Source organism: Mustela nivalis (genome assembly GCF_964662115.1).
Source record: "Mustela nivalis genome assembly, chromosome: 5".
Taxonomy (NCBI): domain Eukaryota; kingdom Metazoa; phylum Chordata; class Mammalia; order Carnivora; family Mustelidae; genus Mustela; species Mustela nivalis.
Window position 1 is genome coordinate 23,023,514 of NC_139024.1, and position 260,346 is coordinate 23,283,859.

General features: G+C 43.9%; 1 protein-coding gene, 3 long non-coding RNA genes and 1 pseudogene across 10 annotated transcripts; 3 read left to right on the forward strand and 2 right to left on the reverse strand.

The window, feature by feature from the left end:
- Nucleotides 1-64,829: 64,829 nt before the first annotated feature.
- LOC309865566 lies at nucleotides 64,830-88,811 on the forward strand. The gene is made up of 4 exons (XR_014312173.1): nucleotides 64,830-64,964; nucleotides 68,151-68,199; nucleotides 71,880-71,984; nucleotides 87,887-88,811. It is a non-coding gene; the product is annotated as an uncharacterized lncRNA (long non-coding RNA).
- On the forward strand, nucleotides 79,050-80,109 carry LOC309865564. Its single transcript, XR_014312171.1, has 3 exons — nucleotides 79,050-79,095; nucleotides 79,388-79,473; nucleotides 79,809-80,109. It is a non-coding gene; the product is annotated as an uncharacterized lncRNA (long non-coding RNA).
- A 3,467-nt stretch (nucleotides 88,812-92,278) lies between the features above and the next one.
- Nucleotides 92,279-92,839, reverse strand: LOC309864419 (chromobox protein homolog 3 pseudogene; annotated as a pseudogene). Its single transcript has one exon. The product of its transcript is annotated as a chromobox protein homolog 3 pseudogene (transcript).
- An 18,417-nt stretch (nucleotides 92,840-111,256) lies between these two features.
- FOXO3 (forkhead box O3) lies at nucleotides 111,257-238,376 on the reverse strand. 6 transcript variants are annotated; one of them, XR_014312175.1, is made up of 5 exons: nucleotides 236,473-236,798; nucleotides 234,645-235,390; nucleotides 128,624-130,056; nucleotides 116,222-116,266; nucleotides 111,257-116,025 (listed from the first exon to the last, which is right to left on the reverse strand). XR_014312175.1 is itself a non-coding variant. In XM_082732057.1 (4 exons), the coding sequence occupies exons 2-3, from the start codon at nucleotides 235,260-235,262 to the stop codon at nucleotides 128,659-128,661; spliced, it is 2,016 nt and encodes a 671-aa protein (XP_082588183.1). In that variant the 5' UTR covers nucleotides 235,263-235,390; nucleotides 238,179-238,376; the 3' UTR covers nucleotides 111,257-116,025; nucleotides 128,624-128,658. The 6 variants fall into 6 exon arrangements, 4 of the variants coding, with proteins under 4 accessions (XP_082588183.1, XP_082588182.1, XP_082588181.1 ...); XR_014312176.1 differs by lacking the exon at nucleotides 236,473-236,798 and adding an exon at nucleotides 235,520-235,679; XM_082732057.1 differs by lacking the exons at nucleotides 116,222-116,266; nucleotides 236,473-236,798 and adding an exon at nucleotides 238,179-238,376.
- LOC309865570 lies at nucleotides 235,542-236,518 on the forward strand. The gene is made up of 2 exons (XR_014312177.1): nucleotides 235,542-235,654; nucleotides 236,221-236,518. It is a non-coding gene; the product is annotated as an uncharacterized lncRNA (long non-coding RNA).
- Nucleotides 238,377-260,346: the final 21,970 nt, after the last annotated feature.

The following is a 260,346-nucleotide window of genomic DNA, read 5'->3' on the forward strand; positions in this document are numbered from 1 at the left end:
AAGTCAAAGTATTATATTAAGTCAAAGCATATAGATCTGAAAAGTATTCTAAGTGCAATTCAGAATGAGATTTTTGTAATAACAAAATAAAGATAATGAGGGTCTAAAATGAGAAAGTGTAATACTCACAGGAGTTGCAGAAAGAGACTAGAGCCTACTATATCCAAATATTAATAGCTGAGAATATTCTAGAATTAATAAAAAAATAAATCTTCTGATTGAAAAAACACAACAAACATTGACTAGAATAAATAAAATAAGACTCACTTATATATGGTGAAACTGTAGGAACCTCAAAAATAAATCTTAGAAAAATGTAAAAACAGTCAGTAAAAAAAGCACATTGTCTGCAAAGGAACAGCAATTAGACTGAGAGTTGACATCTCAGTAGCAAAAATTGAAGCCAAAATAAAATAGGAAAATATTTTAAGAACTGCAGACCTAGAATTCTACACCCATTTAAATTATAATTCAAAAATGAAAATGAAATAAAGACATTTTCAAACAAAGAGTAAGATAATTTTCCACTCACAGATTCTAAATGAAAGACCTATATAAAGAGGGGCACCTGGGTAGCTCAGTTGGTTAAGCATCTGTCTTCAGCCCAGGTCATGATCCTAGGGTCCTGAGATGGAGCCTGACATCAGGCTATCTGCTGAGTGAAGAGTTTGTTTCTCCCTCTCACACTCCTGGTGTATTTTTTTTCTCTCTCTCTCTCTCAAATAAATAAAATCTTAAAAAAAAAAAAAAAGAACTACATAAAGATATACTTCAGGGAATAGGAAAAATGAACCCATGAGAAAGGATTCAATAAGCAATAAATTAGCAGTGTACAATCTAAAAAAAAAAAATTAGGAAAAAAATTCCATTTATACTAGCATCAAAAAGAACAAAATATTTAGTAATAAATTAACAAAAGTACAAGTACAATGGTACAAAACTTGTACTCTAAAAACTACAAGATATTTTTAAGGAAATTAAAGAATTCCTAAATAAATGGAAAGACATCCCATGTTCATGGATTGAAAGATACTACTGTCAAAATGACAATACTCCTGCATTCATCTACAGATTCAATACAATGCTAACAAAATCCTATCTGATTTTTTTTTTTCCTATCTGACTTTTTGTACAGAACTCAAGATGATATTAAAATTCACACTTAGGTACAAGGGACTCCAAATAGCCCTCTGAACAAGAACAGAGTTGGAAAACTCACACTTCTGGACTTCAAAACTTATTTCAAAATTATAGTAATGAAGACAGTGTGATACTAGATTAAGAATAGACACACAGATTAACAGAATAGAGTCCAAAAATAAACCCTTGAGTTATGGTCAATTGATTTTCAACAAGGGTACAAAATATTCAATGGAGAAAGAATAATCTTTTTCAATACATGGTTCTGGATAAATGGATAATTATGTGTAAAAGAATGAAGTTGTACTTATTCCTCACTCTATACAAAAAAATTGACTCACAATTAATCATAGATGAAAATGTAAGAATTGAAAGTATAAAATTCCTAGAAGAAATATAGGGATATATTTTAATGACACTGGGTTAGGCAAAAACTTCTTAGATATGATATTAAAGCACACATTAGGGCACCTGGGTGGCTCAGTGGGTTAAGCCTCTGCCTTCGGCTCAGGTCATGATCTCAGGGTCCTGGGATCGAGTCCTGCATTGGGCTCTCTGCTCGGCACGGAGCCTGCTTCCTCCTCTCTCTCCCTCTGCTTGCCTCTCTGCCTACTTGTGATCTCTCTCTGTCAAATAAATAAATAAAATCTTTAAAAATAAATAAATAAATACAAGGCAGTATTGTAAATGTATTTTCTCTTCCTTAGGACTTTCTTATTAACATTTTCTTTTTTCTCCTTACTTTATCGTAAGACTACAGTATATAATACATATAACATACAAAATAGGTGTTAAATGATTATTTATGTTATTGGTAAGCCTTCCACTCAACAGTAGGCTATTAGTAGTTAAGTTTTGGACAGTCAAAAATTATACATGGATTTTTTTACTGTGTGGGGCGTCGGTGTTCCCACCTGCTGTGTTGCTCAAGAGTTGACTATATATTTTAGCAAATATGTTTTTTTAAAAAGCAATAGAGGGTAAAGAACTTGATAAGTATATAGTCAAATCTAAACAAGCATTAAATGTATCAAATAGTAGAAAAAGCACTCACGGAAGTTATAAAATTTGATGGAATTAAAACGCTGCAACAATAAATGAAAACAGCAGAAGACTGATAAGAGATAAAGTATCCCAAGATCCTTATTTTATTTGAAAGGAGAGCAAGGACTACTGATCAACTTATAAGACTGCAGAACAGGATGCCTGCTATATTTAAAAGTAAATAGGAAAAAATAGCAATAGAATCACTACAGGAAATACATTTTTAGTTCTTTGGAAGAAAAGGAGAGAAAAGAACAACAGGGTGAACCTAAAGCACACAATAAAAGAATAAGTCCACCACTATATGTAATCACAAAAATGTAAATGGATGAAATATACCAGGTCAAAGACTGAGACTCAGATTTAAATAAATCCAGCTGGACATAGTGTTTTTTTATTTTAATTACATTTTTTGTCTGTTCCTGGTAATTAGGATGATTTGCATTTGAATATTTTTCCTGGTCTTGTTACTGACTTTAAATGGGATGCTCTTAGCATTTCACCATTAGGAATAATATTTGTTGATGGGATGGCTGGGTGGCTCAGTTGGATAAGCGTCTGCCTTCAGTTCAGGTCATGATCCCAGGGTCCTGGAGTTGAGTCCTATGTTGGGCTCCTTGCTCAGCAGAGAGCCTCCTTCTCCAGCTGCCTGCTGTGCGTGCACTCTCTCTGATAAATGAAACAACAAAATCTTCGAAAAAAAAAAAAAAAAAAGAAGAAGAGTATTTGTTGGGGATGGGCTGAATGGGTGATGGGTATTAAGGAGATACTTGTATTGAGCACTGGTTGTTGTATGAAATGATAAATCACTAAATTCCACATCTGAAACCAATTTTACCATATATGCTACAAACTAGAATTTAAATGAAAACTTGAAATTTAGGGGAGCCTGGGTGGTTCAGTGGGTTAAAGCCTCTGCCTCCAGCTCAGGTCATGATCCCAGGGTCCTGGGATCGAGCCCCTTGTCAGGCTCTCTGCTCAGCGGGGAGCCAGCTTCCTCCTCTCTCTCTGCCTGCCTCTCTGCCTACTTGTGATCTCTGTCAAATAAATAAATAAAATCTTTAAAAAAAAAAAGAAAAAGAAAACTTGAAATTTAAAAAGAAATTTTTTTATGGTTTTGGTAGATACTCTTTTTCAGGTTAAGGAATCTCCCATCTATTCTTAGTTCACTAAGAGAAATTATATTCAGAATTTCAAGAGAAAATAACTGCCAACTTAGAATTCTATACACAGTTAAAGGCTGAAGTCAAAAGATTTCAACACTATAAAAGAGCTATACGGTGCCTGGATGTAAATCTAGCAAAAGACGTGGTAACTTTTATGAAGAAAACTCTAAAAGCTTATGGAGAGATATAAAAGATAACCTGAGTAAATGGAGTCATATGTTCAAAAATGGAAGACAAGAGCTTCACAGTAAATGTTCTCCTAGATGTACACTATAAATTTAATAAATAATATTTAAAGTCCTTGGCGAGTTTTTTTTCCTTTACTGACCCAGAAAAGCAGCTCATAAAGTTCATGCAGCTCTAAGGGTAAAGGCCCAATAATAGCCAAAACAATGTTGAAACACAGAAAGACCTCACCTTAACAAATCTCAAGTCATCGTAAATTAATAGCAATTAAAATACTCTAGTATCAGTATCTAAGTAAACAGATCAATGGGTGAGATTTTCTGTAAAACCTAGAAATATTATACACATAGGAACTTCAAATGTGACAGAGGGGACATTACAGATCAGTAGGGAAAGGGTGACTATTTCATAAACAGCACTGGGACTCCTTGCTAACAACATTCTCAAGGGGAAAAATTATATTCAAACCTCACAGCGTGCACAAAAATAAATTTCAGATATGTTAAGAGAAAGTTGGAAACATGTAGACAAAACATAGGAAAATATATGTAACATCCTAGGAGGGCAAAGCCACAAAAATCATGGAAAAGTGATCAACGGAACTATGTAATTTTTAAAAACTTCTCCAAGACAAATGACAATAATAACAAAGTAATAAGACAAGCACTTAGAGAAAATATCTGCAACCTACTCTTCCAAGAGTAAGTAAGTATCCAAAATGTACAGTAAGTTCCGAAAAATAAGAAGAGAAATAAGAAAATACCAAAAGGGCAAAGGATATGAAGAAGCAATTAGCAGAGGAGGTCAAGAGACACATGAAAATAGACTCGACTTCACGAGACGGGGAAGAGAGGCGGACTACAACAAACAGATAATATGTCACGACTATTAGAGTGGGAAAAAAAATGTTTAATGCTCACATTACCAACAATACCAGTTGGTGAGAACAGAGAGAGAAAAACTTTCATCTGTTGCGAGTGGGGGTGTAAAATTCTATAACCATGACTGACAATGATCTGGCCATATCTGGTAAAGTGAATGCATAACCTGTGAATGACTCCGCTTTGATGTATCTAGAAGCTCCTTAGAGATACAAGGAGATACAAACAAAAGAACATTCTTTTCAGCACTTCATACGCTAAGCTGAAAAGTAGTGACAAGCTACCTGGCCTTCAGGGGTAAAATGAGGGGAATAAAACATGCGTTATTAAAATCTTTTTATTGGGGCACCTCAGTGGCTCAGTGGGCTAAAGCCTCTGCCTTTGGCTCTGGTCATGATCCCAGGGTCCTGGGATCGAGCCCCGCATCGGGCTCTCTGTTCAGCAGGGAGCCTGCTTCCCTTCCTCTCTCTCTGCCTACCTCTCTGTCTACTTGTGATCTCTGTCTGCCAAATAAATAAATAAAACCTTTAAAAACATAAAAAAAATCTTTTTAAAAAACTGTATTTATTTATTTGACAGACAGAGATCACAGTTAGACAGACAGGCGGGGGCGGGGGGGAAGCAGGCTCCCCACTGAGCAGTGAGCCTGGTGCGGGACTCAATCCCAGGACCCTGAGATCATGACCTGAGCCAAAGACAGAGGTTTTAACCCACAGAGCCACCCAGGTGCCCCCTTTTTATTTTTTTAAAGATTTTATTTAGTTGACAGAGAGACACAAACTTCGAGAGTGGGACCACAAACAGGGGGAGTGAGAGAGGGAGAAGCAGGTTCCTCGCTGAGCAGGGAGCCCAGCGAGGGGCTTGATCCCAGGATCCTGGGACCAAAACCTGAGCCGAAGGCAGACGCTTAATGATGGAGCCACCCAGGTGCCCCCAAATGTGCATTATTTATACAATGCCACACCACACAGTGGCTAACATGAGTGAACTACCTCTCTGTCCTCCGAAAAATCCAAAATATATAATGATAAGCTAAAAAGGTGCAAAGTAAATATTTATATGCAGTATTATTTACATAAAAATGAAAATAAGTGAGACAATAGTACATATTACTTACAAATGCATTAAAGATATCAAAATCTTACCAGTTACTATTCACACCTCTGAGGCGGAGAGAGAGGCGCCTCCTCGTCCAGGTGTCCTGGAGGTCCTTGAGTTCACGCATAAAACATAAAAGGGCTTTTTGAGAACTGAGCCACTAATGAGCGCTATTTGGGTGCTTCGGTACAAAGAACCCTAAAGACATTCGGTGGATTCTAGTATCAAGAGCTAGTTCCTCTTCACTAAGGAATCAAGGAGAAGGACCCTCCAGCAGCGGGGCTGACAGAACAGCTCTAGACAGGTTCCTGTCTTCTCCTGTAGCTTCTGGACTATTCTCTGGCACCTAGGCTGGTTTGCACTGGGAAATCCCCTTGTGTTTCCTTGGGCATCCCCCAGAGGTACTGCCCGACACCCCAAGTTTTACCTGCTGACTTCCGTAGAAGATTCTATAGCTTTGCTATGCCTCTGAGCCACACGCAGAGAGCCTACCCTTGTGCCTTTCAGGGGCTGCCGCTTCCCTGGGTGGGCTTAGCTTTCCTCTAGGAGCTGCCACCCCAGACAGAGGACCTTTTAAACTTCCTTCAGCCTGGAGTACCAGAACCACGATCCTTCCTCGGTTGCTCTATTCAAGATGTGCACACATACATGCACACACACACACACACACACACACACACTTTCACATTCACACAAACACACTGATACACACATGCACACACGTACACAAACTAGCACATACAAAGAGACACACACACCTACCACTCCCTTCTCTGCAACAGGACCCTGGCTTGCTGAATCACTCAAAATTCAATATTGTGTAGACATTGTATGGCAGATCTGATTTTATAATGGAACACAATGGGAATAATAGAATTTACTTGTCACGAACACATAGATCTCAAATATCAAAGGACAATTGCACGATACTATTGAAACCACTTAACACAACAGACCCCTCCTCTTGCACGAGCTCAAATCCTGTGAATTTTCTTTTCTTTTTCACTTCAGGAGCATAGTTGATGCAATTATACCATTCAGTTCTTAGCCCATTACTATCGCCATTCTGGGAGGCCCCTCTCTAGTTCTATTTTACTCGATTTCATTTTTCCCCTGATTCCACTCTTCCGGCCCTCCCGCCCCTCACAGGCGTCCTCTGTCATGTCTTTGGTGTTTGCCCAGTTGTTATTTATCCTACTGCTTGTCTACTAGGATGGCCCCGCTAGATGATGTTTATCTCTGATTCATGACCCTGCTTCATCTTTATGAAGCAGCCATAAAATTTTAGGTGTTGTGCGGAGCGGGAGGAGGGGGGCTCTGCCTGTGGCACCTAGTGGCCAAATGATGTGAACATCTGTTTAATTTTGATGGTGGGTCCAGAGGCGTCTGTTATATTATTTTCTTTATACGCAGAACTCAGCTGACGAGTTGATTCCCTTGCAGGAAAAGTTTTCTTTCAATCAGGAAAATGCGCACTTGTCCCAAACGAGTGGCTTTGTCTTGGGCCAATGGTGCAGTGACTGTGCCACGAAGAACCCCTTCTATGGGAAGATGGGGGCCTGGCCAAACTCCACGTGCGGGCTCCCCTGGAACCTGGCCCATAGGTGGCAGTCTCCCATCATTGTTCCTGGACCACAAACCTCAGAAGGGCAGACTGCACTCTAGGTCTCCTTTGCTCTTTTCTTCCGGTTTCCTAATATTTAACGTGCCCCCCACCAACTTCCCCCCAACTCCACTTCCCCGCACCCAGCAGGTAGAGCCCAGAGTAAGGGAGAGCAGCAGTGACACAAGAAACTTTGTCTGCAACCAGCCAAAGTCAGAAGGGCCTGGTGGTGCTCCCCTTTGGCTACTGTTTCAGAACTGCAGGACAGCTCTCTCGCAGGATTGCTCTGTAAATGGCACGAAGGGTTATCGTTCACTCTAAAGAGAAAATAAAGCCTTTTCGAACTGTTATACTTTTTAAAAAGCAACCATGCTAATGCAAGTCTGTTTCGTCTTGCCCCCACCTCTCTGCCAACACACACCCACAGATTCGGGATTCATTTTTGGGACTGGATTGTGACTAGGCGTTCTTCTCCAGATATGCTCCCGCCCTCACCTAGCCCCTCACAGAGCCTATGTGACAGGCAGAGATGCGGAGTGCGTGCATGTGTGTAAGAATCCTCCTCTCCTTCTTGTGCAGAGAATTCTAGATAGAAAGAAAAGTACCACCTTCTCACCTTCCTTCTACCCACTCCACACCAGAGAGCAGAAGGCCAGCGGAACACTAACCCATCCCCAGGCCTTTCTAGGAGAGTCTGGCCATTGAGCTTCTAACCAGCCTGCCCCTCTGGTCTGCCACCCAAGGTTTAAGAAGCCAAAGTGAGTTTCAAGCACTAGCAGTTGTCAAATGGCCAGAGGATCCAGGATGTACTTGCCTAGAAGGTCAAATGGAGTGGCTCCTTAGTATTTGTAAAACCTGCCTCTACAACAACAGACAACCAGGTGATGGGATGGGTTTTGTGTATTCCACTTGAATTCGCAAGCAGAATGTGTTTGGGTGCCTAGGTGGCTCAGTGGGTTAAAGCCTCTGCCTTCAGCTCAGGTCATGATCCCAGGGTCCTGAGATTGGGCCCCGCATCGGGCTCTCTGCTCAGCAGAGAGTCTGCCTCCCCCTCTCTCTCTGCCTGCCTCTGCCTACTTGTGATCTCTGGCTATCAAATAAATAAATAAAATCTTAAAAAAGAAAAAAAAAAAAAGAAAGTGTTTGCAATGTTACTAACACCTGAGTTCTAGAAAAGACACTAAGGAAAAGACTTCCTTGAAAGGGGGCTTTCTCTGCTTCTAGGTACTTCCCCACTGCAGAGAGAAACCTAGATGCCTTGTTTCCCCCTTGCCCAGAGGTGGGTAGGACTCACAGGACTCAGAGATTGTTGATTAGGTTTAGAGGAATGAAGATACAGGAAGTCCCAAGTGTTACAGGAGGCATTCCTGAGTCAGAGATAGTCAGTGGTCAGCCTATTCCAAAGGCGGGCCAACGCGTGTTCCTCCAGAAGGCTAGAGACGGGCAGGGCGGGGGTGGTGCTGGTGGTGAAGGTGGAGGGGCTGGTGGAGGAGGTGAAGGTAGAGGGGATAGACACGGAGGGTAGTGGAGAAGGAGATGGGTGAGGTGGAAGGTCAAGATGGAAAGAGTGCACCGGGTGGAAGAAGGACTAGAAGAGGCCTGGCAGAAAACTGGGTCAAGCTGGAACCTGACCGAGCCGCCGCCATGACAGGGAAGCCTCTACCAGCCCCGGGAGTCTTCCGACACTGCCTTGGTCACTTGGCCAGTCCGTGGCATGCACTGGACTCACCGGGTGTGGTTCTGAGGAACCAAAGCCCATCTCTTCTTGCTTGGCTGACTTCAGGGGAGACAGTCCCTGCAGTCTAGCTGGGGGTGTTAGGATGTGCCTGGTGGCTAGAACCCTGAGAGGGGGCAGCCAGCCAGGAGTGCTGCCCTCTGGGCACATACCCAAAAGGGAGCTGGAGTCACTGCACTTTCTAGTTGAGAATTTCTGAGATGGGAAGACCTGGTTATTCATGAGCTGGACCCTATCAGGAAGGTCCACTATCTCAGTGGCTATGTTCCTTTATGACCCAGGAAATCGTTTGTGGAAACCAACATTACAAAGATTCTGTGGATGAACATGTTGTAAAACAACAACAGGATTTTAGGTTAATTTCTTCTATTTGGATCAGATCTGAGTTCATTATAATTCTGTGATAATTTGCCACTCTGCATTTCCATTGACCTTGGAGGTGCCCATCAACCTGGGGAACAAATGCAGATCAGAGAATGTAGGATCTTTCCTCTCTTTAGACTCTTTCCCTTGAAAAGGAAAGAGTCCGTGGATTCAGATTTTCTCTCTCGCGTTAAAACACTACCAATCCTCGAAATCTATACAATGAAGCCTTACCAGGGTATTTAAATTCCGCTGGAACATGAGCCCAGCAGCCTTCCTACTTCATCTCCTATCACTGACCTTTTATCAGACTCATCCCAGTTGTCCTTGAAATACCAGGAGCGTTTCCACACCTCTGTGCGTCTGCTGGGCCCTCTCACCCTACTCCACTTGCCCAGAGATCCTTAGTCTTCAAGGCCTGTCTCAAATTTCCCTTCCTTCCTGAAGCCTGATCCCTCTGGGGTAGGTGACCAAGACCCATGCTTGTGCTCTCGTACGCCCTGGGGACCTCCAGACCATTGTTTCTGATCACAGCCCGGTGGGTGAGCAGACTGCACGTGTGGCCTGCCTTCCTCTACAACCTTAAGCTCCTGGAGAGGGTCGTCCATGTCTCTGTGGATCTCCTCTAATACCAGCCCAGTGTCGCCCAGTTCGAAGAACTCAACAATTGTTGGCGGAATTTGCAGTCAAACCATGTTAGCTTACAAAGATAAACACAAATGTCAGCCCTAATCCTTCCCTATTCCATAGAAGAGGCACCACTAATTCACTTTATACAGAAGAAAATTAGTAATTTAAAACTAGAAATGAATCAGCTAATGAAGTGGAGGACAAAGAACATTTAGCCCCTCTGAAACTCAAAGACTTGCCTGTGAAAATAAGGAAATGTCAAATTTGGCAAAATCAAATTAGCAAATTTAGAAGAACTTAACAGTACTCATTGTTGCCGGAGTCACAGTGAGACGTACATGCTCACTGCCAGCGGTGCAGGGAGGACAGCCTCTCTTAAAGTAATTTGATAAAATATCTCAGGAGCCTGAAAAATCTTCATTCGCTCTGATCCAGTAACTCCAACAAGAATGTTTTGTAAGGTAACGAGCTCCGAGGCAAATGAAGAGTTATTTTTATTATTATGATCATTGCAATGAGTGTGATTTATAACACTGAAGAGTTGAAGATAACCTAAACTCCAACACTATGGAAGTGGTTCAACAAATAATGGAGATCCGTAGAATAGTTGGCTGCTGTGTATTAAGATGATTTTTAAAAACATTGTCATGGGAAAGTGTACACAATATAGTATTAACTGAAAAATAAGACATAAAACTGAATATATATATTAAGATTTCAAATCTGATGTTATGTATACCTGTATATACATATTTATATACCTATATATGTGTATATAACTGGTTTTATCTAATATGATCATGACCAGCCACGCGTGGCTATTGGGCACTGAAAATTGGGCTAGTCCAAAGTAAGAGTTGCTGTGTCAACTACATATTGGATTTCAAAGACTTAGTATGAAAAAATGATGTGTAAATTATCTATATAATTTTTTATTGATTACATCATGAATGGCAATATTTTAGACATATTAGAATAAATCAATTCTATCGTTAATCTCGCTGGTTTCTTTTTACTTTTTTTTTTTTAACATGGCAACTAAAACGTTTAGAATTAAACATAGAGTACACATCTATTTCTTTTGGACTGTGCTATATTAGACAACTGCATTTTTTAAAATGAAGAAAATTTCTAGTTGAGGTTATCCCTGGGTTTTAGAATTCTAGGTGATTTTAGTTTTGTTCTTTAAATCCTTCTGTCTTCTCCCTGTTTTCTGATTAAGCAGATACTTCCAGTGTTTCCCTCCTTTTGGGGAGCTTTCTCCAACCTCCCAGAGTGGTGTTAGATGCGCACATGACTTACTACACTTCTGTACAGCACTTGCTAGAGTTGAAATTACATGCTGTCTGATCCTGATTCATGTCAACCAGCTCAACCGGCTATAAGATCCACGAGTCTGGGACCCATGTCTGTTTTGCTCAATTTTGTGTCCCTGGCACTTAGCAAAATGGATAGTATATAGTAAGTACTTAATAAAATGCTGGCTGGCTGGCTGGATGGATGAATGGATGAACAAATGCATGAGTGAATGATTAAGAAAAAAAAGCATTCAAAACCAGAAAAGCCCAAGTCACCACAACAATAAAATCAAAGGAATTCATCATGTAAGAGAAGTATTGGCAGACTTCATGCCAAAGGAATGGTCAAAACAGATTCTGGAGCTGCGATGGACAGCACATCTGTGGTAGGGAGTACTGCGATGGAGAGCCTTGGTTGCTGAGCTCTGAGGATGCTTCTTCAGCGGCTCCTGGCCAATGACCAAGTGCAGCAGGGAGACTAAGGCACACCCATTCATGCATGAGGTGGGACTCTTCTAACTGGCCTTTTACCTCAAGGACCCCCACTGGCCCTGCCAGAACTTCCTTCCATCCTTCCCTCTCTTCTTCTCAGGAGTCAGACCTTCATCACCATCTGAGGGCTCTCACTGCCCATTTTCCCCAGTAAATCACTTGAGTGTCTTATTTCATTTGGGGGTTTGCTTCTCAGAGGACCCAAATAATGCATCTGTTTCCAGAATTTAAAAATGGATCTTATTTACTTATTTGAATGGGCAATCCATACCCAGTCTACAAAATTCAAACTGTACAACATTTACAAGGAGGGTATATTATAAAAGGAAAGTTTTTCCCATACCCCTTTCCTCCAACCACCTAATTATTTTCCAGATCCCCATTCCAGTCCCAGAAGTCCATCTCTGTTCTACCATTCCATTCTGTAGATACACTATCGTTACATTGTTGTAGTCACCTGAGAGTGTATCTTGACCAGTTCTTCATGACTTATTTCCCCTTATTCTTTTTATGGCTTTATCATATTCCATTGTATTTCCCTGTTTCCACATTTGTGAACATTTAAGTATATAGAGTCTTTCACCATGATTATTGTACTGTTGTCATTTGTCTTTTCATTTAGGTACAAGTATATTTGTACATAAAAAATTTCTATAGAAAAAGTCCAGTAGTGCACTTACTGGATCTAAGGATGAGGGTATGCTGCATTTTACTGCTGAATTGCTCTCCATAGAGGTCAGACAATCCATACCTTCAAGAGCATGGCCTCACACCCTTGCCAACACGATGTGTTATTAGTCTTTTCCTCTTTGTCTGACAGGTTAAAGATGTAATTCTACTTTTCTCTTATTGTAAACAAAGTCAAGAATCTCTTCATACCATTAAGAACCATTGATTCCTTTCTTGTGAACTGTTTTCCCATCCCTTGCTCGTTACTTTATTGAGTGTTTTTGCTCTCCTAAAATTGATTTGTCAGTGCTCTTTACACTTTAGGAAATTTACACTTTGGCTGAGGTTTCAATGTGCTAGATTTTTTCCCAGTTAGAGTTTGACTGGTATTACTTTACTGTTGGTGTTTTGTTTTGTTTGGCTGAGAATTGTTTTAATTTTGAAATTAGTTAAATTTATCATTCTTTGCCTTTTAAGATTTCTATATTTTAAGTCAGACTTTGAAAAGCTGTCTTCACTCTGAGATTTAAAAAAAATAATCCCCCCAAATATTTCTGCCATTTATTTTTAAAAATTAGAAAAATTTAATCTATGTTTTCTTTTCTTCCCTTTCTCCCTTCTTCCCTCCCTTCTTTCTTTTTAAACATTTTACTCTTTTATCATAATTAACATTGGTACAAGGTGTGAGTTAGGGATTTGTGCAAGAGAATAACTAGTTATTAACCAAATCCATTTCCCCCCTGGTTACAAAGCTAGACTACATTTTTCCTCTTTCCTTGAAGTTAGGTGTGGACATGTGACTGAGTGTAGCTAATGGAATGGGAGGGGAGGTAAAGTGACCCCCTCATCCTCTCTCGTTTCCTATCTGCCATGTCGTTTAGCCATGGAGAAGACTAGACCTAGAAGATCTAGAGCAGTGCTGTCCAATAGAAGTAAATGTAAGCCATAAAAGCGAGACATATTTGTCATTAAGTAAACAAAAACAGGTATTTCACTTAACCTAATAAAGTACTATCAGTTGAACAAATAATCACTGTAAGATGAATTAATGAGATGTCTTATATTTTTTCATACTATGTCTTCGAAATCTGATGTGTATTTTATACTTACAGCACATCTCACTTTACATTGACCATATTTCCAGTTTTATTGAAATAGTGTTGGAGAATTTGACCTGCACTATTTCCATATCTTTCAAGTAAATAAAATATTCTTTCAGTTTAATATAGTGATATTTTTCTGACTATTGTTTGAATACTTCTACTTTTTTTTTTTTTTAATTTGACAGAGATCACAAGTAGGCAGAGAGGCAGGCAGAGAGAGAGGAGGAAGCAGGCTCCCTGCTGAGTAGAGAGCCTGATGCGGGGCTCGATCCCAGGACCCTGAGATCATGACCTGAGCCGAAGGCAGAGGCTTTAGCCCCCTGAGCCACCCAGGCGCCCCTGAATACTTCTACTTTAAAGAAGATATATTCTCTAATATAGTGTTTGAATATATATTCATGAGGTCTATCTTCTTATGTTATTTAGGACTTTATTTTTATTTTTATGTACCTGTCTGGGCTCAGATTTAAAAAAAATTAAAATCTACCATTGATATTTTTCTTCTTCTTTTTTTTATGTTCTGTAGCCTTTGCTTCATTAATTTGTTGGTATATTATTAACTACATATTTGTAATTGTTAGATGTCTTTTGTGATTTACACTTTTATCATTCTAAAACAGGACACTCTGTCTTAATGATTAATTTAGTGCTGAACTTAATGCTTTTTGTCTTTAATTCAACCTTGTTTGATTTGGGGGATCAATCCCATTTTTCGGTTTTCTTTGTTTTGTATGATTTTACCTATCTTTGTTTTCAAGTTTCAAAGACATGTGTGTTTCATATATCTATACATATCCATATTTCATTTGGGCATTTTACTTTAATATCTAGTTTAGCCTGGCCATTTCTAACCATTGAAATGTTTTCCTCCCTGCTTTCTGCCTCTTGCCTTCAACACCAGCTCACCTATATTCATTTCTTGAGTTATTTTTATTCTACCTCCACAGGAACTAGCATGTTAGCCTCCCTTACCAGCGGCATCATACTAGACCATAATAAATATCCTTTGAGTCTAAATCAAAATGCAGAACACTTACTTAAAAATTGGGTATGAATATGTTATGTGTGTCTTCCTACTTCAATCTTATGAGTAAAGTTCATATAAACAAGACAGTACAAATGTACACATATTTGGCATTTGGGGTGGAGACCCTGCAAGGAATATTGTATTTAGGAGATTGCCCTTTAAGAAGCCACTGAAATTGACTTTTCGTTTTATTTAATAACTATTAGATACTAAATAGACGTGTATGTGAAGCATAAAAGCAACTGTTCGTTCATGGTAAGCATAATTACTGAAAACTATGTTCTGATAAAAGTTCTATGACTGTTTAAACAAACAAACTATTCCAAAATTCAACAGTAAAAGACAATCACTGTAGTAAAGATTGTGTGGGTCAGGAATTTGGAAAAGACCGGGTAGGAACAGCTTGTTTCTACCTCAAAATGTCTATAGTCTCAGCTTGAAAGACTTGGAGGTGGAACAACTCAGCGAGTAGGGATAGAAATCATCTGCAGACATCTTCATTCATGTGTCCAGTGGTCCCTCAGTCGGCCCTATGAGCCAGAACACCTACGCCTGAGCTTTGTGAGGCTGGGACTTCCTCACAGCTTGGACTTCTTACTGGCAGCTCTGGGCTCCAAAGGCAAGAATTCCAAGGGAACCAGGCAGAGCTGCATTGCCTTTTATGACCTAGCACCAGAAGACACGGGGTGTAATTTGTGCCTTACTCTATTGGCCAATCGGTCACTAAGGTTGATCAACTAATCACAAAGGCTCAAATTCAAGGGGAGGAGATAGTCACCCTAATTCTCAATGGGACAAACATCAAAGAATTTTCAGACATGTTTTAAATTCACCACATTGGCACTACTCATAACTGGGCTCTCTCTGTGTCTCTGTCTCTCTCTCATACACCATCACGCACAATCACATCCATACTCACAAACTTGCATCACTGCTTATTAATACTAGCTGTCAGTATAGTAACTAAACTGTAGTGGAAGTTGCTGTGGCACTTTGCAAGCAAAAACACCAAAACTGAAAAAAGTGACATATACTGGTTATCCACAAATAACACATCTAAGATGTTTTACAGTCCCCAAATATCTACAAAATACAAGGCCAAGAAATTTTAAAGGAAATTACACAAGGTAAAAGGCCAGAGACATCACAAAAGTATGTAACCTGCCTCCTGTTTAATTTTCCATGTGTTGGGATGGCTTCAGAGCCTCCCTGACTTCACCCTCATTAACTTTCCCCTCAAACCTGACAGGCTTCTTTCTTCCTTGACATAAGGATTGTGTATCTTTTGCTAAAATTTACTCTAGAAGGATACAGTGTTTTGTTTCTCTGCTACATGCATACCAATGTCCTATCCATTTTTATTACTTTGTTTCTCCTAGTTAATAGTTCCTTTAGTGGGCATTTATCAATCACTGACCATGTGCCAATCCCTGTAGTAGATACCCAAACAACAGGTAGACGGAGCCTAGCTATGCTAGAGTACTGGACACCTGCAGGCAGCTGTGCTGAGGTTCTTCCCGGTGTTAGTGGCAGACACCCTCAGATGGTAGGGAAGAATTAGCAAGGCATGGAAGTAGATGGGGCAGGTGGCATCAACAGACCAATCGAACGGATGGAAACAATGGCTCTGAAGGAAAAGGAAGGCTTCAGCTAGAGCAGAGGAATGGTTGGGACCTGGCAGTAGCAGAAATTTTATGTGATCCACTCCTCTTCTTGCTGGAGGGCTCCTAGAGCCATACAAGAGAGGGAGGGACTTTGCCATTTGGTTGATGGAGGCTGTTGACTCCAGAGACATCAAAACACACTGTTAACATGATCTACTTTAATAAGGATTCTCAAGTAAGGTTTTATAGTAATATCTATTTGAGACAAATGTAACTTCTTGTCCCCCCTCCCCAAATTTAAACAACTGAAGAGAAGATATATAACAGTTTTTTAAAAACTACACAAGATAAGCATGGGACAGTTTTTCCTCAATTTCCCTATTACCAAGTATAATATCTGTGATCCATGTCTTTAGACTTTATTAATTGCATCCATTGTAGAAAGAACTTCTCACCCCTGAAGACGGGCTCATCCTGTGTCTTTGACTTTTCTGTGTTGGTCTTCTTCTCTGGTTCCTCTTTTTCCCTCATCCTTTGCCTAATGATATTTTTTATGGCTCTTATGAGGCTTGCCTCTCTTCATATTCTGCCTATTCATCAATAGCCTTGGCTTCAGCTACCACCTATCAGCTGCTGTCTTTGATCAGGTTTCTTCAAAAACAGAGCCTGAGGCAAGGATTAGGTACCTATGCTTTATTTGAGAAGTGAGGAAGGGAAGAATGTGAAGCAAATGCAAGATCATGCATCACTACAGTAGTCATTGCTTCATAATGAACTGTGATGAGTCACAGGTTATTAGCAAGTATGTCTGCTTGACCACATGGATATTTCCAAATAGGCCAGTTGGACACACTATACCTCCATATCAGTTCATAGGACATAGAAATTTCCTCTGCTCTCTTATTACGCCTTGGTCATCATTTATTCCATGGGGAGTTAGCTCCCCCACATTCTCAGATTATATCATTGGCCTCTTGGTGACTGCTTGGAATGCCAGGACCCATGAACTGTGATGAACCATTTCATCCAAGTCTGGAAGTGTCAGGAGGCGCCCAAATCTACAATATGTTGTCATTTGGCAGCACTGTGTGGGGGTGACCAAGGAGGGGGTGCCTGGCATAGTTGCCTAAGTGCAAGCAGATTCAATCAACTGGTGATGACCCCATTTAGAGCAGAACAAGTGGTCAAGGGTCCAATGGGCAGTGGTGGCAAGAGAATCTGAGAAAATATGTAATATCCATGTCCCATACACATGGCAACTCCCAGATCTATATCTCTGCTTTGATTTCTCTCCTCGTCCCTAGGCCTACATTTCCAATAAGAGGTCCCAATAGCAGTTCAAAGTCAATGTGCCCTCAACCTAATTCATTATTTTACCCCTCCACCAAAACATGCTTTCAACCATGTTCCTTAACTCAGTGTAGAGTGCCACCTCTAGAATTATATCTAGAATGGTACTTCATTCTCTCAGAGATCCAATCCCCTGCAGTTCTGGTTGCCTCAACACTTCTCCATGCTGTCAAAGAGCTGTATGTATTTTCAAGGACAGCTTTCATGGTTGCTCTTGAGAGGAAGGTAATCTGTTAGGAGCCACTCCCTTTTAGCCAGGAGCAGAAGCCCTCTGCTGAACCTTCCTAACACAATTCCATTAAAAAGAAAGAAGTTTCATTATAAGAAATCTATGTAACAAACATTTACTCCGTAGACAGTTTATGTAACGTTAAAATCTTACTTTATGAAGCAGGACCCATTTGACTACAGTTGAGAGTAGAATGGTAAAACCATTCTCAAACAGGCTTATGACCATGAGATGGCTGTCAGCTACTCCCTGAACTACACCCTTCCAGGTCCACACCCAGCAGAAAAGGAATGTGGAAAACCTCATTGGCTCTAATTGGGTCACTGCCCATTCCTCAATCCATCACTTCGCCTAGGGAAATTTGATAGAGTGATTAACCTAGGCCCACAGTCAGTTCCCTGATTCCCAGGCCAGGGCTAGATTCAATTCCTCCAGAAATCCATAGACTGCGAATGGAGTCGGTGGTAGTTCCCAAGCAGGAGGTTAGGACGTGGTTATGAACAGGAGAAAGCAAACTGGTTTTGGACAACGGAAAGAACAGGTGTTCACTTCTCTGGCCAAATCCAGTCTGTACATCCACACTGCCTAAAGTTACTTGGAAGATTATAGTCTTCCTGCTTTGGTCCTCTAAGTCCATTTCTGGGATCCTGCTTTTGGATCTGTGACCTCAGCTCCCTTCACACAGCCATGTGCTTGATACCCGGCCCCTCCAGAACACACATACAGCTCTCCCAACACTAGCACGTCCCTCCCCATGTGTTCCCTTTCTCCTGTCACTCTGAAATCTTAGCAAGGTTTGCGACAGGAGTAGCAAGAGGATGACATGGTTTTATTTCCTCACTGTCACCATTTCCTTTTCTCTCACAATCTGCCCACACACCGGAGAGTCGGATGACCAGATTTCACTCCCTAATTCTACCCCTTACTGCTGTAATTCCAAAAGACTCACTTTACCGCATGAAGTCTCAATGCCCACAACTGCAGACAGAGCTAGATGTTCACTTCACTTCCTTCCAGGCCCTCTCTCTAAAGAGTTAAAGAGTTCTCTAAAAGAGGAAGAGGGTGACAGGCCTGGAGACGTCCTTCCTTTGAATGACTGTGGAGGATGCTGGTGATGCTTCTGGTAAAGACATCTCAAAATGTGGGATTTTTTAAGCATTTCAATGATTGTGAAGGTTAAATGAAATATTTTGAAAATGTTTGTAGACTCTAAAGCTCTTCAGAGATGCTGAATGGCATTCTGGGCCCCCAATTGGTCATTGAAAAGCTCTTGCTCCACCTGAAGTGTTGTTTGTCTGTAACACTCATCAAGGGTTTCCACCCCAGGAAACAAAAGCACAAAAGTTTCACTGAAGTCCTCTGGCCTAATCCTCTTAAGACTCATTGAAGGCTCTCTGAAGTGATCCAAAGGTAGTCAAGTACCTTCTTAAAACAGGAGGCTCTTTTCACATTCTCTTGCTATTCCTCTTTCTGACAAATTCACTGCAGTGTTCCTTGCTACCCATCACCATTCACCGCTGGCAGCCAGAGATTCTGCTGCCGTGGCACCACAGGGATCTTTCTAGAATCTGCCCTCCCTCCAATTGGCCAGAGGAAGCCAAGACTCATAACTGCAATGGACACAGGCTGTGGAGCATCTGAAAAACATAGATTTTGACCCCATCTTGGGGGAAGGAGGGGATGAAGTGTCTGAGTCAGGGCTGTCCGCACAAGGAGTGGCAGGTGTGGAGGTGGAATCAGTAAGATTAGCTCCTGGACGGGTGCAGGTGCATAACCCGGAACTGAAGTCCTACCACCAAGGGCTTTAATGATCTTTGTATATGCAGAGCCTAGCACCCGTGTCTGAATTAGTGGACGTGCAGTCGGCCTGACGGTTGGGCTGGACAGGAACAGATAGATTTCAGACGTGTCCTGGACGGTAAGCAGATAACATCTGGGAGTGGGTGAACATGAAGGATGAAGGGAAACAAAGGGCAAACTACGGAGCTGGGTCTGCGGAACTGGCTAACAAGAGCCATTTGGGTGGGATGATTAAGAAGCCAATTGTGGCTTTGGTTTGACGTGATGGTAAGTCAGCCGTGGAAACCCTACCAGAGATTTCACAACATTACATGAAAAATTATATGACATTCAAACAGGTTTTGATGATAAAATATTAAGCCCATAGAACATTTCTTACAAAAATGTTTCTTTAGACACAGAGCACAGATCGCTAGACCTCCTCCCCACCCCCACTTCTTTTTTGCTAATAGAACTCTAATTTTTTTTCTGAGGCAGCTATGAGCCAGGTTTAATATTTCCATATTCCAGCCTCCCCTGCCAGATGAACCTGGAACTAAATCTAGCCAATGAGATATCAATGGAAGCTGTTGGGAGGGACCCAACTAACATTGTGCTCTTGGCCCTTCCCCTTTTTCCATTGGCAATGCAGCCCTGATGGCTCGCGTTCCGGTAGCCATCTGACGTCCTCGAGGATGGAAACCACATGCTAAGGACGGCAGATGGAAGGAAACTGGGCCGTGAAGCTACCATACCAAGCCCTGGATGCCACCCGGAGGTTTCTGTTTAACATGAGAAATAAAGCCTCTAACTTCTTATGTCTCCGTTTTTCAGGTCTTTGTTACTCACAGCCAAATGCAAAATGCGATTTCTTGTCAATACACCATTTGTCTTAAAAATTATAAAGGACAACCTCAGAATGAGTTTTAATGTTTTGCAAAAGTAATTAGAAGAGTAAGGCACTGGCACCTGAATCAAAATAATGACCACCAGCCCTATAAGCAGACCTATTATTTAAAAAACCTGAAAGGAAGCCTTTGGGGAGCCCTGTGAGATTAGTCTCTAACACAGCCTCTGACCTCCAACGTCACAAAGGTTAAGAGAACAGCATGTCTCATACACAGTCCGAGGTTATAACACCAGTTCATGACTCTCATCAGTTTGAACTCAAAACCACCTATATGTACTTGCCGTGATACAGAGTCCAATAAATTCCAAGAGCACCCAGGTTATTACTGTGGTGGAATTCAGTGAAAACAAGCTCATTCTTAGCAATGACGTCCCAGGGAAATCACAGTTAGTGAGGGGAAGGAGGAGACACCCTTGTCCACAGCAGGCTCTCTCTTAGCTCTTACAACTGAGTGGGAGGGTTTTGCTTGATTGAAGGCACAGATCAGAAATGACTGGTTCAACCCTGCCTCCGTCTTGCACCCAGCTCCAGCCAGCCACTGACCACCAGACTGGCCAGGCCCAATGCCATTTTCCAGGAGACAGTCTGGGCTTGGCCCAGCCTAATTTATAGACGGGTTCTCCCCAGTCAAAGGTGGGGCAGGATCAAAAGAAATGAAATCTTGCCATTTGCAATGACGTGGATGGAACTAGAGGGTATCATGCTTAGCGAAATAAGTCAACCAGAGAAAAACAACTATCATATGATCTCCCTGATATGAGGAAGTGGAGATGCAATGTGTGGGGTTTGGGGGGGGGGTAAGTATGAAAAGAATATGAAAAGAATAAATGAAACAAGATGAGATCGGGAGGGAGACAAACCATAAGACACTCTTAATCTCACAAAACAAACTGAGGTTTGCTGAGGGGAGGGGGAGTTATGGAGAGGGTGGTTGGGTTATGGACATTGGGGAGGGTATGTGCTATGGTGAATGCTGTGAAATGTGTAAGCCTGATGATTCACAGACCTGTACCCCTGGAGCTAATAATACATTATATGTTAATAAAAAAATTTTTTTTTAATTTTAAAAAGGTGGAGCAGGGCCTTTGCATGTAAACCTGGCTCAGAAGCACACCCTTGGCCAGGGGCAGCAGCAATTCTTAGAGCGAGGGATGAGGACACCCAATAAATTCATGTTTGCAAAGCTTCCAACTTACCTGATTTACTTAGAACAGATTCACACAGGAGGGTGAGCTCTTACAAGAGCTGCCTCTGAATTTCTTCCCCACCCTGAAGTTTTTGGAACTCCAACATCCTCAGTGGTGAAAAGAAAATGAAGCACACTCATTAAGTCTTGTCTAAGCAATATTATTTTCTCCAGGCACATCCAGAGGGATGGGCAGAGTATAGCAACTGATTCCAAGGCCAGTAAAGAGTGAGTATAGACAGACACTTCTCTCTTCATGTGGGAATAACGGAGTATGTTTTGATGAAGGCAGATGCAGGCAGCTTCTACAGCTTCTACAGCTCCTCTCTCAGATGGGGCAGCCTGCACCCAGCATTTAAATTTCGTGTCACACACATTCTGTCACCTCCTAGATGACTAGTGTCAATCAAGTGACCTTGCTTAGCTCCAATCCCACATGGTGTAGGGTACCACACACCAGTCCCTGCCAGGAAGTCAGACTGTTGCCCGTCTGATGGGAAGGAGCTCACCCCCTCACCAGGCCTCCCATCCCTACTTTTAGTTAAACTCTTCTCCCTCTAGTTTCCATTCACTGGCCTCGCTCTGATCCTGCCGCTTTCTGCATAGACTCTGTATTTTTTCATCTCCCTGACCATTTAATTATATAAAGACCACCATCAAGTCCCCCCCACAGAGTATTCCCCTCCAATTTGTCAATGACACTCTTAAAGAACATTCTTTTGGAACCCAGTGCTCACATGGCCACGCATGCAAACTCCAGGGGGAGTCCTTCTAGGCCCCACACCTCTGTCCTGGAGCCTTGGGTTGCACTGTCAACCCCAGTCATGCTGAGCCTCCAGTCCCCCCAAACTCCTCAATATTCTCCAGTCCAAGCATGTGACTTTAGCTTTCTCAAAGCCTTTCCCAGAGTAAGAAAGCTATGGATCAACAACCAGTGCCACCCCTGGCGCCATCATATTAAATCTGAGTACAGTTCTGCCTATTTGCCTTAGAAGTTTCATCCCAGCATTCTGACCAGTCTCAAGATCATCTAGAAACCTGACCCATCATGTGTCATTATTAGCTACACTCTCCAGCAGCGTGGCATTCACAAACTCGATGGGTCTACCTTTTATTTCTGTATTGACGACATTGCAATAAAAGTTGGCCGGATAAACCAAGGGAGTGAGCAGATGTGATCAAATATGTCTTATGTGGGGTTTTATCAAGGTCACACAGCTGACCTAGGCACTGTGGGAATGGCACTGGAATCCCAGTCTCCTGAAGCCCAGGTGGAGATTTTCCCACAGTGCCATGGGGCCACCATGCAGGGTGCTTACCTCCCACAGGCCCTGTTACACCTGAGCAGATGCTCGCCATCCACTCCACAGGTAGGGTCTTCACACAGATTTCACAGCAAGAATCTGTGTTTATTACCTTGCTTTGGCTGACACAGAGGTCTATACTGAATAACAAAGTTGCTTTCTATTCACTTTCACTTCTAGACTTCAAGAGATTCTGACCAAATGCAGCCAGATCCTTCTCCTCCATGGACCCCCCCTTAGATCTGTCCAGCTGGCCATGATAGGATTGACATGATCTGATCCCAACATTAAGAGACTTGGGCCCTAATACTCATTCCACCATATTTAAGTCCTTGACCTTTTCTGACATTTAATTTCTATTTATCTCAGTTTTGTCACTGAAAATAGGGGACCACTCTGCCCTACGTTACAGGGTTGAATTGAGCATCAAAGGAAGAAAATGAATATAATTTTTTTTTTAAACTATCCAATGCTTTGCAATGTTTATTGTATCAAATGGGTACGGAGAACTCCAAAATGACTCAGTATCACTTAAAATTCCTTTTTAAACAGTTCATTGTATCCTAACCTATTTATTCATTTCTTTTTCTTTTTTCCTCTTAAAGTCCCAACAAAAACTGAATATTAAGAATGCATGCAGGGAGAGCACTGAATACAAATTAGCTATGCAATGTTCTGTAGTCACTTTGGCAGGGAAATGATACACCTATTAAAATACCCCAGTCAGAGCTGGCACGTACTCTGCTGATAACCCCAGCAGGCAACGACCTTGGCACCATTACAAGGGCAATATTTTCAAATGGATGAACTATTCCTGAACAAAGTGTCCAGTGTACTAGGAATAAACAGGCTTTTCATCCGCCAAGCATGTGTGTTTTCTGGTTCCAACAACCTTTCCCAGAGACAGAGTTGGAGGGCAGGGAGGGGGGACCAGGAAGCAGCACCTCTTAGAAACCCGCCCAATCTTGCTCATCTCTCCTTACAACTATGACTGAATTGGTCTCCAAATCTCCATCCTCTCTTCTGAAAGTTTTATGATTTCTTCCCTGCACTCTTTCAAAAGCAGAACCCAGGCTGTCCATTGTTCTCATGATCAGATCCCAAGGTATTCCCGGTAGGAGAACAGGTCAGGGGATCAGCACCTCCCACCCCATTCCCCCATTCCCCCAGTGTAAAATGTGTAAAATGGAGCCCTGGAGCCTCACGAGCAAGAATTGGTGCTGGAGATTCACACAGGATGTCACCAAACATATGTGAGGTCAACTCTAGGAGAAGGTAGACTAGTCTCCTGGGACAATTCAAAGTTGAATACCAAAAGGCTTTGAAGATGAGTTTCTCAAGATGAAATTTTCTGGGAGAGCAAGAAAGGGCTCCAGATTCACCAGGAATGAAGCACACATGCAATCAATTCGTGGGGCCTGATTCCTCCCCTGGGCCAACAAGGCTATAGAGGGGACCATTTAGCTACTCATCCTTTCATTCATTCTGCGCTTACTTCCTGATCATCTATCGTATGCTGAACATTGTTCTCTGACCTGAGGACACAGAATAAACAAAGTTCCTGCTCTCCTTACTGCCTGGTGGGAGCGGGGCAACAATAAACAAATAAATAATTGAATCTAGGGTTTGCCCAGTAGTGGCAAGTGCTAAGAGGCACAAGGAGCGTAGGTGTGGGTGAGCATGACTTTGAATCAGGGAAGGTGACACCATTAAGATAAGTTTGACTGGGGGTCTGAAGGAAGTGACACACTGAGCGACGACTTTCTGGGCAAGTGTGTTCCCGCCAAGAGCGTACTTGAAACAGCAACGAAGACATTGTTACAGGAATGGAGCGAGCCAAGGAGGGACTCCGAGGAGATGAAGTCAGAGAGGTAATGGGGAGCCAGTTCGTGCAGGGCCGGAGAGCCATTTTAAGAACTTTGGTTTTAATACTGACTGATCTGGGAAAACCCTGTGTGTCAAGGGAGGGGGAGAGATTGGAACAGAAAAGTGAGATAATTTGATTTATGTGTATAAAGCTCTTCTTGGCTGTTCTGCTGAGAACAGAATGTAGGCAGGAAAGAATGTGAGCAGGGAGACTATCAGGGGACCCCACGATAACACAAGAAAGAGATGATGGCAGCAGCTTGCACCGTGACAGGGCACTGTGAGGGCGAGGAGAGGTGCTTGACATTTCTAAAGCAAGGCCTACAGGAATTGATAATGATGGGATGTGGGAAATGAGAGAGAGTCAAGGATTAGTCCCTGGCTTTTGGCTTAAGCAGTTGGAAGTTAGCAGTTTTGGAGTTAGCATTTTTCTGAGAAGAGGAAGATTAGGGAGGAAGTAGGGTGAAAGACATCAGGAGAATGATTTCAGATGCGCCAAGTCTGCGATGTCTGCTAGAAGTCGAGTGGAGGGGTCTGGCAGGCCACTGGGTTAGCAAGTCTTGGGTCCAGGCAAGGGATGTAAACTTGGGAATATCTTCGAGGAGAAGGTATTTAAAGCCAAGAGCAAGGATGATATTACCAGAGAAGTGAGTACTGATGGAGAAGAGGTGTAAGAACTTGAGCTCTGGGCTGAGCTAATACAAGGAAAGATGAGCAAAGGGTTTATTAAAGGGAGAAAGAAAGAACCACTAAAGAAAGAAAGAACCATGAAAGAAAGAAAGAAAGAAAGAAAGAAAGAAAGAAAGAAAGAAAGAAAGAAAGAAAGAAAGAAAGAAAAAGAAAGAAAGAGAAAAAAAGTCTTGAAGAGGATGTGAAGAAAATTTCTCAAGAAGGAACCACTGACTAACTTGGCTAAATGCTGCTAAAATAACTGAGAATTCGCTATTGGATTTAGGAAATTTGGAGCTCACTGGTCATTTGATTAGGATAGGCTTACTTCTGTAGCAAATAACCACCAAATCAGTTGGCTTAACACAATAAAAACTTATGACTCACTCATGTTATAGTGCAGTCAAGTGTTTAGTAGATGACCTTCCATGCGGTGATTAGGGTAGTCAAACTCTTTCCATCTTGGGTGTGTTGCCTCCAGGGTCACCTTGGACAGGGGAGGGACAGTCATATGGAGTACTCCCATACTCAAATGCCTCAGCCTGCAGCTGGCACATTACCCTCACTCACATTCCAATGGCAAGAACTAGTCACATGGTCTCATTTAGATGCAAAGAAACTGGGAAACATCATTTATTTGTGTGTCCAGGGAGAGGAAACAGTTTTGTGACCATCTGGCCAATTTCTACCGTAACATCCTTAGCAAGATCAGTTTTGGGGTCTAGGGGGACCAAAAGACTGATTGAGGGGAGTTCAAGAAAAAAAGACAAGTAGAGAAATGGGGCGGTGGCTAAAGTGGGATTTGCGATCAAGAGAGGTTTTGTTTTGTTCCCTGCATGTTTATACAGTAATTGAAAACAACCCAGGAGAGAAGGGGATAGTACGATGATGCACACGAAAGGTAGTAACCTCCGGAGGGACATCCTTGAGCAGGTGCAAGAGAAGGGGACCTAGCTCAGTGCTTCTTAAGCTTCATCATGCATAAAAATCACTTGGAGAACCCATTGAAACACAGACTCCCAGACCTCACCCTAGAGAGTCTGATTCAGCAAGTCTGGAGTGGGGCTGATGAATTTACATCTTAGACAATCTCCCTGGTGTTGCTGATGCTGCCAATCAAGACTGAGGACCACATCTTAAGTAGCACTGATTGAAGCTTGGGAATTCATCCTCTCCTAGGAGAGAAGGCAGAGTGGACAGGCAGAGAGGAGGGTGAGCAGGTGGGTATAGTGGAGGAAATGTGCAACTTCGTGGTTCATTGACCTATAATCTCAGTGGATTAGGAAGCAAGGCCATCGACTGAAAATGATGGCAAGGGAGGAAGATGGAGGAAAGAGAAAATGTGAAATCATTGTCTTGAAGGATGGGAGAACAGCGGTGTAGGGAAGTCAACAGGAGTGCAGGTGAGCCCCAAGGACCCGCCAGCGGCTGTGGTGCTAAATTTAAAGTAAGACCAGGCAGCCATACCCGGTTGTCCAGATACACACGTGGTGGACAGAGTGTAGATTGAGTCAAGGTCATAGTTTTGCCAGGAAAGTACAATGTAGGGAGAGAGAGGTCAAAGGGTGTTGATTATATATCAATGAGTGGGGGGTCAGGAGGGACCACAGAATCCAAGTGGGTAAGGAGGGTAGTGAGGACTTGCAGCCAGTGGTGGGGGAGAGAGAAACAGCGGAAACGTGCGAAATCAATCAACTGTGGAGTTCAGTGAGGGTGAAAAACCCCCGGAGAGAGCAGAGGACTGAGCAGGAAGGAGGAATTGTGACAGTGGAGTGGGATGCTTGAAATCGAAGTTACGGAGGGAGCACAATTGTTGGTAATGATAAGGTCAAGGGCAGAGCCATGGTGCGAGGGGCCACAATACCATAAAGCACAAGATTGCTGGAGGAGAGGAAGGCGAGGAACTGGGAGGCACGAGAAGGACCTTGTTTGTGGATATTGAAATCACCGAGGATTAGTATCAAGAGTCTTGTTAGAAAGAGTACTGAGAGCTATTGCTTTCAAACCCTCCTACAAAATCTGGTGCTCTCAGGAGGGGGAGCAGTTGTAACATATAAATTCTGGGCCCCCAAGCAAAACTTTCCCCATGAGTCTCCTTCTAGCACTAATTGCAAGATCAACCCGTAAAGCAGCAGGGGCTGCCTGGGGAGAGGCTGAGCCAACAGAGAGGAACCTCACTCTAGCTGGCTGGTGTTGGCCTTAAAAGAGCCCAGCTTCCCCCAAGCTCATTCCCTGCTTAATTTGAAGAATGAAAAGTGATGGTGGGTTGCTGAGAACCTGTGGTGATTCATCCCAGCCCGTGAAAGCTCATGTCTCTCCGCACATTTTCCATGGAGTAGCAGGCTGCTGGTCTGTGACGTCTTTGATTTCATATTTAACTACTATGTGTGTTCTAGTGCAGAAAAGACTAAATATAGACTCTGAACTAAGAAATCTAAAAGGAAGACCAAAGTAGCATCAGTGGTGAGCGCTGGAGGAACTGTGACTCGGAGCGGCAGGCGCTTGGCCAAGAGGGCGGGATCCCTGCTGGAGGCCCTGCTCCACGACCACCGTGTGCCAAGACCAAAAAGAGCAGCTTCAGGAATTGTTGAGAATGAACATCCTCTCTCCCCTTCACTTGTCTGAGCAGAGCTGTAGCTTGGGTCCTCACTGGGAAGGAGCCGCACTCAAATTCCACCCAGACCGGGGTGTGCATTTCTCTCTCCTCTGGGCCAGACACACCCCTGAGGCAGAAAGGGGGGCCAGATTCCATGCTGTCCAGTCCGTTTACCCTCCAGGCCTGAGAATCCAAACACAAAACCTGGCCTCTTCCCTGCACAGGCCGGGCTGCCAATCAATGCAGGGGGTGATGTAGGGGGAGGGGCCCAAACTCCGGCCACAGACGGATCCCATCTGGGACCGTCACATGGGTATGCAGCTGGGTATGAAGCCAGAGCTAAAGAGAGAAAGGAGGGGCAGGGAGGTTTTCTAGCTAAATCAGACTGTGGTCATCTCTGGGTAATAGGGTTATGAATGATTTTTTCCATTGTCTCACCTATAATTTCTAAATGTTCTAAAAGGAGTGTATGTCACTAATGTGTATACTAATATATGGGGAAAAACTCATCAACTTGTTTTGTTGTTTATAAAATATGTTGATGGATGAGTTTATCTTGGCCACACCAACCATACAGGACCAGGCAAACAGCAAAGGACTCACCTTGCCTGCAGCCGGAGCTGGAATCCTGCACAACAATGGCAAGCATGGAAGAGTCTGGTGATTCCGAGCTAGCATCGCCTGACAGGCCTGCCCTCTCACTTGCCAATGACAAACTGTCAGAGCCCTAAAACCCAAGAGGATGGGAAAGACAAAGAAGCACGGAAGGCAGTGGTGGCATTCTTAAGGGGGAGAGGACACTTGGGGTCCCCTCTGGTCTCTGATTCTCCATCTGGAGAATGGAGCTTCCTCCTGGGATCTCCCTGCCTGTGAGCAAAGCGTGCCGCTCCATTGCTGTGGGCCAGTATCCCAAGGAGGGATCCCGGACTGCCTACCCGAAGCACATTTCACTTTTGGCCATTGGTCCGGGTTGTCGAATTTGAGTGCAATACCCAAAATGCCACATTAATTTTGACCTGAGCTTTGAGATCAGGTTCAAAGACCTCTGGTCTAGGGTAAACACACAATGACCTCCGACCAAGGGCAGGGCCTAGATAAAATTGTTAAATGAACAAAATACATCTTTGGACATCTCCCTGAAAAGGAAAGAGCAGTTACTTCTTATTATGGAATCTCATTCTGCAGCATTCCATGCAGGAACCCACTGTAGAACTTCCCTGCCTGACTCCCTGTCCCTCAGGATGCTCTCCCTGGATGGGCTCCGTAACCTGAGTAACACACACGTTGAGGAGGTATCCACCCGATGTGTTCACACCTCTCACCAGACTGAAGCTGTGTCTGAGCTTGGGCCTCTTTCTAGAAAGACATGGCCTTACCCAAATAAACAAAGTGCTAATGATAGAAATTTTGGATTGACCTATTGGACACTGGTAAAGGAGAAGTTAAGGGGTAGGGTAGAAGGTCAGGAGTCTCCCCAAAATAATAACACTTGACTTAAGTATGTCAACAAGAATGTTGACTTAACAGAAGAGTAAGCTACCTTAAATCCTTTGCGGAACAAAACTTCTTAAGTGACAAGAAAGGGAAGAAAGAAAAAAGGAAACAAGGTATGAGTAGAATGAGCAACTGATTCTCAAAACACAGACCCACATTCTTTTGTCTGCTTTTCTCTTTTGTCCTTTGCAAGGGGCAAGATAATATTTACCCCCAAGATAATGTGCTTTAAGTCTTATTTTTTTTTTAATACGGTTTCCTAGGACAGCAGTTCTCAAAGTGTGTTCCAGGGAACCCTGAGTTGGGGGAGGTCTTAGGCCATTTTAAGAGATTGTTGAGATCAAAATTATTTTCATAATAAGACCCGATTTACCTTTTCCACTCAGCTGAGCTTTCCCCAGGCCACATGATAGGTGATGACATCCTTACATCAAAAAGATTCTGTGGTCCAAAGAGTTTAGCAAATGCTTTTAGACATTCTTAGAGAATTCAGTGTCCACTAGCATATTAAAGGCTCTGAGAAGTTCTGAGTAAAACAAAAACCAAAACAAGACCCTGTTGAACATGGTTTCATATAACATTGCAAATTTACTTGACCATGGAATTTATTCTTGTTTTTGTTTTGGTTGGTTGATTACCTGTTGCTTTCATGTTTTGGAAAATGCTCCTCCAGAGGTAAGACATTAAGCCAATAATCCTCTGGCCAAGGAAGTTATTAAGGATCCCTCATCCAAACCTGCTGTGAATTGTCAAGGACTGGACAGTAATATGTCAGTATAATGCCAAGAACATAGCCAAGATGCCGGAGTTCAGATTTTCTCTCCCACTTACTAGCTGTGACTTTGGACAAGTTACTAAACCCCTCTGTGCCTTATAATCTTCATGTATAAAATGGGAAAGCTTAAATACGCCTCTATGTGTGTACCCATATCTTACAATGGACCTTACACATTGCACACATTATATAAGAATTAGCTATCACAAAAAAAAAAAAAAAAAAAAAAAAAAAAAAAGAATTAGCTATCATTTGTTCCCTAGAAAAACATGCTGGTCCGGGGCCAGGACCTCAAGCTAGGCCACCCACCGGCAACATGCCCTGAGACAGGTCGTCTCTCTGCCACAGACTTCAATGTATCCGTGTGTCAAATGAAAAAGTGAGCTGAGGCCATCTCTGAGGCTCCCTCTACTCTGGATATTCTCTGATTCCACGCATTTGTGGCAGAAGGAGCACTCACAAGAGCGTGACAGGAGAAACAATGTCGGGAGGTCAAGGGCAGTCTAAGAGCCCTCAGGCCCTGGGCAGTATCACTGGGGATGGGAGGACTGACAAATCATGGTTGGCCTTGGAGGATGGAGTTCATCTGCTCCAGAGTTCTGCCTCCTACCAACCTCGCTTCTCAGCCCACCCAGGTAGGAAGCAAAAAGAAGGTGGGGGCTGCCATTTCTGCCGCCATCACCACCATGGCCCCACGACTACTTAAACTGGCTACTTGAGAGGGGGACCTGGTTACTGAGTGGAAGAGGCTCTTCAAAGGGGGTTAATAGCTAATGGGGTTTCTGGCTTCATGGGCAGCCTTTTCTGTCCTCTTCTGAGGATCCTTCCCACCGCCCCATCCCCAGAGAGAGCTGTTGGACACCTACTCCTGGTGAGGCACTACAGAGGTCCCCTCTCTGAAGGTTCTCGGATGCGACCTCGCCACAGTTGGGAGCGAAGAAAATGCACAGACTAAAAACACAAAAAATGCCTGTCGGAGAGAGAGCTTTGAATTGCTGACAGCTGTGGGCCAAGGTAGAGACACCCAACATTATGCTTAGCAGGCTAATTTGGGAACATTTGAATGCTTGGTTTTACTTGTGCTTAAAAAAGCAAGTAGCATCTCAGCTGCCAGATGTTGGAGAACTTCAACGTGGAGCTCATGGGCATGGTATCAGCAATGCTTTTGCAGGTGACTACACGTCAAAGGGAAATGATGACTTGCTTTCCTAAAAACTGCTTCTCGGGAGGGAGCCCAGTGGCTTTCGTGTTTCACTTTCGCCAGAGAAGTTAAATTTGGGAACACCAAAAAGGATGTCACTTAACTCAGAGAAGAGTAACACTAGGGTTTGTCAGCAAAGGAAAAAATTCTGAGAACTGAGGCTTCATAAGAGCTCATATTCCCTGTAGCTAAGGCCTTTGAATATCACTGAACTACCTTCTAATTTGGTGTATCAATTAGGAATTGCTTTTGGTTGCTGGACACAGAAAACATATAAGAAATAAACATATAATAAACATATAATAAAATAAACATATAAGAAAAGGCTTTTATAAACATATAAGGTTCTTATAAACATATAAGAAAAGGCTCTTTTCTTCCCTGTCATGAGAAATGCAGACATGGGTAATTACTGGTTCAATCAAGAAATCAGGAAAATCAGAGCTGAGTCTCTGTGATTCTCCTAGTCTTTTCCTCATGGCCTCAAAATGGCTGTGGCAGCTCCAACCATCATATCCACAACCCAAACAACAAGAAGCAGGTAGGATGGAATTGCACAAAAAGCTTTCCCAGAGGTTCCATCCAACAATTTCTGCATTTGTCTTCTACAAGAGAGTCTTTACACTGGATGCATGTCACCTAAAATGGCACTGGGACTCCATTACTCAGAAAGAAAGAGAGTGGAAATTGCAAGGAAACTAGCACTCTCTGTATGGGACTTCTTAGAGAGATGTGCTTAGACAAGAAGTTGCTGCCTGGCCTGATCCCTCGGGGATAACCTGTTATGTGAAAGGACAGGTATCGGCAGGAGCCTCAGTTTACCTATGAAACTGACTTTCAGACCTCTCTCACTCAGATGGGAGCAAAACTGGCCTCTGTTCCAGGACTATCCCTACTTCCCGAGGACACTTAGTTAGGAAAAAAGGATTCTGAAAACAGGGACTGAAGCAGCAGATTCGTTTCCTGATGAGAGACAGTGCACTCAGCATGGAGTATGCGAAGATGAGTGTGCTCACAGACACAGAAGGCGCGACTTGATGGCGTGAGGCAGGAGGCAAGTAGAACACGTGGTTCTGAACCTCCATGATCTTAAAATTTAGGAGAGAGAGAAAAACATGCAGATCATCAGAGAGGCTGTCACTGATTGAATATGTGTGCCCTGACCCCAAACTCATCAGTTGAAATGTATCCCCCCCAGTGTGTGGTGTTAGGGATGCGGGGCCTCCAGAAGGTGATGCAATCGTGAGACCGGACCCCTCATAAATGGAAGCAGTGCCTTTATTTAAAACAAAACAAAACCAAAAAACCCACAGAACTCCCTTGGCCCTTTTGCCACGTGAGGACATACCAAAAAGGCAGCCATCCATGAAGGAGGAAGTTGGCTCTCACAGGACACGGGATCTGCCAGCACCTTGATCTTGGACTTCCCAGATCCCAGAACTGTGAGAAATAAGTTTTTGGGGAGCGCCTGGGTGGCTCAGTTGGTTGAGCATCTGCCTTCAGCTCAGGCCATGATCCCAGGGCCCTGGGATGGAGCCCTGGACTAGGCTCCCTGCTGGGCAGGAAGCCTGCTTCTCCCTCTCCCACTCCCCGTACTTGAATTCCCTCTCTCATTGTCTCTCTCTCTGTGTGTCAAAAAAATAAATAAAATCTTTAAAGAAAAAACAAAGTCAGCCAGTGGGCTTATTTGGGTAAAAAAAATTAATTAATTAAAAAAAAGAAAAAGAAAAAAAGTAAGTTTCCGTCGTTCAGAAGCCACCCAGTCTCTGGGACTTTTGTTCTAGCAGCCTGAACAGACTAAGACAGAAGCTAAGTGCATCAGCACCGGGCACAGAGAGGACCGTGGTCGTCATCACCTGGCCGCTCCCAGAGGCGTCAGAAGGGAGCGGGAAGATACAGGGTTTCTGGGCGGAACAGAGGGGAAGGGGACAGGGAGGGGGGTTGTTGCCTAGCACATAGTAGGGTTCTCTCAACTGGCAAGAGAAACAGTGCTTGTCCTGAATTCCCAAGGGCCCCCGGGGATCCCAGACAAAGTGCCACCCCCTCATTTCCAGCTCCCCATCCAACCACCTGAAGCAAAGAATCCAGCAAAAACCAAGGGAGGGCACAGCACACGAGAGAGACACCAGTAGCTGAGAACCAAATACCAACTTTTGCAGGAAGCGGAGACTCTTACGCCTACGAATAGGCGGATGGGTTAAGGAAAAGGGGCTACTTTGTCCTGGCCTTTCTTCCTGGGCTTCCTGCAGGTTTGGGAGCAAAAGCGGCTAGAAAGACAACCGCAGTCTCTGGGCTGTGGGCGAAGCAGCAGCCAAGAGGAGGAAGGATGAGTGGCTGGTTTGGTTGCCCTCAAGCCTACCCATTTCCAACTGCCCTTCCGCGCTTCCAGCAGTTACCATATGTTCACAGCTTTGTAAATCACGATAAACGTCACTGAGCTGCTATGGAATAATTCCCACCTTTGCTCATTTTCCAGCCCCTCCCTTCAGATCACATGGCTTAAATAACGGCCGCTTCCCTCCTGCTCTTGCACACCCTTGCACATCAGGGTCACAGCCCCTCTTTGTTAATGGCCATGAGAATGGCCGGTGTGACTCCCAGGGGAAGAGAGCAGCATCGCTGATTGACTGCTGAGCTTTGGATCCGTCGTGAAATGCTTAGTCACTAAAAGTCCTTTTTCCACTGGTTAGATTTTTTAAATATTTCTCCTCTCTAGTGGCATCTTTTAATCAAGCAAATTATCATGGGCTCACAGCAGCAAAGACTGATTCCCTCCCATCCATGGCGTGGAAGAGAGCTTGTGTAGTCCTCTGGAGATGGGCTCTCTGGGCTCAACGCCTGGCTCTGCCTCTTACTCGCTGTGTGAAATCGGGCGCGCTGTGTAACCAATCTATGCCTGGAGTTCCTTGCTTGTCCAACGGACTGATGAAAGCGTCTATCTCAAAGCACTGGGAGGATTCAATGAATTGACCAATGTGAAGTGACTAGTGCCAGGACCAGATGCTAATCATTATTATTATTAAATAGCCCTGAATGTAATCATGTACTTGTTGAACTTTGTGGCTTCTTAAAAGTTAAGTCTTGGGGCGCCTGCGTGGATCAGTCATTAGCGTCTGCCTTCGGCTCAGGTCATGCCTGGGATCCAGCCCCACATCAGGCTCCCTGCTGGGCGGGAAACCTGCTTCTCCCTCTCCCACTGCTTGTGTTCCCTCTCTCGCTGTGTCTCTTTCTGTCAAATAAATAAATAAAATCTTAAAAAAAAAAAAAAAAAAGGTTAAGTCTTGCAGGGAACAATGTGTTTGCCCAGGTGGACTCTGGGCAAGGAAAAGGCCTGGTCTTCTGCACACCTTCGCTCACTCTCCCACCTGGCCTTCCCATTGCCAGTTTCTTTGATAGTAGCAGGAGGAGGTCTACTAGCAGGGGCTAAGTTCTGGCTTACCTATGCTCAGCCACAGAGAGGGACAGATGAGACTGAGGGATGGCAGAGCACTGAGGGGGACAAGGGCACCTGGGGCTGCCTTTGGCTCAGGTCATGATCTCAGGGTTCTGGGATCGAACCCTGCTGTCGAGCTTCCACTCAGCGACTTCCTCTCTCTTTCTTTCTCAAATAAATAAATAAAATCTTAAAAGGGGAGGCGTCAGGGGGACAAAGGAAGCATCCTCAGCTTGGAGATTTTCTTTCTTACTTTTCTGCAAGCCACTAGAGTTGCTGTCTTACACCATTGCTTTCTATCCAAGGCATCCAATTATTTGTACATCTGTTTGAAAGCAGCCTGCTCTTGGGGGCAGGGACGAGCAGGCCTGGCCCAGCTCCTTGTGACTCCAAACAGACTAGCACTGCTCTTGGGATCTCTGCCCAGTGGTCTGGCCTTGGAGGAGCTGCCAGCTACCCAGAGAGAGCTGGAGCTTTGCCATGTAATGAGATTGACTCAAAAAGAACAAAGTTGCTCTCAACACCTGCTCACCCTCTCACAGCTATGAAGGCCAAGAGGGGAATGGGTAATTGCAGACCACAGGCAATGAAAGAAAAAGACAGGAAAAAAAGCATCGGCAGCCCTTGCTTCAGCATCTTCTCACTGTCCTTTCACGGGAGGAGGTCAATGCCGATCGCTAGCCATGTCTGTCTCTGGGTGGAGAGCTGGAGAGCGGAGTGTCTGTCTCTGGGTGGAGAGCTGGAGAACGGAGCGGCTCAGAGGGCAGCAGGCAGGAAAGGCTAGAGGGAACTGGAGAAGAAGCCGGAGAATGATCTTTTTTGTTGAAGCTAGCTGGGGATGAGTTTCTATGACTTGGACCCACTCTCATTTGTAATATACTTTGTGAGAAATGCCACATGGACACCTTGGGCTCCAACAGAGTAGCCTGGTCACGCTGAAGGAGGGGCAAGATGGCTGCAGGATCCCCAAGGCACCCCGTGGGCCTTGCCCCACTCACTGACTGGGCCTTCCAACCTCACCTTTGCTCACTTGGGCCTCAATGCCCAGCCCTGACCAGCCTCTACAGAGCTCACATGATAGAACTCACAGATGACAGCAGAGACAGGGACACTATGAAGGGAGTTTCTTAAAACTGAGACTCACTCTTCCACCAACTTTTGTAATCATACCACCAGGTGTTGCCCCAATCTTTGTAGCGGGTGCCTCCCCCGGGGCCTGCCCAGCTCATCCCCAGGGTGATGGCCAAAGGATGGCCGCGTTTATGTCTTGTGACTCCCGCCCACACTGCCGACTCAGCGCACAAGGAGTGAACCCCCAGTCCAGGCTCAACCAGTATGAATTAGGACCTGATATAAAAGTGTGGGTTCGTGGCTTGAACATAGGGGTGTGTAATCACAGTGCCACGGAGCGACGATATTTGGCCCTGCAAGCCAGTCTGCAGAGAGAGAGAGAGAGAAATGAAAATCAGAGGAGTCAAAGGGAGTGAGGTGCTTGTGGTCCCCACTCTCCAGACTCCATTTCTGGATCTAGCCTCCCTTCCGGCCATGCTTTCTGAGACGTGGCCCAAGATCCTTCAAGCCAGTGCCTTCCTTTTTTGCATATTTATTGGGTTTCTCTCACACGCGTCCAGGAGAACTTCCACGAAGGCAGACAGTGATTCACAGTTTACTGAACGCTTTTACACGTTACCATGTTTAGATTTTGTGTCTTGTGCTACTCTCGGGAAAAGGCAAGGGAAGTATCACCATCGGCATGGGATGGCCCCAGAATCCCAGGTGATGATAGTTAAAGTTCTCCCAGGCAGGGAGAGAGGTCTTCCACCCACGCCCAGCATCCCCTCTACCTTGAGACGTTGACTTTTGGCAGTGTGCTTCCAGGAACAGGGACTTTGGCCTCAAGGTGTAATCAAAGGTGATGTATTGCATTCCTAAGCACAAGCAGGTGCTTCAGAAAGAAAACAGAAGCTTCAGCTGGGTCATTAGTGGCCACACCTTCATGAGCCTGTGCAGGCAGAGCGGGCCATGCCTCTGACTCAGAAAATAAGGTGCACAGAGAAAGCGGAATCAGGCATGGACATTTTCATGGGGAAATCCTCCCTCTTATAGAAATACGTGGAGGGGCGTCTGGGTGTCTGCCTTTGGCTCAGGTCATGATCCCAGGGTTCAGGGATCCAGTCCTGCATCAGGCTCCCTGCTCAGTGGGAGGCCTGCTTCTCCCTCTCTCACTCCCCCTGCTTGTGTTCCCTTTCTTGCTGTGTCCCTCTTTGTCAAATAAATAAATAAAATCTTTAAAAAAATATATGTGGAGTTAGTACTATTATGATACCACTCTAGCATATGCTGAATTTTACATCTTTCTTCCTCTAGGACACCCATGAACGATGGGCAGACAGGTTACATTTCTCTTCCCTACCTTTGTCTGGTCCTCACAGACATTTTCTCTGCAAGGTTGATTAACTTGGAAATTGGTAGTCTCTCCTGTTAGCGCACACACATGTGCATGTAAACACGTACACGTACACAACTTGTGGATACTATTTTTAAAAAAACAGCTTTTTGACATATACATTCAGATACTGTACAATTCACCCACTTAAAAGATACAATTCAGTCAAACTGTTCCAAAAAAATAAAAGAGGAAGGAAAACTTCAAATTCATTCTATGAGGCCAGCATTACCCTCATACCAAAAACAAAAGCAATTCATCTGATGTGAAAATTCTTGACAAAATATTAGCAAGCTGAATCCAACAATACATTAAAAATATCACTCATTCAATCAAGTGGGATTTATTTTCAGTATGCAAGGATTGTTCAATATTTGCAAATCAATCAATGTGATCCAGCACATCAGTAAGAATATGAGTAAAGACCATATAATCACTTTCATAGATGCAGAAAAAGCATTTGACAAAGTAAAATATCCATTCATGATAAAAACCCTCATCAAAGTAGGTTTAGAGGGAACATACAACATAATAAAGGCCATATATGAAAAATGTTTGTTATTTGCAGATGACATGATACTATATGCAGAAAATCCAAAGAATCCCTGCTAGAAGTGATAAATGAATTCAATAAGACTGCAGGACACAAAATAAATGTAAAGAAATCCCTTTATTGCTATAGACTCTGATAATGAAGCAGCAGAGAGAGAAATTAAGAAAATAATCCCATTTATAATTACACCCAAAATAATAAAATACCTAGGAATAAACTTAACCAAGGAAGTGAAAGACCTGTACTCTGGAAACAAAAAAAAATACTAATGAAAGACACTGAAGACACAAACAGCAAGATATTCTATACTCATGGACTGGAAAAACAAATATTGCTAAAATGTCCATACTACCGAAAGCAATCTATAGATTTAATGTAATCCCTATAAAAATACCAAGAGCATGTTTCACAGAGCTAGAACAAACAATCCTAACATTTGTATGGAACCACAAAAGACCCCAAATAGCCAAAGCAATCTTGAACAAGAAAAACAAAACCAAAAGCCACAATTACATGGTCAGTTAATCTTTGACAAAGGAGGTGAGACTATGAAATCAGAAAAAGACAGTCTCTTCAACAGATGGTGTTGGGAGAATTGGGACAGCTACATGCAAAAGATTGAAAATGGACCTCTTTGTTACACCAAACACAAAAATAAATTCAAAATGGATGAAAGACCTAAAGGTGAGACCTGAAACCATAAAAATCCTAGAAGAGAGCATAGGAAGTAATTTCTCTGACATCAGATGTGGCAACTTCTTTCAAGATATGTCTCCTAAGACAAGAGAAACAAAAACAAACTATTGGAAATATATCAAAATAAAAAGCTTCTTCGCAACAAAGAAAACAATTTAAAAAACTAAAAAATAACCTATTGAGTGGGTGAAGATATTTGCAAATGACACATCCAATAAAGGATTAGTATCCAAAATATATAAAGAACTGATACAACTCAACACCCAATAGACAAATAATCCAATTTAAAAACAAGAAGAAAACATGAACAGACATTTCTCCAAAAAGACATCCAGATGGCCAAGAGACAGATGGAAAGATACTCAACATGACTCATCATCAAAGAAATGCAGACCAAAGCTACAGTGAGGTATCACACCTCACACCTGTCAGTCCGTCTAAAATCAAAAACAGAAGACACAACAAGTGCTGGCGAGGATGTGGAGAAAGAAAGAATGCTTGTGCACTATTGGTGGGAATGCAGATTGGTGCAGCCACTGTGGAAAATGGTATAGAGAGTCCTCAAAAAATGAAAAAGAGAACTACCCTAGGACCCAGTAATTGCACTACTGGGTATTTACCCAAAGAATATGGAAACACTAATTTGAAAAGATATATGCACCCCTATGTTTATTGAACATTATTTATAATAGCTAAACTGCAAAAGCAGCCTAGGTGTCCATTGATAGATGAATGGATAAAGATGGGACATATATGTGTGTGTGCGCACACACACACACACACACATACACGTACACACACTGGAATATTATTAAGCCATAAAAAGGAATGAAATCTTGCCATTAACAACAACATGGGTGGAGCTAGACAGTATAATGCTAAGTATGTCAAAAAAAGACAAATGCCATATGATTTCATTTATATGTGGAATTTAAGAAACAAAACCAATCAACAAAGGAGGAAAAAAAAAGAGGGACAAACAACAAGAAAGCACACTTTAAGTACAGAGAACAAACGATAGTTACCAGAGGGGAAGTGGCAGGGGAGATGGGTGAAATAAGTGATGTAAGATTAAGAGCAGACTCATTCTGAGGAGCGCTGGGTGATGGATGGAACTGTTGAATCACTGTATTGTACACCTGAAACTAATATTTAAGCACTGTACATTAACTATACTGGAATAAAAGTAAAAATGTTTAAATCAACATAAAAATGTATACTTCAGTGAGCTTTGGTATATTACAGTATTTTAAAAATTTTGGTAAAATACATAACATAAAATTTTCTATTTTAACCATTTTTTAAAAGATTTTATTGATTTATTTGACATAGAGAGAGATCACAAGTAGGCAGAGAGGCAGGCAGAGAGAGAGGGGAAAGCATGCTCCCCGCTGAACAGAAAGCTGACACGGGGCTCGATCCCAGGATCCCGAGATCATGACCCGAGCCGAAGGCAGAGGCTTTAACCCACTGAGCCTCCCAGGCGCCCCCATTTTAACCATTTTTAAGTGGCATTAAGTACATTCACAATGTTGTGCAACCATGACCAGTATCTACTTCTCATGGGTACGATTTTTTGCTCTTATATTCTTCTTTCTCTCTCTCTCTCCCTCCCTTCTCTCCTTTTTTGTTTTTAAGGAGAGAAGGAAGCCCATCTTCCCCAAACCCCAGCTTCCCCGAGCAGATGAGTCCCCACTGTACTGCTCCCCTCTACACTCTTCTACTTAACCAGTGTAGAAAAGACTTGAAGGCAAGATACTGACTTGATCTTACGTGAATTTCTGCTGAAAGTCTCCATGACACAGAGAGAACTTAATTCTTCTGGAACATTTCTGATGCCAAGCTCCATTGCCTGAAAGGGACCTGCTTGAGTACAGAGCTATATATCCTCAACCTGAACCCCTGAACTTCAGCAAATGACTGCAGAATAGCTTTGGCCCCCATTGTGTGACAAGCACCTGTGGGGATTCCTGAGGAATTTCTTCCCAGTGGAATGTTAGATTTTGATTTCTCTTCTCTTTATCACCTTTACTTGCCTGCTGTTCCTTCTTACTTGCCCTAACTGGTATGAGAAAAGAACCTTCTAGAAATTTGGTCTATTTGGATGTTAATGTGGGCTCTCCCTGTGACTGACAGGAGAAGACAGGTGGTGCATGAGTATTGAGTGCTAGATCCTTACTTCTAGGTTCTGTGGGGGGTCCACATCCTCCTACCAATCTACTCAGAGGGGAAGAGAGGAAGAAGATGGTGGCTTTCCAGAAGAGAAAGCACAGTTCTCAAGCAGAGCCTCGAAGTCTCCCCACACAGGACTGACTTGTGAACCTGTCTGGAAGGCTTCCAACGAGAAGCCCCCTGTCAGCCGCTGCTGCCAAAAGCCATCCTTTGGGGGATGTCATTACGCCATTCACTGTGCATATGGACGATCAACAGCCGAGTCCCTTGTGAGGATCTTTTGTGTAATTAAATGTACTAGTCCGACAGCCCCCAAAAGGGGGGTAATATCTCCTAGAGGTAGAATGGCTTTTCTCTAATCCTGAATGATGGCATGCTATTGCTAGGTGCCTAGTTTTCTGCCTTTCAAATAAAAAGTGACTAATGGGGTATATTTCATAACACATCTGCAAGTATGTAGTTATTCCTATACTTCAATGCCCTTTAAAATATTATTATCTGCCAACACTTGGACTATGTGCTGGTATGCAAATTAGACATAATAAAGGAAGCAGGGAGACGTTTCTTGCTCTTGAAAAATCATATTTATAAGTTTAACAAGATTTATATATTACATCAGGGAACCAGGGTTAGAAAGCAAGACTTTTAAAATGTAATCGTTGGTAACAATAAAGATTCTCTGGTGTTTTCCCCTGGACAAGATCAAAACTTTTCATCTATGCAGAGGTTTAATGAGATGAGAAAAAAAATTCCCACAAAATCAAAACACATAGAATCCAACTTCAGGAACAAGGCTGACATTCTGAATTGAATGTTTCTGACTGGCAGTGCCAGGAACAGCAGCAGTGTTTTAAAAACATAGGACTTTGCATTTTAAAAAATCAAGTTAAATTAATCATTTCAATGAGTTATCCATTTAAGCCTGCAAGTGGGCAACTTTACTTATTTACTTATTTTGATAAAAGGAAAAATACCAGGAAAATTCAATCTAATAAAAGAAAATACACAACAAAGTGGGAACAATGTATAAACACATATACACCTTTTGTTGAATTATGAACTACTTTATAAACAAACAGAAAAAAGTCCTGAACTCAGTCTCTCAAATAATGGGGTGTCAGGATTTAGCATACATTCGGACAATGGGAACCACCTCTGTCTCAGAGCTTACAACTATTTAGTATAAAGATAGACTCATAAGGAAGTTCGTACTTTGCTAAAGAATCAGGTATCAACAATACACACTTAAGACTAAAAGAGTTGTGATGATCAAGTTATTAGCAGAGACTCCAAAGGCACTTGGGATCTTGCTGCAATTGGGACCAAGCTCTGGCTCTGTAGTCACACACCACGAAAGAATGACAGAGTTCCCATTGATGGGATGTTGAGATAATCAAATGCAGAGGTTTGAAGAGGTTTCAAGGAGCCAGCACGTGGTGGATGCACCCAGCATACCCAGAAGAGGCCAAATCCAGGCCAGTCTTACTCCTTGCTGGGCATACCTGGGCAATAGCCCTGGGCACATGGTCCACGCTGGGTATTTGGTGACTGAATAGCATGAACGAATGAATTAATGAAAAACAGAGAGTTAAATTGGAATGTTTCTGTTGTTTGAGATTTTCTGCTGATGCCAAAAGCTGAGATGGTAACAAGAGACCCCAGATTCTAAAGAGAGATGCAGCTTTCATCCATGTAGGATTTGTTAAGATTTGGCCAAAACTATAGAAGTGAACATAGACATAGTTTTGCGTTGGTTGTAAGGGAGTTCTAGTAAGAAGTATTGTGCATTTATTTTCCTTTTCCTCTCAGACTGGGCAAGGGGAGGGAGTGCTCATCCCATCACTGATCCAAGTAAAGATGGCCAGAAGACAACTGTTCAGAGAACAGGGGAGGGTGCCAGGAGCAGAGACTGAAATCTTCCTTTCTGGCAGATGCTCGCTCAGCTGCATGGTCTTGTAGGCCTGCCATGACTTCCGCCATCTTGGGGGGAAAAATGTTTTCGGGCAAGGCCTGCACTTCCAGAGTTTGTTGTGACAATGGGTTCAAAAACTTCTCTGTGGGCCATGTGGACTCTGCAGATGGCAGCTGGGCTTAAGTCCTCTTGATACAACCGGCCAGGGCCTTACTGCCAGAGAGAGGAGTACCTGGCATTAGATGGCCCGTGGAGTATCCCACTGGCACCGGGGTTAGAGCGGAATCATAAGAGTCAGCCAGGGAGGGCATCAGTCTGAGTGCAGACAATTCGAGGCACAGGCCCTGGGTTGGGTCGGGCACATCCAAGGGACCTACCAAGGTGCCTTACAAGGAAATAATCAGTATCTGAGCGTCTGTATTTAGAGGACACCAAGGGCTGAGTTATTTTGCTCCTTTTCCTGTTCTCCCCGCTCTCTGCCCTACCTTGGGGAGTCAGAACCAGCTAATGAAAGCCAAGAGACAACGCAATGATAAAAGGCAGACGGTGCCACCTTTCTGAGCTTGGGGCTAGCCTGAGCTGGGAGAGGGGAAATAGCTTCAGGTTTGATGGGGAACAGTTGTAAGCGTATATTGGACTAGGTTTTTCAATACTGCAACACGAGAGCTGCTCGTTCATACCTGAAAGGAACTGGAGAGTACGTGGGAGCTGCCTGAGATGTTGCCCAGGGAAAGATGGGACAGAGGAGTCTGGAAAGAGAGTGATGAAAGAGAAAAAAGACGCTCTTTCCTGTTATACCCCAATGAGCCCAACCCATTCAGTACAACAGTTATAAGTAAATGGAAGGATACGTGCTTGCATGTATGGAAGAAATCATTTCTGTGCAATTCAGTTGGCTCTGTGCCTACCACAGCGGCCCTGCTCAACCTATATCCAGACAACGTCCTCGCCTCAGCTGCAGGCGGGGGGACAGGCTGGGACCTCCGTACCAGCTTGGAGGTGTGGCCAGAAAAGTCACCAAGTCGGTGAGTCAGGGAAGAACGACCTCCTGCCACTCCTGACTTCTCCCAGGTTCGCTGTGGGTTGAACATTCACCACCCCCTTCTCAAACACTGTAACTGCTTAGTGTGACTTTGGCCCCAATAAAAGAGAACTTTCAGCAGCCAAGCTAGCCAAGTGCCCAGGTGTGACACCACCCTACGCTGAGTGCACCTGGGGTTGCTTGGGACACTCTCTGTGTAATGCAAGACTCTCTCCAAACACTAGGGGAAGTGTACCGGCCTCTCCCCACTGGGGCTCTGCAGGGTGCAGAGAACAACCCTGTGTGAGAAGGGCAGATGGTTCCTGTTTTCACCGTGTCTCCCTAAAGAGCACAGCACCGGCTCTTTTGCAGAGGAGTCAGTGAGATGGAGTTGGCAAGAAGGTCCCTTCTAATTCTGCTACTTAAGTGGGCATCATTCCCATTTTTCTGTGTCACCCAACTGCATTGGCCTGGAGTGGACCAATCACTAGCCTGTCTCTTCTTCAGAAGAAGGGCAGAGGTTTTCTTGGATTCCTAATCCTACCCTAAGTGCCAGGCACAGAGTAGACCCTCAGTAAGCTCTGGCTCAGGGAATGAATGTGATTTGCTCTGCCGGGTCTCCCTGATACAGGTGAAGTTACAGAACAGACCCATTTTCCAGATGGAGTAGCTGAGGCACAGAAACACAGGTGGAGTGCTTTGGCCAAGGTCCCGGGGGGAAGCAGAAGGACAGGGGAGACTAGAACAGGGTGATGGGCCTTGAAACAGAAGCATGAAGCCAAATGTCTCCCTAAACACAAGCCAAGAGCCGGCTGCCAAGAGCCTCTCCGCACAGAGCCCCTCACAGTCATAATGCCACCGCACCCTGTTTGATAACATTTTGCGAATTACCAAATGCCTCCCTACTCTTCACAGTGATCTGGAGGCCTGACATTATCATCTACATTCCATAGATGACGGTTTGGGGTTTGGTTTGGTTTTGTTTTTAAAGATTTATTTGAGAGTGTGAGAGAGAGCAGAAGCAGGGGCAGAGGAAGACAGAGAAGCAGGATCCCCGTCAATCAGGGAGCCCAATGTAGGACTCGATCCCAGGACCGTGGGATCATGACCTGAGCTGAAGGCAGACATTGAACCCACGGAGTCACCCTGGCGACGAGTCAGGTGATGTTCTTAAGGATGCACAGCTACTGACGGGGAAATGATGGTGAGCTTCAGTCAGGTCAGCTTCTCGCCAAACCTGGACAAACCTGCCTGTGCAAAACGAGTCTGGGGCCCACATCAGGCCCCCCTTGATGTCCCTTTCAGTTAAAGGCCAGCACGAGGCGAGAGGTCTCCCCCTTTGTAGGAGTCCCTCAATGCCGCCCCTTCTGGGCTCACTCCAGCAAGGCGGTGCTCCTGTTCCCCGCATAGCTACACTCGGTGCCTCCTCTGGGCTCCCGGGGGTAGCCCTGGAGCACGTTGGCAGGATCTGGCTCCCAGTCAGCCTCTACAGCTTGCACAGCGCCTGGGCAGGACAGACTGCTGGGACGCGCTTGCCGTATGGGTGAGGTTACTGTGCCAGCGCTGTCAATCTTCCACTCCAGAGTGTCAGGCGAAGATGGAGACTGACAGCATTGGCCCCTCGGCGCCTTAGATGGGGGGGACTCTTGTTTCCACCCCTCACGACCCCCCAGACTGCCTTCTTTTCCAAGGAGCACCTCATTACGAGAAGTTGGCAGAGTCCAGGGTCTCATTTACAAAGTTGGGAATCAGAAGATGGAATGGCTTTCGAGGTTTCGTTCAGACTGTTAAAAGAGATGCCAAAAGATGTCTTTTTTAAGTTCCATTGGCTTCATCTGTTAACGTCAATACCGGCTTCATGCTGGAGGTAACAAATGCTATACGGTAATAGCTCGCCGGGTTAATTTTTAAAAGGCAATTTCGGAGAGGGGGGGGCCTGAAATTACTTTCTGCTTGTTTGTTTTTTAATGACAAAGCATATTTAGACCAACTAAATGTGGCAAAATAAACAAGTAACTACAAGTTCAGAGACGGCAATTCACTGGAAGCAATTTTAAAAGCACGAGGAGACGTGAAAGGCAGAACATCCACTCGGATTCCAACAGTTTCCAAGGAAAATTCCTGTAACCTTGAGGAATAATAAAGGCTCACGGATATATTTGGAATTTCTGAATGGCAGGACTGTTTCCCGAGAGCATTTTAAATATCCCAAGTGAAAAATGAGAACAAGGCCTAAATTGTTCAGTAAAGAGCAAAGAACCCTTTGGTTTAAGAAAATGAGAAAAAGACTAGAAGAGTCAAAAATGCTATAAAGGCCTGGAGCTTCCCATGAAATATGAACGACAGAACTTTTTTTACCAGAAAACTTTTTACTTGATGCCATATGCAAAGAATGTATACTGCAATTTTTTTTTTTTTTTTTAACCATCTCATGCCATCTTGCATTGCATCCTGTGAGTTTTCCCTTCGTGTTTTAGTCCTGCACGGGGTGTCAAGGTCTGGGGCCCTGCTGGCTGTGGGGGGAGGTCTTCCAGGACATAAAGCCAAGCCCTGTCTCCCATCTCTGTAGGACACTAGGCATCGGTGGTCAACAGTCCCCTCCCTGCCCAGCTCCCTGCCAATCTTGAGGTGGTTGAGATTTTTCTGCTCTTCTCTTTATTCGCTCCCACATTTCCTAAGACCCTCAAACCTCAAAATTGGGCATTATCCTGGCCCCTAGGTACTATTCGTACTAGGGACACCTGGTAGACAAGAGACACTGCCTGCCCTTGAGTGACTTATCCTCCATGGGCCTGGCTAGGTATCCTGTGACACACATAGAAGGTGAAATCACAGCCAGCCTCATCTGATGAATATACTGAAGTCCAAGCTCTCGGAAATTGTTAAGAAGAGAGCAAACACTTCCGGCGGAAAGGGCTAGGGAAGCCCTCATTCAAGCAGCACGTTGCGGTTAGGGGCTGGGACGGGGAGTGCGGGTGGCAGGAACGCCAGCCCCAAGCCCGTGTGTAGCCACACCAAACAGGCTACGGGAGGCCCTGGGAAGGGCGGTCGGGGCCCTGCCATGGGAGGTTTGAACATCATGATGAGAACAGAGTTCATTCCGGAGGTGAAGTGAGGCCACACCACATCTTTGGGAGCAAAGGAATCATGAAGTGCTCAGGACCCATGGGTGGGCTCAGGGGAGCCAGGAAGCCCCTGTATATGTTCCTGTGCGCATGTGCAGTATGTGGGGGGAGCACCAGGATACGTCTGTAGCTTTCCCCCACTTCTCAAAAGGTGTCACTGTTCTGAGCCCACGTTCCAGAGCCAGGCTGGAGAAGGGCCTCACCACCACCCTTCTCCCCAGAGCCTCATCCTCAGCCCAGACATAGGACACAAAAGTCATTTCGTGCCCACCCTCCCTAGACACAAATCAGCCATTAAAATAGAGACCTGGGGTGGGGGGCTCCTGATGCAGGTGGCCCCATCGGGCCTCTGGGACCTCCTGTGTTATTAAGGTTCCAAACTATGCAAGGGTGTTCATTTACACCGCATGTCAATGTCAAAGGAATGGAGAATTCCAGAATAACTTCTGCCCCAACTTTCAGATTTCCAACTTTCCCCCTTTGGCAACATTGTCTTAGTTACCTGAAACAAGGCAGCAAACTCCACCCATAATATCCGGCTCCTATGGCAGCTCCAAACCAGACCCCTGCCTCTCAGAACTCCACTAGGCCTTCTGGGCTTTTCTTCTTGTGAAAGTAAATGTGGCCTCTTCCCCTTCACCCCACTCCTCTACCACTCTTCCTTGGCAGGCCAGGCTGCAAATCTTGTCCTCGGATCCCTTTGCTCTACAGACCACGGTAGTGATGGACTTCTCCAGCACAAAGCCCATGCCCCATCTGAGATTAATGTTGGTTGTTTTACCACAACCACTAGCCATTGTTGCAAACAGCACACCTTTGCTCATCAGAAGCCCTCTGCCTCTAGAGCTTGGGGCTAAGCATCCCCTGCCGAAGGCTACAGGAAGTGGAAAGAGGAGTCACAGAATCTAGGGGAGGGCCGGAGCGGGGGGTAAGTTTTAGATTCAAGTCAAAGCCCCCACGAAGACTGGAGAGAGAAGGGACGCATCCAAGTGTAGCTTCTGAAGCGGCCTGGCTGATCTGGGAAGTACAGAGGCTAGAAGCCAGAAACACCTTTCAGAAATCTTAGATTGAAAACACGCAAACTGAACGAACCAGTGTTTTATTACAACATGCACATGTATGGGCGCACCTCTGTCTGCACCTGTCCATAGGTGTCATTCCTGCCTCGAGCGTCACGGTAGATGCCTTTCCTCTCCCTCACCTGACTAGGACCTTGCAAGGGGTGGGTGCCGAGTCACCGGGGCACTCTGAGTCTGAGGTACGGGCCTTGCACATAGTCGGCATCAGTAAATTTGTGCCAAAGAGAATTTGCTCGTTCAACTGTTTGTTGGAGAGGCGCTCTGGTGGCTCAGCTGGTTAAGCATCTGCTTTCAGCTCAGGTCATGATCCCAGGGTCCTGGGATCAAGTCCCATGTCAGGCTCCCTGCTCAGGAGGAGCCTGCTTCTCCCTCTCCCTCTGCCCCTCCCCCCTACTCATGAGCACGTGTGTTCTCTCTCTCTCATAAATAAATAAAATCTTGAAAACAAAACAAAACAAATGTTTGTTGAAATCTCATTATGTACTGGACACTGCAGCAAACCCTGAAGACAGACTTAGATGAATTAAGCCAAGTCCCGGTGCTCTAGAAGGCTATCTAATCATGGCAGACCTCAAGAGGGGAGCTAACATTTAAACTGATCTAAGACCTAAACAAAGGAGGAAGTGAACAAACCAGAAGGCATAGGACGGGTCTGGCAAAACTCTGCTTTTATTGGCAGCGCTAAACTGCTCACATTACCCGAGACTGAGGGCAAGGACTTAGCCTACTTACTTCCTCCCCTCCCGGTAGAGCCAAAGGGAAAAGAGAGCCATGTCTTAGCCCCAGCAGGAGAATGTTGCTGGACATCAGCCCCTTCCTCTCTCCCATCTCACCTCGGTGGCTCTAGCTGCTGGACATTCACCAGCATAGTTTTGCTCAGAAACACAGAAAGGTCAGGACACCCCAGTGTCCTGGGGACAGGTGGCCTGGGACAAAGAAGACAGGAGGAGGTTGACTGGCAGAGAAAATTCAGAGGTGGAACAGCAAATTTTTAGAACTTTCCCTAGGCTAAACACACACACATCCACACCCCACTATCTGTCTGTCTATCCATCCGTCCATCCATTGCTTTTTGCTTTCAGAAGTAAACATAAAGAAAAAATAGAGAACTAGAGTTTTTGGGAGGTGGGAGGAATTGGGGCAGGATGTGGAGTCTCCTAGTTTAAATTAAACTGTACATGAAGGACCACAGCTCTCTCCTTACACTCTCCCTGGGAGCACACCCCCCCCCCTTCACCCTTCTTACGAAAGTCCCTGGCTTTTATGAGAAAAATAAAACAAAACACATTACAAAATCTGTACAATCCCATCTAATTTGAGCTTCTTCCTGAGTAACTACCATCAGTCCTACCCTCGTCACCACACACCCCCCTCCTCGCAATACTTTCTAATTTTAGAGCTAAGAGCATGGAACTTGACACTGGATATGTTTCCATTTACCATGAAAGGCATGTTTCTCCACAAACAACTGGAGGGCAGGCTTGGAAAACAGGTTTAAAGACCAGACTTGTGGAACTTTGGCAGGGCAACTTTCTGGAAACGTCTACCATCCCACCAAGAGGCAGGAAGCATTGAGAATGAATATGTGTTCTGGCTTCTTTCAAGTAAAATGATTTAATTTTAAGAGTTTCAATTCATAAAATAGCCCCAGTTAATTTTCCAAGGAAAATGAGCATATTTTGTTTCTTCTCGTTCTTTAAAGAATATTGGGGGCATGAAAAGAATTGGTACTGAAGACCTAATTGGGCAATGCCCCCGTGTCTTTGAAGGAATATAGAGTGGTGGGAAAAAAAGGCAAGTTTGATAGGGATGGAAAATTTGTGACTTAGAAATCTGCAATCCGTTTAGCTGCCATGATATTCACAAACAAAAAATAAACCAGAAGAAAATCCTTTAGCATGGGTATAGTTCATGTCCATAGTTTTATAGATCTATAGAATTAGGAGTTACTTCTACGGGGGAAAAGCGAAGTCTTTATTTGCGAAGCGGTTATTATATCTACATGGATGTCCTCTTCGCCCAGAACTGTGAACCAGCTCCCGTTATTGCCACACATATACTCAAATTATCAGTATTTCCCATTAATCGGCACCTTATCAGAGTCAGAAGGCATGGTCAATGCAGTTAAAAGAAAAACAAATCACACCTGATTCCTAGCAGTCCGGTGGCCCGTCACCTCCCCCTCCCCCGCCCACCCCCTCCATCACCTGCCCATCCAGAGGGCAGCAAGCCTCCTGGTGCACAGGCTGCAGGGACTTGACCTGCTCTTCTTTCCATTCCAGAGCTGCTACGGGACAAAGAACACTTTTCTTCCCCCATGACCAGCTTCTGAGCAAGGCACGGGTCTCCTAGGCTCCTCCCTTCTGCCTCATTCCTCCAAACAAACAAATCAGCAATCAGTTCCCCACTGAGTTAAAGAACTTACTGCTAATCCCACTGTAGAAACTGAGGGTGGGCGGCCCCAGTAACAAGCACAAGGAAGCCTCCGCAGTTCGCAGTTTAAGGAATCTCCTCCAACTCTCCAAGGAACGTCTCTGTTTGGAGCCTGACTTCTTCCTTTCTATGCAGCCTCAAGGCGCTTCTCTCAGGGTGTCCTGGATGGTGGGCAAACCTGTGGAGATTGGAGGCCAATTTAATTTGATCTGGCTTCCCTGCTGGAAAAATTGATCGGGAGCATTCTCAGCAGCTGTGTAAGGTACACCGACCCCGAATGCCTGATACTGCTGCTCCTCCATCGCGAGCCCACAGCAAACCCGCCCAAACAATGAGAGATCTGTCTTCTGCGAGCCTGGACGAGGCCCTAGAATCCCTCTTAACAAGGTGCTAAAGTGACCATTATTAGCGATTTTTAGATTTGGCCTATGAGATCAACTTCTTTGCCCTTTCTGTCCTGCCCTGTCCCATTCCCTGGGTGCTCTGAGGGACACACGGTCATCAGCCATTTGTAAAAGCTGTGTCCACCTTGCAGTAAAGCTTGGCTTCTTTGCCTCTTGTCTTAAGGGCCTTCCAACAGATGGGGATTTGGCCTTCTTGCCCCCAGCTCCTCTGCTAGGGTGTGTCAGGCCTGAGGTTTTTAGCAAATCTTCAAATTTCCCATCAGTGTATACGAATGAGTCAGGGACTAACTCCCTGCCTGCAAGAAATTGAGCCCTTTGCTCTCGGCATGGAAAGGGAGTTCACCTGATGCTGAAGGAAGGGCTGATTCAAGTTACTGGAGAAGGCAGCTGGCCCCACTTCCTGAAGGGCGTCATCAGAAGACCCGGAGACCCGGCAAGGCAGGTTCCTCGCTGGCAGAAGGGTTAAGGAAGCGATGAAGGTGGTGAGTTTCCTCCACGCTCATTAAACTGTACATGCCTCCCCGGCAGCCAGTGAGTGATGGGACACTTGGAAGAAGACACAGTGAAGAATGCACATCCAGTCTATGTTAATGCAGGCTAAAGGCTGGGTTCTAGAAACTTGGAGAGATTTCCTCAGCAGCTTCCTCCAGAACCGGCTCTTATTAGCATCAACATGCTCTGAGGGGGCTCACATGGTTGTGCCCGCCTATGATGGCATAAATGATGCCAACGCATGGCATCGAGACCGCTAGGGGAAGGAAAGTATTTCTAATGTGAACGTGGAAGTATACAGGCTTCCCGACTCATGTGGGTGGTGGTTTGAAAAGTAAATAAAACAGCCTTTCTTTCCCATTCCTGAACTGCTTTGGGTGCCACAAAGCGACAGATTTGAGCCACTGCAGAGGTGTTTGGTGGAAATAAAGTCACAATTTAAGAAGACGGTCATGGATGAAGGGATGTGAATCATGCGTAAGTTTCTCTCCCTGTCTTTCAACTTGGGGTGTGGCTCAGTTACCATGCATCTGCCTCATGAGGATAACTCCGTTTCACTGGATTGACCACCTAGATGACAGGAGAGTTCCAGAAGCTTGAAGATCATCAACAAACAAACGGTACTTCAACTGTCTGCTTTGAGCCAAACTCTATGCCTCACATTTACCAGAAATCAGCTGGAATCAAAAGTCATCACTAGTCCCATAAATCTACATTGAGAATTGAGACATGTTTTATACTTAATACATACCATAGTTCTTGAGGATAGTCTTCTAAATACCATTAATCTCTTGACCTGGCCACATCTGATTAAAGTCTAACTCTAGGCTTCTAACTGCATAACGTGATCTGAAATAATGCTTTAGATCGTTTTTGTGTTTCTGATAAATGCCTACATCTTTGACTAGATAAACCATTTACTGTTAAAACATTTCATGCAGCAGCGTACACCACATATGGATTTTTGGTTGAATGTTTTACAAATTAAAAAACAAAACAAAAAAACTAAAGCCTTCTCTCTTAAGGTAAGGCCTGGCCTAACTTCTCTGGATTCTACATATTCTAAATGTGTTAATCCTTTTAACTCATTCTTCTTTCCATTTCCAGCCAAATAGTTTTTATTTAAATTCACTGTGTCCTGGGGCGCCTGGGTGGCTCAGTGGGTTAAGCCGCTGCCTTCGGCTCAGGTCATGATCTCAGAGTCCTGGGATCGAGTCCCGCATCGGGCTCTCTGCTCAGTGGAGAGCCTGCTTCCCTCTCTCTCTCTCTGCCTGCCTCTCCATCTACTTGTGATTTCTCTCTGTCAAAGAAATAAATAAAATAAAAATCTTTAAAAAAAAAAAAAAAAAAAAAAATTCACTGTGTCCTAAGGCTTGGGTTCCTGATTCCAGTGTGGAAGAAAAGTTCTTGTAGGTTCACTGCCATGTGCCAAGCTAAATGACTGGCCTGTCCTGTGACTAAGGAGGGCCAACCTTTCTGGTTTCATATCCTTAGCCCCTCCCCCCACCCCAGCCCCTCAGGTTTTCTGGAATGACTCACTCTCTCTTGTGCCTCACAGGCCCTTCTTCTGGAGGACCTCCTCCCCTCCCTTTAAGGGATCCTCTGAAATTACCTTTTAATGGATATAAATTGAAGGAAAAAAAAATGAACTTTTCTATCAAGAGGAGAGTTTTTCACCACATCTCGGAGGAGGAAGAGGAGGAGGTGGAGGGGGGGGGGAGGAGAAGGAGGAGAAAAAGAAGAAGATTTATTTGGGGGAGAGAGAGAGAGAGCACATGCATGAGTGAGTCGGGAGAGGAGCAGAGGGAGAGAATCCCCAAGCAGATGCCCCTTGGAGCAGAGCCCACCATAGGGCTCAATCTCATGACCCATGAGATCATGACCTGAGGGGAAACCAAGAGTCAGTCACTCAACTAACCAAGCAGTCCAGGCACCCCTTCTCAGAATATGCTTAACAGAAATACTTCAGTCTTCATTCTGAAGCTTCTAAGGACTTGTAACAGTTCCAGTGGCTCATTCCCGTCTACCCTCTGCCATCTTGCCCTCCATTCCTGGACACGACAGGAGTCCTAACTGGCATCTTCCAATCTGCCAGGCAGGGTTCTCTGGTTTTTCTGTGCGCTTCAATCTCAGACAAAGGGATCTTAAGCCCCCAGAAAATCTGGCACCTTTTTCCATTCTTGTGTATAACAGGAAGAACGGGGAAAATAATTTATTGAAAAAGAATCCCAGAGAGTACATTCCTGCCTTGCCACTAATTCCCTCGTGGCACTTAGAAGGTCACGTCCAGTGTCTCTGGTTTCACTTCCTCATCTCTCACAGGAGGTATTGGACCAGAAGACTGCCAAGGCCCTGCCCAGGTCTAGCAAGATAGAATCTTCCCTCCCTTGGAGAGCCCTGGAAAGTGGCCACCAGAGAAATGGCCCTTCGTGGCCATAGAGATGGAATGACTGGTCCTACTCTGTGAGTGTGGTGGAGAGGCAGTGACAGGGAAGAGCAGAAGTACAGAAGCTGGTGGGGTGGCTAACAAAAGCTTTAAAAATGGACAAATAAAACAATTCAGCGGGAGAAAGACAAGTACTGAATGATCTCACTTAAGTGGAATCCAAAATGCCAAACTCATAGAAACAGAGAACAGATTGGTGGTTGCCAAGGGTGGGGGTGGGGGAAATGGATGAAGATGGTCAAAGGGTACAAACTTCCAGTTATAAGATGAGTAAGTTCGGGGGATGTAATGTACAGCATGGTGACTGTAGTTACCAACACTTGATTATATATTTGAAAGTTGCTAAAAGAGTTGATTATAAGTTCTCACCAAAAAGTTCTCATGCAAAAAGTTGTAACTGGGTGACGTTATAGATGTTTTATTTATACTTTATCTTTTTAAGATTTTATTTACTTACTTGAGAGAGAAAGCAGAGGGAAAGTGAAAGAAGTAGACTCCCTGCTCAGGTAAGAGCCCACCGTGGGGCTTGATCCCAAGACTCTTGAGGTCATGACCTGAGATGAAGGCAGACACTTAACTGAATGAGCCACCCAAGTGCCCCCACATAACTTTTTACAAAGATTTTATTTATTTGAGAGAGAGAGAGACAGCAAGAGCACAAGTTGAGGGAGCAGCAGAGGGAGAGGGAGAAGTAGGCCCCTCGCTGAGCAAGGACCCTGATGGGGGGCTCAATCCCAGGACCCTGAGATCATAAACTGAGCCAAAGGCAGATACTTAATGACTGAGCCATCCAGGGGCCCCATGATGGATGTTTCAACCAGCTGTATTATGGTGATCACTTTGCAATATACATGTGCGTACACACACACTATGTATAAAATTACTACTGTGTTGTACCCCTTAAACTTACACAGTGCTATACATCAATTATATCTCAATAAAGCTGGGGGGAGAAAACAGTAAGGATGAACATTTGTATGACACTTCGTACTTAAGTCAGGCTTTCATTGACACGATTTCATTTAAAAGTGGAGAAGCACTTTATGGAGTACAACCCCCATTTTTATAAATCATAAAACTGAGGCTCGGAAGCTATGGGAGCTATTCTAAGTCACATGACTAGGAAATGATAGCGCACAGTCCACCGTGCAAGCCTGCCATTATTAGATCTAATGTTCTTTACACTGGGCCAGGAAGACTTGTTCAGTTGCTCCTCGACTCTGCAACTGTGAAACCCCTGACCTTGGCCCCTGGGGCGCTGGTAACCCTTCCCCCTGCCAGACCTCTTTTTACTCTAATTTATTATGATTTATGTTCTTTGGTTCCATTCATCAAAGCTTCTCATCATGTTCTGGTAGCTCAAGTTCACCTCTCTAAGAAAAGTCAAGGCAGGGGCACCTGGGTGGCTCAGTCGGTTGGGCATCTGCCTTTGGCTTAGGTCATGATACCAGGGTCTTGGGATTATGTCCCAAATTGGGCTCCTTGCTCAGCGGGGAGCCTGCTTGTCCCTCTCCCTCTGCCTGCTGCTCCCCCTGCTTGTACTCTCTGTGTCAAATAAATAAAATCTAAAAAAAAAAAAAAAGAAGAAGAAGAAGAAGAAAAAGAAAGGTCATGGCACTTGGGACTTGCCTTCTCTATCCCTAGAGATCCCAATATACAGTTATTAGGGCTTTACAGGGGGAAGTACAAATAGAGCATTTCTTTCTTTCCTTCTGTTTGTCTTTCTTTTTTCAGAGAGAGAGAGCAGGTGGATTGGCGGGGAGAGGGAGAAGCAGATGTGGGGCTCAATCCCAGGTCCTGGGGATCATGACCTGAGATGAAGGCAGATGCTTAACCGACTGAACCACCCAGGCACCCCTGAATAGAGCATTTCTCTTAAACGTAAAAAATACGTCTGTTTAAACAAACAACAAAACCCTCATGCCTTTGAGGATGGCTTTAAGTTATTTTCACTATGTTTCTTGAGAACAGCTCTCACTGTGGTGGCCGTCTGGCACCTCTGCCTTTTCCACTGGAAGGGAAGGTTCGGGTCCCGCTGGCTGGATCTTGCCACCGGCTGCTGGATAAAAAACCAGGTAAAGATACAGATGTGTGTGACATCTCCACATGCGTGTGGCTGTGGGCTGTGGAGTCTGGCAGGCTTTTCCTGTCCAGGTTTCCCTCATCAGGGATGATGCCTTCACATACGCATCTGTGGGGGTGGGCCCTGAAGAGCGGGAGGCACCCGGGTCTTGGTGGTCCCCCAGATGACCCAGGAGAGGCTCCTATAATTGGGAGGGATCATCACTGCAGAAATCTCAGTCCCGCACAGCCCTGTGGAGAAGTACTGCTCGGGGGTACAAGACGTCACATCTTGGGTTCAAGTCCCTCCCAAGCCTTTTGATCACTCTTGTCACCCCATGACAAGTCACCTAACCTCCCTGCACATCAACATGTTCATCTAAAAGACGGAAGCAAAAATGCCTGCTCTTCTAATCTTACAGGTTTCCTGCAAGGCAGTCGTTCTCAAAGTGTGGTCCCCAGAACAGCAGCATCAGCAGCACCTGGGACATTGTTTAAAATGCAATGCTCAGGCCCTCCGACCCCAGACTTAGAGAATCAGAGCTATGGGCTATGGGCAGACAATCTGTGTCAGCACAAGTCCCCCGGGTGGTTCCAACGCCCTCTGACATCAGAGGAGACCCGCTCTAGAGCAAGGAGACAACGAATGTGAATGGCGTCTGCAATCTGCAATGCCGGCACCCTCACCACGAGAGCCACGGCTCCATGGAAATAATGGTCCTGACTGCATCCCCAGGCTCTTGTTAAAACACTGACTCCCCCGAGGTGAGTAATGCCTTACGCTTTGACAGGTGTCAGTCATTTGCAACAGGGTGGCAGGCTATTAAGAATAAACACTTTCCAGAGGAAAACCTTAGGAAGGTCGAGTGTCTGTGGGTGGATAAGAGGCCAGGAGTGAGAGGGAAGGAAGGGACTTCGGCCATGTTCCGCCTCTGCCACTCACCAGCTATATGACCTTCGGCAAGTTACTTAAAGGACATCCTTATTTCGATAATGACCTCCATAGGTTCCCAAATTAAGTGATGCCATACGTGCAAAGCTCTGAGAGCGATGCATGGTTCATACAGGCCTCCAAGAAGTGACAGCTGTCGTTAGCAGGAGGGCACCCGGGCTACCTGAGGCTACCACCCAAGACCAGTCCTTGCTCCCGTGTTGCTCACCAGGCCCCCAACCATTCTATTGTTGCTCTTACTCTCACCATCGCCATCAACAGCCTCACCCCTTCCACCCCACAGCTCCCCGACTTTAGGCTTAAGACTGCACCCTAAGATGTCCTTGAAAAGCTGAACTGCCAAGGAAGGAACGAGGCAAGGGATTATTTCCCAAAAGGGCGTGGCTGTCTCAGAGGCAGCCTGGGCCATGTGATGCTCTCCAGAGGGGACAGCGGTGGGTGACACATTTTGAAGCCAGGAAGATGGCAGGCTACCAGGGGAACAAAGTCCTTCCTCTGTGGGCATGCCCTTTTCTGGTCTGGGGGTGTGGCAGGTACAGCCCGAGGTAGGCAGAGTGGACAGCCTTTGTCCATTGTTAAGCACTGGTGGATCCGGCCAGCCCAGATTTTATCTCTTGGGTGGCTCCAGGCACCTGTCTGCTCTGGTTCAGGCCTCTGAGATGGGTCATGTGGGCTTGTCTTGTCTTCCCCGGGATGACTCAGGGGCAGCGGGCGAAGAGTCGCCCTCAGCTCCACTCCTGATAATGAGAGGCCAGATTCCTTCGGATTTAGTAAGGGCACTCCTGGAGGCTGTCTTTTGTCACTCATCCACAGTGGGAATTCTCCTTTAATGAGCGGTGAGGCACACCCTGCCCCCAGAATGGGGGGTGGAGGTGGCCATTCCGGGTGGCACATGAACAGTGCTGATTTCACAGTGGCCGGCCCAAAGGTGAGGGACGGGGCGGGGGGCAGGACCGGCCAGAGCAGTCTGAGAGGGACACGCCTCCTGGGCCCGCTTGGCCAGCCCTCCCCAGCCTTCCTGCCCAGGCCCCAACTCCTCCACACCCCACCTGGCCAAATAGCTCCAGGGAGATGCTGCTACAGACGTGGGAGGCAGAGGAATGGTCAAAGAGAGGGGGTCCTGAGTGCTCAGTGATACCCGACTGGGGACAAACAAAGCCGCCACTGGGCACCCGTGCTCTGGCCAGCCCCACTTAGAGCCCCGGGGAGACCTTGGCCTATTGCAGCACCCTATCCGTTGCACGCAATGCCCTATCCTTTGCACGCAGTGCCCTATCCTCTGCACATAGTGCCCTATGCTTTGCCAGTTCACACCCTGTCTCACCCTGATCCCGAAGCTCCCTACAGCAGGAAAGGAGGATGAAACTTCTCTTCAGCTCAGGGATACTGAAGGACACATTGGGTCACATGCTCCATCCCGTGAGGTCTGACTCCAAAACCCATCCATTTTCTTCTACTATACCACTGGTTTTTAAACTTCTTCTTTTTTTTTTTTTTAAAGATTTTACTTATTTATTTGACAGTAGATGGAGAGGCAGGCAGAGAGAGAGGGAGAGAGAGAGAGAAGCAGGCTCCCCGCTGAGCAGAGAGCCCGATATGGGACTCGATCCCACGACCCTGAGATCATGACCTGAGCTGAAGGCAGAGGCTTAACCCACTGAGCCACCCAGGCGCCCCTAAACTTCTTTTTTTTTTAAGGATTTTTTTAACACCTGAAAAGAATGCCTCACTATATTATCTGTATAACTTCCTGTGAATCTATAATTATTTTAAAATAAAAAGTGAAAAATATATCTATGCAGGGCCCCAATATATAAAATACATCAATGAGATACTATGAGAAGTCAGGAGAGTGGCTCCCCTTTCGGGGGCAGTGTTGGAAAGGAGCATGGGGGCTCCTGTGGGGCCCAGATGTTCTATTTCTGAAGCTACGCTGATTCCACAAATGTGCACAGTTTGTAAGACCTCCCTGACCTGTACCTTGATGATCCCTGCCTTTTTCTAAGTAAATGTTAAACTTGAAAAATTCAAAATCGAAGTAAAGGTGCTTGGTTGAAAGCAAGGAGTCTGGGTCTTGATTCCTCCTACTGGCACATGAATGGCTGGGTCAAAAGCCGTCGGCTCCTTGGGGCCCTTGCTGACTCTTCCAGTGCCATGTCCCATCACCCAGTTACAAACCGTAGCCCTCGAGCTAAAAACCACCATTCAGACGTGTGTGGAGAAAAGCTTCTTCCTGGATGTGGAGGAGGATACCACAAAAGGACACTGAGTGAGAATGGAAAAGACAGGCTCTGGGTCTCCCACAGAAAAGCTGTGGGACCCACTTGGCGGCAGGGGAGGGGGGCACCGACTTACACAGAAAGCAGGGGCTTAGCATGGAGGATACCCACAGAAAGCCAGGTTTTTGAAACAGACTTCTTTGGACGCAAGAAATCCGTTCAGCCGTTTCCTAATCACAGGGAGCTGGAATTAGCAGCCATTCAACATAGTCGCTAAGTAAAAAGGCAGGAGACAACATAAAACAAACTAGCAAATCTTACTGGTGCTCAAAACTGGCCACGTACTTCATTCGCACTTGATTTGGCTTTGATGCAGATTTCTGGGTGGGCCGTTACCTCTGATCAGCATGTCTCAGCCAGGCTGTTGGTTTCCTCGCGCCTGGAGAATGTGGTTAACATTTTCTCCTGTAATGCACCAAATTAGTGTCCATGGTTCCTTGCCCACTCCTGTACCTGGAATCGGCAGTAGCTGCCAACCCACAGCCAAGGGCATAAGCTGGCCCAGTGTAAGGTTAATTGGACCAAAATGAAGCCATGACAGTTTAACAGGCCCTCCCAGAAGCCTCCAGGAGGAATGCTTAGGTGGGCTCCCCCAAGACTTGCACAAAGTTTGGAGGTGAAGTTGCTCTTGCTATTTATGATAGCAGGGTCTCCTGTCCCTGTGTCAAACAGCCACCTGCTATGAGGTAAATCGGTTAGACAAAGGGAAGTCGTTTATGAGCTCCTGTTTCTAGAAAGGGCTATTCTCTGAGGTGTTAGGATAAATGATAAAAACAGTAACTCAGACCAAGGACCTGACCTAGGAGGGGAGGGCAGGTGAGGAATAAGGCATGCAGGTGTCAGGGTCTCCTTGGTGACATGGCTTTTCTGTGAGGTTCTTTTCAGTTCAACGGTACTGCACTTCACCTCAAAGAAACCTGAGTTTTGTTCTACTGCATTTTCAGGCTAAGGGGAAAATTCTTTTTAGATACAGCATTTGTCACAGGAGAGCCACGTTCTCTGATTTCTGCCCAGGACACTCTCTCTGCCCTAGGACTCCTCCTCTGCAGAAGAATGGCGGGGAAATCCCAGTTGGTCAAAGTGGAAGCAGCCAATTGCAGCACATGGTTAGCTCTTATAGTAAAAGCCAACCCAACTCAGTCACATCCATCAAAGGGTTCATCTAGCAGAGTGTGGTAATAGCATGGTCCCTCTACACTTTCAGACGTCAGGTCTGTTGGGTCCAATTGTGGGAGGCTTATTTTTAATACTGACACATTAGAATCTTTCCAGAAAAGAGACCAGCTTGGTAAGGTATCTGGGAGCTGAGTCAGTTGAAGAGAAGAGATATGCGTAGCCCAGAGAAGAGAGGGTTTATCTGGGGATGGGATAGTTCTTAGGCAGGGGGAGGGGGATGAAGAGCTCTGACTCTTCTGGGTGGTGACCATCTGAGTGATACTAACAAGGGCTTGTCCAATACAAACTCCTAGATAGAGTTTCCCCATGGCCCAGTCACTGATCTGAACTCTGGACATACTATGAACTCATTTAATGCTCATAACAGTCTTATGGGGTACTGACTGCTGTTATTACCCTCATTTTATGGAAGCGGAAACAAACACAGAGAAGTAAGTGACTTGCCTGGTGTCACACAGCTATAAATGACAGAGCTGGAATTTGCACTCAGCCCTCTTACTAGCCCAGGATTTCTCCAACTTGGCACTACGGACATTTGGGGCTGGGTCATTCTCTGTTGTAGGGGGATACCCGGTGCGCTGTATGATATTTTGTGCCATTCTTGGCCTCTACCTGCCAGAAGCTGGAAGCACCCCTCATCAGAGCAAAGAAATGACTCTAGAAATTCACCAGTATTTCTTGGAGGGCAAAGTCACCCTCAGTCAAAAACCACTAAGCGCGAAGGGATCGGACTAAGATCTCTTGGGATGGGACAGCGAGCCTCGTGCAGGAGACAGGAGCCATGCTGCTGCCTTCCTCTTCCATTCAGTTGTGGGGTCCAGAAGGACCTCTCTCCTGGAGGCTTTATCATGCTCATCCTAACTCGACAGTGTGATTGCCTTGGACCCTACAATTGTCTAGAGACATCCTAGCCCCAGAGGCTGTTTTGATTTTTAACATGCCCAATATTTCTTAATTTTACTACCGTTTGCCTCAGTATGCCAAAAGTCAAAGGCCAGAAAGCAATTCCAGCTCACTGGGGCAAAAGCTGAGGCAAGGCCTCAACCAAAACCCACACGTTTTTACGGGAGGCTCTCAGAGATAAGCTCAGACAGACAGTGCTCACAGTGATACATTGGGACATGGATAGCCTGAGCAGGAGGGGTGAGTGTGAGGACAAAGGGTAGGAGGCCTGCAGTTTCCACCCTCCTGGGAGACAGCTAAGTGTCACAGGCTACTGTGACAGGGCCAAGGACAGGGTTGAAGAACATAGTGTCCAACTCGGGCCCTGTCCTTTCTGGGTCACCAGCCTCCTCTGCTTTCACGATCTCTCCTCAAGAGCCCAGAACAGTCTGTTAAAACCCTCCACCTGACCATGTCACTCCCCTGCTTGAAATCCTCCATGGCTACCCTTCTCACCAAGTCAAAGGCCAGACTCATGAGGCCCTCTCCGCTCCCTGAGTCCCCTTACACTCCTTCTTTCCTGCTGTACCTGGAATTCTGTGCTTTTCCTCTTATGTCTCCACGTCAAATCAAGCTTTCCAATGGAATGTTGCTGAGTAGATTAGCCTCACCTCCTTTCTTTATTATTTAAGCTCCAGGTGGCTGGGTCATCTCCGTCCAGGATCCATCAGGTAGAGTAAGTGCTCCAACTTTGTTCTTTTTAAAGTCAGCTTTAGTTGTCCTGTATGATTTCCAAGTCCACGTACATTACACAACAAGCCTACTGATCTTTATAAAAGATCTTCCTAAGACTTTTTTTTTCTTCCTAACACTTTGATTGAAAATATGTTGAATCTGTAGATCAATTCAGGGAGAATACTGAATCTTCCAATCAACGAACACAGTACTGCTTTCCATTTAATTGTATCTTCTTTAATATCTCTCAGCAGGGATTCATAGTGCTCAGCATGGAAGACTTGGACATTTTTATTAGACTCATTTCTAACTATTTTATGTTTGGTGCTGCCATTACAAATGGAATTCTTTTATAAAAGTTTCCTTTTCAAATTGTTTGCTGCTAGTATTTAAGAATATAATGGCTTTTCCTATAATAACTTTGTGTCCTGCAACCTTACTAAATTCGCTTACTAGTTCCACTAGTTATATGGTAGATTCCTTGGGATTTTATATATAAATAATTGTAACATTTGCAAAAAGGTAAAATTTCATATATTCCTTTTTGGTCTTTGTGCCTTTTATTTACTTTTCTTACCTGATTGCAATGGTTAGAGCTGCCAGTGCAATATTAAATAAAAGTGAATGCAGGTATCCTTCCCTTGTTTCTCATCTTAGGGAGAAAGCATTTTATCCTTCACCATAAAGTATGATATTTGCTGTTGCTTTTCCAGAATTGCTTTTTATCAACTTGAGGAAGTTTCTAGTTACTTAGAGTTTTTATCATAAATGGTGCTGAATCTTATTAAGTGCTTTTCTGCATTGATTGAAATGGTGAAATGGTTTTCCTCCTTTAGTAAGTGTCTTAGTCCGTTCATGCTCTATAACAAAATACCAGATGGGCTTATAAACAACAAAAATTTATTTTTCAAAGTTCTGGGGCCTGGGAAATTCAAGATTAAGTTGCCAGCAGATTCAATGTCTACTGAAGGCTCACTTCCTGGTTCATAGATGACTGTTTTTTTGTTTTGTCTTCACATGACAGAGAGGATGAAGGAGTTCTCCAGGGCCTCTTTTGAAGGGTACAAGCCCTCGTGAGAGCTAGTTTCACAACTTTATCACCTCCCAAAGGCCCCATCTCATAATAGTATCACATGGGGGATTAGGTTCCAACATATGAATCTGGGGACACATACAGTCTGTAGCACTAAGACTGACGTAGTTTTATGGAGGTCATAAAAAGTGTGGCATATGAGATCCTGCCATGGAAAGCTTCAGAGTTCTTGGAGAAGAGGTGTGAAGGTGTGAAGGTGACATAAGGACCACAGCTCTTCAGTCAGCAGACCTGGCCTTGAGAACTAGTTCTACATCTGACTATAAGCAAGTCAACTGAACCACTTTGAGCCTCAGTCTTCTCAGATGTCAGATAAAGGAAATAATCCCTACCTGGGAAAGCTCTGATGAGGATTAAAGCACACCACCTAGTGTCTAGCACATTTAACAGTAGACACTGGGGGGGGGGGGTTGGAGGACACAGTCAGTTAAGTGTGTGACTCTTGATTTCAGCTCAGGTCATGATCTCAGCATCATGAGTTGGAGCCACCATCTCGCAGGCGGGTGTGTTTGTGTGTGTGTGTGTGTGCTCAGCACGGGGTCTGTTGAAGATTCTCCCTCTCCCCCTACGCCTTCTCCCTTCCACTCTCACATCTGTGCACTCTCTCTCTAATAAATAATCTTTTTTTTAAATTGTTTAAAAAAATAGGGCATCTGGGTGGCTCAGTTGGTTAAGCAACTGCCTTCAGCTCAGGTCATGATCCTGGAGTCCCAGGATCGAGTCCCAAATCGGTCTCCCAGCTCCATGGGGAGTCTGCTTCCCTCTGACCTTCTCCCCTCGCATGCTCTTTCTCTCTCTCTCAAATAAATAAATAAAATTAAAATTGTTCAAAAAAATAGACACTATTGCCTATGCTGCTATATGTGAAACTCCTTTTTTTTTTTTTTTAAGATTTTATTTATCTATTTGACAGAAAGAGAGATCCTAAGTAGGCAGAGAAGCGGGCAGAGAGAGAGGGGGAAGCAGGCTCCCTGCCAAGCAGAGAGGCCGATGTGGGGCTCAGTCCCAGGACCCTGAGATCATGACCTGAGCCAAAGACAGAAGCTTAACCCACGGAGCCACCTAGGCACCCCAGATGTGAAACTCTTGAGGCATTGCTTCTGGAGAGGGAAGATACAGTGTGCCCAGTTGGGAGGACAAACACCCCAACACAGCTTCAGCTCAGGGCAGAGAAAACTACTTCCAGGAATATGTGGATAAAGGCTTCTCTGATTCTTTCCTGTGTGCCTTGATGATCCTGTGTAGCAGACCGGTTAGATAAAGTAGTAGACCCATTAGATAAAAAGCCACATACATCCAAAAGTGGCATTGTTTTTGATTAAACAAAATGCTCAGATGCTGGAATATCTGAATCCAAAAGGTACCAAACCCATCTTTTGCAAGAAGGCCGTCTTTTTAAACCACAGGTTAACAAAAATTCCTGATGACTAACTATACAGTCACAGAACACCCCCTTTTTGGATTTCCAATTCAATTTAAAATCTATCTTTAAGATTATCACAATCCTTGAGATAGCTTACACTAGGAGTAGGGTAATTTAGCACATCTTGGAGCATTACATCAAATCAGGGATATTAACCATGTGACATGAATAAAAGGGTCCTTTTTATTAAGTGGTCCAATAAATGTGCAAACACTGAGTTAATCATAGTTAAACATTCTTTTTAAATCACAGGACTTTAAGATACAAATGCACAATGCCAACTTCCTAGAGGAACATTTAGGTTATAGCGTTTCCCAAACACCACATTTGATTTCAGAACTCTTTCACAATCGCCATCTCTTTGGTTCCAAAAGCACAAGCCCTAGGAAAGCCCAATGCAAATTTACACATGTCTTAGTGACATTATACTTCAGAAGTTTCAACCTCCAAGTCAAATATCTTTAGAAAAATCCATACACATTCACTCCTCGCAGCTTTCCACAGAACCACCCTTCGGAGGCTGTTAATAAGTAGGATTCCATTCTCACCAAGTATCATTACCCCTAATTTAGAAGTGAGAAGAAACCTAACACTTGATATATTTCATCTAAGTGAATCGGCTCTGCTTCCCGGTCACGTAGGCATCACTACCACCAGCTGACAACAAAGGAAATTAAATGACTCATCCAGGGTCACACACATCTAGCGGCAGAGAGTAAGAAAAGGAATTTCCATCACCTCCATCCACCCGAGGTGAGTGGGTCACTGGGACAAAATGGACACAGATGCACTGATCCAAATTCCTCCGGGGGACCACACTGGGCAGGTGCTGCTGACTCACCCCCACCCAGCATGACTCTAAGTGGGACTTTGGGCAGAAGAGGGAATGAATGTGTAGGTGATAAAGAGCTCTGAGCTACTTGAACAAGAGGGCTTTGTTTTCTGGGAATCCCAGCTGACAGCAAAAAAACCAAGTCGGATCTGCAATGCTGGGTTCACATACCCCACAGCTCTCGGGTGGGTAAGGCTTTTTCTGCAGCCCGTGTTGGCCTTACTGCTTAGACTATGTGACTAGTACACTGAGGAAGGAAGGAGGAATGAGTCCTTCACACAGATGTTTGCATGAATATTCCTCACTACCCCAGCCCTGCCCGGTTTTCAGCTGAATAAGAAGAGAGGGAGAGAAAGAGAGAGGGGAAAGCCCAGACCTTGAAAATTCAGAAAATTGTGGATGGAGGAGAATGGAGAAAATGTACAACCTGATACTCAAAATTTAAAAGTTGTTCCTACGGTGGTTACTTGATTGTATTAATGGGCAAGTAGCTGCCAGGGTGTGGGAAGGAAAAGACCTCGTCAGAAGGAGCTGAGGGTAATTTAATAATCCCACTGAGACAAGGAACAGACACCATCCTGAGATGTTTGGAAATCTGACTTTACGTGTCATTTTTGGGGGGGGGGGCGGGGAAACTCAGGTTTGCCTTTATTTTAAAGACGCTGAACATTGCCTGCCCCACTATTCCAGGTTTAAATGTGAACATTTTAATATTGGGCAGGGGAGGGGAGGAATAGGCAGTGAGTTGTCAGCTTCCCAAACAAATGATGTAGTTTCTTTCTCAGCCGCAGAAACAGTTTGATAAGCATCCAGCAGTTTTCGTGGGTCCACAGACAGAAGCCACCCACAGTAAGAGGAGAAATCTGAGACAAACATGAAAAATTAATCGGAGCTTATAGAAAAGGACCTGTAAAATGAATGACACCAAGCCCCCAAGCAGGCATTTTTATCTTCTCTGGGGTCATGGATCCACGGGGGAATCTGATGATCACTGATACAAACACACAGAACTTTGTGTGAACCTAAGGTACTCACTGTCTGGGGCCTCACCGTGGACCTTCTGGGCACACAGATACTAGATTAAGAGGCCCTCATCTTGGCAGAAACCAAACTTAACTGGCAAGTGGCGTTAAGACTTCCTCCTTCAGTTTTGAGATAATTAGCTGAGATGACTTCTAGAGCGATCTCTGGGACCACTCCAAGAAATCATTTCACTTAATCATCTAAGGTAGTCTATTAAATATTGGCTGTTCTGAAAAATCGGTCTGCAATCTGCCAATTCTGGTGACTTATTAGAAATGATAAAAGACAATTCCCTGCAGGACAGATTTAGATTCCATTAACCCCTACCAAGATGTGGTCCAAATACTGAGCAGAGTGCCCTGGTTTCCTGAGATGGGCTTTGGGATGGGATCTGCAAACACCACCAACTGCTGATTGCTGGGGAACCAACTGCTGATTGCTGGGGGACTCATTTCATCATTGGCAAAGCACATAGCAAAATAGGCTGTGGATGCCCTGTGCTAAATTTGACAAGAGTCCTCTTTCTCTTCTCCCATATAGGGGGTCATTGGCAAACATTTGGGGATGGGGAGAGCCCAGGCTCCAGGGGCAATGTTCAGGGTTCTCCTCTTTAAAGTGGAGCTGGTATTCTCCTCCACTTGTAGGCCAAGGACCTCACGCAGACTCCCCACCATGACCAGGCTCAAAAGGTGAAAGCGATCAGCTTTACCAATCCACTCATAGGTCTTGGCTACCTTTTGGGTTAGAGCAAGGAGTGACGGAGAGAAAGGGGGACACTGACCAGCCACAGAGTCTCCTTGCCCATACCACAGTAAGGAAGGCATTTCCTATATCCTTTCGAAGCTTCTGGGTCACTCCAGAACAATGCCCTCTGACATTTGCGTGGGTCATCCTACCGGGAACGGTTTCCCCTGCCTGGTACTACCTTATTTTCTGAACCAAGATGGAGGCAGGGTGGGGGAGGTGCTCCTGGTCTGGTGTGCAACAGCAGACACAGGGGGTCACATGAGCTGGGGCCGGCTAGTCTGGGACACTGGGAGTCATCGTAACTGTTCCTCACAGTGCCTTCCCTCCCAAGATGGAATCTGACGGGGCATCCAGGCAGGCATCTTAGTGCGCTTCTGAAGGCAGTGGCTTGTTTTTAGGGCAGAGTGACTGGAGCCCTGCCACTCTGTGGCACACCTTCAAGGCTTTCTAAGTAAACTCATGATAAATCAGATGCTGCCTCACATTATGGTCTACATTCTGGACCACAGAAGCATTTCAGGTGATTTTTCAGAAGAATTAAATAAGAACATTCTTAAAACTGAGGAAAATTAAACCATGAACCTAATTTCCCACCTTCTCCTCCCTCTCTCACCCCCTCCTGTGAATTAGGAAAAGACCCAAGTTCTTTGCCTTGGGAACAAATCACCCTAATCCAGCTTGTGACGCACCAGCATCAGCTGGGAGCCATTGGTTTAAGGTTTTGTTTTGTTTTTTTTTTTTTTTTTAAAGATTTTATTTATTTATTTGTCATAGAGAGAGAAGCAAGAGCAAGCACAGGCAGACAGAGTGGCAGGCAGAGGCAGAGGGAGAAGCAGGATCCCTGCCAAGCAAGGAGCCCGATGTGGGACTTGATCCCAGGACGCTGGGATCATGACCTGAGCCGAAGGCAGCCACTTAACCAACTGAGCCACCCAGGCATCCCTGATTTAAGGTTTTAAAAGAGAAGTGAGGGGGGCGGGGACAGAAAGAGAGAAGGGGGACAGAATTATTTGCATTGGTATTACAGGGATTAAATCTAAAATTGTCTCATGATAGCAGGCATTTCCTTTCAGCCAAGTTTCTTATGTCTCAAAAAAATCATAGTGTTTCACCCAGCTTTCCATTCAGCTTAACAATTTAAATCTGTTTCCAGCAGTCTGAATGGAAGTCGGCGCGGACTCCGTGAGATTTCTTTCTATTCAGATTTTCTGAAAATACTTAAAATGAGAATTTTTAAAGTTCTCCTTATTTATGCCTTCCTAGCAGAGACGAGGTGGCTGCTGGCGTAATCTGGGGAGGTCAAAAGCCACCCTCACCGCGAAACTCTTCTTCCACAGGCTTCCCACACCTCCTCAAATGTTTCCCAGCACGTCGTCCAAGCAAGCGGTAAGGTGTATTGGAAAGAGAGCGGCCTTGGAGGGGAAGCAAACTTAAGATTTAAAACCTAGCTGTTCTACCACTTACTAGCTGGGAACCTTAGCAACGTATTTCGCCTCTTAGAAACCCAGTGTTCAGTCTATATACCTAAATGCGATCTACACTGGTTTGGGTCTGAATGATCGAGCTGATGATCTAGGAAGTCAACTGATACCTAACAGGGCTCCATGCATGTCGATTTCAGGAAAACAGAAACCGGCTTCCGAGGATATAAAGCAAGAATTGAATGCAAGGAATTGAATTCAAGGTGATGGGAAAGGTTAAGAAGTCAACCAGGGGAGAGGGCGGCAGCCCAGCGATCAGCTACAGCTGAACGCCACCAGCGCCCGAGGCTGGAGGGACACAGGCAGCAGGCAAGCTCTCCAAGGGCAAGCACGAAGGTCACGGGAAGGAAAAGTGGGGCCACAGCCACGGCGGAAGCCGGGGTCATGAGAGAAGCCCGTGTGCTGCCAGAGATGGGCACCCAAGGCAGAACAGGAGGGGGAGAAATACCGCGCCTCCTCCCACTCCAGCAGTCCCCCACCTCTTGCCAAAGCCTCCGGCTGCCCACCCACACCCGGGCAGTGCCGCCTGCAGAGCCTGCTCCTTACCATACAGAGCGGAGCCGAGGCTCGGGAACAGGCCTGAGCACAAGCAGGCCTGGAGACCGGAAGTCCTGATGCCACGAGACCGGAAGTCCCGACATCACGTGGTCTAGCCACACGGAAGCCTGTGCCCTGGGGGCAGGTCTCAGGCGTTGCTCCTGCTAGCTCTTCCTGTAAAGCCAACACCACCTTCCATCTTTCTCTAAACTGACCCCGGAGTAAATAGATTTCTATTTCTTCCTCTTTCTAGGCATTGCTCCCTAGAGGCAAACACTCCCCACCGCACCTGCCCAAACCCATCGTGTTGGGCGGGGTAGGCAGGGGACAGCTAGCCTGGAAGTTCACAGGCTTTGAAGGGTTCACAGGCACAGTGCTGCCCTCAGGCTTGGGCTGGGGTGCCCCTCCTCTGGACCTCACTTTTAAAAGGCCAGGACTCTAAAAGCCAAGGGAAACTGGCAGCTCCACTCCCCGCCCCTTTGCCCCTGCTCCAGGTGTCTGACATCTAATTCCCTGCCCAAGGAGCCTGGAGCATATTCATAGGCCCTGATTGATCTTTCCCCCTGCTCCATCCTCCTGAAGATGGACAATCCCTCCAGAGCCCTCATCCTTAGACCTGAGGGGCGACCATTCATGGGGGCGCAAGAGGGGGAGGGAGGGATATGGTTATAAACATGGCTTATACACCACACACCTGGGTGTCTACACATCTGCCTGTGGAGCCCCTCCTGGGGAGGGATGTAATGAGGGGCATGCAGAGAAGGGGGACAGGCTGTCTGCCTGGGGTTGGGGGGTTGGGGGGTTGGGGCCAGCTCTCCACCTGCCATGATGTTCTGGCATAGAATTTCAAGGAGTTCTTCATAGGAATCCGGACTTCCAGGTTGTTATGAAGATGTGACTACTGAATTATGAGGACAGAACATATTTTACTTAGCAGTTTTCAACTTGATTTCTAACTTTCATGTATTACCAGAGGCCATGAACCCTCCTGCTTTGGTCCCCACACTCGTTCAGTGTGGACATGGGCCAGATGGAGGTGGGCTCTTTAACCAGAGGATGGGCTCTGAGAGTGTGGGGCTCAGACAAAGGGGAAAGAAGAGGCCCAGACCCACGGATTCTCACAGGCCAGGGATGCACGAGGGCTCTATATCCACACAGGGCAGGGGTTCCAGGGCTTCTGAATCTGGTATCTGACTTCTTCAGTCTTTGCAGGACAACACCCTTCTGGTATTTCTGAGCTAACATTATGGAATATGGTGTATTTTGTTCTAAACACATTCCATCTGTTGTCACATGTAATACTCCTGTGAGACAGATAATATCATTACGTTCATTTCACAGATAAAGAAACAGATAAGGAGGTTAAGCAATTTGCTCAAGGCACAACCAGGATTCAGATCTCTGAGTCCCAGTCTCAAGCTGGGCTCTTAACCACACCCCAACTTGCCTCCCACTCCATGAGAGAGAGAGAGAGAGAATGTTTCACTGAGGGCTTAAAGAAGTCTCTTACCCCCCAGATAGTGAGGGACCACTCTTATCATTCTCCCAAACACTCCAAGACAGTTCTTGTGATGCCTCTTTTCCTAGCTGGACATTCCCTTCTTTTTGCTTTTCCTCATGTGATAGAACATCTAAACCCTTTACCAACCAGCCTGGGGTCGCTCCATCCTGTTTCATCATCTCTTGTGAAGTGTGGGACCCAGGACTGAAATCCATATTCAGGTTGTCTGATCTTCCCTGCATGAGCAGAATTAGGAAATCATTTCTGCCCATTGTTCTTGTGCAAACATAGCAAGACAGGATTAGCCCTTTGTAAGAACCTGTCTGCAAGCATTTGTTGAACACCCATCCTGTGAATGAGAAAGCCTGTGCTCCACGAGAATATAGTCCAGTGAAAGAGACAGGAATTGATCATTTGAACAATGTGTGAGTGCCACGAGGGAACCCAGAAGAGATAACATTCTGTAGCAGGGGTGGCTGGAAAATGGACATTAGAGTCAATGGGAATCCATCAGGTGAGCTAGAGAAGGAGGTGGGAACAATGCGTGCAGAGGTAGGGAGGTGCGCAAGGACATGGCACAGTCCAGAACCTGTTGAATAATCCATCTGATCCTTTGGAGGGATCTGACATCCTGAAGGCAAAGGGGAGCCACAAGCCTTTTTCTAGGACTTGATTTCTATTAACTCATGGAGCTTTTAGTCCACTGAATTCCTGAAGTCCTTTCACCCTGTGTCACTGATTTGCTAAAGTCCAGAACTTTCCACACTTATTCCAATTCAGTTTCATCCTATTAGATCCTGCCCATTGTGTCAGTCAGTCTAGATCCTATTTCTGCACACCCAAACTGTTAATTCTCCTTGCATCCGCTGCCCTTTCTTTATTGTTAAAAGTATCCAAAACAACAGGCTTGGGCAGGGACTTGTTGCCCACCAGGACAGACTTCCTCTGAGTTACCATGAGTTGGCATTCCTCAGGTCATGTGTTCCATATACAAGCACATCCAGCTCACAATTTTCCAATTTTGTCTACAAGAAAGTCCTGAGAGATACCCGCTGTCCCGCTGAAATCTGGATATGTCATCATCAACGTCTCCCTGACCCACTGGCCCAAGAACCCCATCAGAACAGGAAATGAGTGACACCAGCCTGATTTGTTTCCAGTGGACCCGTGCAGCGATTCAGCTCTCTGTGCTCCTATTTCTAGGGTGCATGCACTGTTTGCTTACTAGCATGTACTACAGTTGTGCTGGGTTTTTTGGTGCTCCCCATCGTACCCGTACATATGTAGTTTGCAGAATCCAAGCACTCTCCCTTTTGAAGATGAGGACTTTTGCCCACCCCAATCTTTGGATCTCTCGCATTTGCTACGGTCTATGAAAGATTAACAACAGCTATGGAGCGAGCTGGGATCCTGCTCTCCCCCTGGCTGTGCTGGGGCTGGGGAGCACTGGGCGGGCATCCAGAGTCTCCTCCAACCCTGTCACGGGCATCTTTGCACCAACCTTGGGCTCCAGTTCCAACTCAGTAGGGTTATTTTTCCCTTTCCAGACTGAAGATCATTCTTGAAAGAGGAAAGAGCAACAGGCGTTTGGCATTTTGTCATACTCTCTTTAGTGCTTTGCATCGCAGGCTGAAGAGTTTGAATTTGATCTGGTAAGTAATCCCCGAAGATTTTTGAAAACAAGAGTGATGTGATCCTATTTTAGGTGCATAGTTTTAAGGTTCTGGACTATTTTGCATCATAACTACGTTGCTCTCGGCATTAACATCGAACTCTAGCAGTTGCCTATAACATGACAGGCAGAGCAGAGCACAGTAGCCAAGCAGAGTAGCATTAGATTTTTATCTTCAGTACGAGGCAGAAAAGGGAAACGGCGGTGAGTAGGATTTGCAGTCTGACAAACCCAGGTTTAAAATACCAGCTCCATCATTTAAAGCCTCGGGGCCTTAACCAAGCACCTTCTCACCTCTGAGCCTCAGTTTTCTCATCTGTGTAATGGGAACAATAATTGTACCCACCAGTCGGAGTCAATTGCAAAGCGCCCTACTCCACAGACCAAGTGCCAAAGAAGTGGGCCTTTATCCAAATCCTTCATCTTTAGCTGTTATGATTACACAGTGGTCACCTTGCGGGATTCCAAAGCTCCCCCAAACCAGGGGGCATCCTCCGGAAGCAGCATGAGGAGGGGTGACCCCCTCCCCCATCAGATGTGGGCTCTGTGAAGGGAGGCGGCATCTGCTGGTTGCGTGCCTCTGAGACGCCTGCCTAAGGCCCCAACCCCTGAGTGACCTGCAGGGGAGGCTGGCACCAAATTCCTAGAGTCCTGACTGCCCCTCCCACCCTAATTAGCTCCACCTGGGTCTGTGTTTTTGTCAGGAGTTGCAGGGTTAATCACTGGAAGAACCAGTTTTTTTGGTGGTTTTTTTTTTTAAGGTTTTATTTATTTATTTGACAGACAGAGATCACAAGTAGGCAGAGAGGCAGGCAGAGAGAGAGGGGGAAGCAGGCTCCCCACTGAGCAAAGAGCCCGATGCGGGGTTCGATTCCAGGACCCTGAGATCATGACCTGAGCTGAAGGCAGGGGCTTTAACCCACCGAGCCACCTTGGCGCCCCAAGAAGAACTGGTTTTAAAATGCACCCCCAGGAGTTGGTCTGGGTGATTCTTCAGAGGAAACTGGAGCCTGGGAGGGAGGCGCCAAGCCCCAGAGGTGGCCTGTGTCCCTCCACCCCACCCCTTGGAAGGAGCTGGCAGCTTCGGGCAGGTGTGGCCTATCCCATCCCACACACCTGGGCCGCCCCCTCCTGATAGGCTGGGCGTGAGGAGAAGGGGGTCATGTATGACTGGGGCGGGTTGGAGGGGAGTGACAGCCGGGGCACCACTGGCCACCTCGCTCTCCTGCTCTCAGACCACCCAGCCCTGAGGCTGGCCTCCCAAGGCTGAGCAACGTGGCTCTGGAGAGTGCGTGGTACCTACCTTGCCTCAGCCACATTTTCTTCCCACTACATCCACATCCACCCAGAGGCCCAGTTCTTCAGATGCAGCAAGAATATCCCCATACGTGCCCTGACCCTGTCAAGAATCCTTGACCTTCCTAAATATCAACCAGAGTTCAAGGGTTTTCACGGGATGGCTGCTTAGTCCTCACTCTATGCCTGTGATAGGAGTGCTGCTGCCCCCATTTTATAGATGAAGAAACTGAGGCACCTGAGACCTCAGGTACCTTGCTGAAGGCCCCATGGCCAAGTAAACAGCAGAGATAGGATTTGGGCTTATGAATTCTTGCTCTACATCGTATTCTATTTCTTCTTTTGTGATACAAACCTGGGGACTTTGAGACCTGGCAGGGGCAACTACTAGGCAGTGAGCCCCAATGTACTTCCTCTGGGGGCTTAGTCCAAGTAAAAATTACCCCAGGCTCTCTGGCAACCAGGTTCATTTCAACTTCTAGGACTTCTGCCGCAGGACAGAAGTGAAGCAGAACCCAGCCCTTTCCCTGCCCCAGGAACCCTACACACACCCTTCTCTCCCCTCCGTTGGGGTCCAGGAAGAATTCACAGAGTCCCAATCCTTGGCCACTGGAGCCTGAACTCTTTTTTTTCTTATTTAAAATTTTAAATTTTAAATAAATTTTTTAATTAAAATTAAAATTTAAATATATATGTGTATATACATATAAACAATAGATACATTGTATATAGAATATATACATTATATATTCATTAGAATTAGTATTCATTAGAATATATTTTTATCCCCAGGGGTACAGGTCTGTGAATCACCAGATTTACACACTTCACAGCTCTATTCTTTTTTTTTTTTTTTAAGATTTATTTATTTATTTATTTGACAGACAGAGATCACAAGTAGGCAGAGAGGCAGGCAGAGAGAGAGAGGGAAGCAGGCTCCTTGCTGAGCAGAGAGCCCGACTCGGGGCTCGATCCCAGGACCCTGGGATCATGACCCGAGCTGAAGGCAGAGGCTTTAACCCCCTGAGCCACCCAGGCGCCCCTACATTGTATATTCTATATACAATGTATATGACTGGGTCTGTGTTTTTGTCAGGAGTTGCAGGGTTAATCACTGGAAGAACCAGTTTTTTTTTAAGATTTTAAATTACACACATTATATTATATAATATATATATATATATATAAAATAAAATTCAATGTAATCATTTTTTAAGTGTATCGTTCAGTAGTGGTAAGTATATTCACATTGTTGTGAAACAAATCTCCAGGACCTTTTCAACTTGCACATCTGAAGCTATACCCATTAGACAGCAGCTCTCTCTCTCTCTCTTTTTTTTTTTTAAGATTTTATTTATTTGACAGACAGAGATCAAAAGTAGGCAGAGAGAGAGGGAGAAGCAGGCTCCCCGCTGAGCAGAGCGCCCGATGCGGGGCTCAATCCCAGAACAGCTGGGATCATGACCCAAGCCGAAGGCAGAAGCTTTAACCCACTGAGCCACCCAGGCACCCCAACAGCAGCTCTTTTTTTCACGCTCCCTCTCCCCAGCCCCTAGAAACTATGATTCTCCTTTCTGTGTCTAGGAGTTGGACTCATACAGTATTTGTCTTTTTGTGACTGGATTATTTCATTGAGCTTAATGTCCCCAAGGTTCATTCATGTTGTAGCATGAGACAGGATTTCCTTCCTTGTTAACCACTGAATAACAACCGTGGTCTCTATATACCACTTTCTGTTTATTCATTCGCCCCTTGAAGGACGTTTGGGTGGCTTCTGTCTCTTGGCTATTGTTAATGCTGCTATAAACATGGGTGTGCCAATATCCCTTTGAGATCCTGTTTTCAGTTCTTACGGTTGTAGACCCCAAAATGGTAATTCTATCTTTAATTTTCTGAGAACCCGAAACTTGTCTTCCACAGCCATGGCACCATTTTATATTCACATAGATAGAGCACAAAGGTTCCGACTTCTCCACATCCACATTCGAGATTTTCTGTTGTCGTTGTTGTTGTTTGTGATAGTGATCGTCCTGAGGGGGGTGAAGCATGGCACCTTAACTTTTGAGCACACAGCCCTGCGCAGACTGGTGGGAGCCTTGGGCCTCCCCCACGCCAGGGTTGCAACTCACACGTGACAACAGTACTTACTGTTAACATTTTCCCCATGCCAGAGAAGCCAAGTGACTCTTGTTGACTTGCAGAAAATCCCTGAGCATGTTATAATGGTCTCAGAGAAGCCCTGAGGAACTGCTACAGTTCCATGAACCATTCCTGGGTGAGCCGTGTTTGCAGTAGGTGGCGAGTGGATAATGATCCACTGTAATATTAATTATGATTTTACATTCTATGATCACGATGATATGAATGATCATGGAATGTAAGTTCCATACAGGCAGAGACATTTATCTTGGTCATCTCTCCATTCCCAGCACTTGGCACATAGTAAAGGCTCAGAAATATTTGTTGAATGAACAAAGAGTAAATGAAACAAAGAAACGAATGCTTAGCTTTCTGAATGTGTACAAACCAGTCCCACGGAGTCAAAATGGCCCACAATGGCGGCCATTAGCAGACTGCCCTTTCCTGCCTGTGGGGTGGCTTGCAGACTGGGGGTCATGTGACGTCAGCTGTCCTCCAGTCTTGCTGAAGCATCTTGTACGTGGCTTCCAGCCACCTGTCCCGTCCCCTCTCTCTCTCTCTTTCAGGACTCGGGACTTTGTTTTCTGATGCGGCTGTCAAGGAGAGGGTTTCAAATGTTTGAGAAGGGCGGTCTTAGCAGAGGATGTTGGCAGGCAATGAGAAATTGTCAGCTTCATTGCAGGAAAAACAAAATGAATCTCTTCTCGCTCTTTGCAGGGAAGAATTTTCAGGATCTCAGCACTTTTTTTGTACAAACAGTGAGATCTGGCAGCCACCCACCCCACTTCCAGATATGAAGACACTTCAGGGGAGAATGAGAATGAGGGGCTTTCGAGCTAACACAGACACAGCAAAACTTGTTTTCTCTAGTATGGCCAAGGGAGAGGGTCACAACTATGAGGAGAGTACCCAGGACCACCCTCGGATGTCACAGTCTATAAGAAATACAGTGAGTTCACACTTGCTGGGTGCCCGGCACTGTTCTGGATACTTCACAAACTCATGTAATACTAACTCATTAAATCTTCCCAGTGTTCTTGAGGGATGGCGTACCTGTTGTAGAGAAGGGAATACCAAGCTACCAAGAGGTATGTCGCCTGCCCGTGGTCACACAGGTCCTGGGATCTGGATCCAGGCTTGTGGTTCCAGAGTCTGGGCTTTTCCCTTGAACTGTACTGGATCTCTTTAGTCATTTGTCAATCTGTTTGTTAAGGTCACACCATTTACTGAGAACCCAGGATGTATGTAGCAGGCCCTACCCCTGGGAGTGAACAAAACACAAGTCTCACTCTAAAGCTTTTAGTCTAACAAAGATGTTCATTCCATATGGGTCTTGTCTATAAAACTGGGCCAGGCTGAGTGGGAACCTGGACTTACCAATTGCCAAATCAAATTCAAATTTACTTAACGATCAAGATTCATGACAAACGACTTCTCAGGAGGGAAAATGGAATCTTTTTTGAAGAAAACAGCTCTAAGGGTAGGTGTGTTTTAATGGTGACTCTGGCCTCTGGAAGAGATTTTGGCACATTCAAACCAGCAAGGGAAGTTGTTGACTCCCCTGTAGTGCCCTTCACATGGGGGCACACCTATCCACCCAAGAGCTGAGGACGGCCACGATTTCCTCATGAAAATATCAAATGAAGCCATTAGTAATATCAAGTGATATGAACATCGACCACATTCCTTCACTGGAGTAGGATTGATGGGGTTTCTCGGGCTGCCCCTTGCTTCCCTGGAGAGCCCAGCCAAATAGCATTTTCTTGTCAATTCAAAGAAATCGTGGATTCTGTGTGTGCAAACTTAAAACCCAGAATGGCAAAGCTCCTGCGCACCCCACACACACTGCGGAGAGATGGACAGACTCTCATGGGTCCGCCCGCTTACAGTGCGGTAGGCCATGCAGAGCTGGGGCCTGGATTAACTCTCAGCTCTGCCTTTCATGCAGGCAAATCACTTTCTGTCTTCCAGTTCCCTCACCTGTAAAATGGGACCCCTAGCTAAAAATCTTATGTTCTGCATGGGATGGATGTCAGGATCGAAGGAGGGAATCTAGTGGAGAAATGCCCCGAAAGTGTTAGCTCTTGTCATGTTACCGTTGACCCTAGAGCAACATGGGTTTGAATGGCACAGGTCCACAAATATATGGATCTTTCTGGATAAATACAGGCCAGTACTCAATGGGGTTTTTTTTTTTCTTTACTGTTTCCTTAATAACATTTTCTTTTCTGTAGCTGACTTTATGGCAAAAGTACAGTATATAATACAACATACAAAATTTGTATCGATCGACTGTTTATGTTACTGGTTAGGCTTCTAGTCAAAAGTAAGCTATTAGTAATTAAGTCTGGGGGGGGTCAAAGCTCATACGTGAATTTCCACTGTGCAGGGTGCAAGGTGGTTGGAGAGATGCTGCCCTTAAAGCCCCACATTGTTCAAAGGTCACCTGTACCTTATTATATATTATTACCTGCAAATGATTAAATGATTAAAATTCAATACATGTAAATAAATGTGCTATGAGTACCTTATGAGAATAGTTTATCTCTGTTCCTCAAAGTTAAACATGATCCGTGTTAGACTCAGGGTAGGGCTGTGGCCTGTTTGGGGGGTTTCCAGTGAGGGGACACTAGTAGTGTGACTCCCACCTTCCAGACTTTTTTTTTTTTAAAGATTTTTTTATTTGAGAGAGAGAGAGAGACAGGGATAACAAGAAAAAGCATGAATGGGGGAGGGCAGAGAGAAGCAGACTCCCCACCGAGCGGGGAGCCCCACGTGGTACGTGATCCCAGGACCTTGGGATCATGACCTGAGAGGAAGGCAGCCGCTTAACTGAATGAGCCACCCAGGGACCCCTGTGCCTCCCCTTCCAGTGTGAGGCTCCTCACAGTAGCTCAAACCTCCTTCCTTTAACCCTGACTTCCGTCCACTTCGTACGTTCAAAAAGGCGAGGCATTGCCCACCCCCACTTGTCATGACTTCCGGTTCTGTTCTAGGTTGGAGTCTCCAGAAAGCAGTGTTGGGGACAAACAACTCAGCAAGGCAGTGCTCCCAGAAGGGAGATGAGGCCAGGGAAAGTGAGGAGGCCAAAGAAGAATGAGGTCCGAGCAGTCTGACTGAGGCCAGCTTTAGAGACTGACCCGGCAGGGGGGCCTGGAGCACGTGGCATGTGACTGTCCAGCCTGAGGGGCAGCCAGGGGAGGGTAGCAATGGAAGTAGGAGTGGCTCTGTCCACCACTGTACAGGTGACCTACCTGGGAGAAGCTGCATCTCCCATTGACACAGCTGCCCCAGATCTAGGGTCCAGAGGCCCTGATTCCCAGAAGGGAGACATCTCATCTGGCAAGGGACCCAAAAAGAGCCCCACTAAGCCTGAATCGATGCAAGCAGTTGGTCATTTGGCGGCTTCTCAGACTGGCAGCCCACCTGGCAAAGAAAGGAGCTGCCATCCTGGGTGGGGTAATGAGTCATCAGGAGTCTGCAGGGGCCAGGCAGGAGTATGTCTGTATGGAACTCGGGCAGCTCCAGGTCACTCCCAGGCCTGGGGCGAATTGTGACCCGACAATTAGAGCAGGCCGAGCCCTGGTGACCAGGGACTCAGACTCCGCCGGGACGAAGGGCAGGGTCACAGCCCTTAGAGTGCCAACGGGCCAAAGGTGAGGGGTAGAGGAGGGTTACAAGAAAATCCATTTCTTCTCCAGACTAGCTGCACCAGGTGGGGGAGGGGCGGGAGCGGGGCGGGGCAGGGGCGGGTGCGGGACAGGACTCTGAATTGTCGACTGACTCTCCTCTTGTACCTTTCCTATAAACTGTGGTCAATCTCCACAATGAAAGGTCTGAACTTGAATGAGGGGGGCTAGTGGGCAGCGTCTAGCCTCTGCCAGATCCTCTTAGATTCCTCTCTTGTGGATTTGTTCACTCCTGGCTTTGGTGTGCTTTTCTTCCCAGCTCTACTCCGGGTACCACTCATCTTAGATCAGGTCCCCCAAAGCAGACCCCCAGATGAGGATCCGTGTGCGTGACGCAGGAGCCTGGTAGGGAGTGGTGGGGGGAGGCAGGACCGGGGAGGAACGAAGGCCGGGGCTCCCAGAGGGTGGCCGCTACCGACCCCAGCACAGGAAGTGGGTTCTGGGCGCTCCCTCCATGCCGCTGAGGCCGCTCCCAAGCCCTGAGGGCCATCTGCCAGAAAGAACCACGGGGCTGGCTTGGAAGCAAAAGGCAAAAGCACATCAAGGCCTGGCTGCACCAGAAATGGTGGAAAGGATTAGGGGCAGGTGGATGGGCGCTGGCATTTTCTGCTCCCAGCTTTACTAAGATATGGCTTTTGGAGTTGCTTCGCTCTCACAGTAAGAATGAACTCACACCCCAGACAGAGAACCGAGAGGGGAGAGCAGGTGTGTTTTCAACAGAGCAGAAGACCACCTGTGCCCAGCCATGCCTCTGAGGACCAGCGTGCGGGGGAAGGTGGATACACAGCTCTGCCCTCCAGAACGCCACCCCCGCCCTTGCCCCGCACAGGAGAAGCCACCCGTGGACTTTTGAAACCACAGGCCAGCAAGCCCCCAGGTGGCCTCTTATTACAGGGCAGAAGGCAAGGACAAGCCCCAGGGGATTACAGACGGGCAAGGTCACTCGGAGCCCAGGAGATGCAAAAACAATGCAAAATAAAGAATTGGCACTGACGAGTTCAAGACACAATTTGTTTCTTCCAATGACACTTCCGTAAGTTTTGCTCGGGCCTAGAGCTGTTTGCGCATCCGGCCAACTTCCAAGGGTCAAAGACTGTTTCGAGAGCAACCACATTCATTGGCGAATTCACGGTGTCTTTCTTTCAGTACAGGTTTGCGTGAGTCCTGCTCTGTCAGCGGTGCCTGGGCTGAGCATAGAGTGGGGAGACCCTGACCCTGCCCTTATGGCCATGCCCTTCGTGGTTTAGCGGGGAGACAATGGCTACATGAATAAGTACCCACAGATAGGGAAGTACATATTGGGATGCGTGTCTTTTTTTTTTTTTTTTTTTTTTTTTTAATTTTTACTCATTTATTTGACAGAGAGAAATCACAAGTAGATGGAGAGGCAGGCAGAGAGAGAGAGAGAGAGGGAAGCAGGCTCCCTGCCGAGCAGAGAGCCCGATGCGGGACTCGATCCCAGGACCCTGAGATCATGACCTGAGCCGAAGGCAGCGGCTTAACCCACTGAGCCACCCAGGCGCCCCGGGATGCGTGTCTTAAAGGAAAAGTGTGGAAGCCACGAGAGGGCAGAGTGGTCTGAACTGAATTAAACTGGTTGGTCAGGAAGGTCCCCTCTGAAGAAGCAGCATGTGTACATGGAGGCCTGAAGGACGAGTGGGGGCTAAACCATTTCGAGAGAAGAGGTTGGGTGTTGGGTGGGGGGCCATCCAGAGCAGAAGGAACAGCCCCGGGTTTGGGGGGGGTGGGGAGATGGGGGCTCAGTCGGTTGAGTATCTGCCTTCCGCTCAGGTCATGATCCCAGGATCGAGCCTCACAGTAGGCTCCTCACTCAGTGGGGAGTCTGCCTCTGTCTCCCTCTGCCTCTCCCCTCTACTCATGCTCCCCCCACCCCCTCGCTGTCTCCCTCCCTCAAATAAATAAATAAAATCTTAAAAAAAGAAAGGAAAGGAGGAAGGAAGGAAGGAAGGAAGGAAGGAAGGAAGGAAGGAAGGAACAGCCTGTACTAAAGCCTAAAGTTGGGAAAAAATAGCAGTGGACCTGAGGATCAAACTAACCAGAGCCAACAGGCAAATGAAAACCCCACAATTCCTCCAGAGGATCCAAGCAAAAGTCTGAGCACGTTTCTGCATGTGGTCAGTGAGGGTGGGGTTCCAGGAGGGACACGGGACCCTGGAGTGGTGATAAACTTTAGCCCCCAAACCAGCTCTGGGTCAGATACTTAAATCAGACAGAAATAATGAACCTTCTGATTAAAGGTCAGATCAAGTAGTCTTGGCTCCCAGCAAGCACGGGCCGGGAGGACGCGCCACACACACCACAGTCTCCATGAAAGGGGCCCCGGCCATGGGGAGCTTGTGCAGCCATAATGTCTGTCTGAAACAGAGCCTGTGGGAAAGAAGCTCTCTGGAGATCACTGGGGGAGAAAAGAAGGTAGCTGAACATTTGAATTTTTATTTTCAGAAGAAGCTGGAGGCCAGTGAGGCAGAAATTACAAATATGAGATGTACTGAGGAGAAAAGAGTTTGTTTTCTACAACAAAAAATATTTGTGAAACTTTTAGATAGATAATATCTAAGAGCCAAGAGGAAAGGTCCTACCCTCATAAAGCCTGTAGTCTAATGAGGGACAAAAGACCTTCATTTAAATAATATAAAAACAAATGCGTAATTGTCCATTGAAAAGCCGCTGGGACGCCTGGGTGGCTCAGTTGGTTAAGCAGCTGCCTTCGGCTCAGGTCATGATCCCGGCGTCCTGGGATCGAGTCCCATATCGGGCTCCTTGCTCGGCGGGGAGCCTGCTTCTCCCTCTGCCTCTGCCTGCCATTCTGTCTGCCTGTGCTTGCTCTCTCCCCCCTCTCTCTCTGATAAATAAATAAAATCTTTAAAAAAAAAGAAAAAAAGAAAAAAGAAAAGCCGCCTGCAGGACAGGCCTGTGGGGGCTGGGAAGTGGGGACTGGCGTGTGTCAGGACAGCTTCCTGAGGAAGGGGAATTCAAGTGCAGATCTAAAGTTTGAGAAAAGGTTGTTCAGGCTAAGGGAGCGGAGTGGGGGCAGGGTGAGAACATTCTAGGCATTGCGAAGGGTATGAGGCACTGTCGTGGGGACATCTGAAAAAAAAAAAAAAAAAAAAAAAACAGAAGAAACCTGGTGACTGGGGCTCAGAGAACAGAAGAACAAAGAGAAGTAACAACAAGGTTTAAGGATTTAGAGTTGGATTCTAAAAACGTATTCTATGTGTTCACGGATGGTGGAATTGTGGGGGCAGGAGATCAAGCAAGGAGACTAGGTAGAAAGCTCTTGGAGAGGTACAGGGTGGCCTGGACCAGGGTGTGGACAGCGATGACAAGCAAAGGAGCTTCAGAGAATGGGATGGTTTTAAGACATATTCAGACGTAAATTTATAATGGATGCTGGATGCCGGGGAGAGAGACAGGAAGGATGGGTTCTGCCTGGGGAACTGGGTGGGTGCTATAGGGTCATACATCACGTTAGGGAACCCTTCAAAGGAAGGTACTGATTTTAGGCATTTGGGTTAGATTAAATTGGAAGTGTCCTTGAGACCTCCAAGGGGAAGCAACAGGGTTGATTAGATCTGAACTTCAGGGGAGAGACCTCAAATAATAGTATCAGTTTGGAAGTTACTGATGTATGAGAGTTATTGAGGTCATGGGTCTGAATGAGGCCACAGGGGCCTCATATATGAGTATGAAAGTACGTATGCATACAGAGATGTGGCTTTGTTGCTCACATTTATTTGGAAAACACTGGGTTAATCATCCTTAAACTGGATTCTTCACTGCAGGACTTCTCAGGGACCTTTCAAAGGCTAATGAGTGGGGCACCTGGGTGGCTCAGTCAGTTAAGTGGCTGCCTTCAGCTCAGATCATGATATCTCCAAGTCCTGGAATCGAGTCCTGCATTAGGCTCCCTGCTCAGTGGGGAGTCTTTGTCTGCATCTCCCTCTGCCCCACCCCTCATGGCTACACATGTACTCTCTCTCTCTCAAATAATTAAAATCTTTAAACATAAATAAAAATAAAAAGTTAATGAGTATTTGCATTTCTGGAGGGAATAAGAAAGACTAATGAACACTGGGAATTTCTAAATGCAGATTCAGAGAAACCTGAATTCAGAGATTCCTGAACTTTTTTTGACCACAGAATCCTTCTACCACAGGGCATCTTATTGCACTAGAAAAATCTTTCTGACAGTACAGTACAGTAAACAGAGCCCTTTTTTTTCTTTTGAGGATAAAACCAACAGTAAAACTTCACAGTTGAATAGTGTACCACACTTGTCTGAGTGCTCTCATATCACTTCTTAACTCCCCAAATAACCCTGTTGGGGTGGTCTCGTGAACCCCACTCACGGTGGAGGTACAGCTACATTAAGGGGCATGCCCAATGCCCAGTGTCTCACAGCTGGTGAGGGGAAGGCCTGGAACTAAAGCCGGGATGACCAGGTCACCAAGTCTAACATCAGATTCAGTTTCATGACCTTGGCTGTTCCCATGTGAAAACACATGGTCTTTAACAATGTTACTAATTTAATAATTGTGGGGCTGCTGCTTGGGTCCTCAGAGCCTTCATCTGACATGGCTGCTGGTCTGCTTCCTCTTAACAGCCTCAGAACAGTGACACTGAGTCAGACCCAGACCTTTCCACTGACAGAGGAAGGACCTGGTGGTTCTCACAAGGTCAACTTCCAAGGCTAGAGCCATACCTCCAGCATCCCAGCTTCTCATTAGTGGTCAGTTATGGGTCTAATACCTTCAGATTGACCTAAAACTTACAAAAACCTATTTTTCTTTTAATCTTGTATCAACACTTGAGATAATGAGGTCTCTGAGTTCACCCTTCCCGCTATAAAACCTTTATTAATCTTTTATATGTTGATTGAAAATTAAGCTGTTAGAGGAAATAAATTTCTCCAAGAGGGAGGATTATCCTTAAAGACAAGCCAAGACTACTATCTAACATGAGCACAGGACTCCTCATTTCATAAAATTAAATATACGCTCCTATTAGTGATGGCCTTAAATAACATTTGGGAGTTAATTTCTGCTCAGCTATGCCCTCAGCTGAACTCCTCTCCATGGCAAAGGTCTGTGCAGGCTCTAGTGGGACAACATAGAATATATTCCCCATTAAGGAATTTCGGTTTTTTTTTTTAAACTTTTCTTTTAAGATTTTATTTTATTTATTTGAGAGAAGGAGAGAGAGAAAACATGAGCAGGGGGGAGGGGCAGAGGTAGAAGCAGACGCCCCGCGGAGCAGGGAGCTAGATGCAAGGCTGGAACCCAAGACCCTGGGATCATGACCTGAGCCAAAGGCAGACGCTTAACCAACTGAGCCAGCCAGGTGCCTTGTTTTTTCTTTTTATTATATAAATTTTCATTGGATTATAATATATTTTTAGAAAACTGTGCACTCCTTAATTTTCACAAAGTAACCGTGCTCCTGCGACCACCACCCACATCAAGAAATAGAGGGTTATCAGCTACTTGGCTGCTCTTTCCAACACCAAGCTCTTTCCCTCCTTCCTAGGTCAGGTAACCAGCCTTCTGACAGTGTTTGAGCTTCCTTTTACGGCTGCAACAAAGTAACACAAACGTAGTGGCTTAGAACCATATTCTCCTACAGTCGTGGAGAACAGAAATCCCAAATCAGTCTCCCTGAGCTAGAATCAAGGTGTTAGCAGGGCTCATTTCTCCTAGAGGCTCTCGGGAGAATGTTTCCTTGTCTTTTCTAGATCCCGGAGGCCACCTACTTTGCTTGACTTTCCGCCCTCTTCCTACATTTTCAAAGCCAGCATCGGAGCCTTTTCTCTCAGACTCTGATCCTCCTGGCTTCCTCTTATCAGGACTCTTATAATTAGATTAGGCCTACTTGGATAATCAAAGAAAATCTCCCCAACTCCAAACCTTTAATCACATCCACAAAATCTCTTTTACCATATATACGGTAATATATTCCAAAATCCGGGGGATTTGGACACAGGTAAGTTTGGGGGGGCCACTGTTCAGCCTACCGCAGACTGTAATGCTACAGATTCATGTCACCCATTGTGAACCTTAAGTAAATAGAATCATACGCTTTTTTCATGATGTCTTTTGATTTTAAACGGTTTTAAGGTTTCGAGTAACCTATCTTACCAGTCTCTTGCTTTAAGGTTAGTGCTTTTGTGACTCTTTAAAGAAATATTTGCTTACGTACCCCAAATAATGAAAATACTCTGCTTCCTCTGGTTGTTAGATTATTTTGTTTATCATTATTTTTTTAAAGGTTTTATTTATTTATTTGACAGAGATCACAAGTAGGCAGAGAAGCGGGGGCGGGGAGGGGGGGGAAGCAGGCTCCCTGCTGAGCAGTGAGCCCAATGCGGGGCTTGATCCCAGGACCCTGAGATCATGATCTGAGCCAAAGGCAGAGGCTTAACCCACTGAGCCACCCAGGCGCCCCTACCTGTCACCTTTAAACCTACAAGCCACCTAGAATGAGTTTTTGTGAATGGTGAGAGGTAGTTACTAAGGTTTTTTTTTTCCTGGGTGGGTACTCATATGATCCAGTATGATTTTGGGAAAAGACTGTCTTTGCCTCATACGTCTGCATGACCGCCCTTATTCTAAACATCTGTTTCGGAAACATACCATGCTGCCTTAATCACTGTAGTTTCTAAACAAACCCAGCTAGCCAGTGGTGCAAGTTCTCCAATGTTGTCCTTCCCAAGTAGTATCTTGGCGACACCTGGCCTTCTGTATTGCCATGTAAATTTTAGAATCAGTTTACCAATTTCTTAGAATTTGACTGGGACTGCACTGAATCTGTAGCTCATGTGGGAGAGCATGTTTATAATCCCTCGTCCCCTAGTCCTTGAACATTTATTTGGGTCTTTAACTTGGTTCAGTGACATGTTACTCTTTTCACACAAAGGTGTTGCACATCTTCTCCTGGATTTATTCTTAGGTGTTTAACATTGGTTATGTTGTTGTAATGCTGTATTATTATTTAAACTTTTTATTTTCTGATTTATTTTTAGTATATAGAATGCAATGGATTTTTTTATGTGGATCTTGTATTCAGCTGTCTTGTGAAGTTCATTTGCTGATTTTTGTAGTTTGTAGCTTCTTTTGGATCTTCTCTCAATAGCTATCTCTATATAAATAATATGTATTACATACATACTCATAAATATTTCTCTATATTATCCATGATCCTGATGAATAATGGCAGTTTTCTCTTTCTTCTTCATTCTCATTGTTCTTGCCTTATTGTATTAGCTGTGAACCTTCAGTCCAATTTTGAACAGATATGATAACATGTCTTTGTCTCATTTCCAAACTGGGGAGATTATGATGTTTGCCGAGGACTGTATAGATGTCCTTTATAGGATTAAGGAAATTCTTTGTATTTCTAGTTGGCTAAGAACTTATTTTAAATCGTGAATGAATAATGAATTTTTTAAGATTTTTCATTTATTCATTTGAGAGAGAGAGAGAGAGAGTGAGCAAGGGAGACCATGAGCAGGAGGGAGGGGCAGAGGGAGACGCCAACTCTCCGCTGAGCAGGAGCCCAACACGGGACTTGATCCCAGGATCAGGACCCTAGCCAAAGGCAGATGCTTAACCCACTGAGCCAACCCATTGCCCCAGTATTGAATTTTTCAAATGTTTTTTCTGTGTCTATTGACATAATCGGTAAGATTTTTCTTTTCATTCTGTTTACGTGATATATTACATTAACTGAGTTGTCTTGGCTTTTTATTTTGAAACAATTTTAGACTTACGGAAAAGTTGCAAAAATAATACAGAGGTTCCTTATACCCTTCACACAACTGCCCCAAATGCTCATTTTATATAACTGTAGGATAATTGTCAACTTAATTGTCACTTAAATAACACTGGTATGAAACTTCGAGTCATACTACATCCTTTATTCAGATTTTACCAGTTTTCCCACTAATGTTCTATTTCAGGGTGCCGTATTGCATTTGGGGTGGTGTCTCCTTAGTCTGCTCTAATCTGACAGTTCCTCAGTCTGTCCTTGTCTTTCATGACCTTGACGCTTTTGAAGAGAATTTTGTTAGACTATCCCTTAATTGAGGTTTGTGCGATGTCTTCTCACGATTAGACTGAAGGCATTCATTCCTAAGCAATATTCTGCAGAGGTGGTGTGCCCTTGCCAATCATATCGGGGGTACACGACGTCTTGTTACCGGTAATGCTAACCTTGATCACTCAGTTATAGCGGTATCTGCCAGTGTTTGTTGAGTTCTAAATATTAGACTTTTCCGTATATTCTTGGAATAAACTCTACTTGGTTATTTTTTCATGTATTTCAAGCTAATATTTTAGGCTAATATTTTAAATAGAATGATCATATCTATGTTTATAAGAGAGCTTGGTAATTTTCTTCTCCTGAAGATTTTTCTCAGGATTTAAGGTTAAGTTGGCTTCATAAAACCAGGTAGTAACTGTTTCCTCTTTATTCTCTAGGAGAGTTCATGGTTTATGTAAGATCGTAGCTGTATCTTCCCTAAATTCTTAAAGAATTCACTGATGAAGACAACATGGGCCTCAAGTTTTCTTTGAGGGAAAGTTTTAAGTGACAGAGTGGATATATATAGGACAGTTAGATTTCTACTTTCCTTTATCTCAGGTTTAGTACAGTGTCCCTTTTGAAGAATTTATTTCCTATTTTCTAATTTATTGGTAGAAACTCATAATATCCTTACATTCTTTTTTTTTTTAAATTGCAGCATAACTGCTGAATGGAATTTCATACCACAGTGAAAATGAATTATCAATTCAACATTGCTGAATCTCAAAAACATAATTTCAAGCAAAAAAGACAAATTACAGATGGATATATATATATACAATGATTTCTTCTGTATAGTTTGTTGTTGTTGTTTAGAGAAAGAATACCTGCACATGTGTGTGTGAACAGGGGAGGGGTGGGGGGGGGAGAATCTTTTCCTTTTTAATTAAAAAAAAATTTGTTTAGTTTTTAAAAAAATTTAAATTCAATTAATAAACATATTGTGTATTAGTTTAAGAGGTAGAGTTCAATAATCCATCTGTCTTAGACAACACTCACTGCTCGTTATATCACATGCCCTCCTTAATGCCCATCACACACTTTTTTCTTCTTCAGTGGGCTCTATGCCCAACATGGGGCTCCCACTCAGAACCCCTGAGATCAAGAGTTGCACTCCCCACTAACCAAGCCAGCCGGGCACCCCCGCTTTGTATTCTTTTAAAGGTATGATGTGTGGTGAGCTGCTCTTTTTCATTCTTGATATTAGTACTTTAGTTCTCAATTTTTTTCTCAATTATTCTTAATGGAGGTTTACCAAGAGTACTGATCTTTTTGTAGAACCAACCTTGGGGTTTGTGGATTCTCTCATTGTACATTTATTTACTATCTCATTAATTTTCTGTTCTATCTTTATTAAGTTGTACTTTCTTGGGTGTTTAATTTGCTGAGTTCCTCCTCCCCTGCACAGTTTCTTGTGATAGGTTCTTATGTAAATGATTTTCAGCTTTTCTTCAACATCTGCATTTAAAGCCACAAATTGCTGTCCCTAGTCAAGCACAGTTTCAACTGCATCCCATGTGTTCTGTCTGATATGTTATATTTTTATGATCATTTCATTAAAATGTTTTCTCATTTTTCTTTGATGCATAGATTATTTAGAAGTTTATTTTCTAAAAATGTGGGGATTTTTCCAGGTATCTTTTCTATTGATTTCTGACTGACTTTTACTGTGGTCATAGACCAGAAATTCTCCCAAAGAAATTAAAGGTAAAAAACACTTAGCATTCATTTTATGAGGGCAATTTAACCTTAATGCAGAAACCTGACAAGGATATTATGTGGGGAGAGAAAAGGGAAGGAAAAGAGGATTTAAATCCTCTGAAATCTGTTGAGCTTTGTTTTATGGATCAGCGGACAGCCAGTTTTGATAAATACACCGTGGGTAATCAAAGTTTTAAAACCGTATTCGGGGACACCTGGGTGGCTCTGTCAGTTAAGCATCTGCCTTTGGCTCAGGTCATGATTCTGAGGTCCCAGGATCAAGTGGGGCTCCCAGCTCAGGGAGAAACCTGCTTCTCCCTCTCCCTCTACCATTCCCCCTGCTTGTGCTCTTTCTCTCAAGTAAGTAAAATCTTTTTTTTTTTTTTAAGATTTTATTTATTTATTTGAGAGAGAGAGAGTGAGAGAGAGAGCATGAGAGGGTAAGTCAGAAGGAGAAGCTGACTCCCCGTGGAGCTGGGAGCCCAATGTGGGACTCGATCCAGGGACTCCAGGATCATGACCCAAGTCAAAGGCAGTTGCTTAACCAACTGAGTCACCCAGGTGCTCTCAAATAAGTAAAATCCTTTAAAAAAAATACAAATAAGACTGTATTATGCAGTTGTGTACAGAATTCTCTGCATAATAATTGTGTCACATGTGCATTTGTTAATTGTGTTGTACAAATTTTTTATATCCCTGTGGTTGGTTTTGTTCTCTGCTGCTGCTTCTAAAAGTTGGAAAGAGAAGTGAAAGTTGTGTTAAAATCTCCCATTTTCCCTTTTGTTTCTGTCTATTTTTGCATCATGAAATGAGAGGATGTGTTATTAGGTACAGTTTAGAATTGCTATATCTTCCAGGTGGATTGACATTTTTAGCCTTATGAAATGTACTACTTTATCTCTTGTAAAGTTTCTTGCCTTAAACATGGTCTGATGTTGATATAGACATACCAGATTTACTTAGTTAGAAATATATTTTTCCTCCTTTTACTTTTATTCTTTCTGTATGCTTCTATTGGGGCGTAGTGATATGTTTATTTTTAATCCAGTCTACTTTTATCTTTTAATTAGAATACTTAATCTGTTTACATTTAATATACTTATTGACATATTTGGATATAAATTGACCATCTTATTTTTTAGTTGTTACAATTGTTCTGTTTTCTTTTTCCCCTCTTTACTTTCTTTGGAATAAAATATTTTTATAATTATTTCATTTCCCTCTTTTAGTAACTAGTTCATCATTGATTCTTTTATAATTCTTTTATTGGTTAACCTAGACCTAAAGATTACAATATGTATCCTTGACTTATTAAAATCCAGTTAGGGGCGCCTGGGTGGCTCAGTGGGTTAAGCCACTGCCTTCGGCTCAGGTCATGATCTCAGGGTCCTGGGATCGAGCTCCGCATCGCGCTCTCTGCTCAGCAGGGAGCCTGCTTCCCTTCCTCTCTCTCTGCCTGTCTCTCTGCCTACTTGTTATCTCTCTCTGTCAAATTTAAAAAAAAAAAATCTTAAAAAAAAAAAAATCCAGTTAGTATTTTTTTCAGTTCATGGATGATGTTAAAGACATTGGAATACTTTAACTCATTTTTCCTACTTTTATTTTATGTGTTGTTATGTATGTTAGTTCCACAAATACCCTCTCTCGAAATACAGCCGATATGAATTTAGATTTCCTCGTTTATTCTTTGCAGGGCTCTTTAACCCTTTCTCCATCTTCTTGTTCCCATTTGGAGTTCTTTCCCTTCTACCTGAAAAACTAGTTTTTGCTTTTGTGTCTGTCAGCAAGCTACAACTCATCTCAGTGTTTGTTTGGCTGGAAAGGTCTTTTCTTTTTCACTTTCATTTTTGAATGATACTTCCTCTGGGTATAGAATTTTAAGTCAGCAGTTCTTTTCTTTTAGCCTTTTTATTTATTTATTTATTTTTTCAATAGAAAACTACTCATTGGCCACTGTTTACCAGTATTTACAATAAAGTAAACAAGATTCCGTTGGATTCTGACTACTACAAAGTTATTTTTTTCCTAGTGTCTGCAGAACCAGGGATTCAAATACTGAGAAGAGTGAGCCTACATGTAAGGAATGAATTTGGGTAAAGACAAAACATGCAGGTCAAGAATTTAGATTACAGGGGCGCCTGGGTGGCTCAGTGGATTGAGCCACTGCCTTCGGCTCGGGTCATGATCTCAGGGTCCTGGGATGGAGCTCCGCATCGGGCTCTCTGCTCAGCAGGAGCCTGCTTCCCTTCCTCCCTCTCTGCCTGCCTCTCAGCCTACTTGTGATCTCTCTCTCTGTCAAATAAATAAATAAATAAATAAATAAATATCTTTAAAAAAAAAAAAAGAATTTAGATTATAGGAGTTTGTTCACCCATTTATTCCAGCTGGTCCTAAATTGCCAACATCTCTAACCATCTAATTATGATTAAGTTTCCATGAACGAAGTTCTAGACATTCCATGAATCATGATCTTTTAATCAAAATAGAAAAGGGATTTCAACCTCTTGAAAAGGAATGGTTCACTAGAAGGAACTCTCAATGTCCATTTAACTGAGTTTTGGTTATCTAATTAAAACACACCAAGACTTGTCTAGTTTTCTCATTGGGCAGAGAGGTTGTTGGTAGTGATAAACTTTTCCTTCCAGCATCTTGCAAATAAATTTGTATTTATAGGACTATAGGTATGAATATGGATTCTGGTATGGCTGCTTTTAAATCATCCCATTTAAATTGTTTTCATTATATTTATTTATTTATTTTTTTTTATAATTTATTTTTTATATTAAATTTTCAATTAATTCCAAAATTTGAAAGGTTAAGACTTCAGGAAAAATTTCAATTTACTTTAAGTGATTTATTTCTTAGGTTGCTAAAAATGATAGCATCCCAGAAATATGGGCTTACCCATGGTTATGAAATGTTGTTTTTATTTTGGTGAATGTTTAAAGAAAAAAAAGAAAAGAAAACCACTTACACTTGTGTTTTTATGTATACACACATCAAAAAAACTCCAAATAAACAAAATAAGCCAGAATAGTCCTTATGCCTATAGGAGTTAAACACAAATTCTGATTGAGTAACAACTCTGAAGATTTCCCCCAACATTTAGAAAAGAGGTTCTCTGATGCAGGGGAATAACATACCATGGTCTCAAATATTCTTTCCTGATATTTGTTTGAAGTAACCAGTGCTATAGATGCCAAAAAATCCCCAACTCCCGGTACTACTTCCAAACAAACATATCCAACTTGATTTTCATTAGAACATTATTTCATCACACTAATAAGTCAAAAAACCAAGACCCAGATTTTATATATCTATAAATAACTATAAAAAGCAATGGAAACAATTATTGAACTTCATCTTCTGGACAAGAATGCCAAGGTAGTCTCTCTTTGTAAAAACCAATTACACTTTGAGGACACTTCCTACTTGCCCCTTTTGCTAGTCAGCCTCGTCTGAATCTTTCCATTTCATGACAGACATGAATTCTCCACTGGCATCTCAAGTACCAATTACTCATTCAGGATCAAGACCTCTTGGTTTATCTGCAGCATCTCTTTCCTTCTTTTATTTGCCATCATCACTTTCATGGTCAGATAAAGATTGCCTTTTCGTGCCACTTTTTTCTTTACCAGCTTTCTGAGAACTAAGAAATACTTCAATTTACTCTGGATCATCTAAATTTTCTTCATATTCCCAAATGTTGTCAGTGTCTGTAAGTCTCTTTCACTTCAGGAAATACTCCACTGTCCCATTTACTACATGTTGGTCCAGTACTTTTTCCACCACAAATTCTTCAGGCTCTGCCTCTTTTACTTTTTTACTCTTTCCTTTCTCTTTCTTCCCCATTTTCTGCAATGTCGTTTTGTTGGAGGCTTTTTTTTTTTTTTTTTTTAGTGAAGGCTTGAAGAGCTGTTATTCACCACGCTGGGGCTGCTACCGGTCCCAGGGCTGTGACATATCTGGTCCCACACTCAAACTGTAGTAACATCCCTTTCTTTAGCCTTTTAAAGATATCCTTTCATTATTGTTTGGCTTCCATTATTTTCACTTGAAAACTTGGCTGTCTGATTATTGTGCCTCTGATCAAAATGTGTCTTATTATTTTTCATACTAGCTGTAGTTACAGTTATTGCCTTTAGTTGTTTTTCACCTATTTTACCATGATGGGTCTAGTTGTAACTTTCCTTGTATTTGTCTGTGGCTCTATGTCTTTTGTCAGTTTTTAAATCCTCAGATTATTTTCTCTCCAAAATTGTTTATGCTGTATTATCTCTCTCCTTCTCTTCCAGGACTCTAATTATAAAAATGCTTATACTGGGTCCCATATATCTCTTAGTCTTCCTTTTCTGTACTTCTTAAAATTTTTATCTTGTAATTGTAGTGAAGTCTTCATATTTCCTTCTGGTCTATACTCAAGTTCATGAATCATCTCTTCAGTTGAGTCTAATCTGCTTTTAAATCCTTCCACTGAGTTCTTAATTTCAGCCCTAGGATTTTTATTAGACCATTTATAAAATATATTCAATATGTGTGTTTAAATTACAGAATTTTTTTCTCTTGGTTTTCAGTCCTTTGTTCCTATCTCTTGATGTGCCCCATTTTATTGTTGTGGTTTGCTTAATGCCAGAACCTGTGCATGAAAATTTGTGGTGATAATTTGAGAGTCTGGATAATGTCATCTTCCTCCAAGGAAGATTTACTGTGGTTCAAACAGGCAGTTAGCCAGGAGAGTATCTCTTTACTCTGAGATTGATTTGATTCAGATCTGAGTTTCAGTCTCTGTAAATGCTAGTCTATTTTCAGGCTAGCTTTTGTGACCAGCGTGTAGTCCTTTAAGATTCCCAGCTGAAAGACTGGGCTGTTTACCAGGACCTCTCCTTTTGGAAAGCTTTGAATCCCAAGTTTTGTCTCTTTACCCCTGTAAGATTGCCAGCCATCCTGCTCAGCATCTCTGTATGTATTCAAACCACCAAATGCCTCATGAAGGAAAGTAACTACATATGGTTGGTTGTTCACCTCTCTGTATTTCCTTTTTCCCTGACACCTTAGACTCTGAGTGTCTCTCCAATGCTTTCAAACTGTTGTTTCTCACTATTTAAAAAAAAAAAAAATCTAGGTTTTTCTAGCTGTTTTCTTATGGAGGATTGATCTGATACAAGCCAGTCCATGGTAAATAGCAGCAGAAGTCTTTCCTTTGGGAGTTTATAACTAGTACTGCTCCATTTCATCATCCTTAGTTCCTGCTCTTGAGGAACTTTTCTTTAAAATTTAGTCCTGGCTGCTGTAATGAAAAATCCCAGGATGACAACAACAAAATAAAAACAAAAACAAAAACTAAAACTGACAGCTTGGGGTGCCTGTGTGGCTCAGTTGGCAAAGTGTCTACCTTTGGCTCAGGATGTGATCTCAAGGTCCTGGGATCGAACCCCACATTGGGCTCCCTGCTCACCAGAGTCTGCGTCTCCCTCTCCCTCTGACTCTCCTCTCTACTTTGTGCTGTCTCAAATAAATTGAAAAAAAAAATTAAAAACCTGATACCTTGGATATTAAAAATTATTTTCCAGGCAAATCTTATAATACTGATAAAATAATTATTCAGTGTATACTCTGGGCCTAGTATGTTCCATGAATCAACTCATTTATTGGGAGAGAGCGAGAGTCCAGTGCTGTCCATATCCTTTAATCATAGAATTTGACCAAGGGTGGGTCCTGGATTAAAGATGATATGTAATTCAAGAAACACAACACAACAATTCAACACATATAGCCAAGGCCCAACTAAGAAAAAAGTTTAGATGTTGTCTAGGCTATCAAAATGCAGGGAATATGCAGAAGAAAAGGTAACTTACAAGCTTCAAACGATTTCCCCAGTAGTCTCCTTCTAGGGGGAACCACTAACAGAGTTCATTTATAGCAAAAGACTGACTGACAGGGAGCAAGCTTTCTTTCCACTTGTGTGTTCTCTGGCAGAGTGATGTCTAAAGTAAGTAGCAGGGAAGAAGTAACAGGAAGAGAAGAGAAAACAATCAAAATCTTATGTCATCTGTCTCTGGGTGTCAAGAATCAGCATTATTTGCATTCAACAGACATCAAATAATGGCAGATTTAGGCCATGGAAATGAGTGGGGGGACCCATATAAAAATGGAATGGGTGTGATACGGTATTAATGGCCCAAGACCCAGCCAAGGAGAAGTGAACGGGATATTTTGGCTGTTGGCCCAGAGAGGCAGAGGTATACACCAAACACCAGGCCCAGAGCACAGAACACGGCAATCCCACTCCAACTCGAGCTCTCAGCCAGATAGTCTCCAGAGTCAGACACTCCTCTCACCCTTTTGTATCCTCGAGTCTCGTAATAAACAATGTGGGTGGGCCTCCTTCTTGCTATTGGATGGAATTCTATCTCGCTTCCTCTGGACTCCAAAGAATTTTGTTTCCACCAGTGGAAGAAGCAGTCTAAGGCAGGAGAAGCAGAGGCTGTCCAATAAGTCTGCCTTAGTTTATGTCTTGACTCTCACTATTACTTAGGTGACCTGGGGCAAATTATTTAACCTCTCTGAGCGTCGATATCCTCCTTGTGGAATGGAGAGGATGATAAAAATAATCAAGATGACATGAGATAACGCTAGTGAAGTGCTTGGAAAAAAAAATCAAATAAATGTTGGCTACGGCCATTATTTAACTTAAATTAGGGTCCTGGTATGTGTAGGAAGGTCTTAGACTATTGTCATCAGATTCCTCATTTGAGAACTGGCCTCAGGAGTTTGGTGGGAGGGGAAGGAAGGGCGGAAAATGGGAGGTTCCATGGTTCTACAGGTGAGCAGGAGTTTAATCCCACAGGGATAGGGCTCCTCAGGCTGGGATCCAGACCTTTCTGGAGAAACACTGCCCAAATGTATGACTCTCGGAAGCCATTAGACAGGTTTCCTGTTCTCAATTCTCCCTAGGGAGAAACTGGTTCCATTTCAGAGACATCAGTGTCTCTTCTTCCCTCTACCTCCCCACTCCAGAAACACTGAGGCCAGCAGAGTCCTCGGTTGGTCATGAATGGATGTTGCCTTCCACCTCTTATGGTCAGAAGTGCCCTCCACGGAGCTCGGGAGTCTCCCACTCACCAAAATGTCTCCTGAGTTAAGTATTGAACATCAATTATTTAGCTCTTAACATGATTGAATTAATGTGTCATTTTGCCCAAAGCATATTTGCATGTTATGCCTACTTTCGCTTGGAAATGAAAACCAAGAAACAGCTGTAAGAAGGGGAGCTCTAGAAGAGCCATCTTACAATCACAACCCCTCTCCTCATCCTCGCTTCTGGTTCTCATTAGCTGTGTGGCTTCGAGGAACTTATTTTCCCTCTATTGTCCTTGACATTCTCATTTAAGGGTCTCAAAGTTCCTTCCAGCTCTAAAAGCCGTATATCTGTGAGAGTGGTATTATTTGGAGGACCTGAAGCCAGCCCAGAAGTCACCCACAGGAGTGTACAGTCACCCCACAGCCAACCTGACCCCGGGGAGCTTTGAACACACCCATCGTGCCCTCTTGCCTGCCCCTCACCCAACCCCATGAGAGTCTCCCCACCCTTCTCCTCTGAGGACAGGAGCTGGGCCTCAGCCAGGCTCTGAAGGTGGTGGTAACCAGCCCCCACTCCAGCCAGGCAGTGCAGGTCCCTCCTCCTCCCCCTCCCCATCCCCATTTCCTGTCAAGCAGATTTACAACTTGGTTCAAAGAAGGAAGGATGATATAACAGCTTTCCTGCTCCCTCCCTCTCCCAACTGACTTAGTCTAGCTGGCTTGGGGCCAAGCTGTTTTGTTCTCCAAAGCCTCCCATAAGTAAAAATACTTCAGGCCCCAGCCCCCCGCCTGTGACATGGCGTCAGCTCCCAAACCCACTGGTCAGGCTTTTGCTTGTGGGCGGGAAGGAGGCAGCCCTGTGCAGTGCTGGAGTCTAATTAAATGCTGAGGAAATAAACCATGGGCTTCAATTTTCGTTCTGAAAATAGCTATGGCCTAGGATTCCTCTCTCCGGTCTGAGCTGGGAGACTTGTCCCACCTCTTGTCTTCCTGTGCCTGGGCTTCAGGGTTTATGGGGAGGAGAAGACAAGGGTCCGAGGAGCAGAGGCCGCCCACAGAGGCCCAGGGGTTCAGAAGTCAGTGGGAGAGGCACCTTTCAGGGATGGGGGATTGGAGCCCAGGGGCTTGGGCTCTTCCGTACCCTTCATCCCTACTTTGCATCCTTGCCCCTGCTTCTAGAACGTGCTCTCAGCCTGCAAGTCATCCAGGAGTTCTGGGTCCTGCCGAAGGCACCTCCCGAGCCCCATGTGGCTTAGAATGCAAAGCGCTGGCCAACGTTGAGGTAATTCTCTAAGGCAGATCATAGACTACACATCACGGTTTCGTGTATAATCAATCCTCTCGGGCAATGAGAGTGAGGAAAAACATCAACAAATGGGTTTGTGGAAATTCAAGCTTCTTCAAGTCAACTGAATGTCTCACTGTATCCGTTAGAGACTGGATCCTGGACATGGCCCCATCTGCCTCTCTGCCTAGAAGGAGAGACTCAGCCTGCTGAGGGAGACGGGGTACCCACGTGAGTCAGGGCAAAGAGGAGCACCCCCGTGAACTAACGGCACGTCCACAGGGGCCATCAGCTTTGCCAAGTGGGAACTCCTTGGTCGTTCACCCCACCCCAGCTTTTCTCCCACTGTACCATCATTAGGTCATCTCCCCCATTAGACCACGGACAGGGGCTCTAGATTCTTCCTGCCTTTCCGCCATGACCAAGTCAGTGCACAGTGGGTTCTGGCTGAGGAGCTTTTTTTTTTTTTAATTTTATTTATTTGTTAGAGAAAGAGAGAGAGCAAGCACAAGCAGGGGGAATAACAGGCAGAGGGAGAAGCAGGCTCCCCGCTGATCAGGGAGCCTGATGCAGGACTCGATCCCAAGACCCGGGGATCATGGCCTGAGCCAAAAGCAGATGCGTAACCAACAGAGCCAGCCAGGTGTCCCCTCAACAGCTTTTGATCCTTTTCAGCCTCCCCCTTTGAGCTATAAGGACGGAGCTTGCTTCTTACTGTTGTGAGCCCTGTTCCCTCAGCATCAAAGCGGCCGGGCCTGATGCCACGGTCAAGAACATGGTAATGGAGTTCAGTGAACAAGTTCACTTGGTCTGCCTGCCCGACCAGAGAGGATGGCAGACCTGGAGGAAGGTCTCCAACACCAGTGGTGGCTGTGAAACCAAACATCACATGTGCCTAGAACTAAGCCAGGACTCAGTGTTTCTAGGGACCAGCTGGAATAAAAACAAAGGAGAATCCAAAGGAAATCAAACTCAAAGGGCAGGAGGGAGGGCTCTTACCTGCCGTTCTTTTGTGAGAGCTTTTCCAGGGGGATTCCCTGGGCAGAAGCCCCTTGGGCTCCTTCTGGAAGCTCTCTTCAGATCTCTCTGATCTCTTCAGATTCATTGTCACCCCCACGGTGTTCCGACGGCGGCCATCGCTGCATCTGGTGGGTGCAGTGGGGTAGGTCATTACAATACAGGGCGACAAAGGCTGCGTCAAGGTGGGGACCCAGGGCCTTGGGGCAGACAGGGCAGAAGGGGCCTATGGCTTCATGGTGGACATAGAAGCCTTCCCAGTGGGGGCCGAGGCTACTTGGGCCTTCTCCAGGCCCACCACCTTCCCATCCCTTGACCTGGCTCTTGTGAAGGGGCCCGTGCTGGTCTCCTGCTTTTTGCTCTCAGGAGCCTCCTCAGGCCCCAGTCATTCCTCCACAGGCCCTTCTCTTGCTGGAGTTGGAGGCCACAACCCAGGCGATGCAGGGCAGCAGTAAGGCTGCTGGGAAGGGCAGAGAAGGGAAGGGAAGCCCGCTGCACCCTCCTGCCCCACCCTGTGGGTAACTGTCTCAACCCCCATCTGGGCTTGTGGAGGCGCAGTGCGCTGTGGCCAAACCACAGAGTCCCCATTTGGAAGATCCCGTTTCCTAACCACCTTGGCCTGACATCAATAGCAATATTGCCCCACAAGGAGCGGCCAGCCGTTTACTGCGGGAACTGCCAGTGCCAGGGCTCCAACACCAAGTTCAGACACGAAGAACTCCCCTCTGGGGTGTAAAACTGAGTTCAGAAAGAAGAAAAAACAAAGATTTCAGCCCAGCTCTCCTCCATGGAGACACCCTCCGTGCCAGGGCTGGCCCCTCCTTAGAAGCCCATGGTCCCCAGCTAGGCCAGCTTCCAGGTCTCCTCCTTAACCCCGTGGTTTCCTCCATCACCGCCAGAAAAAAGTCAAGCCTTGGAAATCCCTCGCAGTGCCCACGGGCAGAGCGCTCCCCACCCCATGGTGCTCTTGGTTTGCACGCTCTAGATTTCTCCTAATAAACCAAATGAATGATAATTGCGGCCATTTATGGGGTACCTCGTGTGACTTACCCACTTGCGTTGTGAGCCCTTCTGAGACCTCTCAGCTTTGAACACTAACGAGGAGGCAGGAGTGGTTTCATCTGTCCTGTGAGAACACAGAGCTTGTGAACCTGGCAAGCAAAGGGAGGATTTAAACTTGGCTTTGCTCTCTTTCGGCCTACCCTACCTCTTACTTCGAGCAAGAGTTGGTCCTCAAATGTTCAGATTAAAGAGATAACCAGCACTCTAAAAAAAAAACTTTATAAAACCAGACAACACTGGATTGAGGACTGGAAGAACCAGGTTTCTCCCCAAACCAAGGGGGCTCATTGACTTTGGACAAGTACCAGCTTCCTTGAGCTCCCACAACCTTATCTTCAAAGTTGTACAAATAAAAATATCTTCCTTTCTTCCCTGTTGGGTATGTTGGAAAATCAAAGAGATCCAGTCGGGCAAAAGCATCACAAACCGTAGAGAACAGTGTTTGATGACTCTGACTCCTCCGTGGGACACAACAGATTCCAAGACAAGAGAGGCTTACCCCGGTGATCTCAGAGTTTGGGGGCCTGACGTGTGCAGAGCCTTTCGTTTCATTTGTCAGAAACAGGCTCTGAGGAACTCTGTAAGAGCCTGTTGTTTTTTACGGTAGACCAGAAGGCTTATCACAATGATAAACTTAAGTCCTCTATGAATGAAGCTGGCCCATTAAACAGGTGACCCACTGGCAGAAACCATGGCGAGCCATCACTGGCATTGTGTTTGATTTTGACTCTCCCACGGAAAAGAATCAGATCATTGAGTTTATCACCAAAGCCCACAAACAACCCCAATGTCCTCAGCTGGGGAAATAGAGAAACAATCATGGTACAGTCACACGGCAGGGAATTACTCAGCAACAAAAGGAATGAAAGACTGTAACCTGCTACAGGTGCTTTATGCAGAATGGAAAGAGCCAGACTCAAAAGGCTACGGACTGTAGGATTCCATTTATATGACATTCCGGAAGAGGCAAAACTATAGGACTAGGAACAGAGAGGTGGTAGCAGAGGTAAATTTTGGGAAAGATTTGACCAGAAGGGAGTGAGTGACACAAAGGAGTTTTGTGGGGTGAGAACCTATTCTGTATTTTCATTGTGGTGGTGTTTACACGACTCTACGTACTTTTAAAACTCATAGAACCATATACCCTAAGGAGTGGATTTTACGGTAGGTAAATTAAAACAGATTTTTAAAAGTTAAAAAATTAATGGCTCAGAATTTTTACAAATGGGTCACTGGGACAATAGAGCAATTTGGCAGGGAGTCCCAAAGTATAGTACGATGTCGTATTAGGTTGAGTATTGTAGCCGAGTACAGTGTAGTAGTCTGGGAATTTGGCCACTAGTTCTCTGACTTGCGTTGGCAACAGTCACTTGGGTAAGGTGTTAAGAGGGCCCCATCCCCAGGTGATCTGATTCCTTGATGAACCCTGGAGTTTGTATTTTTTTTTTAAAGGTTTATTTATTTATTTGACAGACAGAGATCACAAATAGGCAGAGAGGCAGGCAGAGAGGCCGATGTGGGGCTGGATCCCAGGAACCTGAGATCAAGACCTGAGCCAAAGGCAGAGTCACCCAGGAGCCCTGGGAGTTTGTATTTTAAACAAGCCTCCCAGGTTGTCTGGGTTCAGGTGGCAAACACCCTGCATTCTGAGGCCCATTATTCAGCTTTTCTCATTATTTGGGAATTAAATTCCTTCGTGAGCAGGCCCTTGCATGCCCTGGAGTTTCTACCAGTAAAATGAGGACAATTGGCCTGTCTCCTGCTCTGTAGTGACTTGGGCTCTAACTCCTGACCCCAGATCAAGAGTTACATGTTCTTCCAACTGAGCGAGCCAAGTGTCCCCCTCCTTTTTTTATTTTGTTTTTTTATTGAACAGATCTATATTTCACCGTTTCTGAAATGTAAAGCTTGAACACGGTAAGGGGGTGCCTGGCTGGCTCTGTTTAAAGCCCCACCTTGGGTAAAGAGATTAACTATGAAAAAAATCTTTAAAAAATAAAATAAGACTTTAAGAATGTCAAATAGTGGGGCACCTGGGTAGCTCCATTGGTTAAGCATCTGCTTTTGGCTCATGTTGTGATCCCGGGGTTCTGGGATTGAGCCCTGTCTGTTTGATTGAGGGGAGTCTGTTTCGCTCTCTCTGCCCCTCCCCCTGCTCATGCTCTCTTTCTCTCTAATAAATTAAAAAAAAAAAAAAAAACCAACAGAATGTCAAATAGTAAAAGTGGGTGAGGTCCTATTCGTCCATTTAGTGAGTAGGCAACTAGGAAGATGTCATAGCGATTTGGGATGGGAGAACTTTCGGGTGTGTATTGGGGGTGCTCCAAAGTGCTCCCTCCTCCCAGGGGCAGTGGGCGTGGCTGCCTTAATGTACCGTCCTTCTGGAGCTTGCACCCGGAACAACTTTTCTAGTAACTCGACATCTTGCAATTTACCTAACCTCTTGGGAAGTGGTAGCTTTGACCTTAAGGGATATTAAGATGAAATTTTGTCTCTCTGAAATCCTTCGAGTTTTCTCATGGAAAGAAACCCAACGCCAGAACCATATGCTTGCTGGGATGACCATAATTCTGAGCTCTAGAGCCATTTAAATAGAAGACAGGATGAGAACTTGGGTTCACATCTCATGTCCATTATTTATTGTCTGTGTGATTCTGGTCAGGTAATTTTCCTACAACCTCAGATTCTTACATTCAAATATTTCAGGTATAAAATGGGGCCAAAAACAGCACTGACTTTGTGGGGAGTTTGAAAGATATGTGCTGAGGTATTAAGGGTGTTATGATGGCTGAACTGTCAAGAGATTTGGCAAAAACAAAACCATATAGGGGCACCTGAATGTCTTAGTTAAGTGTCTGCCTTCAGCTCTGGTCATAATCTCAGGGTCCTGGGATCGAGCCCCACCTTACTGGGCTCCCTGCTCAGGGGGAATCTACTCCTCCCCCTCGCCCTCCACTCATGCTCTCTGTCTCTCTCTCTCTCAAATAAATAAACAAAATCTTTAAAAAAAAAAAAAAAGCCCAACCATAAATACCTGTGTTATATTATATACACGCATACAGAAATACATAAAACAAACACGGCAAGTGTTCAGAATTATTGAATCTAGGTGAAAGATATATGGGTAATCTTTTTTTCAACTTTTCTGTGTGTTTGAAGATTTTCATTATAAAATCAGAAGAAAAAAAAGATGATGCGTGTAAGCCCATCAATACAGTGCTTGCTGCCCAGGAGGTCTCCGCAGGCCCAAGAGCAGGGAAGGAGGGAGGTGGCAGGGCAGGGAGGGGGAGGGGAAAGGAGGGGTGCAGGCTAGTCCAGGGCGGGGGGGGGGGCGCTCAGGGAGAGCAAAGAACTGAGGGAAGCAGAAGACCCTGCAATGCCCCCTCTCGGGTTTGAGAACGGCCTCTCATGTTCCCGTCTCCAGAGAATCTGGGCGTGGGGGATGTTCCCAGCATGTTCTTTCCCTTTCCTTGGGTGCTTCAGGCTCTCTTCGTTGAGGTAGGAACTCTGCTAGAGATCTCCTGAGCCTCCAGATTATTTGTAGTTTGTAGACCCTCCGAGCCCCCCTGATGTACGTGAGCCTTGCTCAGTAGCCTTCCTGAGCACCAGAGAGTAAATGCAGAATGGCAGAAAGGGTCAGCAAAGCCACGAGAACAACCCAGAACTGCGCAGCTGGTCCCTTTCCCTTGTGGCTCCCCTGAGTCAAGGTGCCACCCACCCACCCACACCCCCCACCCCATCCACCCCCCGCTTATGGCTGAGCCTCCTGGGCTCAGACCAAGTGGCATGAGTCCAGTGTACTTGAAGAGAGCATATTCCTTTCCTGTGGCTTAAAACAGCACAAGTATTTGATGATTCGAGAGGTCGGAGGTCCAGAATGGGTCTCCCGGGCTAAAATCAAGCAGGACCGTGTTCCTTCTGGAGATTCTAGGTAAGAATCCATTTTCTTATCTTCTCCAGTTTCTAGAACCTTCGCACATTTCTGGCTTGTGCGCCTGTCTTCATCTTCGAAGCCACCGGAGTCTTCCTCACTTTGCCACTCTTCTTGTCACCCTCTCCTCCGTTTAAAGACACGCGGATTACATCGCGCAGGTAATCTCCTTATTTTAAAGTTCATTAATTAGGACCTGAACTCCCCCTTATAACCCTAACACAGTCGTAGGTTCCAGGGATTGGAACATGGACATCACTGGGGGGCCATTACTCTGCCCGCCACAGAGAAAGCCCCTCAGTGGATGAGCGTTTTTACCTGTTACCCCCCAGAAATTTTCAAACTTCAGTGTACTTCGGAATTGTGAGAACCGGTGTTTGTGAAAAGGCACTTTTATACCCCATTGGATGCTAATTCAGCACTTCTGACATGGACCCAAGGAAATCAGGATTTTCACCAAGCTCTCTTCACGCTTTCCTGATACACAGGATCCCAGGGGCCCGTTTTGACAAATCTGCTTTCCTTCCAATGGGAAGGTATAGTGACCATAGTTTAGAGACCTAGTTACAAAATCTGTGGTCTATGATTTATTGAGCAATTCCAGTGAATTAATCAATATAGCTAAGTTCATCCAGCACCTACTCTCTGCCAGGGTCTAAGCTCCGTCATGGACCATCTCATTTAAAGCTCACATTAACAAGGCCGGGTAGACCTGTGATTGTCGTCGCCATCTTGCCGATGAGAAAACAGAGGCATAGGGCATTAGGTGACCTGACTAAGGTTACACAAGCAAAGCCAACAGCCTATTCATCTCCTTCCTTTTCTTTTTCCAATGCCTGAGCTCTTTTCTTTCCTTTTTTCTTTCTTTCCTGCCTTCCTTCCTTTTCTTTCTTTCTTCTGTTCTTTCTTTCCCTTTTTCTTCCTTCCTTCCTCCTCTCTACCTTCCTTCCTTCTTTCTCTCTTCCTCCCTCCCCCGCTTTCTTTCTCCCTTCCTCTCTCCTCTTCTTTTCTTTTCTTTTTTTTTTCCTTTCTTTTCTCTCCTTCCTTCCTTCCTTCCTTCCTTCTTTCAAATACCTTATTAAACAGAAGCTCCCTGGTGGTCATTCTCTAAAATGAACGACCTGAGCTCGTCACACTAACGGGCTGAGCGCGGTCACACAGTAGGCCCTCAGTAAGTATACACTGAATTATAGGGTAAATAAATAAGTAGGTGTTGGTATGAGCTAGCTCTAATCCTCGTAAGAATTCTAAAGGGAGGTACGATTATTATGTCCAGAAAACAGACATGGCCCCAGACCGTGAGTGGTGAGGGCTGGCTCCACGCTCCACGGCCGCATCTGACTCCGAAGTCCACAGGCTCCTGCTCCCACACCAGGGGCCTTGCAAGCCGCCGTCCACAGGCTCCTGCAGAGGACTGTTGTCTCATGATGCAAGTTTTATCTGCTTTGAGTTCCGTCATGAACAAGTGCTTTCTATCAACAAGAAGCTGAACGTACAAAATCAGGCCTGAGCGACATTTCCTCTCCTTCCCCCACGGCAGAGCTGGCCCTGGGCAGAGCCGGCCCAAGGGAGGTGGCCTGAGCCTGAGGGAGGAGGCCAGAGCCCTCACACTCAGGGAGGTACAAATACAGCAATTCGTTTCAAAACACACAGGGAGCTTCTCTTTATTTCAGTTCTTCTCCAAACACCTCACAGGGCCACTGGAGTGCCCTGGGCAGGAAGGGGTCTGTCTGTGGAAGAAATGCCATCCTAGCCCATCCTGGAGATGGCAACTCAGAGGTCTGATCCTCCGCCCGCCTCCGCTACACACACACACACACACACACACACACACACACACACACACACGGGCATGCACATCCCCAGGGTCAGGTTCCAGTCCTTACACTGGCAGGCCCCAGCCTGCTGCCTTTCCTGGTAGCCTTTAAACTAGCAGGGGTTGGGCCTGGCTTCCTGTGTCTGTCCGAGAGACTTCCCAGCGGGCCCACTCCTGTGTCATTCTACTTCTTGAGACTTCTTGAGATTGGAGAGAGTGGCTCGCTGGTGAGCCGGGCTCTAGGGCTGATGTCTGCGGAGGGCTACGAGGAGCAGCTCCGTCCCGCTCTCCCTGCCTGCCGCCCCCCTGCAGGGCCTCCATCCTGTTTCTCCCTGTCAGCCTTTCCCTGTTTCCATTTCTTTCCTCCCCTCCTTAGGGGGCGCTGGACCCCAACTCCCGCCCCAGACTCTCCAGGCCTGACCTGTGTGGCACTGGAGGCCCTCTGGGGCCGAGGACTGGCTTGTAGCAAGAAACTGTGAACCTTGAAGCCCACTTTGGACTCTGTTTCCCTTTTGGAAAATGAATGTATTAACATTTGTCAACTTCCTGACTCAGAAAAACATCTGTGGTTCTTACTTGCTTGGTGGTTTGTAAACTGGGGGCTGCACATCTGGACTCATCGTGCTAGCCTTACGCAGTACAGAGTATTCACCAAAAAGTAGACTTTGTAGATGGGGAGACTGAAGGCCAGAGACATGGGGGAGTGGGAACATGACTCCCTCAAGGCCACAGTTTAGTGACCAAGCCAGGACCAGGAACACATCTTCCAATACTCTCTTGCCATGACAATTGAGTTCTTTGGGATAATGGGAATGACTCTACGGGACACGGCACAGGGGCTGCCCACAGATCCCAAAGGACATCAAAGAAACCGAGAGCAGGAAAACCTTACAAGTTGGCTGTTACCTTTGTGCGTAGTTACCGCACAATCTAATTATCCTGATGAGGTTCTTTGATATGTCCAAGTTGGTTTTATGTTTTCATATCATAAAAACCAACACCCCACACAAAGCAAATGAACAAACAAACAAACAAAAAGCAGCATCAGACCTATAAATAGAGAACAAACTGATGGTTTGCAGGAGGCAAGGGGCGTGGGGAGACGGGAGAGTGGGTGAGGGGGAGCGGGAGGCACCAGCTTCCAGTTGGAATGAACAAGTCACCAGGATGAAAGGCACAGGGTAGGGGCTCTAGTCAATGGAATTGTCACAGACGGTAGCTGTTCTTGTGGGGAGCACCGCGTAACAGAGAAACTTGTTGAATCACCTTGTTGTACACCTGGAACCATTTAGCATCATGGGCTAACTGTACTTTAATTAAGAAAAAAAAAATTCCCACATCCCGCAGTGCGTGGGCCAATGGGCTGTGTCTAGAGAGAGAAAACTTTGGACGAGGGTCTTCCGCCATGTGGAAGCGGGCTGCGGAACCTCACGGGCTCGCTCAGATGATCCTCACAACTCACGACCCAGGCAGCCTTGCTCCCATTTCACAGGAGAGAAAACAGAGGCTCAGAGAAGTGAACTGACTCATCTATCGTCATTCAGCTAGAAAGTAGGCAGGGCCGGGCACAGATCAAGGTCTGTCCCATTCCACAGTTAAGTTTCCCTCTCCTACTCTGTGATACTGGCTCCCCACAAAGGCATAAAGGGCTTAGTCATTAAGTGACTCAGTTTCCTCTTGTGTAAAAGCCTGCCTCCTGGTTTCTGTGTTAACTAAGGAGGCCCCCCACCACACACACACACACACACACACCAGGTGCCAACCTGCCCGGGAGGACCACAGGAGGGTTCCCGGAGCACCAGGCTATGGGAGACTGTGAGAGCCTTTCCTCTGGAAGAGCAAGTTTCTCCCACTTAGGAGGAGAAGCCAGTCAGACTTCTGAGGTCGCTGAACCCCCCAGGGACAGCCTTGCTCTGAAAGCTGGAAGGCCAGCCTGGGGCACCAATGGGGCAGGGCCCGGCCCCCCTGTGGCCCCAGTCTCCCCTTGCCCAGCCGGGCTGCTCTCCAGCTGGTTGTGCAATCTTGCTATGAATAGGTCTAGGTGTGGGGTTTGGTGCCAAAGAGACCAGACTTGTCTCCTTCGGGTGACAGCTCCCTCTGGAATTCTGGGAGGTGAGGGAGCACAGCTGCGAGGTCAGGTGGCTGACCCTGAGGCTGGGCGGTCCAAGCCGGTGGCGTGAGGGGTGGAGCCCGTGGCCAGACCGGATGGACAGGTTGGCAGCACAATCGCCAGCCTGCTGGCACAAGGATGAGAGCTCGACCGAGTGCCTGGAACACCCCCCCCCCCCCCCCACCAGCAGGGTGAGGGTGGCTGGGCTGCCGGATGCGGCCTCCCAAAGCCTCTCCCTCTTGCCCTCTTGCCCCCCTCCCTCTCACCAGCCCCCCGCCCCCGTCCTTAAGGTAGGACTTAAGGAAGCCTGGAGGGGGAGAGGGAAAGATGGACTTCCAATTTAATTTTTAAAACATTAAAAATATGAGGATGTGAGAAAACAGAAGTTGTCCTGCATTGTTGGTGATGTGACTTGGTACCTTGGAGGGCAACCTGGGCAGTCTCTGTGAAAATTGCAAATATATGTGTATCCTTTGGCCCAGCAATCCCAAGTGTGACCATCAGTCCTACAGAGATTCTTACCTGTGTATGTAATGTGTATAAGATTATTCACTGCAGTGTTGCTGATAGTAACGTGCATTTAGAAACAATGTTATCTAGGGGTGCCTGGGTGGCTCAGTGGGTTAAAGCCTCTGCCTCAGACTCAGGTCATGGTCCCAGGGTCCTGGGATCGAGTCCTGCATCGGGCTCTCTGCTCAGCGGGGGCCTGCTTCTCCCCCTCCCCTCTCTCTGCCTGCCTCTCTGCCTACTTGTGATCTTTGTCAAATAAATAAATTTAAAAATCTTAAAAAAAGGTAAACAATGTTATCTATCAATAAGGGACCCCTGGTTCCATGAGCTAGATATAATAATGCAATAATACTACATAAGTATAAAAATGAGGAGGCTTTCTCCGTACTGGTGTTTTCTCTCTGTGTGAGAAACTTATTAACACAGTAAGGTGCCTGACAGCGTGTCTAATGTACTAGTGGCTCAGTCCATTAAGCATCTGCCTTCAGCTCAGGTCATAATCCTGGGGTCCTGGGATAGAGCCCCAAGTTGTGCTCTCTGCTCAGCAGGGAGTCTGCTTCTCCCTCTCCCCCCACCCATGCCTGCTCTCTCTCTAATAAAGAAATATTTTTCAAAAAAAATTTAAAAAGGGAGGAAAAAGAATTTGTGTTTTTATTGGTTGTAGGTGCATAAGAAATTCTGGAAGGATGAACACTAAGAGGCAGAGAACTAGACAGGGACAGGAGGAAAACATTTCCTGTGCATATCTATCTGCTTTCTGGCTTTTGAATCTTGTGCATGAATTCCCTTTCAAAGTATTTAAAAATACAGTGCAACAAAACGAAGATAATTTTGCCAAAAATGTTCATAACCCAGTTGCCAGATACAATGGACATTTGTCTTCTGGGGACAGATGCTGGCATGAAACTGTATTTATCTTTATAAAAGAAACGCACTCCCACTTTGATAAAGTAAACTTGTACTGAAGGTGAAGAGTTGAAAGCCTGGTCCCTTGCCTGCACCCCCAGACTTAACGGAGTTTTTTGTGATTTCACTAGATCAGGACTTTGGTCTCAGTTGTAAAGTCACAGGGATGCTGAGATCGGTCAGCCCTTGGGGCAGCCTCTAGGGCCCATCAGAGGTCTGGGACCCGGAGCAGCTTCCTCTGTCATCCCCGTGGGCAATACACGTCATCATTTTCTGTGGGCAGCATGTTGTGAAAATAGTTCCAGAAAAACCATGACTTCTCGTTTCCTCAACAGCTTCCTCCTAGGACCCACCTCCCACAGCGTGCCCTTTCTAAAGGCCACTCGAAACAGCTCCCTGCCCTGCTCTCTTCCCATTCCACTATCAGAGTCCAAGACGCTGTTCTGGAATTTTCTGGCAGCCCATTTTTCTTGCCTGACTTCTCACTGATCTTCTTTGAGCTCTTTAAGCCCCAAACAAGCCCAGTACTCACTATCTCCCAGAAATGTTCCAATCTTGCTGCCGCCTCTGTCCCTGCAATTTCATCACTTAAGCTAGAAAACCCGACCCATTTCTACCTTCTCCCTCAAACGTCCCCTTCCTCTGGGCTCCCACGGCTTTACTTCCTCTGTCCCTTCGTGCCCTGAGCAGCGTTGGCAGGATTCATCCACGCGAGAACTCACGCCAGCAGCCCTATGTCTCACTTCGGCCCCTTTACTCCCCTCTGTCTGGGACAAAGACCGTGCCTGCATGGTAGGTGCTGCTGAGACGGATGAAGGTAGGTCTTGGAGGAAGTCCTCGATCAACCTAAGAAGGGCATTGACACTTTTCTTCCCTGAGTTTATAGTGTTTCTAGAAGGTCCTCAGAGAAGGCAGGCAAACGTGCAGTTTCGAGCCACTTACATGGCAGACACGAGGCAGAACCAGGCACACAATCTTTTCTCAGGTCTTACTATTGCTGAGGGCTTTCCTCTTGTGATATTCAAATTAAGAAAATCCCAGGGAGGGTCTCCTCTTCCTCCAGTTCCAAAGGTGTCCAGTCCTCAGACCCAGCTCCATTGCTGCTTAGATGGAGATAAAAGCAGAGCGAGGGAGGGTCCCCTTCCCAATGCTCCTTTCATCACCTCCATCCACACTTCCAACACGCTCCCCCTCCTGTTGCCTATTTCTCCATAGCCATCTCCCTACTTTACCGCGTCCCAGGGCTCTGGCTGTGCCGGAAGGGGTGGAGACAGTGGCTGTGAATTCTGCCTTCCGGCCCTGCATTCTGGCTATGCAATGGGCGACTTGGTCGATGCATGTCACATTTGCTAGCTTCAAGGTTTGCCCTCATTCCTTGAATTGGATTTGCAAAATCAAATCCCTAAGGTGTTATGGAGATCAGTCCAAATTCTTCCACTTTTCACCAAGAAGCTGAAGCAGGGAGTCCGCAAGAGTTAGCCCTTTATGCATCCAAGTGGAGCAGACACACCTGGAATACAAACTCCTGGGGGCAGGGCCCACAGCCTGGTTCGCCTGATGCTCATCGCAGAGTCTGGCCCACGGCCACACTTCACTTAGTTAATTGTTGATCATTAACTTTAATTAGTTTTTGGTTGAATTTCTACTTGGTTTGGGAGAACTCTCTGTTGAGACTCTGAGGATAACTAGTGTTAGGTTTCCATCTTCAATCTTTTGGGAAACAAAGTAGAAGCTGAGAAGCCATCCCAAGTGAAATAACTTTCTCCCACTTGGCTTTGGCGTTAGAAGATGGTGAGATTCTGCCTTCATAGGTAATTAAAAACCATGGAAAGGACACTTCAGAAAGCATGACTCTCCACCAATATAAAATTTATCCTGAAGGGCAAACTTTATTTATTTTTTTTCCCAAAGGGCAGACTTTAAAGTATTTACTCACTTGATCTGAATGGAGTCCATCATGTTCCCTGGGACTCTGAACCCAATCTCAGGGAATTTCTCAAAGCGGAGTAATTTTTACATCTATTACAATGAAGACTACCACCCAAGCTATGAGGGGTAGTTTGACCATAGCGTGGGGGTTCCTCCTCACTTTACTGAGAGGCCCTCGATGTTCACATGGAGCAACTAGTTTTGCTGTTGCCAGCGGAGGCCTGAAATACTGAACCTGATTTTCAATATGCAGGAGGGCTCTCTGGGGACCAATGTTCACTCTTGGCACTGACATGAGGGGAACTTATTGGAGCCTAAGCTTTGACAGGTCAAAATCTCTGACACTCAGTAAAGGCAGAGTCTAAATCTGGCTCCCTACCTAAAAGCCACTCCTGGACAGCACGCCGCCATGCACACCCAAGTGACCATCTGCCACCATGAACAAGGCCATAGATCAGATCTGCTTTTATTCAACTGTCTGGCTGTAGAGCTCACAAGTTGTCTGGAGAGAAAGTTTGCTAGATCATTCCATTTAGAGGGCTCAGGGCAGAGCCTCTCAGCTTTATGCCTCTCCCAGCCTGTGAAGTCATTCCAGCAGAAGACCCTGACAGAAATGCAGCCTTTCTCATCAGGAGTTCAAGAAAGGGGAAGGGAGAACAAAAGACTTCTTGGAGTGAGACAGAGTGTCACTGATGCTTTATTTACATGCGTCACCATCTCTTTTACAAACTAGATTACGGTTTTAAATGGAATACACAAGGCAATTATCTACAAACACCAAGAAAAGTTAAGTACTGTGTCTCTATTTCATTTGGAAAGGGGAAGGTTCCCAAATCAAACTGGTTTTGATTCTTGAGAAGAGAGGTGGTAGAGTTAATTCATGGCAACATACGGTTGGACAAAATCCTCAGTAAGAATGCAATATGATAGTGTTCGCTTGGAGAGAAAAGGTGAGGTGCTTCAAACCAAAGTATCAACCGCTGGTCTCTCGGGTGTCTGAATACGGCCATGCACCATATTTAATTCTAGTCTGAGTGGGGTATGAGCAAGAAATTGGAACAGGTAAGACAATTTTACAGATACTGTATACAGATTTTTTTTTTTCATTCATGCAACTTTTTTTCTTAAAAAAAGTTTAACATGTGAAGCCAAAATGCACAATGTGTTTTTTTTAATATTAACTAATTTTTTGGGTCCTCCTTCACATCTGTGTACATTTCCAGGGTACATGATGTGCTAGGACAAGTATACGAGAGAAGACTGATTGCCAGGCAATAAGATAATTTTAGAGAAATAAGTGACCAGACGCACAGGTTTTTAAAGCAGCCACACACATAATTCTGGAGTGTGGCAGAGGCCTCAGAACCAATCATTCATCAAAGAAAAATACACACAAATAAAACCAGAGGAAAATATTTCATTCATTCAAACTGCATAAAATGTTACCCACCGACAATTCAGATCGAATAGAATAGACTCTTTTCAGTTACTTGGGCGTGTGTATCAAGATCTCGTGGGCAGACATGATTTCACAAGGCCTGTGCTATCCCCTCATTGTGCCTGCTGCCCCCGGTCTTCAGGAGAGGCTGGCTTTTTCGTACCTCCTTGCCAGTGATTGCATTTCTACAAAAATCTGCTAAACTAAAAAAATACAACAGTATGCCTAATCATACAATGTTCCCCAAATTCATCAAGAAAAAGAAAATTAGAGTTCAAGCTGTCAGGGTTTTGCTTCTGCTTTCAGAGAGAAAGGGTGGCATTCGCACTTCCATTTGGCAGCCCACGGCATCAGCACGTGACACAGGACTGGCTGCCCGACTGCTGTACTCTTGGTGGTCTCCCCAAGAGATTCCAACGGTCCTTCTTCCGTAAGCGGGGTCCACTGGGTGTAGGCCAAGGCTGTCCCTACCATCTTCAACAAGACTGGAAGCCATCTGAAAGGTCGCCCGGAGACTGGGCAGAGCTGTCCTGAGCTGTAAGTCACGAGGGCCTCCCACAGGGTGGTCAAATGCTACACACAGAACACCCAAACTCAACACCACACACACACACACACACACACACACAGCCCACCTTGTATCACACATGTGTGCACAATCCTGTTAACAGGAAAGACAAACTTCAGAAATTAAAAAAAAAAAAAATCTGTGTTTCAGCAATCATCCCATTGCGAGGGGATGCAACGAGGGAGCCGGGGCTCAGCTTCATTCACAGTTAACTGGGGGCGCTGAACCTGGCAGGCCGCTCTCACAGCAGGAGAGGGAAGGCTTATAAAGCTCTTTTCTAACTTTGGTACAAGGTATCTGGTGCTGGAGCCTGAAGAGAGAACAACAGAACCCCAGAGTGCATGTCATGTTTTCAACATTAGTTACTCTTCTTTTTAATTTCCCGTCAAAAAGTGGAAGGCTCCCTAGAGCAGCTTATTTAGAGGCTGGAGATAACCTGGAATAGTTCTCCGCAGGATGCGAACATTACAGCCGCCAGGTCCCCGGAGGCCAAGAATTCCACCGGGACGCTCCAGATCAGAAAACTTATGGTGAGGGACGCGTGACACTCAGAACTCCACGTGGCGGCCGACGGCTGGCCCTTGCTGAAAGCAGAGTCTCCGTGTAAGAGACGGAGGTCTGAGGCGGCCGCCCTCGGCCCTGTGTGCCCACCTCCTGGTGGCTCCAGGGGAGCCTGGCCTGGGGGGGGGGGCAGCTGGCAGTGGCCAAGGCTGAGAGGGGCGCTGCCGTGGTCCTGGACAGGCCTGACTGTTCCAAGTCCCTCTCGAAACTGATGCTGGCACTCGGCTTTGTCCTGATCTCAGCTCTCCACAATGCTCTACCCGTAGATACTATCTGCATTGTTAAAAAACAAAAAACCCAACAAATGCAAAGCACCCCTCCCCCTCCATTTTCCTGACGTGCTCTGCGGCTGCCCGGCTCCCAGACCTCCTCTGTCCCTCCCGCAGCTGTTTCGGATTAAATTATAATCTGGTTCTAGGACATTCTGTAAGACATTCTGCCTGAAATCTAACAAACGCTGAGAAAAAGAGAATAATAAATGAGATGCCCCATGTCTGAAAGGAAGTCAACATGGGTTGAAACCTATTTGGGAGTTGTTGTTTTTTTTTTTTTACTCCCAAAGTAGCTCCCGGGGTCTATAAAACAGAAAAGGCAGACAAGCTGTTTTGTTCGTTTGCTGTTTCTTTCTGTTCAGGAGAGCCGGTCTCAGGGCCCTCACGCTGCAAGCACTGGAAATGCCCCCCCCCCCCCCCCGCCCTCACTCCCCACCTCCCTCCCCACAGTGGCTGTAGTTGTGTCCCTGCGGCATCCCCCGCCCCCTGCCGTCAGGGCAGCACCAGCTACCAACCCAGAGAGGTAGTCTTCTCTCAACGACACGGGACAGTTCCTATGTACAGCGGACCACCGAGGAATCAAGGAGTGGCAAGCGTCATTATAAAGGGATACGGTAAGCTGAAGTCTGTCTCACGGACAAGCGGACCACATGAAGAGAATACACACCTTTAAAAATTATACCTACTTTTAAAATGAAGATTAAAAACGTGGAGCAGTTTAGAAAAGGCGATATGCTACAGGCCTACTATAACCACCACCGCACGACAATTTACAGATTCAGTAAAAGGCAGGGTGAAATCAACAGGGCCATCACTCAAACATGAGCACCCAAGCGAGGCGGGGGAGACGTGGGACAATACCAAATGGAACTTCCATTATGCTAGGAGCTGTTCTCACCACCAGTACCACCCCCAGAGGAATTAGGAAGCAAAGGTGCACAAGGGGGCCCCTGGCGGCAGGTGGCGAGTGCAGGGGTCGGGTGGCATGTCTATGGTGGGAGGGAGTCAGTGCCCACTGCACGGTGCGAGCATCAGCGAAACTCATGCAGGGAAGTCTGTGCTGAACTACTAGCCTGTGTTCCTAATGTCCATGCAGAATGTTCCATTGTTGTACTGTACAGGATAAAATTTATTTATACATTTATATACCTAATGCTTTTTATGCAAAGAAAAGAGTCTTCATCTATCACTCTGGAGAAGTGTGCATACACTGCGCTCGTCAGAGCTTCGTCACACCAGCTTTTCGTGTGTACCCAAGGTGTTCCCAACCATTCTATCGAAGAGGGTAATGATATAATCACACTTTCCTGGCTCAACAGAAAGCACCTATACAGCACCATTAACTTTTTGAAAACCAAACAAAATGAAATCCATAGAAGCAGAAAGATGAGGGGGTAAAAGTCATAACTGCCCTATCTTGTACTTCCATCATGTCACTTGTACAATTACAATCTAAGCTTTTATATATATATATATATTAGATTGTGTGTGTGTGTGTATAAAAATCAGTTTGTACGCTATTGCCTCTCACTCATACACGTCTAGCAGATCCGATTATACACAGCAAGGCTGAAAATAATCAAGGGTATTTTAGGAAAATAGTGACTCTGCTTTGTACTTTTCACACATTTCCCACTGTAGGCTTAATGTTCACCTGCAAGTTAATTTCTTCTGCAAAGCAAAACAGGACTTTTTTTCCCCCTTTCTCCTTAAAACTAAATCCCTTAGTGGCATTTGGCAATGAGTGGGCAGCTGAGCTTGTTTCTTGAAAAGACCCTAATTTCTAACCAGCATACCATCATTGTTCACTGCATTAGCTGAGGATAATGCCAGGAGACCAGAGGCCCGACTGCTCTGGAACTGCAGACCAGGGGCTGGGGGTCCCCCCGCCCCCAATCCCGACTCAGAAGGAAAACACAGTGGGTCGCATGCAGCACTCCATTCGTCGGGCCTATGCAGGGGTCAGTCCTGGACTGGTGCGCACGGCAAACAGTTGTGCCATTGTTCAGTTTTTAGAAAAGGATAGTTTTCTACCAAACAAAAGAAGAAAGAAAATCCCCCTCTGGTTTATGTAATTTGTTAGTTTATGGAGTTCCAAGAGCTCAAATGCTTGTGATGCCCAAAGCTAGACTAGTAACTGGTACAACATTTTCCTTCTGTTTTTAAATTTGCCAGGGGAAGGATGATTAACATTTTAACATAAAAATACTGCAAGTTAATGCATGTGGAAAAACTCAGAAAGTCAAAACAAACACTAAAACGACACTTAAAACATCCCATAAACCATCGTGATGTGAATACACCACAGAGTCGCCAACAGGAGCTCACGGTGTGCTCTGAACGAGGCTGGGTGGTGCTGACAGGGTGCCGTCCTTCGCTGGCAGGTGGCTCATGACCCTGTACAAGGAAGATTTTGCATACTTTATATAGAGAGTTCTGTTCCAAGGGTAAGTGCTTCACCCGGGGTAAGGGGCCATTAACAGTCTCTGCTGGGTTAGGAAAATGGTGCAGGATTCACAAAGGTGTTAAGCTGTAAACGGTATCACTGTCCACTTGCTGAGAGCAGATTTGGCAAAGGGTTTCTCGGTAGGTCTTGTGTCAGTTTGAGGGTCTGCAGTAGGAGAAAAGAAAAACCAGAGATGATTAAGGACATTCAAACAGCAATCGTAGGCCCCTCTGGCTCACGCTTCACCAGCCTCCTGTCTCCTCACCTCACCTCCAAACTAAGGGTACTCACACTAAAGCTGTTTTGCTACACTAGCTTCAGAGGTCTGAAAACCTAAGGAAGAAGCATGGAGACTACTTACCTTATTTTTCTGCTTGATTATATGATGCTCTCAAGTTGAAAAAGCCTAGAGGAAATGAGGTCATTCATTTTGGGCGGTTAACAAAGAAAGGCAAGTTAGGGGTGTTTTAGTGGGCCCTTTCTTTTTTTTAATCTCTAAGACTTATTTATGTATTTATTTGAGAGAGCCCACACGAGTGTGTGACTGGGGAGAGGGAGAAGAAAAGGGCAGACTTCATGCTGAGTGCAGAGCCCAATGCGGGCCTTGATCTCAGGACCCTGAGATCATGACCTGAGCCAAAACCAAAAGTCAAATGCTTAATGGACTGAGTCATCCAGAAGCCCCGTTAGTCGGTCCTTTTAAGTTAGGTGTCCAGGGTGCAGATGGGATTTTGCTCTAGGATTTTCAAGCTACAACCAGAAAAGTTGGTCATCCTAAGCAGACCAGCTATGCTTTTCTGGTTCTCTCCCACTGGCTACATGGACTAAACTTGTTTACCATGAGTACCGGGGAGCTGAAATGGCCACTTTCCACAAAGGCTTACTCAGTCTGCACCACTGGTTGGAGATCACTTTGACTCTCCTTACTTATTAAAGGAATAAGCAATCTCTAAGTGGACTGTGTAGGAATTTTTTTTTTTTTAATATTAAAAGTCTGCAAAGAAAAAAAAATTATGTAACACACACATATGGCCCAAAACCCCTCCCACACAAAACATCCCTTTAACAGTTAACAATTCTTATTTTTGCCATCAACAGTCTTCAATGGGAGGCACAAGAGGTCCTCTCAGACCCTCTGAATTTACATGTCTGGGTAGACTTCATGAGACCTCTGAACCCAGACAAGTTAAAGGACTAAAAAAGTATACTCACAGATGTAGCTAAAGGAATCAACACAACAGACCTCAAGACACAAGACCTTTGTTTATGGAGACAGTGTCAGCTGTCAAGGTAGGGATAAAAATGGCTTTAGGCCAAGAAATAGACAAGGAGGAGGGAAACAAGCTGAACTCCCCACCTTCTCATCAGCAAAGGTAAGCAAGTCATGAAGTGTTCACCAGTAAGCTCACATACACATTATACACATCTGCTTCCCACTTTTTAGACCAGATATTATCAGAGGTTCATTTGGGATTTTCACAAAAGTACTCAGGACTTCAATCTCTTCTCTGGCTGGGCTGGCTGGCAATCTCACCTTTCACTACCAATATTCAGAAAGATAGCCGGGCTTAGTATTGGTAATGTTACATACCCACGGTCACAATTACCCTCGCTACAGCTCCAAACTGAAGCTCTTAGGGGGTTTTACCAGAAACAAGAAAGAAGAAAAAAAAAGGCCCTCTTTCCCCCACCCATCCCCAGTATTTATTTTCCCTGGCTGATGGATTTTTTTGCTTTGTAAAGGTATTAGACAATATTATCCTACACTTGTTGATTTCAGAGCAAGAAAAAGCTAAAACAGGGACATCGGGGTGGCTCAGCTGGTTAAGCGTCTCATGATCTCGGGGTCCTGGGACAGAGTCCCACATCGGGCTCCTTGCTCAGTGGGGAGCCTGCTGGTCCCTCTGCCTGCTGCTCCCCCTGCTTGTGTACATGCTCGCTCACTGACAAATAGATAAAATCTTAAGACAAAACAACCCCCCCCCCAAACCTAAGAAAGAAAGAAAAGAAAAAGCTAAAACAGGTATCTAGTTGGCTCAGTCAGCAGAGCATGTGACCCTTGATCTTGGGGCTGTGAGTTCAAACCCCACGTTGGGCCTAGAGATTACTTAAAAAAAAAAAAAAAAAAAAAAAAAAAAAAAAAAAAAGCAGTTAAAATAGAAACCAGACCAAAGCATCCATAAAGAATTAGCCTCCTAAAGCCAGCCAGTGCTATTCTAGATGGGACCCCTGAGGACTGAATGGATAAGGGTACAGACATGGTCCTTTGGAAGGGTATTCAGTTTTTCCCTTCACAATAACACTTAATAAACCACAATCTAACATCACTATGCAATTAGTCATCAGGGACTGTGGTCCCCAGGTGCTAAGAGAGAAGCTGTAAAGCATTACCTAATTCAGACCCCATCCTGGTTCCCTCTGGTATTAATTATTCAGCCATGGAAACCAGTGCATACTGGGAAGGTGACACACTTCATTCCCCAAGTACAGAGGGGGAGCACGCAGCCTGTTCTAATGCTGGAGCTGGGTCCGCACAGTGGGAAAGAAGGCATGGGGCACCTATAACCCCCAACATGGCATCATTCTAAGCAGAACAGGGCATGGGCTCTGAAAACCAGGGGCAGGAGACCCACACTGGGCAGTCACAGAGCAACAACCAACAACAATCCTTAGGCCAAACACATTCCCTCATCAAAAGGCCCAGAATCTTCAGGGAACATCATCATTAAAAAGGAGAGGCACTGATCAGGACTGCTTCCATTTCTGCAGAATGGGCCTAGGGCCCCCTGTGTCTGTGGCATTCCCCGGGGGTCTCCCAGGCCATGCCTCTCAGCCTGCAAGGGAAACCTCGTGTTCTTAAGAGGGGAGCCAGGAAAGGAGAGGCAATAAGGAAATCCGACTCCACAGGACAGAAAGGTGACAGAAAGCAAACAGATCATAAAATATTGTAAAAATATAAAGAAATCAGATAAATGTTGAAGAGAAATACAAGCATTCTTATAAAAGATATACCAGAATCACCATTCACTAGGAAGACCCATGATTAAAAATAGTCCCAAAGAACACAGCTCCTTATCTGCCTTAGATTTTTAGCCACTTTGGTGACTCACCATTTGCACATGCGTATCTGACTCCACCAATGACAGAGAACAGAAGGAGCACTTTAAATGATGACACCAGCTACTGAGCTGGGAATTTAATGATACTTAAGTTGGGTACAGGTGTGGTGGGTTTCAATGAAGCTCCCGCATTTTTAACATTGTTTAAAGTAAGATGAAATTGTTTAAGTATGCTGATGCTGATTCTAAGTTTAAAAATACATCATATTAAGCAAAACTTCTGGAAGGAAAAGGAAGCATATAGCTGAAGGGAATTATAGCTATCACTTTGCAGTCACTAGACAATAGGCCAGCGAATAATAAATATAAAAATGTCCTTAAAAAAACAAAAAACAAAAACCAGAAAATATTGTTCTGTCCCATTTGTGACTTTCATTGATGGGGAGAAGATCTCTCTTCCCCATCCATGCCCAGTAAATATGTTTGAAATCAGACTGTTGATGCAAGGAAAATGAAATGGGGATGCCAAATGACGAGACCCATTCTAAAAATATCTATGGATGCTGTCAGCTGGTCCCTGGTGAGACTAAGTCCCTCTATAATCTTGGCATCTGTAGGGAAGACAAGTTTCTGCCTAATTATCACCGCTAAATCACATGACATGCTAAGAAAGGGCAATGCCTCCAAAAACTACATAAAACATAACAACCACAATCAACTTAAATCTGGGAATAAAACATTAAAGTACCTACGGCTGTCCTCCTACAACTTAACTCCACTGTGACAAATACGGATTTCTCAGCAGTGTTTTTTATCTTTTTGGCACAGAGGAAAGGAACAGGACCCTGACGCCAAATATGACACAGAAGGAAAACAAGCCAGTGGCGTGAAACCCTCACATCCACAAATCCATGAAGGTAGCCACTGCTTTCCTAAGCTAAAACGAAAGATGTCTGGAGGAGGTCTGCCTGAAACACAAAATTAAAGTGAAGCACTGCTTTCCCTACTCTTTAAACAAAAAGATAATTTAGGCCAAACCTGCCAACCCCAGGACAAGCTGGGGACTAAATACAGAACATTTAGGACAGAAAAGGAAATGAATCAATGTTCACTCGATCTGACAGGGAAGACTCCTGTGGAGTTCAGAGAACAAGTATGGGCTTCAGACTAGGGAAGTTTCCACCCCTGGGGAGAGAACAAAAAAATGCCTGCCTGCCACCATCTCTGCTTTGCCCCCAGGGGGATCTCTGGGACACCCAATCCATCATGAGCCACAATCATCTGCCACCATCCACCCAGGCTTCTGGAGCTGGTGTCACCCCAGGAAAAACGGCATTTCTGTGGGTCTTGGGTTGGGCAATCACGTCTAATTTCGGAGTACCAACATGGCAGCAGTTCCCTTGGCGTCCATCTTCACAGCCAAAACACGAAGCAGCTGAAGAAAACACCTAACGGGTGTAACACTTCGTTTAATTTGGTAATTTTTCAGCATCTCCCAGGTTGGAATGGGAGACAAAGACTTATGGAAGCAGTGGAGGGCCAGCCTGGTGGTCACTGTGACAGCAGAAGCCTATCAGATGACAATCCGGCCCTCTGCCTGCAGTGCTGGCCTAACAGTGCCATCCTCCAGGACTACCAGAGACGGTGAACGAGGTGGTGCAGCTCTATAAAAATACATTCTGAAGAATGCTGTCAACCTGCCACTTAGCAACTTAATAGTTAACAAGGGAAGCAGAATAGGTAGGGAGGTTTCCGCCAGGCGGGAAGCCAAATGTGTATTCAGTTTGAGGAGCCTCAGTAAAGGAAAGTCAAGTTTCTAGGAAATGCAGCCCATAGGCACAGATGCCATTTTTTTTTAAAGCTTTATTTGAGAGAGAGAGAGAGAGAGAGAACGCAGGCACATGTGTGCTTGTGGGAGTTGGGCGGGGGCAGAGGGAGGAGGAGAGGAACCTCAAACGGACTCCCTGCTGAGCGCGGAGCCCAACAAGGGGCTCGATCTCACAACCCTGAGATCATGACCTGAGCCCAAATCAACAGTCAGATGCTCAACCAACTGAGTCACCCAGGTGTCCCTCCATTAATACAACTTTAAAAAATTAATTAAAAAAATTTAAAACAGTAAGTATTTAATATTTACCTTCTCTCATCTTTTCCGTGTATCCTACCATACACAGCCTTTATTTCAAGGACCAAAATCAACAGTCTTGCTACTCTCTCAGATTGCTATCACCGCTTTAGTGATTCACCACTTAACAAAAACAAGAGGGAACCATAGTACAGGAAGAAATGCGTAGAGCCATAAACCGTGACCTGAATGTCACATGTTTTATGTTTGCCGGGTGACTCCTCACTGCATTGACTGGCTGGGGCAGGGTGACTGGGACTGTGCAGTCACTGCCTCGGGCTGGGGAACAACTGCATCCCTGGGATGCGGAGCTGCAAGTCCGCGTCCAGTGTGTCAGCCCATCGAAGGGCTCCACAACCAGCTACAGAAGAGAGGGGGCCCCAAAGCTGTCTTTGCCTGCTTTAGATATACAGGGTTATGAAGACCATCTAATTTTTCCAAAAGTGATTCTGAAATTGAAAACACAAAACCAGCTGTTTGGTTCCACAAATAGACCAAACCACTCATCCCCCTGTAAGGTAGGACCAGGACATGCAGGTGACACAGGTGGTGGCCAAGAAGCAACCCTTAGACCAGTGCAAGAGAAGAAGGAAATCAAGAAGGGAACTGAAAGGAAGGTCTCAGGGGTGGCTCCAAGATCGGCAGACAAAGGACTGCCCTGAGATCAGCAGTCTGGCCAGCAGTGTAGACTCGGGGAGTGAGGTAAATCCAAACTTGGTATGGCTGTGGGAAGCCCTCGTGTCCCTGCTCAGCCTGGAGCTTGTTTCCATGGGTAACCCGGCCGGCAGGCGACCTGAAGTGAATGGGGCTGGACAGGGAGTGCTTTGGCTTGAGACATTCAGAGCAGCAGGCAGAGGGAAACCTCTACCACATCTGTACACATGTTGGGCTGTATTGCTTTCTGATCATTTCTCAACATACAAATGACCAATGGATGTTCCAATTAATTACAGTGGCAAAGTATACAGGGAGACCCACTGAAAATTAAAAATTTCAACCTCAGAATCTATGGCCTTCTCTTTTTGGCCATTACATTTCTTTAAGGAGTCAAACACTCCACACAGACATGAATACTTTAAAAAAAAAAAGAAAGAAAGAAAGAAAGAAAAGAAAGAAAATCTTATGATCCAGACTTCTTTCATCAGAGAGAAAGAGACAGAAGAAGGAGGGGGAGGGGAGGAGGGAGAGAGAAGACATCCTGATATGCAAACCTTCAATCAAGCCAAGACTGGCAATTAACGTTTTATCCTCTGGAAACACTGGAATTACCTTCGGAGGCTTCTGTGACTAAGTAATTCTCATCGTTTAATAAATGAATATCATATATTTTACCCAAAAAGAGGTCATTAAAAAAAGGAGGAAATCTAGAATTACAGAGTACAGCCCACATCTATTACTGGGGAAGAGAAGCAAAGCACAAGACCCGCACCCAAGCACGCAGCAGTTCCTCGGGGACAGGGGCGTGTTCCCTGCTTCTTTGGGAGGAAAGCTCCTGGAGAACAACAGCCCATTTTCTCTGGGTTTCACTGAACTTACAGTTGGAAGAGATCTTAAGGGCAGAGTGACCACATTTTCTGAATCCCAAACTGTCACACTAGCCAGTAAGGGGGTAAACCTCCAGCCCTGAGGGGTTGGGGTGTCCACGGCCAGACCACGGCCAGTATCAAGCTATTTATTGTGTGGCAACTTTCGGCTCTCAAGAGAGCCCTAGGAGGGCCGGAACAGCTCTTTATTCCTTTGCGGCTTGGGACAGGCTAGCAGTGGGAACGGGAGGATCGGATTTCCAGGCTCCCTACCAGCAGGGATGGGCTATACCGAAAGGGAGCAGAGAAGGGGCGTGGGGAGGCTGCTCCCTCTTCTGTTCCCTCCGCAGAGTGCTACCTACTGGCCAACTGGATGCTGACAAGACACCCCCAGGAAACCCGAAGCCAGGCGTCTGGGACTTTTCAGGCAATCCTCTGAAGATGCTAAGCGAACACTCTGGGTACCACACACAAACCTCATTCCATCTAGGTTGGAAGTTCCCTGTGAGTGAAACAGTTTCTCGCAGGGGTACCTCCAAATTGGTAGCCAGGACTTCTAGCGGGCGTCCAAAGCTTCACAAACAGGCAACCACCATACCTTTTTAATAAAAAGAAGCCAAACGCATTCTAGTTTAGGAAAGTACTTGCTCTTTCTGCCAACAGTGTTGCATATGGCCTGGCTGCCTCCCTTATTGGTATCAACTCTGGAGCCACTGGTAGTAACAATAAACATTTAGTAACTTTTTAAAAAGCTGCCAAAGGACTGTAGGCCATACAAGAGCTCTGTGGGGTAGGTGTCCATTTTAACCCCATTTCATAGATAAGTGAACTGAGACTGAGGGAGATGAGTGACTTCCCTCTGACACATGGCCACGCAGATGGCAACCTTCTGCTACAAATCCCACAGCTCCTCTGCCGAACCACACAGGTGATACTTGGAGTGAGTTGTAGGGGAGGTTTTTTAAATCCATGGTTCCCACCACAGGGACAGTGAGCTAAACTGGGTGGCTGGCTCATGTCTTTAGGGGTTTCCTTAGAACATGGGTCCTATGGCTTCTTGAAGAAAAAGGATTTGGCTCCAGATATCAAATAAATTTAGGAAACACTGCAATCTTATGCTAGAAGGTTCATAACATATATTAACTTTCAAGGCTCTTCATAGCCCATCTGGCAACAACTCTAATTCACTTAAACATCATATTCCTCAAACTTATTTGACCACAGAATGCGTTTTCTACTTAATATCCATGAATGTCTTGAGGGTCCAGTATTCTGTGGAACACTTTGAGAAACACTGACCTATGGGACCTCTAACTATCAGAAGTGTCACACTAATTTTCAAAACAAAACTATAATTCATTTTAGGTTTTGGAACTTTAAACTTCAAAACAGTTTGGAAGATGGGGGAAAGCAATGTTCTTAACAGCAAATGAACACATTCACAAAACCAACGTGAAGTAGATGATGTCTCTTACAAGGTGGGGAATCTCCATCGTGGAATGAAAAATCCAGTGTTAAAACTTGAATCTCCAAGTCGGGAAGAGAAAGTCTGCAAACATCCCTCTACCTGCCCAAGGAACAAGGCAGAACCCTGGCCCTTCTCTCCAGCAACAGCACAGAGGCAGGTCCCGACAAGCCCTTTCTCCAGTCTCTATGAAGAAAGGGAAGCCATGAGAAGCACAGGTGGCACCTGGGGGGAGACCATACTTAAGAAAACGTTACTTGGGAGATGTTGAAGAGTGAGCATTAGGAACCCTGGGAAAAGAAGCATCTAATGGGAGCTTAGAATTTACAAAGATTTCCAGGAGTAATTCAGGTGATTTTCAACCCATTTATTCATGCTCCACGTCAGCTCTGTGGCCAAAGAAACCTTCCAGAAAGCCATCTATAAATGCAACTGCTTAAAGTGACAGTCACTCAAGGCTCTGTCCCTGTGCCCCAGAGAGCAGCATCGATACCAGTGCTTTCTAGGGAAAAGAATGTATGTAAGGAGTGTAAACAGCCTCTGCATAGAAAATGCCTTTTCACAGCTGTGTAAATTTTCCTTTACTGTTGTCAACACTAAAAAGATCCAGACAGCCATTCTCTCAATGAATGACAGTTCAGACTTCAGGCTTTCTTTGAGGTAAGAATAAAGATCCTGCAGATGCACAATTCTCAAGATGAACATATTTATAAAATACGAACATAATTATCGAGATGAACCACAAACTAGACTAGAGCCCCAGTAAGTGCAAGTAACAGAGTGTGTTCTCCATGCAATATGCATGGATTCGTGTTCATCATACGTTACACTGCCTAACAGAGACGTAGCTACCTTAAGGGGAAAAAAATATGACACAAATAGCCTACATTGCCTATTCAGTTAGAATTAATCCTATTTCCCAACACGAATACGTAACAGAATCACAGCATTCAGATATCCGTTCAACGGGAATCAGAAATGTGCTCCTTTTGGAGAGCAGCCTCACCAAAACCTAAACGGGCTCCAACACCAGGTCCTGCCGTTTCCACATCTGTATCCCACAGTTTCTGTAGAGTTCTGTATCACCACGTACCTCTTACCAGGGCCACTTCACAGACAGAATGTTAGGTTTCGGGTTTACAATTACATCTACTGTGCACTTCTGAAACTATGATTCTACCCTCATCTGGCAGATGACAAACCTACTATTGCGAGAGAGTCACTGGTGATGTGGCAGAGGCAGGGAGAGAACTACCCCTCTGCTCTCCAGCTGGGCCTTTTCTGGTTGATGTTTTCCAATCTTTATTGCAAAGTAGTTTATAAAACTAAGTATGGGGCTGCTCCCTAATGGGGTCTCCAAATGCCAAAAGATGAAGATGAATGAAAGAGCCTGAGAACTTCGGCGTCTTTTGACCTCAAAATGACAGCGAGGCTGAGGCTGCCTACACTCTGAGGAGACACACATCAGACCCAGAAGCTCAGCCTTCCAACCACCACACCGGCTCACAGACATCTCTGCCAACCTGAAAGGACGTGCACCAAGCTTTATGAGAGAAGACAGTGCCCTTCACACCCCAGTAGCTGTCTCTCATAAAAAGGGATGGTTATTTTTTTTTTTCTTTTCCAGATAGACCCATAGGTCAAAGGATTTTACACATGGTCTAAGATGAATGACGTGTGTGAAACACCCAGCCCTCCAGAGAAGTACCTCTCCACAGCTCTCTAGCAAGATGGTCTGTCAACTGGACAGAGCTGCTCCATTAACTCCACAACTAAGGGGCTCTAATTTAGGGTCACATGACCTTCCTGTTAAGCCAGGGAGGGAGTCTGGAGAATACCATGACTACTAGTTTAAAAAAAAAAAAAAAAAAGGAAGGAAGGAAGGAAAAAAGCTTTACCATAAAAGTCATTATAGAACAAGTCTTGGAGAGCTGGGGTGCTTAATTTGGGAGAAGGGAGGTCTGAGGTGGTGACCTCAGGCCTGTTTTGTGAATTCAGGAGAGTCACAGGTTTAAAACTAAAGAATATACTTCAAGACATCTATGTTCCTGGCTGCTTAGACAAGCAATTCATTCCAAAGCGATATGGAAATCCTAAACTCAGAAACCAAACTCTCTAAAAGCCCCCGTTGTCTTCAGGATCTTTCCTCTCTTGCTCTGATCACACTGAGCTGATTTACCTTTGAGAAATTTTGAAATCTGGTGACTTTCCATTCTTAAATGAGGAATTATCTTCTCAAAACAATCTCCCCAAAATGTTCTGAGAAAAAGGTGACTAAATGACCCTTATAGTTAGGACAAAATAACAAAACATATTATCCCCAAAGCAGTTCTTTATCATCTAAATAATAATTCATTAAATATGCTTTTAAAATATATTCACCTTTCCCTCAAAATATATTTTTTTTAATTTTATTTATTTATTTGATAGAGAGAGAGCAATCACAAGTAGGCAGAGAGGCAGGCGGGGGGAAGCAGGCTCCCCGCCAAGCAGAGAGCCCCGATGGGGGGGTGGTTCGATCCCAGGACCCTGAGATCAAGGCAGAAGCTTAAACTACTGAGCCACCTCCCTCAAAATATTTTTATACAAACTTTTAGAATAATACATACACAAGAAAGGCTGCTATTCAACTACACTTGAAAAAATAGGCAAGAACTGACAGTACGTTTTCTTCTGCACTACCTCTTCTCAATGAATGAGAAAGTGGCCTCCTCACATCTACACCAAAATTAAAACTTACTTGTGTCATTAGAAGCCACAGTCACATTCCACTTCTTAAAGGAAGACAAACTATTTATTCTTCTAAAAGCCAAATATCTACCTTTCTCCAGGGCAGTCTTCACCAGTCTGCGTGCTGGTACGGGACTGAACTGGCGGGCAAGCAAGCCTGTCACCCTATTTAGCTTCCATTACAGTCTTTTTACCATCTCAAGGGCTATTAAATGACTGAAAACAGATGTCTGGGTTCCATTAGGAGCCTGCTGGTGCCTGGGAAAGCTGAGAAGCTTTTACATCACAACACTCTTGACACTCCCCTTTCTACAACTACCCAGTGAGCTCCACTGAGCTCACCACAGGAGACCCTTGTAATTCCTTCCCTGGGGCAGAGGGTTAAACAAGGCTCAGGTTTTAATGGCTTTGAATCCCATTTCCTCTTCATATCATTTAAAGAAGGGTGTAAGTGGATTGCCGAGACGTTTTTAATAGAGGATCTGGGGCACAGAACAGAGCGCTTGAACACGGGTAGGGTCTGGGGGTACGAACCTGTCAGCAGAATACCCCAGTGCTCATCTTACTTCTTAAGGAGAATTTTAAGGCAAGCCTGTGCATTACCTGCTACACTGGCTCCAGTTCAGAGCACTTTCTATTTTTTCCTACCTAGAGAAAATTAGAGAAAACTATCACAGTTCAAGCCATTCAAGAAATACGGATTCTGGGTCCAGCTGTGTGACCTTTGGCAAACTACTTAACCTCTCTGGGCTCTCTGCTTACTCATCTGTCAGTATGTTTACCTAATTACACTATACATATTTCAGCCCACTGCAGTTTTACCAAGCACTTTCACATACTTCAGTGCATCTGATTCTTATAATAACCCTGTATAGTAACAAGAGGGTGATTATTCTCATTTCATAAAACTGGAAACTGAGGTTCAGAGGTTAAGTGACACATTCCTAACAGCAGCCAGAAAGTAGCAGAAGTGGAACTGAACCCTTGATTTCTGATTCCAATAAAATGTCTTTCTTATCACATCACATTGTGTGATCTTTCTGGTTCCAACATTATTAAAATGCCACAATTTAGAAAATCTCTGCTCCCATTCACAACGCATGTCACTGTTTGGAACCTGACCTTACCCACTTACGCTTCAGGGACAAGCAGCACAGGAGCAAGTGCCTTCTTTCTCTCTCACATAAAAACTGTCTCCAATTTAATTCTTTTGCTCTTTTAAACGTGTAGATGTTAAGCACTAACTAATAAAGATGATTAGTACCATGGTGAAGAATCTAACAGATCTTGCTTTTGGTGGAAATACTCATGCATGAAGGAGTCCAGAATATACATTCTACAGTTAAATTAGAAGTACCTGCAAATTGTTACTTTACTGGAAAAAAGAAGAAGAAACCATAACACAGATGATCGACAATGGCAGTGTTGGACTTGGGAGGCTAAGAATGTCCTCTGGGACGATGGGTCCTCTGGCTGGGTCCTTAACTTTGACGTTCCTGGAATCTAAGGTCTCCCTTCCTCCCCTTCCATTCTACCCTCATCCATCCATCAAGCAGGGAGACCTGTGTCATGAGTAAGACAGAATGACTGGATACAAAGGAGAATGAAATCTCTAAATGTGTGCATGTTCTCTTTACTGGCAGTAAAATTCCTGAGCTGTCAGCAAATTGTGGGGAGGGGCACCTGATGGCCCTGTCTGACTTGGGAGATGAAACGGTCGGGAGCCACGTTACTGTGTACCAGTGCTCCATGGTTCTCAACTTCTCAGGGTGGAGTAAAGTTCAAAGTAAATAAAAGTCAGCCTCCCCCACGCCCCGTCACCCCCACTTTGTTATCAAATGCCATAGCACTGGGCACTGACCTGCTTTGCCCACTTCCCCTTTCCTCAGTGATTCTTCAGCCTGGCACCCAGCTCTGAGATGAGGCCTGCTTAGCACCAGTGAAGTTCCCCACGTTCAAACCAACAACATTCTGTGTGGACATGAGGGAATCAAAATTAAAATCCAACCCATCAGCATCCATGAGTTCGCTACGGATAATGGACTCCATGTCACATTCCAAGCTCCCATTGAACATGTCCAGGTCCAAGTCGCTGGGGAACTTCTCATGGCCCATGACGGGAAGGTTTGCACTCGCAGAGTACAAGGAGGAGCCTGAGAGAGAGTCCGAGAGGGTTTGCATAGACTGGCTGACAGGAGACTGTTGCTGGTGTTTAACTGACCCAAGGCTGCTGGAGTCGCTCAAGCCCATGTTGCTGACAGAATTCGACAAGGCACGGCTGCCACCGAGAGCGCCCTGGGTTTGGTGCTGGTGGTGGAGCAAGTTCTGATTGACTAAACTCCCCTGGTTAGGCTGGGCGGCAAAGGACATCATTGGGTCATTTCGAAGCATCACGTTCCGGCGGGAGTTCTGGGCAGACACAGCGGTGCTGGCCTGAGACATCAAGGGGTCTGACTGGGTCATCATGACATCGCTGTGGCTGAGGGAGTCTGAAGTGAGCAGGTCCTGGAGTGTCTGGTTGCCATAGTGTGACATGGACGAGAAAGTAGCTGGCTTGTTCTCTTGGATGGTCTGCATGGGAGACTGGCGCAGGGAATTCAGAGATGAGGGTCCAAACACCGTGCTGTTAAAGGAGCCAGTTGGAGAAGCCAGGCCGGAGCCCTTGGTGGTGTACGGGAAGCTAGAGCTTCGCTGCATGAGCCCTCCAGTGGGCGATGGCTGGGACGATGGGAGCGTGATGTCATCCAGCAGGTCATCCATGAGGTTGTCAGACAGCCCGTCATTCAGATTCATGGTGCCTGCCATGTCGGTCAGCCGTGGTAGCTCCACGGTGCATGGCTTACTCACAGAGGGTGAGAGGCTAGCTGAGCTGTAGATCATTGGGGAGAGCGGTGCATCATCATCCTGGACGTCATCCAACTCTGTGCTTGCCAAGATGGGTGACAGGCGGCCGCTGACAGTGCTGGCGTTGGAATTGGTGCGCGAGCGGAAGTCCGTCCACGCATCCAGCTCGTCGCTGCTGCGTGACGTGGGGCTGCCTGGCCACTTGGAGAGCTGGGAGGGACTGTCATCGGCGGACTCAGGGGCTGTCTGCAGGGCTGCCTTCTTCTTGGCTGCGCGGCCACGGCTCTTGGTATACTTGTTGCTGTTGTCCATGGACACAGCCCGCCGCCGGGGTGCCTTTCCACTCTTTCCCCCATCAGGGTTGATGATCCACCAAGAGCTCTTGCCGGTCCCCTCATTCTGGACCCGCATGAACCGGCTGTGCAATGATAGGTTGTGTCGGATCGAGTTCTGCAGAGAGAAAGGAAAACACAGGACATGAGACAAAATGGCCCAAAGCTTAGGCACCCAGAAGAGGCAGTTAATCAGACTCGTTTTGGGGTGGGGGTACACCTTAATTTTGGAGGTTAAAGAGAATAAAAGACAAACATTTGGATGAGATACCCCCATCCAGGTTGGAATTCAATGACAACACTGTAAATGGCCAAGTGTGGTATTTAGGAGGTGGGAGACGGTTTCATACCCAGGAGAAGCTGGAATAGTATAAGCTCAATGATGTTGTTTTCCCCAAATTCCTAAATTTCTATAATTCTATTTCCTATACTGAAGTTCATACTTTTATTACCATAGCACTCTCTCCCTGCACTTTGCAACAAACCTCCCTGGCTCCCTACAGGTAATTAATCACTTGGAGCTCATTTTATTCTCTCCTCCACTACTGTAAAGGCAGCATCTACCTTTTCTTAACCACGTCGATAAACTCAGAACTGGTGTGAATTGTTACGGATACTTTCTACGACTCCACCTCTTCCTGCCACAATTTCACACCTGTCCAACAGGCATGAGAAAAAAAAATGGTAGAGCAGGATTTGCAGAGTTGACAGAAATAGGCAAATCTTCCATTCAGAACAATTCCAAATAATTTATATAGATACTCCCCCCTCAAAGCAATGGTCTGAGCACAGTAACTTCCTTCCAAAGAGTATGGAAAGGAAGGGAAAAGATAACTTTACAGTGGAGACGCAAACACTGTCTCAGGTGATCAAGGTCAGCATTAATATGGCTAAATCATGCTGATAATACGCATTCGTTTTTTTTTTTTAATTTTCTTTATTTATTTGAGAGAGAGATAGAGTGAGAGAACATGAGAGGGGGGGTCAGAAGGAGAAGCAGACTCCCCATGGAGCGGGAGCCGGACGTGGGACTTGATCCCAGGACTCTGGGATCATGACCTGAGCTGAAGGCAGTTGCTTAACCAACTGAGCCACCCAGGAGCCCTGATAATACACATTCTTGACGTGAAGAAAATGGCACTCTATTTTTGTAGTCTTTCTTCTAAAGCCCATCACCACAGTCTAATTATGAGAAAAACATCAGACAAGTTCCAATGAAGGGACATTAAAAAAAATGCCTGCCTGTTCAGTACTCCTCCAAACAGACCCATGAGGAACCTAAGGAAGAATGATGATTAAATATAATGTGTACCTTGGATGGGATGCTGGGCAGAAAAAGAATGTTAGGTAAAAAGGAAGGAAATCTGAATAAAATATGCTTAGTTAATGAACATAATAACTGATTAATATGTTAATCATTAATCAATGATTATTATGTTAATCATCAATATGTTAATGATAATATATCAATATTAGTTCATTAGTTGTGACAAATGTACTAAACTAACTTTAGATAAAGATAAGATGTTAAAAGGGAAATTTGATGTTGGGTATATGAGAACTCCCTGTACTAGTTTTGCAACTTTTCTGTAAACCTAAAACTATTCTATATTAAAGGATTTAAAAAAAAAAAAAGGAGGGTAAAATATCTTCAAAATCCTAACAACTGCAGCCATCTTGCAAAATGCTCCTCTTGGCTTGGTAGATAAGCCTGGTTGGCTGAGATGACCCAGATTCAGTCCTATCTCCGTCACTGATCAACCATGTGACCTCGAGCAAATCATTTAATCTGTCTGCAACAACTTTACTTCTCTACCTTCATTATAGCCATAATAACATCCAAACTATCCCTCCCTGACAGGGATGATGTAAGAATGATACAGGATAATATACTTCAGGAACCGGTCATGCTACCAAGTCAGGGTGTTCTCACTGCTATTATAAAACACAGAGTCCGTGATGACAGAGCTCATTCTAACCCATAAAATGCCTCATGTGCAAAGAGAGGAGCTGATGGCATCGCATCCCCCCATCTGCAACAGCACCTACAGGCCAGATGAGTTTTTATTTGCAAGTTAAGGACAAAAGGTATTGCTTGATGCTGTATATTAAATACAAACAATCCTAAAAGTTACCATAGTTTTTAAAAAATTGGCAATCGCCAACTGTATTTATGTAGAAAATGCAAATACATGTGTTCTCCCAGAATGTTTTGTAAAACACAGAAAGTCAGCGGGATTTTACCATAAGTAAATAACCCAAAATACTCAGTGTTTCCCATGTGTAAGTTCCCATGCAAGGAGGGCCTACAGCTCTGGTTGGACAATGAGCATTTACAGCCATGGGCTGTATGTTGGCATTTCCGTGATGGCCATAAAGACACATTTGAGAGAAAAAAAGGGGGGAACACGCTGAGGATCTGATGAGACAAATGTTGCTCTGGAGACTATATACTCTGATTCGCCTTTATTCTTACGGCTTTTGAAAGAATAATGGCATCTCTGCTAATGGTTCAGAAATCACGTTTCTTTAAAAAACAAAATACTTTATACATCAGATACGAAGTATGCTCTTAAAATTCACTGTAAGAGTTCAAAAAGCAGGCAAGTGCAAGGTGGTTCTACCATCTGAGTACTCAGATGACTAGATCTATTAAATAAAAAACTTAAACATGAACTTCTTGGTGAAAAAACAGGAAGGTTCTCAAACTCCATGGGAGCCATGTGCAACCTTGGCCAGCCCACTTTGCTCTAGATTTTGGAAAGAGTTCATACCAACACCTAGGATTAACAATGACCAATCTTATGTGTTACCCTTGCCCCACTTAAAAAGCACTTAGGAGGGGCACCTGGGTGGCTCAGTCAGTTGAGCATCTGCCTTCGGTTCAGGTCATGATCTCAGTGTCCCGGGATTGAGCCCCCATTTCGGGCTCCCTGCTCAGCACAGAGTCTGCTTATCCCTGTCCCTCTGACCCTCCCCCTGCTCATATGTGCGCACACGTGTGTGTGTGTGCTCTTGCTGCCAAATAAATAAAATCTTTAAAAAAATATTAAAAAATTAAAAGCACTTAGGGACATATTTTTAAAAAGATATTATTTATTTTAGAGAGAAAACCCAAGTGTGGGGAGGGTGAGAGGGAGAGAGAGAGAATCTCAAGCAGACGCCCCACTGAGTACTGAGCCCAGCAAAGGGCTCAATCCCAGGACCCTGAAATCATGACCTGAGCCAAAATGAATGGTTGGACATTTAACTGTGCCATCCAGGTGACCCAAGAATGTGTGTGTGTGCGTGCGCATGCGCGTGTGTGTGTATATACACACATATACATATATATATTTTTAATGTATTTTTGGTTGAGGAAAAAAAAAAGCAACACTTTATAGAACTCCAAGATGCCCTATGTGAATTTTCTAATGATTCTAATGAATCATCTATTACTACAACTCCAAACCTCAATGTATGTGAATAATTTCGTGAAATTACAAGCTACAATTGGTTAAAATTTGGAGACAGAAATTAAGCCACTCTAAGGGGATGTGGTAAAGGGGCTAGAACACTCACAGCTAGGGCCAGAACTGCAGGGTGTCAGGACCCAGGTCCCTGATCTCAAGGGATAAGAAATGAGAGCCTGCCTGATTAGAACACTGCCAATTACTGGGCCATAACTTTCAGATCCATGGCTCTAGTCCTCATAATAAACCTGCAAAGTTGGTATCAGTGCTCTCGTCAGAAATATGAAAGCTCAGGCGGAGATATTAAGTAACTTACTCAAGGTCACGCAGCCAGTCTCCATATAACTCCAAGTGAAATTTGTTTTCCAAACTCCAAAGCTTTTATTATAACTTTCCACAGCTTTGTCACCAAATTATTTTGAAGTCATTGTTTGAGCTATTTGTGCCAACACTTAAAGAAACCTTTAAGAAAGAAGGATATAAGAGGCACAAATTTAGGGGCGCCTGGGTGGCTCAGTGGGTTAAAGCCTCTGCCTTCGGCTCAGGTCATGATCCCAGGGTCCTGCTCATGACGTCAGGCTCTCTGCTCAGAGGGGAGCCTGCTTCCCTCTCTCTCTGCCTGCCTCTCTACCTACTTGTGACCTCTGTCTGTCAAATAAATAAATAAAATCTTTAATTTAAAAAAAAGGCACAAATTTATTCTGCTCAGAGAAAAAGCTTCCTTTTGAGGGTGCTTGGGTAGTTCAGTCAGTTAAGCGACAAGACTCTTGATTTCAGCTCAGGTCAGGATCTCAGGGTTGTGACATGAGCCCTGTGTCTGGGTTTTGCGCTGGGTGTGGTGCCTGCTTAGAATTCTCTCTCCCTCTGCTCCCCAAGCCCCTGCTCTATTTCTCTCTTTAAAAAAAAATAGTCCTTCCCAACAAAGAAAAAAAGACAACACACAACTTTATTACTATAACTTTGTTTATGAAGTAGGGATACTAATTTGATGGGTCTTTCCTAAATTTTTTTTAAGGAAGTTCCTTCAGAAGAACCCATCTGTAAATTAAGGCTCACACTGCCCATGTCCATACTTGTTCTCTAAATGGCTTTAGCAGCATTCACTCTAGGAAGAGCACAGTGGCCACTATACAAACCAACGTTAACTGCCCTTAGATACTGAAATAAAACCTGACTTCTTAAATAGGTTATTAGCTTCAGTCTCTAGTCTTTGCTCAACTCCTGTTTTAGAGGTTAACAGCAGCCGAATGCATGCCCTAAGGCATGTTACCTGTTTTTCCAGTTACATTACTAAGACAACACAAAAACTGCCACCACCATCGTGACAGTTCCCTATTTCAGCAGCCTATACCCATACAGGCTGGTCAGCTTTCCATTTACAAAATCCATAATGTGAAGATAGGCCACTGACAGAAGGCCAATGAAGAAGGCCCCTCTGTCCATTTCCCGTCCAAATACCCCTCACCCTAACAAGGTCAGATGCTAGGAGTGTATTCTGGTTGTCCTCACAGGTCATGATTCTAATCACTAGTTCCCCTACCTAAATTTTGGAAGCAGGAAAAGGTAAATAAATAAATGTCAAATAAAATGTCAGAACTGTAATGTTTCCCCACACCTTCCCTGGTAACAAAAGTTAATGGTGATATGATTTCCGTAAGGTTATAAAGCACCACTCCCTCACGCAGTCCCCAGAAACAGAAGTGGGATTTATAAAAACAGACAAGCCAACTGTAAAATCTTCTTATGAGCTATCATTTAAGATCTCTACATTAGGATCTGTAAATTAGTTTCCATCGTACTATGTGTATTTTAAACTATAAAACCACCATTAAAAATATTCTATGGTTTTCCAATTCACACATATTTCTAAGATTTTACATTAGTTTGGGGATTGGGAGCCAAATAAAAAAGGACGGGTTCGACAGGACTAGACTGGTTTTTCTTATACACACTTTGAAATACCTCACAAGGCAGGCCATTGTTAATTGGCTGAAGCACCAAGGATAGGTCTTCATCAATGCTGAAGTGGTAAGGTAGATACCAACAAACAGGACATGAGCGCCGGCCATTCTGTCATCACATTTACTTACTGAAGGAGCCAAGAATCTACTACAATCTCAACCCCAAATCATGTGAAGAGTTCTGGTTATTTAAGTCCACTCCTAAGAAATCTAGACACTGATGAATTAAAGGAAAGCAAACATTTTCTAGGAAGAAACTTGAGTGTCAGGGACAAATGTGCCAGTTTTTCTCCAACCTGGCCCAAAGATTTAGAAATTCCTTAAAGCACCTCTAATACATGTCTGAAGAGAGAGCAGAGATAAGAATACTTTTTATCCCATTTTATGTCAATGCTCTTTTACAAAATGATTTACACCCAAGCAAGCCCTGTCCTGGGCAGAAATGCTTCAGATGTAGTTAAAAAGTAAAAGAACTAGAGCAAACCTGCATTCTGTGTGATTGCATCTGCATTTAGTGGCCTAATCCTCAAGCAGGTATTCCCAGATGTGTGAAGGAGGGCGCACAAGGGACTCCCATTTCACAGTCATGCTGACTGGGGGCCACAGCCTAGAGATTTCTTTGCTTGGCCCTCCTCAAAGAAATTAGCATAAAGATGACTGCACTTATCAGAATCTGTTACTTTTCCTGCTATCCTGAAGGACAGTTTTTTACTGTAGACACATTTCTTACTAATATTATAATGCACACGGTCACTACACATATGCCAACTGGTTGTCAAGACAGATGGACCCCAAAGAGATGAGACGAGGTGTCAGAGAGAAGCTGCCTGAAATGAGCGAGTAGTCTCCAGTGATAATTTACAAAGTGGGTAATTCACACATGCAGTTTAAGGTGGCCAGTGTGGGGGGAGGGGTTGTGGGCGGGCAGCAGGATGCTGAAGAAAGACTACAAGCTTTGACGTCTGTCAGGTCTGGGCTGGAATCCCCGCTCTGACATTTGTCCAGTGACCTTGGGCAACTAAGTTAACCTCGCTGCCCCTTTCATAAAATGAGGATAAAATTACCCTCTCTGCCTAACTCCAGGATCCTCAGGAAGGTTAAATGAAATTACGCATGCTTAGTACCCACTGGAGTGCCAAGTACAAAGAGGCTCTCCACTGTCAGGTCCCACATACGGAAGCAGTGACATCAGAAACATTCACTTACTGTTTTCCGAGCATCGTATAATTTAAGCCAAAAGGTGAGAGGGCGGCTTCCAGGAAAAGATTTCAAACTCTTAAAAGTATTTCAAAGGTGCCCTGTCAGTCGGGAGTGACCAGTAATTTCCTAACTGTTGCTACCCTATGTCCACTCCAGCCTCTTCCAACCCATGTTTACCTTGTGGGGACTGTCCACTAACCCAGACGCCAGCTGCATGTGCTTCCCCTGGAACACAGAGAGGGTTTTGTCTGGAAGCAACATGTGGTATCAATTTATCTTTCTCAGCAACGGCAACAAGGAATCCACTGACTTTAAAAATAAAAAGGGAGTTGTGTAATTTAACTCTTAAAGGCTCCTGCCCACCCTCCTTTCTAAGAAGACAACCCTTCCCTCTCCCTCTTTTTTTGGTGAGGTCTCAAAAGTAGCAAAAGGAGGGTCACGGCTGTCAGCTGCTAAGCCAGACCCACTGCTTCCCACCGGGCAGCCTGTAGGCACCCACCTGTCCTTCTAAGGGATTTCAGTGGGACAATCTGCAGAGGTTTGCCTTCAGACACAGTACTCATCTACCTTGCACACAGGACCAGCATTTCAAGTAGGTCTCACTGCTCTGACTTGCGGGCAATGACAATTCAGAATGAGGCTGCCAAATGCCTGAATTCTAATACATGCATCTCCTGGGCAGTCGATGATAAAGGTCACGTGAAAAGCCCGATGGAAACCACAAATCAGGGGGAGACGCAGGGCGTTGTGTGCCACTGCAGAGTAACTCAAAGATACAGCTTCAGGAGAGGGCCTGGGAAGCCGCCTTTGATTTATAATGACAGGCTCTTTTCAAGGCAGTGCTCTGGACAAGGCCCTGACTTCTCTTAAGGATTAATTCCTCCCCCTGGCTGCCTATTAGAATCACCTGGGGAGGCTTTACATACTCCTTCCCCACTCCTAGAGCTCCTGATTCAATCAGTATGGGTAAGGCTGGGGTAGAGGTACATTTTTAAAGCTCCCCAGATTATTCTAATGTGCAATTAGAGCTGAGAATCACTGGAACTTCCACTGACTAAGACTCTAAGTCCAACCTAATGATCCCTAGTCTTCCCGAACCTGGCAGCACAGCACAGTTGATGTTGTCTAAGTCCAAGATCCCCCCATTTAGAAAAGAAGGGCAAGAGCCAGGGCTAGAGATTCAAGCTGGGATTATAGGTGCAGAGTAAAACAGACCAAGTGTTCAGACCACTGGGATCCAGATATCTTTTTTCTTAAAAAAAAAAAAAAAAAAAAAAAAAGACAAGGGAGAGGGTGAAAGGTCCCAGACCTTGCAATAGTCTTCTCTTTCTGTCCTGTGCCACTTCTCCACCAAGCACAGACAGGCATGGACAGAAAAGAAGCCAGGTGGACATGCACAAAACTAAGAATTGATACAGGCTGAGGAAAGGATGAGCTGGGCCAGTAACTGATCCCTGTAATTTTCAGGAGCCTCCCAGAAGTAGCATGCAATCTCGTACAATCCCTTTCACAAACTATCCTTCAAGCAAAATGCCGAAAAGACAGACTGGGTAAAAATTTCTCCTGAAAAAGCCATACTCCAATCGTGAGGTACTAACTAGCTCCCACTGTTGAGAATACAGCAAAGTATTACTTAATGAACTTCCCTGAGGACATATTCAGCCTCAACAATAACAATCACATACTCTGTTTCTCATTCCTTCTCATTCCGCAACTGTTTAAGCCACTACAGCATTACAGTCAGTGCAAGGATCCTAGGTGGACGCTGTAAGGAACCAGCAGTGCCGCCATCTGAGGGGGTAAGTGTGAGGCTGGCCCTTCCCATCAGATACTGGGAGAGGCTAGGTTTTAGCAGACTTATCTTCTTCCACTAGATTTTGTCTTCTCTGGGGCTATCTTGTCATTCAACAGCAAGAACAGAAAGTATGACAGAAATCAGACATCAGACTAGAAATCAGAAAGAGTTATTATTTCTGACAATATGGAATACCAGCTGTAATAGCCAAGCAAGCCTTTCAGACTGGGAAGAAAACTTAAATAAACATTCACATAAAGGATTGCACAATCGACCTTGATGTGTGAGACAAGTTCCAGGCTAGCTCTACTCTTACTCTTGTCTAAAACACTAAGTTTAAACCATTAAGGGACTTATTTTTGAAAGACGATGTTCTAAAATAAATATTGTCAGGAACTTGGATGAAGGATTAAATTTCCAGCTAGAAACAAGGTTTCTGTTGAATTTGCTAACAATAATCCTCTACCCACAGAGATCTCTTTGAAAGCTAACATTTGTTTCAAGTTTTCATGCAGTAAGTGACAGGTCCTGGTATCTCATTAGAAGGAATAAAATAGAGGCGCCAGGATGGCTCAGTCGGTTAACTGTCTGCCTTCATCTCAGGTCATGATCCCAGGGTTTTGGGATCAAGCCTCGTGTTGGGATCCCTGCTCAGTAGGGAATCTGCTTCTCCCTCTGTGTGCTCCTGCTCTTTCTCTCGCAAATCAATCAATCAATCTTAAAAAAAAAATAAGGAATACAGTAACAATCATCTGATAATCAGCATAATGAACGCATTCTCTATCCAAGCAAAATGAGACACATGAGGCTTTCTTAGAAGAGGAAGGACTGGGCGGACAATATGTCCTGCCCACCCCCCCACCCCCCCGACCCTGCCCTGTGAAAAAGAAATCCTAGATAGGAAGAAAGTTCTCTTGAAGAGCATGAAAAAGACAACTACCACTCCACCGCAGTTTTGTTGGGGTTTCTATGTGGGTTTTATTTTCATATTAATTTTTTTTCATTCAGTAATCTTCTTTTCAAGCTCTTCCACAGCTGTTTCTGTTCTTGGAGGGCAAGAGGGAACATTCCATTCCCTACAGCCAAACCTGCACTTCCGGCACAAAGAGAACCCTGGCAGCTTTGCAACCTCTGCCCACACCCACTCCCTGCAGCACCCTGTCCCTCCCCACAAACCCTCCGGCTTCCAAGCCCCGTCCGTCCTCCCCAGACTGAGGGAGAAGCAGCTCAAGGCATGCAGTCAACAGAATGACAGTCCCCAGAAAGCCGGCTAAAGCATTTGGCAGCCCCTGCTCTCTTCCCCCAAACTTCTTCCCCGATGTTACTGAATCCACGTCCCTTTCCCATGAGGGGCTTGGCAAGCACATACTACATACTATGTACATTCCCTGGTAAGACCATGCACGATCGGCCACAAGGAATGGATGCTTCAAAGAGTTAAAAGCCATGAAGCTGCAGAACAGACTCTGCCAAGTAGAACAAAGTAGAACAGAAATAGTTTTACTATTAACATAATTTTCACTTCGACTTAAAAAAAAATAAGGCCGCAAATTTTTCCAGTCTGAAAATTTGTTGTGGGTGGAAACAGAATAAAAGGGCATTGGAAATACACAACCATAATTCGGGAATACATCAGAGTTTAATCCCTCTCGTGCCATTATGTACGTGATCAGAGCAGGAAGTTCAATAAAAAGTAAGCTGGGAAAAATGGAGAGGGCTGTGAAACCCATCTAGTAACAAGTACCTTTAACTTCAAGTTTCTAACAAGTTGCTTTCACTTCACAGTGAAAGAAACAAAGGACCAGAGAGACGCGCGGGAGTGCCTGAACTCAATCGGCTAGTAAGTGGGCTCCAAACTGAGACAAACTTCAATCACCCAGCCTTAAGGTATAATAACAGTAATACCCAGAAACAACATCAGCCCCGAGGTCTGCATTACCACGCCAACGGAATAGATGAGATGCAGGGAGCACAAAGCCGGGGAAGTACCTTCCACCCACCCACTCACCAGTCCATCCATCGGCCCACCCAACCAAATTCAGTCTGCCTTATCTTAAAATTTGAGGAAGAGAAGTCTGTCTAAACCAACACACATCAAACTCTTTACAACCAGTATCACATTATAGCTTTAGCATCTAGCATGGGGCCTGGTATATAGTAGGTGCTCAAAAAACATCTGTTTAATCGAAGAATTCGTGGGAAGGGGGCAGCAGCCACAAAACAAACCTGAATTATACTTTGAAATGTTATGAAACATAAGCTCAGTAAGCAATCCTCACGTAAGTGAAGGCGGAAGCAAGCATCCATTGTAAAATGTGAAGCAGCAAGTCTCTCCCTTGGGTATTAACTTCAATTATACAATCCAATTTCCAAAAACAAGACGACAGTCTAATTAGTAGACTTAGGTTCTCTATAATAAGAGATGCTAAGAAGGGCAAAATGACAGTGTGTGAGCTACGTGGTGGGGCAAGGGCTTGGCTCAGAGGCCCCACGTCCATCCAGGGAGAAGAGCTGACTCCCTACCTGTCTTGGAATGCTATGGGGCCTCCTTACTTGGCGATGAAGTTGGCCCAGAGCCCTCAGACGCATACTCACAACCACAGATCACACATTCTGGTACTAAATCTTCAACGCACATCCAAAGAAAAACAAGAACACGGAAAATCCAACCTAAGAGTCTATTTCACCTGTAATCTGAAAGAACTTAATGTATTTGATATCAACCAGGGCTAAAGCTCTGTGCTGGACAAATCTGATCTCAATTTCATTTTCACGACAAGCCCGTCAGTCAGGAGGAAATGGAGGTACAAAAAAGTTAAGTAACTTGTCTGGTAGGTGGTGGGGCTAGTAGCTGAGCCCGAGGCTAAAAGTGAAGCTCTCACCACTCTACCGCGTGTTTCCCTCTGATGTCACCAGACTGCCCAAGGAGAGAGGCACCACTCACTGGTGACCAAGGAACACGAAGGAACAAGAAAGAAAATCTATTTTACTGAACTACATGTTCCCATCTTTACGTTTCTGCACATGGTCCCTAGGATTATGAAAGCAAGGTAGAGTTGAAAAAATGACCAGCCATGAAGTGAGTTTTGTTGAAACCAGATCATCTTCAGAAATGACACCTTTCTTCTCAGATATAGCCCAAAAGAGACACTATAAGCATGTCCTAGCCTGACCTGGGATCACCACTTTTAGGGAACAACCAAGCATGAGTACTGCCATAAGCTATTAAGTATCCAGGCCTTCCTCAGTGGCATGTCTGCTGGCATCTGTGCTCAGAGAGTACTAACCTGTAAGTTGAGCCTGGTCAGTATTACCTGGGCATCCTTGGCAGACTAATTCAGGCCCTCAAACAGCTGGCACCAAGCTATGGGGCCTCAAGCCAGAGACATCGGGCAAAGCCAAGCAAATGTCTGCTTTGTCCTGACCTTGCCATTACGAGGCTTAATCTGAAACAGGGACCCAACTCTATACTATTTTAAACATATAATTAGTTTATTACAGAGCCAAAAAAGATTAGCTTTCTTTAAATCTAGTGAATTTTAAAATATGTTTTTTGCCTGCCAACTGACAGCATGATCAGGATGCTTCTGTTTAACCTCAATCAAAAACTGGTAGAATACTGCTTTAAGACTGGATGTGCACGCTATTTTATTATTTGTCCTTTGGCAAAAAAACCCTGCAGAAACAGCAATCACTGACTAGGCACGCAAGCACATTAAAGGGATGGCTGTGCAGGTGCTAAGTGGGTGAGTTAGACAGCTTGAGCAGTCTGTCATCTGAAATCCAGGAAAACTGCTTTTCTGTTCTTAGTTTACGATCCCTTCCTTCACGTGAAACTCGCTGGCTTTAGCGTTACACATACAAACACAACTGTTTCCAGCTCTTTAGATGTCATGGCTCAGAAAAACCATTCCTGTCTTGTGATTTCAGGGGCAACTGATTTCTTCTGGGTAGCTCTGAAATATAGGCCAGCGCGTGGGCACAGGCCCACACCCTGGAAAGACTGGGAGGGGTAGAGGCACATTTTCCAGCTAGGGAAGGAGAAAGTTTGGGCTCAGATTTTCAAAACAGACAAGTGTGTATACATCTGGAAGCAAGCTATCTTCCAAATGTCAACATTCATTATTCTAACAATCATCAAAAATCAAGATGATAATGGTAAAAAGCCGAAGACAAAAAAAGTCAATGCCACACAGCAGAGTTACCTGGTATATAGTAGGTGTTGGCTACTGCAAAGAAAACAACGGATGGACTTTCTCTTTGCAGGAACAAAGAACACAGCAGTCAGTTCTGAAAAATGACTCAGGCCTACAGTACTCTCCTCTCTCCCTTCCACACCCTAATGAAATTCAGCTGAAAAGGAGCCTCCTGAGGAACAGCTTTCTCTACCCTCTAACCTCACCTGCATGTGCAGCATTTCAGTGTACTGGTCTTGCAAGATTTCTTCTTGTTTAAAACCACAGGATGCAGAAGGGGCTGATGACCGATGTAATGATATTGCTAAACACCAAGTGAATCAACTACTCCTTCCAGACACTGCTGGGTGCCAGTGACACATACAGGTAAGCACCACACAGCTCAAAAGCCCACAAAAAAGGAGCAAATAAGGAGAGAACACTTCCATCATCTAAGGAACCAGGCATTCATTCCACTGCTCTGGGGGGAAAAAATATTTAGACATTCACGCATTTGACTCAAAATCTAAGATGCTGCTGAATGTACAAGTTAGTATCAGCATTACTCTCCCAACCATTAGGAATGAAAAGGCTGAATGTGGGCGCCTGGGTGGCTCAGTGGGTTAAGCCTCTGCCTTCGGCTCAGGTCATGATCTCCGGGTCCTGGGATGGAGCCCCATATTGGGCTCTCTGCTCAGCAGGGAGCCTGCTTCCTCCTCTCTCTCTCCCTCTCTCTCTTCCTGCCTCTGTGCCTATTTGTCATCTCTGTCAAATAAATAAAATCTTTAAAAAAAAAAAAAAAGGCTGAATGTACATGGGGTAAGTCACAGTTTTTCTAAAGGCCATGAAAGGACCACACAGTCCTTTTGTATTAATACGTACTTCATGTGTGGAGGTGAGCTTGAAAGCACTTAAAACACTGGAAACAGAAGCATCAGTAGTACAGCGTCTATCACCCAAAGCGCAGGAGGGATAATATTAACTGGCAAGGATAGGCCCATAATAGACTGAGTATGGTGGAGAGTCAGGGGGTGAGCCCACACTTCACCCAGCAGGGTCATAGGGCTCCCTGAATACCAGCTGTCTGTGATTCCAAGGCCATTCCTGAGGACACAGGACCCTTTCTTAGCCTCATAACAGCCTCCTGGGTTGAGTCTGGCGTGGCCAGTTTAGTCCACAGATTTTTCTCCTCAACTTCCTGGAGCCCATTACGAGGGCTCCCTGAAGTTTCCAATTCTCTCCCCTTAGTCAAGTCATTCGTTTGCTAATAATATGTGTGTGAGCTCATAGCTCGACCAGGTTCTAGATCTTCCCCTAAAGCAAAACAAATCATTGTATGTACAGGGGTCACTGAGATTGATCCCTTCAAATTAAGACAAGGGAAGAAAAATACACAAGGACAGATGTTGCTGAGCTATTTTCAGGTTCAAATGCAGCTTCAAATAATGCACTTCCAACTCTCTGAGGCATTATGCGGAGCAGTATCACCCAGTATTAAGTTTTCTCCAGAAACAAGTTCACCAGGTTCTTTCAAACAGCTGTGACCTCAGTAGTCTTCCCAAGAGAGAAAGATAGCTGAGTCCTGATGTTAATTTGTGGACAGAAACAGAAGTCCCACAAGTTTCTTATAGGGTTAATAAATCCAAGATGAGACACAATTCTCCAGGAGTCTCTGGTGTTTCTGCGTGTCTCGCAAGCCAAGTACTAATGGCCCTCTGTTCTGGACTGTATTTCTAGCATGTGTGCATTTGTACAGTGAATAATCCTGAAAGACAGTGAGTTTTCCTCCAAAGCAACAGAGCCACATACAGATATACTTACTGTCCATTAGGAAAGATATAGGATCCCCAAACTCAGGGTTCCCCTCCTGTTAACAGAACTGGCCGCATGCACGGCAGGAACCTGGGCGCATCTGTGTCACTCCTGTGGGACTCTGGGACAAAGAGGAAGCGGACGCAACATCGGCGGCTGCTTGTGTGCTTGCTGTGCGGGGCATGAGTAAGCGATTCCTTGGCTTCTGACCCAACAGTCTCACAACCAGTGGAGTCAATGCAAAGAAGCAACTCGGCCATTCACCCGTAGCTAACCTCCTTCTCTACCCCTACGTAAAAGAGAAGGAACACCAGACAAGGGGATGAAGAAGGAAAACGAAGTCACAGGTAGGAGAGGCAGACATGCACAGCTCCAGCATTTCGAGTATTCTGATCCGGTTCTGCTGAGGACCCATAAGGCTTTAGGAAAAACAGACCATTAATAAAAGAGCAGCTCCCCAGACCCAATCACACAGCAGGGTTTCTCCCGCATCAGGTCATCATCCTTCTCAGCTGTTTCTCAACGCTGCTGTTTGCTTGTGAAGAGCTGGGCTGAGTGCCCTTCACCCTCCCTGCCTTCCTCGACCAGACCCGGAGCAGGACACGTCAAGTCCGCCCTCCCCACCTCCCTGACAACCGACTGCCCCACAGCGAAACAGTCCTCTAGGTAACATCTGTGGAGTTTCCACAGGGTCCAGAGCTCCATTTCGGAGCCCCTGGTGATTCTCGGAGGAAAGAGCCTCTCCTTAGGTTCCCTACACTTGTCTATGAGCTGCTCCAAATTTAACCCCGATGGAAATGCTGTCAGGCCTTTCTCCTTCCAACAGTGAATCTGTCATTATTACAGGTCATCCTGTTACCCAGGATTATCCAGGATAAAAATCCTGAAACCTAGGACTCCCTCTTGCCATTTTAGCTCTCCCTTACCCATTTTCTTCATTCCTCTGAAAGTATTTAGCAGCTTTATATCTGCAGAAAAGAAGATGGACTAGGCAGCGCCCATGAACCAAAGCAAACACATGCGCATATATATATGCATATTTTATATATAAAAATATATGCATATTTTTAATAAGCTAGAAAATTAACTCTCTTCTGGAAACTTGGGAGAGAAAAAAAATACATATATATATTTTTTCCTCCAAGTTTCCAGAAGAGAGTTAATTTTTTAGCTTATTAAAAATAAACCAGAAGCCTCTACTACTAAATACAAAAACTTTACAAGATTTCATGCTCTACAGTTCTTTAATGAACTGATTTAAGCCAGGCCTGTTCTGGTACATAGGAAATTGATATTTTCTTTTCCCTCCCCTTTCTTCTTGGATAACCTACTTCCATTCTTGGCAAAAGAAGGCATATATTTACTACAGTGTTCACATGCACCTACACGTCCAGTGCCTCTGGAATAATACTGAATTGTTGCCACACAGCCAAATAATGTGCTCTTTGAGAAATAATTATCAATTAGAGTGCTATAAAATGGGCCAGCAGTTCTACTCTGCTCGCACTGTGTGGTATTTTGGCCACCAAACACAACAAGCTTTCTTTGGTTACCCTTTACATCAATCAGAAAATTACATTAATTTGCTGTGACGCTATTTGTGGACAGACGGGGAAAAGAATGCAGACGTCCAGGAGTAAATTAGAGCCAGCTCACTCTACTTGGGCAACAGGTCCCCCACACAGTCACCGCAGATACTAACATTTTATAGGGACCCCTGGCCTGGGCTGGGTGACAAGGGCTGCATAAAAAAAGAAACTATTAGCAACAACTTGCAAGTAATCAATTTCTAGTACTTTCAGTCTAGAGCAGCTGCCAAAAGAACTTGGCAAAGGCATCATTTAAAAAAACACCAATTTAAGCTACAGTGCAGTATTCTTATTATAGCGAAACAGGTTTTACTTTATCTATATATGAGGTCTAAATATAGAAAAAAAAAGTTTAATATTCAGATACCATTTGCACATTAAAAAAGCCTTCTAGTTTTTCTGTCATTCTTCCTGACAGTTCTGTTTTATGCAGTACTATGTTTAGTAATGATTATTAAAATATTTCTTGGAAGGAAAATACATAAAAATATGAACTCATATGTGTTCATATAAGAAGACAACTTGGAAGTGTTAACAGCACAACCAGTTCTCCTTCTCAATGCTAAAGATGCCTGATACAAAGACTCATTTCTTGAAATGAACTCCTCTTTGATTTTCTCTTTTGAAATAAACCACGCTAAATAAAGTGAACACCTGCAATACAGTTCAGGAAGTCCAGTGTTAAACAGACTCTTTTCCTAGGTTCTTCATCTCCAAAGAAATCTACCTTCAGCATTGAAAGTCATAGCAAATACACCATAATAAAGTATCAGATTTTCAAAAGTTAAGTTGTCTGCCTTAAACTTCAGAAGCAATTAGAAGTTCGAAATGTAGATACTATTTGTTTTATTAGAAATCATACTCATGCTGCAGTGGACAAATACAGGAGGAGGGGGCACCTGGGTAGCTCATTTGGTTAAGCATCTGCCTTCGGCTTAGGTCATGATCCCAGGGTTTTGGGATCGAGCCCCATATTGGGCTCCCTTCTCGGAGGAGAGCCTGCTTCTCTCCGCCCCCCACCCCCAGCCCCAGCTTGTTCTTTCTCTAATAAATAAATAAAAAATATTTTAAAAAACAAGCAAACAAAATAAAAGTAGCTGACTCAGATGAGAGACAGTTCCTTTTGTTCTGCATTTCTTTTTTCCTTCTATACCTAAATGAACCATGAGGGAACCCTGAGAATGAAAACCACTGGCAGTGATGGAACAGAATCTCAGAGATGAATCCTCAATCACTTCTTAGAATGCCTATATCAACCCTAGACTTCTTTTACATGAAAATAATTCACTATTAAATTCGGTTTTTCTATTATACATAGCCAAACCTAATCCTGACTGATAAACCCAAAAACTAATTTTAAAAATATTGGTACGCACTTCTGCATGTGTTATCCATATGTGTTCTCTCTTTAACTTCTATGTTTATTAATTGGTAATTTAAAATTGGTGATTATAAAATTCCAAGTATTAATAATGTAAAGTATTAATAATGTCAAAAAGTAATAATGTAAAGTGTTAATAATTGTAATCAGAGGTTTCTAATCACATCAAGTAAATAATGCAACAGACACACCTAGCAAGAAAGGCTTTTCTGTGCCTGTTTCCTACCTCCCTTGATGTATGTCATCAGGCACTTTGCAAGTGCTTTTCAATGACTGACTGTGTTTGTGCCAGTTACTGTCATCCTCCAGTGTTACAAGGTTGGCAGGGCAAGCAAGCAGTGATCCTCCTGGCCCCAAAGAAACTTTGATGTGGAAACCACAGAGGATAGGGACTCAACACGTTTGCAAGTGAAGAGGCTGTATTATGAAGCTCTTAAAACCTGTTCTGGGTCAACCCTGATTTCAAGAGAAAGAGCATTTTGGGAGCCTCAAGACATAAAAATAAATTATGGAAAAAATGGCTAAGAGACATATGGTCTTAAAAGGTTATTTCTATCAATCATGGGAATATGCCTGGGCCACTGGACCAGCAACAATGTTCACAAAACTATCGGAAGTAACACCAACAGACAGTGAGCAAAGAATATCTAGAATATGCCACAATGTCATAACTTGGATGAAAGCTTATGCTCTTCTGACTCTAGAGTAACAAGCTATGAGCAGAAAGTAAGGCCGACAGTGACATATCAGTTTCCACTCAAGCCCAGAGCATCAAGTCCAAAAAATAAAAATGCTATCCAATAAGGAAACCAATGTGGGATAGCATCCAGTAAGAGTATTAAAAATAATTCTATATTCCCACTGAACCAAACTGTGGTCAGTTATCCTTCCCTAAAATGAATTTTCAAAAATCAGGAAATGAGCAAATGAAGAAATCTGTCAGAAAGCCACTCCAATATTCTGAATAATGAATGCTATACAAGAAAAAAAACTATTGCATTAAGATACCATTTGACTATCTCAATTTTTCATGTCTGAAGTCTAGATACTAAGAACTGTGTCTATGAAGACCCAGTAAACAGGGCAGCGTGACAGATAAACTTAACTACGCTGACCAATTCTGTCAGTACGTAAGAAAGAACAAGTCAGGGAAACCATCCTGAATATTCCTAGTTAGGTGTGTACATGCTAGGTTATAGTCAGTGTTAGTGAACAGAGCTGTCCCCAGAAGAAGAAGAGAAGATGGGCTGGACCATCTACTCAGAGGAAAGGTGGTTGCTTAGTAATAGATATATTCATTTTACTGAAAAATACAACATAGTTGCTCCCTAAGCCAGTGTGGGATGCAAAGGGTTTATTTCAGAGTCTAACTATTCCTTTTGGCATCTTTGAACTCCTTGTTATGCTATTAAGTCCACTCCTGGCACTTCATAAATAAACCTGTGAAGTGTTGGTTCTGAAATGGCCCCTGTGGCAGCAACATACTTGCGGGAGTGTACGGCACTGTGGTCTCCCGTGGAACTCCTCACACAGGACTGGGCACAAATATTCTTTCATTAAACTTGTAATCACACTAATGGAAACGCTGAAAGGGAGAAAACCCTCCAAGTCACAAATGTTTGATGAACTAAGAGCTGTTTTGTTTGGTTTGTTGTATTTTGTTGTCAGGTATAAATGCTCTACATCAAGTCCTGAATTCCTTTCACTTAGGGATTTGAGCAAACCACCCAGGATGTTCCATCCTAAGTGCTTCCCAGCAACAAGCACCTAGTGCTTCCTTTAGTCTTCAGATCATTAACTTTGAGGCTCCTGTGTTTGGAAGGTGAAAGGGAAATGGCACAATTCCGTAAGGTTTCCTCTGACGTAGAGGGTAGATCTAGGTTGGCAGGGAGTAGAAGGAAGAACAACAAAGGTCCAGCCTCTCTGCTCAGCCTCACCAGAGTGGCCAGGGCTGGCGCCACGGAGGAAGAAGCGGAAGGGCCACATACACACAGTAGGCAGACAGGTGTTTACTGAGGTCCTTCCATGCATGGGGCATACAAACACTAATGAAAAGACAAAGTCCCTGGCCTCATTATGATTTTGTGGAGTGAAGGGGAAGTGAGGGACAGACATTAATTATAATGAACAAATAATACATAATTATAAACTGAAAAGGGCTCTGAAGGAAAACAACAGGGTACCATGAGAGAAAATAATGGTTTGTTTGGATGGAGCGAAGACAGACTGGAAAATAAAGAAGGACTAAGACCTAGAGAATGAGCAACCAAGTAACCAAAGTCATTGGAGTGGATGAGTTCACCTAGAGAGAAAAAGGAAGAGGAAATCTGAGTTTTCCTTGAAGTCATGACATGAGGTCCGGTAGAGAAAAGGACCAAACAAGAGAATGAACACGACCACCACACAGGAGGGGAGTGTGGTGATCAGGACTGTAAGAACACAGTACTTCAAGAAGGAGAGAGCAGTTACCACTGAAAAACATAAAAAGAGGAGGAGATAGAAGTGTGTCCATGAGCTTTGGCAATAACAAGGTCATTACTGGAGACTGAGTGCTAGTGGCAGAAACCAGGGAAGATGCCAGCAAGGAATCACTCATCATAACAAAAAAGCTAATATTTATTGAGTGCTTATTACATATGAAACACTAATCTAACAATGGGAGTAAAATTATCCCCCATTTTACAGATGAGAAAACTGAAGCTAGAGGAAACCTGTTCAAGACCACATGATGCGAGTGGAGGATCCAGGGCTGGAACTCAAGGGGTCCGGCTCCAGAGCCCAAACACCATGCAGTGAAAGCCTCAGGGAGTGAGGGAATAGGACCTAGCGCCTACAGATAGGGACCGACACTGTCCTGGCCCTTAAGTTACACAAGAATTTCCCAGTAGAGGTCATAAGATGAGGTAAGATTCTACAGGCAGATTCTACTCTTGCAATAGCCATAAAATTGTCCTTTCATTTGGAGAAAATTATTATCGTCTAAGGGCTACATCCCAGAATACATACTATGACAATTTCTAACTTGCTTTTCATCAGTGAGAGACCTCTGAAAATAATTTCAGCGTAGAGATGACCTAAAGGGTACGCCATGCTGTGATCCACACTTCAGTCACATGTTATGCTCCTGCCCCATGGCCTCAATTCTCTGCAGTTCAGCTCTAGACAGTATCACTTTTAGTCCATGGGCCCCACTGCCACAGGCTGGGCAGGGACAAAGCAAAACACATGGGATCATTCTGGCTGTGTGTCCTTTCCTTACATGGTTTCGGCAGGAAGGAAAGTGAAGCAATGAGAAGAAAGTGACGGACTGCTGCTGAACAATCCTTCCATTCCATGACAAACACAAAACAAAACAGAGCAGCTATGCATTTCTTCTGAGGTCTGCTCATCCTGTTTTCAAATCCCAGCAATCCCACGGCCTTCACCTCCACCTGGGAATCGTTTCTTAGGTACTTGAGAGGAAAGTGCTAGTATCTGAGGTGACCTTAGTGGTGCAAACCAGTAATGGAAGTAAGCAATGGTCCTTGCCTGGCCTAAGCCCTCCCACTCCCCCCACCCTTCCTGTCCTTTCTGCCTTCAGCCAGTTTAATGTACACCACGTCCACTGGTCCTGGTTAAAGAATTTTATTTATTGTTTACACAGTAAAATTACAAGAATGAACCAAAAAATGAAGTTATCGTCTACAGAACAGCACTGCACAAAAACTGGGGTGAAAGCCAATTCCTCCTGAAGTAAAGTTTCCCATACAGATTACCAAAAGGTGGGGAAAGCACAGTTTGAAAACATATTTAACATTTTACAAGCTGGTCTCTTTGGATTGGGAAGCAGAGAGCACACAGAAATTCTTTAGCTCAGAAGCTCAGCTGTACTTACCAGATCACGTGAAATACACAATATGTTTAGATTCTTAGAAATGAGCTCAATCTGTATGCAAAGGACTAGAACAAGCGACGGCAGTAACAAAACTGAAGCCGCAGTAGCTGGTGACTGATTAGCTTCATGGGACCACTAAGGAGGCTGCATGCTAATTTGGCTGGACAGGGGTCAGGCAATCCTACCTAGGACTCTCCCAGCAATTGTCCAGAACAACGCAAATTAAGAATTAAAATTCTCACCTCAGTGAGGACAGTAATTTAGAGTGCAGCTACTGCCATACACAAATTATTCTAACTTTTTTCAAAAATTTTGTCATTTGCTAGCCTGGAATTAGGTAAAAGTTGCTGAACTTTTATTTCCAGTCTTTAACTTTCCTTTGATTACCGAAGTAATACATGCTTATTCTAAAAATCTAGCAAAATCAGAAAAACATGGAGACAAAAACCAAAAAAAAACACCCAAGGCCAGATTACTAAGGCTTAATATGTCAGGTTTCCTGTCTTCTTGCTTTCTTCTTCCTCAAGCCCACACAGAATGCTCTTCCAGCTACTCCGCCTGTGTAGACATGTCCTAATACGATGAAGGTACTCAAAGTACAAAGTACACCCCCTTCCCCCGGAAAGGTTTGTCTTTTATAAGCAAAACAGAAGGGGGATATTGACGGGTAACTGTTCTGAAAATGCGGACAGCTTTAAGACCTACTGCACACATCACACAGACCTAAGGTTGTCCTTCAAATACTGATACTTGAATTTTAACAGTTGCTTCTGTACGCCCCAGTTCCCATGTTCCATCCTTTGCCAAAAAGGGGGAAAAAAGACCCAAAAATGGATTAAGGGGAATTACACCTTAAATCTATACCAAGTAGTCATCGTAACTCTGTCTGGTTGATAAGTTAAATGTTATTACCTTATTTAATGCAGAAGAAAAATGGCACAGAGAAGCTGAGGCAGAATTCTGGAATGGGAAGAGGGATCAGAGATCAATTAATTCAGTGGTGTTCAAGCTGCTTAGTAAGGAGCCGTGAGGGTGCTTCAGGGCCACAGGTAAGGGAAGCAGACCGAGTCACTAAAATTCAATGTACTAAATTTACCAAAGTTCATTGCTTTCAAAAGCATTTACAGAAATGTTTTAATATGATTAGCAAGAATGTTTGGTTTTTGCTGCTGCTAATGAAATAGTTTTAAATAAATTAAATCAGTAACTTAAATTCAAATGCATCAGAGGGAAACCAAAATGAGCTAAACCAATCTCATCCCACTGAAAAGTTGAATTTTGTTTCTAATCAGTAAAAGCATAGTAGGGCCAAAAATATATTTGTTAAATGAGCTTACGAATGAATGGGATCCATCAACTTTGTAGAAAAACCTAACATGAAATGGTAAAATAATTCAGAGTGGTAGAAAGGATGTCTGGAAGGTATTAATGAGTTGTATGATTAATTACCCAAATTTTGCACCTACTAATTATATATATGAAACTGTGAAGGATCAAAAAACCCCAATTAATTAAATGTCCTAAACATGCAATGTGATGGATGCTAAAAAGTTCACACAACTGAAAATGATGTATTTTAAAAAAATTTAAACATCGGAACAAATGGAACAATATTCACATGAGATACTGACATTTTTGTTACTGATGAAGCATATCTTTGTGAATTTATTTAATATGTGCTTAATGTTCAGAAAAAGTATAGTATGCTGCTGTTAAAGCCCTCAGTGTCCTAACACAGAAGCACGTGGCTAACTTGAGGGCAGGGGTGAGCAGGAGGATACATATCTTCATTTCCATTCAGCCTATAGGTATTGCTGCCCAAATTATGTCACTTGAGTCTCCTAACTTAATGCCTACTGTGTTGTGCACAGCTAAGTTTTTCAGCAGTCCCGCGTGTATTTTCAAAGCCTCAATCCCAATTATCACACAGTGACATCATCTTTACCTTTCTTCTCCAAGGAAAACTGCCTGCTTCCTTCCGTGAGTCTCACTGGGAGCACTGCCTCTGCTCCTCCCCATGCCCGGTCACTTCCTTCGCATTCCAACTTAAAAGTACTTGCAGCAAGGCTGGCTCCCCTCCACTAAAATCATGGCTGTGCTTCTCTGCCACTGGAAGCTGGCACTCCAGTTTTAAAAGCAGAAGGGTCCTACATTCGGCGCTTTGCAGTCTTGAAGTAGTTTTTCCTACTTAGGACTGCCTTTCCAAGTTGACTGTAAACGAAGACCAACAAGCAAGTTCTCTGCTGTTTCTGCATCTCCGAGTGAACAGCACAGTGGGAGGCACACAGTGCGGTGTTCAACATATATTCACAAAGTAAAATCTACAGCTTTACGCCAAAGGACCAAGACCTCAACACACTGATCATGTAGGTTTTGTTCTCCTAAAATGGACCGTACCTTTTGGGGAGTTAGTCCACATTTAATTTATTCAGGTTAAAGAGAAAAGGAAGGTGCCTAAGTTGTTGCAGTAGCTGGATTGGGGGTGGGGGGCGGTTGGGGAAGGAATGTTAAGCCCCACCTGGGAGCATGAAGCCAAACCTGCCCAAGACAGGGTCTGGCTCCACTCACTGCCTTCTGAAGGGCCCCTATTGTTGCTGTCACCTGGGGTCGCTGCACCCATGCTTAAAGCATGGTTTTTCTGTCCCAGGAAATGCTTCCTGAGAGCGAAATACAAAAAGAAATAAGACCAGCTCCTCTGGCTTTCTCTCATTTCAGTCCAATGCACTTGTGACCAACAAAGTGAGCTTTCTGATTTTATCTACAAACTGTATACTTTAGTACATGAATCTGAAAGCTTTCCCCCAAATCAAAAAGCTAATGACTGAATTAGTGTAGCAAGCAGCGGAGTTCTTGTTTCCTTCCCCAGAGGCGATCTGGTGAAGAGTCCGTGCTTTGCATATGAAAGGGAGCAGGATTCAGGCCTCACCCGCCCCAGCCTGGAGAGGCGAAGTCTGAAGGAGGAAAGGAGCTGTGGGGTTCTGGGTGCCAGGGCTCCAGGCATCTTCAGTGAGAAAGGACAGATCCCAAAGTTACCCTTCCTCTTGGTCTGCTAACGGGGAAAGTTTCCTGCTATAGACCTGGATATCAGGAGAGCCTCCTCACACCCATCTAAGGCCATCAAGACAGCGCTGACACAGCACTGGGCAAAGATTCTGGAAATGGACATCTGAGACCTGTCAGCCAGGACAGGAGCCACTGCTCTGTCCCCTTTCCTTTTGTAGATTTGGCATAATTTTAGGATGAGAGAAACTACTGTTCACTTCTTTGGAAGAGCCTAGGCTTCTAATTTAAATCAATAAGTCGTCTTTAAAAACAGCATCCTATCACTCCTTGTCCCAACCACACACTCCTATTAGACACACAAATATCAACAAACGACAAGTTAAAAACCTCCAGATGGGGGCCGCAGGAGGAGGCTGGGAATCACAGTCCTCTTTTCCTGGAGTTATTCATTCTTTAACATCACCAGAATTTAATCCTAAAATGTCCCAAAATACCCGAGCTGTAGGTGACCTTCAGACATCACCTTACCCCAACCCATCACTTCATACAGGGGAACACCAGAGTCCGGAGAACTGAAGCAACCTGCACAATGTCACACACTCCTGGGGAAGGCTGGGGCAGGGCCTGCGCCCAGGCTCCCTGGCTCTGATGCCTAGATTCCCTCTTTTCTCTATACCATCTTAGTCACACCCTGATACACAGAACAAATCACAGCAGAAATGCTCTGGTTAAGGCTGGGGCAAGAAGACCCAGAGGCCCTCCTTTCCCTACCCCCATTACCCTTGGGGTCACGGAGCCTGCCTCTGAGGATTTCCGGGGTCTCTGAGGTCTGCATTTGGAAACAACTCCCTTTATACCACACTCATTTACATTCCACTGTCCCACACACCTAAAATGCTGTATGGTTTGGCTGGGTGGTGGGAGAGTTTAAATGTAAGAAAACATATAAACATATTACTGAAAATTTAGAAAAGAGGGTAAAAAGGTACTCATAGTCCAGCTACCCTGACTTTACCATTGTTGACAGTTTGATATATTATGTTTTCATTTTTTCTTCTAAGTATATTTGTTTTACAAATTTGAAAACATAATTTTCTGTCCCATTTCCCTGGCTTGCCACTGGACATATATTTACTGAACAAATTAAATTTTTATTAACATTCATGAGGATTTCGGGATGTTCTTTTTGATAAATGGCTGCCTTAGGAAATATGTCAGAAAACTTGGACATTATAATCACGCAACAGAAGTGAGGAAAAAATTTTTAATAGAGATAATATTAGCTATGGGGGAAGACAATCAAAAAGCTATTGCGGAAAGATAAGCCCAAGACAAGAGGAAAGGACACAGGCTGCTGACTGTCACATGGAGAGAAAGACTGGGGGAAACAAAGAGATGTTAAAGAAATTCTTACTGGAAATAAGCCTAACCAAAAGAACCACAACTCTAGAAAAAGGAACTATCTCTATCTTTACCAGAGTCTGATATGCACCCTAAACCCATACAAACTCAACTCACCTATCTTACTTTTACACATCCATGAGCATGCAGAGGCTAATTACAACATTCTGTTAACAGCCAACTTTGCCCCCACTATCCTGGAGGAAAACCAAAGGTTGGATTTAGACACCTTTAAATCTGCAACAAGGTCCAAGTAATGCAGGACTTCAGGACAAAGCCTGCGGCCGAGTTCCTAGGCTGGGTTCTGGCCTTCTAACTTTGTGTCGCTGGACCCAGCAGCATCTTAAGAAGCAACTGATTCACATCCTCGAATGGAACTTATTAAGCTTAAATATAATTTTTTCTCCGAGTGGTGCTAAACTAGCCAAACAAAAAGGAAGACAAAAAATAGAAAAATAACCTCTCAGTCATATATGTGTGTGCTTTTAATGCCTCAATTTATTTTATTCTTTGCCAGCTTTGGGGAAGACTATGATAAAGGAAGACGTAAGCTGAAAACGACAGTAGAGACTAGAGGCAATGCAACCGAACCCTGCTCAGCACCCAGAAGCCCCCCACTCTCTCTCCCCAGTTCCTCCCTGCACGATCCCTGCACGGGGCTGCTCCCTCAGAAGAGCTTAAGTAGAGGCAAGTCAGTGGAACTGCATGGGAGGAAGCTGCTGGGTCTGGTAGCCTTCAAATTCTTCCAAGAAAGGCAAATAAGCCTGGAAAGATACAGAACATGAAGTGAGCTCTGCTCAGCCGCTGCCAGTCTGGATGGCCTTTGCTTCCTGTGGCTTCTCACCTGGCATAAAGCAAAGGTCCCTTCCCTTCCCAAGTGGTGAGCTCACTCCAATCCTCATCCTCACAAACATCCAGAATATACCCCTCCTCAGAGACCTCCCCATCCCTACTCAAAGGAGGAGGTCATTTCCAGGACACGTCCCGATGAAGCGCTGGTCTGGTCTTCAAGTAACCAGCTTCCTCAGATTCTAGGATACTCAAAAGTGGGGTCTCTGGAAGCTTGGGTCTCCTGCTCCAATGCAGCCCTTCTCCCTAGCTCCACACAGGCTCAACACAGCCTGTGTTCTATTAGCAGGTTTCACCTGTAAGGCACGTGGGGTTTACGCTTTCTCTCTGTTAAATGAATTCTCTCAAACCTAGGAAACAATGATCTCTGGTTGGGGTCTAAGTGAATAAAAATACCAAAGAAGCAAAAATCTTACATCTGTATTCCCCAGGACATCAAGATAATATTTATTGTGTGGTATGGACATGCTCACCACCCCCAACACCTATAAATACATTAAATCACACAGAATGGACCTGGGCACAAAAATCACTCCAACCTCCAAGTCTTCAGATAGGGAGGCATGGAGGCACTAGCCACGTTTTAGAAGCAGGCCATGAAGCCGGGGCTCAGAACAATTGGTCTTCTTACTTCCCCAACTGAGGGCTTGCCTCTCTAGCTGAGGAGTGACACAGCCTAATCCTGCTTTGTGTGGGAAGGCTGACGAGATTACCTCATGGACCACCAATCAGTAGTAGAAATTACTTTTTTCTGGTAAGTCTTATCAAGGAAACCAGTTATTAAATTTTGCACAAAAGCTATGCTTTTAAAAAAATCTCCCTTTCCCTTGTTGTCTCTAAACACTGGAGTCATTATCACCAACTCATCCCCATGACTTAGTCCAAACCTTCTGATAAAGGCAACAGGTCAACATGTTCCAGAAAACACTAATTCTGCCATAGCTAACCAGCCTTTAATTCTGACTCCCTACTACCATCTCTCCTGACCCATGAGGGTTTTTTTCCCATTATGCAACTGTGAGTGACCAGCCATTTCATCACCCATGCCAAGTGAAACACCATGACAGGATGTGAATCTCTAACAGAAGAGGAAGGCACCCCTCCACCTCCTACAGCTTGGCTCCTGACATATCTAAAAACACTTCCTGATTCAGATCATGGCATTTTATTATGGTATGTTTTAAATAGATGAGACAAGTTATACAGAATGTAACATCCATGTACCCACTGTTCAACTTCAACACAGCTTAATATTTGCCATATTTACTTCAAATAACCTTCCTAAAAAGAAATAAAGCATGAAGTGCCTGGGTGGCTCAGCTGTTAAGCGTCTGCCTTTGGCTCAGGTCATGATCCCAGGGTGCTGGGATGGAGCCCCCGCATTGGGCTCCCTGCTCAGCAGGAATCCTGCTTCTCCCTCTCCCACTCCCCCTGCTTGTGTTCCCTCTCTCGCTGTGTCTCTGTCAAATAAATAAATAAAATCTAAAAAAAAATAAAAAAAAATAAAAGAAATAAAACATTACAGGAATGCCAGGTGTCCCCTGCTCATTCTACTGCTCTTCTACTCTCCTCACAGGCAAGCATTATTCAAAAGTTAGTAGTTATTTTTATAAAAATTTAAAATTTTTACTATATAAGTATATATGCATAAACAATATATATTCTTTGCATAGTTTAAAACTTTAAATAAATGGCATCACACTACAGTTAAGCAACTTGCTTTTTTTGCTCAATTTTTATTTTTTCTTATGAAAGTTTCAAACATATGCAGAAGTAAAAAGGTTGTAATACACTCCCATGTACTTATAATCCAGCCTCATGACCAATCTTTGGATCTATATACATAAATTATATCCATCCCCTACTCACTCATCCCCCTCCTGGCCCCCTAATCACTCTGTAACAAATCCCATATAGGTAAACTTTTAAAGGTGTATTTTCTACTGGAGCTAGCTTTTTTTTTTTTTTTTTTTTTTAAAAGAGAGAGAAGCCAAGGCCGAAGGGATTGGGTGGTGGGGAAAGAGAGGGGGGGACAAATACATGACATCCATCCACCCTAGGAATTACAGCTCAAATCATTAAGCAAATGGAGCCAATAAGGCAAAAAGGAATGCTAGCTTTGGTTAGGGCCCAAGGAGTCTAAGCATGAGCTCCTTCCTTCCCAGTGGCTTTGAGGCAGGGAGGTCATCTGTGAACCTTTCCACTGCCCACCACCTTCAACTCCAGCTCGGTCTGCTTTCTGAATACTTGAACTCTCCAAGATAGTCTCTTCCTTGACACCGAGAGAAAAACTCTGTCCTCCTTCACATACTCGAACCCTGAACTGCATCTCCCAATACATTTACATGTACTGATGTAACGGTTAGTTGCTAATGTTTATCATGTGATTTGTGCCAGGCATTTTTTTCATGCCTCAGTTTGTACTATTAACTCATTTTACAGATGAGAAAACTGCACAGAGGAGTTAAATAATTTCCCCAAGGTGGCTAAAAAGTGAAGCCCTGTATTGAACTCCAGAGGACCAGCTCTAGGGTCCACATAACAACCCACACTGCCTCCTTAGCAAAAGGGCCAGTTCCCAGTGGAACTCAAAGAAGCCACATACTTGTTTGGAAGCAATCAAAACTCCACTGGCAAATATGTGATAAAAATCTGAGCAAGCAAGCCAAACTGAAGGCTGGCTGTGGATGCTCTGGGCAATTGGTTCTCAGCTCTATGCTATTCTTCAACTTAATATTCCTTTTAAGGGTCACAATCAAATTGACTTCTGTGTAAGAAAAGTAAAAAAAATAGTACAAAGGTAGACAAAAGCCATTCATTAGTCCAGCTTCCCCTCTCCACAGCCACTTACAACAGGGAACAGATAAAGAGATCATGCTCTTATTGCCTGAAAACACGTGACCTTCCTTCATCTTGAGAATGTTGTATCTCCATATCAAAGAATTCTTTGTGTGGCATGCACAAAAAGGGGCAGAATTATAATGACCTAAGTACTTGACTTTTATGCAGCAGTAAATGCATCAAAGCTTGGTCTCTAACCATTTTGGGTCAATTATAATAAAAATTGATTCTTGAGGAAGATATGTCATTTTTCTTTTAAGAACAAAATCCAGAATTTTACTCAGCAGTTTTTAGGCTGTGTATCTTAAACGCTGTTTCTTTATAAACATAAAATCTCAAGGAAAAAAATCGGGTTATCAGGTAAGATAAATACTTCTATTTACCAATGTGCTACATACATAACACACACACACACACACACACACACACACACTCCCCTCGAAGCAACCCCAAGTGCTTGACCAAAATTCCTTATCCAAGATGGGCTACGGATTTTTTTCATGATCATACTGCTTTCTTGCAATATCTAAACAAGAGTAAATACTATTACCCCAACATCTCATTTTATTTACTCAATCACTATTTATTGAGCACTGCGCATCCAGCACTGCATTAAATGTTCAAATACATCAGTAAACAAGAGACTCCTCAGGAAGCCTTTATTTGAATATACAGAGGAATTTCTTTTTGCTTAAAAGTTCTTGATTTATGAACTCTCAATTGAGAGGGCATCTTCTAGTTGAAATTTTACTTCCTTATGGGAAATAAGAATTAACGAGGGGGGGGATTAGGTAGAGAAGATACAGGTGTAAAGACTATACTATGGTAACAGATACTATTTCATAGGTTTTTAAGATAGTTTTATCAAGTCCACATAAACAATTTTATAGCTTTACCTTTGATAGTGTAACCCCTCCATAATATCCCTTCAAACCAAGCAAAAGAGGGAAAAGAAATGCTAAGGTGTTCGACAGAAAGCTGAAGTTTCTTACAGTGTAGTATTTGCATGTTCTAAATTAACACAACCCAGGCAGGAGGAAACGGAGAAACAGAGCCAGAGGCCGCTGATGGGCCACCAAGTTCAAGCATCGTTCCAGCTTTCTCTTTTACGGTGAACTTCACCTACCTTTTGTGTGTCACTGACTAGATATGGGGAGTTAAAGGGATGTCTATAGGTCTTATCCTGACCGAGGTACACTAAAAAGCATCTGCAACTCCGTTGTAATTTTTGAACAGGCACAATAGGTAAAGGGAGAGAGAAAAAAATACTCAAGAAAGAATTAATATAAAACAAAACTTTATAGAAAGAGCATAGCTACTGTTGCAGAGTATTTCTTTTCTGTATTAACTTTTTTGCATGCTGAAATTTCCAAGTCTCCTTAGGCAATCTCTCTCTCTCTTTTTTTTTTAGGCAGTCTCTCTTGATGAGAGCTACTTACTAACTGGTTAACTCTTGACTTCCTGATCCCCAGCTACACTTCACTTATCCTCCGTCATGCTGTTGGTAACCGTGTGCTTCCAAAAAAAGTTGAGGCAGCTGGGACTATACTTTGTTCATCTCTGTAGTCCCCAGAGTGCCCAGTACCGTGTCCAAACCAAACTCTGTGTTCACTCATAAAATTTTTCTACTTAATTAAGGAGGTTTTCCCTGGTGTGAAGCCATGTGCAGGACATTGCACAATGCAACTAAAAAGGCTAAACCTGAAGCTAATCAAGCCTGTAGAGCTAATTTCCAGTTTCAGGAAATTTAGGCAATAGACAATGGCACCACAAGAAAACAGATATATCCAGAATGTGAGACATTCTGCAGGACAACTGACCTCAGCAACAAGCCGAGGCATGAACAAAAAAAGTGGGGGTGGGGGGACTGGGGGCTACTCCTGATTAAAGGACATAATATCTACAACACATGGGTGGACCTTAACAAGATTCTGATTTTATTGAAAAACACTATAGAGGTGTCTGGGTGGCTTAGTGGGTTAAAGCCTCTGCCTTCGGCTCAGGTTATGATCCCAGGATCATGGGATCAAGCCCCCCATCGGGCTCTCTGCTCAGCAGGGAGCCTGTTTCCTCCTCTCTCTTTCTGCCTGACTCTCTGCCTACTTGTGATCTGTCTGTCAAATGAATAAATAAAATCTTTAAAAAAAAAAAAAAACACTGTAAACACATACACACACACATACTCATTTTTACATAATTGAGAAACTTTTTATTACAAACTGGACATTAGATGACACCAACAAAATATCTAAGTATAGTTATGTATAAGTATAGTATAGTATGTAAGAATATGCCTGTGTCTATTCATGCCTTTTCAGAGCACCCTAAAATATGCAGAAGTGAAATAGCAGACCTAGGATTTGCTTTAAAATTCTCAAGAAAGGAAAAAAAGAAAAAAAAATACATTAACCCACTGAGGCAAAATCTTGATAGCTACTGGCAATGTACTCCATCTGTTGTTTTCATAATAATTTTTTTAAATTCATAATTTTTAAACTGAAGCTCAAAAGCAGTAATTCAAAATTATTTATACAAAAAGTAAGCAGCTATTTTCAAACCTAGAAATGAGACATGTTCACTTCACAGCTGCTTCATTAGATGAACAAAGTAAGCTTTCTTTTCTGATTACCTCTACCAAGTTTTGTTTTTTTTTTTTTACAAGAGTGTGACACTTTACATGCTGTCTGATGAATAATAAATAGGAATGCTCTAAGCAATGTCCATCATTACACACAGTCTCTTCAGCTGACCTCTGGCACATTTCCTACACCAAGGACAGCAGGCCTCACGGAGCAACTCAAAGGACAATACTAAGGACAAAGCAGAAGAAACTTATAGGCAGGGTAAGAGAGTGTTGACATAGAACATTATATTAGTTTCAGCAGAAAGTACCTTTAGGCAAAGCACCATACTTTTCATGGGTTTACTATCTAAATTCTTATCAAAGGTGCTTGAAGACAAGTGCTACTTTACAAAATGAAAAAAAAAAAAAAAAAAAAAAAGCCTTGGAAAATCACATATAAAGTAGTAGGTTCCATATTTAATGACTTCTGTAAGAGAACAAAGTGTGTTTTCAAAAGATTATGGAATAATCAATCATTTAAAGAGTACAAAAATCCTAGGCCAACACTATCCTATCTTTACACAAATCACCATGTACCCTCCTCCTTACTGCCTTTCTTCCCCTAATGCCCAAGAAAATAAAACCCCAAACTGCATATGGATTGAGGGGCCAGGTGTTTGCAGACCAGGGGTACAAATGACTGTACTGTGAGCTGTGGGCCAGATCACTGAAGACAGGAATACCCCATTTACCTGGAGGCAACCTGACGAAACTGGCACTTTCCACTTCACCCATCTGCATCATCGTTCAAATTTACAGACCTCAACTCCAACCGTGAGCACAGGGATGGGAATTGCCTCGTCCGCCACTATACTGCCACATGCCCAGCACGTAACACACAGTCTGATGAAGATGAGGAAATATACCCACAATCCTAATTACCTCAGCCTTCTCTCTTCTCAAAACCAGAAGACTTAGAAAATACTGATGTCTACAATGATAAGTTAAACTCCAGAGATTCAAGCAGGACAATTTAATACATTTTAGAAAGCTACTATTAAAATGTCTTAATTTATAAAAGGGCCGGGGAACTTATATATGTTTAAAAACAAAAACAGAAAAAACAAAACCCCAAACCTTTACTGAATGAAAAGCAATGATCCTAAAGTTCCTAATTATTTTATGCATTCTAATCAATTTATTAACAAACACAGACTTTTATAATGGCTACCTGAGAAGGAGGATGATGACCTTTGGCAGCAATACAAAGAAAACAAGGGAAGAAGGGGTAGCAGAACTTGGGAAAGTCTATTAAAGTTTCGTTGTCTTTAAAGAGAAAAACAAGTCACAAAGAGTTCTCAAGAGAAGTGGCAAGACTTATGCATGAGTTTAGCTAACTAAGAGAAAGCAGGTGGAATGCAGAATTAGCTGACCCAACAAAGTCACAAGAAAACTAACATAAAAGGACAAGCAAAGCTGTCTTCTACTGCTTCCACCCCACTCCAAAGCACAGAAGTTCAGGTGATCCCATTAGACACAAATGCCCAAGAGCTTCCTTGCTCATCCAGGTTCCAAATACCACCCTGGGCACCCCAAATGTTCAAATTCCCTTGAAAACCTTCATGACCATGAAGGCATCCCTTGGGTACTGTCTCTCTCAAACCTATTATGTTCTCTTTTCCACATTCACCCACCTCTACCCTTTCATTTGAACTTCACCTCCACCATTCCTACCTAGTGCCTTCTCTTCTCCAGATTGTTCCTTTTCACCTATTTTCACCAATCTGCTCCCTTCCTCCCCCTGTCTCTTCCAACCTGCTCTTTTCTCTCCCCTCTTTTCTTGATACCTTTCTCTGTTTGACAATGGCTCCCGCTCCCGGATCCCAAAAAACTTTATATACCTACCCCCCATTCCTCCCCTCTATTTTCTACACCTAGAAGCCACTTTCTGAAGCTATTTGTGTCTATGACTAGGGAAAAAAAAAAACTTAGAAAGGGTGAACATAGAGTTTAAACCAATAAAATGGGGCGCCTGAGTGGCTCAGTGGGTTAAGCCGCTGCCTTCAGCTCAGGTCATGATCTCAGGGTCCGGGGATCGAGCCCCGCATCAGGCTCCCTGCTCAGTAAGAAGCCTGCTTCCTCCTTCCTCTCTCTCTCTCTCTGCCTACTTGTGATCTCTGTCAAATAAATAAATAAAATCTAAAAAAAAAAAAAAAAAACCAATAAAATGTTTTAAAAAATTGGTCTCATTAAAAATTTTTTTAAACAACTTGAAGGTTGGCCTAGAAAGTAGTAATAAGGAGGCCTGCCCACAAAGCTTCAGGTGGGCTTTTCCTATTTCAGGGCCAGAAGTGCAGAATTTCTGACCCAAAAATGTATCTAAATCAGCCTCCTGGTCTGTATTTCTAATCCTTTTATCACAGGTTCACCATCAATGCCACAGGGACTTAAAAATGAAAAGATCTCTTTTCCCTGGCTTGTGATCTAAATTCCTATCCAAAGTTGCCTAAAGGCAAGTGCTACTTTACTCATTCATTCATTCATTCATTCATTCATCTGAGAGAGAGAGAAAGCACAATCAGGGGAGGGGGCAGGGGGAGAGGGAGAAGCAGATTCCCCACTGAGCAGAGAGCCCCAATGCAGGGCTGGATCCTAGGACCCTGGGATCATGACCTGAGCTGAAGGCAGACACTTAATAGACTGAGTCACCCATGCCCCCCAAGTGTTACTTTATTCATAAAAAAGCCTGAGAAAAGCACATGAACAGCAGATACCCTGATTATTTAATGTTACTGGTCATTTAAAAACTTTTTAAAAAAGATTCTAGGATAAATTTTTTTAGAATCTTTTTAAGATTTTGTTTAATTTTTTTTTAAATTTTATTTATTTATTTGAGAGAGAGCAAATGAGAGCGAGAGCACACACAAGCAGGGCGAGCAGCAGAGGGAGCAGGAGAAGCAGACTTCCTGCTAAGCAGGGAGCCCAACATGGGGCTCCATCCCAGGACCCTAGGACCATGACCTGAGCTGAAGGTAGACACCTAACCAACTGAGCCACCCAGGGACCCCTAGAATAAAACTTCTGGAAGCTTTTACTATGAAGCAAAAATATTACCTAAATAAAGGTTCAACCCCCTCCTAATCCCTTCTGAAAAGCTTACTGCTTACAACATTATTATCCTTTGACTTTTCAATGGCACCAAAGTACAATATGCTACCTACATAAGATAGTAAGAGGAGAGAAATAACAAAGGACCTCCTTCCAAACGGATACTGCAAATTACCAAACCTCTCTCTGCTGGCAGTTCTCCCCTTGCCCCTTGATTCCACTGTGTCCCAGATCTTAAGAGACCCCTACGAAGAAGGTACCAGAAAATTATACAACCCTCATTCTCAACCTTAACTGCCTTTCCTACAGAACTGAACCGAGAGGTTTTAGAAGGGTTGTTCATAATCTATAAGGAAATTTTGATCTCTCACCTTTGAGAATGCTGCCTGTTTCCTATTCTATCTGTCCTCCTTGGCACCTCTGATAATCACTGATGATTACTACTATTACCACAAACACTAACAGATAAGTGTTCATTTATTTTGCTAGCAACTATGCTAATAAGCCCTTAATATGTATAACCTCAATGCAATCCTCAATTGGGATTTTACCTATGAGAAGCAGGGGCACAGAAAGTTTACAGGACTTGATCAAGGTCCTCAGCCAGAGTTCAGATGGACATTCAGGTGTGGTTCTAAAGCCCAAACCCTTAACCATGATACAGCCTTAACCCAAAAGGACCATCTCTACCTCCATCTCAACTCCAGAAATTTGAAGATCCCCAGTGATCAGAAAACCATCAACACTTACTATGCAAAAACCTTCATACCCACCCAAGGTTCCTCTCATCTTTTGCGTCTTTTCCTCACAGAGCCTAACAGGGGAAGAAGGAGGTAGCCTTCCTCATCCTCAGCATAGAGTGCTGTTCCACTTCTTCCTAATTATATCTGGCTGAGAGGATGGGTTTAAGCTCTTGTGGCACTATGGAACCTGCTTAGAGCCTTGATGAAGCCTACCTCTCCCTCTCTGTCTCCACCTTACATCCTGGGTGAAGCCAATGGATCTGGAGGAGAGCCACATAGCAAGCCACAAAGCTCCAAGGTGAATCATGGCTGTTCCTCCCCATCTCCTCAAATCCGATGGGTAACATTCCCTTCAAAGGACCACCAAAATATCCTGTCACCACTAGTTCTCTCGTGTGGGAGAAAAGGATGGAGAAAATGAGTTACTGCGGATTAGCCATTAGAAAGCTCCTATTGTGGGACGTCTGGGTGGCTCAGTTGGTTAAGCAGCTGCCTTCGGCTCAGGTCATGATCCCAGGGTCCTGGGATCGAGTCCCACATCAGGCTCCTTGCTCGGCAGAGAGCCTGCTTCTCCCTCTGCCTCTGCCTGCCTCTCTGTCTGCCTGTGTTCGCTCGCTCTCTCTCCCTCTGTCTCTGACAAATAAATAAAATCTTTGAAAAAAAAAAAAAAGAAAGCTCCTATTGAGCTCATGCTTTATCTTAGTTAAGACTTAAATATGTACACCAGTGACTTCCGGCTCATATAGGGCTTTTGCAGGAGGGGAAAAAGAGTGCACAGAAGTAATCCTGTCACTTTTCTTAGCATGGAGCAGCCCAATAACAAATGCATATTTTGTACTAAAAAGTAGATTCTGAAACTGAAAGCAAAAATAAATGACTAAAATACATTCTATCTTCCCATATCTCTACATAGGGAGAGCCAAACAAACTTATACCAAGAGGCAGGTTATTAAATACTCAGAATGATAATGGTTACTACAGATGGAGCAGTCTGTCTGTCAGACTCTGTGCTGGATGCTTTACAGATATTATTTCACCCAACCTTCATAATCCTGTGAAGCTCTTATTACAGGGAGGAAATGGAGGCTTAGGGACTCTACCCCCAAAGCAATTATACAGCACTTACTGTGTGCCAACTCTGTCATACGTATTTTATTTTATTTATTTTTTTTAAAGATTTCATTTATTTATCAGAGAGGGCGGGGAGAGAGCGAGCACAGGCAGACAGAATGGAAGGCAGAGGCAGAGGGAGAAGCAGGCTCCCCGCCGAGCAAGGAGCCTGATGTGGGACTCCAATCCCAGGACGCTGGGATCATGACCTGAGCTGAAGGCAGCTGCTTAACCAACTGAGCCACCCAGGTGTCCCACATACGTATTTTAAATACACATACCTTGACTCATTTGATCCTCATGAAGTAGGTGATACTCTGAAGAGATGAGCAAACTGAGGGAGTCATTAAGTCACTTGCCCAAGGTCACACAGCTGATAAGTAACAGCAGGGATTTAAACCTAGACTCTAAGGCTCCGACATCTGAGCACTTAGTCACTTAGTGCTCTTTACCACAAATATACTCCCTGGGCTTTTATTTTACCATTTTGCAGGTGTTATTTCTCCAACAAGAATGCAAGCTCTTGCAGGACAAGGAGCACTTTTCACACATCCCACTCAGCAATCAGTACGTGAACCAGCTAAGGCAGGGTCATTGGTAAATGACCCAGTCTGGTGTAATGCAGGGAAGATCTGACTGTTGGGAGCTCTCCCTGTCAGGGACACTGCCCCCAGCCTCTTCCACCTCAGCAGTCCCCAAAGTCTCATGGCCAGCCCGTGGGGGTCCACTCTGGGAACATACAGACTGAAAATGGTCTAATATCAAGACTGGCTTCTTTACTCCTCCCACTTCCAAACTACTAGGGAGCAAACTCTGCAACAGGACTGCCACATCCTGCTCCATCCACCCCGCCCCCCCAGGGGCCACACAGCTCAAAGCCCCAGCTCCTGCTACACCAGAGAGTGAGAGTGCGAGAAGTGCGTGATCCCAGAAGCCACCACTAACCAGCATGTCAGCCTGCAGGAGGGCATCTACCAACCACCCCTGCCTACAGCAGAAGATCAAAGCCTCTGGTCTGACACTCCAGGCCTCTCCCGGGCTCCAGGTTATCTTTGGTTGATCTGTCCCCTATCTTCCCACCATCTACCTTTACTGGGGAGTCCCACCACACCGTCATTTACTTCGTGGACACCTATTTATTAATGAGTAACCACCATACGCCAGAGTCTCTGTTAAGAGCTGGAAATACAGGTGAACTGGAGACACACAGTCTTGCCTCATGGAGCTCATCCATCCTGCCCCATCTTAAACCACAGCTGTCATTCAAGGTACAGCTTACATGCCACCTCCTATGTGAAACCTTTGGAGACACCCCTAGTTTTAAGTAACTGTCTGACAGCAGAGTTTAGATTAGTAAGATTATCCTCACAGGACTTTTCACTCTGAAATATGCAGAACAGTAAAGGTTAAGATAAAAATCCATGAAATCAATGACACCTGGGGTGGGGGGAACATCTGAGAAGGCAGGGCGCCCTGAACCACTGTAACTTATACACTGATTTTATCTATCCCTCCCTGGCTATATAGTTGTTCTTCATCTCAAAACAAAACAAAACAAAACAACCCCCCCCAAAACAAAAAACAGATAAACAAACAAATCCAATGGCCTACCTATCTGTTTATCTCTGATATATGTGCTCAAGTCATCAAGTAACCTAGGAACACGGATGTGGCTTGCCTTAAGGTAGTGGCACCTATTCCCGAAAACAGGGACCACTTGTTGGGAGGACAAGGTGCCACAGGTATCTGGGCTGACAACACAACCCATGAGTTCGGGCACCTCAGGAAAGAAAACCAGCATCTCTGGAGATCACACTGGTAACCACGACTTGAACTCTCGCCAGGCCCCCGATATACCTTATCCTGTGCCACAGGAAAATAAAGGAAGTACACATAAATCAAAGGTTCAAATAATGAATGCTTACTTTTCAATGCCAAAACATTAAAATATTAGTACTCTTAAAAGAGTGTGGACAGAATGTAGCATTTTCTGGATGTCTAGGGTCACAGTTAAATGTGCGTTTAACACAGACGGCTTCCTCTCCTTGCCCTCAGCCCCACCCCTCCAACCAGCTGTGCACCTAGGGAGACCTGAAAGGAAATGCAGATAACCACTCTTAGGCAACACACCAGCTGAGCTGAGACACAATCTAAGCAGACACGCTCTGGCCCCTCTCACAAGGGGGCTGAACGCAGGGAAAGAGCCTGAACACACGAAGCACTGGGGGCCGAGGAGGCTCACGCAGGAGTCTGTCCTCTCCAGCCTCTCACCCATACAACCCAGCGCAGAGCAACGGTATCTCTATTTTAAAGAGAAGGTCCTGGCAAAGCAGTCGGCTCACCCAAGGTTGCACAGACGGTGGGCGGCAGGGTCCCAGCCTCTGACTCCAAGGAGCATCATCCTTCCTTGCACCAATGCTGCATCACAGGGGCATGAAGGCCTCCCCGGAAGACCCTTACGCAGTCTGCAGTGCTCACCAGTCTCCCAGCATGAGAATTTCTTTGTCTTTAGGGAAATTCATTTCACTATTACATGGGGCTCCCCCTGCCAGTTTATCTCTTAGAACTAAAATTTATTGGTTAAGTGGAAATAATTACTATAGTGAAGACAAGTATCTCATCCTAGACACATGGGTGCACCTTTAACTGTGGTCCTGTGAACAACTGAGAGATCTTCACCAGTTGTCATCAATAACCCTAAAGAATGAAGTAAACCATTATGACTACCCAAGAGGGGAATCCTCTTAATGATCTAAATGATCATCTATCTAATGATCTAAAATCAGTTCTTCAACCATTATTTTATGATTTAACCATGGCACAAACCTGACAAAGAGCATGGAACTGTTGAGAAATGGAACTTTTCACAAGAAACTAAATAACAATTGTTAAGAAAATTATAACTACAAGTTATGTTCACTATATGTAGTTTTATAGTACTCCAGCTTAAATTATAACAAATACCAGATTAAAAAGTTTATTCATATGCACATGGCATGTGTTCAGTGAATTAACTGTTTAATCTGAGTCTTTAAAAATGTCAAGTAACTGCAAAAAAATCTATACATGTAAGAAACACCAGCACTCCTCCCCACTCAGCTGAAGATGGTCTTATGATATCTTTGACCTCTACTTTTATGCATAGAGAAAAGTTCATTTAAAGAAATATGAAATACATCTGAAGCTTTACCAAAGTGCAATACTAACTTTAATTTTTTACATTTTGATTATTTCCTGTGAAGATAAAGTAACAACCTAAATTCTTCTTTTTAAGCCCACATACAGGACATGCCCTACAATTACAAATGATCTTTTCTAAAAAGTGCACTCATCCTGGAACTCATAACTTTATTCTTGGCCACTATTTAGTAAGCGAGCAACCAACTGGTCTGATAAGCTTGGTAATTTCCCCCTTCTCATCTTGAAATAGAATTATAAAACCTAATCCTCACTTGTACTTCCTTGGATTCGTGTCCAAGGAGCAGTATCTTTCTAGAGTAAAAATCTAGAGTCTGTTTTTTGTTGTTGTTGTTTTACCATTCGTCTATCAGAAGAAATGTCTCATCAGAGCAAGGAAAGGGATACATCCTAAATTCTATCATCCATCCATGGGATTCCGAGTCTTTGGTTCAAAGTAAGTCCTTGGGAAGCCCCATGTATAATCTGATCTGGATCAAAATTCTTCTGCTTGCTCACCAAGCAAGTAAAAGAATTTCCTTCAGAACATTCCCAAAATATTAAACAGGTTCATGGGAAGAATAGAAATTCCCTTGTTCTTGTGGCCTCAACACTATCTTACAATGTTTTTTGTCACAATCTGTATACAATCTAGATGTCCAAATCTTGGTGGCATGATGACTCCTACCTACATTCATTTACTGGTACCTCTTTTTATTAAAGAAACATATTTGTCCATTACTTTTAAATCCATTTACCAAGGGAGCCAACAGTATTTGCAGGCGGTTCTCTATTTTTTAGCTGAAAGTAAAAACTCTTGTGTCAACTGTTCATAAAGGAAACATTAAGAACAGTTAGCATCATAAAGAGGAGGACTTCTCCTGTTAAGTCTAGTTGATGAATCCACAGCCCAAGACCTGAAGTTCTTTCCTTCCCACATCATTTTAGTAGCTGCAATTCTTTACTCCTTAATCAAACAGTATAAACTGGTATATACTTTGTTGCAACTGTGTTTTCTACAAAGGTTGGAGGCTCCAGAGAGATACAGTCCTTTCCCTTCCCCAGAACAAACTGTGTGATTTTTGTATCATAACGATATATTTTTTTTAAATGCCCAGAAGCAAGAAGTCTGACAGGGGCTGCCCAGGGGAAAAACAAGCTTTTCCACAACTGAAGGCCAGGCCCAGCAGCCCACAGTGGGGCAGGGCCAGTATCTGTCAGTCCCGAACTTGTGACTGGGCTTAGCTGTGCTTAGGATGGAACCTGGAGGAGGTGAGACACCGATAAGAAAAGGTTTACATGTGCAGGTAGTTTCACTAAATCGTACCTGCCATGAGTATCTCCTACTCTACAAAGCATCCTACAACTACTACCCACATTCACAAAGGACCCAGAAATCATGAAAGAAGGCCAATTTATAAGCTCATTGGAGAAGGCTCCCAAGACATCCAGGGCTCAGGATGTCTGCTCTGACCCTTCCTGGGAGACAGCCCTTGAGAACACCCCAGAATCCTCTCCCAAACCAGATGCTGGAAACCATGAGCAGATTCTGGTAGGCTTCTGAGGCATGCTCTTGGTGCTATGCCATGGCCAAATGGAGAAAGGGAACTGTGCCACGAAATGGAGTTGCACCAAAAGCATCTGCCCAGGCTCAGACCTTCCTGTGTCCTCTCCCGTGCGTCTCCCAATGTCCTAGAAGTGGCTGATCTTTCTGCTACTTCCACTGTAGCTCAGGAAGAGGAACATCTCCAACTTTACAAAAAGGCCCTCTTACACACGATGCTTGAACTCCAGAGAAGCAAGTTCCTCAAAGAATGTCTGAATGGGAGACATAGCACAGAGGAGGCCCCAGCTCTCACAGACATCATGCAAGATGAGTCACTTCATCTACGCAGCTGATGCTGCTGCCACCCTTGCTCAGAGTAAACGAGTATAGCAGACGGATTCACACGGATCTGCAGAAACTGGACATGGAAGGTTATCACAGCAACAGGGAAGGAGGAGTCCGGGGAGAATGCCTGCTGCTTCAACACATGCTGGCTCCTTCCCTACAGGAACAGAAAGGCCCCTCTCACAATGTCTATCTGGTTAGAGGGAGAAGGGGAAAGGGGACACCCTGGGAAGAGTACAGAGACGGGGAAAACAAAAAGTACCCCCAAAAGTGTGTGTGTGTGTGTTCATTTTCGGGAAGAAAACAAAAACAAAACAAAACAAAAAAACAACTCAGCTCAACCAGTTCCTCAGTAATTCCCCCAGAGACAGGGACTCTGCCCTCTGATTTGATCCCAAGGGAAAATTACTCTGGACAAGATCCATCTTCCTTCCCTCCACTACCTTCTCCTAGCTGATTCAAGTGGATTGTCAGGTATAAAGCAAACCTCAAGACAGAAACCTTTCACTCTCCCTGGTTCTCTTGTCCTCCAAAAGGAATTTAAGGAGAGATGCCTAACCACTCAAAGTTTCAGATGCCTCTGCTTCTTCCTTCCCAACTCTGCAGACTGAACATGCAATTTCTTCCATCAGGGGCATCAGGCCCAGACCATCCCTAAAGTCACATAAACATGACTACATGAGACCTGAGGCCAAATTCAGAACTCCTTCTAGCATGTCCTGCCATGAGGCCCTGCCTACCTGGCAAGTACTGAAGTGGCCTGACTTAAGAGAACTAAACACCTCTTCCCTCCCATTTTCTCCCTAACATACTGTGAGATGACCTGTACCCATCACACTGAAGGCAAGACTCCTAGGCCTGGGCACTACTGACGTTTTGAGCTGGATGAATTTCTTTGGGGGGGGGCGCATCCTGTGCGGTGTAATATGTTCAGAGCATCCCTGGTTTCTACCTCTTAGATTCCAGCAGCAGCCACGGCCCCCCACCTTGTGGCAATCCAAAGTGTCTAAATGTCACCTAGGGGTAAAACCACATGCACGCACGCACACACACACACACGCACATGCACACGCACACACGCCTCATCCATGCTGAGAACCACTGGCTTAAGATACTGGCTCTGCATATTCTCTTTGTGAAGTCTCATAGTCTTAGAGGGAGAAGTAAGACCTGAGCAGCACTCCCAGTGACTGAGACTTTGGCATGAACTAACCTGTGTTCTGAGAGGGATATAGCCTGGTAAGGGTATTGCTGCACTGACAGGGCTCAGCCTTGGAGGCAGGGCTGAGGTGGGGATGGGAATGGAGGATGTTATCAATAGGAAAGGGTACAAGAAAGAGCTGACCCACCATTCACAGCACAGAACCTGAAGCTGCCTTTCCCTCTATTTATGAGGGAATGGACCTTAATTCAAGTCTCTGTCTTACCCAAGGAATACAGATTTGACACTGTAAGAAGTTACAGAACCTCAGAAAGTTTGAAACTCCCCAAACACTCATAACCAAAGGGTCAGACTCCACTTGGCCAGTAAAATGAAGCCCCAAATCCCACCATTTCTGCCTGAGGAATGTCTCTAGGAACACTTGTAAGTGACCCGGTGCTCCACAAAGAAAATCTGGAGTAGTTGAGACTCATGCCTATGATGTGGAACGATTCAAGGACTCAGGACCACATTGAAAAAGCAACCAACAATTATTATTCGAGGCAATCTAGATGACACACAAAAGAACAAGGCATGGTTCCTGCCCTCAAGTTGCTGACAATCAAGTGGGGAAAATAAAAGATTAATTACATATTTACCAGCATCTACACCATCTAATAGCAGCAGCTAAGGTTATGGGAAGCTCCTAATGTGCCAAGTGGTATGCAAGGCACTTTATATCCATTATCTCTTTCAATTCTTATAAAACTCCCTCAACCTAGGGAGTATTACTATCCCCCATCCTATAGCTAAAAAAAATTGAGGTTCAAAGAGGCTAGGCGACTTGCCCAAAGTCACACAGCCAATCCACAGTGGAGCTGGAATTCAAATACTGATTCCTTTCATTCCAGACTCATTTAAGTCCACGCTAAAGCCCTCAACACTGCAGGAGCACACAAGTGACAGGTACTTGGAAGACTACTGGCATTCTCAAAAGAAAGCCAAGCCCTAGGGTTGGCAAAGGAGAAGAAAAAGTACTTCCAAGGCAAAAAGTTCTTGAAAACTTAGCTCCATGTTTCACACAGCAGCCTACAGCTGTTGCAAACAATACTGCCCACAAGGGAAATCAAAGTCTTTCCTTAAATGGATTCAGGGCTTGGAGTGAGTGGGGTGTTGCAGGCAGGAACAGATGAAGGTCAATAAACACTCCTTTTTCTTCCAACAACAAATGTTACCCATTCTGTTGGGTTTAAAACTTTAACTCTCCTTCCTTGAGCACGCCCGTTGCTCTAGGCAAGGGACTCTCCATCCTGTGGGCCCTCTTAGGGTGAGGTGAATGCCACGCACCCACTTTCCAGAAAACAACCAGGCGCACATCCTCCAGCATGCCATCTTAAGAACCCTTAAGAACCTTTAAACGTTACAAGGTTGGAAGGCCAGAAATACCTAATTTGGTCCTAGGTTTGGATTTCATTTTTTTCAGGCGTTTTCTTCCTGACAATCCATCTGGTCCTTCTGAAGCAGGTCTGTCCTGGCCTGTGTGGCGGGAGTCATTCCAGTGATTCTTCACTCAGTAGCGAGGTACCTCATGCACTACACATATAATTGCTTTTTTCTCCTGGACACTGCCTTATTAATTGATTCTATCTTGAATGTGACTCTGGTCATGGCCTTAAAAATGACCAAGGAAGTCCTGCTTCGGTCTGATGGCATTTGATGCCTTCACGACTCATATCGGCAGTCAGCCAGCAGAGCAACTGGCTTGTTCGCCAGAGCAGAGGCTAGACCCGTCACCCCAGTGACTCCAGCCCGGATGCACTGCTGCTCCTCATGAGCAACTCCTAGCTTTTCAGGCAGAGCAAGAACATACAAGCCCAGTTTCCAAAATGCTTAATGGCAATTACACTGGGCTGGTGATTCACTAAGCAGTACAGGATGTGCCCAATTATACACTCTATTTTCTTCCAATCTTATTTCATAAACTCCAATTTCACAAGAACATAGATTCTCCATCCAAACAAAATTATCCAACTTAAACAATTGAAATACCAGTTATCCTTAAAATTTTCTTCAGAAGGAGGGATATATAAGGCATGATTTGAATAGACATTTGAAATATTTTTTGATTGTCATTCACTCAAACATTTCAGTACCTACATTATCAATATTGTGGGAGGTCGCAGGTACAGAGAGGGAACGATTTGCTAGCATCAGTAATAAAACAGTACATGATAAAGACACCACCTGTATCAAATAAAGCAGCTGTTATCAAGTAAAAACATTAACAGCTATTAATTTTGCTCTCCCCTATTCCCACCCCAGATTAAAGACTATCAACTTGAAATCTTTAGTAATAAGCTGCCAAGAACAGCTGCTACTGAAAAATAAAAGAAAATTCTTATTATAAACAAATTATTAGTTCTTTCCAAGATAAATAACAATGCGGTGTCCTTACCCTCAGACTCAGAAACATGGCCTCATAACACAAATGATCCCAGGTCCTACAGAAGAGCATCATACCTTCGAACTTACACAACCCCTTCCATCTATAAAGTACTATGGGAGAAACAGAGGGGCTCCGTCTGCGAAAAAACAGTTAACTTTAGTTTTTAGGGGAAACATCTACATCCCACATGAAATAAACTAAGGCCACTTACCATCGTATATTTTCCTCCTAAAGAAACTGTCACCCTCTTATTTAAGAAAAAGGATAGACAAAAAATTATGTACTGTTAAATGTGTTAAGAAAAAATGTTTCACACATAAAAACAAATCAAAAGGCAGCATAAAACCCTGGAAGACCTCTAAGAAATTAGTCAATGATGCTGTGTATTTCTAGGCTCCTGAGTATAAGCATGGTCTGTTTTTCTGACCCCAAAAATAAAATGAAAAGATTTAATTAACTTCAAGATTTAAAAGAAGACACGGTTAGAACTGGGTTTAGAAAATGAACATGTTCTTAGGCAAAGGATGTTACTTAACTATTCTGCTCCAAGAATGGTATGTGGAGATTCCCCATGACTCCATGCAAGCTTGGTCCTGTCATTTAACCTGTATGGAACCCAGACAGGCTTAGGAAATGAGGTCTCAAGAAGGCAGTGACTTGTCTCAGCTTGGCATGTACAGAAGACTCATTTGTAAAGCTTTGCAACCAAGCTTAAGTGAGATTTAGGAGTAAGACACGCCAAATTAAAACTCTTAAGGACCATTAATCACACCCTCATGACTCCAGATACAGCAATACAACATATGCTTATGTAGGTCTGGTCTTCATTCTTAATCAGAGGTATTAGCTTCCTACTGCAACAGCCTATAAGGAGGAACTGTTTCAAAAGTGGGGCAAGCATGGTTCAGCCCATTCATTATTTTAACTAATTAAATAATACAGATATGGCTACAACATTTTTGTTATTCCTGGAGACAAATAAACAGATGGCCAGTGAGGAAATGAGATCAACTTTACAGAAGCGAACATACTATATACCACTCCCAGTTTCTGAATGTCAAAGCCTGAGAGAGAAATTCAAGAATCTAACTGGTAACCAAAATAACAAAATTCTTTTTATTTCATTTGTTTGGCATACTCCAACCATTAAGAAGTAGAAATAAGAAATAATGCTGAGCACAGCACCACGTACTCTGTGGATATTTAATAAATATCACTTGGCTGACTAAAAGGGACAATTTTTCAAACAGTGACTAGTGTACTGAAAATTGAGTATCGCTTCTTTAAATCATAAATGCCCTAAGTTAGAAAGCAAAGGTACCATTTCAGAATAGGCAGAATGTCTGCTGTCTTGGCCCCCCAGTTAAGACTAATTCTTTTTTTTCTCCCTGTAACAGGCTTTACTTTAAATGGTTAATACAGTAGCAGACTTTGGCACTGACATCACCTTTATCATGGCTTTCAGCTATGATGGAATAACAGCTAGAAAACCAGACAATATATGAAGCAATTATTTTCAGGCACTGGACAACAGTCAATGTAGGACTTAATTCCTGAGGAGAATGAAACAAATAAGCATGTCCCATGATGCCTGATTATTGCCAGGAGGCAGTTTCCAAGCCATAGAACAGAGAAGGGAAAACTCAGAGCATGGCGGTCATACTGAATTGAGGGGGCAGAGATTAGTACCCAAGGAGGCCAAGCTGGCTAGAATTGGCAGAGCAGCACACCTGGAAAGAGGGGACAGAGCAGAAATCCTTTAAGAATCTCAGCTTGAGTTCTGATCTGTGTGAGGAGACCACCTAAAGTTGGGAAGAAAACACCAAAAGCTGTTGGTCTAAATCCCAGAGTTCAGAATGGGAATGGTTCATGTTTCCACCAGCAGAAGCAGAAATAATTCATAATACACACATCATCAGATAAAATCCTCAGACGAGTACTGTAGTATTGGAGATAAATCATTCCTAAATCAATGGCTGCTCTGGACCTACCCTAATAAAGCCTAACAGCTAGCTTCAAAAATGATACAGCTTATTTCCAGTAACTTACATGCATGCCAGAACAAAGCCCAGTACTATTTAAGGGAATACAACAAAATCTAGCACCCAACAACAGTAACTCCGCAGGCATGCAAAGGAGGAAGAAATTATGATGCATAATTAGGAGAAAAATCAAAATAAACATATCCAGAAATGATAAGAGATGAGTAGATAAGGGCATTAAACAAGTTATTATACTGGTATAGCTTCCTTAGAAAATAACTGGACAGTTCCTCAAAATGTTAAACATAGAATAACCATATGTCCCAGCAATTTCACTCCTATGCATATACCCAAGAGAAATGAAAATACATGTCCACACAAAAACTTGTACATAAATGTTCAAAACAGTATTATTCATAATAGCTCCAAAATTGAAACAACCCAAATGTCCATCAACTGATGAATGAATGAAATGTGATATATCCGTACAACAGAATATTATTCAACCATAAATAGGAATGAAGTACTGATACATGCTACAACACCGATAAACCTTAAAACCATAACTAAGCTAAGTGAAAAGAAAGAGTTACAAAAGACCACACATCATATGAGTCTAATCATATGAAATGTGCTAAGTAATCAAATCTATAGAGACAGAAAGTAAGTTAGTGTCTATGTGAGCTGGAGAGAACTGAGGGCAGCTAATGGGTAAAGAGTTTCTTTAGGGGTGATGAAAATGTTCTAAAATTAGACTGTGATGATGACTGCACAATTCTGTTAATATACTAAAGCACTGATTTATATACTTTAAATAGATAAATTATATACCAATGTGAATTATGTCTCAATAAAGCTGTTAAAAAGTTATTCTAAATGTATCCCAGGTAGAAAAAGGAAGCAGAGAAAAGACAGATAAACAAATCCAGTGGTACTTTCAGTGAAGAAAAATGTAGTATCTGAAATAAAAAATATACTGGATAGGAATAAAAGCAGATTAAACATTGCAGAAGATCAGTAAACTTTAAGACACAACAATAAAACTATGCAAAATGAAGCACAGAGAGGAAGAGACTGAAAAACAAATTAAGAGTATCAGTGACCTGTAGGACAACACTAAGTTGTCTCACATATGTGTAAGTAAGGTCAAGAAGAACAGAGAAGAGGAGGACAGGAAAAATAATTGAAAAGTTATGGCTAAACTTAAAACATTTTTGCTAAAAACTGTAATCTCACAGATCTAAGAAAACTAAACCCCAAACAGAATATAAAGAAAACCGCACAAAGGCACATCATATCAAAACTAGTGATAAAGAAAAATAGATAAAAGCAGAGAAAAAAGACATATTAATAGGAATAAAGATAAAGAATACAAAAATATTAATTTAAAGGGATATAAGTACCCCTGTTTATAGCAGCATTCTCTATAACAGTATTATCTACATATTATGGAAACATTCCAGGTGTCCATAGATTGATGGATGGACAGGGAAGACATGGGGTGTGTGTGTGGGGGGGTGTGTGTGTGTGTACTTCACACACACTGGAGTATTACTCAGCCATATATATATAAATATATATATTTACACATATATGTGTGTGTATGTATATATATATAAATATATACATATATATTTACACATATATGTGTGTATGTATATATATGTATGTATATGTGTATATATATGTATGTATATATACACACATAAATGTGTAAATATATATGTATATATATTTATATATAATATATATAAATATGTATGTATATATATGTATGTATATGTGTATATATGTATGTATATATACACACATAAATGTGTAAATATATATTTATATATACATACACACATATATGTACATACATATATGTATATATATACATACACACACATATATAAAATATATATTTTTTATATATACATAAAGAGAATGAAATCTTGCCATTTGCAACCACACTTACGGAGCTAGAGAGTATTATGCTAAGTGAAGTCACTCTGTCAGATAAATACCATGTGATTTCATGCATATGTGGAATTTTAGAGGCAAAACAAATGAGCAGAGTGAGGAAAAGAGCAAAAGAGAGAGGCAAACCAAGAAACAGACTCTTAACTATAGAGAACAAACTGATAGTTTTTACAAACTGAAGTGGGTGGTGGGGGGTGGGTCAAATAGGTGATGGGGACTAAGGAGTGCCCTAGTGATGAGCACAGGGTGATGTATGAAGGTGCTGAATCACTATACTGGACACCTGAAACTAATACTGTCCATTAATCGGACATTTGGATTGTATGTTACGTAACTGGAATTTAAATAGAAACTTAAAAAAGAGAGAATGAGAGCAAAGTACTTTCCATAAACTATTAAAACAGAAGGAAATGGAGGAATGTTTAACAAGGGAACTAAGGGAACAGAAGCAGCATCATCCTAGAATTCTATACCTAGTAAAACTGTCTTTCAAAAATGAAGATTTTAAAGACTTTCAGAAAAACAGAAGCGGAGAGAATTCACTGCCAGCAGAGCTGCACTGTAAGAAATGTTAAAAGAAAGTTTATCAAGGGTGCCTGGGTGGCTCAGTCAATTAAACATCTGCCTTCTGCCCAGGTCATGATCCCCAGGAAGCCTGCTTCTCCTTCCCCCTCTCCTCTGTGCTTATGCACTGTCTCTCTCTCTCTCTAAAAAATAAGTAAAAAACTTTTATTAGAAAAAAAAAAGTTCAGGGCACCGGGGTGGCTCAGTTGGTTAAGCAACTGCCTTTGGCTCGGGTCATGATCCCAGAGTCCTGGGACTGAGTCTCACATTGGGCTCCCAGCTTGGCAGGGAGTATGCTTCTTCCTCTGACCTTCTCCCCTCTCGTGCGCTCACGCTCTCTCTCTCTCTCATAAATAAAATCCTAAAAAAAAAAAAAAAAAAGGTTTAGGGGTGCCCAGGTGGCTTTATGGGTTAAGCCTCCGCCTTTGGCTCGGGTCATGATCTCAGGGTCCTGGATCAAGCCCTGCACTGAGCTCTCTGCTCAGAAGGGAGTCCGCTTCCCCCTCTCTCTCTGCCTGCCTTTCTGCCTGCTTGTGATCTCTGTCAAATAAATAAATAAAATCTTTAAAAAAAAATCATTAACCAGAAAGAAAATGATACCAGACAGACATCTGAATTTAAACAAAAGAATGAAGAGCCAGAAATTATCAATATATGGATAAATATAAAAAAAATTTTCCTTATTTTTAATCTTTTTAAAAGATAATGACTATTTAAGGAAACCTACTAATATATTATCTATAATGTGTTTACACATTACTTTACTATGGTAGAAGTAAAACAGAACTAAGAATAGTAGGGGAGAAATGACAGCATATTGTTTCAAAGACTTACACTCTATGTAAAGTCTTAATTGCAGATTAACTATAATTGGTTAAAGATGTAAAAACACTAGAGCAACTGTTATAAAATAACAAAGGGGTGTGGCTAATAAGCTAAAAGCAGAGGTAAATAGGATTCACTAAAACAATAACAACTTATTTTAAAAAGCAGGAAAAGAGGAGAAAGAACACAAGAAACATAAGATAAATAGAAAACGAATGGTAAGACAGTAGATTCAAACCTAAACAATTCATATTTACATTTTATGAAAGTCTTTATAAAAAGCCTCCTATAAAAGGCAGAAAGTATCAGATTGAATCAAACAACAGAAACAACAGTAAAAACAAACCCACCTATATGCTGTCTACATATATACAAAGACAAGTTAAGTCTAAAGATACAAACAGGTTATAAGGATGATAAAAGAGTTACTATACAAATACTAATAAAAGAAAGCTAGAGTAGCTTACTAATCAAAAGTAGCAGCAACAGCAGTACATATTAGTTTTATTATATAGATTTTAACGAAGAATATTGCCAGGATAAAGAGGGACATTCCATAGTAAAAAAGGAACCAATGTATCAAGAGGATATAGAACAACCTTAAATGTTTATCTGCCAATAACAGAATTTCAAAATACATGAAGCAAAAACAGAACTGAAAAGTAGAAAAATCCACAATTCATTGCACAGTACTAAAACAAGTACTCACCAAATAAAGTTGACCACCTGATGTAACTGGCATTTATAGAACATGTCACCCGAAACAGCATATAAATATTCTTTTCAAATACACATAAAACATTCACCAAGCTGGACCATATTCTAGGCCATAAAATAAGTCTTGATAAATTTTAAAAACATGGAAATCATACAAAATAGATTCTTTGACCACAAAAGGGTTAATTTAGAAAACAGTAATAGAGGGCACCTCGCTGGCTCAGTCTGCAGAGCATGCGACTCGATCTTGGGGATCATGAATTCAAGCCCCTTGCTGGGTGTAGAGCTTACTTTAAATAATTATCATAGACAGATATCTGGAAAATCCTCAAAATACTTGGAAATTAAGTAATTCATTTCTAAATAGACTGTAGGTCAAAGAAGAAATTCACAAGGTAAATTGGCAAGTATTTTGAACTGAATGTAAAAACAAACGTTGTCTCCCTCCCAACCCCAACTTGTTTCATTTTTTCTCACAAAACAAACTGAGGACTGCTGGGGAGAGGAGTGGAAGGGATAGGGTGTCTGGGTTATGGACATTGGTGAGGGTATGTGCTATGGTGAGTACTATGAAATGTGTAAGCCTGATGATTCACAAACCTATACCCCTGGGGCAAGTAATATATTATATGTTAATAAAAAACAATGTAAAAAATTTTTAAAAAACATTGTTGGATACAGTTAAAAAAAGTTGTTTGAGAAAATTTATCTTTTAATATCTGCATTATGAAAGAAGAAAGGTCTCACAAATTAATGATCTCAGCTTCTACCCTAACTTACCAGGAAAAAAAGCCAATTAAGTCCACAACAAGCAGAAAGATTAAAGAGCAGAAATTAATAGAACTGAAAACATAAAAATTATAATAGAGAAAAATCAATGATACCAAAATGTTGATTCTTTGAAAAGATCAATAATATCATATGGCTCTAGCCAGACTAACAAGGGAAAAGAGAGAAGGCAAGTTATCAATATTGAGAATGAAAACAAAATCAATACAGGTCATACATGTATTAAAAGGGAAATAAGGAATAATAGAAACACCTTTATGTTAAAAAAAATTTGGATAACTTAGACAAAATGGACAAATTTCTAGAAAGACACAATATTCAAAATCATTTAAGAAAAAATTTAAAAGCTGTTAACAACACTTCATCTATTAAATAGACTGAATTAGTAATTAAAACTTCACAAAGAAAACTCCAGGCTCTTAAGGATTAACTATTGAGTTTCACCAATCATTTAAGAAAAGAGGTAATTCAAATTCTACCAGAAAGCAGAAGAGAGAACAATTTCCATCTCATTTTGAGACTATTATCATCCTGACACCAACACCAAACAAAAATATTGTAAGAAATTTATAGATCAATATCCCTCATGAAGATAAACCCCAAAAATCATTAACAAAATTTTAGCAACTCAAATCTAGCAACGCAAAAGGTAACAACATATCATGACCAACTGGACATACTTCAGCAATGCAAGGTTGGTTTAACACTGAAAATCAATATGTTTCTTCATATTAAAAGACAAACAAAACCAAACCACATGATCTTGATAAATGTGGGAAAACCATGTGATAAAATTCAATAACTGTTCATGATTTTTAAAAAAGAAAAAAAAATACTCAACAAACTAGGAATAAAAGAAACTTCTTCAATCTGGTAAAGGGCACATATGAAAAACTCAAACCTAACATCCTACATCTACTACAGTAAAGACTGAATGTTTTCCCTTAAGACTGGGAACACAGCAAGGATTCTCACTACTTCTTTTCAACGATGTGTTGAACATCTTGGCCAGTGAAATAAGGCAAGAAAATAAGGTATATAATATATGTAATATATATATATATATATATATGTATATGTAATATATATGTGTAATATTAAATATATAATAAAATTATAATATTTTATATAAGAAATGGTATTATGTGTATGTATATGTGTATGTACACATGTATTTAGGAAAGGAAGAGGAAAAACTTCATTCACAGATATTATGATCAAAGTAGAAAATTCTAAGGTATCTACAAAAAAGGTATTAGAGGTATTAGAGCCGGGGTGGCTGCAGGTTAAGCATCTGCGTTAAGCTCAGGTCATGATCCCAGAGTCCTAGGACTGAGCCCTGCATCAGGCCCTGCTTGGAGGAAGCCTGCTTCTCCCTCTCCCACTCTCCCACTCCTCTCTGTCAAATAAATAAATAAAATCTTTAAAAAAAAAAAGTATTAGAAGTAATTGATGAGTTTACCAAAGATGCAAGAGGTACAAAAACCAGATATACAAAATATATACAAAAAGATACACATCAAACGAACAACCGGAACCCATAATTTTAAAATACCATTTACAAAAGGGATGAATTTTTACAAAAGATGTGCAAGAACTGTGCTCTGAAACATATACAACACTGCTAGAGAAACTAAAGAAGAATGAATCTAGATTAGTCCAAATGATCTTAAAAAAGAATTATGTTGAAGACTTGTATTCTCTGATTTTAAGATTTACTATAGATGCAGAATAACAACAGCACAGTACTGGTATAAGAAAAGATATGCAGATCAATAGAACAAAGAGTCCAGAAATATACTAAGGTATCAAGATAGTTCAATGGATAAATGAATATACTAAAATTAATCCCAAATGGATCATACTTAAATTAAGAGCTATGCAGCTTGTTATAGAAAAAATTGGGAAAAAATAAATGTTGTAAACTTGAATTAGACAAAAATTTCTTAGGACAGAAAACGCATAAACTGAACTTGAACAAAATTAAAAACTTGTTCTTCAAAAGATGCTATTAATAAACAATCTGCAGGTGGAAAAAAAATTCGCAGAATTTATTTCTGAAAAAAGATTTGTATCAAAAATATATAAAGAACTCTTATAACTGAACAGTATGAACACAAATATTCCTATTTTTCAAAAAGGCAAATTTCAACACTTGACCAAAGATAGACAAATCAGAAATAAACACATAAAAAGATGCTTAATATTATTAATTAAATAAATGCAAATTACAAGATTATCTACTTACATAGTATATGCTACAGAAGTTAAAAGTAAAATGACTGACATGTCATTCAAATGTTGGAGAGGATGGGGAACAACTAGAACTCTCCTACACTCAGATTGGTGGTTTGGCAGTTTCTTATGGAATTAACACACACCGTACATATGACCCCGCAATCATATTCCTAGGGATTTATCCCAAAGAAATGAAAAAATATATATCAAAAAGACTTGAAAGTGAATATTCCTAGCAACTCTATTCATAATAGCTAAAAAAAAAAAAAACTAAGAACAACCCAAAAGTCCATCTACTGGTAAATGGATAAAATACTGTCCTGTATTTATATATAACAGGATATTAACAACACGGAATACTTCATAGCAATTAAAAAGAACAAACTACTGGGCGCCTGGGTGGCTCAGTGGGTTGAGCCGCTGCCTTCGGCTCAGGTCATGATCTCGGGGTCCTGGGATCGAGTCCCGCATCGGGCTCTCTGCTCAGCAGGGAGCCTGCTTCCCTCTCTCTCTCTCTCTGCCTGCCTCTCCGACTACTTGTGATTTCTCTCTGTCAAATAAATAAATAAAATCTTAAAAAAAAAAAAAAGAACAAACTACTGATAAAAGACAGGAAATGAATCTTACATGCACTATGCTAAGAGACAGGAACTAACATGAAAAGCTACATACAGTATGATTCCATTCATATAAAATTCTAGAAAAAGCCAAAGCAACCCAGATATTGCCATGGACCCACAGCACAGGAAGGGGAATGACTGCAAAGGCGTACAAGGGCACTATTTGTGGTGATGAAAATGTCTGAAATGTTTTACACAGTTATGGTGTTACACAACTATGTATCTTTATCAAAACTCAAATTCTGCACATAAAACAGCAAATTTTATTGTATTCAATTATACCATTCAACAAATGTAACTACTTTTCTCCCACAGGTGAATTTCAAAATACATCACCATAGTTTTCTGGTTTGTTGTTTTTTTTTTTTTTTTTAAGAGACAATTTTATTTCATTGTAAAATTACCCAAATGCTTCAAACAGCAGGACTGTAAGAAAAAGTCTTCATCCTCCCTGGGTCACAAATCAGAGGTGAGGGTGGGAGGGAGGATCAAGAACAAAAATTGTAAGAAAAATGTAAAAAGCATAATTAGTACAAGAAAAATGTGGGGGCTGTCCTCTGAACTGCTTAAAATGTACTTATAGGCTCCGGATTTTGCCAGTCCCTACTCATATCTACTCACTCATATCTACTTACAAAGTGACAGAGTGGAAATGTGTTGTCTTGCTCACAAAAACCAAACAGACACAGACACACCTCAGTCCCTTATACTTTATTCCTCTCTGATTCAGAGCACAAAGGTGAAGAGGTTCGGCTTACTGGGCTGAGAGGTCCAGTCTCACTCATTTGTACACTGAATCCTCTGCTCAATGCTATTTCATTTCTTGGGGACAAATTTCCCTAGACCTGGCTTACTGTGAGGTCCTGGTCAGGAGTCCACAGTTAGAATCTCAGCAATTTACAGAACTCTTAGAGGCAGTTCTTTTATTTTAGAATTATAAAAAACAGTAACTATAATATTACAGAATATTAAAATAAAGTTAAAAAACAAGTGCTCTCCAGTGAAGAAACAGTTAAATAAATTTTAAAAACATCCAATATTCATCCATTTAAAATAATAAATTCTTTTATAAAGCCTATGCATGGATAAAAACAAAACACAGAAAACAAAGAACAGATAATCTTTTTTTTTTTTTAAGATTTTTTACTTATTTATTTGACAGAGAGAGACACAGCAAGAGAGGGAACACAAGCAGGGGGAGTGGGAGAGGGAGAAGCAGGCTTCCTGTTGAGCAGGGAGCCCAACGAGGGGCTCGATCCCAGGACCCTGGGATCATGACCTGAGCCGAGGGCAGACGCTTAACCACTGGGCCACCCAGGTGCCCCGTCTTAATAAACCTAAATAAATAGCTCCTGTGCAAATGACCAGAACTACAAGGAACTCATATAAATTAAGAAGAATTATAATAGGTCTTCTCCAACTTTTTTGTTTTCAAAACTGTGTGTGTATATATATTTTAATCCAATATGCACATCTCCTGAATTGAATGAAAGGACCCTTGCCTAGGCAACAAGCAGCCCTGTGATCAAGTTAAATCTTCTAGGCACATTACCAGCATGTACGTATGTGTGCTGTCCAGTTCTAAGCTACAAAAGAAGGACCAGGGATGATGTGTACCACTAAAGCAATGTGATATTAAGAAATGGTAAGAACACCAGGACTTTCCAGTTGAAGAGATCATTTTGTTGTCCCAAGTGGCTGACCCAAAAACATTCACCCTTAAACATGATCCATACAAGGGCACCTGGGTGGCTCAGTCAGTTAGGCATCTGACTCTTGATTTCAGCTCAGGGCGTGATGCCAGGGTCATGAAATCGAGCCCCATGTTAGGCTCTGTGCTCAGCACAGAGTCTGCTTGTGCCTCTCCCTCTGTTCCTTCCCCCGACTCACACATGCACGAGCTCTCAAATACATAAATATATAAAACCTTTTTTTAAGGTGATCTATAGCATTATATAGAGAGGGGAGTGAGAAACAAATTCACTTGCCTGTTATTTAGCTTTCTGTCCTCTCCCCCCTTCTTAATAATACCATCTTCAATAGTAATACTGTATTGTCACCACCATCTTAAAAGGAGTAGACAGGACAGATCATATTTTGGCTAATTTCAAAACTAAAGAGATCAAGACCCAGAGTTTATGACTCTGCCCAAGGTCACTCAGCTACTAAGTAGCTAAACCTGGACTAGAACCCAGGCTCATGGGCACCGGGGTATGTAACTCCCAGTGCCTCTCTTTGAATGCTAGACACCCCCCCAAATCAGCACAACCACTCCTACCCACTGCCTTCTTCCAGGAGTAATGCTGAAGCTCCATCTTGTCTCTAGGCACTCACTGAAACAAAAGCTCTTGGGAGAGACGTGACAATTCACCATTCATTTTTGGGGAAAGGCTAAAAATAGTAAGGTTTAGAGATAATCCATTTACTCAGCTTACCAGTTATAAACCACTTCTTTACTGAATGTGAATTACAGTAGGCTGATCTTAAGACATTTAAGAACTAACCTCCAATAACCTCTTCTGCATCATGGCCTCTGGTAACTGTCCATTTGGATTAAGGCAAAAATCTTGAGGTCCGGCTAACAAACCTTGCAGCTGGTGGAAGCACCCCAGCCACCGCAGTGTTAACAAAAGGACACAGTTGAGCATTTACTGCCTAAGCAGCTCTCTTCCGAGAGTGAAACAAATCTGTCCAGGAAATTTAGGGCCAGTTTTCTGACTATGGCAGGGTAGGGGGTAAAGGAAAAAAATAAAAGATTTTTTTTTTCTCTCTCTGTGGTAACAGCCTATTTCTCTTCGAACTTTGAAGAACTATTAGAAATGCTAACTGCGATAAAAGTACCAAGGCCAAAAAGAAGATCTTTTAAATTGTTTTTCACTTATGAACACACTGGAATTGTTTTCAAATAAACCTAAAGACAGCTAAAAGGGATCTTAAATGGTATGCTCTGATCTGAACCCACTGAGCTGGCTAGCAGGTAGAATATTTGGTTTCCTGATTTCTGTCAGAGTATTTTTCTTTCTGGATTTTGTTTTTGACAAAGAAATTACAGCACCATCAGAATAGGACTAGAATTTGTTTTTTGTTGTTGTTGTGTTGTGGGGTTTTGTTTTGTTTTGTTTTGTTTTAAACCCAACAAGTTCTGAAAAGTTCTCTGATCATCCTTTTACTTTGTTTGGACTATGTCTCTAATTTACTCTGTGGTCTCTATACCTCTGGGAGAAAAAAAGACAATTACCAGTTAGAATAAGCCTCTTTGGCAGGAGTGCTTGTAATACCAGAAGATATATCTGTGATAGTCAATTCTCAACCATCTTTAAGTAGGATTGTCAATTCAGTCACCCATCAGTTTTTCAAGGGGTTGAACCAGAGATTTCACCCAACTCAAGCATTCTAAAAATGATTCTCAGTATTAAACACTTAGATTTAGAGCAGAGAAACTCGAGTCATCTTAGACCAAATGGGAGTATACATATGAGGTTCTACATTACTCCTAATGAATCCAATGAGGGAACTAGACTAAAACGTCTACCTACATATCTTTCAACTCTGGCATTCTATAATCCCAAGGTCCTTGGAAAACAGCAAATAGGCCAGGAATGAAGGTCAGACTTGCTCTCAATGCTCAGAAGGCTGCTGTGAACTAAGAAACTGATAATGATCAAGATTAGTTCTCCCAGGGTAACCCACTGCTACGGAACACACATTTCAGTGCCTGGCACATAGCAGGCATCAATAAACATTTATTGAACAAATGAATAAATTTCTTCCTTAGCATTTGTGGTAAGGCATCCAAGGAATTTAATCTGTGAACCCCCACAAGGATTCTTAGGTCTTACTAAGTGTCAGGATTTTCAGAAAAATAAGAATATGAGGACTTCCTTAGGCTTTACAGACTGAGCAGAATTTATCTATAATCATCTATGCATCTGAATAAAGCAAGATCAATGGTGTTAAAAACAAACACATGCCATTTTCAAGACATGTAACCTTATCAGAATCAGAAAACACAATACTAGTGAAGCAAGTTTCTGAAGAGAGTGTAAGAAACATTATTCTTCTGTAGTATTTCAATTTGTGATTAAAAAAAAAAAACAAAAACCTTTCATATCCTAAGTATGCCCTTTGGCATATGCAAGACAAAACACACAAATTAATAATTTAAAAGTCTAGTTATAAATTCTGTGAGTCTAAAAACCGATGACAATACCTTTTTCCTAAATACTCTAATATCCCAGAGATCTCTGTTTTTTAAATATAGCAAAACAAAAAACATGGACACCTGCTGGTCAAACTTGCATTGACTCCTTCAACATACTCCTGTTGACCTATCTTTATGAGACCTTAAAAAAAAAGATTTACTTATTTATTTGAAAGAGGGTGGGGCAAATGAAGAGAGAGAATCCTGAAGCAGGCTCCCCACTGAGTGCAGAGCCCAACTCGGGGCTTGATCTCAGAGCCGTGAGATCACGACCCGAGCCGAGATTAAGAGTCAGATGCTTAACCAACTGTGCCACCAAGCTGCCCCTCTTTGTAGAACTCTTATCCCTACCCCCTCTTGTCATGCAGGCAACAAAAATGAAAACTGCACACAATGGTGGCCAAAGAGACAATTTTTATAAAAGTTACACAGAGGCGCCTGGGTAGCTCAGCAGGAGTCTTGTTGTCCCTGTCCCTCTGCCCTTCCCCTACTAGTGCTCTCTCAGATAAATAAATAAATAATAAATAGGCAAGTAAAATCTTTGGGAGAAAAAAAAAGTTATGCGGGACCTGGGAGGCTCAGTCGGGTAGGTGTCTGCCCTCGGCTCAGGTCATGATCCCAGAGTCCTGGGATCAAGCCCCACATTGGGCTCCTGCTCGCTCACGGAGAGCCTGCTTCTCCCTCCCCCTCTGTCCTGCTTGTGTGCTCTCTCTCGCTCACTCTCTCTCTCAAATAAAATAAAATCTTTAAAAAAAAAAAGTTATGCAAATTAGCACACACTAAAGGTGGTCAGAATACAAATTTTAATCATTTAAAATGTGAACACTTATCACTAAACCCTTGGTGAAGTAGGACAGGCTACAATAGAAAAAGTTTGCCAGCTCCCTGGCTTTCTGAACCTGCCTATTCACAAGGCTGCTTCCTGGGAAGAAGAAAGTTTTTAATGGAGTTTCCTTAATCACAGCATGGCAGAACCATGCAGGCACATCAAATTCTAGAAGATTTTTTTTTCCCTTTCTCTTTTTGATTTTTGTTCTACCAGGAGCATTGCCACCGTGTGTCAAGAACCCAAAGAGTTTAGGGTGAGGGGGAGGAATGTCACAATTGCAGAGGCCTGATTACTATGCAGAAAACACCGCCCTACCAGACAGACGTGCCAATGAACCGCCCTTGGGAAGAGGAGCCAGGGTACAGTCTGTGGTGGTGAACAAAAGGGGTGATGTACTGTGGAATTAGTTTCAAAAAGAATTCCTCATCTCCAGAGTTTCTGGATTTCTGGGCAAGAGCAGCAATTAGTCATTAACTGAGAACATTATTGACAACCAAGGAAGATGCTCTGATCAGCCTCCTATCAAACTACAGTCTTCAAACCCACGATACAAAATTAATTATTTTCTGACCCTGTCCCACCTCTTTCAAATGCATAATTGTTCTGTTGCAGACCAAATTTTTTTGTGGCCCAATCCATCTTATTTTACTTATAATTCTTACATTTTAAAAAATCTGAAACTTCTCCCTCTAATTGAATTTTCTCCTAAGTTGCTGTCTTACTTCAATCTCGTGCTACACTTCCATGTTCACCACCCTGCCCTTACCCATCCCAACCTGGTCCTTCATTTTATCTGACCAGGTTATCAAAATAGAAACCATCCCCATTTTCCCTGTGCTAAAAAAACAAAAACAAAAGCAAATCTTCTCTTTCCAAGGTAATTTCAATAATTCCCAAACCATCTGTGAAATTAAGATAATTTAATCTAAAATCCTATCCTGTCCCCCACCCCCACCAAGAAGGGCAAGCTTCTTATTGGTCTAAGCTTCTGTTTCCTCTTCTGAGAAATGAGTAACTTTGAGGGTATGTATGGATTAGAATTATCTAATCCATTCTGTGTACACAAAAAAAATCAGTAGTAAACAGAAGGACCCCCATAATGGAAAATATGACTATGAACTTCACTTATCTCAATTTTTAAAAAGCTTACTTTGGCCTAAGGAATATCTTAGGCTTAAAAATGAAAATTAGTAAAGCCAAGAGGCCATGCCCACATGGAACTCTGTGAAGAAAATCTGCAAAACAGAAGCATGTGGCTTTAAATATATATCCTTTTATCTCTTCTTATTGGGCTGTCATGATCTGCAGGCAAGCAAGGCACAAGAAAATGGAAGAAGTTACTACCCTTCACGACATTCAGATATGGCCATGAGGGTACCTCCATAAGGATAAACTCCAGTTACTAAACTCCAGTTCTCCAGTTACTAAAAGAAAAGACCAAATCAAATACACTTATAAGTAAAAAAGACAAAAACAAAATACACAACCCTCAAAACTTAAGGGGGCCTGAAACATCCAGGCTAACTAACTGTTTTCTTTGGCTGAATTCATAGGCTGTTCAGTTCCAGCACATATCCTACAACTGTAACATTTATTTGTGGTTTAAACACGATAATGAACAATGAATGTGAACTGAATATTCCTTGTTCACAAATAGGTCAATGTCAAACACAGTATTATATACTAATAAATCATATGAAGCCTCCACACTTCAATACAGTTTTAAAATAGGACTATTCACTCACGTTAGGCAAAAGCAGGTCTCTGTTGAGTGTTATCCAAATCCAGAAAGAACACAAAATATGCTGGGAAGTTCTTCCACACAGTCACACAAAGGTTATAATGATCCACAAAAACTTAAGCTTTGCTGAAGACATCAAAGAAACCCAATGCTTTCTTCCCCATTTATCCACCAAAAAAACATAATGCTATCTTTCAGTTCTCTTTTATTACTTACCATGTCCACTATAATTCTAGATTTTCATGAACAAATCTTTCCTGAAGTATCTATATAATAAACCTTGTTTGTTTAAAATACGTTTTTCCCTTCAGCACCTTCTGACCTCCTCAATAAACTAATTCTGCATGCTGCAGACCGGTCTCCTGACAGTCACTCAGATCAGAGTTGAACACCACCATTTTTGTCAAAGAATTCTGAGCGACTGATTCTGTTTGTATTTAATCATTCTCAACATCATGTCTTTTGTTGTTGTTTAAGTCACCATTCTTGGTCAAATTCATAGTCAATGATTCTTCTAGGAGTTCTCAGACCTGCAGATATTTCCATGATCGTTATAAAAATATTTCTTTAAAAAAAAAACCTGTCTAAATATACCACATAGAGAATTTTTATTTCAAAAATAAAACTAAACTCTGAGCTTCAACAGAGTTGACAGATTCCAGGACCCTTCCACAGCCCTGAAGGAAAATTATGATAGTTTCGGGAAAAGCTATACAGGCTAAGCTCAAAGAAAATGCTCTATCCAAACCTCTCCCAGTGATCTCTCCCCCATTAAGCAGAATTCCCTTCCTGCACGCTCTTTAAACTAAAAGTAACATTTTAGAAATATGCAACACCTGGATATAAGAATGCCTGGCTTGATGTTCAATAATACACTCTCCTTCCTAGGCCAAAATGTGTGTAAATGTTTTGGATAATGTTAAGATCAGTCACTGGTGCCGTAAGAATCATATTAATTGGGAAAAATGAAAAGAGAAGATTTTCTTTATAATACCTGCGAGAGTGAATAGTTTTCATGGATGACGCTTTACTTAATCTGCATTTCATTATATTCGTCATTCGTCTCCAGCTAAAAACTTGCAGAAGGTATTTAAATGGCTGAATGAATAAGAATTCTTACAACTTTAAAAAGAGAAACACCAGATTCTGCCAGCCTCCTTAATTCATCTCTTTATAAGAATGGGGTCTTTGTCACAGGATGCTAACCGAGCACCAAACAAGTCGGTGAGCACAATCTCTTCTGAAGTCATCTAATCTTCTAGAAGAGTGATTTGCCATTCTAACAATAAAACAACTGAAATCAGCCTGACTCATCTTAAATATGGTAGCCACATATAAAGAAAACTATTACAGATCTCAAAACACAAAGAAGAAAAAAATGTCTTACATTGAATGGAATGTCAATTTGCTATATCCTACCAGAAAGTAATTTTCAAACCAAAGATTTCACTTATCTCAGAAGACAAATACATTTTTCAGGTTTTGGTAAATATTCTTCACCCTGTATTATTCCTTCAAAATCACTGCCTAGTCACACTGGGAAAAAAAACAAAACAAAACACTAAAACACTTTGGCGTAAGAAGGGAGAAGAAAAGCATCTACCATTCTGCCTACTATTAACAGTTCCATTAGAGGACTATACTTAACTCTCATCTCTCAGAGCTACAAATGGGCTACTATACTGAACAAGACACACACTCTCTCACCTATACTGTTTATATTAATCAGTTTTTTTTTTTTTAAGTGATTCACATCTCAAAGCTTTGTCTGTCTTTTTTTAAGGCTGTAAGTGTTGGCCACACACCCTTAACTAATTCTCCTGGATGAACAGGAGGTACAAAAGAGACAACACACAAGAACAGGAAGATTCAGAATGATTTCTTCTAATTCTCTGTACCCAATTTTTTTTTTTGAAGACTTTATTTTTTTTAAGTGATCTCAACACCCAATGTGGGGCTCGAACTTAAAACCCTGAGAGCAAGAGCTGCATGTTCCACAGACTGGGCCAGCCAAGCGCCCCTCTGTACCTATCTTCTACCAAATCCTCTGACGCTCTAAAAAAACTACTTCAGCAGAGTCCGAAGCTTCATATAAAAATGGGATCTTAGTGGAATTTCTACTAGTCTGAAAGATTTTCTTAGGCTAAGTAGGAATGGAAAGCTAACAGTCAAGCTGTAAGTACATGTGGCTAGAGGCGGGTATGGTAGAGATTTGCAGAGTTTATAAAGTAATAGTGCTCTGTATTGGCAAGGATATGAGAAATGGGTAAATGGGCACTTTCGTACATCGCTGGTAGGATTCTTACAGGTTTTTGTGAGAAAAAAAAGAGAGAGAGAGAGAGACTAGAGAATAAAAAGCAAAGCTTTGAAAAATCTGCATCCTCTGAGGGATCAATTTCACTTCTAGAAATAAAAGTAGATGTGCATTAAAGCTTACCTATAAGATTCTCATCAGTGTATTTAGAACAGCAGAAAAACTGGAGGGATGGGGTGCCTGGGTGGTTTAGTCAGATGAGCTTCATACTCTTGGTTTTGGCTCAGGTTATGACCTCACTGGTGGTGAGATCAAGCCCACTTTGGGTTCTGCTCTCAGTGGAGTCTGCCCCTCCCCACTTGTATTCATGTGCACTAAAATAAATACATCTTTAAAAAAGAAAGAAAAAGAAGAAAAACTGAAGGGAAAAGAACTTTAATCAATCTAGAAATAACCAGCTAAATGACATATTTATTTTATACAATGAAAAATAATGTCATACACATGAAATATTATGCTATCATTAAAATGAAGTCATTGGGCATTTATCCCAGAGAAAAACTTATGCTCACACAAAAACATGTATACAAATGTCAGAGAAGTTTTATTCAAAAAAGCCAAAAGCTGGAAAAACCCAAATATCCAATCAACTGATAAATGGATAAATAAAGTGTAATATATCCCTACAGTAGAGTATTAGGCAGCAATAATCAGAACGTATTGATACGTGTAAGAACTTGGAGAAATCTCCAGAGAATTGGGCTAAACGGAAAAAGCCAATCCCAAAGGTCACACACTATATGACCGCACTTATATATAACATTCTTGATACGACATTATAAAAATGGAGAACATTTTTGTGGTTGCCAGGAGCCAGGATGGAGGTGAGGGAAAGGAGGTGGGTTTGGATATAAAAGGGCAACAGAAAGAATTCTTGGAAATGTTTTATACCTCGACTGTATCAATGACAGTAAACTGAGAGTACCACAGTTTCACAAGATACTATCACTGAGGGAAACTGGGTAATGGTCCATGGGACCTATTTTTTCTTACAACTATATGTAAATTTACAATTATCTCAGAATAAGACATTTAAATTTTAAAAATGAAATCATTAACAATTATCTAATGACATGGAAAAAGTATCTATAATCCCTCCTCCTTTATGAAAATTAGCCAAGATTATCAAACTACCAAGTTCTGAGGCTTAAGGGAGAAACCAGGTGTTAAAGCCATAGGTAAATACATAATCCCAGTCAACTAATCAACCAAGATATAAGCACAAAGAAATGTTAACAATAAACTGTAGAATTATAGGTGATTTTTATTTTCTTCATTTTTTCAATCTGTAGTTTTCAACCAACACAGGTACTTTTATAATAAAAGGAAATAAACTTTTATAGGCTTATATTTATGGAACACCAACTTGTGTTAAGCTAGTCTTCCCAGGTAACACAACTAGGTTTTGTCAGTACTTGGTGAATGGCTTAAAGGGGGGGAAAATGTAACTATGTGTGGTGATGGATATTAGCTAAACTCATTACAGTAACTATTTTGCAATCTAAAAATATACCAAGTCATTATGTTGTACCCCTAAAACTAATACATTATACGTCAACTATTTCTCAATAAAAAATGAAGGAAATGAACAACTTAGCCCTCAGAAGTCTTGAAAGACAGGAATACCTAGGGACAAGTTGTGCTGTCCCGCAAATCAATCTTGACCAAACAGAAGGCTGACACATACTCAGATGGGTCTTGAAAGAACGAGCCACCCAGTATTTTCCTGCTGGAATATGGCTCCATTCTATTATATGGAATAGCTAATGATACCTGTATTCTATCCTGAGAGGAAAAGTGAAATGGGACAATCCACATCAACAGTCAGGAGTAAATGGGATGAACAGAGGCTGGAAGTTGTATGAAGAAACAGGATAGCCCTTCACAGAAACAACTGCACATCTGATGTCTCTGATACTTATTTTAAAGCATTTCTAAGTTTGTGAGTCAGATTTTCATGGACTAAGTACTTTTTTTAAGGGGGAGTGAGAGAAGAGTTCTAGAAAAGCAAATTCACGGACCTGTAAAACTTTCAAACCTGGGAGAGCCTTTTGTGGCTGATGATGAGGGAAAAGACCAGAAGCAGAGGAAAACACATATTGGGTGAAAGATCATTAAGAGAAGCCTATAATCTTAAACTATTTATGGCGCCTGACGATTAAACTGACTACTGGACACAATTCAAATAAGAGATAACTGTTCAGAGGCGCCTGGGCGGCTCAGTGGTTGGGGGTCTGCCTTCAGCTTGGACCATGATCCCCTGGGATTGAGCCCCGCGAAGGGCTCTCTGCTCCACACGGAGCCTGTTTCTCCCTCCCCACCCCCACTCCCCGCTTGTGTTCCCTCTCTTGCTGTGTCTCTCTCTGTCAAACGAATAAATAAAACCTTTAAAAGAGAGAGATAACTGCTCAAAGCATAAATCTGCAAACTATGGTTCTGAAATGCCTACACACACACAACTCTAGGCATAGCTGAAAGCACAAAGAAGTACAGAAATTAATATATTTTTGGTCCTAGAATAAGCAAGCAACAAAGTTAGTATACCCAGGAGGATTATATATTTCTCTTTTATATAAAACTGCCCTGTCTTAAAAGAAAACTCCAGTCAGAAAGGTTATGTTTTTCAAGAACATTCCTAAATCTGTTTCAGTTCAGAAGGGCCATTTACTTATTACCTGGAATAATAACAGGGGGGGAGGAAAATGGAAGACAGGGAATAAAAACAATGTAGTTCTCCTGATCTAGGAATGAGCAGATGGCACTCATCCAAGTTTGAGGTGCAAATCAAGGAACTTGGTTTGCGCCTCAAGGTTCTTCTATAGTAACTGTTAGTAATCCTTTTATTAATTACATCTAAGAAAAGGGAGAGAGAAAGAACATGCACAGATGGGAATTTGAGAAATTCCTTCCTGGTTATCAGGACAAGCTAAGAGTGAAGGAGATGGAGGGTGAAGAGAGAAGGGCCCCTGCCCTAGGTCTGAAGTCTCCAACCACCACCGGGTTGCAGTAACAGGAAAAAAGAATCTCTCCAACCATCCACATCTTGCTACAGAATTCTGGTTGGCATTCCTCGAAGCCATTTACCTGCCAAACCAATTCCATGAATGGGAGCCTTCCCAGAACATGTTTAGAATTCTTTCCCTAAATTTCTGTTTCCATGATGGTGAATTCCCAGTAAGTCAATCACCACAGAATGTCTAACACTTCTCCCTCCCCGCCCCCACCACCAAATCTGGACAGCCCCAGAACCTTTCAGAATTATGCTTCTGACTCGTGTTGTACTTAACACTCAAGAGAAAGCTCTCGATTTTCTCCCGTCTCCCAGCAGGCTCCAGCACAGACAGCTGGTACAGAGCAATAGGTCGGTGCATGCCCGTGACTCTTTTGTGAGTATCCTGCTTGCGGTTGCTTCAGCTCAGTTTATCACTCAGCAACTGCTTGGTAATCCCCTGTCATCCCCAGCCCACAAATGTCCGTATCAGCAGAGCTGGGTAGCAACAAGTCAGCAGAATTCGGCCAATCCATTCCTCCTCTGGAACTGAGGTGACTCAAGTGAAGATGAAGCAACTACTGAAGGCGCCAAGGTGGCTCAGTGGGTTAAGCGGCTGCCTTCGGCTCAGGTCATGATCCCAGGGTCCTCAGATCGAGTCCCACATCGGGCTCCCTGCTCAGCAGGGAGCTTGCTGCTCCCTCTCCCTCTGCCTGCTGCTCCCCCTGCTTGTGCTCTCTTGCTCTCACCAAGTGAATAAGTAAAATCTAAAAAAAAAAAACAAAAAACAAAAAACCCCACTATTGAAGAACACAATTCTGGGGCAAAAAAACCACTTCAGACTGAGAGAGGCACAGGGGTATTTCCCCTCCCTAAATTGGGGGAGACAAAAGAAGGGGGAGGGTCAGGAGCAAGAAGGCAAGGATTAAAGTAGAAAAAACTACAAAATGGTACATTATGAAGCGCCTGTGAACTGCATCCTTAAAGGAAAATATATGCCCCACCAAATAATCAGGAACCTCAAAACTCCATGAGAAGAATTATGCTTTTTTAAGTTTTCTTCTTGCTTTATTAGAAGGTTCGAAAATTCCAACTTAGAATTTATGGGTTTAGGAGAGGTTATTTAACAAATATGGCTGACTATCAGTAGTTTCAGCAAAGGAAGAAGAATCACTAATTTTAAAAAACCAAAGCATAAATTCTAATTTTAGGACCTCGTTAGTACTCTAGTGGGTGGCATGTGATGGACTCTGTGATACATCCCAACAGTCAGGCAGACCTAAGTGCTTATTAAAAATTAGAGGAAACACGAGGTTTGTTCCTGAAATAGCTCTCTGGCTACCGCACATGCTGCGGCTGGACTCAGCCACATAAAGGTCTACAGTATGAGGCACCAAAGCCTATTAAGACTGCATAATATCTGTGTAAAAAAAATTCCTTGAACATATTAAAACACGGAGTACCTAACCAAGAGAATGCCAGGCTCGGGACCGATAACAATGCATACTGATATCAAAGTACCCCCTTTGCCCTGCACTGCTAGCTTAAATTTAACCTAAGGAGTCCCTAATTTCACATCGTCATTATCCAGAATGGGTATGAATACCACAGGGCAGCTCAGAGATGTTCTGATCCAATTAAAGACAGCACGACCATTTTGTTTAATAAGAAAGCAATTTTTCGGGTGCCTGGGTGGCTCAGTGGGTTAAGCCGCTGCCTTCGGCTCAGGTCATGATCTCAGGGTCCTGGGATCGAGTCCCGCATCGGGCTCTCTGCTCAGCAGGGAGCCTGCTTCCTCCTCTCTCTCTCTGCCTGCCACTCTGCCTACTTGTAATCTCTCTCTGTCAAATAAATAAATAAATCTTTAAAAAAAAAAAAAAAAAAAAGAAAGCAATTTTTCTTAAATAAGCATCCTCACAGGTAAAAAGAAAAATACCTTCCACATTCAGAATCATAACCAATTTTTTTAGTGCTTAAGCCCATTACCTATTCTCAACCTGGTGGGCTTCTGGATTTAATGGGGACAAAGAAGTTGAAAGAACAAATCTCTAGGGTGACATTGTTTCTAATGGCTCAACAAAGTCTCAGGTCTCTCCTCTCACGTAGCCGCAGTAAGAACTTATACAACCTCTGAGCTGTGTGTCTCTCAGCACAGCCTGACAGCATCACCCACATTCCAGCATTTCCCCCTTCGGGACAAATGAAGGCACAATTGCATGGCCTAGTTATGGTCTCACTTAGCCACTGCCACCCCCAGAGTGAAATTTTCTCTCCGGTCCTTTGGGATTCTCTCTGCTTCTTGTGGTTCAGGCTACCGTCCACACCTCAGAATCAAAAAGTTAGAAAGACTAATTTAACTAGTCCAAGCTTTTCACTTCCCAAAGTGTGTTCTGCTGATAACTGTTTCCTGGGGGTGGGGGTGGGGGGAAGAGGAGAATCCTTTGGACCTAAAGCTGTTCAGGATACACAGAGTTAAACTATGTAAAACAGTTTTGTGTGTGTGTGTGTGTGTGTGTTGTTTTGTTTTGTTTTTTTACAGCAGGACTTCTCAGAACTTAAACCTGCAGACATGTGTCCCAAAGCCCCTGAAGGGCAATAGCATATTAAGTTATTTTCTGAACTCACTGAACCCCAGATCTCTCTTTTACTAAAACGTGGAAATAGTCTAAGGGTTCTAGGTTCTTCCTAACTTCCTATAATTTTGCCTATGAACAGGTAGTAGGTGTACACTGACCTCCACCTTCCTCTAAACGTCCCTTCTTAGTGCTCCTATCTTTTCGATTCCATTTCCTGACTAAACTTTCCCACCCCTTCTCAAGCATTTTCCTTCCCTGCTTACAAAATATATTTGAGATGTTCACCCTCCATCAACTCAAAACTTTTCAAGTAATCTGAACATTTCCCCTATCTCTGAGTCTACATTACTACTTTTATTTGAACAATTTTTTTTCATTAGGGAATTAACCAGGAGTCCACGGATGGGATTTAGAGGGTACTAAGCCCCTGAAATCATATGCAAATCAAATGCAAAATGTCTTACATAACCACATTTTTCTGGAGAGAGGCAGTACAGTTTTTTCAATGGGGTCAATTATTTCTCAAAATCACATATGGCAAATATGGTTTTATAAAAATATTTTTAATGCTAAAGGCATAATGGAATGGAGGAGAAATGTAAAAAAAATCATGCATTTGATCTTTATGGTAAAGTAATACATACTGACATTATAAGTTTGGGGAGCACTCTTCAAAGTAAGGGAATATTTTAGTGAGAAAAAAATTAAAATAGTTTTAAATAAAAAGGACTTTTTACATAAAAAGGAAACAGAGTCTAGGCAGGGTGTGACAGGATGACAGGGAACAGGTTTGCCACCATTATAATATTTATTACACTAGAATATAAGAACATTCTGTATTTGGCTTAAAAATGCAAAATCCATTTTTGGCAAAAATACGAAGCTCATCACTAACCAGGTAAAACAGTGACTTGGCATGTTAACACCAGAAGGTGCCTTATAACGTGTGGTCTTACAGAGGTCACTATGATTTCATGGGCATGAGAAAAGCTCCCTTGGACAGCAATTACTCTGAACAGAAAAGTGGGTTTTACCCTAAAGTCTTGAGAATTTAAGAGACATAAGAAGGCAAATTCTATGAAGTTTCTGCTTCATTACTTCTCTTCTCTAAAGTAAATAACCAGCCTTTGGGACTAATATTAACGAACTAGCCTTTCCTCTAAAGAGAACATCAAATAATAAAAGGGCAAAAGGGTTCCCTGCCCCCAATAGCTTGTGTTGAGTTTTTTATTTTTTTTTATTTTTATTTTTATTAAACTTTTTTTTTAATATTTTATTTATTTATTTGACAGACAGAGATCCCAAGTAGGCAGAGAGGCAGGCAGAGACAGAGAAGAAAGCAGGCTTCCTGCTGAGCAGAGGGCCCGATGGGGGACTAGATCCCAGGACCCTGGGGTCACGACCTGAGCCGAAGGCAGAGGCTTTAACCCACTGAGCCACCCAGGCGCCCCGTGTGTTGAGTTTTTTAATAACAAAAACTTAAACTGTAATTCACACAATGACTATACTTGGGAAACAAATTCAATATAATAAGAACCAATGTTTGTCTACATCACTAGTTAAATTCAGATTAAGTTGAAGAGTTGGGAGAGGTGAGTTATAATGAAAAGTATTTTCAGGGTGCCTGGTTGGCTCAGTCGGTAGAACGTGTGACTCTTGATCTCAGGGTTATAAATTTGAGCCCCATGTTGCAGAGATTACTTAAAAATAAAATCTTAAGGGGCGCCTTAAGGTGGCTCAGTGGTTAAGCCTCTGCCTTGGGCTCAGGTCATGATCTCAGGGTCTGGGACTGAGCCTGTATCGGGCTCTCTGCTCAGTGGGGAGCCTGCTTCTCTGCCTACCTGTGATCCCTCTCTGTCAAATAAATAAATAAAATCTTAAAAAATAAATAAATAAAATCTTTACAAAAAAAAAAATAAAAGGCATTTTCACCCTACCTCCTTCTCCAGAAGTATTTCCAGAATTCCTGAAAACTCTATTTGCATTCCACATCACTACCTAGAAACACTATATGTTCACACCTCTCATAAACTCAACAAAAATAAGCAGGAAGCTTTTGGCCTCAACAACTCCTAGCTTGACAAGGGTTTGCAAAACCCAGCTGTCTGGGGGAGGGGTAAGTGGAAAGGGTGGAAGACATGCCCCTCCCCCGACCCCATCTCTCCTTGAGTACAACATTAAAATACCGGGAGGATAAACTGAACTCCTGGTTCTTGCTAGTGCTGTTAGGGAAACCACTGTGAAAAATACCTTGGATCACAAATGTCTCCACCAAAAATCACATACTTTCCGTGACACACATGTTCTGAAGTGGCTTCCATAAGCACACAAAGAGAGAGCCACCCACAAAACTGTTCAGGTGAAGCCCAATCTTATTTCACTGCATAAGGCTGGTAGGAGTCAGGTTGGAAAGAGCTGGACCTCTGCCAGATTCAACAAAGCCAGATTGGGGGAAGAGAGGCCAGGCTGAACTCCTACAATAGCTTAGTCACTGTGACATGCCAGACCCAGAGGCCCAACGGACTCAAGTGGGCAAAGGACCAGGGGCCACCACCAAGGAGGCAGAGTTCGTATCTGCCATCTATATTCTTGGAGTTTAGAAAGTAGTAATACAAAAACAATATGGCCCAAGCCAAAAGAAGGGGGCCAGAGAGGGAGGCAAGAGCAAAGCAGGAAATGGGACTAAGTGAGGCAGGAGGGAAGAAAGTACTGGATGTCTCTTATCTCGGAAAATTCTGGGGAACATGGATAGTGCTGTCATGGTCCAAGAGACCATTTCACACCTTTATTCTTTTAATAAAAAACCAAATCTCCAGTACTTGACAGCTTTGTTTTCTTACTTTGGGCATCTAAACCTTAGGAGTATGAAACATGCTTTTGATACCCAACAACTCTACTGAGAAGGAAAATGAGAAAAAGGACTCTCCTTTTCTCTTCTCTAAAGCTCTGTAAACTTCAGCTGTTTTCACTTTGTAAAAAAACAAAACAAAACAAGAAAACCCATAGCTTAAATCAATCTAAATATCTCAAGTTCTCCTCTCCCCCTCATTTGAAATTAATTTGCCAACAACTGTCTGGGGACAGAGACAACAAGGAAGAGGGAAGAATATCAGCATATAGCTTTGTGCTCTCTCTCCTCTGATTCAGCAGTTAAAAAAAAAAAAAAGTCAAAGTTAAAAAACCACAACACAAATACAAAACCAAAAGAAACATACAGCAAAGGAAAAAAAATATTTACTTTTCCTTCCCCCTGCCCCCCAATTATTTAGCTTTCCTTAGGCATAGTTAACCTTCTGGCACAACCCTTACTCAGTCTTTCAAGCTCATCTATTTAAAAACAGTAAGATCTAAAATATCCGCACACCCTATTTCACAATCAACATCTTCTGATAAACTAGGAAATAAAAGAACATCTTGTTACTATAATGTATAATCCTCCCTTCTAAGAAAAAACACTTGTACCAAATCCAACCAACGTCCATTAAGAATAAGCTAGCTCTTTCTTAGAGGCTAACTTTGACTGTACATGGAGGATATGAATTTTGAAAACAAGCACTCAACAATTTTCCTCATACTTACATGTTCAAATAACTCACTAAATTACACATTCCTAAGCATGCATCCACTTCTCGGAGGATACACTAGAGAAATGCCCTCTCTAGTTTCCAGTGCTGTTGAGATTGAGATTAAAGACTAGAGAACAGTGAAAGTGCAGGGACCCGCCCCCCTCCTCCCCACTGAAACATTACCACACAGACCATTTTAGTGCCCGCTCAACGAATGACTCCTCAGACTCTGAAACCACAACAAATGTGCAACCTGGGGCCTTGGCTGTGGCAGACAAACGCCAAAGCAAAACTCATGACGATCTCAGCACTCACACAGCTTTCACAGGTGTGAGGAACCACAGCGCAACGACCTGAGAAACACACACCCTCCTGTCACACACATACACACATGCTTCCACCACACTTCCATTCCAAAAGGCCACCAATGCTTACAGAACCTCCTACTTGAAAAATAATTTCAGGTGAATTTAAAATTCATTCTTGTTTGCTTCTAAGAAGGACTGTAAGTTCCTGAAAGGAAAGAATTTCTATTGCTCGAATCATGAGAGGAGGAGGGAGGCGAAAGAGAAGGGAAGAGTCCTGAGTAAGCATGATTAGAGGGCTAGCTGAAGGAGTGTGAAAGCAGAGGACCTCGTGTACAGTGCTTAAAAAAAAAAAAAAAAAAAAAAAACCTGGCCAAAATATTCTATTTGTTCTTCAAGAAATCCCAACTATAGTCTTTCGTAAACTTTTTCTTTTTAGATTAACTTTATTGAAGTATAATATATACCAAAAAATGCACCCATTATGGGGCACCTGGGTGGCTCAGACATTAAGAGTCTGTCTTCTGCTCAGGTCATGTCCCAGGGTCCTGGGATCAAGCCCCACATCAGGCTCCCTGCTCAGTGGGAAGCCTGCTTCTTTCTCTCCTACTCCCCCTGCTTGGGTTCCCTCTCTCCTTGTCTCTCTCCTCGTCAAACAAATAAGTGAAATCTTAAATTTGGAAAAAAAAAAAAAAAAAAGAATCTTCCTTAAAAAAAACGCACCCATTTTAAGTACACAGATGAATTTGGGCAAATGTACACACCAATGTAACCACCACAATAATGATACAGAACATTTTTACATCCCTACAAAGTTCAAGTTCCCTTATGCCCTTTTTGTAGTCACTCTACTCCTACCCCCATGGCCCCTGGTAATCACTGATCAGCTTTCTGTCACCATGGGTTAGTGTGACCTTTTCTAAAACTTCATATAAATGGAAACAAATAGTATGTACTCTTCTGTATGTTTCTGAGACTCACCCACATTTTTTTTTATCAACGGCTTGTTCCTCTTTATTGATGAGTAATATTCCCTGTGTATCAGTATACCACAACTTTCCAAACTTTTCTTTAAAAAAGGCAGCAATGGTTAACTTTAAAACACATACATAAAATTGGGGTGCCTGGTTGGCTCAGTCAGAAGAGCGTGCGACCCTTGATCTCAAGGTTGTGAGTTCGAGCCCTACATCACTTGTGAAGATTACTTAAATAAGAAATTACAAAATAAAACACATATTTAAAACACTTCAAGAATACCATTATTTCTCTTTCTCAGCATAACGAACCCATAAGTAACTATATAAAGTGCAGACCACAAAACCTTTGGCTTCAGGAACATTAAGTTTTGCTTCACCTTCCTATTGAGTAACTTGTTCAATCAGATGGAAAGAAAAATAATAACCTGATATTTTTGTTTACTGCCAGCTCAAGATGTCATACCAAGCTGCTGAAGAACTATGAGGAAACTGTCTTCAAGCAAATTTTCATGTGCTGCTTCCTGAACACCTGACCGAAAAGTGAACTTCAGGGCTACAGTTTAATACGGTTTTGACCCTTCTGCTTTTGCCTGACTAGTGAGAATTCTGGATTTCATGCTGGCTTTTGAGCCACCCTTCCACCAGAAGGATGTTGAAGGATTGCCGCCAAAAGAGTCCTGTTTAGAAAAGAAAATAAACATCCCATCTAAATTTTGTGTAACCTAACCTAAAACCATGAAGACTACTGGTATTTCCAAGGGAATACAATTTGGGAAACATCGTTCCAACAGATATATTGTACTTCCCTAACGTGGCACTTAGCTTTAGGACGGTGGCCTGTAACAGGCATGTTACAAGCTGAATGTAAATGGACTACCCTTTCCGGTTATTGGGTACAAAGATGAAAACAGTTTCTCAAAGATCTCCCAGTGAGTCCCAGCTACACCTGTGAAATGAGAAACTCAAATTCCCAGAAGCAAAAGGAAATCTCTGTACCCTCAGCCCCCACTGCCCTACCCATGCCCAAGCATGTCTTTAGAACATCAGTTACAAAGGCATGCAACAGCATCTTCTAAGGGAAAGGTTCTAGACTGAGAAGACTACTTCCTGTCCATTCTGCCTAATCAAGTAGTGGGTGCTCTGAGCCTACCACCAAGTTCTGGGCCTTCGTTTCTTTTTCCCCTTTTTTTCCCCTAAGATTTTATTGATTCATTTGAGATAGAGAGATAGTGTGAGCAGGGAGAGGCAGAGGAAGAGGGAGAAGCAGACTCCTTGCTGAGCCGGGAGCCTGATGTGGAGCTTGATCCCAGGACCTGGACATCATGACCTGAGCCGAAGGCAGATGCTTAACCATCCAAGCCATCCAAGCCCTTCAGTTTCTTTTTTCTATTGAATGAGGCAGCTGACCTAGAATATGCTCTAATGTACCCTCTAGTCTGAAAGCTATAATAGGAATCTCGTAAAAGAGCAATAATCCCAAGACTGAAAAGAGAAAAGTTACATATTTTTTGAACCATAACAGAATTTGTGAGGACTTCCAAAATTCTAACAGAAACATCAGTCTCAGGTGCCTGGGTGGCTCAGTCGTTAAGCATCTGCCTTCGGCTCAGGTCATGATCTCAGGGTCCTGGAATAGAGTCCCACACTGGGCTCCCAGCTTCTCCATCTCCTTCTGCCCTTCTGCCCTGCTCTCTCTCTCTCAAAAGAATAAATAAAATCTTGAAAAAAGAAATAAAGAAAGAAAGAAAGAAGAAGGAAGAAAGAGGAAAGGAAAGGAAAGGAATGAGTCTCAATTCTCCATAATTCTTGGCTGTTACAGTTTAAATAAATACTTTCGTTTTGTCTATCCATTACCTCTTTGCTCTCCTCTAATATGAGTATTATACCTCAAAAAAAAAAAAAAAAGCACTGCACTGAAATTAAATCTTAATGAGTTGCAGTATTCACATTTAACTGTACATATCTGTGTGCCTGTTGTCTGAATACTGATGCTCAAGGTTTTTCATCATGACATTGTATAGAACATGACATCCTTTGATTAAGAATAAATCTCTAGAGGTTGAAAACTTACCCTTAGGGAGAAAAAAAAATACCACTTCATTTTGCAATAGTTTCTTCCCGGGCAACATGCTTTGATTTTTCATGAAATTGCAAAGGATCACTTAAAGCATGACTAACATTCAGTATAAAAGGTTTTTTTTAATACACTCACAATTAGAAGGCATCTTAAAATCTGTATTAGGAAATCCTGTATAATCCAAAAGCCCCTTAAGTTTCCCATAAGAGCCGAAAGAAAGCACGGCTTTCCCAAATATTAGTCACAGACTCTGGTCCAGGAGAGCCAGTCACCCTGCTCTGGCACCGTCCAGCCCCTGCCTTCTTCTTCCTCTTGCTCTTCAAGTTAACAGCAGCTAAAGCTGAGCGTCTACTACTGGACAAGAGTGCAGGGGAGGGGGCCTTCAGGTCTGGCCCAGAATCTGGAAAAGGATGGATAGCTGCACTCGCAGAACAAAAGCCTGCCGCGTGGATAAAGCACTTCCCAAGACAAGAATGGCAGGGCTGAGAGAACGCTGGCAGGAGCCCCTGTGCAGGCGCACGGTCCTTCTTAGTACTAGATGTCCCCAGCACTTGGAGGGAAAGTAAACAAGGATCCGGGTTATGCAGGCGTCCGTGTGGCCCAGGGCAGCCAAGGCCTGGCCAGTCAAGACTCTGACTCCAAGTCAGGGAGTCCAAAATGTGGGCTGCGTGTGACCAGGAAAAATTACAAAGGCCAGTTTAAATACAGCCTGTATTTCTCTCCACCAGTTAGAGTTTTTTTTTTTCTCCAAAAACAATAATTTTCTGAAAAAGTGAAGTAGAGCCGGAAGATGGGAAACAGCTACCTGCGGAATGGTCACAGGAGCAGCTCGCAGGCACCTTGACGCCACCCATTTTTTTCCTTAGGACACATCTGCCTCGAACTAGTCCAACTCCACCAGACCAAAAACAGGTTTGGCTGTTTGGTCTTCGAAAATAGCCTCGGGAATGTCAATCTTTAAACGTCCTCCTGCAGAACCTTCAACACTGTTTACTTAATAAATGCTAAGCAACTAAGATACTATCATTACTTTCCATCAAAAACTGTTTATTCTTTCAAGCTTTTCCATTTCCCAGTCACACCAGAACAAACTGTGTTCCTTCGTTCCTTCTTTTTTTCCTTTTTTTGGCCTAGTTGTAGAAAATAACCCCAACAGAGCTGAAAGCAGCCTGCTAAGGATTTGAGTATGAGGGCAAGACCCAGTCAAGTTGTATTTCTCTGTTTCTCCTACCTACTATACTCGGGGAGGCCCAGACCACAGCTTCCCAGTCAGCAGGACACTGTATCTTGACTCACCACAAAGACCATCTCAGTGTGTCTTGATACTCTGTTTCTTCTTAGCCTGTGTCTTTGGGGTGGGAGATGAGGGACTAGGGAATATAAAGATATAAAATAAAAGCAGTGCCGACCAGCAGGAAGAAGGGAGAGAGCTTTTCCTGTATCTACACACATATATCTCATTTTGTATAATAAATGTATTCTTGTAAAATTGATGATAACTGAATTTCTGAAACCGGATTCTTTAAAATGTAACAGCTCTTTGAAGAAATGTGATTGTACAACAACCTCAGTTTGTATCTCTTTGTAAATCATAATTTGTCACATAGTTTAGTTTAAAAAAGTACTACTATTATATCCAGGTAATGGTCCACGCAAATGAATCAGCACACTAGCAAAAGAGTAAATCCAAGTGCAGAGAGAAACAGGAATTTAATTTTTAAATATATTAAAGAGTTCAAAAGTAATTTAACTACTCGAAAAACAGCTCACGCCTATCATCTCTACCTTTGTTGAATTTATCAATTTGAAGATGATGAAATAAAACACATTCTTAAATGAGGTCACAAGCAATGCAACTGGTTAGCAGATCATCACAACAACTAGAGCTTTAAACTCTGTTAAAGTCGCCTTAAAAACGGTCTTCATTTTAAGATGGAACCTTACACTTAGGAGGCAGGTCCCTTTTGCTTTACTGTCCAAGGGGTCTTGGGAAGGACGGCACCAGCAAAAACCTGCAGGGGTAGGAGGGGAAGCCCTTCTCCAGCGTGTGTCCTAGTTAACATTACTGGTTTGGAAATACTGGTCTGAGCCATCTCAAAATGCAGGAATCCTTAGCTTTTCTATAAAAATATCTGTGTCCTAGGACAGACTTATTGCAACACAGGTGGGTAAAAGAAAAGTTCCAGATTTCAGAACCAAATGCACCATCACGCAAGTCAACTCAGCACTGATAACCTCAAAGAGAAATTAAACATTTTGTCAAGGGTTTCTGATGACAATGCAAAAGCAGGAGAATACATTGTACTTTAAACAATGCCTTGTCTGTTTGCAGGAACGTGGACTGGCCTAAAATGGACGGGAGAAAAAGAAGGGCAGCACTGAGCCACAGCCTTCACATCAAAGGCAAACTGAGAAGTGTGTGTGTGTGTGTGTGTGTGTGTGTGTGTGTGTGCACGCGCGCGAGCGTGCACATGAGCATGCATGTGCGTGTGTGCACATATATATATACACATATATACATGTTTCTATAAATTGGCAAAATATATGTACCACGGGTGGGCACACAAAGCTCCTGGTGCTGCCTGACACCCCGTTCCCATCAATCCCTACATCTAATACCTCGGAATGGAACCACCTCACTCCCTTGAGCCGTTTGGGGACCGATTCTGCCCAAGGAGAAGCAGTCTCAGGATTCCGTCATCTGTCGAGCTGAGGTGTATTCAGCCCTGAGGAACTCTTCTAAGTGACAGAGACCTCTGACAGAGGAGGGGCAAGTAGGAGGTGGAGGTGGACTGAGTCTACATTCACTCTGCCCCTGGGAACCTGGGTGAGGAGACTGATCCACTGGGGGCACCAGACACCTGCCAAACGAGTCAGGGGCCAGACCCAACTCTGAGTCTCAGCTTCCTTAGCAACTGAAAAAAAAAAAAAAAAAAAAACAGATTTACCCTTAGACTTATTATGAGGACAGTGCCCAGTAAATGTTATTACAGTTTCCTTACTGACCCCTTCTCTGAGAATCAGTCCTGTCTTACACCCCGAGGCCTCCTAGAAGCTCAGCTGTGGCAGTGCTCTTGTGCTGAGCACGAACTACCTCCTAGCTCCTTGGCATTCCCCTCTACTCCAGTCCCTTCTGCTGAATCCATGCTAATACTTGGTACAGGCAAGGGCTTATATCAACACTTTTGCCTTCTGCCTACTTATTCCAGTTTCTCAGTTTTCCCACCTGCCTTGGTTTTCTCCATGGGTAGCACTGAGAACTTTCCCAAAGAATTTCATGCCTACTGTTTCATATGTAAGTCCCAGTCATTCCTGAAGTCTGGAGCCATACACTCAACCAAACTCCTGGTATGTCAAAAAAGGATTTACAAGGCTCGACAGACAAATAAATAAACCACTGAGCAAGAACCCTTAAGCAGAACGGCTCATTACCCTAGAGAACAGAATCTCAAATCTGAGAATGTCATCTATGAAATCATCGATGTTTATGATGTCCTAGGAGAAAAAGTTTCTCAGTAACAGAAAAAGCCAGGCTTCTTCTGTGAAACTGATCTGTTTTTATTAAAGGCAATTATAAGGTCAGAAGCCAAACTTACATCATTTTTTGCTTCAACTGCTACAACAGGAGCAACATCTGTGGCCTAGCACCTGTCAAGCACTACACTGCCCTTTACCCCCAGATTTGTCCTTTTATATAGCATATATTTTTGTAAGTTGTCACTGTGGTATGTAAGGGGAGCAGAAGCAAAAATCAATTTGAAATTAACACCATTAGAGATGGTCTCTGCTTTTCTATCAGTCTGGGTCTATCCAGGAACAACAGATCTGGGTCCATTTTTAAAGGCAATAATAAAGCATGGAACCTGCTGACAATGGGGGATGGGAACGAGGTGAAAGCAGAACTTGGGCCTCAGCCCCTCACGTCTCCCCATGCACCTTGAAGGGTGTGTCAGGACAGCAGCCAGAATGAAGGGTGCAGATGCCTGGGGCAGCATACTCCGTCACTCTGCAGAAGCCAATTTTGGATGAGATTGAGTTCAATGTGTATTTAAAGTGGTTTAGATTTTCATTTGGCTAAAACCTGCGAGACTGTAGACTAATAGAATAATAATTATGATCGCTTTTCCTAAGGTGCCCTGAATAGCCTTAGAAGCACTCTAATGGAAGGTAAAAGGCAACTCTAAATTATAGAAAAGCAAGGGGCACACCTTGCTGAGGCTCTCAGCTGTCTTGGGAAGAAGAGCCCAGCCTCATTCTGCTGAAGTGCTAAGGAAGTGCAGAGGACCCTCCTTGAGGGCCAAGGAGCTAAGGACGCACTGCCAAGTGGGCTCTAACTCAACAGTCAGCAGCTGCTCCCGAGGCTGAGGGGCCTGTGAACCCCGACCAGCCTTGTGATCGATCACACATGGATTTAGACACCTTCAGCAGAATTTAAATTCCAGGGGGAAACCTCTGCTCCCCAGCGGGGAAAAATAAGATGACAAAGATTCTTCCTGACTTGGAGACTTTGCAGTCAGCTCCATGCTTAGAGTAAAGCGAGAGCCAAAGCCACAGGTGGTGAATTCAACTTTCCATTTCAAAAGAGACAGCTCTATGACTCTGCGCAGGCTACCATGTTTCAATCTCATCACTAGGAAATAGAGTAAGAGTCCTGCCTTTTATCTCCCATTAGTGTGCTTTTGAGGCTATTCAGAGCTCCTTAGGAAAAGCGATCATTATTATTATTCTATTAGTCTATAACCTCCTAAGTTTTAGCCAAATGAAAATCTAAACCACTTTAAATACACATTGGACTCAGTCTCATCCAAAATTGGCTCTGCATCCTAGTAAATGCAAGTTTCCAGATGGCAAGATTTTAGGTGAAATCATCAAAAGACTACATAAGTGCCACATATTATTACGTGCCTTCCACTCATTAATTCACCCAACACTCTGCATGTTAGGGATGAGCCAAGTTATCTCCTTTACAAAAAGCAGACTCAGTATTCTTTCACGGTTACACAAACAAATAGCAAAGCCAAAGTGAAAGGAAGGACAACTCCCTCCCCTCCCTGTACTCTGCAATTTATCAAGCAGGGTCTGTGTTTTATCACTTTTCCTTGAGGGTTGCAAAAGTTCTGCAAGGAATTCTTTGATTACTGTAATACTTTTATCAATAAAAGAAAATGAACCAACAAGATACCATGCTGTCAGAAAGTTCACTAAGGAAGGATGGGCAGAAATACGTGCCAGGACATACAGTTGAGCAAAACTTCCCTTCTTTCCCGGCAAGGTAGACTCTGGGCCCACGGAGGCTGGTCTTAAAGCAATCTCCCAAGAAACACTGCACACACTTTCTGTGTGCATTTCTCTATCATTCATCGCACTATAAACTCATCAAAGCCAACACCTACTTCTACATCCATCTTATCGTCAACACATCAATACATTTGCTGAATGAAAGCAGATGAATAGCTCAGATGAATAAATAATCATGGCTGTAGCCCAGGCAGCACACTCCCATGCCCTGTCCCAAATGATTACATCATGTTGGCCCTGGAGAGGGGCCTAGACCCCAGCCCAGGCTGTAGAAGCCTGCAACACGGCCAGCAATCCACTGCTGAGGGACCAGAACATCCACTCACTTTTGTTATCAAAAAAACTTACCTGACCCTGATATGAGGAAGTGGTGATGCAACATGGGGGCTTAAGTGGGTAGAAGAAAAATCAATAAAACAAGATGGAATTGGGAGGGAGACAAACCATAAGTGACTCTTAATCTCACAAAACAAACTGAGGGTTGCTGGGGGAAGGGGGGTTGGGAGAAGGGGGTGGGATTATGGACATTGGGGAGGGTATGTGCTTTGGTGAATGCTGTGAAGTGATTCACAGACCTGTACCCCTAGGGATAAAAATGTATGTTTATAAAAAATAAAAAATAAAAAAATAAAATAAACTTACCTGACTCAGATAATTTGCCATATTTTTATTTCACCTTTAAAGGACATATAGATTAACTCACCACAGCATTAGAAATCCAATCTGCCATAAACCTTTCAATCATCAGTGTCAAGACTGAAATCTGCTGTTAACATGAAAGTGACCATAAGGGGCACTTTTGCTCTCAGTGCCAAAGAAATTGTTCATTCCAAAGACTTAACAAATTTCTTCAATGCCTTTTAAAGAACTCAGCATATCAATCAGATTTATTTTTTTTAATATTTTATTTATTTATTTGACAGAGATCACAACTAAGCAGAGAGGCAGACAGAGAGAGAGGAAGAAGCAGGCTCCCCGCTGAGCAGAGAGCCCAATGTGGGGCTTGATCCCAGGACTCTGGGATCATGACCTGAGCCAAAGGCAGAGTCTTTAACCCAATGAGCCACGCAGGTGCCCCTATCAATCAGATTTTAATAGTTACAGAAAGCTGTTTTGGGGGCTTAATTTCTGAAGATATCCAAGTTTACCAAACACCATTTAATGTACAGCCTGACCAGCGTCAAGACTGGTGCAACTGCAAATTCCCCTTGCAGCAAACTGCTGACAATTAAAGCCACGGATCCAGCTTCTCTGGCACAAAGTCACTTATTCCTGGAAACATATGCAATGGAACTCTTACCCCAAGTTACAACCATCAAACAACCACTTAGAAAATTCAGGCCCCTTCACTCTAGATTATAGGGGCTGCCACCCATCAGTCATTCTCCAAGGTCTGGAGATTGGTAAGGCAACATGTGGCCACCTGAGAAAGTCTCTCACAGGTCCACTTCCAAAGAATGCCTCCACACTGGCCACAGTGAAATAAAACGCCTTGTTCCTCCCTGGAGAATAATGCAGTAGCGTCTGAAGTTCGGAACCTGCACAGGCAGGTACAGGCAGACCCTTATGAAGCAGTCGGGCAGGTTGTCCTCCATCAGAGTGGTGGTGACTACGGTGTCCACTAGGCAGCTCAAAACCAAGAGTGGCCCAACTGTGCACTTTTAGGTACGCTCCCTTACATCTCTCATCCTTAATTTCCTCCTCCAGAAAATAAAGGGATAAACCAGATGAGATACCCAAAGCCTTTCGTTCTGGAACTCAGAGGTGCCAGCAACAATTTAGCATTAATTTGCTTCCAGTCCTTCTCCTGGAAAATCCCTCAGGAAACAGGGCCCAGGTGAGATGGGAGAGAGGAATGTCAGGTACATCAAGTGGGGCTGCCCAGAAAGGTGGTCTAGGTATGGTCTAGGTATTGAGGCTCAGGAGTGAGGCCAGTTACCCCTAATACAGGTAGTGAGTTAACAATGCATTGACCTACTGTACAACTTTTTCTGAGCCTGTACAATTTTTTCTGGGTCAGACTTGGCTTTCCCACCTTGATGTAAAGGAGGTAACAGAAACCCAATGGCAAGTCTGCCCTGAAAGTTGTCTCCTCAAAAAATGAAAAGAACCTCACCTCTTCACATCTTCTAGAAGAGTCACTCACATCTACAGGACAAAAACCTAACTGAAAGGTATTAAATAGGAAAAATGCATGACCTTACAAACAGCTCCTTTATCTTCTTTTAGGTCTTTGAGGGCATTTCTGTTTTCATGCAGAATGCAATATTTTCGTATAAAGAAGTCCAGCCTCTTTTAAAAATACCAGTCAGTGACTGAGAAAGATCTTTCTGAGTTCTTAAAACGAGATAACAAGATTTCCATGCAACACCTTAGATGAAAAGCGGTCTCCCACTAGAACACAGGACTGGGAGTCCCGGACTAGCATGGGCCTCACCTTCACTTCCACTCACGAGGTCTAGGGCATGTCACAAGCATGCTGGGCCTGCTTCCCACATCTGGAAAACAAGACATTTAGGAGGGCCCCTCTAATCTAAAAGCAGCTGGTAGGCACTTGCTTAAGCAGCTAGTAAATAAATGGTCTACGCCAAACCAAAGGCTGATTTCTCCTTTTTTTTCACGGGGGTTAAAAGTGCAAGGAAAATATTTTGTCTCTATATGACAGTGAAAACTCTTGTTTGTGTAATAAATATTCAAAAAATAGCCTCAATTGCTTTTAGGGCTTTTTCTTAGAGAGTGTACAGCCTATATTTTAAAGTATTGAGAAATTTTATCTTTATCATTAATCTCTGGGAAAAAATGGAGACACTTTATTTTTCATGCAGATGAGAAATACCAGACAACCAAGTTCTTTTAACGAAGTCTTGGCAGCAAGTTGCAGATCATTTTTCATCGACAGGGTGATAATGGGAAAAAGATGGCACATACAGTTTCCTATTCCTCTCTTCTCGTTCCTTTGCCCCTCAAACACCAAGGATTGGGAGATTTGGTTTACAGACAGAATGCCTCTCCCACTTTGACAAAGAAAAAAATTATTCAGAATTCGGAACTCCCTGAAAGACACTACACCAAAACACAGAACATTATTACTTTTTTATCATTCCAGAAACACAAATAACTTTGTTTTCCTCTTTTTCCTTCCAGAATAAAAAATGCTATGGTTCCCTTTTCTCCCCGAAGGAGTCTCTATGGTTCCATGACAGACTGAAAGCAAACGGTTTACATTTTAACCATAAAATGTATTCACTGATGACATCACTTAAGCAAAAGTATGTATGTGTTTTTGATAATGTTCTTTGTAGAAATTACATAATAGCTTAACGGTCCTAAACCTGGCCATTGCTCCTAGTATTTCCTCACAATCAACACAACTACCACCCTCCTCCCAGCTTCTGCCAGGTATTTTTACTGGGCCATCACCCATGCTCCTAGATCCCTCTTTGCCAATCAGGTCATGTCCACTACAACTTAGCCTCTTCCTCCTCAGGCTTCCATCGTTTAACACCTGCTTACTTCAGGTCACCTTCTTAAACCATCAGACACAATACTCTGGGGCTCGAAGGAAACTAGGCCTAAATGATCCACTGGCTTCCAAAGCCAGACCACACAGATGTAGCTGTTCACCAGGTGGGGGAACACAGTTGGGCTGCTTCCACTTTCCCGGGGGGAGAAGGAGAGAAAACACAGTCCTCTCGCATCTCTGTGTCTCACTTCTCCATCTGCAAAATAGGACCTGGGTCACCCTCCCTGGAATATTACTTACATCTGCTTTGCAGCCTGGAGAAAACAGGCAGTTTGCAGAGTTCCCATCCCTAAGAATAATTATACTTCACAGGAATGCAAGTCTTTAAAAAAAAAAAAAAAGTCTATTGGGTCTAATATGAATGCTTGTCTCCAACCTCACACTCAAGTCTGTTCTTCATGGGCTCTGCAAGAGTGACTGGCCAGGTAGAACACAACTGTCTCAATTTTAACACAAGATCATGCAAACTCCCCTCCTTTCTCTACTCTTAAACCCCTGAGAGATGTAGTAAGGAGGAACAGCCCAGTGAGGTCTCAGGCAGTATTATAAAATCAAAGGTCCCTAAATCTTGAATCATTGATTTTAGAGTTGATTTAGTCAAAGCAGAGACATACTGATGCAGGTATATTACCTCTATCACTTGCCAACCATATGGTCTTAGCCAAGTCAACCATCCTATACCTCTGTTTCCTCATCTGTAAAGAGGAAGTGCATTTAATATGCATAAAGCTCTTAGCAGCATCTGGCACATAACAAATGTTCATTTAATAGTAGCTTTTAGTTATAGTCAAGAAAATGACGGCTAAACCTAAGGCTGAGACTGCACGTATCACTTCAATTCACACCAATGCAGACTGAAGATATACTGGGTTTTGCCCCCTTTGCGGGGTGGGGATAAAAGCTTTCCAGTATCAACGTCAACTCTCCCCAGTCCAGCAGCATATAGAAGTCAGGGCACAGGGACCTTCTTCTCAAAACCAAAGGCCTCCTCTTCAGCCTCCTAGAGGGGATTTTAAAAGAGAGGTCAAGCAGACAGATGTCCCTTATTATACCATCTTCAGATCTGGGCCACAGGAGCCAAGGACTCAGATCCTTCTGATCCTTGGGCTGGGAGCCAAGACTTCTAGACTGCTGCCAGGCAGGCTTTTTCTTATGAGCCTAACTGCTCCTTACGGCACTTTGCTCCTCTGTAAATGCATCCTTGATGCCAGACTTTTTTTAAGATACTCCCCTTTCCCTGTCCCCAAAACATGGAAGAAATGACCCATCCGTTTGGGAAACCAAAATGGAAATGAATTAACACGTTTACACATTTCATCTGTGAGCAGTGACAGCTTTGAGAAACACCCCACCAGCTGCATCTGACTGACTTCTGGTCTTAGAACACCCTAGTAATCTCCTGCAGTCCAACTCTGAATGCTGCTTACAGTGTGCATGGCACATTCAGGACATCCTCCAAATACTGGCTCCAGACAGAATCTCTTGACGCAGTTCTCTCTACCACTGCCTGAACTTTCTGATAACTCAACACCTCAACCTGCCTTCTCGATCTTTCTCAAGAATCTTGGTGAATCTAAGAAAAATAAACTTTTCTGGCTTCCCCATTCCCAGCAAGACACCTCAGATCACTGTCTTTCTGAAGCTTAGCATCCAAGCCCTGCTGTCTTGGAGAGAGCTTCTTGAAGGAAAAGGTATGCTACCAACAGCAGAAGAATTTGTAATACAAACTATTCCCGTGTTGTTGTTTCTTTTTAATGTGTCAGGTTTAAGAGCATTTATGAATCTCAGCGTTCTGAAGCAGCTGCTAAGAGGTCCTGAAATGAACTTCCAAGTCCGGCCAACCCACTGTTATTTGCACTATTTATATTCCTAAAGCCATCAGCTATGTTTGATATGGCTGATCATGAGGCCCAGCTTAATGGACTACAGAATCCAATGATACTGACAGCAGGAATAACTTGTTTTGATCTTTACCTGGCTTCACCTTGCGGGAGAGGCTGTGTGCCTTGGTAGGACTGTGAGCCAAGATGGAAGCCATCTCCTCCCCACAGCATCGCCTCTGAACTCATCACGAGAGCTGCATCACTTTCCTCTTTGCTTCACTCACCCTCCACACCGATTACACCCAGCACATTTTAATCTTATCTTTCTCCCACATGTCCCACGTCTGTCTGTGGATGAGTCACTGTGACTACTCCCCTGTCTGATGCTAGTCTTAAAACTAAGAATGTTCCCACAAGACCAAAACAAGGGGGAAAGATCACAAAACAAGAATCCAACCTCAATGCAAATCCTTAGAACATAATACATGCAGTGGGAGAAACATTTCACATCCCCTGTGTACCTGACCAGCTCCTTCACCATGGACATCCAGGAGAGAGGCTGGTGTCCCTGCCCTGTACAGAAAACTACACAGCATCCAGGATCTGTGGCAAGTCTACAATACCCAAGGGGCTACAACCTTTGTTACATTTCAGCAGATACCACTGTGAGATGGCTGTTCACCTTCTCCCACTCTTGTCAGGGTTCTGAAGCCCAGGGGGCATGAGAATTTGATTTCTGACTCCCAATCTGTCACCAGAGGAATTCCAGTCTTAGCAAATGACTTTAAGTAGGGCTTATCAACTTCAGCTTGCAGAATTACCTGGAGGCCTTGTTAACACAGATTGCTGGGTCCTGAGTTTCTGATTCAGTACGCCTGAGGTAGGCCCAAGAATCTGCATTTCCAAGTTCCTAGGTGATACTGACACAGCTGACCTGGAGATCACACCTGGAGAACCACTAGCTTAATGCCATCAGAATATGGTAGCTCCCCACCCCCGCCCCGGGATATCAGGTTAGTTTGCACAAAAGAAGAACAGTAAATTTATGTGTCTCAGTGTTCAAGTCTCATGCAATGACTTGAACATGACTCATGCACTGTCTCTTTTTACAAATTCCTGACAACTTTCAAATATGTTAATTAGGGTCCAGTAGAAACTAGAAAAATAGATGGGAGTTGGAAATGTTAAAGAAACCACATTCATTTATATAAAAGTAAGTAGAGGAGGAAATCCTAATTAAACACAGTTTAAAAACGATGCCCTTGTCTTGGAAACCAACTGTTCTCTTAGAGCCCAACTAGACAGCACTCTTTATATGGAGCTCCCAGGAAGCAAACTCTACTTGGTAATCTTCCCATGGAGGAGAGGGTAGAAATAGGTCTAAAAGTCAATTCTAAAATAGTTGATAACTTCCACCACCAAAATCTCATTTCTCTAAGACAATGGTTTTCAGCCGTATCTGTATACTGTAACCTCCAGAGAACTTCAAGAAATGTAGGTGCCCAGGCCCCATACCTAGAGATTCTAACCTATTGTTTTAGGATGGGACCTAAACACAGGTGTTTTCCAAAGCTCCCCAGGTGATTCTCAAATGCAGCCAACCAAGGCTGAAAATCACTGACAGAGGAGAAAGATCAGAGAAACGGTAGGTGGATAGGAAAAAGAGAAGGGTAGTGAGTCCCCTTTACATACCGTCTAAGGACATAAAAGGAAAGAAAAAAGAATGGGAGAGTGGCTGGGAGTGACAACAGGTAAAACTGAGGCTCTGAAATTCTGAGACTGATCTAAAAATCAACAGGATTGTTGGCTGTTTCAGGTTCAAAAATCAGAAATTGCTACGTGATCAAAGAACCGTCCACATTTGTCAAAGACTTGGTAACAGTCCAAAGGACATATCAGTAAATCCTTATAATAATTTTTTTTATTTTTCTAAGAAGAGTTAGTAACTAGGGACTGGAGGCAAACAGCTTTAACCTCTCACAAACAAATCATCTGAAGGTTCAACTTGGAAATCATGTGCCAGAAAATCTACCACCCTGAACAAAATTTTTAAAAAATGTTTAAAGGGGAGGCAAGAGGAAGGAAATTGAAATAACTCAGAGCACTTGATAACCGAAATTATCTTCCCATTAACCACATTGACAAAGGAGTTTTCAAAGTTGTAAAATCATGTGATTCAGATGATAAAACCAAGTTATTTTCTTCTTTTCCTTCTTGACTAGGATAGATGCAGGACTTAACAAGCTGGAAAACAATGTTTGAAAGCTTTATGATCCTCTTTAAGGCAGAATGATGAACCCAAAACAGAACACAGTATTGGTAGTCAATGGACAGAGCAGAGAATCTCAGAGCAGGTAACACAGACAGACATCAGGTAGAATTATCACTGCTCACACCAACAGGTCAAACACTGGGAGCCCAGAGACGAAAAACTCAGATATATTTCCACTGAGCTAACAGTTAAAATCAATTCATCAATTTACAATTTTTGATCTGATTAGAAAACTAAAATGTGGATAAATCTGTCTTAAAAATGAGAATTACAATTTTCAATTAAAAACACCCATTTGTTAATTATTTTAAAATCCATTTAGAAGCCATAGTTTTCACTAACACCACAAGTTAACTTTCCTAATTTAATATATGATACTTCAGATATTCAGTACTAATTACCCACGAATTAACTCAAAGCATTCCCTGATTCTGAGACTATCAGAATAAACCTCTCCCCTCCTCCTGAAGCATGCCCTATGAAATGATACCTATGGTCAAAGTGCCAAACTTCACCTTAGCAACTAATGTGAAGTTCAGGCAAAGCCAAAAGCATGACCCAGAACACAAAGACTTCCAGCCTGAAATAAGGCTCCTTCTTGGAAAGGGAAAAGACTAACAGGACTTCTTCAGATATTCAGTTCAGCAGAGGACATGCATCTATTCAAACGGAAGGCTGTAAGCTTATCTTTATTGGACAGGGTTGGAGATAGAAGGCCTGATCTAGGCCACTAATTTCAAGAAACACTATCCTAGCTCACCTAGGAAGTTATCTATCAGGAGCCTAAGAACCTAAGTGTGCCAAAGCAAGCACACTCACCCTGGAATCAGCTCGAAGAGAACCTTAAAATAATCAGGTCCACAATTTTCATATGCCCATTCTGGGCTCCTCAGGGTTATACAAATGGTACACCTAATCTAACTGCTCACTACTCTTTTAAACAAATTCAGAATGTTTGGGCTCAAAGTTTCAATGTTCACTTTTTAAAAAGTTATCTTACTGAAAATTTAGTCTGTGGTCTGCTGTTTATTTGCAAGATGGGTACAGGCATACATGGCAAATTAACGCTTTTAATGAGACTGTACTGAAACTGTGAATAAAGACTCACCCCCTTCTCAGACTACCAACTGGGAGGTTAACAAAAAGGGGGTACCCAATACAAAGATGTAAACGTATGGGGTGCCTGTTTGGCTCAGCTGGTTGAGCATCAGACTCTTCATTTCAGGTCAGGATCTCAAACCCTGGGTTGCGTGGGCTCCAAGTTCAGCAGGGAGTCTGCCTGGGATCCTCTCCCTCTGCTGCTCCCTCTGCTTGCATGCACAGGCACACCTGCACATTCTCTAAAAATAAATAAATAAATAAATCTTTAATTTAAAAAAAAAAAAAAAAGGATGCAAATGGGGTGCACCTGGGTGGCTCAGTCATTTAAGTGGTTGCCTTCCACTGGGATCATGATCCCAAGGTCCTGGGATTGAGCCCCACATGGGGCTCCCTGCTAAGCAGGGAGTCTTGTTTCTTCCTCTGCCTCACCCCCTGCTCTGTCTTTCCTACTCTCTCAAATAAATAAATAAAATATTTTAAAAACAGATGCAAATGTATGAAGGGTGAGATTAAAACAAATCCTTGATATGGAAATAAATGCTGGCAGAAGTCCCAGGATAGCTATCCTATGAGGTAAAAACTCTAGAAGATCTACACCAACAAGGAGTTTTAAATTAGGTTAAAAAGTTTTTAAACAATTTATGAGAAGAACAACTTCTAATGGAGAGGTCTAGAGAAAGAGTTTTACTTTATAAAACCATTACAGTATTACAAAAAATTTAAATGTATCAGCTTTTAAAAATATTAAAATTAAAACTTAAGAAAAGAAGAATTGAGCAGGATGCGTTAAACATCACTCAGCTGAGCTTAATATGAAATATGGAGCTGAGGCAATTATCTAGATAATTTATGATGAAAGAAATATGATCTTAAAAATCAATTATTAGGACATTGCAGCCTAAAAGCAGTTTGAGATTTGACTTATGTGAATTGATGACTCAACTATCCACTTGATCTTTCTGAAGCCGTACCAGTTTCAAGACATTTAACAAGTTCTACTGGATATAATTTTATGCCCACCATAGACTTCAGGTTTCTACCCAGAATTGTACCTTTAAAAGTCCACTGTGGCCACTGCCACCTTCTACTGCAACTGCCTCTGGGCCCATCACCCTCCCCAGCACCCTGGCTATACTCAGTTATCAGGCAGAACCATTTGACCTGCTCCACATTTATCATAGTGTCTCAGTCTATCTTCTGGACACTATCCAGACACAACTCACCTATCTTTACTATGAAACTGAGAGTTCCAAAGTTTTTTCCAACACACACAGGATTAGTATTCTGCTAGCCATGTTTTTATCTTAGGGCACAGAGTACTACACTCCCCTAGCCAATTAAAACCATCATTTTAGGTCCTACCCATACATATCTTTACCTTAAAGATAAAAGCAGTAAACTTTTCAGGAGAGATAAACACTTTAACCCAGCCAGCACCTTGCACTATGCAACATTTTCTGTCTCTGTCTTGACAAGCTACCTGCCTTTAAAGCCGACAGTAACTCCATTCCAAAGAGTCAACCACCACACAAAATATTTTAATACTTGAGTTACAAGACCTGATTCAGCAGGCAAACTTCTGCCAGGAACTACTTAACAAGTTGTTTTCCCCGTGAAATCTGTTTTTCTTGGTGGTCTTGTCTCCATTCATCTACCTACCTGAAGCCTACAATATAACAGAAGCACAGATGCCCTGTTCTCCCAAAGCAGAAATTGGTCAAAGATAAAAGCCCAACCCAAAGGATGTCTACATACGATGTAGCACTCTATTAGTACTAATTGTAACAACACTTTCCATCTGACCCAGAGTAAACCATGGCCAAGCAAGGAAGTGACTATCAGAAACGAGAATCACCAAACCAGCAGGTTTTTGACAGAATTCTCATGCCATTTCTTCTACTCTCCCACTAAAAGCCAGTCACAGACCCAATTCTTAAGTTATTAGCTAATAAAATCAAGGAAATGAGCCGAAATCATGGGTCTAAGTCCACTCCCCTAGCAGCACACAACGGGTTACCTCAGTCGGCCACATTTCGGCAGACAAGCATTCAAGACAGCAGTATTCCAGAGGATTACTATGAAGATTTAATGGTAATACACACAAAGATGTGGCACATGGCAACTTTTTAAGTGGCAGCTGTTTTCTAGAAGTACAAACCTGCAGTTATAGTAAGTCATGGGGACGGAGAATACAGCATGGTGACTAGAGTCAATAATGCTGAACTGCAGGTGCAAAAGTTGCCAGGAGAGTAAATCTTAAAAATTCTCATCACAAGGAAAAAAAATTCTGTAATTATGTGTAGTAATGGAGGTTAACTAAACTTTTTGTGGTGATCATTTTGCAATAATATACAAGTAGTAAATCATTATGTTACACACCTGAAATTAGTGTTACATATCAAATTTACCTAAATTTAAAAAAACACACACAACCCTTCCCGCCAAATGAATCCTGCCAAATGAATCGCAGTTATTTAATTTCATTATTGTACATTCCCCACCCAACCCAAAGTCCTACCCACACTCTAGGAGGCAGTAGAGCATAGCAGAAAAGGCAAAAGCTCCAGAGTCAAAGAAAAGTAATAATAAATTGAACCATTTCTTGAACCATTTCTTGGTCTTTAAATCAGGACTTACACTGAAAAGCCTACAATGCAAGAACAATATCAGATGTAAAAACCCAACTGTGCATTTGATGCCCATTGCTCAATAAATCATAGCTACTATTGTTATAATTATTTATGCCTGGGCCTGAAAACGTGGTTGTGTAGATTCCTTTTTATTGTAAAAGTCATCCTGGCTCCCCTTCCCAAAAATATCATTATGAATATAAGATGAACCAGCACAATTCTGATTCCTAAATACTTCAGAACAATTCAACCCAAACACCTACCAGGTACCTAGAAAGTATCTGCTGCTACTTTTTTTTTTTTTTTTTTTAGATCGTTTTTCTTTTTGCAGGTATGTCTATGAACTAAGTTGTGTCAATTACACCAAATTATGTAAGACAGGTATCAAGATCATTTTTTTCCCATTATGGACATCAAATTACTTGATTCAATGTCTTTGATGTATTTCTTCAACATCATTTGCTCTGTTTGATATACATCAAGCAACCAAATATATGGCTCCATTCTGGTACTATCTACCACTCTGTGCTCTATGCTTCATTAGGACGCCTGGGTTTTTTGGACATAAATGTACACAGAGGAGACATACACCTGAAGCCTCAGGTGTAAGAGACTGAAAGTCCCTGAACCAAGCCCAGGAGGAGCAGAAGGGACTCCAGAGATATTCTGGATAGCCTTACTACCATCACCAATGACAACGAACCTTATCCCCTCAGGTCATGGCAGTAAAGAAAGGATTCTTCTTCAACACTATCCTTCTGCTGAGGACAGTAGGCTCCTCTCTCCCCTCAAAGACTAGCTGTTCTAGACCAAAGCTCTCAGCCAGAACTCATGGGCTTACTATAAACCTCAAGCCCACATTCCACAAGTACAGCCATTCCACCAGCTTCAAGAAATAGGCCAAGAAATAAATTCAGTAAGGGGGGAGGGTGGTATAATGAGGGGGAGCCCAGGACACATTAGAAATGGGAAAGAAGGGGCCCCTGGGTGGCTCAATGGGCTAAGGCCTCTGCCTTCGGCTTGGGTCATGATTCCAGGGTCCTGGGATCAAGCCCTGCATCTGGCTCTCTGCTCAGCAGGGAGCCTACTCCCCCCCCCACCGCCCCGCTCACGTGCCCCCCCCCTTTCTCTGCCTGCCTCTCTGCCTACTTGTGATCTGTGCATGTCAAATAAATAAACAAAATCTTGGGGAAAAAAAAGAAAGAAAGAAAAGAAATGGGAGAGAAGAGAGTAGAACAAGTTCTAGTAATTCTAACTGGAAACTCAGGTGAATTCATGCCTCCCTTCTGTCCGTACAGCCAAATGAAGTAGAATTTTAAATGACCTGTGAATGATTAACATTTTAATCTAAATAAAAAAATCCTAGGGGGGGGCTTGCAGAATGGGTAAAAGTTGTCAAAAGGTACATACTTCCAGTTGTCAAATAAGAGACTAGATCTTAAAAGTTCTAATTACAAAAAAAAGAAATTTGTAACTTTGTGTGCTGATGGACCTTAAGTAGGCTTACTGTGCTGAATATTTTGTGACATACATAAAAATTGAAACAGCATGTTGTATACCTAAAACCAATGTTATATATTAATTATACCTCAATAATAAAATAAGTAAAACTCTATATTCTTATCCTCTGTCTGCAACCCTGCCTGTCCCTCTCTTCTATCTCTATGCTTTTGTGTCTGTTTCCTAAGGCTACCGTAACAAATTCAGGGTCTTCAAATAACAAAAATTTATTCTCACAGTGCTAGAGGCTAGAAGTCCAAAATCAAATTGTCAGCAGGGCCATGCTCCCTCTAAAGGCTGGGGGAGCGTGGCTAAAAGCTAAAAGAGGCTAAAAGCCTCTTCTTAGCTTCAGGTGGCTCCCAGCAATAGCCAGTACTCTTCTTGGCTAGTAACTGCATCGCGCCAACCTCTGCCTCCGTCTTCAGGCAGGCTTCTCAGCACTTAGCGCATCTTAGTTGTCCTCTCCTCTCCTTATAAGGACACTAGACATTGGGTTTGGGGCCAACCCTAATTCAGTACAACTTAATTTTAACTAATTACCCCTTAAAAGACCCTATTTTTCAAATAAGGTCACATTTTGAGGTTCCAGATGGACATGAATTTGGGAGGACAATATTCAACCCACTACAACTCCCAAATTAAAATAAACCATGACAGTGGGGCACCTGGGTGGCCAAGTTACGTAAGCTTCCGACCTTGGTTTGGGGTTAGGTCCTGATCTCCTGGTTGTGAGATGGGACTTCTCAATCACCAGAGTCTGCTTGGGTTTCTCTCTCCCTCTCCCTTTGCCCCTTCCCACCACCACACACAGGCACAGACAAGCTCTTTCACCACCTCCCAAATAAATAAATAAATAAATAAATAAATAAATAAATATTTTAAAATAAATAAATAAAATACATCACCACCACCAAAAAGTGATGGGAGATGACAAACCACAGCATTACAGAAATATCAAAAAAAATTCAAAGTTATAATCACCAGTGGACTACTTCCAATCTTAATTAGCAAAAAATGTATCTTTTGCCTTTCTATCAACAGTGGGAAACTGTGAAGTCTTGGAAAATATCAGAAATCCTATTCAAGGGACACCTGGGTGGCTCAATTGGTTGGGCTTCCAACTCTTGGTTTTGGCTCAGGTCATGATCTCATGGGTCTCGGGATGAAGCCCCAAGATGGGCTGCACCCTCGGTGGGGAATCTGTTTGAAAGATTCTCTCCCTCTAATCCCCAAATTGGCACGTGTGTACTCTCTCTCAAATAAATAACATCTTCACACACACCCCCAAAAAAGTCCCATTCCAAGTAGCACTAAAAAAACAACACTCCCCTGGCCCAGACACTTGACATAGAAAAATCTGGTATTAGATATAAACACATATATTATCAGGAATGGAACAGCAAAAAAGATGAAAGACAGGGAAAGATATTTTTCAGTTAAAAGTGCTTTAACTATCTGGGGATGGAAAGTAGACCATGGGTCGCAGAAGACCAAGGTTTCCTTTAAAAAAAAAAAAAAAAATTACCTTGGGTTTTTAACAGCCTCCTCCCCAAATTATCCTTTTCTTTTCTTTTTTTTTTTTTTTTTAAGATTTTATTTATTTATTTGACAGAGAGATCACAAGTAGGCAGAGAGGCAGGCAGAGAGAGAGAGGAGGAAGCAGGCTCCCCGCTGAGCAGAGAGCCCGATGTGGGACTCGATCCCAGGACCCTGAGATCATGACCTGAGCCGAAGGCAGCGGCTTAACCCACTGAGCCACCCAGGCGCCCAAATTATCCTTTTCTAATGAGGATATAAACCTACATGAAAGCACTATATATCATAGTTCTTTCTATTTTAATCAAGGTATTATTTTAGCTTTCTAGGGGAAAAAAATACTTGAGATGAGCTTAAAGACTTGTGTACTCCCTCTGCTGGCTCTGAGTTTAAAGTGAATTATCAATGGCTTCAGGAGCCAAGTTATTAATTTCACTAGACATCTGAAACACAATGAAAGATATGATGCAGATTCTCCCCCAACACACATACGCAAAGGTCTTCAAAGAAATAAAAAATTCCAAACAACTACTAAAAACTGCCATAAGCTGGATTTAGCGTAGGTTTACTCCAAAGGAAAGCTAATGCATTCCATTTGTTTGGAGCAGGAGTCACTTCCTGCCTCGGCCTTGCCCCCTACAACTGTGCCACCACTTTTCCTAGGTCTGTGCGCACCTCTCCACGGCAGGACTCCGGTGCATCTGGATACGCGGCATGGTGACCCCCTAGAAGATAACCTGGCTTCTTCATCATAGATAATTACTAGAAGGACCACAGCCCATAAGGGAAGTTAGTCCATTTCACATTATGTTATCTCATAATGGTAAGTGACAAACTGCAAAGCAAAAGTCCCAAGATTAAAATCTAAAAAAGTCTGAGTAGAAAGTGAAAGGCACGCTCCCTGGAAAATCCCAGCCTGAAACATGCACCACTCATACTCTTGTGTTTCATCGAGAAGGAGTGATACATCACAATATTCTAAGGCTGCCTGCTACTGCTTTTTCCAACTGGGGAAACTGTGATACAAAGAAGTGAAGGCTGTCTGGTTAAGAATAAAATGATTAAAGATACTGAGTCTGCTGGCGTCACGATGCCATCAGAATTGGGGTCTTCTATCACAGCCTAAACCACCTATTTAGAAAACTCCTGACTCGGAAGAGCTACACACTGGCCCAGAAAAGATCCACTCAGAGAGTGCTTGCTGTCTCTTCCTCCTTCCCATGTGACTTTCATTTTCCAATCCGCAGATAAAAACTCCAAGTACCTCTGGGACTTCTGCCTTCAAAGCAGAACATCGTGGGCAACTGAGTTTTACACAACAGCTTTGCTCCTGTAAATAGTGGTAAGTGAATTGTAGGCTGAACAATCCTATGGTGACCCTTTTCAAACAGTGCATATTGACATGGCATCAGTGGGGTACACACAGGAAACACACTTGATTTCAACTTTCTCTGAATGAAGTCATTCCTAGATCAAGGTTCTCCTCAGTTTCTGCGATGGGCAGTGACTGGCACTAATGAAGTTTTCAGGGACTCGGAATACAAGGAAACAAGACAATGCAAGAAATGCCTTGGATGGCAGAGCACCCTTTTATGATTATACTATATCCTATCAACATTAATGCGAGGAGGTCCAAGACTTCATAGCTACAAGTATCCAAGACACTCTACACATGATGTCACCTCACTCCCGAGTCACATCATCTCCTTTCAGTCTCAGAGTCCCAGAACAAGACTATCTTTATGAGCTGAGGACATGATGAATCAAAGAACAGCTCCGAGTATCAGAAATGTTTTTGTCTGGTAGACACACTCCATGCTTTGGAAGCTCTTATACTGTCTTTGGGAATATGCAGGAGTCACAGAAAATGACAAAAGAAATAGGTGGGAGTCCAGGTTGGGCATGGAGGGTGGGGTGGGCTTGAGATAGATGGCTTTTTCAGCAAGGTTAGCTGGGAACACTGATGGAGAATGCTAAAAAAGCAACACAGCTACTCCAGCACGAGCCGGCCTAAAGGACAGAGGAGGGGAAGCAGAAGCGAGCAAATGAAGTAAGAGTTTGCAGAAATGGAGGCACTGACACGAACAGCTGTGAAACCACAATGGTTAACAGCAGACAGGCCAGAACTCTGCTGCCGAGGGCTCACGCGGACACACTCTTAGCTGCATCGCTGCCAGCTGCAGGTTCCTGAGCCAGTTGCTCACATGTTCTTGTCCTGCTTCCTTACCTGTAAAATGAAGCAGTTAGATGATCTCCTAAACCTCTCTCAGTTCTAAATTTGAGGCAAGAAGCAATGTGGATGAGTCAGCTGTATCGAGGCTCCACCTCCACTCCAGAGGGAGGCCAGTCCTACACCAGGCCCCACAAGACAGAACTGGAGACCCCCATCTCAGGCTAGGACCGCAGGTGTGCTCTAATCCACCTAGCCCTGGGAAAGCCCCAGCTTCTCCCAAATAGACCTAAACCACAGGAGCCATGCTCTAGCGGCCCTGCATCTCCAAAGCAAGCTGAAGACAACCTGCAGAGAATTAAAAACCAGCTCCAAGCCAGAGTTCAACACCAACTTTGCCTTTTGCCAGTAACTCCTCTGCAGAGAGCTGAAGCATTGAGGAAAGCAGAAGTACAGACATAAAAAAAAGGCAGACAATGAACGACAATGACAAGTTAACAGAACACAGATTTGCATGTTTATTTTCTGTCTTCCTCCAACAGAACCTGAATCCTGTGAACTGAACCTCTGCCTTGTGCTACTACTATATCCCTGAGACCCAGCAGAATGCCCTGTGAGCGGGATGCCCTTGGTAAGTATTTGTTGAATGAATAAAAGGACATGTGATGAAAACAGGTAAAAAGGTATTCTCTAACTTGTAGTCACTTACTGTACACCAGCTATAATGTCTACTGATACTAATCCACATACACCTACAGAAATCTAGAGATAAAATCCACCGAGGTATATCATTCTGAGCTCCCTCTACAGCAGCAAAAAGGCAAAGTGGCTCCTCAGGACCTGTGATACAGGAAAAGGTCAGGAGCAAAATGGGGAGTCAAAAATCGGATCAAGTCTGTTCCCCCACAGGCAAGATGGGGAAGATATGAAAATAAAATAAATTCCATATTCTCTCTAGCCCTGGGAATCTAATCTTGATAGGTAGTGGGTAAGTAGGGTGCCCTACTAGAATGTACAGAATGAAACAGTCTTACCTTGGCATTTTTATGAAGATCTTTGGATGGACAGTGTTTGCTAAGCTTTTTCCAGACCAAATAAATGACTTTTTGGTAGGACAAGGACTCTTCATTAATTTTCCAAATAAAAATATCTTGCAGGTTTTAAGTAAGAATCATGCATATAAAAAAGTTTAACTACAAGATGTTCTTCTATGGTGTCATTCTCTTAAAATAGAACCCTCCTAAAATCTCCTAAAAATAAGTCTGCATAGTTTCATTTCATTTTCTAAGAAGGAGATAAACATATCAAAACAAACACTTAGCTTCTTTCTTAAAGAGTCTCTCTGCTACATAGGGCTCACAGATCAAAGTTAAAAAGGGCCAATTTCTTCACTTCATAGGTCGATGACACAGCTTTGAAAAAGAGGAAAAACAGTCCCCCTAGTGTACTGCTGCTGTACGAAGAGGAAGTCTATTCGCTGAGAATCACTGACGAAGACAGTACTGCCAAAGGAAATTACAAAACAGCATTTTGGCAACATAGGCCAAGCAGAAGACAGATTCCTTACACACGACCATAACGGGCCCTTTGGTGAGTTACTCTAAAAGATGACCAAGGCCAAAATTATAAGTCAATATGGAATTACCACAATTTTGTCATTTTGAAATTTTAAAGACATATTTTTTAAAATCAAAGTTGGAGTTAAAAATCACATTTTTTTAATCCAGTATTGTTGGGAAGGCACTGGATGCATTAATCTAAAGAACAGTGAACATCAGCAGGCATTATGTGGCAGTGGGCTCTCATCTTTTTACGCTGGGGAGAAGCTGTAAGAGCACACATTCTCACAGGAATGAAGACGTCGTCTCTTGCCGAATTACCCTCCAGAGGAGCAGCGGCAGAAGTCGTCACACGCACGGGAGCCTACATTTGTGAAATTGTGAGAAACAGCACAGAAACTCAGGGCTGCCTCATGTAATTGTGTCCTAATCCCCCAGGAAATGCAGGTGTGTGGGTGTGAGGAGATGGAGAGAGATAAATAAGTCCTAACAGGTAAACCCTGGAATCCTAGAGGTCTGCCCCACAACGGGAGGAACCGAGAGAACAGAGCAGTTTAATTAGGGGTGGTGCAGTGCAAATAAATTTAATCGGAATTAAAGGAAATGTAACCTTCTCCCCTCTTAACCACATCTGACTATTCATTTCTACTTTAATGCCTGAGGTAAGGGAATCTGTGAGATAGCCATCACCTCTCTCTCTGGCACAATATGTATCCGACAAACCTAGAACCTGAACCAAGAACTTCCTCCTTTTGTTAAAACGCTATCTTTTCTGCCCCCTTTATCACTTCGTAGTTCCTAAGTACGGGTACTGACAGACGGGATGGCTATACAAATGTAATAAACTCGATCAGGCTCCATCATATTCCTCTTTCTGATGCTAAACTAATAACCAAAACGTTTTCAGACTGAGAAGCAAATATGCTTTTCAGGAAAGCATCTTCCACTTATGTAAGACTATCTATTACTTAGTTTAAAAAAAAAAAAAATCCTTTAAAAAACTGGTCAATTTAAAGAGAAAAACAGGGTGATAAAGAATAAAAATCTCCAGAATTACAGCTAAATACTAACTAGCTGTGTGATCTTAGAAAAGTCCTTAACTTGAAGAACCAGATTCTTCACCTATAAAATAAGGGAGCTGAACTATCTCAGCAAACCTCATTCTGGCTGAACAAGTCGTCGGAATCACCTGAGAAACTTAAAAGACAAAAATTTAAAAAAAACCACCAATGCTAAGCCCCAGACCCACCCAATTAAAACCAATTTTCTACATATTGATAGTTTTTAAAAAGCTCCAGGTGATCCAAATATGCAACCAAGGCTTCAAACCACTAGTCCTTATTCTGATCTCCAAGGCCTCTTTTCTAATTCTTTTATCCTCTAATCTTAGGGTGATAATTCTGGTGACAGGATCTCATAATGTAATAGCCCAAAAAGCCACAAAAGAAGTAAGGCCCAAACCCTGCATACTGCACCATTGTGCACACAGGACTAGGAGAGTAAACCTGAATTCTAGACATTTTCAGAAGTTAAAAACCCTAATGCATAACTCAGAATGAAAGTAGTGTGGTTTAAATGCACAAGCATGCTCTCAAAATGACTAATCATGATAGGAATCGACTCCTGAAACTTGGACGCATGGAAATGGGTCACAATTAGCTCCTGACCTCTCCCTTTTCCCTCTTCTTCCACCCCCACTAAACCACAAGCACAAAAAAGGCTGGCTATTAGTCATAATCGGAATATGAAACCAGCCCCAGTTTCAAAGGGCTTTCTTCATCATCAAAGATTTGGAAGTTCCTGCATGGGTGCATCTTTTGATGAAGGTCATCTTACAAAAACTCTTTAACTAAATTATATCCCTACAGTCTTCAAGGATTAGCTGCCATGTGATACTGAGAAATAGAACTGATGTAAAATCTTAAAGTAAAAATAATTCTACTTACATAAAATAAAAAAATATTTTACTTTATGTCCTGTATTAAGCATACTAAGGCTTGAGTTTCAACTTACAATATTTCATAAGTTTTAAAGAGAGATGAAATGGAAACTAATTTAACACTCTGTGTTGACTATACTTCAACAAAAAAAAAAGAGAGAGAGAAAGAGAAAGAGAGAAATAAGATATCAGAGAAGGAAAAAGAAACCATGAGACCCAAAAAAAAAAAAAAAAGTTAAGGACATAAAACCACAAAATCTAGGACTAGGCCCAAAAATCTCTATTGCAAGTCCCACTAGCCACATGAAAATACAATTAACCAAATCACAATTCATGGCTACTTTTGGTAATACTACTTTCCCACCTAGATTAAAAAAAAAAAAAAATCAAATGCTATTAAGCGGTTACTCTCTTTACAATAACAAGAGATGTTATTTGTGGGATTAAAATACTTGTGTAAACTTAAAAATCAAAGGAAAAGTAAAAACCCAACATTAAAAGTTAGTTAGCTAACTTTTAACTAGGTTAGCTAACTAACTTTTAACTAGCAGATTCTCTGCACCAAACTCAAAATACACAGGACTAATTTCAAGTTGAGAAATATGAAAAATATTCCAAACGCCTATATCCATTTTCTTAGACCCTGAAACTCACCCCTTCCTGACACTGTACCCTGGTATTAACAATCTGCTATTCACTTGGAAACTCAGTTTTAAAAGATACCACAGTAGCACTGCTTTGAAAAGGCTCAAGCTTTCTGTAAATGACCTTCATATCACACAACTGGCATTCCTTTGCAAAGCTATAAAATTAAATCAAATGTAAGATTCATAATGTCAGCAGTTGTTTACGAAGATAGATATGTGGAATAACTTCAAAGCACACGTTTAGCTTTTAAAGTTTCTCAACAAGTCCTCTCCAATAGGAGCCATAAGAAATTTGGGGGGGAAAAAAAAACAGCAACAAAGCAGATACTTTGTTTGCAAGGTTTTGTTTTGTTTTGTTTTGTTTTGTTTTGTTTTAAGCAAATTAAAACTCTGATGATTTGGGGGGGGGGAGGTGGAATGGATGAGCCTGGTGATGGGTGTTAAGGAGGGCACCTATTGCATTGAAACACTGGGTCTTATACACAAACAATGAATCGTGGAACACCACATCAAAAACTAACGATGTACTGTATGGTGACTAACATAAAAAAAAAAAAAAAACTAAATTAAATAAAACAAATTAAAACTCAACACCCTAAATTCTCTAGTTTTTTTTTTTTTACATACAGGTTCCTGTGTTCCAGTTCTCCACCAAGATTAAACTGTTCTTTCTGTATACACCTACTGGAACCCAGGAAGATGCAGGGCTCCCCAAAAAACCTTGAAGGAAAGGACTGAAGGAGGAAGGAACTACCTCATTAATTAAAAAAAAAAAAAAAAAAGATAACTTGCAAATAGAAGCAACTGATAAGCCATATGTGTCTCCAACTGTACAGGACTCCTCTGCCTGGTACAGACACATTCATGTCCTGGGGAAAGAGGCCAGGAGGATGAGGTGCAGGAAGAGCAAAGCAGCTGGGTATCAGCAGCCCAGCAGGGGCACAGGAGTTAATCTGTTTGGATGCCCAACTGCAGGAAGTCATTACATCATAGGCCTTTCCACACCTCTCTCCCTACCACGTGTCCAGTGCCCCAAGAGGCTGAAAAGGAACAGTAGGGAGCCTCTCTTCTGGTTCACTTGTAGGTAGAAGCCATTACGGCCCAGCCCTGACACCACACCTCCCTGCCAAGGGCCGAGGTGAAGCTCCAGGCCTCAAACCTCGCCAGAGTCCAAGCCTCAAGGAGAGCAGCAGGTGTGGCTGGTCCGCCCGGAGGCCGCAGGGCTGGCCCGCTCCAGGGCTCAGAACATCTCAAGTTCGGGGGCAGGCTTACTGGAGAAACATCTCTAAGGAATAAAGGTGTCAACACAGGCAAGTAAAGACATTCTGCCAGGAAAAGGTTTACAAGCACTGCTTTTTCTAGTGGGATCGGTGTGCCTGTGGGAACTAACACCCACAAGCCAGAAACTTCGACGCAAGGGTTTTCACCCAGCTAGTGACAACGACCATGCTCTGTAACCGACTGGAAACCACAAATCCAACCCCTCCTCCGGGTACCAAGTCCCAAGCACACCCCCACATCCTCTCACTGCACCCGCAAAGCCCTTCCCGCATCCCCACTACGGCTGATTTCTACTTCGAAGTTGGCCGAAGACCTACCTCGTCTGTGTCGTCCCGGGAATCCAGCAAACGCACTCCCGTCCGCCAGTCCTTCCCTCGCCGGTATCCCTCGCCCCCTCTCCTCACCTGCCCATGCCCGAGGCTTCCTCGGAAGCCTCCTTTCCCCGCCCTACCCTCCGCGGCCGACCCCAGGTTCCCCTCCTCTGGGGGTCACAGAGATCCCCCGAAACCTCACAGCGGAGGCTCTCGGTGCCAACCCTTCTCCCCAGCGCCCGCAGGCGCGCTCCGATGAATCGAAGGCGCGTCTCGCACTGCGCAGGAGGCCCGGCGGGTCCGGCCGCCCGCCCGAGGTGGGTACGCACCTTCCACCCCGCAGAGCTGTTGCTGTCACCCTTATCCTTGAAGTAGGGCACGCAGCGCACCATCCACTCGTAGATCTGGGACAGAGTGAGCCGTTTGTCCGGCGAGCTCTCGATGGCGCGAGTGATCAGGTCGGCGTAGGACAGGTTCCCCCAGGCGTTCCGCCGCGACGAGCATTTCCTCGGCTGCCCCGAGCCCCCAGCCGCCCCCGGCTGCGGCGGCGGCAGTGGCTGCTGAGGCTGCAGCGACGTCTGCGTCCCCCCGCTCAGCGCGCCTGCCGCGGGGGCTGGCCCGGAGCCGGGGTCCTGCCCTCCGGGAGCCAGCAACCGGGCCGAGTCTTCAAGGAGCAGCCCGGAGCCTAGCGCGCCGCTCCCGCCGCCGCCGATCGCCATGGCCGAACCGGCCCTACCGCTGCCGTCCTCGTCGTCTTCATCGTCCTCCTCTTCGGGGATCATGGAATCGGCGGCCGTCTCCCCCGAGGGTTTGGCCGGGCTCCCCTGGAGCTCTGGCCTCTGCAGGGGCCACGTACAGGAGCGCGGCCGGCTCTGGGGTTCGAACTCCGGGTCCAGCTCCACTTCGAGCGGAGAGAGCGGGGCCGGGGAGGCCGGTGCCTCTGCCATCTTCGCCGCCCGCCCGCGGCTCGGGCTCTCGCGCTCTCCTCTCGCGCCGGGGCGGGGTGCGGCGGGGGAGGGACGGGGGCGCCGCGAAGGCTCGGGCTCCCAGGAGTCGCTGCCGCTACTGCCGCCGCCTGGGGAAGCACGAGAGAAGAGAGAAGGAGAGTTGGTTATCCCGGGCTGGAGCCCAGTCCTCCGCGACTCCGCGCCCGCCGCCGCCGCTTCTCGGCCGCACGGCGCCCGCCTCCCAGAAACAGGCAGACCTGGAGACGTGCGTCCCGCGAACCTGGCGCCGCAGACACCGCCCCCTGGCCAGGCCTCGGGGGAGCCGGGAGCGAATCGACGGGCTCGCACGGGGCAGCCCCCTCCCCCCGCCACCGGGGCCGCCCGATCTGCAGGTCCCTCCAGGGCTAGGTGGCTGGGCGGGGAAGAAGGGGGAGGGGCGGGGGCGGGGGGAGGGGCGCGAGCCGCGCCTTTAAAGCGGGCAGCGGCCAGAGCTGGCGCAGCCGAGCCGCGGTCGGAGCCCAGGCGGGCGTGCGTTTGTTTATGTTTCGCTCGGGCCCGCTCAAGTGCCTCCCGCGGCGCCGCAGCCAAAGTCTGTGGCGTCTTCCGCTCTTCTGCTGGTCCCCGGCCCTGCCGCCTCCGCGCCCCCTTGTACCCCCTTCTCCCCGCCGAGGGGCCCGAGTCCGGGGACAGCGCGGGCAGCCCCCTTCTCCCCTCTTCGCCCGCGGGCCAGGAGGACGAACGTAGGTCCGAGCGCGGACTGGCTCCTGTCACTTCCAGAAAAAAGACGGGAAGCAGGGGGGCAACCAGCGCGGCGGGTGTTTGCAAAGGGCCGAGCCAAGCAGGCACGACCACTTTGGGGGTCTGTATGGTTTATGTGCCCGCAGGCGCTGCACCCTCCACCCCCTTCCCAGGAAAGGACGGGGGGAGGGGGCAAGTCGGAACATAAATCTTCCAACAGGTCAGGAAGCGCCAAGTCTCCCGGGCTACCAGAAAACCCGGACCAGCACGTTCATCACCTCCTTGCTCCCGCTGCTGCCATCTTGACAGTTTTCCCCCCTTCACTCAAGTCCTTTAAAAATACTAACGGGAGGGAAGGGGGGCGCGCACACCGAGTCACGGGGAGGGAAAAGGGAAGCGCCTGGCCCAGCTCGGAAGCAGATCCGGAGTCACCGGGAAGGCGACCGCCCCGCTGCACAGCTCCGGCGCCTACCTCAGTTCCTTCCCTTCAGGGACGAGGGGGGAGGACGCACAATTCTGCGCGGACCCGGGGCACCGCGAGGAGGGGGCGCGCAGCCTCCGCGAAGGAGAGGCGCTCCGGCCGCCGCCGCAGCCCGCCTGAGGAAACGCCTGTCAGCCTGCGCGCCGCCGCCTTCCACATTCCTCCTCCTCCTCCCTTCCACGAGCAGGGCGGCCGCGGCCGCAGCACAAAGTTATAGACACACGCAGGGTGCCTCAACCTAGGCTGACGGCGGGCGGGTCCCCGCCCAGGGGGAGGGCTGGGCGGCAGGCCCGGGTGTGCTGTGTGTGTGCGTGTGTGTGTGTGTCTATGTGGGCTCGCTCGCGCGCGCGCCTGCGCCGCCGGGCTCCGCGGGACTGCGGGCGTGGGTGTCAGGGAGCGCGCGGCGGCCCGGGACCGGGCGGGCTCCTTCAGCCGTCCCCGCCGGGCTCCCCCTCCCTCCCGAGGACCTCGACGACAACAAAGCGCGGCGCTGGCCTAAGAGAAGAGGGAGGGGGAGAGCGGAGACCCTAACGCTCCACGAGCGCAGTCAAGTGGCCTCTCAGACTCCGGGCAGGGCGCCTGGTACCGGGGGTCCCCGGCGGGCGCGTCCGTCCCCCGGGCTCTAGGCCCGCCCTGGTGTCCGGTTCCCAGTTAGAATCGGACACCCCGTAACACGCGAGATAAGATGCTGACCGCGGATCGCAGAGATTACCACGGCGTGGAAATACAAGCGAAAATGTTGGTGCCTTACAGGACTTCGATACACTGATGCCTTCAGATTTGATCGGGCACCGAGGTCTGCAGCCGAGTCTCTTACCTAGGACGCCCGACGCAGTGGCTCACTCTCCAGGGATTTCACGGCAGAGGAGGGGAGAAGTGTAACTAACTCAGGAGAAATGCAAATTGTTCCCCATTCCCAAACGCAAGAGCAGATTTTGAACAATTATGAATGGGAAATACTTTGATTCTAACTTGTAAATGACTCCAGAACGGCTACTTGTGCATTTTTTGAGTTTTTAAAAAAGACACTTCTTTAGGTTTAAACATCTTACGAGTCCTTATCCTGTCAGTGCCTAAATTGTTCATTTGTGCGTTATGAATGCACTACCTGCGACACGCACACCAAAACTCGATCCACTTTGGTTCATAAATATCTCTTCCCACCTTTTTTCTTAAATCCTTCTAAGTCACTGGTGATATCTCAGAATCTAAAGCTCGCTCCTCAACAACCCAATACACAAAAAGGTCCAACCCAGGATACTCGGGAGTCCGCCCACCCAGCGGACTCCAGGCTCCGGGCTTTGCGCAGGGCCCGTCACTCAAGTGACGTACAGCCCCGCCCCTGCACCAAGCTAGTTCGACGCGTACAAACAGATGATGTCATTGTATCCACACGCGCGTGACCGGGGTGCTCTGCGCCGCGTCCCCATTCGCTGCGCCGCCTACTCGTCAAACCACGCCGCGCGCTGACTGGCCGCGGCCACCAGTCTCCAGGCCCCAGACACCCCTCTCCGCCCCCCGCCCCCGCCCCCCAGCAAATAATAAACAATCGAGTAAAATTCTAGGGAAGAAAGGAGGGGAGGGAGGAGAGGAGAAAGAGACCCGACCGACCCAGAAGCCAATCCTCCGTGCGCGGAGGGAGAGTCCAAAGGAGGGGGGACTTGAGAAGACGGGGGAGGGGAGAAGGGGGAGCCGACCTGGGGCGATGGGTCCTGCCGCGCTGTGGCGGTGTCGGGGGAGGAAAGTTGGAGAGCACCCTGCGGGGCGCGCCTGGCAGAGCGGAGGGACGCTAGGGCCCGGGAGCGGCAGGACTCCCGGCTTTGGGGCGGTGCGCGGCTGTCCAAGGGGGAGGAGAGCGAGCAGCGCTGGAGCGGCGCGGGCGGAGCCGGCGGACACGTGCGGGAGGAGGGCGGGCGCGCGCCGTACTGGCTCGCCCGGGGCGCGCGGCGCGGTAGCCGCGCGCGCTTGTTTACCAGCGCACGTGGGTGTTATTTTTAAATGGAATGTTGTGCTGGCCGCGCGGCTGAGTGGCGGACGCGTGGGGCCGCCCGCGCTGGCTGGGGGACGCGGCAGGCCCGCGCAGAGGCCTCTCCCGGCTCTGCTCACGGGCCAGCCAGGCTGTTCCTACTTCGGGCTTCCGGCGCCGGGGCTGGCTCGGCCCTGGGAACCTAATGGCGGGTTTCGCGCGCTGCCAAAGCCTCTACGGAGAAGTCGCGTTTCCGCCGCGGAAAGCTGCCTTTTTAAAGCCAGGTTTCGGCTCCCTCATTCACATTCCGGGAACAAAGCCACCTACTTTCTCTTCGCCCTGGAGGCCAGGCCAGGCTGGGCTCCGCGGCCACAGTTTCCAGAGCCAATTTCACACGCTCACATACTCCCTGGCACAGTACACCCCGGCCGCGAGGTAGACTGTTATCCTGCGTAGTTTGTGACCTCGCTACCTGGCTCAGAACGTCCCCAGCCCTTTACGCGCCCGTCACTTGGGCATACAGTTCTGCCAAGCACAACGCTTTTGCTACCTCGGCTTGTCTTTGGAAGGGAGCTCTGGGAAAGGGGGCTCTGACCGCTTGCTGGGGTTGCTCCTGTGCTTGCTGCTCCTCTCCTCTCATTGTGGGTCTGCCCTTCAGAGGAGTCCCGAGTTTGCTTTTCGTTTATAGCATGGCAATGTCGACGTTGATACAGGACGACAACACTGAACTGCAGGTGTCCATAGGGGGTGGGGGGGGGAGATCCGGGTTAGAAGTGCAGGAGGGGGTCTGGGGGTGCCTTTGGGCATATTATTGGGAGTCGTGTTCAGGTTTGCGGGAGGAGCCCTAAGGCCCCATCACCCAGTGCTTTGCACCTTGATATAGCATAAAATCCAGAGAACTTTCTGTTGCTCCTTCTTAATGTTTATAACCCACTGTAAGAGAAATGCCTGCTTTTTCCTCTCCGAATGTAAGCAATCCTTTGTCGGTAAAATACATGCAGATTTAGAAAGAATGTTTACACTGGCTGGGCTCTCAGCCATTAGATTTTTACTATAAACCTGTTGAGTGTCCATTTACAGAATGCATATCCCAAGGACATTCAAAAAAAAATGGAAGTGTTAAAGATTCAGTAGGTTAATTGAGCTCCTTGTAACCCTTTGGTGAGGAATGGGGGTTGGGGACATGATATAGCTATGTCCCTCAAAGAGCTTACAGTCGTGGCTGGATAGACATCAAAAAGTTCGATATTTCAGGAGTTGAAAAGCAGTACAAGACAAAAACAAAAGAGATCCTGCATCGTGTTGGGTAAATTTCAAATGGATTGGAGGATCTTAACTTCAAATGGAAGAACAACAACAAAAACTTCAAATGGCCATGACTATAAGCATTCAGCTTGATAAATGTGCATCATACCCAGAAAGTTTATACCCTTGTAATTTGGCCCTGTGGGCAAACCTTGAAAACTGAGGTTGAACCTCAGTAATTGATTTATTTTAGCCTGAAGTTGCTTTGACCTTGGCTTTCCCCTCCCAGGCCTCCACGGTCCTTCATTTCTTCCATCCACCATTTTTTTCTCTAAACTTTTTAGTACATACAATGCCCAACTTAAGATTGTTCAGTTTAGGATGTTAGGATTTTTTGACATTACAGTGGTGCAGAACTGATTCACATTCAGTGGAAACCCTACTTCAAATTTTGAATGTTAATCCATGCTCCCCTACCCTGCCCCCCTCCACAGCTCCTAGTCAGCCACCTGATTCCAGGTGTTAACAACCAATGTACTTATAACCATTCTGTACCCATACAATCATTCTGTGTTCGCTTTCAGTACAGTGTTCAATAAATTATGAGATAATCAACACTTGATTATAAAATAGGGTTTGTGTTAGGTGATTAGGCCCAACTGTAGGCTAATATAAGTGTTGTGTGTTTAAGGTAGGCTAGGCTAATCTATGATGTTTGGTAGGTTAGGTGTGTTAAATACTTTCTCAACAATATTTTCGACGTACACTGTTTTTCTTTTTAGAACATAACCCTATCATCATAAGTCAAAGAAGAGGGGAGTCTGGGTGGCTCAGTCATTAAGCATTGCTTTCAGCTCAGGTCATGATCCCAAGGTCCTGGGATGGAGCCCTGCATCCGGCTCCTCCCACTCCCCCCTGCTTGTGTTCCTGCTCTCGCTGTCTCTCTCGTTGTCAAATAAATAAATAAAACCTTGAAAAAAATAATAAGTCAAGGAAGATCTGTATAGGAATGCTGAGTAAGTTAACAGTTGTTGATCGAGAAGGAATGCCAGCATTATCTTTGTGAGAGAATTTTTAATCAAAACTTTCCTCATTTCTTAATTCATTTCTTGTTAATTTTTACAAATGACTTAAGGTGGTGATTGTCCACTTCATTTTGTTTTGTTTTTAAAGATTTCATTCACATGGGGGCACCTGGGTGGCTCAGTTGATCAGTCTACCTTCAGCTCAGGTCATGATCCCAGATCCTGAAATGGAGCCCCAAGTTGGGCTCCCTGCTCAACGGGGAGTCTGCTTCTCCCTCTGCCCGTCATGCTCCCTTGTGCTCTCTCTCTCTCAAATAAGCCTTTAAAAAAAATTTTTTTTTTTACCTGAGTAAGCTAAGTAAATACACCATTTCCAACATTTAATTGTGAGACAACTGGAGCTCCGCCTCTAAGGGGCCACCATTAAGCACCTGCATCCTTGCCCTATGCTGCCTGCCAACAAAGTGCTCATTTCCTGACTTCTACATCCATCTCAACAGTGAAGAGTGAAAGCAAATACAATATAAGCCTCCAAAAAAATTGTGAGCCAGCTGGCAAGAAAGGATCCCCAATATTCAGGTCTATAGCTGCTCCCCACCCTTTGTCTGACATCCCCATTAGTCCCTTCCTCTGCCTCCCCATTCTTCTGCAAACTACTCATGGGAAGAACATATTGAATACTATATACTAAAGAGCTTGAACTTGACTTGTCTTTAAGGGTGTTAAGGAGAGAGCAGGCCCAAAATGGAGTTACTTATGCTAAGCCCCACATCGAAAAACCAAGACTTCATACCTAACCTAACTGCAGTTTCAACACCCACCCCATCCCACCCCCAGGAATATAACCCTTAACCAGTCAGCATGGAATTACCTGGTCAGTACTGATGAGATAACCAACCTGATGGACTCTTGTCTAGTCCCTTAGGAAGGCAACCTTGCCTGAAACAAATGCATTCTTTTCTAGTGATTTCCGTTGTCCACTCCCCTTCCACCTTTAAAAACCTTTCCTTCTCTATAGCTTGGTGGAGCTCCTTCCTATTGCCAGATAGGATGCTGCTTACTTCATGAATGGTTTAACGAAGCCAATTGGATCTTCAAATTTATTCCACTGAATTTTTGTTATTTACCAGGGCATCCTTTGAGGCAAGTTTAATCACCCCTCTCCCAAGAATCTCTGGAGCCCCTGTCCTCTCTCCTCTCTGCCTTCTTCAGGTATGATCTACCCCAGCAGAGCTTCCCAGTCATTAGGAGCGACTGTCCTAGAATTCATTTGGAGGACAATATGTGTGTTTACAGCAGGAAAGAAGTGGGGGATCCAAAAAAGATTGAAGATATACCTGAAAGGGATTTGCATAGGGAAATGGAAAGGGTTCTCTGTTTGGGTATTATAAAGTAACCATGATAGCTAACCTTTGTTTGTCACTTCCGGGCCCTGAACTAAACACTTTATTTGCAGGACTTAAGCCCTATATCCGCCCTCTCATGGGAGGCAGATACAGTGATGCTAAATGGCATGGGGTTTAAGAATTCAGGCTCTGAGGTCAAGTCTGATTCCCTCACTTACCAGCTATGTGACCTTGAGCTGTTATCTAACCCTTGGCCTCAGTTCCTCATTCGTGAAATGAAAATAACAGTTTGGGGGGTTGTTGGAAAGATGAGGTTAAAGGAGATGAAGCTAAAGCATTTAGGCTTAGAACACTGGGAAGGGTTGAGTTTTAATAAGTGATGCTTGGGCTCCGCCTTGGACCAACTGAATCAGAAGGTGTTAATTTTTTTTTTTTTTTTTAATGTTTGCCAAGTGAATCTAAGGCAGTGAAAATCGAGAACACTGAATGAGAGGTCTCTTCTTTATACTTCAGTCTTTGCCCTATGACTATTGGCTTCTGCTCAAGAATGAGGACACCATCTTCAAGTATGCACAAAGGGGGCAGGTCCCATACCCATAACATCTCAGTTTGCCTCTAGAACAACTGCCCCATCAGGAACCATCCCTCTCATTTCATATAATTTTGCCCTGGGTCACACAGTGAGTGGCAGGCCCAGAATTGGAACCAAAGACTATGCGAATCCTCACATGCGCTCCTTCCCCAGCCCCGCAGTGCTTTTGCAGCAGGATTTCCCTATGGGGGCCCTCTAGCCTAGAGAAACAAAGCTGGAACCAGACAAAGAAACATAACCCCAAGGACTAACTCAACCAACCCAAAGCTGGTATTTAGACAAATCTATATCCATCAGGTTGTCTTCTTGGATCTCTTATGTGTTTTTAAGCTTTTGAATCAATTGGCAACATTTGAAAAGGAGGCCATTTCACCTGAAAGTCAGATTTCTCAGTCTTCTTGAAAAATAAGATCTGGTAACATGTGCTGATAATTAGCTGTCGTGCACTCTCCAGTTCACCTCTTCATCATCAAGCCCTCTGCATGCATGTCTCCTGGTGGACCACTAGACATTGGACTTAGCCTCCTTAATTTATATCTTCTACTTCTACAGGCCATGGCGGGATTGGCTCATTGCAGCTCGTGAGAAACGGATGTGCTCGTCCCTTCCCAACTCTTCGCTCAGTGAATCAAATTAGTTACTTGAAACCAACTGCTGTGGGAGTTGTTACCGCCACAGAAACTGGCAAATGCTAACAATCAAGTCTTTTATGGGTTTGGTTTGTTTTCTTTTTCCTGGGGGTCAGTTTGCTAGCACACCATAGCACATCCACTCAGCCATTGTCTGGTGTTCCGAAGACAAAGATTTGTTCTGAATAGAAAGTGAAGGGAACAGAAGCATTTGAGAAACTACTTCAATCCTGCTAAGCAATTGATTATACATCACCTAGCCTTTTCTTTCTTTAAGATTTATTTATTTTAGGGGTGCCTGGGTGGCTCAGTCATTAAGCCTCTGCCTTCGGCTCAGGTCATGATCCCAGGGTCTTGGGATGGAGCCCCGCCTCTGGCTCCCTGCTCAGCAGGAAGCCTGCTTCTCCCTGTCCCACTCCCCAACCCTATTTGTGTGCCTTCTCTTGCTGTCTCTCTCTCTCTCTGGCAAGTAAATAAATAAAATCTTAAAAAAAAAAAAAAAGATTTATTTATTTTAGAGAGAAAGAAAGAGCAAGCCCTGGAGCAAAGGGAAGGGCAGAGGGAGAGGAAGAGAATCTCCAGCAGACTCCCAACTGAGCGAGGAGCCTGACATAGGGCTGGACCCTGACAGAGCCACCCAGGTACCCACTAGACTTACTTTTAAAGTACTTCAAATTAATATGTGAAATAAATACCCAGAACAAACCTTTTGATGAAAACCAAAGTTGGATATGATTTTCTTACTATTTGTTTTAAATGACTCAAGCTGGCAAGAAAGTGGGGATAAAATGAGGTTAAGGTAGGACCCCTAATAAGTGAGCAAACTCCTGGAAAATTTATCAAACTGCAGTGTCCTTGAACTTCCACATTGATAGGTGTGCAGCGATGGAGACACAGAAGATAAACCCTCAAGCCTACCCAAGATCATAAGCAAAGTAAGAACCTATCCCAATTTAAATTGGCACAGTCACTATGGAACACAGCAAGGAGGTTCCTCAAAACATTAAAAATAGAACAACCATATGATCCAGCAATCTCACTTCTAGAGATCCAAAGGAAATGAAATCACTGTCTCAAAAAGATATCTGCATCCCCAATATTCATTGCAGCATAATTCACAATACCTAAGGCATGTTTCCCAGGCATATAAACAACCTAAGTGTCCACTGAAAGATAAAGGAATGAAGAAGATGTGGCCTATATATGCAATGGAATATTACTCAGCCATAAAAAAAAGGAAATCCTGCCATTGGTGACAACATGGATGAAACTCGCAGGCAGTATGCTTAGTAACGTAAATCAGACAGAGAAAGACTGTATTATCTCACATATATGTAGAATATTTTAAAAATTCTCTGAATTCATAGAAACAGAGTAGATTGGTGGTTGCCAGGGACTTTTTGTGAGGGAAATGGAGTTGGGCCCCTGGGTGGCTCAATCATTAAGTGTCTGCCTTGCACTCAGGTCATGATCCCAGGATCCTGGGATCAAGCTCCACATCTTCAGGTTCCCAGCTGGACAGGGAGCCTGCTTCTCCCTCTCCCACTCCCCCTGCTTGTGTTCCCTCTCTCACTCTCTCTGTCAAATAAATAAATAAAATCTTTTTTTAAAAAGTTGCTTACAGAGAATTTACAATTAAAAAAATAATTTACAGGCGCCTGGGTGGCTCAGTGGGTTAAAGCCTCTGCCTTTGGCTCAGGTCATGAACCCAGGGTCCTGGGATGGAGCCCCGCATTGGGCTCTCTGCTCAGCAGGGAGCCTGCTTCCCCCTCTCTCTTTCTGTCTCTCTGCTTACTTGTGATCTCTCTCTCTCTCTCTCTGTCAAATAAATAAATAAAATCTTTTAAATAAAAAAATAAAATTGAAAAATAAAAAATAATTTAAAATTGTAAATTTTAATTTACAATTAAAAAATGAAGCGGAGAGCTGTTGGTCAAAGGATACAAACTTTCAGTCACAAGATAAATAAGTTCTGGGGAGCTGATGTACAGTGTGGTGACTATAGTTAACAGCACTATATTTTATACTGGGAAGTTGCTGAGAGTAAATCTTAAATGTTCTCACCACAGGCACACAAAATGGTAACTATGTGAGGTGATGTGTTAACTAACCTAATGTTGATAATCATGGCACAGTGTATGCACATAACAAGTAATCACACTATACACCTTTAAAAAAAAAATGGAATGCTTCCCAAACTTGCATGTAACCTTTGTACACGACCATGCTAATCTCTGCATCATTCCGATTTTACTGTATTCCAAAGCAAGTACTCATTGTACACCTTAAACTTACACAGTGCCACCTGTCAATTATACCTCAATAAAGTTGGGAGAAAATAGTTTCATTTACAAGAAAATACATATATTTTTTAAAAAAGAACATCTTTCATAAAACTGGGATACCAAAGAACCACAGTCAAGATGAAAGTGAAATTGACTTGCTATGCAGAAGAGGACCCTGGAAATATTTGCCTGTATTGATCCTAGTGTTGGATAGAGAAAAACAAAAAGGAGATATGACTCTTCCTCACGGGTTCATAATTATAGTGTGGTCTGCATGGAAGATTGTGATCTAAATTCAGGATACCATGGAATGTTTAAAACTTAATGAGTCCAAAATTGGGGTGCTCCAAACACCAGGCAAAACAAACACAAATGCTCTCTGGAGATTTTCTTGAATTTGGGCCCCAAAGAATGCCTACAGATAAAGCTTCAAGAACAGAAGCTTACAATCAGAAAACAAAACAAGCAAGGAAGCAAGCCTCCATAAGTAAAAGCAGATAGAAACATTAGGATCAGGTACACAAAGATTTGGGATATTGGAAGAAGCAGACACAGAAAATAAGTGTGTTTAATGTATTTCAAGAAATAAAAGAGAATGAGAGTCTTAAAAAAATAGATTTGAAATGAAAGCACTTCTTATTTATTTGTAATTTTTTCTTCCCAAACAGATCTTAGATCCTGGAAGACAGAGGGGCCAGGCTGAATACTTTATATGCTATGTTTGTCAGTTGAAGGAAGAAAGTACTCAGCTCCTCTTTTGAACAGTAAAACTGTGACCACAGTTTTAAAAATCCTTTTGTAAGATCCAAAGAATCACTTCTACAGGAAAGGAAGGCATGAAGGCAGAATGAATGCAATCCTGCATTAATCCAGCTGGAGATGGCCTTGGGCTTTGTGAGTGGTCCATCCACTCTTTTTCTCATCTTGGGAAAACTAGAGAAGTAAGCCTGGGTCTGTGTCTTCTTGTTAGAAAATCTATTTTAAATATCTAGTAATTGGAATCTTAAATACAAATTACTTTAAAATATTGATGCAGGGACGGCTGATGGCTCAGTCAGTTAAGCACCTGCTTTCCACTCAGGTCATGATCCCAAGGTCCTGGGATGGAACCCCACATCAGGCTCCCTGCTCAGCAGGGCGTCTGCTTCTCCCTCTCCTTCTGCCGGCCACTCCCCTGCTAGTGCGCTCGCTCTCTCTCGCTCTCTCTCTCTGAAATAAATAAATAAAACCTTAAAAGAAATAAAAAATAAAATATTGATGTGGTACTTTAAAGGAATCAAGGCTGTATGGAACCATCCATTACCCTTCAGACTATATTACATCTACCTGGTGCAATTTGGCATGTCCACTAGTATGTCAAGTTTTCTAGAAGAAGCCTAATACTAAAACCCCCACAGAGTGTGTTTTAGAGTTCAAGAGACATTAGATCTGATTATTGCCTCAACCTACATCCCCACCTGAAAATGGAGTAAACTTGTGGAACAGGAAGGTGACAGAGGAAACATATAAAAGTTTGACAGATTTCGTAAGCCTGATGTAGACAGCTCACAGTTCTCAAACTAGTAAGGTATGAGGCCTGCACATATGTTACAGCAAACCCTAGCATAGAAAAGTACCAAGTCAGCTCCCACAGTTGCTTCATAAGGATGGTGTCTTTGAGTCTGAATGTTATTCATTAGTGACGGTTCAAATACCTTAGAAAAAAGGTTATCCTTTGTTGGAGGAACTTTTCTCTCAGTTCAGGTCCTGATTGACCCCTTCTTGGTGGCCTGTCTGAGCAAGGTGTCCTAGTACTGTTAGTAGGATGGGCTTTCTGAGTCCACTCCGAGTCTCTCTGCCCACCCCGAGAACATTCCAGGTGTCTGGCCTGAGCACCTGGCTTCCAGTTGGTGGTTCTATCCACTCTTCTTCACATGTTGGAAAAGTCTCACCTTCACTTCTTTGCCCCTCAGGATAGTCCTCCTCTAATAACTCATGTCTGGGCCCTCTTCGGGGCTACTCGTGCTCCTTTCTGGAGAGACAGCTGATGCCAACAAAATGGGTGACAGAACTGCTAAGGAGACGTACGTGAGGAAAAAGTGTCTAGGCCTCCAAACACGAGTCCCTTTATGAAAGCGTAACATCTGAACTTCACACGTTTGCACTGCACTAAGAGCCCTTTTGCAACTCCAGTTCTCAAATGTGTAATGGGAAGAGGGCTTTTTTATTTTTATTTTTTTACTCTTAAAATGATTTGTATAAATCTGTGTTTTGGAAACCAATAAACCAAGTGAATAATTTCATAAAAACCACAATCCCTAGGGCATCTGTCCTGTGTAGGGAACTAACCAAACTCCATCACTCTGGGTCAGACTTTCCTATTCACTATGGAGAGTGAAACTCCCTTTGGAGTTTGTAGGAATTTTGATCACCAATTAGAAGAGGGTTGAGCCAATCCACCCCCCCCCTCTTCGTTTTTCATTTGTTGTGCTATGAAACTATGTTGTTCCAGAGTGCCTTGGTTGTCATGACAACCAATTGGAAGGGCTGTGACCCACAGGGAGCCTAGAAAAGGGAGAGACTGTGGCCTGCACCTCCAGCCTTTCTCCAGAGCACAGGCAGGAGAAAGGAGAAGAGAAGGTCAGTGACCTCAGAAACCCTTCTCAGCTGTCCCCGCAGACCTGACAACTCTGCGTGAAGTGGTGAAATCATCTCCTCACCTGCTGCACCAAGAATCAGAGCCTGTGTTGGGAAACCACAGATGGAAGAACTCCATGAGGCTCATTCTGAAGACAGTCATTTTGGCCTTTTTCCTCCCTCCCCCTAAATACACAATGTTATCAAGAAGTTGTCTTTTTAAATGAATTGATCCCCGAGTGAACAATTAAAATTGCATTCCTTTCTCAAAAGTAGAAGAACTAGTTTATCTGGGTATGTTTTAAGTTAGTCTCCCTTCCCTTTTTCATAGTTGTAGTCTGTTAATGCTGAAATCAGGCCAATCAGAATTCTTATGTCATTGTTGCTCAACTTCTAGATTCAAGAAATAATCAGAAGATGAGAATGCTTGGAAAATCCCTTCTGGAAATCCTTCATGTGGCCCCGCCTAATGGTTTCATTCTCTCAGATATCTTAAAAAAAAAAAAAAGTTTATTAACCTTAAATCTGTCAATTTATCCAGTATGAAACAAAGGCACTTTGTTAAATATATAAAATATTTTTATTTAGAGACATCTTTATTTTCTACTTGTCCTGTATCTATAAGGATGATTTGCCTATCTCCTTTTTTAATACATGCTTTCTTTTTTTTCCCACTTTTCTATTGAGAACTATAACATGCCTGCAGAAAATAACAGAAGAGTTTATTTCATGTGGCAGTACAGTTTAATGAATGCTTGTTAAGAGAACATCATATAACGAACATTCAGGTCAACAAACAGAACATTACCAGCGTCCTACAAATTCCTGGGGTACCCTTCCCCATCAGAGCCTTCCTCTCTCTCCCTATAGGTAATCACCTCACATTTTTACAGTAATTTCTTTGCTTTTCTGTATTGCTTTCTGCCTATGTCTGCATCCCTAAACATAATCCTTTAGTTTTGCCTGTTTTTGATCTTCATATGAATAGGATCATACCTCCTATGTGATCTTTTCTTTTCTTTCCTTTTTTATTAATTATTTTTATTAACATGTAATGTTTTATATATGCCCCAGGGGTACCGGTCTATGGTTATTTTGTTTTTAAGTAGGCTCCATGCCCCACTGTGGGACTCAAACTCAAAAGCCTGAGATCGAGTGTCGTCATTCGCTCTATGGACTGAGCCAGCCAACTCCCCCATATGTGGCCTTTTCTGTGAGTTTTTTCGCTCTTGCTGCGCTCCCTTGATATTATATTTGTGAGATTCACCTATGTTGCTGTGTGCTGCTGACCTTCATTTTCATTGCCGTAGTGTCCACTGTATGAATAGCTCTCCATCTAGCTATAATCTATAAATAGTTTATCTGTTTTAATGTTGATGGCTACCTGGGCTGTTTCCAGTCTAGCACAATTGCGAACATTGTTCTGACGTGTCCAGGCATATGGGCATGAGTTTGGTGTATACTTAATAGAGGAGTTCCTGGGTCATAGGCATGTACGTCTTGCCCTCACTGAATGCTAGAAGGTTCTCTGAGGTGGTTGTACCATTCATACTCTCACCAGCACTAATGAGTGTGCTCCTTGTCCACATTCTCACCAGTACTTGAAATTGCCAAACTGCTTAACTTTTCTATTTTCTTCTTTTAGTGTTGATGGATTTAAATGATTTAGATTTAATTGAGATTACTGAGCACCTGCTAGGAAACTATGCCTGTCCTTGGAGCTTCCCTATGCATTTAATCACCATTAAGTCACAACAGTCCTAGAAAGGAGATGATGTTCTCCCCATTTCATAAATGAGGAAAATGGAAGCCATAAGCTGGAAATTCCCAGCAGAGGCCATGACAGAGCTGGGACTAGAACCCAGGTCTGGCTGACTTACAGAGACCATGCTCTCTCCATGTTCCTTTGTGTTTCCATCCCCGACCTCCGCTTCCCCTCACCAGAATCTGGAAGACAGATGCCTGAGTTGGAAGTGTGCTGCCTAGAGCCCACCCCAGGCCCTCGCTGGGTGCCAGGCCTTGGCTTTTACCTCAGACATAACTGCTTTAGCTCACAGAGTCCACCACCTCAAGAGAATATTACAGGAGCTCCTGGGGCACTGACCCAGCTGAACCACATTCCTCTTGTTATAAAGGATTCCTCTTAAACACTTTTAAAACTAGTTTATTCTGTTTTGTTTAATGCCCAGAAACCCACTTCCTTCTCCTTCAGCCTTAGTCCTTTTGCAGTGGTATTTTCCCTTCCAGACTCTGAGCTACTGAAGACAAAGACTATGTTCTAATCCCTTAAAAAAACAAAACAAACAAACAAAAAAAAATCCCGTGTTGTAGGGGAGGTGTCAGTCAAAGGGGATAAAATTTTAGTTATGCAAGATGAATAAATTATGGAGATCCATACAACCATGGAAACTAGAATGAACAATTCTGTATCATATACTTAAAATTTTTCTCAGAGGTTAGATTTTATGGGAAGTACTCTTACCACAAAAGAAAAAAAGTTTATAAAAAGAAAGAAAGAAACGGGGGAGAAATAAATTTTAGAGGTGATGTGGAGTAAACTGATTGCCTTCATGGTCTCAGGGGTATATACTTATCTCTAAAGTCATCAACTTATATACCTTAAATATGTACAACTTTTTGTACATCAGCCCTCATGCCTCAATAAAGTGGTTAAAGTAAAATAAAACAAGATAAGATAAAATAAGCAAACAAAACAAAAAATCATATGTTGAATGCCCACACCAGGAGCAACATGGCAGAAAAAGCCCAAGGACCAGGAGATACTGCTGCCGTTCCTGGCTCCTTCCTTGTCTCACACAGATCGTTTGATCTTCCCATGTCTCAATATCCTCCTCCCTAAAATGAAAAGGCTTGCCTACAGAATCTCAGAGGCACTTGGTGGTGCTAGCATCTGTGACTGTGTTAATTAATTTCTTCAAAAAGCACTTATCTAGCGCCTTCTGTTTGCACCCTTTAACAAACAAAACCTCTGGCCAGTATCATTGCTATCAATGCCACAGAGCTGTTTTGTTTTCCCTTCTTTACATGTTTGTGGATAGTTGCTGTTTCTTCATGGTTTACCTATTTCTAACCATTAGATTTAGTTCTTTTTTTAGCAAGAGCCATCTTTGCTGTTTCCCCCACTGGACTGGAAGCTCAGTGAGGCTAGGGGTTGTGTCTAATTTGTATTTCCAGCACAGAGCAGACATTCCATAAATGTTGAAGGAAGAGAGGAAGGAAGGGCAAGAGAGAGAAAAGAAGGACCGATACTTAGAATCTTCCCATACTTGTTGTGATAATCACTGAGCACAGAGAGAGTTGATATTTAAACCCCATGCATGGAGGGTGCCATTGTAGCAAGCTCTGACATTTTACTGAACTGGTAAGTAGAGCATCAGAGTTGTACAAAATTAAATTTTTTTTTACTAAAGCTTTTTGCAGGTACCTAATGTTATCATGGCCTGGATAAAGGACGCCAAGTGTTCCTGAGGGCAAAGGAGAAGGGAGAAGTATTATAATAAAATTACCAGACTCATTTGGCTTTCAACCACAGAAAATTGGCTGCTCTGGGAGATCCTTTATTTCTGCTGAATTGGTATTAATGTAAGGCAACCTGCTTTCTGGTAGTTTTTGATAGTATGTTTTAGAGGTGCTCTTTAGGAAGGTCTAATTTGCTTTAGCTGGCTCTCGCTCTGGGCTCGCCGAACTTCCTGGTGACCTGTGACTTATGAATATGCCCCAGTTCCATTTCCCGCCCCTCGTTACCACCATGTCCCTAACTCAAGTGTAAAAGACAAAATTTTAGTTTGCTCAACAGGACAACCCCTTGCCTTCTGAGAAAGAAGTCTTTGGACTTCAACTTCTGACCTCTCCCTGGGGGGCAGGGAGGTACAAAATAGACTTGTCACCTTCCATATACACACACCCCCCCCCCCCCCGCCAAAAGTCTGACCACTGGCTGGTCTTGGAGGATCAGGGTGCTGGTTTACTTTTTCTTTACCACTTCCCCCTAAGGTATCCAGGGGAAGAGGAAGAATCTCTAGGTAGAAAGGCAAATTCTATTTTTCAAAGTACCACAAGTGAGCCTGGAAAAGGAAACAGGCTGACTTCAGGCTGTTTCTATCTCTAAGGTTCGCAGTTCTCAAGCCAGCGGAGGTGTGGTTGTGCTGAAGGAGGTAGGCGTGGAGCCGCCAGACAGCCCACTTGGTTCTGTCCAGTGTGGAGCTGGGTCCTGGGATAGCTTCTGACCATAGGTGCTCCCTCCCCTCTGCTTCCCCCTCAGCAATCCCCAGCCATTCAGCTGCAGCTCCGGGGATCTCTGGGTCAAATGTATTGTGTCACGTGCCTTGTAAATCCCTGACTTGTCCCATAGCTCTCAGTCTCCCTGGGCCATGCTAATCCCATCGTTGTGAGGTCCTTTTTAAAACTAGATGATAGATTTCTTTCTTTCCTTTTTTTTTTTTTTTTTTTTTTTTTAGGATTTGATTTATTTATTTGACAGGGAGAAGAAGAGCACAAGTAAGCAGAGTGGCAGGCAGAGGGAGAAGCAGGCTTTCCCGCCTAGCAGAGAGCCCAATGTGGGACTTGATCCCAGGACGTGACCTGAGCGGAAGGCAGATGCCTTCCGGCAGATGCAGACTGAACCACCCAGGCACCCCTAGATGATAGATTTCTTAAGGGTAGGGATATGGCTTAGCTTTTCTCCCTCTTGCGTTTCCAGGAGCTGTTACGACGGCTCTGCCAATATCTTTCAACCACTGCCTGATAGTGAAAAAAACGCTCTTATGCATCTATGTGTTAATATTCTTGAATGGTACTTAGGCACTGTTATAAACACTTATCATTAATTATTCTTCACGAATGGACAATGAAGTAGAGCCACAATCATGGGAGAGGCCTTAGTTCATTTGGACACTAAAAGCAAACCCTCATCTATGGAAAGTTTGGGCAAAAGATCTCAGTAGATGTTTCTTATCCGGCTGATGGCCCTTTAGCCCTGTTCTTGATCCCTGACTTCCTGTTCTTTTGGGATTGGGAGAAGGAAAGATGTCAGTATCAGCGGATGAGGGATGGCCTTGATGTCTTTACACTTCTGCCTTAGTTGGCCTGTATCTGTTGTCATAGCAAAGATTCAGCTTGGGAAAGAGAAAAAAAAAATCCCTTTGTAAAAAGAGATTAGTGGGGCACCTGGGTGGCTCAGTCACTTAAGTGTCTACCTTCAGCCCAGGTCATGATCCCAGAGTCCTGGGATGGAGCCCCACATTGGGCTCCCTGCTGGGCGGGGAGCCTGCTTCTCCCTCTCCCTCTGCCCCTCCTTCCCATTCTCATGCTCTCTTTCTCTCTCAAACAAATAAATGAAATCTTTAAAAAAATAAATAAATAAATGAATAAAAATAAAAAGAGATGAGCTACATAAGAAAGCCCTTAACATCTCTTCTGGGCCTTGTAACCACTACCGTCTTCCTTCTAATCTTGCCTTTCTTTAAAAAAACTGAATCATTGCTGCAAAGTGATTCAGTCACGTGAGGGCTGGGACCCAAGTCTGGAGCATTTTTTTTCCCACAAGGGTCATTTTTCAGACTAATCTTGAAAGCTGAAACTGGGGCTTGCCCGCAGAGGCCTCCGGACAGTACTTGCGCTGCTGCTGGCCCACGCGGACCCGGCGTGAACCCGAGTAGATGATGCATCCTCTCTGCGTCCCGAGCCAAGTGCTGTTCTAAGAGTCCTGACACCCCTTGCGGCTGCCAGGCCTGCTGGAGGCCTCCACGCGGTGCAGTCCGACATGGGTCTCTCTGCGGGGGTCGCTGTAGGTTGTCATTATCCACCCCCGAGCTGGGGACTCCCTACCCTTGCTGCCTCCAGCTTCCAGGGTCCCCTAGCTCCATGCAGAAGGGCTACCATCAGGACCATGAGGGAGCCCCCCACGGCCCTGAGCAGGCCCCTCAGGGGAGGCCCAGGAGCTCAGCACTTGCTTCCAGCCCCACAGCACTTCCAGAGCCTACCTCTACCTAAGCCCGTTTTGTACCTAACAGACATGTCTTCGCCTTAATTCTATTTCGCAAGTGCCTTTCGTTCCAGCCACCAGACCTTCCCTGATACCCATTCCAGAACAGCTCAGACGGAAGAAGACAGGCTTGTTCTCAGGCCGGGTTGGTCAGCTTCCCCGAGAGCCACTAGGGCTGCCCCAGCTGCACCCCGAGAAAATTAATGGCATGAGAGGACTCGTTGTGGAGGCCTGGGCACACCCCCCGCCCCCGCTAGGAATGCCAGAGTCCCCCAGTGTCTTTCCCAGCCACCATGTGTAACACATTCAGAGGGGCAGGGTGGGAACAGAAAGACCTTCAGTGGAAGTCTCAAGAAGAATGTCCTGCCCAGAGTGAAAACAGACCGTTTTCCCAGTTATGCTGCTCATATCCCAGCTTAAGATGCCAAGAAAGAACAAGGCTATTTATGAGATAGGATGAAGTTACTCGGTAGAAGAAGAAAGAAACCCAAACTGGCTGATGGGGGACCCCCAGATGATGCCCTCCTATCACTTCTAATGCCATGAGTTACTTGGAGTCCACAGGTCCCTGGTAAAGACCGTCAGATCTTCGCAGTAAAGGGTGAAATTCAACACAAAGCACCAGGCAGAGACAGTCTCTAAGTGCCACACACAATCAGGTACAAAGTTGATTCAGATCATAACTAATGCTTCTTGTCATCTCTACCGAGCCCTGTGACGGGCTCACGAGGTAGGCATCCCCTCATTTCCCGGGGCAGGTAGGGTTGCGGTCTAGAACCACACTCGGTCAGATCGAAGCTGGGGACGCACCACAGCACCTGACTCCAAATGAATCCCTCCCAGCATCCTCCCCCATGAAGAAAATGTCTTTCACTCTGCCCCTGGCATCTCTTTCAAGAGGCGGCTCCTTTCCGCGAGTGTCTGTCACTCAGTGGGTGTCACTGTCTTCCTTAGGTGCAGAAGGATGGAAAAATGGGGGCACATTGAGACCATCCAGGGCCCACAGGCACCAGAATGCCAGGCCACACTACACATGCCCAGAAGGTTCCGGGAGGGTCAGACCGAACCACATGGTGCCCTGACGCCAATCTTTCTAGAGAAACGTCTTCCCTCTGGGGCTCTCGGGGCACTTTGTGCATCTTATATCTGCTTTGATCACAGTGAGGGAGTTCACAGCCAGAACCCTGATTCTGCAGATAGAGAAAGAGGCAGAGGCAGAGAGAACTCAGGAGCACGCTTCCCTCCCTCTGGTTTCCGTCACTGTCAAAGTCCACGGCCTGTACTTGCTCTCCTCAGTGCCTCTCACTGTTTTACAGGGAAATCTAGATCTACAAAAATGATTTCTGTCCGTTCTAACTTACCGAGTCAGGCGAGTGCGAGTCAGACAGGCACCGGCCCGTTGGCGGGTTGTGGTTTCCTCAAGGTGGAGAGAGCGAGGGAGCGAGTGTTCCCCTGCCCTCTCTGCAGAGCGCAAAGATGCGGTTCCTCTCCTTTACTGGTCTCCTCCTGCCATCTTGTGGATGTGAGCCAAGCATACATGCAAATTCCAACCTTCATCTCCCACGCTGAAAAATGAGACTGAGTTTCTATCCCGTGCAATCTACACCAGGAGAGTAAGCACCCACCAGACCCGTGATTCATTTACTTCTTAGTCTGAAACAGGGGAAAAGAAGCTGATTTTTGAAGAGCATGGTAAAATTATCAAAAATAGGAGGCCAGGGGTGCCTGGGTGGTTCAGTGAGTTAAGCCTCTGCCTTAGGTTCATAGCATGATCTATCTCAGCATCCTGGGATCAAGCCCCACATTGGGCTCTCTGCTCAGCAGGGAGTCTGCGCCCCACCCCCGCCTGCCTCTCAGCCTACTTGTGATCTCTCTGTCTCTGTCAAATAAATAATTAAATCTTTTTAAAATTTTAAAAAAAAATTAAAAAGGAGGCTGAAAACATCGGATGCCAACTTTTACCAACTTTTACCAAGTAAAACTTTTGCTGAGATGGGGTAGATGAGGTACCCTGAGAACTGGGGCCTTCCCGTCAACCCAACTTTGTTCTAAAGCGCAGAGGTAACTACGCTTGAAGACAGACTTTCTGAACAAGTCTTAACTGAACCAGCGCTGTACCCTCCCATTAGTGATGTTCTGGAACACTTCCAATGTCTCTGTTCCACAGTTCAGCTAAAAGGACTACTCTCTACATGTTTGTTTGTTTTATTTATTTATTTATTTATTTATTTATTTATTTATTCTCGACACACACACTCCAGCGCTTTCCTTCTAGGAATGCCAGAGTCCCCCATGGCCCCATGGTGTCTTTTCATGGTCACCTCCCAGGTGGAGACTTTTCTCATGTGTTGAGTAACATAAAATACCAACAGAATAAAAGGAATTTCTTGGCTCATATAACTGAAAACAAGAACAAAAAACAAAGGAAGGGGAAACTTTAGGTATGGATTGATCCAGAGGTTCATGTGGCCTATCAGAACCCAGGGTTCTGGGTCTATCTGTGTGATTCTTCCTACCCCAAGCCTTCTGTACATTGGCATCAGCCACAGGCTGTGGAACTCACAGCTGCAGTGCCCAGTGAGGCCTCATGTCTGCACACTGCACAGCCCAGGGACAGACAAGCTATCTCTGCTTCTCTGCTAATAGTGCCTAGAAGATTGAGGAAACTTCCTGGTCAGAAGCCCTTTGTAAGTACTTCCCTCCATTCCTTGGAGGACCAGACCTGGTCCTGCTCTTACTCCTAAGCCAGTCACAAGGCCCAAAAGAGGGTTGGGATCCTCTGACTAACTTTAGCCACCAGGGTCCACTCTGGAGTTAGGGAGGAATTGGTCTCACACAACATAGTCTCACATGGCCACAGAGTGGGGGCGGGGAGCATTCTCCAGAGAAAATTGGACCCTGAATGTTATGAAAGACAAGAGATAGATGCCAGGGGGTAGACAATATGAGTGTGCCACACTCTCTCACATTGCTGGTGGGAATGCAAACTGGCGCAGCCAGTCTGGAAAACAGTATGGAGTTGCCCCAAACAGTTAAAAAATAGAACTACCCTATGAGCCAGCAATTCTGCTGCTAGGCATTTACTGAGAGAATACAAAAATCCTAATTCAAAGGGATATATGCAACCCAATGTTTATAGCAGCATTATTTACAGTAACCAAGATATGGAAGTGGGCCAAGTACCCCCCTGATTGATTAATAGACACAGATGTGGCATATAGACACAATGGACTATTAGCCACAATAAAGAATGAAATCTTGCCATTTGCCACAACATGGATGGAGCTAGAGAGTATTACGCTAAGAGAAACAAGTCAGTCAGAGAAAGATAATACCAACTGACTTCACTCGTATGTGGCATTTCAGAAACAAATGAGCAAAGGGGCAGGGGAGAAGAGACAAACCAAGAAACAGACTCTTAAATATAGAGAACAAACTGATGGTGACCGGAGGGGAGGCAAGAGTCTGGAGGATGGAGAAGATAAGTGAAGGCAGTCAAAAGGTACAAACTTCCAGTTATGAGATAAGTAAGCCCTGGGGATGTAATGTCTAACACGGTGACTAGAGTTAGTGATAGTGAGTTGCATATTTGAAAGTTGCTATGAGAGTCATAGATCTTAAATGTCCTCATCACAAGAAAAAAATTTTGTAACTATATATGGTCATGGATATAAACTAGACTTATTATGGTGATCATTTCACAATACAGTATATACACACGGCACTATATTACACACCTAAGGGGGGCCTGGGTAGCTCAGTGGGTTAAAGCCTCTGCCTTCGGCTCAGGTCATGATCCCAGGGTCCTGGGATTGAGCCCCGCATCGGGATCTCTGCACAGCAGAGAGCCTGCTTCCCCCTTTCTCTCTGCCTGCCTCTCTGCCTGCTTGTGATCTCTGTCAAATAAATAAAAATACTCTTAAAAAATACATTTATTACATACCTAAAACTAACATAATGTTGGATGTCAATTATACCTCAATTTTAAAAAAAGATTTTATTTGGAAACGCTTTATTCTCTTTTAAAAATCATAGTTTAATACTTTAGGATTCAAAAACCCAGTCTTGGGTTTATTTCCATACTTGGTTTCAAAAGCTGCTGTCACAGAACAAGAGATTGTAGATTCAAATTAGGCAAATTGTCTTGATGGCTGCACTTACTAACTCACGATACCAGTATTTCAGTTCTACCCACCACTCATGAGCTTCTTTCCACCTTCTTGACACCAAAGGGCATGTTATTTTGTGTATTTTTAAACAAATGAACCCTTAATTTAGAAGACTTTGTTTCTCGAAGGGTGCAGATGTGAGCGTTCTTACTAAATGACACTTAACATCATTTTTGGCCACAAATCCTATCATGATACAATATTCCCAGACATTTTCAAAATGCTCTCTTTGTGCAGCAGCGACGGCTGTGGGAAGGCTACGTCTTTCTCACACGTCTTTAAAAATCTCACCCCCTCCCTTTGAAGGGACTGAACTAAAACACATTGTTTTGGTTCAACTGGCAGATGCTGCCAAATCACTTCTCAGGAAAGGCCATCACAGTTAGAAGTCACGCTTTCCTCTTCCATTCGTCTGTCAAGGAAAAATCTGTCATCCATTTTTAAGTCCAGAATTTCTTTTTTTTAATTTTTTTTTAATTTGACAGAGATCACAAGTAGGCAGAGAGGCAGGCAGAGAGAGAGGAGGAAGCAGGCTCCCCACGGAGCAGAGAGCCCAGGACCCTGAGATCACGACCTGAGCCAAAGGCAGAGGTTTTAACCCACTGAGCCATCCAGGCGCCCCAGAATTTCTTTTAAACTCTTTGCCAGGAATAGTCCAAAACCTCTACATGGCACAAGAGAAGTTCACGACTCCTCTTCCCCACCATTCCATGTACAAAATACCATCAAGTTCCTATTATTTAAAGGTCTTGCCTTTGTAAAAGTAGCCATGCCGATGGCCTCCTGCAGCCCCTAGACTGAGGCGTCGCTGGCAGCTGGAGTGGGATATGCCCAGGCTCCCTATTCTACTTGGCCTCTCCCCAAGAAGTCATGTGATCGTGGCTGGCTGACAAGGGGCCTAGAGAGGTGCCAAGGGCCACCCAGATAGTGAAAATTGATACCACCATTTTAAATTTCTAAGTGTTTCATTTTTTTTCTAAACCAGTAACCAGCAATACAACAAAACAGAATTGCTCGTGCTTTCTTCCTGCATCCCAGTGCTTGTCCAGTGCTGCGGGGGTGTGCCCTCCTCCTGTCTGGAGATCACTGCCCCTGAGAGTACTTCCAGGGGGCTAGTCTTGCCTGTCCCTTCCGCGCCCACCACCACCACTAGAGATTTCTAAGAGCAAGGGCTCTGCCTTGTCCCTTCCACCCGTCCCAAGAATCTGGCATGGGGAGAGCAAACTCAGGGGCTCCATGATCCGGGATTAACAGGAGGAGTGGACTCCATCAACGATAAGCCCTCGGATGTACAGATGCCCCTCAACCCGGCAGGGGTAGGGCTCAGATGAAGAAAGCCTAGACCGCCTTTCTTGAGGCTTCCTCATGTACTGCCTGAGAGATGTGTAAACGAGGAACGACATACGATCCAGGACAGAATGAGGTAGGAACTGCAGGAGAAATGCAAGAAAGGGCTGTGGAAGAAGGACCCTTGGTTCTGGTTCATTCTCCTAGAAGGATTAAGAAGGGCTTCCTGGATGAGGCGGCCTGCTCTTCGGCGTACTGGGTTTTGTACCACGGCAACAAGGGAGAGGATGGAGAGAAGATGATGAAGGGGCCATTAGGAGACATCAGCAAGGAGAAGAACCAGTCAGGGGCAAGAGTAGACGGAAAAGGAAGAGTTCACCGTGTCACTCTCAAGGACATACCACCACAATCCATGGTCACAGGCTGGAACAATACAGTAGCCTCACCTACAGCCTTCCAGATAGTTAGGTTTTGAATACAAATTTTTGTCTAGTAGGTAAGAAGAAAGGTCTTTAGATGCAGATTCACAGATGTTCTTTCTGTTCCCTCCACACCGCTAACATGTCCTGCCTCAGGTACTTGCAGGGGCTTTCCTCGGTCTCCAACACCCTCCCCAGAGGCTCACACTGGTGGTCCCCTATGTCATTCAGGGCTGCTCTCAGGACCTCTCGGACCTAACAGGGGGATACCGGCCACTCTTG

What these genes read in the sequence shown, in the direction of transcription:
- FOXO3 (XM_082732057.1), bottom strand. Translation starts at nt 235,262, where the DNA reads ATGGCAGAGGCACCGGCCTCCCCGGCCCCGCTCTCTCCGCTCGAAGTG. An exon ending in ACAGCTCTGCGGGGTGGAAG is followed by an intron (nt 130,057 to 234,644) that starts GTGCGTACCCAC and finishes TTCTCTCTGCAG; the next exon opens with AACTCGATCCGACACAACCT.